General features: G+C 49.9%; 8 protein-coding genes across 9 annotated transcripts; 4 read left to right on the forward strand and 4 right to left on the reverse strand.

Annotated features, from left to right (window-relative positions):
• The first annotated feature begins 60,668 nt into the window (after window positions 1-60,668).
• B3GAT1 (beta-1,3-glucuronyltransferase 1) lies at window positions 60,669-90,263 on the forward strand. 2 transcript variants are annotated; one of them, XM_065738515.1, is made up of 7 exons: window positions 60,669-60,967; window positions 77,014-77,149; window positions 77,288-77,434; window positions 79,642-80,150; window positions 82,487-82,783; window positions 87,599-87,716; window positions 88,595-90,263. In XM_065738515.1, the coding sequence occupies exons 3-6, from the start codon at window positions 77,323-77,325 to the stop codon at window positions 87,683-87,685; spliced, it is 1,005 nt and encodes a 334-aa protein (XP_065594587.1). In that variant the 5' UTR covers window positions 60,669-60,967; window positions 77,014-77,149; window positions 77,288-77,322; the 3' UTR covers window positions 87,686-87,716; window positions 88,595-90,263. The 2 variants fall into 2 exon arrangements, with proteins under 2 accessions (XP_065594587.1, XP_065594588.1); XM_065738516.1 differs by lacking the exons at window positions 60,669-60,967; window positions 77,014-77,149 and having other exon boundaries at window positions 77,275-77,434.
• Window positions 90,264-90,757: 494 nt separating this feature from the next.
• On the reverse strand, window positions 90,758-110,323 carry LOC136049946 (beta-galactosidase-1-like protein 2). Its single transcript, XM_065738518.1, has 19 exons — window positions 110,237-110,323; window positions 107,917-108,114; window positions 107,427-107,495; window positions 107,046-107,141; window positions 106,000-106,108; window positions 105,654-105,746; window positions 103,445-103,526; window positions 101,285-101,349; window positions 98,886-98,970; window positions 97,831-97,968; window positions 97,418-97,498; window positions 96,828-96,934; window positions 96,288-96,434; window positions 95,813-95,884; window positions 95,224-95,302; window positions 94,072-94,159; window positions 92,836-92,950; window positions 92,232-92,348; window positions 90,758-91,775 (listed from the first exon to the last, which is right to left on the reverse strand). Exons 1-19 carry the CDS (start codon window positions 110,317-110,319, stop codon window positions 91,689-91,691), a joined length of 1,911 nt encoding a protein of 636 aa, XP_065594590.1. The 5' UTR covers window positions 110,320-110,323; the 3' UTR covers window positions 90,758-91,688.
• Window positions 110,324-111,036: 713 nt separating this feature from the next.
• ACAD8 (acyl-CoA dehydrogenase family member 8) lies at window positions 111,037-117,093 on the reverse strand. The gene is given in 12 exon segments (XM_065738514.1): window positions 111,037-111,147; window positions 111,905-112,007; window positions 112,847-112,999; window positions 113,246-113,343; window positions 113,446-113,581; window positions 113,966-114,103; window positions 114,379-114,455; window positions 114,724-114,833; window positions 115,480-115,649; window positions 116,016-116,116; window positions 116,799-116,970; window positions 116,973-117,093. Coding segments are annotated over 12 exon segments (1,431 nt in total). The 5' UTR covers window position 117,093; the 3' UTR covers window positions 111,037-111,094.
• A 24-nt stretch (window positions 117,094-117,117) lies between these two features.
• Window positions 117,118-122,084, forward strand: THYN1 (thymocyte nuclear protein 1). Its single transcript, XM_065738517.1, has 8 exons — window positions 117,118-117,122; window positions 117,696-117,772; window positions 118,250-118,479; window positions 118,978-119,046; window positions 119,702-119,794; window positions 120,431-120,526; window positions 121,110-121,260; window positions 121,361-122,084. The coding sequence occupies exons 2-8, from the start codon at window positions 117,730-117,732 to the stop codon at window positions 121,405-121,407; spliced, it is 729 nt and encodes a 242-aa protein (XP_065594589.1). The 5' UTR covers window positions 117,118-117,122; window positions 117,696-117,729; the 3' UTR covers window positions 121,408-122,084.
• A 2,524-nt stretch (window positions 122,085-124,608) lies between these two features.
• Window positions 124,609-131,048, reverse strand: VPS26B (VPS26 retromer complex component B). Its single transcript, XM_065738524.1, has 6 exons — window positions 130,613-131,048; window positions 127,589-127,745; window positions 126,604-126,768; window positions 126,301-126,476; window positions 125,699-125,841; window positions 124,609-125,192 (listed from the first exon to the last, which is right to left on the reverse strand). Exons 1-6 carry the CDS (start codon window positions 130,833-130,835, stop codon window positions 125,046-125,048), a joined length of 1,011 nt encoding a protein of 336 aa, XP_065594596.1. The 5' UTR covers window positions 130,836-131,048; the 3' UTR covers window positions 124,609-125,045.
• A 232-nt stretch (window positions 131,049-131,280) lies between these two features.
• On the forward strand, window positions 131,281-156,352 carry NCAPD3 (non-SMC condensin II complex subunit D3). Its single transcript, XM_065738525.1, has 35 exons — window positions 131,281-131,363; window positions 131,650-131,804; window positions 132,774-132,936; window positions 133,207-133,391; window positions 134,246-134,419; window positions 134,827-134,888; window positions 135,143-135,230; window positions 136,396-136,529; window positions 137,184-137,256; window positions 137,836-137,961; window positions 138,137-138,386; window positions 138,846-138,908; window positions 139,047-139,130; window positions 141,181-141,254; window positions 141,972-142,106; window positions 142,823-143,043; window positions 144,416-144,607; window positions 144,941-145,038; window positions 145,162-145,277; window positions 145,682-145,789; window positions 146,308-146,413; window positions 146,508-146,615; window positions 147,589-147,827; window positions 148,525-148,604; window positions 149,497-149,634; window positions 149,960-150,093; window positions 150,218-150,417; window positions 151,030-151,140; window positions 151,557-151,709; window positions 152,422-152,582; window positions 152,805-152,944; window positions 153,053-153,130; window positions 155,800-155,874; window positions 155,977-156,037; window positions 156,127-156,352. The coding sequence occupies exons 1-35, from the start codon at window positions 131,300-131,302 to the stop codon at window positions 156,248-156,250; spliced, it is 4,473 nt and encodes a 1,490-aa protein (XP_065594597.1). The 5' UTR covers window positions 131,281-131,299; the 3' UTR covers window positions 156,251-156,352.
• Window positions 156,353-159,689: 3,337 nt separating this feature from the next.
• On the reverse strand, window positions 159,690-183,730 carry JAM3 (junctional adhesion molecule 3). The gene is made up of 9 exons (XM_065738508.1): window positions 183,677-183,730; window positions 164,948-165,013; window positions 163,948-164,061; window positions 163,130-163,282; window positions 162,719-162,921; window positions 162,191-162,290; window positions 161,468-161,597; window positions 160,683-160,737; window positions 159,690-160,061 (listed from the first exon to the last, which is right to left on the reverse strand). Exons 1-9 carry the CDS (start codon window positions 183,720-183,722, stop codon window positions 160,026-160,028), a joined length of 903 nt encoding a protein of 300 aa, XP_065594580.1. The 5' UTR covers window positions 183,723-183,730; the 3' UTR covers window positions 159,690-160,025.
• Window positions 183,731-204,984: 21,254 nt separating this feature from the next.
• IGSF9B (immunoglobulin superfamily member 9B) lies at window positions 204,985-241,187 on the forward strand. The gene is made up of 20 exons (XM_065738331.1): window positions 204,985-205,048; window positions 211,159-211,356; window positions 211,947-212,093; window positions 214,227-214,378; window positions 215,441-215,558; window positions 216,274-216,415; window positions 216,533-216,678; window positions 218,654-218,796; window positions 220,323-220,463; window positions 221,112-221,228; window positions 222,961-223,111; window positions 223,449-223,572; window positions 225,932-226,107; window positions 226,837-227,063; window positions 227,146-227,230; window positions 228,743-228,904; window positions 229,633-229,678; window positions 230,982-232,607; window positions 240,308-240,429; window positions 240,950-241,187. Exons 1-20 carry the CDS (start codon window positions 204,985-204,987, stop codon window positions 241,171-241,173), a joined length of 4,311 nt encoding a protein of 1,436 aa, XP_065594403.1. The 3' UTR covers window positions 241,174-241,187.
• The last annotated feature ends 40,240 nt before the right edge of the window (window positions 241,188-281,427 follow it).

A 281,427-nucleotide genomic window follows, 5' to 3' on the forward strand; every position in this document is an offset into this window, starting at 1 on the left:
ACTTCAGGACAGATGGGCATTGGGTTTGGGTTTAAAGTGAGCCGAGCTGCGGTTGGTTCAGAGCCCATGTCTTTCCCTGCACGGTACCCATGAGCTGCAATTAATTGATGCACTCAAGAAGCATGTGTCAGTCTGCGTGGGAAGAACTTTTGCAGGTGACTGGTACTGCTAACCTGCAGCATTAAAAAATCATGAGTCAGGCTCTATCTGATGCCTCTTATCCTAAAATTAAAGGTCTGTAAGGTATTCTGCCTGAAAGCTGAACTTTCTGGCTGATCAAATGTCTCTGGAAGCTGAGGCTTTTTAGATAAAGCACAAGATATGTCCAGAGACAGTACATGTGGAAACTGCAGTCAAAAAGCTGTCCCAGAGGGGCTATTCAGAGCTCCAGTTGATCTCTGGTTTGAAGTGTGCACTGGTGTCTATGTGCAGGAGTAAGATTCAGACAGACAACCTGTTCCTCCCGAACAGCCCTTGTATCTTTAAGACATCCCATAAACCACATGGCCTGGAATGCAGTCCCTGGGTGAAAAATCTTTTGCAGTGAACTCGTGCCCTGTTCCTTATGCATTTCACATTTTTTTCTGCAATATTTCAGCCTGTAAGAAGCCACTCAACGCGTTAATGATCAGGAAATAATAATGTTCTCAACCCAGGGCCAAGCATCCTCCATCTCCCTGCCATCCGTAATAACAGCGTGCTTAATGGGTGTGTGCAGGACGGGCTCTCAGGAGCCCCCAGGGAAGAGCATTGCTACGTGAAGGCAGAGTCACTCAGCTGTTCCCAGAGGATTCAAAACTCTTCCCAGTTTTTCAGTGCCAGTTTGGTGGCTTTCCCAGCGATGTCAGTCTCTGTTGGGTGCAGCAGGTTCTGTTTAGCTTCCTTTCTGAACTGGGTTGCTCTGTTGGCACCAGTGTCCCTTGTGCATGTCCTGTGAGGCTCCTTCAACGGAGATGGATGGTGAGCAGTGAGAAGCAAATGGCTGCAAAGTCTCCCAGCAATTGCCATGCGTGATGGAGGAGGCTGTCAATCAGCAGTCAGAGGCATCTGTGTTATTTTAAATCAAATATACCGGAGTGACTGAGTATGCTTGTAAATTGCCACTGGGTATCAATTGCATTTTGCCAGATCACTCACTAACAGCCTCGCTCTCTGCTGCTGCTGTTGTGTTGTCTGCAATGCGTGCCTTTTGTGGATATAAAGGCAATGTATGATGCTGCCTAACCCAAGAGAAATCCCATTTTGAGGGACGCTTTTCTGAGTGATTGGTCACAACCATTAGACCTAACACATGGCTCGTGCTGCCATCTAATTCATCCCTTAGCTCTTCAAAAGAGCAGCACTAAAGAAAGCACAATTACTGGGTTTGATCTAGGAATCAGAGACTAAAAGCTGATGGCCTTTGTTAAGTGGTATGAGCATAATGGCCTCCACGAGGTATTAATCACTGTGAGACTTTGAACACAGGAACTTGGGCTATTTTTCAGAATCCTGTCAGTTATGAGCAATGTGTCCTTGGGCAAGCCTTGTCTTTTCTCTGGGACTGCCCCCACTCCCTGCTGCACAAAGGGTGTAACGATGCTGAAGTGCCTACAAAGGCCGGTCCATTGATGAATGAGTCCTTACTGCATTTGTTTCAGATCTGTGGATGCCAACTGCTATTTTAGTGCTAAGTAGTATTGATTATCATCATGCATATGTAATACAGTAAGTTGTTATTCATTTCGTTATTGCTTCCATTCTCTGACATGATCTTTATTAGATATCTCAGGGGGGAGGTTAATAAAACCGTCTGCTTACATTAAGGAAGTGTTACCCTTAGTACAGTCTCACTTGCTGTCCTAACAAAAAAGCCATCCACTTGGCACAGGGCTCCAAGGTCCAGCATGTCTCCCAAGCATGGGGCTACAATTCTGCAATGATAGGTGCTTCCTTTCTTTTCCTTCTGCTGCATTTTGTAGCTGCTCATCTGACCTGGCATTGCTACCCATCATAAAGAGAGGTTGCTTCTTTCCCGGGTAATCTCACAGTGCTTATTTTTATAGGTATACTGAAGACAGCGATCCTCCTTCTGAATGGGAGATAAGCAAAAGACAAAGACAGAGCTGCTGGCTTTTAACTTGCGTGACAAGCTTCAGTGATGAGGGCGGCAGAGGAAGACAGAGCTGTGCCATGACATGAAGGACAGTGAGCAATTTAGCAGCTATGCTATGAATGGTGACCTTCTCAGTGTTAAGCATCCTGCCTGACATTGCAGGGATGAGGCTTAAGACCTGAACTCACCGAGGTGACAAAGTGATGCTGAACTCAGCAGCAGTGAACTATCTAAATACCTCTGTAGATACGAACACAAATGCCTTTCTGAGTCTGAGCTAACATGACTGCCAAAGTGAAGCATTAGCACAGCAGAACACGCTCCATCTGAGGTTCTATCTCCACATTTCACTGCAACTGCCATTTTGTACTATGAGTAGCACTTGTTGCCAGCCTTGCAAGGTTAACGAATTGCATTTCCTCTGATCTGCCCGGCTGCAGAGAACTGCACATAGTTTCTTTCATCTTTCCTTTGGTCTCCGATATTTTCTAGTTCCCATCCTCTAAGAGCAAAGCTGGTGGAGCTGTCAGGCCTCCTCATCACACCCCTGGTCAGATTTTGTATGAAACCTGGAGGGAAGAAGCAACTGCAGCAGTTTTACCAGCATTTTACCTCGTTTATGCCAACTGTGGTGTGCAAATGACTTGCTTTATGACTCTGCCATCCTTTCCCGTAGAGAGAGGGAGAAGCATTCTCATTTAATATTAATCTCCCCTCTGCGGATCCAGGCGGCTTCTGACACTGTATCAATTATTAAAACTGGTTGAAGAAATTTCCAGGATTAAAGAGATTAGTTTCTTGTTGATTTTGGTAATTCCTCCTGCTTTTGCATCTCTGAAGCTATGAGTGCAATACAGCTTCTGCATTCCTGTTTGCTCGAAGTTTGCCCTAGTCAGGGACAAAATGGAAATGCTGTTTCCATCTATAGCTGCCAAGTTCTCTCCTGAGCTGGAAGCAGCAGCAGCTGCAGCAGATGGGATGCTGCTGAAGCAATGGAAGGCCTTTTAGGGGACATCATTAGGTGAGCAATCACTTGTGCCATGGCACATGCAATGTTAATTGTACGTTTTGGGGTGCTGTTAGGGTCTTTCTGCAGAGTGTTGGGAAGGTAGCTGTAAAAGGGAGATCAACATTTGCTGTTTTCCTTTGTGATGGCTTGTGCCTCTCATCTGCATGAAGTAACTGGGCCCCTACAGCAGAGAGCGGAGCCACCTGCACTCCCAGATCAAAGAACCTCATGTGCTGCTGTCCCACATTTAAAGAGTATCTGAAGATCATCAGCTGTCCTCTGTGTAGTGTGTCTTCATTAGGTGCAGGGAACAGCTCACCTGCTCCAGCCTGCAAGTCGAAATCTGGACTGCATGTGGCATTAAAGAAAATCTGGAAAAAGGTATTTTAAAGGAAAATCAAAGAGCTTTAAGCATCAAAAAGCAAACAGGCCTATGAAATATACATGAAAACACACAAAAACCCTCAATCCCAGCATTACCTGTCTCCCATTGAATCATTAATTCATGGGTTTTTGCTACCAGGGAAAGCGAACTCCTCAAATGGGTTCTTTCACTGGGACTTCCCTTTGTTAAGAACTGTCAGAGCAGTCCCACTCATCACTCCAGCTGTACTGAATGTTTGTGGCTTCCTATAACATCCCATAAGCATTCCTTTGCCTTAATTATCTGGTCAGGCAATCTTGCTTAACGAAGGGAAGACCCAGTGATGTTCATATCTAAAGCCAAGTTTCTATAATTACAAATTAATCAGTGAGAAACCCTCAGTAATCTTTTCTTGTTAAGTATTCGCTGTTAGAGAGAATCAGATGGCCCATTATTTTTCTTTCCGAGTGTTTCATGCTGCATGATAGACTTTATCCATCAGCCCCAGAAACCAATCTCCTCCCAGCCTCCAGCACAGCCATCATCAATCAAATGTATGAGCAATGGTGCCAGATCCCCAGTGCTGCCTTTTCTTCACTAGCAAACCTCACAGCTCGGGGAGAGAGGTGGAGATGTGCATTTCCAACATCGATCATCCTCTCCTGCAGAGGAAGGATGATGGGAGGAGAAAAGAGAGAGGGGAATCACGTGTTAAAATGTTTTATTTACGTTGTCAGCATCTCTGGGTAGAGACTAAGAAGCTGCAGGACTGGGAGCACAGGGAGAGCCTGGCATGATGGTGTGTGGGAGGCAGGTCATTGAGAGAGGAAAACAAAATGTCTTGGTTTTGCTACCATTATTTGTATTATAGAGGTACTACAACCTCCCAGTTCACGCGTTATGTCCTCCTACTGCAAGAAGAAAAAAAACAAAAAAAACCTTTATGAAAGTCAGGATCCTTATCCTTGTTTTCTAAATGGAGAAACTGAGGAAGGTTTAAGCTGTGTAAAGCAAGCAGAGTGCAGACAGGGGGAGGAAGGAGCTCGAGCTTCTTGAGAGGTAGAACAGCAGTGTCCCCATGCAGCATTGCCTTCTCTCTGTAGCAGAGGATGAGTCTGAGATCAGATCTCTCTGCGTAGATTATGGCACAATCAATACAGGAAGAAAACTGCCTTCCCAGCAGTGCCAGCATCCTTCCTATTTCCTGACTGCTCGGTCAGTGTAGGTCACCTGTTGTCGTATGGTTTCCATTTCAGAGTTTCATTCTGTGCTTCATGCACCCATCATATCACATTCCAAACTCATTCAATTTGCATGGCTGAGGAAAGGAGGAGGAAAAAGCGAATACCAGATTACCGATTTATTTCTTCCGTTTGTTTCATACTTCATTGGGCTCACGTGAGTTGTTCCTAATTTACACAGATGAAGAGTAAGACATCTCCTGGGTCTAGTTTTCCAGCCATTGTTACAGACTTTGTCAGCAAATCATGCCTGTAAGATCCACGAGGGACACAGACAACTGAGTGTGTCTTTCTGCCTTCTAACACTGCTGATTCCCCTTCCAGGCACTGGGGGAGTTCATTCACTTGAGGTCTCTTTGAGCCATTCTCAGAATATGATCTCTGGGTGTTCCTCCTTGGCTGCACGGAGCTGTGCTGGGTGTTGTGCTTGGATCTGAGTTTTGCTTCAGGAATTTTCTGGAAAATGAACGGAGCCTGCAGCTAACCAGCTGCCTGTGTATACAAAGCATAAATGATAGACAGCTCAGAGCTGGAGTATGGGCAGAGGATGATGATAAAGAGCAGTATGCTTCTGTCTGACCCTGTGAATCACAGATGCTAAATTAGGCCAAAGTGAATGGTTTGCATGCATATCTGTATTGGCGTTACATATGCTATCTTGAGCTGGAAATACAGCAAGAAGATCTCTTAGTCTTTCCAAAACTTGTGTTGTGTGAGCAGTCCTCTGCAACGTGGATGCAAGGTACCCCATCAGGCTGGCTTTTTGTGCTGAGCAAATGTTTGACACCTCTTCCCCAACTGTTTCCTACGTTGGTTGGCCTGATTGCTGATCTCAGTTCTGCAAATCACTCCACAGGTCATCTTTTCCACCAGTGGCCTTCTGAAGTACAAGCAGTGTGTATTTGGTCCCAGATCAGCTGGGGAATGAGTAGCTGAGGTGCTCAGGCTTCCCTGTTCCTGATGTGCCATGCTCTGAGTCATGTCCTGTTCCTGCTGCCTTTCACGGGGAGTGGTGGAAAGCGACATTAAGAACAAAGGGAGCAGGATGGGGAGGGATGGTTGGAGGCACAATGGTAATTAAGCTGGCAAAGAAGGTTACGTGGAACCAAATCACCTTGTCATTCCATGCCTTTCTGTCCTTAAAAAAATACTCTGAATTCTGGTTTGCCCATTGGTTCTTCATTCTGGCAAGCCAGAGAGCAGCTTCTTTTTCACTGCCTTTGTGTCCCTGCTTCTCCTCCTAACTTAGTTTAGTCTTCTGTGAAATTGTTTTCTCTGCAGAGACAGAGTTGCCTCGTTTCTTGTAATTTCACTAGAATAATCCTTGGCTCTGTGCTAGAAAAGCACTGAGCAGAGTCAGTGAGGGGAGCACTGGGGAAACATAGGCATCTGCACACACACACCTCAGTGCTGGGGGAATTCAGGCAGCTTGGAAGACACTGGAGATCTACAGTACATCTTTCCTTTAACGCTTGCTCTGTGGTAAAGTAGAAAAGGTGTTGTGTGCCAAGTGTGCAAAAATAGTGGGGCAGTGAAGGCAGCTAGGAGGGGAACAGCTGCCTTGTACAGAGCCTTACTACAGGCAGATCAGGGTGGTCTTTGGGTTGCCCAGAGAGGTGGTGATGCTCCATCCCCGCAGACACCCAGGGTCAGGTTGTCTGGGGATCTGAGTACCTGATGGAGCTGTGAGTGTCCCTGTACAGTGCAGGGAGTGGGACAGATGGACTTGAAGTGTCCCTTCCAACTCAAACTGTTCTATGATTCTGTAAAGCAGACTTAGTCCTAGTTGTTTAGCGAAATAAAGAGTCTTCATCGACATCCTGCAACCAAGGTAAGAACTGCCCTCATTTTTTCACACTGGTGTACAGAGGTAAAGCATGGTTCCTTTTCTGACATAGCATCTGAAGCCCTAACCAGGAGGTGCCAAACCCAGTGGAGACATAGCTATTAAACGTGTGTGATTTAAAGCCAGAAGGAGCAGCCTCCTTCATACAACCGAGTGATTCTTTTCCCTTGCTGGATAAATGATGACTATAATACCGAGCATAACAATTCCCAGTTACGCTAAAGAGCATCTCTTTTCTGAGAGTTAGCCAGTAGAGATTTTCAGATATTATTGACATAGCCTACAGTCCCAGCCGTATCACACCAGTCCTGGCAGACGGTTCATTGCTCCCTGTGGAGAGAATAGGACTTCTTTCAGAGTTTATTGTCCCTGTATCAGTATTGTGCCTCAGGTTATCAGCCAGCATCCAAATGGCAGTGCTCAGGAAGCTGTTTATCCTGTGGTCAAATTGTTCTGTAATTTCTTGTTATTATTATATTCTATTTGCTTCTGAATCCTGGCCGTTGTCAGCAAGGAGATTTGAGGTAGGTAGGCATGATCCAGTTAGTGTGGCAATGCCCACATTCGTAACCTGGTGATTACATGTGATGCACTGAACTTAAACAAAGGCTCATAGGTAGTTGAAAACTTTCTGTGGTAGGAACAAACAGACCAAAATCAGAAATAAAAATGATATGGCTCAAGACGGGGGGATGAAGAGCAGGAACTCACGAGGAGGGAGGCAGCAGTTGACATGCAATGATGTGATCTGTCATTTAACATTTGTAATGTGGTGGGTGTCCTAAAGTATGAGAGGTTGTCATTTGGTCTGTGCATCTGCTCATTTGTTATGCTGACAGAAAACAGAGTCCCTACTCAGTCACTGTAACTAATTAAACAGTCAAACCAATCAACAAACATGGCCGATGAGGAATTCTAATGTGAAGGATTAAACATATTAGTCAGAGTGACCTTGCAGTGGTTCTCAGTTAGGGTTATTATCAGCAGCCTAATCCAATGGGTGGTGACCAACCCATGGCAGGGGCAGAACTGGTTGGGCTTTAAGTCCCTTCCAACCCAAACGTTCTGTGATATCATTAAGGAAACCCACAGTTCACTTACTGAAAGGTTTTTTTTCTTTCTTTTTTTTTTTCTTTCTTTCATTGCCCATCTATCTATTTGGTCTTTGTCTTGTTTGTTGGAAGTGTATCGTACTGTGATTAAAGTTACATGGTGAAGTCTACTGTACAACCCTCTATTTTTGTTTTTTATTTAATTATTCATTTCCAAGCAGCACAAGTACGGTCTCTCTCCTATTCAGCTTCGTTTCTTTAAACGTGGTGAACTGGGCAATGCATTTCCTGTCTCCCTCATTCATAAAGCCATCTGGGTACATTGGCTGTGATGGATCATTTCAGTACTTTGCCTTCTATCCTGGAAATGGAGCTTTCCTTCTCCTTTTAGATAAAAGCTGCTAATATTTGAGTCCCTGATCTAGTCAACCAGACCTCCAGACGTCAGGCTTCCTGACAGTGTATCTGGGCTGTGAACATGTGATGCTGCTCCTTGCTTGGCTGGGCCAGACAATAAATATTGTGGAGGCAGAGCAAGAAATGAGAAGGGGATTTACAGTGCATAGCATCATATGGCTTGTAGGCAAGGTTCATCCCTGGGTTAGTGCTGTTCAATTCAGAGGAATTATCCCAAGCAGTGAATCTGCTCCAGTGGCAGACATGCAAGACTGGAATTTCAGCTGGTTTTGGTTGTTGGTTTTTTTAACTCACTCTTGTCAAAAATCTGTACTAGAATGCTTAGCACAGAGCTCTGGGGATTTACAGGCCCCCTGGATGCAGAGAGTAGGGGGAATTTGGAGTCTGGGATTTGACTTCCCTTCACTTGGCTTCGAGTTTCTAAAGCTATCCAACTTTCAAATGGATTCATGTAAGAGCTGGGATGAGTACATCATCAATGCTGATTTACAAAGCCAAAGGCCAAGGGAATCTGAGGGAAGGTCCTCAGCAATGCTCTGTGAGCATGCAGGTTCATTTCTCTGCTGAAAACTTCAAGTAAGTTTTTTTTTTGTTTTTTTTTTTTTAAAGCAAAATTCTCTGAATCTTCATTAAACTTTTAAAAATCCATTTGTTATTGGAGAGAGCACAGCAAGGTGCTTGTCCACTCCCAGCAGCAAGATAGTGCTTATACAGGGCATGATTACTGGGAATAGACAACAGTACTGGTAATGCTGTGAGTCACTACATCACTCACGAGATTTCCTTTGGTGAAAAGAGTAATGAAACCCTGAGGGGTCATATGTTCAACATTTCTAACCATCCTGAGGTTCAGAGCAAACTGAGGTATATATGATCTGTTCTCCCCTTTTTTATGCAGCTTTTTGTTTCCTGGTGGTCATTCTTACCATCCTCCTGCACACATAAAAAGCAGTGCAACTGTTTCAGCCCTGTGGGTGTGTTTTGTACAGGATAAAGGATGCTCATGCATACAGCAGCTGCACACTGGGCTCCCACTGGATCCCTGGAGTAGGTGGAATTTAACCATTGGATTAAATTTTGAAGGACATTGGTTATGTGGTCATATGAAATCGATCAGATGATCAGCCTTGCTTATTTAGAAGAAAATTAAACCTTATGGTGTTTATAATTCCTGATAGCTTGAACATGCAAGCTTGTAGCAATAAATAAATAAAAACACCTCTTCTCTCTCCCCCCATAATATGAAACCATTTACACTTAAAATTGGAGTTTCCTGAAACCAAAATTCAAAGGCGGCCCTGGCCAGAGGTGTGTGGAACAGCAAAAAGGAAATGGCAGCTCTCATATCTGCCTAAATACCTCCGTGCCCTGTTGCCATAGCATCTGAGCTCTTCTGAATCACTAACCAATTTGGACTGCGGAGCCCTCCTGTCCAGGATAGAAGCATTTCCACTACTTTAAATTCCTTCTTCCTTTGGAGAGTTAAATAGAGTGGAGGGGAGGGAGAAAGGTACGGAGCGACCAAATAAATCAGTATCATTTACAAAAAAAAAAAAAAAGAGAGAAAAGGTTGAAAATTGAAAGAAAGGGAGGGGAAAGAAGCAAGGGCTAACAGTCAAATGAAAAATGAAGTGCCGTGATAAAAATAATAGTGTCCAGGCAGCCCAGTGCCCAACCTTGAAAACCCCGTGAGTAAAACATTGCTCAGCAAAGATGAATCCTCTCCCCTAACCTTGTTCACAGCTACATCTTTGCAGGTTAGGAAATCATTACTTGCTCACTTTGCAGCTCTCAGAAGAGTTCCTGTGTATCTCTGCATATGGATAGGTAGATTGGATCAGTTTAGACTGAACTGAATGGGCAGAGAGATTCTCTGTATCTAGGAATGTTGTGCAGTATCATTTGTTTTCGGTAAGGATGTAACTAGGAAAAAATCCTTCCTGAGACAAACAAAGGGACCTCAATATGTTGCCATTAGGAGATCTGTTAGGCAATGGCCAGGCTGAAATAGCTGCACTGCAGCAGAAATGCCTGGAAAAAATGGAAGTGCTTCAGCAAAACCACACAGGCTGTAGGAGCAAGTAGCTTGTGGGTCCATGCTCCTTTTGCAACTAAAAGGGTCTGTGCACCTTCCTTCTTTGCTGCTCATCCCCCAGCTTCCAGCTACATGCTGCCTCTATGCTGCATAGGGACAATTGTCTTCCCCTTGTTCACTTTTACTTGGAAGTTGAGGTCTTTTGACTGAGGCTGAGCACTGGGACTGTCCGTGAGGAGAGGGCTTTGATGGGAGTTTTTAGGCCCTGGATAACATGAGGCGGTGTGGGCAGACCTTGTAGGTCACAGTTCACTACATTTCACCCAACTGGCCCTGAGCCCAAAGATACAGACTGTTGCTTCCATTTACAACAAGACCATGTCTGGCTTTTTGATGGCTGCATAAGTTAATGCTCCATTATCTCTTACAGATATATTTTCAATATGTTATCTGACCCTCGGTTTATTCATCCACCGATTTGGTCATCTCTTTAGCAGAAGCTCGTCTTTTGCTTTCATCGAGGAATTTCAAAGTGTTCCACACATATCCGTGATTTCAGCTTGTTAAATGTCACTGAAATGGAAGCTGAGGCATGGAGAAATGAAATAAATGTATCTAAATTCACACTGTGAGTCAGAAACAGAGCCAGAAATAGGCTGGCAATGAACATACTAGAGATGATGAAAGGTCAGGACAGAACCCAGCATCACTAGCAGGATGAAGCTGCCTCTTTTCAGGGTAAGACATTCTCTAGGATACACGATGTGCACAAAAACTGATAAAATGAGTGCTCTTGCATTTCTCATGCAGCTCTTGTCTATATTTCCCTCTCATTTTCCCATCTATCTTTCTGCCTTTCTTCTCATCAGAAGAAGGTATCAGTCCTCTGTACAACATCGTTCGCTGGCAGCTTTCAAACACTTACTTTTAAGCTTCCAGGATCCCTCATTCACATGAGGGGTGGAGATGCCTTGCGTGCTTGTTTTGCTTTGTTTTCCCCTCAGAGGTTTGTATCATGGCTAAGCACATTACATAAGAGTCACTGCTTGATGCAATTTGTGTTAGTTCATTAAGCACAAGATATGATTAACGTGAACACTTCTTTAATCAACCAAAGATGCTGTTACAGACACTTAAAAGTCTTGTGATCTCCTAGCTGTTCCTTTCTCCATATTGCTTTTCTGTCTAGATCTACAAGAGAGCAGCCAGCCTGCTGTCTCTACGTGGCAGTGTGGAGCAGTTTGGAACCATAGGAGCATCTTCAATTCTGGATCTGAGAAACTGAAAGAGAATCATCTTCCTCTGAAATAATTCTGTAGATTTTGCTCTTGTGCATACCTGTCCAGGCTGACCCAGAAAGAAAGACAGTGACATTTATTGTCAACCTCTTTCTTGGCTCTCAGTCTTGCAGCCACTTTGATAGTTATGGTTTCCATCAGTAGCTCCATGAAGATATGACCAGACACAGTCTTTTCTTGCATTTCATCTTGTGGTTGGTCATCTCTATTTCAATACCCTTTGCTACCAGACCTGATATTTCAATAAAGAAAGACACTCTCCTCACCATTTGACTCTTAGAACTGCATCATCTCTGTCTGCAATGGTGCAAATGTGTTTCAGTCCCCATGCTGAGATGGAAGTTACTTGGCATCTCTGTGCCCAGCCTGGTATCATCAGACCACAGAGCAAACTAAACAAAGAGACACAGACACTGCTTGCAATTCACTTGGGCTCCTCACTGCAGTCTGGTGATTCTCCATTACATCTCTGCTCATTATGAATACAGATAACAGACTATCATGAGCAGAGTAGCCTTATCCTTAAGAGATAAAACTTATCGGTGTGCTTAGATCAGCAGGCTTCTCCTTGCCTAATCTCACCTTGGAAAGCACAGTAATTGCAGAAACATAGAAAGGAAGAGAAGAGTAGGGGGGTGAGAACCCCAGTGAATGCTTCTCTCTAATTCTACCCTCTGAGCTTGTGAGCTTTCACTGCTTCCTAGCCACATCCTTTCTAAGTATTGAGCATTTACAATGAGCATTGTAAGGAAACGGTCCTTTACAAGAATTCTTTTGTTCAAATAAAAGCAGAAATAAACCTTATGCCTAGCTGCAAGAATAATCACACTGGGTAAAAGAACCTCTTGTACTCAAAGCTTCACTGGTACAATAGGCACCATGTACACACCACTTTCCTTTTAGTCTAGATTTCCTGTATTTTCCCCGTTTTGACTCTCTTTAGTGTTTTCTTAGAACAAAAGCAACATCCCTATCCTCTGGCAGCCTCATTGCCAGATGACTGTCTTTTGACTCTGCTGCAAACAGTGGAAGCATTAAAAACAGTGATTCAAGTTGGGGTTCAAGCTCTAAACCAACTAGAGTCAAACATGTGCACAGTTCTGCTAACAGAACATGTCGCTGATAAGGGAACTCCTGCCCCAAACTGCATTTGGTGACAACAAACACATCCAGGTGCATGTTTCTTAGATGGGTTTACATTCTCACCGAGGTCTAAACCAGAACTTTTGATTTTACTTAGAGCTTGTTTTTTTTGTTTGTTTTTTTTTTGTTTGTTTTTTTCTTTTTTTTGAGAGAGAGAAATCCAATGTGACCCATAATCCAGACCCAGATTTCCTTCTTGGCTGACTTTGCTGCAGACATCTCAAATCCACCACCTCATGGTGATCCCAAACACTGCTGCAATCTCCTTCCCCTTGGTATACTCAAGTTTTTTGGGACAGTTTTCCCATTTAGCTCACGTCATTTCACCCTCCAAATCTGAGCTGAGGCTGTAGAGTTATAAAGGAAAAAAGGAAAAGGAAAAGGAAAAGGAAAAGGAAAAGGAAAAGGAAAAGGAAAAGGAAAAGGAAAAGGAAAAGGAAAAGGAAAAGGAAAAGGAAAAGGAAAAAGGAAAAAGGAAAAGGAAAAGGAAAAGGAAAAGGAAAAGGAAAAGGAAAAGGAAAAGGAAAAGGAAAAGGAAAAGGAAAAGGAAAAGGAAAAGGAAAAGGAAAAGGAAAAGGAAAAATGAAAAAGGAAAAGGAAAAGGAAAAGGAAAAGGAAAAGGAAAAGGAAAAGGAAAAGGAAAAGGAAAAGGAAAAGGAAAAGGAAAAAAGGAAAAAGGAAAAAGGAAAAGGAAAAGGAAAAGGAAAAGGAAAAGGAAAAGGAAAAGAAAAGGAAAAATAAAAATAAAAATAAAAATAAAAATAAAAATAAAAATAAAAATAAAAATAAAAATAAAAATAAAAATAAAAATAAAAAGAAAAAGAAAAAGAAAAAGAAAAAGAAAAAGAAAAAGAAAAAGAAAAGAAAAAGAAAAAGAAAAGAAAAAGAAAAAGAAAAGAAAAAGAAAAAGAAAAGAAAAAGAAAAAGAAAAAGAAAGAGAAAGAGAAAAGAAAAAGAAAAAGAAAGAGAAAAAGAAAAAGAAAAAGAAAAAGAAAAAGAAAAAGAAAGAGAAAAAGAAAAAGAAAAAGAAAAAGAAAAAGAAAGAGAAAAAGAAAAGAAAAAGAAAAAGAAAAAGAAAAAGAAAAAGAAAAAGGAAAAGGAAAAGAAAAAGAAAAAGAAAAAGAAAAAGAAAAAGAAAAAGAAAAAGAAAAAGAAAAAGAAAAAGAAAAAGAAAAAGAAAAAGAAAAAGAAAAAGAAAAAGAAAAAGAAAAGAAAAAGAAAAGAAGGACATCCTGTTTCTAAAAACTATGTTTTGATATTGATTTTGGACTTTCCATGAATTGAGAGAAGCCTCCTGTGCAGAAATCCTCTACAGATACCATGCTCACCTCTCCTCTCGACATATTCTATCGATCTGCATGTTTATGCCACGTGAATGATGGATTATCACATATCAAGCCTTGCAGTATTCATTTAATGCCTCTGAATAAAACATTTCTCACAGATTAACTGAGCAGTTTTAAGCGAACAACCATTTTCATCTGTTTTAAATTTTCATGGGTACTTTCCTGGAGAACAAGTACATTGTTAATAATTGAAGGGATTGAGACCTTGCAAATCTCTTTGTATTTTAATAAAGTCCTGTTGCACCCTGGTCATTTATTTTTAAAGTCTCAGTATTTATAAAAATTCATTAAATCTTATTTCCCTCTCTTTGAAATGAATAATCCTGAGATTACGCGAGGAGTGATTGTTTATGTGCCAGAGAACTGGGATTGTGTTGTGTGCAGAGAGCTACAAGTGTGGTTTGTGACAGATTCAGTGGATGAGAGGAGAGAGTGCCATATTTCAGGAGGGAGGAGGAAGCAAGAGATGAGAAAAAAGTAGGGAAGTGGTTTTGTCACAGAACCAGATGGGTGTATGAACACAAGACAAAGTGCTGGTCGGTAAATCAGGAGAAACACATGTACACAGGCAAATGCATTCATCGCTAGAATACGTTTTTCTCATTCTGTCCTTTCATCACTCCATCTACAATGCAATTTCTGTGACCTGTGCCACTTTCTCCAGTTCACCTTTTGACTTCTGTCTCTCGCTATCAATCCTTGTCTGTCTCTCAGACTCCAATTTGAATCTTCGCTGCCTCTGCTGAGAGCTTCTCAGAGCTTGACTCTACGCGGTCCCATTTCTCTTCCTCAAATAAAATTACTTCTTTAGACACAGCCCCAGGATTATGTTTCAAAGGAGAAGAGAAAACCTAATACGTACGTGACTTATTGTTTTCAAGACAGTGTCAACCCTAAGAATGCTGGCCTCAAAACTATTGCATTCCAGTAAATTTCATTAAATGCTGTAGTAGGATAGAGCGTGTTTGGTGCTGGAGTCTGATAACAAGATTCCTGAAGGCTCCCAGAGATAACGTGTGTTAGCGTTACATGCTCAGAATGAGAAGTGACTGATGAGGCTTTGGCAAAGCAGTGAAAAAAAGCAAAATGATTCCACTGGATGCCCCCGTACGAAGATGTTTGTGCACAGAGAGAGGGGTCAGTTCTCAGACTCTGCGTTCACAAAGATTTCGGTGGCCAGCAGATTTCTGCTGCAGCCACTCTTGAGCTATTCTGCTGCTGGCTGTAACTGCCCTTCAGTTTGAAGGGATCGTGGTGAGAGAGCAGTGATCAAACTCATGTCATGAGCTGAGACCTCTGCCCCCTCTGAAAATCTCTTTGAAACTTTGCCTGTTTGATATGTGACCATCCTCTGTGTAAACCGTGCCAGGTTATCAAAACCATTAAAAGGTGCTGAAATGCTGAGATAAGCTGATGTGTTGGTGGGAACAGAAATTGGACTGGGCAGCACAGCTTGGGTTTGGATTGACAGGTTTCTATGTGAGTGATTTCAAGCAGCAAGTTGTGAAAACCTGCTGTGGGAAAGAGCTTAAAATTGCTCTGCATTAAATCTTCCTCTAGAGGAGAATATCTTTTTTTTTTTTTTTTTTTGCATTTATAATAAAGTTTCTGCTTAGCTGTTTACTGATGAGCTCATGGTGGAGGATGGAAAAAGGCAGAATCTTTGCATGAGACAGATTCCTAAATAGTGCTGCTGTTATCGAGCTAAGCAGGCTGGGTTTGATCTCAGAAAATGTTTCTGTATTGCTAGAAAGAGTTTTCAACAAGAACGTCGATGAATTAAGCACTGCTAATGAACTCTTGGGCAGGGAGTATGGTCACAGAGGGTGATAGCAGCCACCACCACTGAATTAGATATAGAACTGATCTGAGTACTAGTGATCTGCTTTGCCTTCCCATTAGCAGGCTAATATTCTTCCTATCTGTATTCCCCCTGGATGTGCACAGCTTAGAGCTCCTTTCACTTCCTATTTCAGAGTGTGGAGCATCATCCTTAAATAGCTGTCATACTCCACCCGAGGTGGGATTTGCTGCATTTCAGCAGCTGATACCAAGGTATAGGATATGATGTGGAAATTGAACTAAACTGTGGGCTGTGCTCTAGCAACTTACACTGCTTCAGTGGCAGTTTCTGTGGGAAGCTGGGTAGTCCATGTGCAGACAGATTCTCAGAACCACAGACAGCTGACAATAATACATAGAATTAATAAGAACAGAGAAGACCTCTAAGATCATCCAGTCCAGCCATTGATCTATCACCACTATATCCACCAATCCATGTCCCTCAGAGCCTTTTTTTGAACACCTCCAGGGAAATAGCTAGTTCTATTTCCCCAGCAGCACTGAATTGCCACCAAATCTGCACTTATTACCCCTATGTCTTCTGTTACATCTTCAGCTCTTGCACAGAGTGGTGGTGCAGGAGAAGGTTCTCCCCTAGGGCAGCACACAACTGGTTCATCCTCTCCTTGAAAGTGAAACAGAAGCAGTTTACATCATTTAAGCATTTGTTTAGAGCAGTTGCCTTTCTACCAGGTCAACAGTCGGCCCCCATATACTTCCTTGTCTCTAAAAGATACGAACTGCCACTTTCCTGCAATCCAAGCCCAGTTGACTGTGACTGATGGCTTTGCTAAGACCTTGGGAACTTCAGGCCAGTAGTGCATCTCAAAGGAAATAAGGATTTAGCCTTTTTAGAAAACAAATGACTTGTCTGGAAGTTCGCTCTCTCTCTGGGGTATAATGCAATCAGTGCTCACACAAGTGCTGCATGCACTCCCCGTGACCACAGACTGGAAGGGTAAAGCAAGCCTGGGCTCAGCTGCAAGCTCTTTGTGCTGCTGTGACATGGGCTTATTTGGGCTTGAAGTGCAGTAATGTCAGTGCTCTTGTCACCTGGAGCTCTGTCCTCCTGATTATCCTATTTTTGCAGCTGCCTTGTCCCAGACTGACCTCCTTTAGCTGCTACTTAACAAATGCACAGTCGTGTGCACACAGTGAGACATGGCCATGCAGTCACACAATCCCAGAGTCACATGTGCTCGTCCAGTCTCTCTCCTCCCCTACTCTCCTCCAGTGCATTTGCATGCGCTTTTTCAGCCTAGCAGCAAGAATCATGCAGGTTAAATCTCCCCAACACACACAGCCTGCCATGGGCTTGTGCTTTTCTGCTTATCCATGCAGCCAGACAAACAATCCCAAGTTCACAAGCAGCATTACTCAAAGATGTTCGTACTTCTCTTTCTTTCTTGTGGCTATGTGGAGCCTCCCTGCATCACACATCCACTGCCACATTGTGCACATAAATATGATTTTCTTTCGACTTTTCCTAAGGTAAAGGGCCAAATTAATAAACTGAGATTCACTTTAGGATTGGTAAAGCAGCTGTGGGAATGTTTTGAAGCCATGTTACATTCAAGGTCTGTTATTTTTTAATATCCCATCTCCCCAGGTGTATTTTCAGATATGATCTATGGGTGAATACTGAGCCAGCTGTAACCCTGACAACACTGACCCAGATGGTAATTAGCAAAATGGACTAATTGAATAATGTTGAGTTAGAACCAGTGCTTTGCAGAACTCTGTTAGACCCTGCAGAAACTCCGTGTAATTTAAAGATGTTGAGTGAATTTCACATTCTCCTCTCTGATTCCACACCTGGAGACATCTCCCTCAGTGGTCAGAGCAGCACAAATGCCTTTTAGAGACTTTCCATTAGTTTTTAGGGCTTCTCCATGATCTGAAAAGGAAGGAACGTCCAACACAGTTGTGCATGCCTTGTGCTCTGCTGGGACACTAACCCAGGTTGTGAAATGAAACCTCATTCCATACATAAGTGCTGCAGCTGAGAAGCTGTGGGTATCCCATCACTGCACACTGGGACAGGGACAGCAGTATGATGGAGACCTCATGGCACAAAGCACGTGTTGCTGGAGCTTTGGATCAGCCAAGCTGCAGCAAAGGAAAGCAACGATTACAAGCAGAAAATAACCTGTCCATGAATGGGAGGGGGCGTTGACTTTCTGTCATCAACCTTTGAGACTCTCTTTGGCAAGGAGAAAAATAATGAGCAGTGGCCAGTGATGTCACTGTGCAAAGAGCATTCCAGCCCACTGATTTATGGGGCAACTGAATAATTCAGCCTGCCTCTGCGGTGCTGTATTAATTCTTTCTCTGTCACCAGGGCTGAAGTTTGCCTGGGGAACGTGAGCTTAAAACAGTTCTTTGACAAGCTCATCTTCCTCACTGCATCTGGGACACCTGAGCCAGAACTAGGCAGGGAATACAGGAAAAGGGGGCATCTGTGAGCAGCAGAAGAAAGGTGCTGCTGGTGGGAGTGTTGGGAAACTGCTGGTGGGAGTGGAAAGGGTCACCAGCCTCATCCGCACTCGACTGACATTCTGTCCATAAGAGCTTAGCTCTGCTTATGAGCAGGTCTGTGTGAGCTCAGCTATGTTTGCCTGACTTGTTGTCATATTCAAGAGATAAAACTGTGTTTGGAGAGCACATTGAGAGCGTGATGTCGATGAGAATTGAGTCTTGGGGTGGGATTTGCCACCTTCCAGTTAGCATAGATAATGCTGCCTACAAATACCTTTTTCTAAAACTCCTTTTTCCTGTCTGTGTTCTGCCTCCAGCAAACCCAGTCCGTGCTCAGTTTGTTTGGTGCTTGAGAATATGACACATTTCATTATCTTATGCTCCATCTTACCCATTGATTGACTGATGGATTGCTATTGAGATCCTTTCACTTATGTTTTTCTTCTGGCAAAGGAATGCTTTAAATCAGGGCCAGCTGTAGTTGCTATGTGTCAAAAGTCACACTCACCTTCTGTCTAAAGGCAGAAACTGATTTTTTTTTAATTTCAAAGCATGTGGTTCTGCTGCTCTATACATTCTGTCCCATAGTCAAATCTCTTGAAGGCTCATTTAAGACTTTCCTGAAGAGTAGCTCCAGTTGATGTGGGTCATGTGAGAGAACTAAGTCCAAGCAACTTTTCAGCCAACAAAATTCTTGCAGGGTCTGCAGATGATCCAGGAATAGTTCTTGGATGAACAGGGAGCCCAGAGCGATGCAAGATAATTGCCAAGGACAAGACTGGGTCAATCCAAGCCTGGAGCATCCATCAATTTAGCCATGGTAATTCCAGCAGACATGCACAACTTTGTCCCTGCTTCAGAGCATAGACCCAGGGAACCTCTGAGCTGCAGAAGTCAGGAGAGCTTTCTCCTGTATGCAATCACTTCAGTGATGGTGGTGGTTTGCGTGCATAAATTTAACAGCTCCAGGAGTGCTACAGATGCACTGCTCCTAATAATGAGCCCGTGTGTTGGAAGTCACAGCCCCCAGTGTAAAAAACTATTTGAGACTACATTCAGAGGTCCATCAGTGGATAGGGGTTTGGAGGGAAAAGTCAGGAGAAAGATGGGGACTGAGATATAACACCAGAATACATGATGGGAGGGAGAGGCTCCTGTCAAGGTGGGCTGGCTGGCACCTGACATTTCACAAAGCCATAAAAGCCAGAAAGTAAACAAGCCTCATTAATTCCAGCAAAGGGCAATGTACTTAGCTGCCAGATTCTGCTCTTTTCTTTAGCTTTCCCCCTTATTGTCTGAGGACTTCATTGTCATAAACAGCTTCACAAAGTTCATAACAGTGTTTTAAAATATTTAAAGAATAGTTGAATAGGAACTCATATTCCATGGAGTGAGTCTTTTTCTTCCTTCCTTCTTACCATTGCCATAGATCCCTGCTTTTCTACTCCTCCCACATCACTTTCTCTGTTCCAGTGACATCTTCCTTGCTCGCTGCTTCTGCCCCTTTCTTCTGCAGCTTCCCACTCTGCCAGACAATACACACACCTTCCCAAAGCCTCCAGCGTTCAGCACAGTTATTCTCCTAGCTGTTGTGAAGGAAGAGATTTGGGGTGGAAAATTTAATGAGGTGATCCATAAGCCAGCTGTTTCCTATTTGTGTTTGTTTCTTGCTGGAACGAAATAATTTGTCCATCCTCTTGGCAAACTGCAGGACAAGATGCCAGCCCAGCTCTGTGGCACACGCAGGCTTCCACGTGCTTGTGCTCACATCCGAGTTGAGGGTGCAGAGCTGTAGCCCTGGGGCACAGCTGAGGGCATGCTAAGCCCTACCCTGAGCTATGCCTTGCATAAAGCTGCCAGGAAGAGATACAGAAGCAGGGCGCCTGGCAAACAGAGGAAAGCAGCTTGAGAAAGCAGCTGATGCTGAAGAGCACACGCAGCAGTGACAGACGTTATTTGCAGAGGTGCCAAATTGGTTCTGCAGGATGTTTCAGTTCAAGCACAGGGTAGAAAACCACGCTCCCTCCTAATAACATACCGTGCTGAGGAGCGTCGGAAGGGATGACAACTCAGCCAGGAGTGCTCTCTCTTTTCGCAGGGCCAGCCTGTTGGCCCACACATAGTAACAGGAGATGCTGTGATGTTAGATGTGAAGCATTGTATTCAGGCAGCAAGTTTATTTTCAAAGATGAAAGGCTTGCAGTCTGTTCCTGACTGTGGAAAGGTCCCTTTTTGAATGACCTGAACCAAAAGAGCTTCAGGCTCATCTGTGGAGACAAGAGACAGCTCTCCCACTTTGGAGGGTTTCTTTCTTGCTGCTAAATTCTCAGAAATTCAAACCAGGCAGAAGTCAGAGTGACAATAAGGATTGTTTTGTTATTTAACAAGACTATCCGGAGTTATAAGCAAAGCAAAGAGTAACTTAGGAGTATATGTTTACATTTCTTGCTCTGGGACACCTGCATCACTGTGTGCATTAAGGGTGAGATGTGGTGCAGTGCTGCGGATGTACTACTCCTTCCAAAGAGCTCAGGAGCACTCTGCACGCGGCCTGAGCACTCTGCTTCTGCTCTTCAGCCTGTGATGCTGAGGCCATGCAGTGTGGAGAAAGCCCTTCTCTGGTCCACAGAGGAGCCTGAGAGCAGCCTCCTGTCTCCTGTGTGTCACCTGCAACTGCTTCAGAAATTCCTTGTTACGTGAATGCAGGATTCATCGTGTGTTAGCCGTGGCCTGTGGTTAATAGCTGCTGAATTCAGTGCCACTGGGATCTTTCCTCCTGGAGAATCACCATGGAGACCCCACTGTGACTGTACCAAGCACACCTCTTGGCCCTAGTGTTTATCCTTTTGCAATGTACCACAAAGTCAGCTTTAGCTTGGGGAAGCAATCAAATAAATATGAAAACTGCTCCCAGAGGAGGTAAATATTCGCTAGACAAGCAGAAAGAGAAGCAATAATATACCATGTAAGCTGTTGCCTTGTATTAGCTCAGCTCCCTTTTCTCCCCTTGTAAAGTATTGTTGCGCTGTTATATTAATCTTTACTCTGAAGCAAATTAAAGCAGGGACAGTTGTCAGAGCATTATTAAGAACATCTGTTTAATTAGGGCTGATTTTGCATCAATTTGAGAGAGGAATGTACCACTCCTGTTCACCCTGTGCTGTCTCTCTCCCCTTTCTACCCTTCCCCAGATGCACTGTGTGCTGGAGGAGGAACATGCAGGGAATGCAGGAGTACCTGAGAGGTATCAGCTCTCCCTATCAGTGCTGGGGAAGGAGGCAGGGATATAGTTGTCATGGGTTTTTTTAGTGATCTCCGTTGAGAGCCTCGGTCCCTACTTTTTTCCCCTCAGAAGGTAATTTGGAATTCTGTAAAGTGATTGTGAATAACTATTAATTATCATTAGTAATTTGCCATTCCAGGCCAGACTTTCATCTGGGAATCTCAGAGCAATTTTACAAATGCTAATTAATTGAGACTACTTCATGAAATAGTCTGTTAAACTCATTTTACAGGGCTAAATCAAGGCTGAGAGACACAAAGAGAGTTGCTTGTGTCAGAGGTGATGCTGACAGCTGAACCCAGATTTCGCAGCTACAAACTGCAGGCGGCAGCTGCTGCACGAGTGAGGTTCTCAAGCTCTCCCACCCTCAGTGCAATGATCTGGCTGGGTAATGGCACCCTTCCCCCCTCCCCCAGTACTTGCACAAGACGATGCCAGGAGGTGAAGAAAAGATTGCCAAAGGTTTGGCTTCATCTGTTTCTTTTATCTGGATGAGATGGTTCTCAGAGGACAGGTCTGCTAGAAAGGATAAAATACAAAGTGCAGTCTGCCTGTGATTGCTAGAATTTGAAGACAGGTTCAGGATTTCTCTAAACACACTCCCTTCCTCCTTAAATGCTTGCTCCTGCTCTTTGTCAAGGCTGTGATGCAGGATGGCTTTTGCTATGACCCGTTCAGACAGTTCTTACAATCCTATACCCGTCCATCCATCTTTCTCCACATATCTCTGCTTTGCTTTATGTCTTCAGATTGCTCCATCTGATTGTCAAGGCACCATTCCTTCTATATTTATCTAGCCACTTCCCCGGGCAGCCAGCAGTGAATTAGTTGTTATATCCACAGCCTCAGCTCGGAGAGGCACTGACTCATAGATTCAAGTCCAGGAGGCCAAGAGCTTGTTTGTTACCTGGAAAGACTAAACTCTGTTTGGAGCTGCCCAAGTTGGTGAATTAACTTTGGGAATGGAAGGTTGGAGCTTAGCTCTGTGCCACTGCACAGGAAACAGAGTTAGTTGATCTAGCTGGTCCTATTCTGCACGCAGTAATCAGCATGCTGTGGGTCTCAGCATTCCAGGGGAGCACTTAGAAAGAAGCAGTGCTGACTTCTTCCCTGCAACCCTTTCTCTTCTTCATGACCTTCAAGTGTTTTTTGAATGTTAGAAGTTGTTATTGAGTTATAACCCTTCTTTATCTCCATTTAGCACAGACCACTCTCCCCTCAGGGTGCATTTCCTGCAAGGTCCTCCTGTTCAGTTCCATACGTTGTCCCCATGATGATGTGTTAATCAGGGTTAGAGTGGTGCCAGGTCACTCGGTTCAAAGCAGTGCATACCTATGTGTGAATCCAAATTCCAGTGAGGAGCCTGAGATATTTTCATAGAATCATAGTATCATTAAGGTTGGAAAGACTGATAAGACCACCTCATCCAACCACCATCCCGTGCCTGCGATCGCTCAAGACCATGACCCTCAGTGTGACATCCACCTTTGTCTTGAAAACCTCCAGGGACAGCGACTCCACCACTTCCCTGGGCAACCCATACCAGTACCTCACCAAAGCAAGAGATAGAAGATGAAATCCTAGAAATAAACTCATACACAGTTTCTTGATTTACAAGTGCAGGCTGATGTCTGGAGTTCTGAGATGGTCTGAAAACTCAGGACTCTGAGGTTTTCCCATCATTATAAGAATTAGCCATATAATTAGGTATTATCTAAGAATTATCCATAAATACTCACCACAACATGATATTTGCTAAGTAATAATTAGACTATGAAAAGAACTCAAATAATACCTTTGTCAAGAAAATTAACGGCCTCGCCTCGCATTTATACGGCATCCTGCTGAGGGGGTAATAGGGTTTAAAATTGCAGTAAATTACAGCTCGACCAAATCTCAGCCCCCTTAAGTATAAAGAAGCTACAGGGCAACAGAGAGTCAGGCCTCCCATGAAATTCGAGAGCAGAAAGCAGCATAGGATCTGTTTTGTTACAGGAAGTCTGAATTTCATGTGGTGAAAGATGCATCATAGCGTCCTTGATCATCCAGCTCTGGGATAAAGCTTGAGGTCTGCTCACAGGGACAACACCTGGGGGCTACACCAGCTTCAGCATTTTCATTTTAATTCAAGTCCCCATCTTCCAACCCCTGGCTTCACTCAGGAACACAGCTTTCACCGTGAAACTAGAACTCCCAAAGATGGAAGGGACTTCAAGGGGCAGCACTGCGTTTTGCTTTGGTTTGCAGTGCTTCAGAATCCTCCTGATGAGCGCAGCAGAAAGTTATGTCTTTATTTATCACCATTAGAGATGTTGAATTTAATCTAAGGAAGACAAACAAGCAAATTCCTCTGAATTTCGTATTTCCCCTGGATGCATTTCAGAATCACAGGGAAGGAGCACAGCAGGCCCTCAATTATGCAGCAAACTTTTGCTGCAGATGACAAAGTGCTGAGTGTCTCAAAGCAGACGGCAACATTAAAGGAGAATTTAAATGTTATCTCCGTTGTATTTCAGCTGCCCTCCCTCGCTGAAGGCTGTGTAAAACAGGGACAGGAACCTTCTGCACAGACCCCTGTTTCAGTATTTCAAATATAAATCTGCAGACGTGCACTATATAAACACTTCAGAAAAGATTGGGAGGAAGAGAACAGCTCTGCGTGCACAGCAGGACTAGGAAATCAACCTGCAAAAGAAGCAGAGGGCCACACAAAGGGCTCCGAAGGTAAAATGCTGAGCAGATGCTCACTGCAGGGCATGTACTGGGCAAGTGTAGAGCCACCTCTGGGGTTGGGGGCACAGAGGTATGGCAGGATGCTGGGGCACAGGGACCACAGAGCATCTGCAGAGAGCTGAGCCAAGTACAGTGGGGGAAGCACAGTTCTCAGTTTGCCTGAGTTTTGCATGTCAGAACTTGGAACATGACCTGTAAAAGCAGTAGTTGAGGTTGGGTGACTTTTCCCCCTGGTTCTGTTGACCTTAATATCAGTGGTCTCTCTGTAGTGGTGAAAACCAAAGCTGTTATCCTGTCTGAAATGCAGGATCTTTTATGGTTGGTCGTCCATCGCTTTTTCAAGAATAGAAAATCCGACTTTTGGAAAAGAGGAGTGCACCTCTTCTGTGAGGCATCCTTATCCCTCTCCCTGTGTGCTCGGGCTGTGGGATTACCCTGCACAGCACATTCACATTCCCTCTCCCGTGCTGCCAAACCTGTGGTACCTGGTGCAGTTTGAGTTGCTGTCTCTTCATTAACTGTGGAAGTCTGGAAATGAGAACAGACTTTGCAATGGAGTGCTGTGGCCCTGGTACCATCACCCCCTGCAGCAGCTGGCACACAGCCTTTGCCATAAGGGAAATCTCAGGCTATCACATGCTTTGGTGGATATAGTGCCCCTTGAAATGGGCATTACTTGGTATGGAGACCTGACTGCACACACTGGGACTGCTCCTTGCCAAAGGTGATTCCTGCAGCAGTTGCAGCCAACAGTGCCAGAGCTTATGCCAGACTGGGGCCTGGCTGACTCTGCCTTGGAGGGGCTGGCAGCTCGGCTTGACTCCTGCCTCTCCCACATTCATCCTCTCACAAAGGTTTCAGTAGATCCGAATCCCACCCTGGCTGTTCAATAAGAGAAAAGTGTGAAATTTTTGTGTCATTAGGAAGGAAAAGCTGAGGAACAAAACCAATTTGTCCAAAGGAAAAACAGCGTTTGAGGGCATCGGCGGTACTTAAATCTGAGCAGAAAGTGCAGTATAAACATTAGCTGCCATGCAGGAAGCTGTATCAATTGAAATCTCAAGCAGATTTAGAAATTGGTTTTATTACAGCTTAGCAGTTCCCCTTTCAGCCTTTTTATTGCAGGTTTTAAATTCTAATGTGAGCAGAGGACCAAGTAGGTGACTTCAACCTGCCACTGCCCAGCGACCTTTGGCGTTATGCAGCAAATACCTCGTGGTATATCAGGAGTCCTCTTCCCAGAAGGTTTTGAAGTCTGTATCAGGGGACAAGATGCATTTCTGTGCTCTGATCCGTGAAGGATCTGTGCTATATTTGTTCACAGAAGTAAACACCTGCACGGTGAGGACTGAAAATTTACGGGCAGTGCCATGCTGTTAGCATTAGAACTGGCTTAAAGCTCTCGTATATTTGGCCGAGGAGGCTTAGAAAAAAAACCCAGCCCATATCCATTGCACGCAGATTTGAGCAGATTTGAGCTCAAACCTGCAGCCCGTACCCGTGCAGGTGTTGGACGGGAAGCTGCAAGTTGAAATATCTGTATGGTGGGACCCTGGAGCTGCTAGCTGTTGTTCAGCTGGTGGCTGCAAAGGGCATCATGCTGGCAAGGCAATGGGCGTGCTCCTTTTGCAGAGCTCTGTAGATGCAAATGCTGCAGCCCTGCCCCAGCTATTTGTAACCCGTAGCTCCACTGCGGATTGCTGTCTGCCTGTCGGTGGGGGGAATGTTTCACATGAGTGCAGCTCCGTAAGCTGCTTCCATCAGGCTCAGCCAGGTTAGTGCAAACATATCATTTCTGCCATTTGAGCTAAGCTGACCGATTAGGACTGAAGTGGATCAAGGAACGCTCTGAAGCAGCAGTCTGAAGCAGAGCTGCAGGGCTGCTAACCTCAGACAGAAGGGCAGTGGAGGTGCAGTGAGGAAAGGAGACAACGTCTTAAACTTCTCCAGCAGGCTTGCAGGAGGGCCATCGCTTGGAAAAGGCACTCTGGCACATCAGCCAGTGAGCTGAGGCTCCTCTGCAGGGTTGTCCCTGCGTGGTGTCAGCATGAATCCCGCAGCAGGTCGTGTGGAACTTGTTCTGTGAATTGCTGCCATCTCAGTCAGAGTTCCCCGGTGCGTTCAGGTAGATGGGTGAATCTTTTCCACTTGCCACTGCCTATTTGGTCATGTCACCTCATGCTGCCTAACAGCAGGCTTCGGGCTATGTCAGCACTGCTTCCACTTCAGCAGTGGCTGCTCCTTCTCTCTTGTCCTTTCGCTTTCTGCTTTGATTCAGGATTTTTCCAGCGCTGGAAACGTAGAACTGAGGCGTGGAATTGCATCGTGCTCCCTCCAACACAGGGCTGTTAATACTATTAATTCATCAGCTCTTCCCCTAATATCTCAGCAGAATAATTCGGTTCTCTGGCTCAAGAGTTTACATTCCTCCCTGTCAAAAGAAACCTATCCTACAGACAGTAGTTAGAAAGGGCACAGCGTGGTTTTACATTCTGCTACATCACTTCACTGATGGTTTTTGAGGCTCTTGTGCTCGATCCCATTTTCCCATCTTCTCCCTCTTTCCTGCTTCTTATCCAGTTTCCACAGCCCTAAAAAGCCCATGTATGCTGAGTAACTGGAGTCTTCCCTCCACTGCCACCCTATGCCATCTAAATGATGTACGCATCCCCTCCATTATGTCTTTATTTCCAAACAACAGGTGAAGGTGAGAGCACAAGATGTTACTAGTTTGTGTGATTTGCAGGTGCTGTAAACCTGCCATGTGCTATTTGGAGTGGTTTGGGCAGAGTTCTGGAGTGGTTCCCTCTGAGCAGGACACAGAGCCCATGGGAAAATTGGCAGTATTCTCCATGTGGGGTCAGACTGCCATTCTGCCATATAGGCCACTGAGAGCAGCCCTTGAAGTGCAATATTCACACTGTGGTTTATCAGCTTAGGTCAAAACCAGAGGAAAAGGGTTCAGAGTCCCATTATTTTCCATTCTTGAGCTCTTCTTCCCCACTTGATCTCTTTTTTTCTTTTTTAAACAATTAAAAAAAATCAGGACATGGTACTGAGCTTTGGAGTCAGAGTCCCTTGCAGATTATTAACACAAATAATGAAGAGCACAACTTTATGAGGACGAGGAGTTTGTTAAACTCATTAATTTTATTAATAATAGGGAATTAATGTGCAGAAAGACAACACCAGCTTGGCAGTAATTGCTTTCTGGGTTCAAAATGCTAAGTGGAAAAGTTGAAAATCATTTCCTACTGCTGCTTCCTTTCTCTTCTCCCTTGCTCGCATCTTCTCTTATCCTTCCTCTCATTTTTGCTTCATGATAATTGATTTTTTTGTTGTTGTTCACTTGTGCCTCTTCTTCATTACGTGTCATTATATTTCATCATTACAAGACTTTGGTCGTGTTTCTTTGCTTCCCCATTATTTTTTCATAATTCTTTCTCCCAGTATTTCTGTACAGACCAGAGCCAGGCAGAGAATCCAAGCAGCTCAGGTCTATATTAACGCCTCAGCTCTTGTTGGAGTGGAGGAGCAGCCATATCTCCAGTCACTTTTGGCCTTTGCACAAGGAAATGCAATTTGTTTTCTCCTTCCCACTGAAGACATCACCCCCTCTCAGCAGTGAGCTGTCCTGTGATACAAGGCTGATGACTAGTGAGAGTACCATCTCATGCTCTCTTCAAACTTGAAATAGCTCTTCCTCCTATAGACTTCAGAATGTTGGAGGAGGTACTGAGCAAAACAATTCAGCCTGAAATCTTGCTTAACATTGTTTGGTATTGGGAAAGGAGCACCGTTTGTGATTTACACTGCAAGGAGATAATTTACCATGTCCTTCTGTCGTTGTGATGCTGTGACCATGGACTAAGCCCCATGGTTGACAACACAGCTGTAAGCAGAGCTTAGTCCTGGACTGAGCACATCATTTTGTTGTCCCTGTGGTTTGACTCATGTAAGTTTAATGCAGAAGAAGTAGTTTGATTGTCAGCATTCCACATACACACGTACCCAGATGTATGAGGTCAACTTTGCTTGAAGACAAGATGAGAAATGGTGCAAAAAGGTCAGAGACAGGTGTCACACTCCAGTTTGGAGCGAGGAAGGAAGGAGTAATGTGTTCAGACCTCTGTGTCTGATATTCATTCCGTTTGACGTTGAAGAGTGAGAAAATAGCTGTATCTCCATCCAGGAACATCTTCTGGTCCTGGCACGTTTGCATGCAAAGATACTCTCACTTGCCTCTTGAAGGTTATGCTGCTGCTCTTTGCCATTCCCTGACACGTTCCTGTGACTACAGAGGGCTGAGAAGAAAAAAATCCAAGAGTCCTCAGTGCCCACCCAGTAGAATGGGGTCTCCTTCTTAAAGATTTGTCAGCTATAATTTATACCTCCTTGGAAAAACTCTATCTTCTGCCCCTCTTCCTTTCATGCCCTGCTCCAGCCAGCACTACCTGGCAGACCTGGAAGGCTTCACCTCCAGTTGGCTGTGGGAAACACACCTCTGCCCAGGTTCCTAAGCAGATGGTGGCTACCTGATTGTCCAGAGTCATCCATACCCCTGCCAGAAGCAGCCTGGATGGCCAGAAAATATGCTTACCAACCTGCCTTCCTGACTCCTGCTATGCTCCTGCTCTGTGAACTGCAAAGAGATTTCATCTTTCAGCCTCCCTGTGCTCTTCAGAGCCTGACCAGGGCTTGGCAGTGCTCAGCAGTGCCCCATAGAACAGCACAGACACAGGCACCTGTTCCTCTGTTGCTCTCCAAGGATGCACCTGGTGACCGAGCACAGACCAGCCGTGCTGTGATGGATGGATCAGTCCCCTATAGCCAGGGATCCAGCCTCAGTCACATGGGACAGAGCTGCATCCCCAGGCCCTTCTGCACCAGCTTGCTGCCTTAGCTGTGGGGCACGTCCTCTGCTCCCCTTGTTGGGAATGATGCCATGACTGTGCTCCATGACCACAAGGCACTTGACAGCCAGAGAAACAGTGTGAGCTTGGCCGCAGCCCAGTGTGTGCCAGCACCTAATTGGCACAACTCGTCCTTGAATGCTAATCAGGTTCCTCGTTAGCATCACCCAGCAGAAGAGCTGGGGATGGAGTGTGCACAGCAGCAACCAGAGGCAGAAGTAGTGTTACATGAGTCAATCCAAAGGGTCTGGCTAAGCTCTGTCCTGCCTCAGTGGCTGTGAATCTTTCCTCTAATGCTTTCCTTTATCTTTTATAGCAGCTGTGGCTGAGCTCAGTATTCATATTAGTTCTTTTGAAATCCTCCTGGTCTCTATTTTATCTAGCACTGAATTCCACAACTTAATTATGCAATAGTTGACCTGTATTTATCACAGAAGTGACGCCCTGCTCCACTGCTTCATACGTTCATGCATTCTCAGGTTCTCACATCTTCATGGCAGGAGCAGCTGTGTGGTGATGAGATGGGGGAGTTGGGTGGCACCTGCAGTGTGCAGCACGGTGAGCACGTGCCGTGGTGATAGGTGGGCACGCATGGGGCTGCAGACTCCTGTTTTCCTCAGTACACGTGTCTCTGTGCACTTGGTCAAGCTGGGATTTGTGCAGTGTTTTCTATACATGAAAAAAGCGATGCTGAAAGAGTGTGGCTCCTCTTTCACCTGCAGAGGGAGCACTGTGAGGGCCAGGGAGAAACCAGCTCTGTCTCTACCATTCTGCAGATTTATCAGTTTTTCAGTCCCTGGAGATGGCGTCCTCTCCTTGCCTCCCTCCGTGGGGTTTGACCTATGAGCACAGCATGGGTGAAGATGAGCAGTGAGCAGAAGTTTGGATCTCATGCTGCACCTCTCTTCCCTCCCCATCCATCAGCACTGGAAGATTTTTCACCATTAAATGTCACTTTGTGACCCCCTCAATGCTGAGGGACTGATGGTGCAGATCGCATCCCTGGTGCCTGCCTGTCTGCAGCCTTCTATCTAAGACAAGAAGAGGAAGAGCTTTTGCTTGGCTTTCTGGGATGCATATGGCCTCGTGTATCAGGAATTAAAATCTTAGCCCTCATGTCCTGATGTTACACCTACTGTATTCAAATGCTGATATTCATTTGTGTAGGGAAGGAAGGAAGGAAGGAAGGAAGTGAAATCCTAACCTATGTAAGCAGGCTTCGAAAGTGCAATTCTAGCAATGCAGTGCTGTATTCTGGCAAGAGATAAAATCGCTGTGCTTTGCATATATTAGAGATGTGGTGATAAAACAGGCATTTAGATGACCTGAAATTCATGGTGGATTATCGTAGGAAATGCAGCCACTAAAGTAGGATCTGAAAACGGAGTTTGCTTTTCCAGCCAGCACGTAGCATGGTCTCAGGTTGATGTGAAGCCACGGGGTGGGATTTCTTGTCAGTCCACACACGTGCTTCTTACAGCAAGATTCTCCCCTTTGGAAATATTCCTTTGATTGTGATTCCTCTCAGCAATTTTCTGTGACCTTTGAGTTTAGAAGGCCCTTAAATACCAAAAAGAAGGAAAGCAAAATATTTGTAGTGATAAATCTTCACCACTGCTGCCAAGTCAGTATAGTCCTATCTTTGTGGCATTGTCAGGCTCTGAAGGATCAAAAATGGACCTCATTTCCAACAACCTCGACCACACCAAATTGCCAGCAGCATCCTAAATCAGAGTACATGTAAATGGACCGCGTTACTTACGGAGAGCCTTGCTGCAGAGCAGCTCAGAGCATGGAGACGTCGTGTATTTGCCTCAATAGCTCCTGCTATGCAGCTCTGCAAAGTGCAAGCTGGGACTTTGCAGCTGAAGTGTGGCCACGTGTACCCAGCAAGCCCTCGGGCTCAGCAGCAAGCACTGTGCTGAGGGACACCCCAGCTGAGCACTGTGGTTTTCTGCTAGCAGGTGCCCTGCTTGCTGGAGGCAGCTCATGCATGGGAGCTGGCTTTGCTGTGGCTGGCAGGCAGCAGAGTGCAGGGCTCTCCGTTAGGAGGTGGCTCACCTCAGTGCATGTGCTGTGGTCTGCTTGGATTCCTTCCGCTCAGTTTAAATCACTCCTGCAGTTTCAGACAGATGTGGTATGTTTTACAGTCTCCAACGAATCGCTCGATTGTCTGGCAGTGTGCTGCTGTAAGGTCTACTGCTTGTCATGCCAGTACTGGCTGCATTTCAGTGACAGATGACATTTTCCTAGTGTATGCATAGCTTATAACCAGCTTTTATTAAAGCTTTCTCCTTGAGCAAAAGGACATGTATTAAGAGGAGACACTGGCAATCGAATCCGGGGTCTCTGATGCCGTCCTGTTGATTGACTAAGGATGAACCACGTCCCGCTTCACAGAGCACAGCAGGAGTCCAACAACAGAAAATCTCTTTTCCTTGCATCTCCAGCTCTGCCTCAGCCAACACTCAGCCCAAATATTCTCCCTTTGCTGTCTTTCAGAGTTTTGCTACTTGGTGCTATTTCTGCCTCTGCAAAGCTTCTCTCTTGGCATTCCTTATCCCTGCTGCTCTTCCACTGACAAACAAATCACAGCAAATAGCCAACTGCATGTCTACACCTGGGAGTACCTTGCAGGTGTATCTTTTTGTGGTGGTTATCTGCCATGTTTCTTGATGAAGCACGCTCTTCCTCAGATGTACTCACCTAGGAAGGGAAGTGTGAATACACATGGCAAATGAGCATGGAACATATGGATTTTGTAGGAGTGGAGATATGAATACGCATTATTTTTGCAAGCATGTGTGTACACATCTTCAGAGGCCTCTTGGCCTGTGCCAGATATCATACATAAGATTACAGTGATTTTTTCCAAATTTGATGCTTTTTCTCCAACATAAATATGGTTTATTCTTCTTGTGAATCACTGATTTAAAAGACTCTTCTTTGTTTCCTTTTTCCTTTTACCTTTTTCATTTCTCCTTCCTCCTTTCTTCTTCCTTTCTCCTTCCTTTCCCCTGGCTTAATTGTTTTAAGCTGTGCCTCACAGTGAACTAAGGATAAGTAAGCAGGTAGGGAGCAAATGGAGCGAGGCAGCTGGGAGATTATTAATATTGAAAATATCAGCAAGTATCGGCTCTCTGATCACAACACTTGTTTACAAAAGGACCTTTCCACTATGTGCACTCCACCAAGCTAGTTGGCATTCAGAGCACGCCATAGCATCTGGTTCTGTCTCTTGCTCTGTGGCTGTCCAGAGAGAGATTGTAAAATGAGTCGACAGGTAGATAAATAAAGAGAGAAAACTGGGCTATCGTCAGAGACAAATACAGGTTTATGTAGATGGAACTTGACAGGAGGTGGGGAGAGATAAGTCACGATTGCAGGCTCTATGTAGAAGTGTTGCAACTGCAATGGAGCCTCTGGTCCAAAGTGCCTGGGAAGGCAACAGGAAGGACTGGGAGAGGAGAGGTGGGCTGAGCAGTGCCCATTAAGCCAGATCTGCTGCCCTATTTCAGCCCTCGTGGCACACCTCATATGAGCTGTGCCACATCGGTGCTGCCCTGAGAGGTAGGCTCTACCAGTAGTGATCTGATCGAATGTGGCCTCTGGGCACTTGGAAAACAAAAGAGAAACAGCACAGCCAAGGTCAGTGTTGCACTGCCCCAAACATTTTCTGAACCATTTCCTTGGGAGAGGGTTTGAATCACTGCAAATTGAGAGTGGAAAACAGACCCATCCTGTCATCCCAAGCTGCTCTGCAGATGTTAATACCATTTTCATTTTGGTTTGGGCTTTTTTTCCCCATGTATAAATATAAGTGTGTGAATCTGATGCCTCTCTTTTTAACCCAGGAGCTATATCCTGCAAGACAGTGGAGCACTTGGTGAGCCTCATCCCAGGTATGCTGTGAAATAACCCCTGTAGCTGGAGATGATGTGTTGGAATCTCTGTTCTGGGGAACAAATTGCTTGCCTCGGGGGCCATTAATGCCCACAACAGTCGGATGACATAAAATTCTACATTTTTAGCTCCTTCAGCACACGTCATTCTCTATAGATGTAGCCCCCCTTGTCCTCCCCTCGAGCTCACAGATGATGTTGTACAGGATTAGGCTCTGTGTCTTTCTCACACATATCCATATACAGAAATGTCCACAAAAGCTCTTCTCATAGTTTTAGCCCCATGTATCTCCAACTCCTAGTTCAAAAGGTTCCTATAGCTTTCACTGATGTGCACATATATAAATAGTCTCTCACATCCTCACACATGAAAGCGAGTTTCTATATCTTTAGTTCTGGTGTCATACAAAAGCAGGTTTTTCTTCTTTTCAAAGGTAAGGAGTGTGGGATGGTGTTGCCTATCTTCAGATTACCAGAAGTAAAATGAAAAAATCTGCAAATCCTTTTCCCATGGCAAAGCATCGTTTTGCCAGAAGAGCCCAGAATGCTTCAATTTAGCTGAAATTACTGTACTCGGTGGAGGTATAGCACGGTAAATATAATGCTTGTGATATACAAGAGATCATCCTAGATAATCAGCTGGCTCCCTCTTATCTGCAAAGAAGAGCTGTGTTTTCTTTCGTACTGATTCCTTCTGCAAGAGAAAATGCCAAAGCAGTAGAAGAGTGTATGGGAATAGCATTTGTTTCCCTGCTTCTCAGAATGTGAAAATGGCAGTGGAAGCCAAATCTGTTGGTGGAAGCAAAGGAAAGCTCATTTTTAAACAGCAGATAATAGATTGGTTTGCAGCAACTTTGTTCTCTTCAGGGTTTTCAGTTTTCATTAGAAATAAGCCGAGCAGTAAGCAAGCAAACAGGAAGCATAGGAAATTGGGTGAAGCATTTTCCCATCAAGATTTTGTCCCAAAAGAAAAAAAAGAAAAACAAGGAGCATTCTTTTCTTTGCCAGCTCATCTATAGACTTTCGATTCAGCACTATGTTTTTGTAACTCTGGTAATGAACTGCTCTGTAATGAATCAAAAATGTCTTTAAGGTTATACAGCACAACAGCGTGTTGGGCATTCTTCATCCTGCATTGCCCCCCTGGTGCCAGCAGTGCTCTTCTCCACGGGGAAAAAGAAGCACTGACCTTTGGGGAGAACATATCTGGCACTGGGGATGGGTGTGAATCAGCCATCAGTGTCCTCAAGGGCCATGTCAAGCCAGCAGCATTTGCCTGGCAGAGGACAGGAGCTGAAGAAGGGGTCGTATTCTGACATCACGTTACGTGTTCTCTGGGTGATCTCCAGTCACAATGTTTGTACAGCTTAAGGTTGGAAATATAACAGTCACTGTTATCCTGAGATAAGACACAATGAAACGGCTCCTGTAACTGTTGAGGGTTATTTCTATATACCAAATTATTTCGTGTTAGTAGGCTTTCAAATGGACTCTAATTAAATTAAACAGCTTTTTTTTTTTTTTATCATTCATCACCACGGGCAGATCAAGATTGTGTGGCAATTATGAGGGAAGATCTACATTTATCGTGTGAAAAGAATCAGTACAGAACCACAGCTGTATCTCTGCCTGGCATGGCATAATAATATCACATAACCTCATGCAGTTGTACCTGAGTACCTTTGAACCTCTGTCCTCAGAACATCCCAATGAAAAACCGCCAACTGATTTTCCCAGGAGATGCAGTAGGGATTGGCAAAAGAAGTTCATAACTGTTCCAGTATCAGCCTCTCATCAATTCACTGTTGACAAAAGGTGATGCTGGAAAATTGGTTTCCCCCAGCACGAAAACAATGCGATCAGAGGCATTCTGTAATGATGAAGGATGCTTTTACTGTAGCAGGCCTTGGCAAGGGAGCTGTAAAATACAAATTCCGTTTGTAAAATCTATTGTAACATCTAAGATCAGTTTTGACTCTGCCAGCGGCTTCCTTGGTGTATGCTCTTGGGCAAAGCAGGTCTTCCTCTGCCTCATTTCCACGTGTGAAATGCACAGCTCTGTGTGATTAAGCATTTGTTAGTGGTCCAGATGAACTGGGGTATTCAGGAGTATCAGTTCACCACTGTGTGAGTTCCAGCAGCGCTTTGCAAATGCAACTCAGACATACAGATGCTGCCTTGGAAAGCTTGCCTGTCCCTCCAGAGCATGTCACTGAGCATTTTCATTACCATAATCAATACAATTTATGCCCCAAATAATCAATGAGTAACCATCGGGAGTGCTGAGATCTGTGTATCTAATCCTCTGCTCTAATTCTGATTGCACTTTTCTCAGCTGCTTTCACTCCAGCGTGGATTGTTCTAATGGTGTCTAGAAGCTGAGCATAACAGAATTTAAGAAAGCAGTGAAGTTAAAGGTACACTCTCATTTAATGTTTCCAGAATATCTCAGCTTATACAGGTAGTCGGTGTCAGCCTCTGTGACACATTCCTTTATCACAAATATATCTTGTGAGAATTTTTTTAATGCATAAAAAATGAAATGAATGTAAATGCAGAACCCCGCTTCCTTGTGGCTTTCTGGTGATAGCAATTCAGAGTAAGGAGAGATGAGATTTTGCCACTGCATCTGTCGCAGCAAACAAACGATCGTATTAACACGTGACCTTTTTTGCTTTGTTCATTTTCCTTTAACAAGCTGCGATTTTTACCCAGTTGCCAATATGACACAGTTTCTCAGCGGTTTGCTCAGCAGACCATGGGCCAGGCAGCTCTCAAACCATCCTTTAACAGCAGGACAGGACTGAGCACCAAAGCTCTCCGTAGCTGCGGAAGCAGTAGTCATGATCTGTGCACACAGCAAAGATTTGATGCATCTCAGCAGGGATTCGTGGTCGTGGTCAACTCATGGTTTGCTTCCAGAGAGCTCTGGGAGCACCTTTCAAATGCTCCTTCAATAAGCAGTAAATTAAAAAACTTAAGTTTTTTATCCTTAACTTTAAGTTAAGGATAGAAGGACAGAAGGAAATGATGTGAGGTGTGGAAAGTGGTAGCCTAGCTCTGCTTAGACTTGGTATTCTGCATGTCACACTTGATCAGACTGTGAGCTGTAAAGGCAGTGTGCTTGTGCTCAGGGGCCTCCAGGTAGCAGCACTGTTGCATGTCTGAAGCAAGCAAACACCTGAGCACCAGCAGTCACAGGTTATCAGAACATCTCTCCTGCCTCATATCATTCATCACAGGGCCAGTGCTGCCCTCCCTTTTCATGTTGCTTTTCTTGCTGTGCATCACAAAAATTCTCCTGGCTTGACGCTTCAAACTCTAGCCAAGTCCATAATATTATTAATTTAATATCAGTATTATGGATGTTATTCAATGTGCTCAATTTTTATCACAGTTGTGCTTGGAATTCACACTCCTATTCCTGGTTTTTCTTCTGCACACCCAGGAAGTACCAGCACTTTTCCAGAAAGCAGATGCCTCAGGTCAGCCAGATGAAGCAGGTGACTGCTGCAGCATTCTGTGTCTCTCTTGCAGTCCAGTTGGTGCAACAAACTTCCCATGTCAAGTTCTGGCATCACTGAAACCAGCAGGAACTTTGCCACGAGCATCAGCTGGACAAGGATTTAATCTCTGATAAACTGAGTGAGCCAGGGCAGCTAATGGCACTTGAGTTTCATCTTCCTTCAGAGGGACTGAGTTTCCTTATGTATTTAGTTCTTTTGTTTTGGTTTTGCTAATGAACAGGTGGCCTCTAATTCCTGACTCCTCTTTGTAATGAAGCCATTTGCAAATATGCTGCAGAATCGTTTACCAAACACAGTTTACCAGACTCTTGGAATAAAAACAACTTAAGATGTCCAACAGCCCCGGCTGGTGATGCACCTCGTATGATCTGTTGTTCAGTAATGGATTGTAATTCCAAACACGGCATTACTTATTCCACTGTGTGGAGTCTAATTAACTGTCAGAAATGCATTGTTGAAGGGATGATAGATTATACCAAGGAAAACATTAATGAAGCTCATTCCAGGCTGTGTACGTGAAGACCACAGGCTGCATGGAGAGTCCATTCCTTTTGGTTTCCAAAGCCTCCAGCAGGGAGAACCTCAACTGCCTGTCAATCCCACCCAATTAGGAGCCCGTTAGATGCACCCTTTTCTTTTGCTGCCATGATTGAGGTGATTTGTGTCTTTGCAGGTAGATAGGGTTACCACAGAGACAATGGAAAGTGAGCAATGACTCGCTGTAGTTGTGGTGTGTTTTATTATTCCCGATATGACAGTGCTGCCTGCTAGCTGAGTGGGTGTAGAGTGGCTGTGGTGAGGGAAGAACAGCTTTCCCAGTGAGGACAGCTCCAGTTTCCCAGGCAGCCTGCAGTGGCCAGCCGTCCCAGCAGGGAACTGCTGCAAACATGGCACTCTGCACAGCCCATCTCCTGCTGGCAGAGGCTGTGCCATCTGCTGAAAAGAGAAGAGAGTTTCTCTCCAGCCTTCAGGTTCATTCATAGGCAACAGCAGTGCATGCAACAGTGAAATTAAAGTGGGGATGGATGCCCACATGAGCCCGGTGGACAGGGGTGAACATAAGATGCTGGCAGAATTCTTCACACCTCATCCTGAGCAGATGGCACCAGATTAGTCCTCTTTTCTTTTTTCTTTTTTTCTAACTTCTTAAATAATGAATCTGTAACCTGGCTAAAAATAGCAACATCTGGATGATGTGATGCTAATCTTCCTTGGGGTTAAGCGCAGGTTATCTCAGCAGGGGCTGAGGTAAGGCCATGGTCACTGGCACACCAACTGTATGGTTGGAAACAGATTCTTTTAAGTCACTTCATTTCCATATCTATTAAATCCTGAATTGCTCCCTTCTATCTAAAGACCTTGGACCAGAGACTTAAATTAGTGAATATTCCATCAGTTTCCTTTTCTACTCTTCCCCTGTCACCAAACCTGAAAGAGGCTGGAAGCATAGGAATGAGCCTGACTTGAAATTCAGCTGACTGTCCCGTTTGCTTGGTCCTGCAGCTGGCCCTGGACTGGTAAGGAAACCGGTCAGAGTTGGGGCTGTTGCCTTAAGCCACAGCTCTAGGACTTATCCAACCACTGAGTTCAGCATAGTGGGATTCCCTAGGGATGGAGTCAAAGACTTGACCCTTCCAGTTCCTACCCCTGGTCTTTGTGGGATCAAACCCACCCTGTGAAAACTAGTGGGATTCAGTAAAGCACAGAGAGGTTTTCACTATCAGAAATTATATCCTGTTCGATTACAGGATGATCCTGAAAGAGGTGGAAGACCTGCGTATACCAGCTTGTGAATACTGAAAGATGAAAGGCAGCAGATAAATTAATTAAAAAGCTGTGGTGCAGATGTGTCTTGAAACAGTTCTTACTGTCCCTGGAATTCATAAAGAGAAAGAAGAGTACAAAGCAAATGGAGTAGCACAAGGGCAAAGCTCTAAGCATTTTTTTTTTGCCTTCTGATTATGTTGGTTAATTTAAGCCACAGTCACTCTAACATGCGCATACAAAAAATAAATAAATAAATGACATTCCAGCAAACAAAAGTCTTATCTGAACAAGTCATTTTCCACCCTTTTTTATGACCACATTTATCAGAAATAAAGTTCACCTCACTTATATCTCTTCATGAAGACTCAGTGTCTGCAGAAAAGAAAGCAATTAATTGAGGTCTTTTACAGAGAGATGCATTACTTTCTCTCATGCATCAGTGAGTTAATTATTTAATGACATATAAATCCTAATGGTTCAAAAGGTCTGGGGCTGTGCTGGAACTACATTGCAAAGCTGCCTTTCATCTCTTTCTTCCCACAGAGGAGCAACTTGCACTTTCTTGTGAAGAAGGAGCGATCTCTTTGAAATTGTGTTGTGGCAGCCATCAAAAGGTGCGATACGAAATGTTTATTCACAGGCAGATCCCAGATATTAAACGAAATGAAACATATGTGATTCCCTGTTTGTTTGTTATTCCCTTGTTAAACCCTAAAGACATTTTCCTATCACTCTCTCTCACTGGATTAGCTGCTGAGTCGTATATGCCTGTTTGATGCAGCGTGTTGGCTTCATTAGATAATATTTCTCATTAAGGAAATATCACAGAATAATTAATTTGTAAAAAGACTGAACATATTGTTAATAACAACGCTTTGGATTTGTTTGGTGCCTTTTATGTGGGAATCTTGGAGCACTCAGCAGCACCGAATTAATTCATGATGAACTTGTGTTATGTCACATCACTGCAATCCTGGCACCACGGAGGCCACAGCTTTTCTCCTGCCCTTCAGACAGGGTATGGTTTCTGCTGACATCCCTCCCTGCTCAAGGGATGCCAGGCTGCTGCGGAAGTGGACTGGGAAGTGTTGAACACTCATCTCTTGAATGAAGAGTAAATGCTCAGTGTTCAGGCCTGACTTGTCACCTCTGCATCCTTGCGTTTCATATCTTGCTGAAAAATAGTGGAAAAGCACACGCAGCCCCTACAAGCTTCCCCAGGACAATTTTCTTTCAGCTGACACTGTCTCCTTCTTACTTGCAGCCATTTTCTGAATGGGTTTGAGTGCTTCTGTATCACAAAAAAGAAATGACTCTTTCTCATAGCTTTCCTCTGAAGCCTGGACTGACCTTAAATTATCTTGTGCCCACCACAATCTGCTAAAAACGTAGCACAGATATATCCACTGTGGCTGGGGGAAACTGAAACGCATTTTGCAAGCCTCCCTTGTCTGCAACAGACAATAGGTTGAGCACAGCTGCCTGGAAACAACTCCGCCAGCAGCAAACAGCTGCAGCTCTCACAGTGCCTGCATTTCAGAGAGACACATCTGCGAGCTGGCGGGGCATCCACACAGCTTGGGGTGAGAACACCCTCACTGCTGAAACTGTGCATAAAAGCCAATTCCAGGAGCCACGACGGGCGTTTAGCAAAGAGTTCAATATGTTCTGCAGATCTGTTTAGGCCACGTTACTCTGCTCTGTGGGGTTTTGGTAGTTTGTCTGGTTTGGAGTGTGGAAGCACTAAAATAACAGGTTGTGTGCGTTTCCATTCCGTGTGACCTGTCCAAAATGAGATGGGGAAACCCCAAATTTCAAATGCCAACCAGAGCAGATGTTCTTTCTAGTGTCATTAAGAATGAGTGCTAATATTGGAGGGAAATATCAGGGACAAATAGAGTTTGGAAGTGGCTGCCCCAGGTTCCCTTTTGCATCAGCCCCTGTGCTGCTGCAACACACTGCTCTGGGAAGGGCAGTTCCTGTGTCGGGAGCTCAGTGCCACTCTCCTGGAGTGCTGGCAGTTCTTGCTTCACCAACATTTTTGCATTTCCTTTTATTAAAGGTCTGTGGCAACCTAAGGAGGAGCTCTGGGAAGCCTGCTAGGTAGGAACATCACTGCATCCACACAGCTGGCATTTCTTCCCCTTCATAGCCATGCTGCAGGAGCCACATTCTTCCACAGTTTATCATTTCTGCAGCAGATCCTCCCTCCTCCCTTCCCTACCCATCTGAAATGAGGGCTCTGAGCAGCAGTCAAAGCCACAAAGTGCTGCAGAAGGGTCTGACTCTTGTAATGTGTCTCGATCAGGTCAAAACTGGGAAGAGGCAGTGAAAATTCATGAAGAAATGCAACATTTTTCTAGGTCACTCGTACTGGCTTGAAAACAACAAAACACACAGGTATGCTTGCACAAATAGATGGAAAAAGTGCCCTCTGTGACCTCTGAAAGACCAAGATGGCACCTGTGAGTCAAGGTATCCTTAACTGACTGTGTCTAGAGGGCAGGGGGCTATGATGGAAAGAGGTTACAATTGCCCTCTGGTTGCACTTTCTCCTTCATATTTGGTTTTACGTACTCTGAGAGACAGGACCTGTGCCAGGTAGGGCTTTTTAATGAAAGATCCTGTTCCAAGGATCCCCGCTAATAGAAAGATCAAAGAAAAAGCTTGGCTGCTACTAAAGCAGCTGAAGACATACATGTCAAACTGAATGTTAGCAGAAATTGGGCAGGAGAGCGAGGACTATGCAGAAAATAATTCTTATGCTTGATCTAACAAGAGCCGTGCGGTTTTAGCAAATTATTCCTACCACAGTGTTAAGGAAATGCCCTTTTCTATCGAGTTGCTGATTCCTCATTTCAGCCACAGCTAACAGGTTCTCTTCAGCTTCCTTTCCTCAGGGAAGTGGCTGTAATTGAAAAGAAAGAGGAGAATGAATTAAATAGATCCACCCTGAAAGCGAATCGTAGCTTTTCAAGTTTCTCCAAGTCAGACAAGCTGCTCCTGCTTCTGCAGGATGGCCAGGACAGAGGAGCCACTTCCAACGCATTTCAGCCATGCTTTCTAAATTAAGATTCCATTTAGATTCCGTCAGGCACTTACTGGATGTTAATTGGGTGCTGGCTGATTATGGGAAGCGTATTTATGGGGATTTGAGACCTGCTGATGTCTAGTTGTTTTTCCAAGAAAGGTTGGGTGAACAACTTTACTTTGCAAAATACACCAGAGGTCAACAGAGACATGGTGTAATGCTCCATCAGAGGAGATCCATCAGTGATCTCTTCCCTACATACAGGTTCCCTGAACGTCACGTTGCACTGCAGATGGCCTGGCACTGGGTCCAGATGAGCAACGCAACCGTCTGAATCACAGAGACAACTTGATATATCATCATTTGGCTTTTATTTAATACACAATAACATTCCCCTCTATGTCTAAATTAATTGCACAGTAGTACATATGAGTCACTTAATTGTAATTGTTATTACCTTAATTTCTACAATTACAGTGGATAAACAACTGTACTTCATTTTCCAAATGATGTGGCTTACATTTATAGCATGCATTCTTCCTACCTTGTACATTTCCCAGAGCCAGTCTTAAGAAAATTTACACTGACGCAATATCCTCCATAGCAGAGGATCCTGAGGCATCAAAATGCATTGTGCTCTGCACTTAACCCAGCTGTGATCACCTCCTGGGTGGGACATGGTGGCTAATTAGCACCAGCCTGCCCTACTGTGCAATCACTCCAGCTATCAGCTGAGGAGCTGGTGTCAGTAGCTGACACTGCCTTGTCTTCTCTTGGTGATTGTACCCACTGAGATATCTATAAAGCCATAGTGCTGCTGGATTTACAGCTTTTCCATACATTGCTGGGCTTTTAATAAATATTTTGTAGATCTGCTGGTTCTGGGTTCTGTTCTAGTAAATGGTTGAGCCAGGAGCAGTGTTTCCTTGCTGCTGAATGAGACATGGCTCTTCCAGCAGCAGAGCTCTGCAGATGCCTCGCAGCTGCTGTGCACATGTAGATCTATATAAGGAGAGTTCGCTAATAACTTTAATTCTTGTTCTCTCCCCTCAAGTTACAATCCCTTTAATTACAGCCCTCTAACATTTTTCATCAGTTCTCACTTCCCAGCAAATAGTTTGGCTAATAGTAGCTGTATTGATGGACCGATCTACCAGAGCACAGAAAGAACCAAAGCTCACAGATTTAGAATGAATGGAGTGTTTACCTGTACATCATTTTAATGGATGGTGAAATTCATTCTCATGATAGGCCCATAAATGTCACTTTCTGTCTGCCACAGCAAAATACTTGTGTAACAAATGGTGTGCTGCATTAATACCCAACAAGAGGACATTCAAAGCAGCTTGACTTGCATTACACACGCTAATAACAGCTCAACCTAGGATTTTTATTCATTCCCGCAGCAGAAACACATGAGTGTAGGTACAGCAACAAGGAAGATGGATGATAGGAAGGCAAATAAACCAGCCTAGCTTCCCAGAAATGATACTCTTTGTTAAGCTTGGGCTTATTCCAGATGCTCTGGTAGAAACAATTATTTTTTTACTCATTGTTCCAAGGAAACTCTGAGAGTGGCCAGTGTCATACATTTGTCAGAGTAAAGTTACATCTCTGTCATCACAGTGCTCAGGGAGGCAGTGAAATCAGCCCTCAGATCAATGGTGTGCACAAAAGGGGAAATATAACCTTTCTTTTTTTTACATCCTGATTTGCCATTGCCTTTCAGGACTTCAGCAATGTCATAGAATCATAGAATTGCTCAGGTTGGAGAAGACCTTCAAGATCATCAAGTCCAACCTCAACCTAACCATCCTACCCTAACTGTAACAACCCACTGCTAAATCATATCCCTGAGCACCACATCCTGTCCAGGTGCATGCCTGCAAAACACTGTGAACACTGGGCAGTGTGCAAATAGTGAACATCAGAATGCATTCAGCTTTTATTTTGTTTTCCAGCGTCTGTGTACTTTCTACTCAGGAAAGCTCTACCTCAGGTTCTATTTACTGAATTTCCATGAAGTCTGAAGTTGTACAGATACAAAAGCAGCAATACTGCCCATCAGCCTTCCGTAGGCCCAGGGACAAAAGTGCTTAAAGCTATGAACCTGTAGCAGAAAGAAGCTGCAAGGCACAGAGCTTGGGTAATGCAGACTATTTTCCCCCTGTTTGCCAATTCCCATGACCAGTGCAGCTCAGATGGCCTCGAAGCATCATCCAAAAGGGCAGTGCAGCTCAGCATTTGGACCGAGTCATCTCTTAGGTCTGCATCAGAAGGCCAGGAGCATCTGTTAATCTCTTGAGCACTGACACTGGATCAGGACATATGGCAATTGACAGGCCCTCAGCAGAGATGTGATCTGAAGGGTTCATCTGCTGCTGCTATTTTCTCTTGCTGAGCTACTGTGAGAATATATTTAAGGCAAATAGCCTTGCTCCACTTTGATGGCCTCTCTGGCTTTTTATGTGAGGAAAGTGGTAATTCCATAGTGATCTTTCAAGAAGGTTGGTTCTCTGTATTTAAGAGCTTTGAATTGTGAAGAGAACAGGAAAATATAATCTTCTTATATTATCATTAAAGGCATCAGCTAATCCTGCTGCAAAGGTATGATTTGCTGATTGGAAGGGAAAAAAATTCTGCTGCATGGAAATACATATCACCAGCTAATGAAAACTCCTTCCCTGTTCCTCGAATGCTTATCTGCATCTGATAAATTCCAAATCCCTTCCTAGTTAATACAGAATCCCCATGTAGCAAATGCTGTATCCCTTCCTTTACATATCTTCCTTTCTGTTCATTGCTGTGGAAATTCAGGCTGCAGAAAAAGAGAGAATTACTGACGCTGGGACACAAACATGCTGCAGTTTGGGCAAGAGGTGGCACACAGTCAGGTGGGCAGTCATCCCAGCTTGATGTCAAGGGTACACATCCAGTTCTCCATGTTGCTGCGGACTTATCTCCTGCCTTAAGCAAATCACTTCACCCCTTTGTGCCTCACATTGTGCCCATGTGCAAAATCAATATTAGAGCACCCAGTTTTGACCCAGTCCTTTCAAAAACAGAAAAGGAAAGATCTGGGAAGGAGCATCTGTAAGTCTAGTTGTGTGACAGTGATCTCTATCGATCCTCTTGACCTGGGCAGGATGGAGGGAGATGCTAACTGTTAATCCCTCATTTTTGCAGAGAGATTCCCCAGCAAAGGAGCCTTGAGGCTGCACAGCAGTTGTGCGAAATCCCAAGTGAGGAAGAGGGATGTGAGCAACCCAAGTCCATTTCTGCACAAAGCCATATACGCTGTCAGTTTGCTGATGGTGCATTTTTCCCCATGGTGTGTTTTGCTATGATTATAGGTGCAAATTGGCTAGATTTACCTTGCTGCAGTGTGTTTATGACAGTTCCATCTGCAGGCACGCAGGAAATTGGCTTTGCTAATAACACACATTGCTTCCCTTTCCTTTTTCCATCCTTCTACAGAGATCAACTCCAGACTCTGAGTGCACAATTCTGCAGTGGCTTCAAAAACGCAATCCACAATTGCAATGAGCTCAGACATTCCCCAAGCCCGTGTTTCACCCAAGCTGAATAGGACTCCAGCATGGCGGGGGTTTAATTTAAAAGCAGTCTGATTTATTTTTATTTTGATGAATGTTTTCATGCTCCTTTGGGCTCTGCCAACGAGGAAAGCTGGTTCTGGTGGCCTTGCTAGCTCTGTGAGTTGGACCACTGTGTTCTGAGCAGCTCAGGGCCTGACGTGCGGCCTGCACTGGAGTAGGCCGCATCTTTACAGCTCACACCACAGGCCTCCAGGTCTGGGGTTTTATTGCTCATTTGGGCTTAGCCACAAAGGCACTAAGTGTGTCAAAATTGCTAGAAACTTACCCCCTTCAGGTTTCCCACCTCTTTTTCATCCCTCACACCAACTGTGCCACACATGCGAAGCACTGTCCCCACGCCAACAAAACGGGGCACTGTGGGAAGAAGGAATGTGGGGCAGCAGTGGGATAGAGCAGGAAAATGTGTGAGAAAAGTCAGAGGGAGGGCCTCAATGGTGTAAACAGAAGTGGAGTTTCAAGCTTGGTGCACCTTGAGTTGAATCCAAGGACCCCCAAAAAACTGTGTGGACTGAGGACAACCACAGAGGATTTGTCTGCAGAGGAAGGTTTCACAAGCAAAAAGGGCAGGCAAAATAGAGAAATGCAAAAGGGCTGCTGCTTCGAATGCTGGAGGACTTGATGCATCTCACATGCGAATGAGAAATATTTTATTAAGAAGGCTCACAGGGAAGAGCAGATCTGTGACAATAGCTCGAACTGCCCTGGGCACGTGGGTTGACCATCACTGAGTGCAAAGACACAACCAGCTCCCGACACTGCCGTCAGCAGACGAGGTTTGCAGCCAGCTGGCAGCAGAGGGTAAGTCTCTTATTTTAACATTTATTTGGTGCCAGTATTTTGCAGTGCCTCTGAGTGATTGCAGCACTATTTGAGAATGAATCAAATTATATTTGGATTTCCTATTTCTTCTTTTTTTTACTTCTTCTTCTTCTTTTTTTTTTTTTTTTTTCTTAATGACTTGCTTTTAGTTAATGAAACGTCCCGCTTCTTCTGGGCAAAGAAAAGAATAGGCTGTGATTTCCAGCCAAGTGTGTTTGTGCTTGCCAGGGTCTGCCCCATTAAATGTTGAGCACGTATCTGGGCACAGGGAGCTGCTGCACGATCAGCACCTGAAACCCTTCTCTTGTCCAACCCTTTCCATTCCACACCCCAGTCTGAAGCTCAGGACTGTTTGTTGGTCTGGTATGGAGAGGTGTGAATGTGTTGGTGTGATTACTTCGGGTGGGCATTCCAGGAAGGCTCAAAGAGGAAATCCAGTTTTCTGTAGCTTGCACTCCGTGCACCCACTTTCTGTATTTTGCACACAATGACAGGTACAGTGCTGACCAGAAAGTGGGCAGCAATTGTAATTTTGAAAGAAAACATCCTTTGTTACCTCAAAATACCAACTGTGTCTTGGAAACATTTTTAAGATCCCTTTAAGCTGCACTGTGTTTCCTGAAAGCATGACCTGCTATTTTATTTAAAATGTAGCGGTGGCGTTTTATGAAGGAGAAACATTTTTAATGCAAAAGCAGTGCTATTTTAAAATGAGTTTCTTTTATGAAATGGATAGGGTAGTTTTATTTACAGAAAAAAATAAAAAGATCTTGGGAGAGAAAACAATGGTTGCATTTCTGTCCTGAAGTATAAGGCAAAGCCACATTTTCCCCCAACCCCCTTTTTTGGGGGGGGGAAAGCAAGGGCTAGGCTCTGAACTTCAGGGTGTGCTGTGGAAATGGTGCAGGTCCTGCATGCACACACATAAAATCTCAGGTTTGAGTCTCAGGTTTGAGTAGGAAGGGAACCCTAAAGTCCACCTGGTCCCACTCCCTGCATTGAACAGGGGCACTCAGCTCCATCAGGTGCTCAGAGCCCCAGCCAGCCTGACCCTGGGTGTCTGAAGGGACAGAGCACCACCACCTCTCTGGGCAACCTGTTGCAACAGACATGCTGCAGTTTTGAGGTGTGGAAATTCATTATTGCACAGAGAGAGGGAGCTACCCAGCAGCTTGTTGGTGCAGTTGTGGTGGTTGGCTGCATCTCCCAGCTTTGGCTCAGCCTTCCTGCTACCAAAGGTGTGCTGCTGCTTGAGGAGAGAAAGGTATCGCCTCTACTTGGCCCTAAGCAGGCGTGCCAGACTGGTACATCTCCACCAGAGGGCTGGAAACACAAACACTGCATAATTTGGTTAAGTGGGAAGAGGAGGAAAACTCATCATAATAGTTCAAAACAAGAAACCCAAAACCAACAACCACCCCGAAAACAACAAATAACAGCTGCTTTTTGCAGGAGCAGCAACGGCCAATTTTCCTTCTCATAAAAGAGAGAAATGATGTGTGTCTCTGAGCCTGCTGCAGCTGCAGAGCACAGCCCAAACCAAGTTTCCGGAACAATATGATAGATTGTATCTGCATAATCAGAAGGCGGCAGGATCCTAAGGGGGCAGAATTACTAACGAGTAGGAAAGCTGGGGCTCTGAGTGCTCACCCCATGCAGCACCTCAGCAATTACCTTCATACTTACACAAGTGTGGACTGAGGACAACCTCGTGGTTATAACGCTCGTGGTTATATTTTTGACTGAATATAATGCATTTGTGCACTCTTTTGAGCGATGGGGACACAGATATTTGAGCAAACATGAAGGGAACATGGGCTGCTTCTCTCCTCACTTCTGTTCCCCGAAAGCACTCCACTGTTCCTCGCTACATCTCTATCAATTTGGGCTAAGTGTGCTGAGCTGTGTGAGTCACAGTGCTAGGTTCTCATCTGCATCACCTGTGTAGCTTGCTTTCTCCTAAAAATCTGCTGTTCCTGGAATTGCATTATTTCTCAGAATCTCAATGGATTTCTTTCTCTCCCTCATCCTTCATGGCGAGCATTGTATTTTCATGGTTGTGGGCTCAGTGGTAAAATACTGGGAACGCACACTCCAAAGAGGAAAAAAATAAAAAAGATAAATTCTGGGAAAAGAAAAGAAAAAAGAAATTAAGTGCTTTTTGTGACATGGAGTTGTGAGCATAGAACTAACTGCAGCTGATGTACAGAACCGTGACGTAGGTCTGTGCTTACTCAGAATGATCCTGAAAGGTGTCTGTGGGTGGCACAGGACCAAAAGCAGATTGAAACTTCTGTTTTCAGAGGTGAAGCTCGCTGTCCTAAACTGCTCCCCTGACTCATTTCAGAGCGGGGCTGTGATTTGGTATGTAGGCAGATCTGGTGAGAGAGGTAATGCTTCACCAGATGTGAGTGACCTCAGTGTTACTTCAGCGGCCTTAGTTTTTCCTCCACAAATCTTCAGTTTCTAAAACTGCACACGTAAGTGACTTTCTCAGCTTTCTGCTCAAATTAAGAACATAAATAGTTGTGTAGCTCATCTGGTTACAGATGGAGTGTGCTTCAGGTTAAGTTTCTGTAATTGCTGAAGTTGAAAGGCAAAGAAAAAGAGCTCCTAGTGTTTGTTTTGTCTTTAATCATGCCTTCACAAAGTCAGTTTTGTGGCTCCCTGGGGTTTAGCTGGTAAGTATTGCACATCTAAGAGAGGTGGTGCTGCCTTCCTCCTGCCGTCTCTGTTATTTGTCTGTCCCTTTGCACCAGGTCCAGCTGAAGCTATGAGCACTCTCTGGGCTATGGTGCTAATTATATTTATTCCTCAGAGATGGCTTTCACTGGATTGGCAAACAAGGCAGGGCCTATAATATCCTACTGTCTGGCTCTCTGGCAGGACCAAAACCATGTCTATAGGCTTTGTAAATACAGGTGTCCAAAGAAGATACTCTGTTAGTCCTATTGCACTGCAAGGTCACCCTTACTAGAAACTAGAATCCATGTGGGAGACATTGCAAATATCCCAAGAACAGGAAGAGCTCCTCTGTGAGCATGCAACTGGAGCCTAAACCAGGATCCACTTCTGCAGGAAACTCAGAGTGCTCTGGTCCCCCTGCTCACAGAGTGACCTGAGTTTTAATAGGCCTATAGATTTAGCTTATTTCTTCATATAGTGCTCCTTTCACCATGTAAGCAATATAGCTAACATCTATCACATTCTTTGCTTTCCTGTGTCCTCAGAAAGGAGCATCTGGGGACTGGAAGCAGTACAAATGTTGCCATGTTTCAGATAGAGAAGGCAATGTCAGAGAAACACACGCTTGTAGGGTGTATTGGGAAGGGCTGAACGCTCTGATCCCTTCTCTTCCTGGAGACAGACACTTTCTGGGGTGCATGATTCAGGTTAACTTCATGATTCAGTTGCTTTTGCATCTAAAGGAGGTGGTACAGCATGCCCTGCAGGATAAATGCAGATGACCTCATGTCTGGAAGAGCGTGGTGCACCTTCTGAGTATAAAACAATTACACTCCAATACTCCTTTTTAAACATGCATTAAAAGCAGAGAGATATCTCCTTGAAAACTGCTATCGCCTTCATTACATACCATCATACTTTGAGGGCAGGCAGAAGGTCTGTGGTGCGAGTTGGGAAGGGCTGTGCACCCTTCCCCCAGCCCTGCAGCACAAGGACAGTCATTGCTCTTCTCTGTCAAAAGCTCTAATTCCTAATTTAGGAGGTAATTCTAGTGCAAATGAGTGCGCCTTGCAGATGGAATTAGAGTCTGTGTGATGATTTGGAAAATACAATCAATTTACTCCAATTGTTTGTACATGTCAGATCTCTCCAATAATGAAGAATTTACTCCTCGTGCATGAATACAAACAATGAGCTATTAGCCATGCGAGATGAGAGAGCCTGTCAGAAGCAAAAACCCCAAGATGTGATGTGCTACATCTGAGCACCAGAGAGGATGTGCCCAGGTCTGTGCCACGGGTTTCCGTGCAGCAGAGGCTGTGAGGTGGAAGCACTGCAGTTTCAGGGCGTGATGAGGGGATTTCCTCCTGCCTAGGGGATGGAAAGGAGGCGGGAGGGAGGGAAAGGGAAAGCTCTCGATCATTCTGCCATAAATAGGGAAGAGAATCTGGTGGATTTTGAGCTGCACTGTGTGTGAAATGGGGTTTGTATTGATCCCTATTGCTAAGCCAGCCTGTATCAGGTTGCTCTCCCACCACTGCCAGTGAGCTCTGCTCCCTAGTCGCAGCAGCTGCAACCCTTAACAGTGCTTCTTTGCAGCTCCTGTGTTCCCCAAGGGCTTTCAGGGCCTCTGGAGCTCCTAAGGATGCTACAGTGCAACATCTTTTCAAGTTCTGACTGAGACTTTGCTGATGTGACCACTATTAATAGTGTAACTAGTTTCTCAGTTGCAGTAACACATTTCTTAATATTTTCCCCATCTGGAAGACAGACTGGATCTTCAACTGCATCGGAGTGCTGTGGATTATTTGCCTATATAATGATTTACATCAGGACTAAGTGGATCTCATGCTTCTACCTCTTTTAAAGCTCTTACAGGCTGTTCCTTTGTTCCACATCCATCCAGGACTCATTAGAGGGTTAATGGAGAGTGACTGTTGGTCTAATCATTAATTTCTGATCATTTCATGGTCTGATCTAAACCGCTTTTTAGGAAGCAAACAGTATGCATATTTCATGAAATTAATTTCAATGTCTGTTTAATTGTGAGCGCTCTCTGTGAGGCTACAAGATGCTTACTGCTCCTTTCGATTAATCTGAGATCACGTACAAGGAAGATGAGAAACTGATAATGAACTGCTGCACCCTGTGCCTCCCTCAGACCCTTTTTGCTTGATTCTTCCCCATAGTTTCTGCACCTCCAGAGTTAGCAAGCAAAATAGGTCATGGAGAAACTAGCGTTGTGTTGAGATGTGTATTTCTGGCAAATAGAAAGCAACCACGGGGAGAGGTTGATACCACATCAACAGTCCCTACAGGAAAGGGTGACAGCTTCAGCAGGGCTGATGCTGGCTGCAGGGAGCAGAGGTTGGGATGCAGAACTCACCTCTGTGCTGCATCCAGGTGGGAGTTTCTTGTGGCTGTACGTTACTTAGGCCTACAGATGTTTAAGCATATGTATCCTATCGCTGGGGCCAGCTCTAATGCTGCGGGAAATGTATGAGACAGTAAAACCTACATTATCTGGGATTTAGGATGTTTGCTTTGCAGAAGGGGGGATTAGAGAATAGAAAGCCTGAAATGACCATCTGTCTGCAGAAAAAATATCCTGTGAATTACAATTTCCTTGGTCATTTTCCCTCGTTTGACAACTTCTATCAGAGGTGATGTTCTTGTGCCCCAAACAGTAACATAGTTCACACTGAAGTTTTCTTCTCCTTATGTCCTTCTCCATGGAGCTGCAAGATATCTGTAGGAAGAATTTCCTAATCTGTTGCTCTCGGAGTTTTCTACTTTTTGCAGCTCTCTGTAATCTTAGTGCTTCCAGCACCTTCTCTCTAAAGAGTGACAGCTGTGAGCATGCACCTCATTTCTGTATTGCTTCTACATCTACCGTGGAAATGCAATTGCCTCTGGGTGGAATGACTCATGCTGTTGAACCTATCACTGCACAATAGTTTAGGTCAGGAAGTAAGTAGTAATACTGTGTGCTTATATAGTAGTGTTGTCGATTTTTGCAATGTGATTGTGGATCTAATGGTATTTGATGTTTCTCTGTACAGCCTCTCTTCCTGAAAACACAGGAAGCTTGAGCTTCTGTTTTTCAGTAAGTTTCCAGGCCTTGTGTCTGCAGAGAAGGAATGTGAAAATATGTGAAACGCAGCCTACAGATTCACAATCCAGGACATCTCAGGGAACAGGAGCTTTTTTTGCTTACTGTATGTTCTCCTTCCTTCCTCCCTTCTTTCTCCCCCCTTATGCACAAACCAGCACCCCCACTTATCATCTCCTTGTTTACAGCAAGGTGAGTCGTATTTACAGTGCTGGGGAATTTGTCAGGAGATGCATTCTGCTCGTCATCTGTTTCTTCCCCATTTCAGAAAGCAATTAGCAGGCGGAGCATGTGAATAACAAAATGTGCTGGAAGGGGCTGCTCACCCAACTGTGCCGAACAAAACGGCTGCTGTCAGTTCCTACAAGCTGACAGCTCTGACATCAGGGTACAGCCCAGGTCCTGTAAGCAGAAATGCCCTGAACTGGCAAGTAGGCAGGAAAGAGAAGAAAGAGGTCCACAAGAACAGCGAGTGGACATTAGGGAGTTTGGGAGTTTACCTTGGGGCAAATAATGGCAAGTAGGAACACAGAGAGTCAAGCTTGGTCCTTCCTCTTTCCATGTAAGCTAAAGATTTGGAAAGTACTGTATATATATTTTATATATAACTTATTTTGTACTGACTTGTTCTGCTTCTGATGCAGTCTGAGCTGGGATAATGCATGAGGCTGTGGCATTTCAGCTACGTGAGAGTTGAAAGATGCAGGACAACAGGGTCTTGTTTCACAGGCACTTAAAGAAACCACCTACAATCATCACTTCTTCCTGTCCTGTCTGTCCATTTCTCAGCTGCTGGTGAAGAATGTTCACATGGATCAGAAATGATCAGGACAATTTTTAATTCACCTGAGCTGACACAACACTAATATGCCCCATAGAACTCCTTTGGTCCTTGCAAGCTGGCTTCTTCCAGTTTGTGCACTGGGTTTGGAAAATTCACTGCTTTATTAATCTGCATTTAGGGCAAGGCCTAGAAGCCCTTCATTTTAGGGAGAGCTGTCAACTTGAAAGAGAGGACTGTGAGTCCTGGGAGAACTGAAGATGTCTGAATCTGTTCTGTAGCAGTTCATTGCTATAGGAAGGACAGAGAAGTGGACCTTTGTATCAAGATCTGATTTGACCACCCAGCAGCAGCTGCACAAAGGGGCTTCGAGACTCAGGAACAAAGTGGTTATTTAGGAGGGAGTTGTTTGTTGTTTTTATAATCATGTGTTCCTTTGCAAGGGTGTGCTCAGCTCCTTGCCACGGGGTGCTGCTGGGTGGGAATGTCACGCACAGCCCACACATCACTGACACAGCCACAGAAGCACCCATGGGCTGGGCACAGCCCACTGCTGAGCCTGGAGCTCTGCACATGACTGCATTCCTGCACTAGGTCCAAGTGCTGAGCCTTCTCCTGGCTTACTTTTGTCTGCTTTTAGATGGGAGACAAGGGAGGAAAGGGGGAAAGAGAGTGAATAACGAGTAGATGTTAAATTTCTGTTTATGAAAGGCTTTTTGATGGCAGTCATTTAAAAAGCACTCAATAAAATACACTCCTTCAGAAAAGCCAGTTCAATTCTGTACCGTACACGGATTTGCAGTATCCAAGACAGATGAGATCTCTCCCATGCTTTCACAAGAAACAATTTATTTACAGGGTGAAGCTGTCAGGCCTGCACGAACACTGCCAAATCTGGCAGCTCTGCAGAATAAGCTTTTGTTTGGTTTATCTTCCTTGCTTCTTCCTTCAGCCAAAGCTTTGTTCCAAGAAGGTCAAGGGACGGCCCTGTCCTCGCCTGCCAGCTCATCCAGACCGATGCTACGAGTGGTTGGCAGTGTGTGGAACGGCTCTGAGTAGAAATCACTGCTGCAAAGGAGTCCTTTGAAAGGGAAATCTTGTTTGGAAGGGAGCAGAGGTTGTGGTGTAGAGAGATGAGGAGCACGTTTGATGCAGCAGGTGGTGGAGCATTCTGTATCCCTGGGGTGAAGATGCACATCCTCTGTGGCCTCAGAATCTTGCTCTGCCACAGCGATTCCTCTCTTCCTGCACTGATTCTAGCGGGCTGGGAGCATTCCTAGCTCTGGGGGCTTTATCAGCTGCACTGCAGGCTTCTTTCTTCGTCCCTGCCAAAGGGTTTGCAGCCCGTGGCCTCTGCTGTGCAAAGGCAAAACGTTTTGCTGCCAAGAAGATGGTGTAACTGAGATTTAAGGTCTGTCTGTATGCAAAACCCTGCCGTGTCTGAAATGGAAGTAGAAACGCAGTCATCCTCAATCTGTGTTGGTTTTTTTGTGTGTGTGTGTGATTCACAAGGGGACTTCTGGGCCTTGAAAGGAAAATTCATGTCCAATGCCAATAGATAAGGTTGCAGTGCTTAGTGTTGCATTAGCAGCATTTTAATTGCAGGATTGATGTCAAAGCATTGAGTGAATGCACATTCATACCCCATCAGCTCTATCAGTGACAATGTTGTTGCTGTTTAAATGTGCAAGGAAGCAGGATCCGAGGTCAGTGTCTCGCACAGAATCATTTGGAGGCAACAGCTGAGCTGGAAATAGGGCCCCAGTGCCTCAGCTCTGTATTCCCAGCACTGGAGGTGAAACAAAGCCACCTCCAACCTTCTGCCACTGGTACCCAGGGTGCACATCTCCTTTTTGAGGCAGTGGGAGCAGAGGTACAGGCAGAGAGCTGCCTGAGGCTGGAGAAAGTCCTCGTGCTGCTCATCCCAGTGCTGTGGGCTCCCTGCTCGTAACCCCAAGCTGCTTTTGTGTCCTTCTCCATTCCACCAGAAAGCAGCATGCTCTGCTCCTTTACTGGCAGCAGTGGCTTGTTTAAAAGCAGTTTCAACTTTGTCACCAAAGCTGTGAGTATGGCTGGGCCCAGCGAGGAAGTGTAATTAAAGTTTGCTCAGACAAAGGCGTTTGGTGACGAGACACAGTGCTGCTGAATCCACAAGGGGCACGATTAACTGATAAGAGTAAACTAATTGTTATTCATATTAAATTAGGGCACAGGTGATTTGGAAAATCTATAGACACTCCCATATGCTTTGCAATTTTGCATTGCAGATTATGGTTTTATAAGGCTCTTCTGGGATTCAGATTATAGAGGCAAAGCGTGGAGCTGTATCTAAACTGAACCTACTGTTTCCTGATTAACTACATGATAAAAACATAAATGTGCACATCAGAGAATTTATCACTGTGTTTGCACATTAATTTTTTCTTCCTCTAGAAATGAACACAACTGTTTTTTTATAGCAATTGCACTTTGTGACAACTGAATGAACCCAGAGCCAGTGACATGATTTCAATGTTGTCACAGAGGTGGAGGTGGCTAGCAGAGAGTGGGTACGTGGCAGGGATGTGAGTGGGAGATGTTTGCTGCTCACGCTTTTGTGCTGCGCTCCCATGCTCTGCATTTAGGGGTAAGAAACAGCAGGACTATGCTGCTGTGGGGCTGCATATGGATGTAGGCTCTCCATAGGGTACTTGTGCTCTTGGAGCACTGCTCTAATGGGCTCTGTTGGTTTAAAAGAGCTCTGAAATGAATACTTATAAGTAGGTGTAGCAGAAATGCTGTCACAGCCTGAAACAGTGATGAAGCACCTGGTGGGAAGGGAGGGCCAGCCCAGGGGATCTCAGGTGCATGCCGTGCACCTGAGTGACTAGAAGGGAGGAGCCAGGCTCCACTCCTTCCCAGACTTCATTTAAGGGATGGCAATGGAGACAAGGGTATTTTGCTGGAGATCCCTGCCTACCTAGAGCCTTTTGAAGGTTTGTGTGTCTGCGTTTTGTGCCTTTGTTTTTGCATCTACGGCTGCTGCACTGGGGCTTGTTCTCCTTTCCTGTGGCCTGAGATTGTGCTTCCCCACTGTTATTGCTGTGCTTTCCACCACATTGTAGCATTATAAGAGGATGTGGAAAAATAGTCAAAATTGTTTGTGTGATTGTTTAGGATGTGTGAGATATTGTTATATTATGATTATTTATGCATTTCAACGTCTTGCTTTATCAGTTCATTATGTTGCAATCCCAGAGTGTCCCGAGCTGCTCCTGAAGGAAATTTTCTCCTAATGAGATCCCAATTTGCCTGGCAAATTAGTGGTAGAAAATGTGAGGACAACAGTGTAGGAAAAGGGGACAGAGCTTGTTTCAACAGTGCAGCACCAGTATTTTGCAGGCCATCTGCTTGCACTTGCTTGTAAGTCTCCTGCCCCCTAAAAACACAAAGGGCCTTTGATGTGTCACCTGAATTCCTCGCTTGGGTTTATCTCCCTTATCACAACAAGACACCTAGTGGGAATCCCAGCCCTGTGTTCATTTGCTTGCTTGCTTTCTCTCCTTTCTGTGGTCCTCAGCTGTGCTACCCATAGCACAGCCAAGTCTCTGATCTGTGCACTCCACTGCAGAGTGCTGGGTGGAGGTTTAGGAGGAAGAACTTAATTACAGAGCAGTGTGGAGAGAGCTGGATCATTGCTTCTGTTTGTTTGCTAAAAGGGTGCTTCCTGATGAATTGAAATCCCTCTGAGGACAGTTTGGGTGGATGTGATTGAGTGCTGTCTGGGGTGCATTGGTCTCTAAACAATCTCTGCCTTGGATTCTGGCCAAAGCAACGATCAGAGAAAGGCTGCAGCTGGACAAGGAACCCAGAGGTTATTGAATCACTCCTGCCAACTCCGAGCAATGCGTTAAACCATTTCCTCTCTGGTGCTCCCCAGAGTCGGGTTTACCTACGATGGTCTTCGGGCTGTGTAGTTTCTTCTTCCAAGCTGTCAAGAAGCAGTGCTGCTGGTTGGGAGCTCGGTGCAGTGGTACCTCTCCTTCCCCAGGCTCCAAGCCGATGCCTGGCTTTCATCTGGGGTCGTGCTTCAGGCTGAGGTTTCTTTACAGGAGGCAGTCCCAGTGGTGAAGTGCCAGGCTCAGCCTGAGCTTGTTTGAGGATTTGAAGGGGAGAGCACCACCTGCTGATACGTCACTGAGGCTTTTCTCTCCATTTCCTCCACAGTAGCTCCAACCTGCTCCCAACTGCGGGTCTCATGTACCTGTGAAGCATCCCAAAGGTACTCTGCTTCAACGGTTGGGATGTGCACGTCTTCTGTGCATGCACAGAGACTCAGAGGGGTGAAAGAGTTCCTGACAGGTGACGTTGCCAGGGAGGAAAACATCTCCTTGATGTAGCATAAAGGCAAAGATGGGACATAGGATGTCCTGTGATCCTATTATGCTCAAGGAGGCATTTTCCTCCAACAGCCCTTTCGCTCATATCAGGTTGTCCACCTTCCAAAGCCCTCTACAGGTACCTGATCCTTTGTGTGTGTGTGTGTACAGACTGCGAGCTAGTGCCCAGGTTGCACCTCCAGCTGCTCATCCTGTGCTGCAGAAGTCATGCTCAATGATGAGGAAACACCTCCAACAGCTTGTGTAGGTGAAGACTGGGAAATAGACTTCTTGGATGAAAAGTGCAAAGAATTTCAATGGGATGGCAGCTTTTGTTGCTGTTTGCTGTATATTTACTAGAAGAAAAAGAAGCCCTGGCTCTAGAGCAGATCTGTCACAGAATTATCTGTTGGTTTCCCCACACTGATGCTCAACAGAGTAAGAGGTTGAAATCACTCCTTGTAGAGCAGCTAAGACATGGGCTGTCACATCACGTGTTGGAAATAGTCTGTACGAATAGCAGAATGTGTGGCTCCACTCCATAAGATGATTATTCTCTGCTTGAAAACCCATTGGCCTCTGCCTGGCCCCTGGAGAGTAACTGGGGTAGCAGGAGCTTGCTGGTAGAACAAGGATCTGTTCCAGAGTCTGAATGGAATAGGCAGGTTCCTAAAGGGGACACCGTTAATAGGTTAAGGGATGTACTGCATGGAGAGCTAACATGAGTGGTAAACTAGAGTTGTGGGTGTGAGCAGCTACTGCTCAGCCTTGAAGTGGGACTCTCAAATGAGGTCCTCCCTTCCTAGCATCTTTGAACAGGGCTGGCCCATCTCTTTCCTCATTCCTAGGTGACTATTTCTCAGCCCCCAGGTTGCTCTGCTGTAAAACTCCATCCCACATGCCAGGTGCTGATCGTGTGCTGAGCCATACTCTGCTATTTGCTGAGCATTTGCCCTCGTGCTCTTCCCTTTGCCCTGTGCTGCATTGGCTAATGAGGTTATTGTGCAGCCGAAGAGAGGCATCCGCTTGTGTTTGTGCCTGCCTGCAGCTCTGAGCAGAGATGCTCCTGACAGTGCCAGATGGCGAGCAGGGAAAGGGACTGCAGCTCTGCCCCCTCTCAGAAAAACAGCCTGGTGGGAGCAGGCCTTCCTCAGCACTGAGTTTTTGGGGTCTATAGGGGAGATGGGGCACTGTGGGGCAGGCAGAGCATGCCAGGCTGCAGCACCAAGTCTGGGCTTTGTTGTGCCTCCAATCCTATGGTAATAAGCCTTACATAAACCTAGCCAGGAGCATAGCATTAATATTTAAAAAATGACATTTAAGGTATTGAATGTATGCTGCGTTCTCCAGAAGAATATGTGTGTGTGCATGCATGCGTGTGCACACTTGGGGCTTTGTTTTGCTTTTATATTGGATTGCTGTGTGTATGTATTTTACTCAGGGTATTTGTACTATAATAAGAAGGGGGAAGGAGCAGGAAAATATTGCTCTGTTTATATTTGCTTCTGTTAGCAGTGGAGCTGCATGGTTTAAATTCACCCCCTCTGAAGCACTCTGATTTCCTGCCTTCCAACCCCACCTCGAGTCCCCAAGGGAGGATTGTTGAGCCTCTTCTCCAGCCCTCCCCTGGAATCTGGCTCTGGTAACATGGCACGCTCTATACCCAGCATGCAAACAAGCTGGTATGCTGAAGTTCAAAGGGATAACTTTGGAAAATGTCAGAGGAGCTGCTCTGCACTGTCGTTCTTTTGCTCTGATCATGAAAAGGAGCTCTGAGTTCTGTAATTCACAGGCTGGGGGCAAGGGAGGGACACAGCAATGTCTCTGTATGTGTCTGTCCCTCCTGGGCTTCTTAGATACTCTTCTTGGTTCCTTTCACCTTTGGAGACACTGATGCAGAGCTGAACCTGAAATGCTACTGCTCACTCAAGATTTTTATAAATCTCAGGTGTAGTGCATCTCCTCTCTTTCCTCCCTGAGTTTTTATGTGGTTAGGTTTTGTGATAGGAGTGCTTTTATGTCACTTCTCCCTTGTTTTCCCCTGTCTCTCCCAGCCCTGAAACAGTCAGTGGCAATGCCCTTTCCTGTCTCTTGATATAGGCCTCCAGGGACAGCTCCTGCCCATCCATCTCCTGTGTGCCACACCAGCAGCAAGCTAGGGACAGGCTGGAAAAGCACTGGGTCTGAATCTGCCCTTTGATATAAGTGGACATTATGCATTTTTAATAGACATAATGCTCAGTGAAACCCTTAGTACTAGCTGAATTGGCACAAAATTCCCAGGCAAATAGTCTTTGGAGCTGATGTTTCCCCAGGTACCTTGCAGAAAATGAGCCCAAGGACACAAAAACGCCACGTTCTCTGATTTCAGGAGCTGGCTCATTTTGCAGAGGATGTGGCTGAGCAGAAGGCACGTGGTGGTGTGGTCCCTCTCTCCAGTGAGGGATTCTGGACGTCCATTCCAGAGCTGTTTCTCATTCATTCACAGAGCAGGTGTAATGTGAGAGGAGATGCTGTTGCACGGTACCTTCCTTTAAAGCACTGCCCTCCATCTGTAGCACTGACCTGCAGCTGGCCAGCTGACATCCTGTGCCCTGGCAGCCCTTTTGTTACCCCAAAATGAAAAGCTTGGTGAAAGTGATGGAAACAACTGGTGAAAATCTTTGAGGTTGTTCCACAATATGGAACTCTATCCTCTGAGTACTGATGCTTTTTGCAGAAACTTGAAGGCATTTTTGTTCTCTGCCCTTCCCTTTTGATAAAGTGCAAGCAAATCTCTCTATACCTACATGTTACCATGGCACTGTAACCTTGCCAGATGGGGAAGAGGGAACAGCAAGGCAGCAGCTGCAGCTGTTGGTCTGTGCTCATCTGCTATGGGACTGGTAACCTAGGAGGTGATGGTGGAGTGTGGTGGGGGCTGGAAGCAGGTATGCAGGCAGCAGTGGCAGGGCAGTAAGAGGTAATTCACCCCCAACCTCAGGGCTGCTTGTTGGCTTGTGATAAGCTTCCAACCTGTGAGCATGGCATTGAGGCATATGTACTGTGATGTTCAACCATCTCAGAGAAATCTGTTGCTGAGCATGAGTCAGCCCTGCCTGGGTTAACTGTTAAAGGGCAGTATCAAGAGATAAGATCTTATTCTGAGCCCTTCAAGCCCTTCCTTCTCCAAGTGGCCCCAGTGGAGGGTGGCAGTGCCCCTAAGATCCTGCTGCACTGTCACAGGTCACAGAAGTGTTCTGTCTTCCTACTGGGCTTGGTGCAGTTGTCCTCACGTTAGGGGGTGTGGAAAGACATGGTGCTAAATAAAAGAGGAGTTGCATGACATCTAAAGAGCATGGCCCACTGGTTCAGAACCCAGGTGGACTCAGCCTGGGTGCCATCAGTCTGTGCTACAAGGAATGGAGGGTGCTGCATGAAACAGAGCAGATCTCAGCTTGCCTTCCAGAGAGAGCCTTGCTTTCCACCTAGCATAAGGTCACTTCTCTGTCTCAGAATGGTGCTGAGCCTCCTCACCAGCAAGACCTGTCCCTTGCACCCATCCCTTCCAGCCTCGTGCTTCTCTTTCACTGCTGAGCTGGGGGAGCATCTCCCCTCGCCTGTGGCTACGAACTCGCTGGGTGATGCCGTGGAGTGAGGAGAGCAGCAACCAATTCCTTAAGGGGCCATCTCAGAGCCTTCCTTGGCTTTTCCTCCCGTCGCAGGGAGAATTGCCCCTGCCTAAGTGGAATAAATTGGTACAGACCATTAGCAGCGCAAGTCCTCCTCCGGCAGGGGGGAGGGAGGGGGCTGTCGGCACTGCTCTGGATACAAAGCAGTCAGCCACGCTCTGGCTCCTTCCTCCCGCATCCCGTTGGCCTCCTCCTCCCTGTTTGCACACTCCCTCCCGTGCTCGCTCCCTCTCATTCTTTCCTTCCCTTACCGCCACGCTGCAGAGAGGCAGAGCTGGGGAGCTGATGGTCCACGGAGGAGGAAGGAGCTCTCCCCTGCTATTTCTTTGAGAGTGAAACGGAGAGGCAGAGATGCGATGAAGGAGTGTTTTGGCTGCTGCCTGGATTAAGAAAGAGCACATTCAAAAATTTATATATATCTATCCGGATCCAACAAACAAGGAAAAAGGGAGGAGAGGAGGAGGTTGCTGCTGGGGGGAGCCCACTCCAGTGGGTGAACAGCTGCTTTGAATCGTGCCTCTGTTCCCGGGGATTAAAGCATGAATGGGAGCAGCCTCCCAGCCACGATGGAGGGAGAAGGCGGTTCAGGCTGTGGGAATAAGGTAACTCTTGCCTCTCGCAGACATTGCATGGCTGAGCTGAGCAGGACAGAGATCCTTTATGCACAGGGCTGGGTGTGTGTATGCATGCATGCAGCAGGCAGGGAGTGGGAGGAAGCGAGGAAGACTCCAAGCAATTTTTCTATCTCTTTTGGTGTATTTAAAGGATGGAGAAAGGGTCTCGGGGGCTGCAGTGCTGGAGATCGCTGTGCCTCCCTTTCCCAGGATGGGTGCCTTAGGATGTCAGGCTGCCTTGCCTGGGGAAGGCTGCTTGGGGAAAAAATGCCCGTGTCTCGCCTCCAGGAGCACTGTCCTCCCAGCCCTGCCCTCCCAGCCCTGCACCTGCTCTGGGGCTCCCCTCGTGGGCTTGTGTGTGGCTCTCTGGGATCTGCGTGGGGACTTCAATGGCCCCGTGCCCCCCAGAGCCCACCCATGCACCTCGCAGAGTGATGGGAGTGAGGTGAGAGGCGATCGGAGAGTTGCTTTTCTCTTCCCTGGGTCACTCTCTTCCTTCTCTTTGCAACAGAGAGAGAAGGGATTTAGGAGGAGGGGGGACTGAAATCCCTTTCATTCGTGCCAGTGGTGATGAGAGCCAACTTTGAGGCTGCTTAAAGGGAAGAGCTTTCCAAGTGCTATCTTTTGAAGGAAGAGGAGATGGCTGTGCAATGCTTTGCCAGCTGAGGAGTGATCTCTGTGTCATGTTATGTTGTGGGAGTGGACTGGGATGAAAAATAGTGATTAAGGGCAGGAAGTCCATAGCGATCAATGAAGCTGTCCACAAATGACACTTTCCCTTTCCCTGCTGAACTTCTCTCTGACACAATTCCTGGATCTGTGACCCTGGAAGTCCTCATTTCTCTCAGCCAGACCAGAAAGCAGAATTTTGAATCCTGCTGGGAGGTGGCTTAGCCCAGACGTTGTTTGGGAAAGCACAGAGGAGGTCCTGATGTCTCCAGCTGCAGAGCCCATACCCACTTCATTTCAGCCCTCACACACCTTTGGGGGCTTCTAGAGGGGCATTCTGCTTGGCATGGGGTTAGGAGGAATTTGCTTTGATTACTTTGCTAGCAGTGTGTCATAGATCATGTGCACGCAGTGCAGAAACTCGCAACCCCCTGTGAGCCATCAACTGACTTAAGAGCTTGTATACACCTGTAAGGAGCTCATGGCCTGATGTTTGCTAAGGACTCAGAGGCCGTGCAGTCTGTTCATAGGTCTTGTGTGCTTGTCTGACATGTGTCCCTGAACACCTGCAGTGAGGTGACACCAACTTGTGAAAACAGCTGTGTGTGTGCATGCTCACTTCTACAGAAGATGGGTTGTGGAAATGAGTGGAGCTTCCAGCCATCCTTCTGTTTTGTAATTCCTGCTCATGTGAGGATGTTCTCCTGGGCCACTGAGGTGCATCTTGCTGCCTTGTTTCTGTCATTAGTTCTTCCCCATATGCACATCTCTGACGGGAATGAACTGACCAAGATTTGGCTTGAGATGATGGTTGGGATTGCTTCATGCCATTCCTGTTCTTTAAGATGGCAAAATGAGAGGGCATCCAAAGGAAAGGTCTCCCTCTACATGTATGTGTTGGCATAGTGGAAAAACTTTCACGGGTGTTAACTGGCATCTCGATGTTTTCTGACCCATCAAGGTGGCTCAAAGTGGAGGCTGAATGCTGCCCTGCTAAGGGGGAACAGTGCCCCAAGCCTGGGGGAGGACTGTCACCTTGGATGTGTCACAGGCCCAGCGTGATGCTGCTGGGGTCTGTGATTCTGTTCTCCTGTGGCTTTGTGCCCATCAGGGCAGTGTTGCATCCCCAGCCAGCTCCAGCAGTGTTGGGATTTTCTCTCTCCTCCCCTGACCTGCAGTGTTGCTCTGTGTCTTTCTGGGTTTTGCTCTGCAGTTGTACGCTCTTTGAGGAGAGAAGAGCTGTAAGTGCCTCTGGTGTGCAGGGCTGTGTCAGATCAGCATGCCCCCAACACTGCTGGTTCCTGACAAATGATTCTTCTAACAGGGAGATCTGGCCTGAGCTGACCGAGAAACCTTCCAGCTGCAAAGTGTGAGTGCACGCCCCACTTGTGCAAAGCTGGCTGCTCAGCATCACAATAATGCTTTCTGAAGGGGAAGCAGCATGTCTGCCCTTTGAATTTTTTCCAGCAGCAGAAGTCTTGGGAAGTGAAAAAAACCTGTCTTTAAAGGGACATTAGGGCGAATGTTGCAGTTCTTTTTCTAGTGTTTTGTGCAGACTTGCCCTTTGCAGTCCCTTTGCTCTCTTGCCCTTGTTTCACTGCTGTCAGCTCGAGAAAGTTGTGCAAAAGCATTTCATTCTTCTTCCCACAAAATCTAGTGGGCACATGTGAATCCACAGGAAGAAAGGATGTGGTGCCAGGCTGTTTTGCATCACTCTGCATTGTGTCTTGCAGGAATGAGCAGCATGAGAGGCTGCCTGGGTTTCGGATCTGCTTTACATCCCCAACTCCTGAGGATGCAGCAGACTTGGGTCAGCATCCTTCTTGGCCCTCTGCCATATCTTTCTCATGGGTCCTCGTTCTCTGTACTGTGTTATCCTTTGTTTTACTTAAGAGGGGGTCCTGAACTAGGAAGCTCCCAGTGATTCGTTTCTCTGGTGGAAAGAAGTAGCCCTTGCCAGATGCAAGGCCTGAAGAGTGAGGATGGATTCTCCCTCTTCCTCCTGCCAACCCCAACTGCTTGTGTTGGCAAGCTGATTTCAGGACTGGATTCACCTTCCCGAAGCTAATAAGGGCCTTGCTGAGTGAAGATCACAAGGTGTGGCTCATAATTAATCTTAATATCCTGATTAGACACGTGGACCACCCCCAAGTACTCTAAGTAACACAGCATATTACTCACTATTGAACATATCCTCCTACATTTTCTAATGGGAACTCCACACCTCCAGGGAACTGAAGGGCTGAGAGATGGGAGAACTGAAGGCAAACAGTTCCCTGTGCTGGGGGGCAGAGCCCAGCTGTGCACTGCTGTGGCTCTGTCCCACAGCAGTAGGCCTGCTAAACCGTGTCCTTCTGTCTGTGATATCTTATTTGTGCAAGTGGAATTTGCACGTTCTCACGGGCTTATGAAAATGACTGAAGTGCAGCGTTATGTATGCAGCTTTGCACACCTGTGTTTTCCATCCTGCCTTTGTATAGAGGTGTGTGTGCTCCCCCCGAGATGCACACACCCTGCGTGGCTCTGCCTCAGCACCACAGAACCTTTAAGCAATTTGCCAGCTGCAGTGGTACTCAGCAACCCCTCCGGATGATCCATGGGGAGCACAGTGTGATATTCTTGGCAGTGACAGCAGAATAAATAGGAAATGCTCAAGATCCCCTTCCTGCTGGATCAGATGAGAGAGGAGCTAAGCTTCCGTGCAAGGCTTCCTGAGCTGCTTGCAGTGTTCTGTAACAGCAGGTGATGTGTCAGCACTCAAAGGGTGCGTGGATGCCTTGGTCACTGCTGACCTAGCTCCAGCCTGTATGCTGCCTGCAGTACTATTTATTGTCAGCTCCTGAGATGTGGTTTGCTGCTCCTTGGTACTGTGTGCATCTAAAGCACGGTGTGTAAGTATGCAGAGGAAATGGTCGTTGGTGGCAGGGGAGCTGGATGCTGATGAGGAAAGGTGACTGCGATCGTGCTGAGTCTCCTGGCAGAGAGATGGGAGTCCAGGGAAGAAATTCTGCCAATTATAATGGAGCAATCTTTAGAAGTGCACTGACACCTCTGAGGAAGTGATTTACAGCTTTGCATCGTGACTGAGAATTCTCTCCATCCAGCTCTGGGCTGTTGCAGAAAAGCGTGTGTGCACTGTGGAGCTCACTGAAGACAGATGCCCACTGGTCCCTGAGCTCCTTCTGCATCGTCTCCTGGAGACTGGTTGTCCTCTCTGAAGCAACAACAGCTGGTGCACAGCTCTTACAGTGAGGGAGCTCAGACTCTCTCCTTCCATTCCTTGTGTAGTCTGGGCCAGTGAGTTGGGTTGTCAGAAGAAATTGCTCTTCTGCACTGTTTGCTGTCTGGGAACCCTGTCAGAGCCCAGTAGATTGGGAACTGAGAGCTGTGGAGCAGGGAGCAGTGACTGCAGAAAGGTGGGAATCCCTTTGCTTACTGATGTCTGCTTGCATAGATTCAGCTGTAAAGAGACATGGGCAGTGGGAATTCGTCTGGAGCTGCGTGTCTACAGCTACAGCTGAGTGTCTCTCCTGTGCCATGAGCAGTGTGTGAATGGGGACAGAACCCCAGTTTCACCAGTGCTGCAGCTTGCTGTGGCCAAGGAGAGTGAGACATGCTTCGCTTTGTGACAGCAGACAGACGTGTCTTAGCTGCTTTCCTAAATGCCCCAGTACGGTCTTCTCTGTATTTGGCACCTGGAGGACAAGGAAGATTAATTCAGAAGAAAGACCTCTGCTCTGCCTGTTCCCTCCTTCTTCCCCCAACCAGCTTCCATTCAGCTGGAATGAAACCAAAAGCAAAAGGATGGATGCTGAGGCTCTGCTTTGGATTTCATGAATGGATGAATGTAGAGAGGCAAGTGGGGATTTTGAAGGGATTTGGAAGCCTGCTCCAGGATTTGTCTGGCAAGCAGAGCACTTATAATACTTCCAGCATTACGATAACATAATGTCAGCATGCTTCAGGTCCCCACTCCTGTTCTTGATGAATTGAAAGCCCAACTCCTATCACCACCAGGAGGAGAAGGACCCCACTTCTGACAGGTTGTAGTTTTAAATAGCCTTACTCTCGTCTCCCATTGGTGTTTCAAAACAGGAGCTGAGATGCTCCTGTGTGCTGCTGTGGATGAGTGGGTCTGGCTGCAGGTGTGTATGGGAGAGGAGCAGAGCTGCACAAGTGGTGCTGCCCTGGAGCAGAGGAGCACAAAGTGGGAGAGGAGTAGGTGCTGGGGCCAACTCCCATTTCCCCTGGACTGCTCCATAAATACCAGCAAGGTGCTGAGGTGTTCTGGCTGTACTCCTTGTTTTGTTTTTCCATCTGCTTAGCAGCTTCTAAAGCTAAAGTAGAAATATATACTAATACATTTTCTTAACACGGGTGGCCCTGCAAGGGTCAGAGTAGGGTGATCTGTGATTATGCCATCTGAATTCCATAGACTGTGGCATGGAGGGTAAATCTGGAGCTGTGCTGAGATACTGTTGGCCCTACAGCGCTTCTGGGTCGTGCTCTGCCATCCTTCCATCCCTGCAGGGATGCAGCTGCAAGCCCAAGAGAAAGGTTGGAGTTTGTGGAGTGTATAGGAGGTGAGCAATGCTGTGCCGTGTCATTAACGAGGAACATTAACCAGATGATGAGGGAGCGGCCTGACAGGGCCGTTAACTCCTGTCCCTCCCTGTAACAAAGCTGTAAAACCCTCCGGAGGCATCAAGGTAGTTGAGGAGGACTGAGATGCTCCCTGCTGAGCCCAGGCTGAGAAAAGAACAGCGTTGCAGGAGGGGTTTTGCTAGGGGATGGATGTGGTACCTGGAATCCATTTTGGCACATGAATAAGCTGATACCTTCTGAATCACAGATGTACCTGTTGGTTGCTGAGAGGAAGATAGAGGAGGGTGGGCCAGGTCTCTGAAGGAGGCAGGAGGGTACATGGGATCAGCTGCAGTCCTGCAGGGTCCTGCTGGATCCCTGGGAGCTGTGGGTTTTTTGGGAGGCGGTTGCTGTGCTCAGGTTAGCAGGATGCTTTGAGATTCTCCTTCATGCAGTGGTACTGAGAGCAGCCTCTTCCTTGAGAGACAGCTTTCACCTTTCTAGTGGCATGTTTTCCTTCTAATTTTGGACACAGAAGTGAAATCTGGCACAGGCCTGCTATCCTTGAAAGGCTGCCAGCCAGTTTATGGCACTCTCTGCCTGCGTGCTCCCCACAGCCTCAGAGAGACACAAGAATTGCTCACTCTTCCCATCCTCAGCTCTTGCTGTAGCTGCAGGGCCTGCAAAAGCCTGACTTTGGCCATGTGACGCAGGCTTGTAGGGACATCCAAAGGTTTATTTGGATAGGCTCTGATCCACTTGTATGAATGGCAGCTGGTTATGGAGATTAGAGCTACAGAAATCACTACTAATGAATAATTTTCCCACTGTCTTCCTTATAATAGTGATGTGTCCACAAGGCATGACTCTAACACAATCTTCAGTGAGTATGCAGCTCCTGAAATGCCCTTCTGCTAGGATTTGTAAGTACTTGTTTCTCTCCATCAGTTGCTTCTTCATTCCAGGCATGATATTTACCAAGAAGGAGTTGCAAGAGCGAAAATTCTGAAAAGATTGGGTGGGATACGAGTTGCATGGCAGGTGTTGAGAGCTGTGATGCTGTAAGGTATGAGTTGCTTTTGCTCTGAAATTCTCCTGGTGCAGGCAGGAGTGCTGAGGATAGGGCCTGGCAGACAGAGCTGGGATGAAAGTGCTCCGGGCTGAATCCCAGCAGCAGGGTGGTCCTGTTTAGATCCCAGAAGTATCGATTCTCTCTCTTCTTTCTTCTGGGACTCAAGGCAAAACCGCAATAAAAAGCACCTTCCTATAAATAAAGCACAAAGGACTGCGGGAGGGGAGCTGCCAATGAATACCTTTTGTGGAGGAGGAACTGGGCACGGCACAGTGAGAATACCGGGGTTATTGTCACTGTCATCTTGTGAAGAGGTGCTTGGTAGGAGCATATAGCACACCATGCACCTTCTGCTGAGCACTTGTGGGGCTTTGTGCTGGCAGGACCTGTGCAGATGGGGTGAGCAGGGGACCCGAACTGTCTCCCAACTACTGCCCTGTTCCCCGTTTGGGACATTTGACAGCTGCAAGACTGGTGGTGGCAAAGGATTTTTTACAGTCTTCTGAAGCTCTCACCCCATGCATGCACCTCCTTTCTTCCTTCAATTTATCTTTTAATAATGCTGCCAACATTGTTTCTCATCTCTGTCTCGTGCACTCTGTGCTCTGCCTGGCAGTCCCTTTTGTCAAGATGCCTGGGTGAGACCGTACTTCTCTGGCTGCTGAAATTAATAACTTATCCAGCAGCCTGCATCATCCCTGCTACAGAGCAGCCATGGATGATGCAGCAGTCTGGGGTGCGAGCCCTTGTTCTGTGGGGGAAAGGGGTCGTGGTGGAGGTGGTGTTCCCATTCAGGCTGGGATTGGCCCAAGCACTGGCCATGTGCAGTGCTGATCCCTTCTGCATGGAGACAACACTGATTTCTCTATCTCAACCACCATTACTGCTCTGGCTCATTTTCAACCGAGCCAAAGACTTGAGTAAGTTTGCCTCATTCTTGAAGATTAGTCATCTATAGCAATGACATTTGCAAGACTGACAGTTCCAATCAAATGTCAAGGGCTGCACTTGTGGTTAAAGATATTTGTTTAATTTAAAAGAGAAAAAAAAAAGTAAAATCAGTGTGACTAATTAAGTGTTGCACATTGAGATACAGCGTAGGAAAGCACAGATGTGGTCTGAGTTGCTTGAGGAAGCTTCCAGGGTGGCATGGACTGGGGTGGGCAGGCTTGGAGAAGGCATCATATAGGTCTGTGTTGTGCTTGCCAGTACTCTTCTGCCTCTGCTCTGCCCTTGGACAGAGCATGGCCTGCCCCTCTGTCCCTGCCATGAGCAGGGTGACGATTGTAATAATAACAAGGTAATTTGCCTAGTTGATTTGCATGCAACATAATTACCACATGATTACAATATTCTTAGAGCAGCCATTACAAAACCCTCTGGTTTCTCAGCTCCTCAAGGGCTTATCTCACTCCTCACCTTGCACGTGCAGCTCTGCAAGGGAGTCTGTCTGTCCATCTCTATCTGCAGCTCTCTGTATGTCAGGTTACATCCGTGTGCTTTTAGCCACTTGCATATTTGAGCTCCTTGATGTCAGTCACTCTGCAGTTCGTGGGGAGTATTGTCCTGGCTATTCTGGGGGCAGATCAGTGCCTGGCTGAGCAGGTCAGCTTTGAACAAGGGACGGAGATGCTCTTAGACAGGATAGGGACTGGCAAGTGGTGCTGAGGAGCTGAGCAGCAGCAGAGGTACTAGTGTGGATTGGTCTTCACATGGGGTCTGCTTCTTCACTCTGCTTTGACTTGGGCTGAGAAACCGTCGGCTTAATTCTGTCCCAGCTTTTATTTGACTTCTGCATTTCCCATTCAAATGGAGAAGATCCGAGCTGCATTTGGCCTTTGAGTGATTCCTAAAACTAGGACAGATGACCTTCCCTGGGCGCACACACCAACCCGTCAGATCGGTGAGAGCTGCACTTTGCCAGCACCTCCGGCATCAGAGTTTGTGCTGTTTCCCTATTTAGCCTGTGTGCTACTTGAGCCTTGCCATTCCTGTCCAAAAGTAGGCAGCTATTTTCATCTCACCCCTAGAGCAAGCTGCGGTGCAGGTGAGCCAAAATCACTCAGCCACAGGAAAGCCAGAGTCAGAACTGGGCTTGGATTGGAAGCTGGACAAACTGTGGATTTAGCCTTCGCCTTCTGCACTCAGAGTCAAACTGAGAGCCAAATCCTACCTCCTTGGGCAGTGTTGGAATGGTTATGGGTTGATGGGATTGACACACAGATTTGTTTTTCTGGTAGACACAAATCCTTTCCTTCTAAATGCCTCTCAGCTGGCAGACCTGCCACGTTATCCTGACAGCTCCAAGCATGCAGGTTCCCAGTCAGGCAAAGCTTCAGTGCTTGCTCTGGAGAGAGGAGATGGGGGGGAGGGAGGAGAAGGCATCGTGGAAGAAGCCCTGTTTGCTTGCTTTGGGCTGGCACTGTGGGGTGAGGAGACCCTCTCAGATCTCAACAGTGACCAGAAATCGAAGGGAGGTACTTTTAAAATGACCTTCCTGCTTCCAAGGAAAAAACACTGTGTAGGTTTGTGGCTGCCCAAATGGGCTGCAGAACGGCAAGCAGAGATTGATTGCGTTGCAAGCTGCTGAATTATAGTTGGGCATTTGCTTTATCATCCCAGGTCCCCCACCCCACCCCCTTTCCCTGCTGTAGCCTGAAAGAATCGATGTTAATCCCTCAGTCCCATTAGTGACTTTTGCAGAGGTCACAGGCTGGCAGTCTCTCTGTGCACTGTTTAACCCCCCCAGCACTGAGCAGAGCTTAGGATTTGAGGCTCATCTCTTTAAAGAAGCCATCTAATGGGGATGGAAGCTGGGCATTTTCTCTGATTTCTACAATTTTGGGCTGACTCCTAAGCAGAGAGCTGCATCTTTGCAGAATCTTGAAGCCACAAGGAGTGAGAAACTGCAGGAAACATCAGTGAAAGGCCCTGTACCTTCAAGCACTGCTGCTGGGATAGAAATGTATTTCTGCAGCGTTGGGGCAGGCTTTGGTGCTGCAGGGTTTGTCACTCAGCTATGGAGGATTCTGGAGCAGGGTGCAGCAGCCTGGAAGCACTGGGCCTTTGTTGCAGCGAGCAGGCGGTGTGCTAGAAGGCAGGAATTTACATGCTGATGTATAGCACAGAAACTCTTCGGTTTGAATTACCTGCATGGCTGCTCTTAGTGCCTCTAAAACGCAAAGCAACCGATGCCAGGCTCCTGCAGCCCCATGTGAGCAGCACACGTTGGAAGTGACTCTGTGGGATGGGAGCGCGGATGCACACGTGGACAAAGTGTCTGTAAGATATTCAGTGTTTGCTACTGAGAAAAGAAGAAAAATAATGGAAATGAAAGCCTTTCTTAATGCATTTCGGAGTGTGTGGTGGTGCCTTGATGCACTTGGAGAGGGCCAGCATGCTCCCCAGCTTCGCAAGGCTGCCTTTTTTCAATCAGGTTATTAATAACTCCTTTACAATACATCAGATTATTTTTTTTTGGGGGGGAGATGGGTAGAAGAGCTCACTAATTAAAAAAAAAGTGTTGGCAGCCTTGAAGCCAGGTCCCAGGTGTGGACTCTGTGACACTGATGCTGATGGAGGGCTCCATTGTGTCCCCCCAGCTGAGAAGCCAGGTGTCAAAGTGGCATGGGGGGTGAGCAGGGCCATGTCCAGGGCTGGAATTGAGATCTTACTGCAGGGCCAGCTGGGAGCTACTGTTAAGGCTTGTGGCTCTTGTAACTCTTCACGTTTGATGGCCATATTTGATGCAGGCAGCTTCCAGCATATCCCAGCCACTCTGCACAACCAGAATCCCACATCCTGAATTTCAGAAGTATGGAAAGCTCTCAGCCACTGGCAACAAAGAAGTGAAGGGGATGCTAGTGAGGTGAACCTCACTCGTTATTCTGACAGCTGCTCTGGTCACTTCATCACCCTGTTGTGTTGAGTATATCTAACTTGTTAGATTTCTTCGGGCAGAGAGACAAAGGCAAGCCCCCAGGGAGGATGGTGTTAGCCTGGCTTCTTCAGCTCGATGATTTCATGGTGCAGGTCCTGTGAAATCTGCCAGTTGGGAACAGGGAACCTGGCTGTCACAGCCCAACACCTCTGGTACGTCGCTATCAAACCCTTCGGACAAAGCGTATGCAAAGCCTCTTATGGAGCTGTGGAATTTAGACCAATCGTTTGGAAATTGGGTCACCCTTTGTTAATGTCTCTTCTGAAGAATCTGCGGAAGCCAGCGGTGTGCGAAATGTTCAGTGTCATGCAGACCATGGAGATGGGAATGGAGTCCAGAGATACGTCCGCTTCTGACAACACTGACGTGGCCTTGGCTGAGTGAAGGGCTATTTTGAGGCACTGCTGTGTCACCAGCTTGAGAAGACTTCATGGAGAAGGACAGGAGAGCTGATGCTGGAGCTCTTCTTCTCAGCACGCGTTCAGCGTTCACCCACGAGCAACCTCAGAAAAAGCAGAACGACTTTTCATGGGTGTCGTCAGCATTTCCCCAAGATAACAACTCCCAGTTGTCTTTCTATTTTGGAAGTGGGCTGTAAGTCAAACAGCTTTTCATCTTGATACAGAGAGGGATGCTTTTTAAAAACGGTGCGTGAGGCGATCAAGGAGGAGCGGCTGCTGGAAAAGCTTTCTAATCCAAGACTTGAGTCAACCCACGGCTTTCCAGGCTGGAGCAATCCCAATCCACCAGCACGTACCCTGGGAGCAGCCAGGGCAGACCTCCTGCTGGCTGGAGCCCGGCTGCTGAGGCTCCCAAGGACCCACTCTTCCTTCTGCCAAGCACATGAGATGTTTTTTGACAGTGCCTTGCTGAGAGCAAGCAGGTTGCAGAGCCTGCATTCAAGCAACCCTCTTGAAAAGCATTGCAATAAAGCGGTACCTGCCGCTGCAGTGCTGATTGCTTTCCTATACAGAAAAGGAAACACACTGAGGACAATGCATTAAACCTCTTACAGACCCAGCAGAAGGTCTGTTCTGCTGTTGGAAGCAGTGAGATGTGAGGATGTTTGCTGTCAACGTGAGAGCAGTGCCATCACCTGTCCTGCTCCCAGCCCTGCCCATCTCTGCCAAGGCAGAGCAGCCCTGAAGGAGGGGGGGGAGGGGGCAGGGGGTTATTCTGGAGAGGAGAAAGTTTCTGATGCTTGTTAAAATTTGGCTTAAGCTCTGAGACTCAAGGGTGCATGTGTTTTTGAAACTGGTGGGTGGTTCATTCTAATTCTGGATATGCAGTTTATTCACATACACAACTAATCCCTTTTCGAATCCTGTTAAGTTCTTGTTCTCCTCAGTATCCTGTGGCAATAAGTTACAGAAACTAATTGTGCTTGTGTTGAGCTCCCTTGATCCACTTTGCTCATGCTTGCTTTCAGTTTTAAGTGCTCTGAGAAGATCAGTTTGGGGCTTTTTATTGGTTGTATTTTTTGGGGGGGAGACAATCTGTGTTCTCAGACATGTTCATTGGACACTGGACAGTGTCACATTTGGGTTCCTGTGGCTGGATCTGGTTTTCCTCTTGCTGGCAGAGAGGGGAGCAGTGATCAGAAACATTTCTGGTGCGTTTTTGATCCCTTCCTTGGTTTGGAGCCGTGGCACTGCGTTGTTCAGCCCTCTTATCAGTTGCCTGAGGAACTGGGAAAAGCTGAGGGTGTAGTCAGCACCCCATATATTGAAGAATAAACAACTGTGTGCTCGTTTTTCAGTTGTGGTGATGTTCTGCTTAATAACTAAACAGCAATTAGCTTCGTAGTTTTGCTACTACACTTATAATAGCCCCCATTAAAGTTATGGGGTTTTTAGGCAGTTACAGCTTGCAGAGTAATTAACGAGCAAGAGGCTTTATTACTACCTTTATTTTCAGCCAGTGCTTTACAAGGGTTCTCCACCAAACAGCAGCACCTGGGCAGGACTCTGTGGGTCTGCCCCTGCTCCTGGGCTGGGTATGGGGACCCTGGGACAGTGCTGCTCCCCATGGACCTGGCAGTGGAGCTTGGTGCTCCTTTTTGCTCATAGGGAACATTTGTTTGGGTGGTTTGGAGTATTTGGTGTTGTTCCTTCTAGGCAATATTTTTACTTTGGTGACTGTATACACAAGCTCAGTGAAAACCCATTCTTCAGTCAAACATGTCCCGAATCACTTCTGTTCAATGGGGGAAACTGAGGAGCGATGATGTGGGGCTGAGAAGCCCCAAAGGAAGAGGGAAGGGAGAAGTGACGCCAAACCCAACTGCAGAGCACACCAGTGTTCCCTATGGCAAGTGTCAGAGCTGACGCCAATTAGCTGGGTTTAAAAAAAGGAACCTTCCACGTTTAATAAGCCAACACATTACTAACACATGGCTTTGGGATTTATTAAAGCTTTTTTATTAGATGAGTGCCCTTTTGATATCGCCATGCCTTGCCACCATTGCCCTCTGCCGGAGGATGAGGAGTCTCACCCAACACGTGGCACAGCCCTGTGCCTTTGTCAGATCCGTCTCTGGCAATTACAGGTTTCCAACCTGTGCAAAACACCTTTGTTTTAGGAACATTTGAACTCCAGGATTACTTACAGTTGAGCAGTGGTTTGCTTATTTTGCTTTGATTTTCAAATCTGAAAAATACTTTTGCTTCCTGTAGAGGTGAACAGAGCACGTTCGTTTTGAATAATACACGTTTAAATGTGTTTCCCCCTCCTCCTTTTCCTGGAGGAGATGGCAGAATCCTACCACAGACAACTGGAGACAAGCCAGGTTTTGTTCTGAGCCTTTCAATGGGAAAAGAAGAGTGGTATTAGGAGGGGGCTGGAGGGGAGCGTGGAAGAGGAGCATTGTTTTCCCCACTAACAGCAGCAAACATCCTTGGGCAGCGCTGGGAGCAAGAGGCTGCTGGGCTGCAGGGTGAGCCCTCTGCTTTCAGCTGCCAAGCCGTGACTTTTCTCAGCAGCAGCATGAAATCGGAGGCGACCATCTATATCCTCACTGGTGTTGTTTGGAGGAGAAAATGGATTTCACCTCTTGCAGCCTTAAGGTGTGATGGTGGGAGGGAGCGTGACGGTGTCACGCTGAGGCCCTGGCAGTGTTAGGGCCCCCTGGGAGAGTCCTGTGTCCTTCAGTCAGGTTTCCTGGGGTCATCAATAAAACATCACTATGTGAATTAACGTTGAGCACCTGGAGCACTGCTGATGCTGGGGTGCCAAAGTGTGGGTGGCAGCTGCAGGAGGGCACGTTCCCGTGGCAAAGCACCATCCCCAGGAGCCTGAGCAGGGCTGGGAGCAAAGCTGTGCTGGCAGCTGGAGCACCAAGTGACAGATGAGTGACCAGAGAGCTGCTAAATGCTCTGTAGCAAATTAAAAGGAGCTGTTGCTGCAGAGACTGATGTACAAATGGTTGAAGCCTGCTGGTTTTCCTCTGTTGGAGGCACAGAAATCAGAGCAGTGCCCCAGTCCAAAGGTGTCCATTTTTCATGGCACAAAGCCCAGAGTCAGGCTGTCCTATGGGAAGATGTAGATAATTTGGGACTGGATTAGCAGGGGACAGGGGAAGGTGAAAGCACTGGCTCTGGGGGAATCTGCCCTTGACAAACAGGGCATTTGGTGCATGCCAGCCCATGCAGGTACCTCTTTTACAGGCTCACAGTCCCACACCTGCCTGCTATGTTATCAGCAGAGGTGCTGCAAGGTGTTGGGGTTTTTCAGAGCTGCCCTACTGGTGTGCTCAGAGGGCATTTCTGGCTTTAGCAGGGAAATTAGAGGATACCATTGCTCCATGCCTTCTGTTCAGGCACTGTCAGAGCAGTGGGATGAGGCCAGATGCTCTTTCCTGAGGCCACCATGTGCCTTGGCAGTGCAAGGCCAGCGGGGTCTCTCTTGCTTTAATATCTGGTCAGGGATGGAGCAGAAGGCTGATGTTTGCTGGAACAATTCCTCCTCTTCCTCCCTGCTTTGTTTTGTCTGGATGAAGCTGATTTCTCCAGTTCTGTAAAAATTAAGGAATAATCCACGCTGCCATGAGATGCTTCCTGGAAAACCTGCAGGCTGTCCAGCTGCACAGCACTTATCCTGGGGCTCAGAAATGCTCCTTACCACTGGTTCCCAAACCAGCCTGTAGGAAGGCCTGTTCTCAGTAGAGGGGATGTGTTTGGTGGTGGGTTTGGGGTTTTGTTGTTGCTTCCTCTGAACACTCTTGCAGAATAGTGGCTGTTCTGTGACACACTCACTTGGCACTGTGGTCCTGGTGCAGGTTTTAGTGTGGGTATAGGTCTGTCCCCAGAGAGACCTCTGGAACTGGCTGGGGATTTTCAGTTGAATGTGTGGGCTTTGTATAGGTTATCATAAAGGAGTCCCTGAAACGTTTGTTGAAGATTTGCATTTGAAGGACAAAGGCTGATCTGTGTTTTCCTTACCTCCTGTTTTCCCTGGCAAATGAACACCTCTGTGATTAAAGTGCTTATCTGGAAGAGGCAGAATCCATCCAGGGACTTGAATATCACTTGCTTGCACTTTAAAGGGACAACCCATCCCTTTCTGGAGACATTTCACTTCAAGTCTTCCCTTGTGCTCAGTGCCAGAGACTTGACTGTGCAGCCCAGCGGCCAAAGCTCAGACAAGGGCAATTCAGATCAATCTGAACAGGGCTAGTCAGGGATTTGAGCCTGGATCTCTCCACCACTGCCCAATGCAACTGAGAAAAAGCAAGCTCCAAGGCTGTCAGGAAAAACATCCGCAAAGCAGCATCTGTATGCAACACGTCCATAACCTGGGCTTGAGGAGCTCCCCTGTGATTTAAGGAGGGAATCTGGTGGTTTCTAAGGCACTGCAGGGAAAGAGAAGAGCCGGGCAGCTTGTGGCTGTGAGGGTGGGAGACCTGAGCTTTTGTCCAGAGTGGAGACCTCCAGCCTTTGTCTGCAGTGCTCTTTGGGCTCTCCTGTGTCTGCAATGCAGCCCTGGAAGCAGCAGGCTAATCCATTCCCCCACCAGGGATCAGAGGAACTAAAGTGCTACTCATGTTTGCAAACTGTCCACTGTATGTATCCCTGCTAAGTGATGTACTTCTCTTGCCAAGATACTGGGATAAAATACAGCCTGCTTAAATCTTGTATGTGCTTGTATTGAATCAAACTAAGCTATTGTGGCAGTTTAATATACTCTACTTGCAACACCTCTGAGATGGAAGAAATGAACCTGAACAGGTCTTTGGAAGCCAGAGTTAAAACTGGCTGCACCAAAAGTGTCAGTGGGGTGGTCAGAACTGAGGGATTACAGAGACAAGCAATGTGCAGGATCACTGGTTTTGCTGGAGCCATATCCCCAAGGGCACAGGCACAGCCTTCCCTGTGGTTGCCCCACGGAGGGTGAGGGCTGGTGGTCACAGCACTTGCTGCTGCATCAGGCAAATGATGTACCTGGTGTGGCCTCTGCTTTCTCCCAGGGCCTGGGCTTAGCGAGCTGTGAGACAGCTGGCTTGGGAGTGAAGGGCCCTTCTGGGCATGGATCAGAGCTGGCACTGCACAACTGCTGCTCAGCTGACATGGTGGCCTTGCTTGGTGGGTAGATGCAAAGGAAAGCAGGGACCTGAGCACCCAGAAGGCATCCACCTCTCCTGGAGGGGTAGGACACAATTTCTGTCGCTCACTGCCCTGGTTTCATTTGCTTTCCTCAGGGAGGACTGGTGAGCTTTATGGAACAGCTCGCTGGTACTTTTCTCTGCCTGCTTACCTTTGCTTTGTGTTGCAGGTTTCCTGCCAGATGGGTCCCTGAGGTTCCTGCTGGAAGCCCCAACAGCATCCCCTAGAAGTGCTCTCCTGCTCCTGGTCCCAGCAGCTGAGACCCCTCCAAACCTGCTTCTGCAATGGGTGGGTTGTAAGCACTGGTAAGACCTACGAGTCGTGTCGCCTTCGCTGCTCTCTCCCTCTCTCGCGTTCTCTTTCTCTGTCCTTGTTCCTTCCTGCCCATTTATTTCTGTTCTCCATTTGCTCTGCTGTTCTGTCTCTGGGGTTTTCACTGTCAGGTAATGAGGAGCTGTGGGTCCAGTCAGTCTTGGAGATGCCGAAGAGACGAGACATCCTGGCTATCGTGCTGATAGTTCTGCCCTGGACACTACTAATCACCGTCTGGCACCAGAGCACCATTGCTCCACTGCTTGCAGTGCACAAGGGTGAGAGAAATCAAACCAGCCCATGCCAAGTTTGTGCATCACTCCCTCGTCCTCATCTCTCTCATTTCATTTCTCCACGGCAGCCATTCCCATCTCAGCTCCCGGCCCATGCTCATGCAGAAGCCTCCCCACTTCTGCTTCAGGAACAGCCCGGTACTTCCCAGGGGTGTTTGGAGACATCATCCTCTAAGCCATGGGACGTGCTCCCTATGCTTGGAGAGCTCTTGCCCACCTACATCCAGATTCAAAGGAACAGAGCACAGAAGGAAGATGCTTTTCTTTATTCCTTGATTATCTTTTTTTTTCATTTTGTTTTTGTTTTCTTTTTTTAAGGCAGAAGTCTCCATTCTTGGCTGTACCCTTCTGGGGAAGGAGAACAGCACATTTTCTGTCTCTAAGCCCTTGTTCTGGGAGATTCTCTGTCTTCATTTTAATGTTTATTCCCATCCTTGGCACCTTCTTATCCTTTCACTGAAGCTCAGAGTCTGTTCTGAATGGTTTTACCTTTTCCTGGAGTACTTGGACTGGCAACCACCCCCAAGGCTCAGCACAGCTCTTAAGGGAAAGGGGACGGATCCTCTCCGGAAGGTGGATGGCACTCCACAGGACGTGTGATCTCTGTTGGGTTCCAAAATGGGGTTTAGAAGAATATCCTGTCTGCACAGTGATTTGACTCAGTGCCCTTAAACACTGGGGCAAGTTGGCTGGTGAATGGCCACTGTCATTAAAGTCACAGCACAGTGACAGCCCTGCTGTGACCTGGCCCTGAACTTCGTGGTGCCTTCAGTAAGGTGCTTCCCCTGAGAGCGCTTCTATGAGCGCTCAGTGGAAAATGAGTGGTGATAGAGACCAACCTGAAGCTCTTGGGAGAAATTGTTACGTGCTTGTAATGCATTTCTGAGCTCCTTCGGTAGCAGGTGCTGGAAATGAGATGTGCATCTATATGCTAGTGTGGAGATGCAGTGGCAGTGGATAAATTTGCCAGGATTTACAGCTGAGGGTTTGATCTGGGGGTGTTTGCAAACTGTCTCGTATGTCTCCTTCAGGCTCCATCCTGGCTAACTACCTCGTGTCTGTGTCCAATGCAGTTTGCAGTTTTATTTTTGATTAGATTCTGGTGCTCTGCGCTTTCAGAGAGCTGTTATGCAATGCAGATGTGCTTTCCCTTATATAGAGCCTGATCCCCACATGTGCAGGAAACTTTATTCCCTCCCAACCCCAAACACACACCCTCCCTCCCTCAAAACCTCCAAGTACAAATCCCTCATTCAGTTCAGGTCTATATCAAAGGCTGTGCTGCCATACGAGTAATGTGCTACAAAAAACACGCAGGTAGTAGTACCCTGCTGGGGACGATCTGATGACTGCCTGTTCCTGTTCTCTCATCTGAAGTTCCTGGCAGCAGCTGGCTTTGCAAAATCTGGGGCTCTACAAATCAGGCGTCCACCAGAGAGCAGCTGGCATACCTCTGAGTGGCTGTGCCCCTTTATGTCTCTCAGTTCCTAACTGTGGATGCTGCTGTTCTCGCTGCTCTACTGTAGTGTGTAAGTTGCAGGGTGGAGAAGTGACAAATGCTTGTATATATATGTTTAGGGGCTTTATTTCTGCCCTCTGTCTCTAGATTGGGAGACTTGCCATTGCTTCCCCATGCCACATCCCAGGCCTGTCAGTAAGCAGCAGAGTGTGCAGTGTCCTGGCCAGCAGTGCTGCTGGGAACTTCAGGTGATAAAGGGACTCTGTGTGTTCCACAGCTCCAGCCCAGTTTGATTCCCCACCTCCCAGTCCCAGTGCAATGAGTCCTGCACCACTGAGCGTGGTGCCCAGAGCACTGGAGCCCTTTGGGAACGGCAGATTGTCAGTCCCTGCTCCTAATTTCATTATCTAGATCTAATTGCTCTACAACTCTTTCTCCTCTGGGCACTTTGTGAGGCTTATTCTGAGTGCTCGGCTGCACAGTTGTCCTGGCCTCTCAGGCCCTGTTGGGTGCTGGTTTTCTAACAGCAGGAGCTTCGTTTCTCATGGGTGTTTGTCCCTGTTTCCTATTAATTTGTGTACTTATTTATTCAAGCCTCCGTTTGCACTTGTTTCCTTCCCTCTTGGGCTGTGAGGGTGACCTCCTGCTATCAGCATGCAGCCTGCTGGCTCAGCCAGGGGGGATGGGGGGGGTGTCAGAGGACAGAGTCCATGCGGTTTTTCTTCTTGCTCAGATGATGGTGGTGACTCCCGGCGTGATCTCGCTGCAGGCTTGGACTCCAAGGAATACTGCTTGTCGGACCGGGACATTGTGGAGGTGGTGAGGACAGAATATGTTTATACTCGCCCACCCCCGTGGTCAGACACCCTTCCCACCATCCACGTCATTACACCCACCTACAGCCGGCCCGTGCAGAAGGCAGAGCTGACACGCCTGGCCAACACCCTCCTGCACGTGCCAAACCTGCACTGGATCCTGGTGGAGGACTCCCAGCGACGCACACCCCTCATCACCCGGCTGCTGCGGGACACGGGGCTCAACTACACCCACCTCAACGTGGAGACCCCTCGCAACTACAAGCTGCGGGGAGACATGCGGGACCCCCGCATCCCCCGGGGAACCATGCAGAGGAACCTTGCCCTGAGGTGGCTGAGAGAGACCTTTAACAAAAACAACAGTCAGCCTGGGATTGTTTACTTTGCTGATGATGATAACACCTACAGCCTGGAGCTCTTTGAGGAGGTAAGGCCCTGCTGGAGGACCACAGGCAGCTGAGAGCAGCACGTGGGCTGCAAAAAGTGCTGTGTGCCGAGCTGAGGCGGTGCTGTGAACGTCCTCTCCCATGCTCTGGATCAGTCCTTCGTGCAGTGGTCCCACTGCAGCTGTCCTGGAGTTTCCTGGGCAGCCTGATCTGCTGGTTGGTGACCCTGCTTGTGCCTGGGGGTTGGAACTAGATGGAACTGTAAGGTCTCCTCCATCCTAAGGCAATCTGTGTTCCTCTGATTCTGTGATTCCTCTGGGGCTTGGTGACGTGACTGCAATATGTGCATTTCCCACTGTCAAAAGCAGTGCAAATTAATGGGAACCCCAGCACAGCCTGTGGGACGTCATCAGGAGGCACATATCCATGCTCCAGTCACTTGGAGCTGTTGGCAGCATTGAAAGGGGTCTTGTTGGCCTTACTCACACACTCCCTGCTTCTGCAATTGGGGATTTTAGCTGTGCTGCTTCCCTGAGTGAGCCCTTGGTACCTCAAACCCAAGCCAAATCACTTCCATGACGAGGAGGAACAATCATCTCAAGGCAGGAGCTTTGCTGGTAGGATCCCAGCAAGAAGAACACTTAGATGGTAAAAATAAAACTATCGAGGGAGCTGAAGAAGAGCTGCCTTTGCCGTGGGGAGCTCTGTTAGGGTTGGAACATCATCTGCTGTCCTTTATGCCTGGCACAGGTGCTTAGGAAGGGATCCCTTGGCCATCCTTCCCCCACATCCCACCCGGGCAGAGGTTCCAGGCTGATCTGATGTTATCTGCCTTCTTCCCTGCCACTCCTATGTACTGCACTTAGCTGTCTGTTCATCCCTGTTTCCTCCTGTCTGAGGAGTCCCTGGGGTCTCTACTCCTTGCTTGCTGTTTGCATTTGTTTGCTCTCATCCCAGCATGTTCCGTGGTTAAACTCTGTAGCTGTCAAGAGCCCAACACCCACTCTGCACAGACTCCAGCTGGGGGAACAGCACTGTTGCAGAGCTGTGCCAGAGTGGTGCCAGCACAGAACTCACAGGATGTCTGATTCAGAGATGCTCTGTGCTCGTCTCTGGATCGCCACACTCGTGAGGAGCACGTGTTTGTCAGCACCTGCTTCAAATCCCAGAAACTTGGAGCCCTTCATACTGCCTAGAGAGGGCTTTGGAGGGAGATGTGTACCTCACCTCTTAGGAAGGACCTCCAGCATGGGACAAGAAAGTAGGATTGGCTCCTTCCCCAGTGGCTGTCAGTTCCCATACCAGGGATCTCCTAGTTATTCACTCCATACGTGCCCCTTTCTCTTCCCTGATGGCTCTCACTTCAGCTTGGATAGCCACAGGAATATACACGCTTTTAAAGCTGAAAGCAAACTCAGGCTGAATGTCTTTCTTCCACTTCCCTCCTTTGAGGCAGGCGCTGGCAGCATCTTCAGAGAGACTCAGAGCATTAATAAAGCAGAGAGGGTTCCTTCATTCACCCGTGTGCTTTGCTGAGAGAGCCTTCTCCTCTCTGATACAGAGCTGCAGTTAAGGTCACATGGAGCCAACTGAACGTGCTGTGAAATGCAGAAGACACACACTATTGTTCCCCGTGGACAGGCACTGCCGTTAGCATGTGTATAATGCAGAAGGGCAAGTGCCAGAGCTCTTCTGGTCTCGTTTGCAGTAATTAGCAGTGATGAGATTAGCTCTGGGAGATCCCTGATCTAAGAGCCTGGGCTGGGAGCAGAGCGCGAGGCTGAGGCTGCCAGAGCACAGGACCGGGAGCAGGGAGGGGGGCAGACGGGTGTTTGGATCATCTGTACTGGCAAGCACATGCACTGAAGTGTCCCCTGACAGCTCCCATCTATTTCTGGTGCCTCCACAGGGAACAGAGGCATCTAATGTCCCTCTGGGTAGCACAGCCAGCTGTAATGCCCTGTCCTGAGTGCTGGGAGCTGCTGTGGTGAGCACACCCTAATCACACTTTTAGCTTTACGGCGTCTCATAGCTTGAGACCACAGCTTTCAGAGGAGACACCTTTCTTCCAAGATACATTACTCCTGGATTCCTTGGATGTCTTGCTTCTCCCCGGCTGTCCTGCCTTCCCCACTCATCCATGCAGAGGACCGATGTCCTACAGCTCTAAGGCCTTTCGACCCAAAAAACCCCAAACTCTTAAACCTCAGTGATGACCATTACTGGCAGCTTTGTGCTGGGCTCACGCTTAGTCCCGTGGCCATGAGCTCCTTCCCAAAACGCTGTGCTCCTGCAGCCCCAGGACGCTCATTCTCATACAGGTGAGCCCATCCTTCATCACACACCCACCGTGCCCTTCTCTCTCCTTTGCCTCCAGATGCGCAGCACCAGAAAGGTGTCGGTGTGGCCAGTAGCCTTCGTCGGTGGTTTGCGCTACGAGTCCCCCAAAGTGAACTCTGCAGGGAAGGTCTACGGCTGGAAAACTGTGTTTGACCCTCATCGCCCCTTTGCTATAGACATGGCAGGGTTTGCTGTGAACCTCAGACTGATCCTCCAACGATCTCAGGCGTACTTCAAACTGCGAGGAGTGAAGGGAGGCTACCAGGAGAGCAGCCTGCTGCGGGAGCTCGTCACCCTGAACGACCTAGAGCCAAAAGCTGCCAACTGCACTAAGGTATGGTGTATTCCCCATACGTGGAATGTGAGGACCTAGTAATAGGGCACGCTGATGGTTCTTGCCCCCAAAGACTCTCCAGTCCAATATGAGAGACAGCAGATGGACATCTATCTGCGATGATGGGAGCGTGCGAGATGCAATGAGACAATGCTGGTTAGCATGACAGGCATCAATCAGAGCACATCAGCAACAGAGGGGCTGTCAAGTGCTCTGAAATCTTTGTGAGCGGGTGGCAGGCACTGGAGGGACTTAATCTGGGATCAGAGACTCTCATGTGTGCTCACACCTCTATCTTTAGCAGGCAGCCACCCAGCCTCCATTGTGTGATTATCCCAGGAGGACTTATCATTTTTTTTTATTTTTTACAAATGATCTGTTATTGCAAGCAGAGCCAGTGTTGGGCCATCTATTCCAGGTCCTCCTCCACTTCAGAGCTGAAAGCTTTTCCTGTGAAAAGCTCTGGCCTTGCCCTGCAATTAGGTCTTTCTGCCTTCCCCCCCCCCCCCACCTTACTGCCCTGCTAGCGAATACTGCTGGAAATTATTGTACTTTCAGCAGACCAAGGGAGATGCCCAGGTTGCTTTTAGGCTATACATAAGAGTTGGGGCACTGGCAAGGAAGGAGAGGAAGGAAAAGGCTGGAGGTAAGAAATGGTGCTGTCAGACAGGCTGTTGTGCCAGTGCTGCACGCAGAGCTGCAGGTCAGAGCTGGAGAGGAAGCAGGAATTGCTGCCCAGGATTTGAGGCAGACTGTATTTCTTTTTCTGGCACGGCTGTAGGGATCTTACAAGGGTCCTTGTTGATCTGAATGCCGTCTGCTCCTGGCAAACTCCGAGTGCAGCTTTGCAGGTCAGGCTTTGCCTTTCTGCTGTTAGCTGTTGCCTCCATTTTCCAATTGCTGTTTTGTTCTCTTCTGATGAGGAGGAGGGTCTGAACAAGCAGCAGAGGAGGACAAGGGGAGACTGTGCTCTGGGGTCCCCAGCATCACAACACAGACTCTCAGTGGGCTGGTGTGCTCCCAGCAGGTGTCATTGCTGGCTGCTGTGAAGCTTTGCAGTCAGATTTACGTTCCAGATTACGATGTGCTCAGGTAGCCTCATTAAGGAAGGATCAGAGAACTGTGTAAGATTAGCACAGGCATCTGTTCTCCAGGTGAGCTGCCCTTGCTGCATACAGTGCTGAAATGGTCATCTGCCTTTGGCCCACAGATGCTCACTCCTGCAAAAACCTTAGACTTTGGCCAGTGAGATACATTCTATTCTTAATTTGATAACCACCTGAAATGAAGAAGAAAATGAAGGAAGTTTATGTGAATTGCCTGGGCTGGTTAGCAATGGGGTCGTAAGGGAACATGGCTTTACAAATATGCTCTGTATTTGTGTCCTGCTGCTTCTACGTTTTCCCCACAGCACACAAAGCTCTCTTCAATCTGTTGACACATTACATCTGACAGGATCAAGGTCTAAGAGATCTCATGTTCCCATAAGGTTGATGTAACTGGGACATATTCTGCTCCCCATTTCCTGTGAGTGCCTGAGGAAATGAGCTGCAGAGCTCAACCAGAGCCCTTAAAGAACAGGGACCCTGTCAGCGGCCTCAGCTATTCAAACAGCATGAGAGCACAGACCACGAAATTCAAGGGCACTGCAAATGATGTGCTTCTTGTTCAACTACTCCTGCAGCTCCTTGTTTCCCCAGATGGAGACAGACGTATAGTTCTCTGGGTGCTGCAAGCTTTTGTGCTCTTGGGGGGTTTTCTTGCTAGAAGCAGTCATTCCTCTGCTCTCCTTCCCTCCTGGCTGAGTGTGATCTGGGATTAAAGCCGTGGGCTTGCAGCCTGGCATTTAGGTGGATGCTGCTGAAGGGAACTGGCTGGCAGCCGTGTGCTGGGCAGGATTGCGGGGTGGCAGTATGCATGTGGGCAGCGTGAAATGCCACCGTGGGAATGGCACTGCTGTCACACATGCAGGTTGAGAAGAGGCAGCAGAAAACATCCCTGCAGTGCCCGAACCACAAATCAACGCTGTGGGTCTGGGAACTAGCTCTGGGAAGGGGGATAAATCCTTCTGCATTGGAGGAGAGCAAGCCTGGCCCTGCAGCAGCCAGGGAATTACGCAGCAAAAGGGTCCAGAGCCGGCTGCTTCTGACATCACAGCTGTAAAACAGCTAAAGCTGACTGTTAATGGGCAGGGGGGAGGGAAAAATTCAGCCTAAGGCAAGAGAGACTGTAAAAGAGTGCTTTGCTTCCTCCTGATCTTACCCCGTGGTGCTGCAGAGTAGACGGGGAGTTGGCTTCATGAGCTCTTTGTGTTTCTTCCCTTTCAGGGGCTGAGCAACGGGGTATGGGTGGAGCAGATCTGCCCACTTTGTGCTCAGATTGCTCCTGAAATTGGGCTGCTGGGTTTGTGCAGTTTGCAGTGAGCAGTACCCTGGCTGCTGTGCAACAGCTCTGTGTTAGCTAAGTGCCTGAGCTGGTGATTTTTTAGGGGATGTGCAGAAGCTGGAGGGCTCTCTTTGCCTCGTTGAGCCCTGATTAGTCTCCAGAACTGCTGTGCCAATGCCATTGCCTGTAGCACAGCTGAAAGCTGTAATTTCCATCTGAGCAGTTTGGGTTTTGCAGCACTCTGTCTGTTCCAGGCCCTTCGGCTGTGGTAGCTCAGGTTGGACCAGCAGAACCCTTTTCTGTGACCTTGAACTCTGCCTGTAACACCTATCACTTTCAGGGCAGTAGAACTGCATAGCTGGCAATCAATCACTGTTCATAATAACAGTTATTGCAGCCTTCCTTGAAGGGCTTTGGTGCTGGAAATCCTGTGACCCCTCTCCTGCTACAGGCTGACTTGTCTGCTTAATTTCCTGTTGGAAGACAATGGAAAAGCCTGTGATGAAGCCCTATAATCTCAAAGATCTGTTCCAGGCCTTCTGATTCTGGATGACAAGGCTGTCAGTGACCGACCAGTAGTGGGACTTTTAAAGGGGATGCAGGTGACCTGCAGGAACCACTGCTCAGGGGTAGTGAAGCACTTGGAAGCCTCCCCCTTCCCCCTTTTGCTCCCATGCGAGCTGCACATCTGCACAAACCAAAGCTGCTCTGAGACATCAAACCAACACTGCTTGTGGAAAGCAGTGAGCTGAGAGCAAAAGCAGGTATTGCTGTGCAAAATGGTGATCTCCCTCCCATATTAAAGAGCAAGGCATGAGAAATGGTAGAAGCTGCTGCATCAAGCAGCACACTGAAAATCAGTCAGTTGTGGTCAGTTAATTCCACATAACTGCCTTTTTGGCACTCAGATTTAACAATGTCAAAGCAGGATGTGATTGAAAAGAAAAGCTATTAATCTGTATTTGTGCCTTGGTGCCTGGAGCTGTGTGAGCCCATTGCTGGCGGTGTTTGTGTGGGAGCAGCTCTCCCCTGCTCCTGCTGGAAAGCAGAACTGCCCAGCAGCTCGGTTTCTAGCACCTGCACTGCATTAAGACTTGGCTATTCTATGTGTTGGAGGAGGAGCTCGTAGCTGGTGCCGACACTGCCCAGAGAGCTGCTGGGCAAGACCTGTTTGCTTTTGCTTTTCATTAGGAAGTAAGGCAGTAATTGCAGCAGTGTAATTGCAGCAGCTTTTTAGGAAGGTGGGGGGGCTCCTGTTTAACTGCAAGGGCTTGAGAAGTGCTTTGTTTGCCCTTCAGAAGCAGAGCGTGGCCTCATTTTTCAGAAAAGCAGGGAGTGGGTACAAGATGGTTTGCAGATATTTGGATTAAATGCACCGAGCATTGTCATAGCAACAAGAGGGGGACCCCTGTGAGGAGGAACCATCACAGAGCAGGTGAGAGGGAGCAGGAAGCTGCAGCTCTGAAGGGACAAAACTGCTGCCAGCAATGCAGCTTATAGTGCTGAACGTGATTGGGTCTGGTGAGGAGAGAGCATTTCCAGAGCTTGGAGTGTGACACAGCTGCGAGGAACCATTGACCTATAATACCTCCCCCACCACCGATGTCAGACAACTCTTCCATTTGTATTATTTCTTTTCTTGGTTCTCTTTTGCAGGTGTTGATTTATATTGAGCTTTCGCTGTTTAGATTTGAGTAGAAGTGACAGTGCTGGTGTGCTTCAGTGCTGGTTTCAGCAGGTTGGAGGGGGACCCTAAGAGTGGTGCGATGCATTGGACACAGTCTGGAATAGGAGGGGCAGCATGGGGAGCACACAGCACGTGGGAGGGATGGGGTGTTCTGTACCAAGCTCGTGGCTGTGGTACCCATGAGAGCAGAGATGGGAACAGAGCAGCAGCAGTAAGGACTTCTCCCATCAGCAGCACTTCAGCATCTTTAATTTAAAAAGAAGCAGCACCAGCAAGGTTAGGAGCAGCCACAACACGAGCTGATGTGGCAAGAAATGGCTTTTCCATTCTGCACCTAGCAGACAGCTCCACGCTGCCCAAGGGTGGGCTAACACCATAAGCAAGAACCAGAGTAAGGATCCTGACTGTGGGAAACACGTACCTGATCCTCCGGTGATGAGGGAATGGCCTTACCTCACTGACAAGGTTGATGAGCCTTCGGAGGAGGATGGTTGATAACCACATGGAAGGAGCAGGTTAATGTCCCAAGACAGCACACTGTAAGATAGGTAATTTCTGTGCACTGTGCATTCTGGGTAGCAGCAGGCCTACCTAAATGAAGCTTTATGCAAACCTCCTTGCAGCTGTGAATGCACCATTAGGCTCCAGGGTAGTTGGTTAAATTGCTCTATTGATTTAATGTGCAAGAATGTTTGTTAGTGCAGTGAAGGGGCGCAGCTAACGACATCTGCTGCTTTCTTCAGATTTTAGTCTGGCACACGAGGACAGAAAAGCCTGTGCTGGTGAATGAGGGGAAGAAAGGATTCACAGATCCCAACGTGGAAATCTGAGCGTGCACGGCTGAGCAGAGACCAACACCAGGTGAGAGCTCACGTTCTGGAACCATAAGGAGAAACAGCAAAGGAGGAAAACACCAGACAATGACAGGACATGCAAACTACACAGTGACAGTAAGGGAGGGTGTAGTTAAAGCCCAGATGGGGCATTGTGCATCTGTTTACCTAAGGTCAGCATATGCTGTCTTTGGATATCACTGCTGGAGGAGCAATGGAGAGGAGGAAGGAGCAGACACACACACTGGTGGCTGACTTCTCAATCATTTGTTCATGCCCTGGCTTCTCACCTTTAATTACCTGAGCATTCAGGTGCATTACATCTTCTGTATCTCCAGAGTGCACCCTGCAGTTGGTTTGCTAGAGTGACGGATGGAATATTTGCTCATACCTGCATCCAGCCTGCTGCTCTTCATTATTATGGGGGGAAAAAATAGATGCACAACTCCCTTTAACCAGAGCACAGAGCCAGGCCTGGAGGGGAGAGAAGATTGCTGCTTGTTCTCTTTTCCTCTCAAACACTGAGAAGTCAGAGCAGCAAGGGGTATGGGAGAGGGGCGGATCTGCTCAGCAGCAGTGTATTTTTAACATAATGAGTTCTTACAGCACGTTCCCTCGGGCTGCAGTGATGGAGCTGTGTCTGCTGCAGGGCCTCGCTGTGGCCCATTGGCAGGACAGCAAAGGAAAGCCTGCACTGCACACTGTCTGTGCTATATATAGTAGCTTTGCAGAGAGGCCATAGCTCTTCAGTGCTGTCACAACTGCTTTCCACCAACACCCAGTTGCCTAGCAGCAGTAGTCACAGCTCTGCAATCCGAGATGAGTTTTGGGTTAGCTCCAAGGGGTGGCAGCTCACTGCAGCGAGGCAGAGGGGTAATAAACATGCTGGTTGTGTCTCTGTTGCAGAAGATTTCTTCATGCACAGCCTCCAAGGTTCCTCCCCACAGCATACAGCCAGACATGCAGTAAGCCAGGACCCCTGCTGACTTCCAAGAGTTTTAGTGTACTGAAAGCAAGCAACACTGCATACATTAACTACCCGGATCCCCCCGACCTTCCTTCTGGACTCTGAGCAGAACCTGACGCTCTGGGGGTGGAGAAAAAGCACAGAAACACAGGACTGAACTTCCCTAGGAGAGCAGCTGCCCCGTGAGATGCTCGGTTTGGGAGAAGTGCACGATGCACTGAAGATGCAGCCTGGCTGGAAGAGCAGCTGTGACTGAGCAGGCTGCTGTACAGGACCTGAGGGTGAGAACGCACACACACAAGTTGTGCTGGCCCTGGTGACTTGTCCTTCCCGAGATGCCCACCCTGTGGCTATGTGTCCAACAGCCCCAGCTGACAGAGGGGACAGCTGCCTTCCAAGATGGCACCTTAGCCCTTAATTCTAAACCTACTTTAATCAGTGTTACTACACTGCACAAGACAGGAAAGCTTTGGGGGAGGGTGAAAAGCAAGGCAGGTTAGAACAAATCCATACATGCATCTGTTTCTTGTACGCCCTTCGGCTTCCCCTTATTCAGGTCTGTGGTTTGGAGGGTGCTCTGTGCTCCTGGATGGAGTTACACACACAGCATATGGCTCTGGATGCTGAAAGAGCTGGGGGTGGGCTTTAAAGAGATTGTTGAGGCCGTAATACCTCATCTGGGCTCAGATCTTAGTTCTGTTCAGCTCTCATTTGGTTCACGTGAGCATTAGGTGTGGGATTCTCAGAAGGGTGCTGCTACTTAAAGCCGAATTTCTACTCTTAAAAAATAAAGTTAACTGCTTAAAACTAGGAATTGAACAAGAAAAGCCAATTTTAGTGCATTTACCATCCGAGTGGAGTATATCCTTCAGCCCTAGTTCCCCTTTCAGGGCTGGACTGGTGTGCAAAGCCACACTGGAGCCCATCAGGAGTTAACCAGTGGGAACAGATCAGCAGCCTTGTAAAGGGATCCTGTGCTTAGCGTGCTCTGTTCCTTCTGCCTCTGGCTCCAGGTAGGCTAAGAACTAAGCAGAATATTAGCTGCCTCTTCCCTGCTCTCTAACATCAAAGAACCTGAGACAGCATTGACAAAAGGGTATTCTGTGATGAAACGGTATCTTGCTCCTCAGCAAGAGGCACGTGGCTGAGCAATGCAGAGGGACCTGTGTGCTGCTGCCTTGGCTGACTCTATTTGAAAATGACAAACTTGCTGAGGAAGAAATTAAGGTGCAGCTTAGCCCCTCTCCCTACTTCCAGGCAGCAAACACACAATAAAACCTTAAATCCACACCACTTGACACCCTCCCCTCACAGCTGTCAAACATCTGATCAACCTCCCATGCCCCAATTCGTTCAGAATGGTCTGAAGCACAATTTTCAAAGGAAAAAGTAATCCCAGAGTTGGTCTTTTTAGCTCTAATTCAAAGAATTAATGAAGTACTACAGATGGGATTGTTAGCTTCACAGTGCTGAAGTCTCCCCTTGGACTAATGGCTGTGCATTCCCTAATATTTAAAGAAACATTTGGGGTTTTTTTCAAGTTATTTTCTCCCACTGTCTTTCAGAATCAGTGGGGGAAAGCTGCATTGCTCAGCTCTCAATCACAAAGCCTTGCTCCACAGCCTTGATAATAAGGTTCCTTTAGATGCGTTGGCTGAAGTGCTACTGGGATAGAAAGCATCCAGTTCCACTGGTCCCTCTATGGGAGCAGGCACTGTTACCTTGGGCTAAAATGGGAGCTCTCTGCACTCCCTGTACGAGCATCCCAACCTCAGTTCAGTCTGCACACCCTGGAGTGGAAAGAGACACTGTTAAAAGGCATACGAATTCTTCTGCTAAGGTGATCCCAGCGGATGGCCTCTCCTAGCTGCATGTTTTCATTTGCTAACGTCAGCTCCAGCCCCTGCTGAGCTGCAGCCTTCCCTCCTTGGAAGGAAATAACTTCCAGAAAAACACAAAGGCCCAACTCCTGACCACAGCCCTGCTTTGATGCTCCTCAAAGTTGGTGAGATGTGTCTGGGCCCTTCCAACCTGCACAGCAGCACTGTGGGTCCGGGGAGCAGAGACTCGCACGCTCAGTGAGACCAGCTCTGGTCTGGGTGGAGTGTATTACAGCTGCACTGTCTGTTCTCAGTTTTAAATAAACTGTATTTAAATTTGTTAAATAAAATTAAGTCTGGTTTTTAAGAGCTAGAATACCCTGCAACTCCATTCTGAAAGGCAGTGCACACAGTCGGTGCTTCTCAGAGCCCAGATGTGCTCTCCCATTTGCAACTCCTTGGTTTCTTTCACAACCAAAACCTGACTGCTGCTCCTTTACAAGGGGGAATTTCATCTCCAGGTGCTTCAAAATGAGCAGGGAGCTCTCTCTTCTCAGTGCTCAGAAGCTCTCACTCGTGCCTGACCTGAAGCAGAACGGTATTTCTGATGGAGGAGAAAAACACATGTGACTTTTTAAAACTTTTTTTCTTTTTTCCTCCTTTCTGGGAGAGTGACAGCCTCCATATTAAAACGTAGTGGAAGAAAGCTCACAGTTAACTCATCTGACAACCAACGTGGCTTCCAACGAGTGAACCAGCTGCAGCCCGAGCTGATAAATTCCACCCAGAAGTACAACATCTCAGGTTTCCACACCTGGTTACTCACATGTTCCCCGACTATTTTCTCCCTAATTACTACACAAAGAGGCCAGTAAGAACACATTCTTAAAGTCAGCAGAGAGCAGGACTCAGGGCTCAGTTCACTCTCTCTGTCCTGCCTCCAGCACCGTGTTACTCCATCATGTTCACCACGCACAGCCATCCAAGCCATGGCTCCCCAGCAGTGCACGCAGATGAGCTTCTGCATCCCCCAATGAAACAACAGATTCCGGTTCCTTTGGGGCCCATTCTCTCTTCTGAGCTTACTGCCAAAGAGCAAATCCTTGACCTGGGTCGAGTGGAAATTAGGAGGCCCAAGTGCGTGGGCCATCATGTCCCCAGACATGCAACCAGGAGTGTTCAAGATGAACCAAACGTGGGAATGAAGCTCTCATCAGTCCACGTACTGGGTCCTTCCCAAGTAAGGGATGTCCACAGACTGTATGATCCGTCCTGCAGTGCGTTCCTCAAAAATGACAATCTGCAGAAGAGAGGGAATACAGAAAGCTCTTCACACAAAGGCTGAGTTACTTAACTTCTGAGGGTAAAGGGCATACAATCACTGCGGAGGAAGGAAGCATCATTTAGAAGAGATCAATCAATGCGATTCAGAACAGTAACTCTGATTCTTCAGCACCAGATGATGCAGAAAATGAACTATCATCAAATCAGCTTCATCTTGATTCTGAACTTGATGCTGCGCTTTGAAGTTTAGCTGAGATTCTTGTCATGTCTTAATGGCAGTCGAAGCCACATTCTCAGCTTTAGAGCAGCACCTCCCACAGTTTTCACAGATCTTAGGAGGTAAGTCTCCTTCCTTCGCTATTGCCTGGGTTTTCAGCTGTAGTGAGCTAATTAACTCACAGTATGTGTACATTCTGGGACATGACCCAGAGCAGGATCTTTAACAAAACAAAAAGACACCAAAGCTTCTCACCTCATTGCTCCCTTTCCACAACCAGGGGCCAGGAAGGTACAGTGTTTCCTGAGGTCCAATTTTCCAGTAGCGGCCCAGGTTGTGACCATTGACAAACACAACTCCTTTTTCCCAGCCCTGGAATCAAGACAGCACACAGAATTATTGTATCTAACATCCCGTAGGTGCACTTGCACTCTTTCCAGCCACTTTCTACAAGTTTTCTGCTTGCTTTCCCTGTGCCATGTCTATAAAGAAGTGATTCTTCCCATAACACGATGAGGCAGGGAGAAAACTTGCACCTCCTTTATGTGTTGAGCCCACCACAAGTAGAAAACAAACAGCCCTCGCCTATGAGTGAACAAGACTGACTATTCATTACCAGCTCTGCATGGTCAGCACTGCATGTTTTCTCATTAGGGCCCACTGCAGGCTGAACAGGATTACCTGCCAGCTTTAGAAGATGGCTTTTTTACACCATCAAAATAATTTGCTTTCTCAAGCTCAGAGGAAGGGTATAAGGCTGTGGCCTTGACTCGCTCAGAGCTGTGACACAAGGCTCTCCTTAGCCAGCTTTTTGCAAACCCCGATGAAGAAAAAGCAGTGGGGAAGAGGAAGGACTTGCCTGTAGCTTCAAGAAAGTATCCTGTGGCTGATGCTCTATCCACAGCCTTCCACGAAAAAAAGCTGGACCAACAAAGTAATCAGGGACTGCACTCCATCCAGCAGTGTGTCGCAAGCTGTAAGAGAATGGGCAAGCACAGCTAACAGCAGGGAAGCACCAGGCAGCTCCAACAGCATCATTTCAGAGCCCTGCTTACAGCTGTGGATGGGCTCTGTTACACACAGCGAGGCTGCAGTTTCCTTCCACCCCTGATGGAAGGAGTTGTTTCCTACTGGCAGTGCCTGAAGGTGATATCCTTCATGCTGCACCTAGCTGAGAGAAATGGGTGCAACATGTCTTGGTCTTCATTCTCCTACGCTTGCCATGCCACTGAAATGCACGTCCTTGGTGCAAGAAAAGGAGATATGCAGTTATGACTATCTCATTGCCACAGGTAAAGCATCTGGGAGCAGAGGACGAATAGAACAACCAACACAGAGCACCAAAGTCCCACAGAAGCCTTAGACTTCTGCCAGAACACGCTCCTTCCAACCCCTATGAACTGCAGCTCTTGGATTCAGGGAATTTATCGATCCAGAGCAGCGTGATGGCTACTGAATTACTCAAAGGAAAGCCCACTATGACTCCTTTCACAATGCCACATCTTCCTACGCTCTGACTGCAAGCTGACTGTGCTCCACTGCCACTGGTGTGACCAAAGGCAGGCATGGCAGCTCGCTGGCTGCGATGTCCCTCACTGGAAATATCCTTCCAGAGCAACCCTGCAGTCACAGGTTCTGCAGTTACCCCCTCAGTGAGACCCCTCCTCACAGCACGTGTGTCCTTAAAAAATCCACAACGTTGATTTTTTTCCCCTTCTTTCCCTCTTCTAAAAGCCTTCTCAGCTTCGTGCCACCCCTCTCTCCTTCCTACGCACGTTGTGGGAGCTGTGCTATCTTGGGGGACGCACACGTGTTATTTTCTGACATTAACAAAACTCAAAACAGTCTTTTTGGAACACAGGCCAGAGCCCACGGGGTATCTGTTGCCTCAAACCGTGCAGGGAGAACAGCACAGTGCTCTCAACTGTTTTGGGGAAAGGTATCAGCAAGGAACTTGGTGACGCACGAATTTACTCACCTACTTCTACACGGCATTGCCCTTCTGTCACACGAGCAACTGCTGCCTCCCAGATTCCATACTGCTGCTAAACAGTTGGCTTCAAACGAGCAAAACCGATTTTTAAATCCCACAAACCTTTTCAAGAAGTCAGGTTTCATCTCCAGACTGTAAATCTTGAAGTTCCTCAGGGGGGTTTTATTCAAGAAGATGTCACCAATTAAGCCTGCAAGAGCAATGGGGGTAATGAAGAGTTGAAAAGCAGCTAAAACTGATAGATTTTCCTCTCTGGATGCGAGGAACAGCAGGAGATGGAAAGCAGCCACGCTCTGCAATGGAATTGGAGTCCATATGGTCCCATTGCTCATCCAGACTTAGTGGAGAACATTACTATACTTTGGCCTCTCCACTCCCTCCTTCGCTTTAACTCACTAGGCCATTAAAACACCCTCCAAGCAGAAAGCACTGCTGGCACGCACAGCAGATGGGGTTTTGTTGCTATTGTTGGTTTTTCGTTAGCTGCCCACGCTGAGATTTGTTAAAGCAGATCAGTTACCTCTCTAATAGGAACAGCAAAATTTAGCACGGGGAAGTGCTCACGCCCAGTGCTGATGCAGTGTTTTTCATCCAAAGATCTTAAGATAATTTAAGAAATAATTACCCTTCAGCACTTCCTCGTTAGATACTCTGCATGTAGAAACAGAGCCTGGGCCCTAATCTAGCCCCCTAATTGCAGGGCTGCAGTTGAGCCTGCCCAAGAAGCGGGGGCTTTACACATGTACTCTGCAGCATAACAAAATTAGTACAGTCACATGCCTCACTCCATTCTTCTTTCTTGTATACTTTTTGCATACATTTCCCCACTAAAATAGAATCCTGGAGTTTCAACCTCTTCCAGCTCCACAATTGTATGTAATAAACTTGAACGCTTGAGCAAATTCTGCTCGACGGGATGCAACTCGTTCCTCCTGAATATGCTGAACATTGGGAGAGTTTTAGAACACTGTGATCCTCCAACATCAAATCCCAGGGAAGGACAGAGGTTAAAAAGGGTCTTTTCCTTCCTGCCCTGTGAAGTAACACGCTCAGAGAGCAAGAGAATGGGTACCCTGCCATCGCCTGGCAAAACTGAGCAGAGTAAGATCAGTGATGGTCCTGGGTTTAGCTGTTCCTCTATAGAAAGGGAAGCCTTAATGCAACTTGTACACAAGAAAGACAGTTACACAGTACTTAAAATCAGAGGAGCATCACAGACACGGAGAGACTCCAAGAACAACGAACTCAGCTCACCTTTCCGCTGCTCGTTCAGTGCCAGGCCATAATTGACACGACCACGGTTCTCTACCAAGAGTCTTAACTGCCTGAATCCCTGTGACAATAGAAGAAAAAAAGAAGAAACGGGAGAGCAACAGCCCTAACACCTGGAAAACAACAGCCAGCAGTGGTGCTGAAGAGGAGAGGCAGTGCCAGGACCTTTGGCAGTCTCAATTCACCTGCTGACTGAGGGTCTCAGCCTGCTCATAAAGGTTTTCTTTCTTTTCCTTTCTCTGTCGAATTTTTAAGTACCAGTTTGATTTCACACACACACAGAGCGAGAAATGGAGTTTGACACAGTGCAGGCTTTTGGCACGTAGCTTTGCCTTGAGCCACAAGAGCAGCACTGAGTACTCATGCCTGCTCACCTTATCCAAGAGGCTGTGCACAGCAATTACTTGGCAGTGAAATCATGCTGTATTCCACCAGTGGAATGGTGCCTAGTTAGAGCATACCAACCATCCTCTGCATCAGGGCACCACACCAGCTAGTTAAGTGGATTAGGTGGGAGGTGCTTTCTTGAGAGCTACACCTTTGGTTCTGTGCACAACCTCCATCAAGTTACCTGTCCTTCAGGAAGGGAGAGCTCCACCGTGTTGTAATCCAGCTCGCCAACATACATGGTGTTCACAAACACCTGCAGAACAGAGCATGAGAGACAAGAGCAACATCTCATCAATTACACTCGTGTGTTACATAGGTTATTGGAGCCATATTTGGGGAGAAAACTGTCTCTACTGGGGATTAGAACCTAGGGCCCACAGCTCTGTCACTGATTCAGTCTTGGTGGAAAATGGATTCACAAACAGCATTTCTGAGAGCATTCAAAACTTCAAGATATTCTGAGTTTTAGCAGACTTCGAGCTGATTCACAAACGAAAAAGGTTGGCACTCAACTGAGAACTGAGAGAGCAAGTCACACTTCTAATCTAAAAACATCGCATCATACTGCGTGGTCAGCCCGTGTCTGCTGCCTAGTTGCTGAGATCAGAGCATTTACATCAGTGGGAAGTTGGCCCCAGGTGCCCCGGGCTCCTCACCTGAGCTCGGTCACGGACATGGTCTCTAGAATGCAGGTGTCCACCACCAAATATAACAGCCTCGTAGAGTACATATCCATAGGACTGCCCACTGCTGTCATTTAGCTGGAGGTTCTCCATGTTAACTGGAAACTCTGATTTAATGGGCTGCAAAGGAGAAAGAAGTTGAATGGCAGAAGTGCTCTCTTAGCACCGACAGGTCACACAGAGACAATCCATTTGAGACAGGCGTTCCACTCTGCCACAGATTACATCTACTCTGGGAGTCCCCAGAGATCTGTTCTGACCTGAGTTACCTTGTGACCCTATTAAAGCTACAGCAGTGAAGGCAAAGTACCAGAAAAGGGAACCAAGGACTTGCAAAGCTGGAATTCCAAGGGAACAGAAGTAGCAGTAAAAAGGGTAAGAAGTTTGGTCTGCTTTGTGTACCCCTGACAAAACACTCCCCATCCTTATCCTCATGGGATAGCACAACAGTGCCAGGTCTTTTCCAGCTATCAGGTGATGACGTTTCATGCTGAGTTGCACTGGCAGTACTACCTGCACAAGAGATGGTAACACATCCCAGAGAGAGATGAACTGATGCAACAGGATCGCACCGTACGACGCCTTGCTTTCAATCATGGGAGGGAGAGGAAGAGGCTGGCCTGCGATGCAAAAAGAAAGATGAGCCAACTATTTCAGATGCAAAAAAAAGCAGACACGTTTTAAGGCCACTCCAGACCTCTTCTGATCAATTTTTCCACTGAATTACAGAGCCCTGTATCTGCTGCCAAAAAAACTTGAGTGTGAGGGTTGAGTGAGAACTGCACTTAACTCTGACACTGCCACCTGTCTGGGCCTAGAACAGAAAACACTAAGACATAACATGTGAGATATAATAGTCAATGGTGTTTCCTTCGGATTTGCATTTCTTTCCAAAATGCCACCAGACATCTCAGAGATGATGCCGAGTGCTACCTGCCTGCTGATGGCAGACTGAATTCCCCAAATCCCTGCTTCTCCTTCCCATCTTTTGGGAAATGCTCCCAGCCAGTCAATCAGAGCCACAGGGCTCCATCAGTTTAGATAAATCTCTGATGTAGTGCAGTGGACTGCAGCAGTATTTCAGCTCTAGGATTTATAATTACCAATGATTGTGCTGAAGAGTTGTCGGAGCTTGAAAAATTTGGATGTATAGTCTCCAGCCTCTGTCAGCACAGCATCGTAATCTGAAAAAGAAGCACACGTCTGGGACAGCCTTCACATGCACCACCATGCAAGAAGTAAGAGCCCAAGACAATTCTCTCAGCACTGAGTTAAGCAAATTTGAACTCTTTGATGCGTGTCACTGTGGCTACTGACACATCCTCAATGGGTCTGCAAACAGGAAATATTAATGTAAGCCCCCTCTGAGAGGAGCATTTGCTTCCGAGCTACGTTCCAACTCACCCACCCATGATCAAGGGCTGCACTGACCAGTTCAGAAAGGTTCTGCCAACTCTAAGAGGCCCAGGGGGTGCTCTCACAGCAGGTGCATGAGCAAGGCAGTGACAGAACTCACCGTAGCTGGTGACGTCCGACTTGTATTCCTCATTCTTCAAAGCACCGTTCATGAAGCCAAAGTTGGTGCCTCCATGAAACATGTACAGATTGATGGATGCTCCTAATTTGAGGATGCTTGCTACAGTATTCACCATTTCTGTAAAGGAAGGGCAGCACCAAGAAGTCCACACACCAAGAAGCAATGCTAACCCTCTTCCAGTAATTCAAAGCAGACACAGACACTCAGGTCCTTCTCAGCCAGCCATGCCTGTGTAATTACAGCCACGTGTATCCTGGCCCCTGTTTTGCCTTCAGTAAGGCCAGCACGTCCACTGGCACACGGGGATAGATTAATCCATGTAAATCTACCTCTTCTACAGGTGAAATAGTAAAATTCACAGACACAGGCAGGAGTTTTGCTCTCAAGCAGAAGGACTATTCACTCATATTAATCAATTACAAAGACAGCAATTGCAGGAAGATGAAACAGGCATTAAAGTAGACCAGCACAGGTCTTACATGCCCCTGGGGTTGTGGGGTTATTTATTTTAGTGCTAGGTTTCCTTCCTAACGAGCTTCTAAACTGCAGTAAAAATAGATTCAGAAGATGTCACAGCTGCAGGAGCCTTAGGTTTGCCCTGTTCCCAGAACATCCATTCACCAGACAAATGATGTTACTATGATGAGGGGTGCAGAAAACTTCTGTGAAGATGACATTCTGGCAAAATAAAGAAGTCTTCACAGGGTTTGCATTAGCTCAGGAGGTGGAAGAGAGAACTTAAAGCACTGGTTACATTTCCAGTATCAACAGAGCAGCTTGAGGCCTTGGAGCACATCACTGCTAATATCTTCAGATGTCTGAATTTCTGCACAAGCTCAGCATCCCTCTTGGAGAAATAAAAAGAAAGCTGGTTTTGAAAAATAGGAATTAAAGAGAGGCTGCTTGCCAACACTGCTGAAGAAAGACCAGGGCACAGCAACGTGACCCATTCACTGAGGCATCACGAGCTCTGCCACTTTTCCTGTAACTGCAGAGCAAGAATCCCTCCCTCTCCAACACCACGTGCTGCTCACCGTCTGCATCGAAGACATAGTGAGGGCCTCCCCAGTTATCAAACCATCCAGTCCAGTACTCCATTACCATCTTTGGCTGATCTCGCTGCACCGAGACACAAACAAGAGTTAAAATGGACAAAGGGAGTCTTACATGTATCTCTACTCAAGTGGGCAAAAAAAAAGAATAAAGTAAAAATAAATCAGTGAGGAATAATATGGACCAGAAAAGTACGGTGTGAGGCAACAACCACTGCACACCACCAGGTGATACCCACCAGTTTTGGGTATTGTTTGGTAGTGCTGCAGCAAAAGGACTAACCAACTGTCACTGTTCAGCTTCTGCTGGAAATAGGCATTTATAAATGTCTACTTTTCAGCTACACCACTGCCAGCTGAGAGTTTGCAGGTGCACTGCAGCCACCGCTTGCCAAGGTGGGAACAGCAGACCTTAGCAGCTTAATGCCTTTTTAATGCTGCATATGGTGTTGGCAGGAAAGAATTAGCCTTTGCAGGAATTAGGTCTTCATTATAAAGGCTCTGCACACAGAGCAGTTGTTTCCCATTCTTCACTGCTTGCCAGCTCCCTCAGCTCCTGCAGAATTCCACCCGGCCCCATCACCCTGCACAGAACAACTGGCACTCCCTGCTCATGGTGTTTATTTCCAGTCAAGGCAGTTTGGCCATTTATTTGATGGGGCTTTATCTTCTGCCATATGAAATAGCCGAGGTAAGTGGCATTAAAGAAACTCATTTTTCATTAGGAGAAAACAGTGGCAGGTGCCTGTAATGATTTAATTGCTCCAGGTTCAGGCCAGCCCTCGGTGATGTGTTTAATCGCTCCATCCCCAGCCAACGAGCCCAAGAAGTTCTGCTGACTTCTGGAATAAGAGATCACAACAAGGGAAAGTAACACAGCTCCACATTCCTCATGAATGCAAATGCCAGGCTTCCTGTCTTCTAAATAGTAAGAGTGGCAATGGAGGAGCTCTTCTGCTGGGCTGTGCTCTGTGTGTGAGTTCAGCCTGTGGGAAAGGTGCCCTCCACTCATCTGCTGTGCGTGGTGGAGCTCTCTAAGACCTGAAGAAAGCAGAAGCACACCAAGCAGAACCTCTTTTGTCCGAGGAAGACAAAAAAGAAGTTGGTGGCAGGATTCAGCTTTCAGCATGCCAGCAGCAGGGCTGCATTTCATGGCCTGAGCAGACGTCAGGGGGAGAGATCAGAATAGAATTGATCACGACCAGGGGCACACGTCAGCTGCTCAGAACTTCCCAGGCTGACAAGTGGAGCACGCAGAGCAACAGGGAGAGAGGAGGACAGAGGATGCAAGGAGAGAAAGAACTGTCACTAAAAATCAAAATTTGCTCTTGCCTCTCTACTCCAGCATCACACGGGATGCTTTCTGCATCAAATGTTCATTAGGCAATTCCCCACCTCTTTGTTCACACTGATTCACATCTCTGACAGCTCAGGCAACACACTCTGTGCAAATGCACTTCTGCAGTGAGCATTAAATGCCAAGTAGGCTGAGCTGCTCGGAGGGCTGTGCTGCTGGGGGCTTACTCAGCATCTGAACAACACAGCCTTCAAACAGACTCCTGAGGGAATGCAGAGCCTGGGAAAAAGAGCAGCGACCTTCTGGAGGGAGGACAACTGCAAAGTAGGATGCTGCTGGGTATCAACACTGGGGAAGCAATGGAAGTGGGCATTAGAGAAAGCAACAGAGCTGAATGCTGTGCTCCCTGTTTGACAGTTACTTTTCCTGGGGATCAGCTGCACACGTAACACATCCACAGAAGCCCTTGTTAGGCAAGTTAGGAATGGCCTCTGCTCAGCCATCAGGCAGCTCCTCCAGCTTTGTGTTTGCATGGTCCTTTGTCCTCCCCCTGGTACACACTGCACTGTCACTACAGAAAACACGTTTGCCAAGCAGCCTCGTGGAGAGCACCTTCTCCTGCCAAAGCGTGTTCATTTTAATTATTTAATCAATCACTGAATATTCAGAAAAGAATTACTAGGCACTCAAATCTGTTAGGCACTAAAGATGATCTACGCAGGCAGACCTGCAAATTCAACCAAGGAAAAAGGAATGATTCAGTTTATTGCAGCTCGTGGCTTTGTGACAAAGCACATCCATCACCAGATGTCAGTGCCCTGCTGTTGTACAGCAGTGGGTGCAATTGTGCCATACTCTAGTAGCTGGACTAATAGCCCTTCAATTTGTTACGTAGGAACCTTTTGTGGATCTGACTGTCATTAAAGCCTGGGTAATAAAGGGCTTGCTGCCTGCACCCAGAGGGTAGCAAAACTCCAACTGTCCTCTCAGAGAATATCATTTTCCAACGTAAGGAGCATGAATTTTCTGTTGAGATAAAGCTGTCCTGGAAAATCCAGACACACAGAGTCTGTCTGCATCTTACCTGCACCATGTCCAGGTATTTCAGTACACCAGGTTCCAGCTTCTGAAAGTTAACAGTGGCCAGTGCTGCCAAGGAAAGAAAAAGCTGTTATTAACTTAGGAGCACCTCTCTGTGCATCAGTCCTGCACAAGCCCAGAGGGAACTGGAACATCACCTGAACCACCAGAACAACCTCCGCAGAGTTTTCCCATCACAGTCCTCACTGATCATGCAGGACAGAGGAGACCACAGCACGCAGTGAATACCTGCAGGCTGTGTTCTCAGCTGCAGCATTCAGAGCTGCTAAAAAGAGAGCAACAGAGTGCCTCAGCAGCTTCAGTCAGAGGCTGCAAAGCACCTGCAGATCCTCAGATAAAAGGCACCACATAAAGGCAAACTTATTAGAGCAGCACATCCATACACCACACCAATCTCCCAGGCTATAGCTGCACGAATGCCTACCCATGCAATCTCACTTCTTGTGATGCCTGTGGGGATGGGGAGAGGGACTGCAGTGTGAGTGAAGCAGATGGAAACTGTGACTGCTCTGTGCTCCTGCCCCATGCAATGCAGGGGAGCCAGCAGTTGGCTGCTGCGTGCTGCACTGACAGCAAAAGCTGGCTGCAGAAGCTGATGCATTACAGCCCCTAACAGATGCTGGAATCGTTTTCATACTTTTCTAGACCTCAGTCACTCTGTTTTCCCCGAGAAACTTTGAAACTGCAGGAGCAGTAGTGTGATTCTGTTGTAAAAAGTGACTTCTTACAAAAGAAGCAGCGTGGGATCCAGCCCCAGTTGTGTCAGGCAGAGCACTTCAAATGGAATACTTAGAGAAGCAAAAGCTTGCTTCTTGCTATATATACCTTGAACTTAACAGGCTGATCTGAATAGCGAGCTGAGGAATTTAGCACGGGCAAACACAGCAGGAGAACAAAACAAAATGTAGATTTAGTCTCGATGCAATTCAAGTTTGTGAACCTGAAGGCAAAACTGTCTAATCTGTGATTAACAGCACACCATTCAGCACTGGACAGGGATGGAGAACCAGGCCCAAAGCCTTACTCAGCCTTTCCACAGTAGGCAACGCTCCCATGCACACAGCTTCCCATCACAGTGCTTTAGATTGAGGCTGGAGGGAACCTGGAGATTTTATTTTGGTGCCCAAAGGGGAACCAGAGCTACATGGCACAGGTTTGTCACTCACTGTGCCCACATAGGATTCAAAGAGCTCTCAGCACACAACCTGCTGGAAAGGAGAACTGATGACAGCAGAGCTCAGAGCTGGAAACACTCCTATAGACGATGCTGAGGGCTGGATGGGGTGCTCCACACCTCCCTGATGGCAGTGAGAGGGTGACCCTATGTGGTCATGGCTGGAAACTGCTGCTCTCCGAAAGAACCAAATGGAGAGGAGCACTGAGAGAGCACTGCTCTGAGCTCAGGGACTGCTGAGCTGCTGGAGCTGTCCCTCTTGTACTTCCACTTAAAAACAAGAAGGGAAAAAAAAACAAAACAAAACAAGACAGGAGGTAGAAGATGATCTTTTTTAATCATTTCCATGCCTGAGATTAGAAAATTAACTTTAGTAGTGTGAAGTGATGATGGGAATGCCCAGAGGCTGCACCCTGCTAGGGGAAACACTGCTGCTCAGGCAGGCAGCTGGCACAGCCCCGGGGGGGTCACAGGCCAAGCAGGCACATCTATCACAGCTCAACTAGATCTGGAAACCTGAAAACCAAAGCCACACTGCATCCCAGCACTCCAAGTCAGGGCACAACACAGCTCCAACAACTGCACCTCCACGTTTTCCACACTGGAAAACAGGAAAGGCACCATGCAGCATTTCATCCACTGAACAGAATCACACTTCTTCAAAGGGAAAGAGGACATGGACACCATGCACATCTGATACTCTTTTTTCCCCCCTGTATGTAGGCTGCACTCCACAGAGCACACTCATAGAGAACACAGTGCTACCCCACAAAGTGCTGCTGAGCTTTGAGAAATTCACGTTTTAAAATCCGGGCTGTGATGCACTTTTTTTCCTTCAATTTTGCACGCAGCAAAGCAGATATCTTAGCAATAATTAGTAGTAGGAGTAATAGCTGAGATGCTCGTTGAGCATATACTCACACAAAGCAATAAGAAGTACTGAGGAAACAGCCTCCCACAAGCACTCACCTCCTTCCACTAAGCCAAACGACAACCCGTTCTTGTTGTCCGAGGTCATCAGCAGCTCCACAATCCCTCTGCTTAACAGAGCCTGCATCAAAAAGAGGAAAAGCCACTGGAAAAGCTCTGTATTTGTCAGGATACTGCAGTGCTAGAGCACATTATCACCTCTTTGTGTAATAATAGAAGCTAATAGGAGAATAAGGCCTGTTTGCCAGTGAGTATATCCATCATAGGACAGACAGCTCTGGTTCCTGGCTGGTCACACCTGAAAGGATCCATGGGTTCCTCTGTACCACAGAGCACTACAAGCAGCAGCACTCCCTTTGTTAAAATGCACACACACACACCATTCTTCCCAAGAGGACTGCCCTCTCACACTTGTCCCTTTACACTGCAGCTGATGTTTGAAAGAGGGATTAGGAACTCCTAGCTGCAACTTAACCCCTCTTCTCAGTACAGCTGCACTCAGAGAGACTCCAGCAGCTTCAAGAGCTCTGAACACAAACCTTCACCCTCCTAAAAACCGAGCTGCAAAATGGTGACCCAGGTGCCCACAGCACGTGTGCCAACTCACTGCTACCTGCTGTCAGCTCGAGCAACCTTCTGCACAATGCACACACACTGTGCAGACAGAGGAGACCCAAACATCACACACCATCTACGTTAGAGATGGCAAACTCAATTCAGAGTGGGAACGTGTTCAGTTTATCGATCTGTTGTCACTGCATCACTACCCAAACAGATGCTGGGATCTGATAATGGAACTGGGATTTCTAGCAAGCTTTATTAACTCCTTAAGCACTGCATTTAGAGCTAAGTTTCTTCCTTTTTTTTTTTTTAATGCTTTCCATCGAAATAAGAAGAAACAGCAGAGCTGGAAGGTGTTGAAATGCACTGCAGGACTTCAGATGGCCCAGCAGAGTGAGAGGAACACTGGGCTGTCAGGTTTTGCACAACCTGCAGTGCAGGTGTCATCTGCCTGCTGCTTTTGGAGCTGAGGGCCTGAAGCATCGCAGGCCCCGCTCCAACACCAGGAAGCCCTGCACATCCAGCTTTCCCACAGCTTCCTCTTGAAGCACTACACTTCCCTGGCTGTAAGCTGCACACATTTCCAGAATACAACAATGCAGCACTGCAAAAATACACCCACGGGCCTGGCAAGGAAACGTTATCTGCTCCGACAAGTCTATGGAACATCACAAGCTCCTTCATCACTGAGATATGGAAAAGTAAGAACAGAGCTGGCATGCTGCTCAGACACAACACTGTCTGTGTCCCATTCATCCAGGGCCCTGAATGCCACTTACCCACGTGCTTGTCATTGGGCATGGGACACGAGGAGGGAAGCTATGCAGATAAAAGAGGCAACTTTGACTTTATCAGTCCAGGTCAGCAGCTAACCTTAACATATCTGTATGCATACTTGCTATTTATCATTCCAAGCAGTATGAAATCACTCCACAAGGTGGAGTTAGTGCAGAAGCAGGCACCAGGCTGGGCAGATCAGCACTCCTGTGCTAGAACTAACCTCAGGGGAAGCCTGTGTACCCACAGGGTCCCAAAAACATCTGATAACGCTGGGAACACACAGTTCATAGTACACACAACCTCTCCTCTGTACCGTAACACTTCAGGCGTTCAGTGAAAAGAAACAGAGAAACAAGCTTTGTAAGACAGACTGCAGATCTTGTTAGCTTTCTGCCTTGCTTTTGTACTGGGGAAGAGTGAGCAGGTGTGACTCATGCTAGATTCACCTCCTCGGTACCGGCCAACTTCACCACATAGCCTGCAGGCAGGGAGCAGTCTTCAACTGACAAGGGTAAGGGAGACATTAGGTAAATTAGGTAAAATAACCTTCCTGATGCTGGGCCTAAGACTGCATGAGATCAGGAACAGAGAAACTGTTTTAAAGCTGTCCAAGAGAAGCAAAGCAGGACCAGCAGGAGACAGCTTCCTCAAAGCCAGCTATGAACGATGGCTGCTCCTCCATTTCCCCACTGCCCTCTTCTCCTGAGGACACAGGAACTCAGGAACTCAGACTGTCAGTAGTGAGAAGCATGACCAAAAGAAATAGCAGGGGAAATCCAGCTGGATTTAGCACTGATGCTTTTAGGGCTTCCAGAAGCCAGGGTCAAATTTACTCAGAAGAAAGTACTGAAAGGAAGGTGGTTGGAGTGGGATTCACCACAGAAACAAGTAAACGTGCCAACATTACCATTTTCACATAGGCCATGTAGTTGGGGTCTTTGGCATAGGAACCGTATTCATTCTCCACTTGCACTGCAATGATGGGTCCTCCTCTCTTGTACTGTTGGAAACACAAGGGAGGTATTCACTTTCTAAACAGAAGGACCAAAATCACAGCAGTGCTGGCTTACAGAAAAGATGCACCCATCTGCACAACCCTCCCAGTCTATACAGCACAGCCAAACATCTCAAACTGCACAGCTGATGTGGGCAACTACAACCAACAGTGGTCCCCCAAACAAAGCTGAGAGATTTGTTGGCTGTTTCACAGCCCAACACTCATCTGTGTACAGAGGGCAATGGATTGCACTTGCCTGAAGAGGGACGACGATAGGCATGAGATGATCAAAATAGGCGTCCACTGCTTCTGTGAAGCCTTTGTATGTTGTTCTCAGCTGCATCTCAGGGTCCTGCAGCAGCCAGCTATGGAAAAGCAGCAAACGGGATCTGTTAGAGCCTCACATGGAGTTAACTGTGGTTAACTCTGTTCTCCCTTAAGCCCCAAAACACACTCAGACTGCAAGGTGAAGGAAGCTTTCCTGCTTGCACACAAACCAAAACCTGAACAATATGCCTCGGTGGGGGCTTTTAACTTCAGAAACACAACTGTTGAAACAAAGCTGCTGCAGCACACACTGGTGTGTAGATAACACAGAAGGCAAAACAATCCTGCTCTCTCTGCAACAGCATTAAGTGATTACTTCAGTAGAGATTATTCAAGAGCAAATGAACGAGTACAAAAGGGTTGGCTTCTGGCTCTGAAGGTTGCTCCAGAATTCCCCACATCCCCAAGGGCTCCCTACAGCTAAGTGCTCTCTCATAAAACCCCAATCATCGTTCAAGTCAGTGGTTCCAGTAATTGTTCCCATGGTCTTTGCTGCTGACTTGCAAGATTTAGTTGGCTGTTGGGGGTTAACACAGAAACAGGCAATGTAAGAGGAGAACAATGTACTGCTGTAACGATATAAGCAGAGTAGGACTTCTGCAAAAGGCATTAGCAAACTGTGCTGTCAGAGGTTGGAAAGACATCCAGCTCAGTGAGCTCACAAAACTCACCATTGAAGTTCTGCACCTGAACTGCACGGGATGCAGAAGGCATTTTGTAAAGACAAATAAATGAAAGAGTGAAGGAAATAATCCCCACATTTTGTCACGTGTCCCTACTGAAGGAAAACAAGTGGTATGTAACCAGGCACTGGCTCCACTGGGCTCCAGTAACCAAGCAAGTCTCAGCTCTGACGTACTCAGCTCAGCTCCCAAAGGCTCCTACCAACAACTCAGCTCCATGATCAGATGATCTCTGTGGGTTTTTTTTTTCTGCTGCCCAAAGGCTTTCATCACCTGAGCACTACACACTTACCTGGGCAGCCCACCAAGGTCCCACTCTGAGCAGATGTAAGGTCCAGGACGCAGAATCACCCACAGCCCATTCTTAGCAGCCAGGGAAAGGAAGGCCCTAAAGATGCAGACAATGTAATCACTGCCTGACTGCAAAATCTCTACTCCGAGTACACCAATGACCATAAAAATGTAGGTACCAGAACCAGAAAGGAACTGCTAGATGAAATCATTATACCGGACTGATGCTGAACGTATAAGCTCCCAGGGCTCTGGGAAGCAGGGGAAGAAGGGAGGGCCCCCATCACCAGAGCAAGGCACAGGCTTGTTTCCAGCTGGAAACACTGCTGGAACCAACACACACACCCTCCCCCCAGTACTTAATGACATCTGTACCACATACTCTAGATCCAGGTTCTCACTGAAGTCGAATTTCCCCCGAGTTTGTTCGTGAAGGTTCCACGGTACGTACCTGAAAGGCAAAGGCAGCACAGTGACAGCGAAGCACGGAATGAAAAGCTGTGCACTCCACTTCTAAGAAACAGAGCCCGAGACTGCAGAACGTACACATTACAAAGTCCCTACTTAACATGATCTGTGCCTCTTTCCTTTTTCTCACGAGCCCTTCCCTTGCTGCATGCTTTTCCTGTATTCTGCAGTACCTGAATTTCTGGACACCGTCAAAGGCGGTGAGATCAGCAGAGAGGAACTGCTGTCTGTGTTTGAAGGGCCATCTAAACGTAAGGACACTGCAGCTATGTACACCACAGATAGTGAAGGAGGGGGCAGGACAAGGAACTCATCCGTCACCACCACCACAAGCACCAACAGACATGGCCACGTGCTGCCACGTCCCCAGCACACGTCCCAGGGATGAGAGCGAGGACACTTACGTTGTGAGGGTGTTCAAGCCACACGCCTTCATCTTAAGCATGCGGTCTTCCCAGTATGCCCTGGGGACTCTGAAATAGTGCACTGAACCTCCGAAGATGCGGAAGGGCATTCCCTCCAGCAGGAACTGTGAGTGCTCGGTCTGCAGGCCCAGCGTCCTGCCCCACAGCCGCAGCGGGACCAGCTCGCTCCAGTTAAACCTGGAGGAAGAACGGGGAGAGGTGAGCACCCTCCAGCAAAAGCAGCGGGTCCTCCCACAACAGATTCGTCGTGTCACCCCCCTCAACTTCAAGAGAACCACTGGATTGAGTTCATCCCTCGGGAAAGGTCCATCTGCTTACACCTCCATGACTTACTTGCCAAAAGAACCAGACCGAATGAGACATCAGGTTCTGAAGCACTTACCGGCTGGAACACTCGTGCTATCACAGCTCTATTAGCCCAGCTCCTACGTGCAGGAAGCTACTTCCTATTGCCTTGCACTGCTCCCCTGTTCATTCTGGCTGAATCAAGAAAACGTTCTCATCAGCTAGTCCAGATCCAAAGCAGCTTCAGTGCCTCCATCAGACCACCCCAGTTCCACGAATGAATACACAACAGAGCTGGACAATAGCAGCTTGTCCCACCGAGACATCATCACAGCCAGATGCAAGAAATGAATTCCAGTCTCAAGAAAACAGCGACCCACACATTTCAGAGAAACATCACATTCAGAGAGGGAAACACCCAGGCCTCTGAGTGCCTTCTATACTACATGTAGAGCAGGTACTAGCAGAGGGTGAGGGCTTTCAGAGCTCACAGCTTACAGGGATTACTGCCCAGGAGCCTGCAGCCATTACCTGTCCTCCAGCACGAGACAGGGACACTACGAGGAACTAAATCTAGGGCTTCCCACATATGGCAGGGCTGGCTGGCAAGCACAGAGTACCTGTGTACAACAGCATTCTCACAGGGCTCTGAAACAACAGGCGGCAGGCATGGGTAATACCTGGAAAAGCAAGTCTAGGTTAGATTCACTGCCTTCAGTCAATGAGCACTCGTGCATTTGTGAATGATACTTCAGGCTGGGAAGCAGCAGCACTGCCCCGAGGAACTGCTTGGTGGGGAACCCGAGGCAGAAAGCACCAAGGGTCAGGTGATGTAGAGCTCCAATTTTGGAGAAAAAAAAAATACATTTCAAATCCATTCCTGAGCCAGATAAAGCCCTGAATTACACCTGCACACAGCACTGATGCAAACGGTGCTGCAGGCAGCAGAAGGAACGCAGCACTCAGGAGGAGTACGTAGCCAGATAAAAATAAACTAATCACTTAAGCTCATCTTAATCCGGGCTGTTACTTGGTTGGCAAGTTCCCACCTCCCAGCTCCAGGGGCTTCTGTCACCAAAGAGCCCACGTCCCCCAGGTTTTCTACAGATGATCCCAAACGCAAACCCAGGATCCAGGGCCACAGTTCAACTGCAAAAAAACTTTGCTGTGGGTTAGCGAGTTCCCCAGGGCAGAACCTTTGAAGTTGGACAAGTTAACCCTCAACGGTGGCTCTCTGTGAGATGTAAGCTGAAGGGGAACTGCTGGGGGGGAGGTGGGAGGCAGCAGTAAGTGATCTGACAGCACCGTGCCCTGCAGCTGGCACCTCCCTGAGGTCCCCCCTGCACCACTGATGCGAAGGAGCTTTGCTGCTGCCATACACCACATGAACGGGGGAAAACGGATGGAAAAGAAAGTCAGAACCTGGGAATAAAGCACGGGGGCTACGAGCTGTCTTTGGCAACACTAAAGGACGCACTTCAGAGGACAAAGGACTTCACAGCTAATCCCTAAGCCCTACTCAGAGCTGCCCAAGAGGAATTCGCTGTACATTTCGGGCTCCTTTTGCCTCCAGGAAAGTGAAAGCTTCCAGCCGCCTCCTCCCCGTCGACTAGCAGCGCATTTCGTTGCTCTCCATTCTCAGGTGAGCTGAGCAGAGCCACAGCGAAACGCTCAGTGCCAACCAGAGCTTCTGGACGGACTCCCTCATCCTCAAGAGGCGACGTCGCGCCGCTCTGCGGTGACAGCCACGCACGTGGCCACGCAGCGCTCATCGCTACGCACAGCCCCCATCCACCGCCACTCCGATGCGGTACGTGAGGTCACCCCGCATTTGTGCATTACCGCTGCATTCATTTGAAGCCCGTTCCGCCGGGAGGGCCGGCGCGCCCACGACCCGGCGGTACGAAGCTCCCGTGGGCTCAGGTGCTCTGAGCACGGCCGGGATCGATGCGCGGTTATGGGCGCAGTACCGGGCCCCGCCCCCCCTCCCCACCGACCCCTCGGCGGCTCTCACCTGCGTGCCAGCAGCCACAGCACGAGGACGAGCAGCGCGGCGCACCCGAACCGCCGCTGCCGCCGTCCTCCGCACGGCCACATGGCGACCGACCCCGGCCCGGCCCGGCCCGGCCCCGCCGCACCGCCACCGCCGCCGCCGCGCCCCCCCCCGAGCGCGGCTTTGGGCCGCTCCGCCCGTCATTGGCTGAGCGCCTCAGAGCCCCGCCCTATTCTCTGAGCGACGCTGCTGATTGGCTCGCCCTCAGGGCGGGGAGAGGGCGCGAGGCGCGGCGGGCCGCAGTCAGTCAGACGGCGGGGCCGGGCCTGCGGCCGCCGCCGGGGAGCGGGAGGGTCCGCTTCTCGCCGCCGGGCTTAGGGCAACGGCGAGGGCTGAGGGAGCGGAGGCAACTTTTGTCAGCATACAATCATAGCTTTACTGATTCCAGCTGTGACGAAGAATCCAGTGCCTCCATACACGCTGCTGCTCCGGCCCACAGTCTGCAGCACTCGTATCCAGGAGGAAAGGCTTTAAGGCAGCGCGATCAGTTCCTTTCAGTGAAGGTTTAATTGGTAGAACGGTTCAGGCGGTCAGGATGCACCTCCTGAAGCTCCCGTGTCCGCACTCTGCAGGCTGAACCATCTCCTTCTGTGGGCCAGCAGCCCACGGCCACGATCTGCAGACAGAGGCTCCTGCTGGGAGCTGCGATCACATTTCAGGCTGCACAGCACTGCCAGGCACAGAGCACAGCTGCGGCAGCGTGTGGAGGGCATCCAGCCGTGCTCCCGCTCCCTGGAAGGCAAGCAGGCCACTTCCACCGAGAGATCCTGCTCTCTGCTCCCAGGGAAACAGATCGTGCCTGGAGGCGAGCTCCTGGCATCACCCCTGTAGCAGGTTCCTGGCCACAATCATCCGCATCACCTCGTTGGTACCTGCAGTGGGGTCAAGGGTGCAAAAGACAGTTAAGAGATGGTCCTATTCTGCACCAGGGGCAGACCAAGTTCTTCCCTGATCTGCAGTCTACAGTACAGAAAATCTCACCCTGGGGGAAGCATTTGAGGTGGCATTTCTGAGGTATCAGGCTGAAATACAACTACAAAGTGCTAACACGTTGCTCAGGAACACTAGTATATCTTTTTATTTAGCCACTGCCATGGCACCAAGCACTGAGCTGCACAGGATCTATATCTACAGCTGACTTCACTGCTTTGCTATGTGACACATACACAAAGCACAGGAAAGCTTACAATCCCTACAAGGTGCCTTGGTTTTACGTGAACGGCCCTCAAAGAAGGGAAAATTAAAAGGCAAGGAAGTCAAACTGAGCTTAGAAAAGGCAGCTGTGCCCTGACACTGGCAGAGAAACAGTGCCAAAAATGGGAACTGCTGGGCAGAGTCAGTGTGTGTCTGTGGGAACAACAGGATAAAACTGGATGCAGGCACCACTAACATGACACATCTCCCCCTGCTGAAAGACCCTTCAAGTACATGGAAACTTCTCCAGAGAGTCGGGAGATTTTACACACAGAGCTCTTGGTCAGGGGATGCACGCACGTGGTAACCAGGGACAGTTCAAGCTCAAGGCAAAACTAGCTTCTGAAACCCTAGAATCAGTCACGTGGCAAGGCCTGGAAGGCCTATTCTTTCTTGGTACACACACAAATCCCTGCTAGTAACAGTGTCCTTTACCTTCCAGGATCTGGTGGACTCTGATGTCTCGCACAAACTGCTGCACCGCATAATCCTTCAGGTAGCCATAGCCCCCGTGCATCTGCAGAGCCTGGTTACAGATCTAAGAAGACAGCATTGCTGCTGAAGTGACTTGCATGGTGTTGTGGACAAGACTGTGACAGAAGCTTGATAAGAACCCGTGAACCTGGGCTTGTTTCTTTTTTTCTAGTCACCTAATCTCATCTCTTAGCAGTGTGGAGTGACAGCAAGGAGCTTTCAGTTCCCACCAGAGCTGCTCTCAGTGCTATCATGTCATCTAAGTGCTGCTTCACATTAACGGTGCATTTACGTGAACAATACAGCATATAAGCAACCAAGACAGGCTTCACTTAACAAAGGGTTTTGCTGCTTTTCCATGACGCTATTGATGGAAAAGATCCCCACCTAGCGGCCAGTCAGCCGAGGAACTTGTTCAAGGCTTTGATTTCTATTGAAATGGGACTCTGTATCATCATCTATCAATTTGAGACTGGTATGACACCAATCTAAGAAGTGTCATAGCACAGATTTCATTTTTATTTATTCTTTTCTCTTCTTGCTTTCTCTTTTCAGGGACATTTTGTGATAGTGATTGATTTCTGAGTAATCTAGGAGACCACTTACTAGTTAGCAGCATCTAACGTGCATTTCCCTTTGAAAATGCTCTGCTGCCTATCCTGTGTCCTTGCTTGGTCTTCTAGAGTTGTGTAGAAAGACCTGGAAGCCAGGAGACCTGAACTGCAAATCCTGCAGCCTCCACAGGCTGCAGAATTCCATCCCATAATACATCCTGGTCCTGAAACAAGGCTTCTGGCTCCATGAACACGCTCGGGTCTGAGTGCCCACAGCGTCAAACCTCTTCCTGAGATGCTGAGTGCTGAGAGGGCTCACCGAGATTCCACCGAGCTTTCAGTAACCTACCTCGAAGCATTCATCAGTAGCAAACAGCTTGGCCATGGAGCACAGCACGGCTGCATCTTCCTGTCCCTCCTGCAGAGCCCGAGCAGCATTGCGGACCATGAGCCGTGCTGCCACCAGGCGCGTCGCCATCTCCGCCAGCCTGAACTGCAGGTACTGCCAGCGGGCACCAGAGGGAAACACGAGGTCAGCCCTGTGCCCTGAACCACGTCCCCACCATCTGCAGGCAGCTCTCATGCCTGACGTGCTTTCTTGCTATGAAAAAACACGTTCCTGACTTTGATCTCTGATCTCCCTTCAGATTTACCTTTGACACACTGCAAACTACTCCCTCTAGCTGTTTGTTCAGCCAGAATCAGACAAAGAACAGCTTACAGAGTGCAAGTCTGCTAGAGAGTTTACCTGGTTGCTTGCTAGGGGTTCCCCAAACTGTTTGCGAACAGTGAGATGTTCCTGAGCCAGGAGAACACAGGCATGAGCAGCTCCTAACGAGCAGGAAGCTGGTGAGAGAAAATGAGAATACAGAGTGAACATGAAGCTAATGCAGGCAGTCAGTAACGTGAGCTCGTCCTTCTCTCTGGTCTCTCTGCTGTCTTTCTTACCAATGTTTATCCTGCCTCCATTCAGTCCCTTCATGGCAATGTTGAAGCCCTGCCCTTCAGCTCCCAGCCTGTTGCCAACAGGAACGACACAGTCCTCAAAAATCACGGCCCGAGTCGGCTGGGAGTTCCACCCCACCTGGAAGAAAGAAGAAAAAAAAAGAGTACTTTCCAAACTGCTTGTGGAGCAGCACACATCCATCTCAGAGCAGAGAAATGCCCAGCTTGCTCTCGTTGCCAAGCTGCTGCAAAAGCACCTCAGAGCCTGTGGTTTGGTGTCAGTGTGCTGAGCTAGAAACTGGAGTGCACGTATCTGAGCAGGGCATTTCTGAGATTAAAACCCTTAATTTTGCAAAGTGAACATTACTGTGCAAACTCCACCAAAATTGGACGTGGCTTGGAAAAAACAGCCTAGGCTGATTCTGGTCCCATTCAACAAAAGAATCCTGGTGCTTTGCAGATGAGCTCATCTCTGTCCTGCACATCCCTCCAGTACACAGGAAATAAAAAGCAAGGCTCTCACCTTCTTCTCTTTCTTGCCAAAGCTGAGACCTGGTGTCCCCTTCTCCAGCACCACGCAGGAGATGCCCTTGGGACCTGGGCCTCCTGTGCGACACATGACCACGTACACATCCGTGTCACCTCCTCCACTGATGAAAGCCTGCAGAAAGGCACAAGAGGAAAGGGTTGGCAACTGTAGGCTAACTCAGGGCCTGCAGCAACAGCTGGGGTACAAAGAGGGAGGGGTGAAGTGGAGGCACTCCACTGTCAGGGGAGGCATTTAGGGACCCAACTGCGCTAAGTTCTGGTGGATGCCCTGCAGAGGATGTCACACCGTGGGGAACAGAGGCAGTAGGAAATGAAAAGGATGGTGAGACACAGGACCCTTCGTGCATGCAGTGCCATCCAGCAGCTTTATGAGGAGCAAAGAGGTACCTTGGAGCCATTCAGGACATAGGTGTCCCCTTTCCTCTTAGCTGAGGTCAGCAGGGAAGCCGCATCACTTCCACTTCCTATATGGGAGGTAAGGGAGCAGCCAATGAAGCAGGAGATCTCTGAAGGCAGAGCCTTTAAGCTGTCCTGGGAATCAGACCCAAAACCACTCGGGTGTGTACCACGAGTATTCACCAACCATGGACTGCCCCTTCTGAACTCCTGGTGATTGCACAAGAGAATGTGAAAAGAAACATTCCACCTCTGGCTCCATTCCACATGATTCACATCCAGGAAAACCACACTACGAGTGAGGGAAAGGAGAAGATTTTGTTTGAAAACGCTCACCTGGCTCAGTGAGGCAGTAAGAAGCAAATCTTTCCATGCTGCAGAGCGACGGGCAGAACCTGTGCCTCTGTTCCTCACTGCCAAAGGTGTCAATCATCCATGCACACATGCTGGAGCAGGAGAGAAGGAGCAGCATTCATACAAGCACATTCCTGACTCAACAGAACAAAGCTCTGCAAAAGCACTGAGGTTTGAAAGCTTATTGTTCCACCTCTGCTGCAGTTCATCTCAAAGAGCCCCCTCCCCTTCACCTGCCCCACGCACACTGAAAGGGAACAAAATTACACAGCACACAAGCTGGAAGGACATCACCTTCCATTCACACCAGACTTGCTGCCTTGTGGAACAGCACGTTCCCATTTAACAGGCTCAGTGTTCCCCTGAGCATCAAGCTCTACTGTGCACCGTGAGCCCTTCCCTGAACATGTCTGTACAAGCAGGATAGGGCCCTGGTATCAGCTGTCACAGAACAGCCAAAGCAGAAAAGGCTTTTTCCAGACAGGTTGCTACTATCTATAGGCAGCTTAAATGGATGAGCAGGAAACAAAACCCTGAACTTAATCCCATCTTGCATGGCACAAAGCTAAAATTACTCCTTGGCAGCATCTTGGGTTTTGTAGCCTGTTTGTTTACTGCAGCCAAGGGATCCTTGCAGTGATGTGCCTATCCACACTCCCAAGCTTCAGTGAGCACCAGGAGTGCTGTCTCTGGATGCAGAGCCCACAGAACAACTGTTCTTCAGCCAGGCCGACTCACTTGTGGATGCTCATATAAGCAGTGGTGCTGGTGCACCCTGTTGATAAGGCTTCAAAGATGATGGAGGTATCGAGACGTGACAATCCAGAGCCACCCACATCGGGTTTCACATAGATGCCACCAAACCCCAGCTGGGCTGCCTTCCGCATTGCTTCCACTGGGAATATTTCCTATTGGGACAGAGACATCAGAAGTGAGTGTCCGTGAGTTCTGGTGCACCACGCCTACCAAGTTCAGTCCCAAACTCCTGCACTGCTTAATTGCACTGGTTAGAAGATAAGCAGATAGCTGGACAGACACACACCATCTAGGGGTGTAAATTGAAGCTTCTGGATGGTTGGGTTTCCTGCTTAGGAAGGCTTTAAGGGAACTGCTGATGGGCTCCCACAAGCAGCAGCTTCAGATAAATGCCTACTGCTGTCATCACAGCCCTGAGAAGTTATTATGGGGACCCCTGCAGTGGGACCCAGGGGTAACAATGTCTGGAGGGGGGGGGACGGACAGTGAGCAGTACAACCCTCCTGAGGCAGCTGTACCTTCTCATCCCACTCAGCCATGTGTGGAGCCATCTCTTTGGCAGCAAAATCAAGGGCCACTTTTTGGAATTCCTTCTGCTCCGCCGTCAGACCTGCAGATGCTAGAAAGCCAGGAAGAGATCACATCAGTCAGCACTCCTGCTCTCCACTACAAAAGCCCATTTCTCTGCTCCCTGGAGCTGCTGGGACCTGTGCTGGGCGAGGGCTTTCTTATAGCAAAAACCCAGGGCTGCACACATCTCTGCTCAGCACTGTGCTGTGGGGCTGGGACCACAGCATCCTGCCAGGCCTGTGCTGCAGCAGTACAAGGGAACACCTGTGCCAGAAAGTGAGCAAATAAAGAACCTCTTTGGAAACAGCATCTGTATGGAGACAGCATGAAGTTACCTGGTGTAGGGAACCTGCTTCGGCAGGGGGGTTGGACTCGATGATCTCTTGAGGTCCCTTCCAACCCCTATGATTTTATGACTCTATGATAAAGCCGTAGCTACGTTCTGGCTCGGAAAACTGGGGGCCTTCAGGAGACCACGGGCTCAGCCAACAGGGACAAGAAGACGACCTCACCTGCAGACAGCATCCTTACGAGCAGGTGCAAAGCCGGAGCACGCCTTCCCCACAAACCTCACGCAGATCTCGTGATGCTCCCCGCTTCACTCTCAGCTCTAAAGCACAGAGGTGGCGGGGACATCACTGCCACCATCACCGCCGCCCCCCAGCAGCCCCGCGGGGCACGCAGCATCTCTCCACCCCCCCCAGCCCCCCCGATCCCTGGCGCTGCCTTACGGTCGATGCAGGACGCGATCCCGCGGCTCCGTAGGATCTGCGCGGCCGCGGTGCGGAGCGGAGCGGCCCTCCACGCCATGGCGGTGCGGGAGGCGGTGCGGGAGGCGGAGCCGCGGCGGCCGTCGGGAGCTGTAGTCCCCGGTGCGGGGCCGCCCGCATTGGCCGCGGGCGGGAGGAGAAGCTCCGGGGCGATGCCTTTTTTGCATAACGGTTCCAGACTTCCGACTCCGATGGGGCGGGGGACGACGCCGCGTTTCCTCCGCCCGCGGTGGAGCTCTGGGGAAGGGCGAGCATCCTTCGCACGGGGCGAGGCGGACGGAGCTGGTGAGGGGGGGGAGCGGAGGACGGGGCTGGGGGGGGGAAACGCTGGGAACGCTGGGGGAAAAGTTGGTGTCTAGCAGGAGGGGACCCGCTCAGAGCCGGGTAACTTCGGCTTGTGGTTGTCTGGGGTTGGAGCTGTTTGCGTGCAGGGAGCCCTGCGCCGGGCACGCTGAGCCGGGATCCTCCGGGGGCAGGCTGGACGGAGCCCCGGAGACACGCTGCTTTCGCTTTCCCGAAAGCACGGCTCCTCTTACGCGGCAGAAAACGGCCATGCTGAGGCCGAGAGCCTTGCGGGACATCCCTCCGACAGCTGCTCCGCCGTGGAGAAACGCAGCCCTCCTGCCCACGTCCATCAGAGCGCAGCTCCAGGGCAGCCTGCCTGCAGCCCCAGGGGTGTGGTCCTCAACCAGTGCCAGGACTCGCACTGATAGAGGAAATGGCTGAACTCGAGGAAGGAAACGTACTCCCCACTTACTGCACAGCTTTTCCATTCTCTCAGCTATCCCAACTTGTTTTGTTTTGGTTTTTTTTCAGCTTGCCTGAATAAGCAGTCACCAGTCCTCTTTTGCTCAGCAGGTGCTTCTCAGCGAAGACAACTCAGAGACCAGAGATGCCTTGGCCGAGCAGAAAGAGAGACAAAGGAGCAGTAGCAGGTCTGTGCCATGTCCTGACTATTCTAGCATCTCTTACACGAGGTTCTAGGCTACAGCCATCCTAACCGTCATGTCTTTCAAGCCATGTGTCTTTGAGACAGCATTTCCTCTGCAAAAGTGGGCTGAGCATCCATGTGTGACTGAGACAAGTCTGGTAGAAAGGGACAGTGGTGTATTCTCAGCACAAGACAGTTAAGAAACGTGACTCATTTATTAAGAGCTTTCAGATCCTGCATGCTAGAGCCAGTCAGTCAAAGCGTGCCCAGTTCAGTGGCACAGAGATGATGTGCTACCATATTCAAAGCACACGAAAACAAATTCAAAGCCTTGTACTCAAAGCAGCGTCATCTGATGCTCAAGGCATAAAATGAGAAAATTAAACAGTTGTGCTACTCATCTGTTGAATAGGCTCCAGCAGATGACCACCTTCATTCTCTTTAATAACTGCTTTTTCTTTCCTTCCTGGTTTCTTTTAAGATAAAAAGGAGCCTGATGCTAAAATCGCCAAGACTGAGGAGGAGACTGAAGATATAGAGGAAGAGGAGAAGTCCACGAAACCTCCAGCTGGGAGCTCCAAGTCAGGATGGAAGAACTGGAAAAAGGCAAAAGAATCTGATTCTGGCGGAGAGGAAAGCAAGATAACATATTGCCACTGGCTTCTGAAATCAGAGCCAGAGAGCAGGCTCGAGAAGGGAGTGGATGTGAAAGTAAGCACTGACAGCCATTGCAGTGTTCTTATTCAGCAGTCAACAAAGTACAGAAGCAGTTTCACTCCTAACCAGAGCGTGAGCACCAGAGTGCTGAATTACAGCATCAAACAATTCAGACTATTTGCAATATCAACGCTATGGAGTCTTTAGTACTTCTTTAAAAGTGCTTGTCTTCCTGAAAATAGGACAAGATAATTCTGTTCTCCTTAAGGATGACAACACTGGGGTTTGCTACTTAAAGAGGAAATCAGGGCCTCGGGATGCTTAGCTGTAGGTAGTAGGGACATCAGCTATTTCAGACTCTGCTTTTACACTACGTACAGCATTCCTACTTCATGAAGGTTTTTCTTCAAGCCCTATGGGGACAAAAGCATGCTTTTGTGAAGTCTGAACTGTAACTGAAGGAGCTACAAATGTTTAGGCAAAACACAGACCATAAGGTAATAAAGATCAAACCACCTCCTGGCCTTAACCTGTGTTCATTCCATTTGGCAGTTCAGCATTGAAGACTTGAAGGCTCAGCCCAATCAGACAACCTTCTGGGAGGGAGTAAGAAACTACCAGGTGAGAAGCAGATGTCAAAGACTGAGTCACTGAAATACCACTAGAAAAACGTTCTCCCTCTTCACAGATGACTTGTCTCCTTTGCCTGAAGTATTTTCTTCTGATGTAGTCTGCCTGCTTTGACAGCTGTATTCTGCCAGGAGTCAAAACTGCTTAATTATCTCTATATTAAAAGTAGATGCAAGCTGGGTAACATTCTCTTAAATCGTCCAGTTTTTCTTTAGCTGTCTCTAACAGCTTCTATTTCCCTTGACACCTTTGAGCAAGACTGTGCTCAGCCAAATACTGTGCCTTGTCAGTGCACAGCTGTCTGCTCTGTTCCAGCACTCCTGTGCAAAGGAAATCTACGTGCCTTTCCTCTGCCTAACACAGTCTGCTCAGCTGCCTGTTTGCTGACAGCTAACTTCAGTCTCTTGCTATCCCCAGATGAAGGTGGCTGAGCTGCTACATCCCCTCAAGCTTTCTTATCAAGATCTTGCTCTTCACCTTTCTTTTTATTTCATTTCATTGCAACGTAAAACATCTGTATGACCAACGTAGGAGAGCTTGTATGAACAGTGCTGAAGCACATACCTCTCTCCTGCTGTTAGGTCTCATTTCTAGCTGTTAAGAGTTCCACATCAGTTGCTCAAAGTGCCTCATTTTCATCTGACAGGCAAGGAACTTCCTGAGAGCCATGAAACTGGGGCAGCAGGCATTCTTCTATCACAGTAACTGCAAGGAGCCTGGCATTGTTGGCATTGTCAAGGTGAGTTCCTCATTCTGTGTTTCGGGGGGGAAGTAATCAGTGGGTTATCAAACAGCTTGTTAGCCTTATTTCTGTTTCACAACCAGAGGAGTGCAAAAGAAGTCTCTAATCAGAGCAGCAAATGGGCCTAGGGTATCTGTGCTCACTGAGCATCTCTGGCATGTTTCCCCAGAGAAATGAAACCGTACCACTGTTACCTTGCTGTCATTTCAGAGCATCTCCAGCCAAGCGAAACACTGCTCTGCACTCATTGGTTCTGATTAATATCTGATTCACTAAACTCTACTGTGCTGACTCTGCAAGGCAGTAGTGTAAAGCCTAGGGCACAGAAAAGCTTTTTCATTAAGAACTGTACCCAGTTTTCCTGTTACGTGTGCTCCTTGACATTGCTCTCCAAAGAGATTTTGATGCTTCATTGACAGCCATACTGTTCTGCAGTGCTTCCAGACAAGGAATCTAAAGGAAAGAAATACATCTGTTAGAATGGATTTCAGAGGAAGCAAGGCTCACTTTTGCACCATTATTATTCCTCTTCTGTCTAGGCACAGTTTTCTGAAAGGCATTTCATACCCTTTGCTGATAACATCTTTTAGCTCACAGCAGCTTGTCTCACATTTATCTCCCATTGTGTTTCAGATTGTAAAGGAAGCATACCCTGATCACACACAGTTTGATCAGAAGGATCCTCATTATGATTCCACCAGCAGAAAAGAGAACCCCAAGTGGTCCATGGTAACGTAGTAAACTAAATACAATTGTTTTAAGCACAATGTTTGATCCCAGTGCACTTAGGAGCTCCTTACACTGCATATCCCTACCCTACCTTCCTTTTTCTCCATCAGGAGAAAACCCAATCCTGATTGTTTTCTCTACTCTTTTGTTACTTCCACAACAAAATGCATCTCCCTAAATTTTCAGATCTTCCCTTGCATGGAGGTCAGTTCTGCATCCATTGCACAATTCTGGGTCAGGAAGGAGAACAAACATCTTCAAACACTACTCTTTTTAGTCTGTAGCAATGAAAGCTATAGTTTTGATTCATACAGGCTGGCTATATAACCTGTAGTTTCATTTTGTATTCTCTGTGACCACATAAATGTTTTTAGTGCACGGTGCTAAGATTGCTGGAAACAGCATCTTAGCATCTGAGCATCTGAGATTTCCAGCCTTCAGCAAGAAAAAGCTTCTGTACCACTACAGGATTCTGTGCATTAGTCATTTGATTTAAAATCCTTATTTCCCCAAAGAACTTATGTGTTATGTGGATGCCAAATCCTTCTTCAACCGTGCTCCTTTGCTGCTCATCACCTGCCAGGTGGATGTCCAGTTTGTGCGGATGACAAAACGTTTCATCCCCCTTTCTGAGATCAAGACTCACCACCTGGCACACAAAGCAGATGGAGGGCCCCTGAAGAACATGATGCTCTTCTCAAGGCAACGTCTTTCCATCCAACCACTGACACAAGGTAAAAGCCTTCTCCTCCTTTGGTCTTTGAGAGGCAGCCTTCACCCAGACCACTTGGAAGCTCCACTTACAACTCTTTCTTCCTTACCTTTCCAATACAGAGGAATTTGATTTCGTCTTGAGCCTGGAAGAGGAAAAGCCACATTAAGAAACTGACAGCAGCACAGCTTCTGCCCAGCCCCTTGATGCCTCCTCCTCAACCAGCATAATTCTCAAGTTTACTTACTCAACCACAGCAAGGAGAACAAGCCTGCAAATGATTTGAAGCTTTACGTCCCCTACTCCAACACTGTTAGGTTGGTTGATTTTTTTTTTTTGCTTATTTTTAAATAAAGCCTTTTAGAATCAATTGCAACTACTCAACTTTTAGCAGTGGTAATGTTCTGCCGTCTTGCTCTTGAAAGAAGCATCCTCGAAGATGTTTACTGGAGGATGCAGTCTGCAGAGGGACCTTTTCCTGCAGAAAGATGTCACTATGCTTCTGTCTAGAGCAAGAACATTTCAGTGTGTGTACACACCTAACCTAACTGCTGCCAAGCAGATCTCAGTTACCTTCCTGCAGGCCACAGGAGAGAGAAATTAGCCTGCTAACTTTTAGGCTACGTGTGTCTTCCATCACCACGGCTACCAACAGTGACATAGGTCCTAAAGAAAGACCATATCAAAGAAAAATGTCTGAATACCATAAAAAAAAACCCCAAACCAACACCACTGCCCCAACCCAGGCGGTACAAATCATATCAGACAAACTCATGCACAGCATTTGACAGCCAAGGCTGGCTCTTTTTAATTGGAGAGACAAAAAAAAACAAAGAAAAAAAACAAGTTTTAAAATACAGCCATTGAAAAGACGACGAATTAAGAAACATGTAAACACAGCAGAGGCTTAATTACAAGTTGCACTGCTTGGTTTAGTACTCGCCCACTCCCCCCTTCCGGATGCTGCCTAGGAGAGAGGGAACGACCCAAGAAATGGGCAGAACCACCCAGCTCAGGGGAACACACAGTGTCTGCTCCTCACCGTGCTAACCAAGTGCTTTCCCACAGTACCTCGTCCTGCAGTGACCGTATGCTTCCACTTATCTGCTCAGCACATCTGCTCCACCCCAGACAAACAGGGCCTAGTGGGCAACAGGTTAAACAGTCCTTAGATTAAGTAAAAGTGGGGATCATTTCTAAATTCTGATTCTGCAGCTAGGGACAAAGGGGAGAGAGGCACAAAGTGGGGAAAAAACAACAAACAGAACAACAAAAAGCCATATAGACTCATGCATTTTTCTTCATCCCTGCCCATGGAAGGCAAGTTGGAACAAGATGATCTTTAAGGTCTCTTCCAACCCAAGCCATTCTGTGATTCATTCTAAGGAAGCCCTCTACAAGTGATGAAGAGCTGATTAATTGAAATCTCCTTACAGTGCATTATCTTGTCAGACTGTACTGATGCCGTTCAGACAGTAAACAAACCACTCCTGGAATGCAAAGACATCCTCATCCATGGGGTTTCTTTAATACTGCATGGCCTACAATCAAAAGGAAAAGTTCTAAGTAGGAGGGGAGCTGAGGGCAAGCAGAGGGTGGTTGGGGTGCTGCTGTGCTCAGCTTAGCTGTGGAAAGATAGTCTGCTATCCCCTGAGGCTCCCTGCAGGAGCTCCACTTGTCTCTCAAAGATCGTGTATTGCCACAGCACAGGTGGTTCCCCCTTCAAAGAGGGGGAGTAGAAGTGAGTGTCAAAGCAACATCCAGATTGCTTTGCCATGTGAGGCCTGCAGACGTGGCTGCCCCTTGCTCTGGCACAAGGAGGCAGTTGTCTCAGCTTTTGTTTCAGCCTGAGGAACACACAGCTCCAGCCCACAGCACACACTTCCCACGTAAAGAGGAGCAAGTCACATCTTTGCTATTACAGAGAGAAACATGGTGTGACACGAGCATTCAGCACAGATGAGTTCATTAGTGTCCTCTACAACAGAGCAAGACTGCCCAGCTCTACTAAAAAACCACAACCTTACACGTGGTGAGTAAAAGATAACTTACTTTGGCAAGCAGAAAACACACTGATCACTGAAATACAGTAGCTGTCTTATTACATAAAAAGCTCCCCTTCCCACCCTGACCCCATTCCCTCCACCAGCATCATTCAACTAAACAAAGCAGAAGATGCCTCCATTTCCCAGCTGCAGATGGCTGTTCTACATTCAGCTGTAGGACAGAGGCAGAGATTTGTTCCATGATCAAAAAGAAGCTGGACAAATCCATAGTGAGCCACAAGCTTGCAGGGAAACTCAGACAAATCCCACCTGATGCAGCTCCTGTCCCAGCACCTTGTGCAGGCTTGTGTCTCCATCTGCTAGGAGGTGTAACCACCTGCTTCTCTGAAGGGCACCTATACAGGATGGATATTCTCCAAACTCAATCAAATCTACAAAGCCATTTCTAATTTGTAACGGAGGAGTGATTCCATTCTGGGAATGTTCTCATGATTCTACTTAGCTGAAGACTAAAAGCAGCTTATTTTAGAATTAAAAGAGAAATAAAGAACAAAACAACTGCATTCAGGTTCTCAGTTCAAGGCACACCCTCAGACCTCACTGGTGACTTCAGCTCAGGCCTCAAGAATGTCTCCCTGGAATTTGAGGACTCTACCATCCTTCCAGCTGCTGCTTGGCTTCTTCTAGCCTCACGCATCAGCCACGAGCTCCTTGAACAACTGCATCCTCTTTCTGGCATTACCAATCCTCATCCTGCAGGCATGAGAGAGCAAACAACACAACACACGTTTCTGTACTGCTCTCTGCCCTGCTGCAAAGCCTGCTCTGTCACAAGGCATGAAGCAGGGCAACATGTGCAGTATAAACTCCCTCCCGTAGTATTTTTCACATCCCAATACCATGCTCCAGATCTCCCAAGGTTGGTCTGCCCCTCTGCAGCAGCAGCTGGGACCTGGCTGAGCACAGCAACCAGAGGCTGAACCTCAGGGGCAATGCTCAGAAGGCACTGCTCTCAGCCAGCAGCCTTCCTGCTCTGCCTTCTTGCCCACCCAGCAGCACTGCTTGCTCCCCCCGACCCTCACTGCACTGCCCAACCTGTGCCACCTCTCCATTCCATGTCCTCCTGGATTCCCATGCCTCCCTCCAACCAACCACCCCAGCTCCCCCTGACACAGCACAGCAGCCAGGAGCTCCCACAAGGACACAAGAGCCATCCTGCTGCCCATGCTCTGTGGCACCAACTGACTCATCCACATTATATAACTGCTTGTGACAAAGAATCCGCCACCAACACCAAGAGGAAGAGGAGGCAGTGAGGGGATAACGTGAAGCTGTAAGCTGCACCTCAGTCTCCAACTCCTTCCGACTCGATGCCGTGTCATTTTCCCTTGTGAAGATTTCAGAAAGGCAAGAAAAATATCCATCCCACGCAGTCCCAAAGCAACCTCCACACCGCTGAGCCTCAGCAGCACATCTGGCCTTCACTTGCTCTCTCCCTGCCCTGATCCACACCAAATGGATCTTGGGTCAAAGAGGAGATCAGGCAGCTCCACAGCCTCAAAGCAGCCGACCCCAGAGGAATGTAGTGATTGGGAAGCACTGGGGTACCTTCAGCTCTGCACCACCAGTGCTCCGCCTCGCCTTGCCCTCCCAGCCCCTTCCCAACCCTGCTAGTCCTTTGAAGAAAGGAATTGAGTCAAAAACGGATTTTTTTTTTCAATGAAGTCTCTGAAGTGTTTCTTTTCTTCCTCCTCGCTGCTGTCCCCACTGGCTCCACAGCAGCCCTCCTCTGCGTGGCCTCTCACTGCCGGCCGTTGTTCTCTGCAGGCTGGCTGGGGGTCTTGGCCTCCGTGTGTGAGGATGTCCCCTCAAACCGCTGGGAGGCGATGGCTGCTTGGTGGGACATGCTCTTCCTCACTATGTCTCCTTTCCGCCAAAGCACCACCTCCTGCAGCAACACATCCAGCAGCAGGGCTTGTCAGTGCTTGTGAGACCTGCCCCCAGCCCCACCCAAACGCTGAACCAAGCTGCCCAGCACAGCTCGCACCCAGTGGGAACTTGCCCACGCTGGCACCTTCCACTCACAATGCTGCCTTCCTGAAAATCTGGGCAGAGCACTCCCCCCCCCCAACAGGATCTGGGCACAGAGGTGAACCTAGTGGATGTTTAGGGCAGCTCTGTCCCACTGCCACTGGCAACTACATCATAATCAATCAAGTGAAGTGCTTGGACAAGAGAGTGGAGAAGTACTACGGGCTGGGCAGCTTCTACATGCATCCCCAGCATCACACACACCTGACCCATGTGGACCATCTCTTCTAGGCCTTCTCTGCATGCTCTAAGCAGTCTAGTCCTTACAGATACCTCTTAAAGAATGTGACCCTCCCCCTGGGAATCCAGCAGGTCAGCAGTGACAGTCCATGGGTCCAAGAGGACCAAAGAGCTGTTTCTCACCTGCTGTTTGAAGTAGCGTCTCTCTTCCTCATCAATCAGCACCAAGTTGAGGTAATAACGCACTGAGAACTTCTTATTGATGTCCCTCATTGTTGGAGTCAGCTCGTAGCCAGCCAGAAAGAGTCTGATGGGAATGGACTCCCCTGCAAAGAGCACAAAACTGTCAGCGCAGGCAGGATGTCATCCTGGAAACACAAACCAGGGGAGTGCCAGCAAAACCACATTTCAGGAGGGCACATCAAACACAGTGGGACCAAGATGAATAAAAGACCTCAAGTTCCTCCAAAAAGGAAGATCCTGCTACTGGCAGCTGCTATTTCAACCCAACTTTAACAGTGCAGGACTCGTTTGTGACCTGCATCAAGACAGCACTGCAGGAAAAAGACCAAGTGGCATTTTCTCTGGCAGGCAATGCTAGGTAATGGAACTGGAAAACAAGTGGCACAGGAGGCTGGCACTGAACTACAACACTTTTATCACCTGCACAAACAGCCATGAGCTCACTGGTAACACAGGATTCAGCTGAAAATTCTGCAGGATTCATATTCCCACCCTTAAAGACTTCAGGAGAGGAATTTCAAAGGCATCATCTGCTTTCTCACCTCTCACAGGTGCACCATCCATGATCTCATATTTAGCTATTGTGTCATTCTCGTGATACACGTTGGGTCCTGTCCCTGTTGTTTCTCTCTTGATGATATCTATCTCCATGTGTTTGATCTTGATCCGCACTAGCAAGAAGTAGATCTTACCAACAATCACATCTTTTAAATGATACCTAACATACGAAGGAAGAAAGCACCACAGTCAATGCTGCAGAGCAGATCAGGATACCCAAGAGCTCACAAGTCACAGGTACCATCTTCAGATTCCCCACCACCACTGGCTGCTCTTGAGACACTTACTTGGACTTGTTATACTCAAACTCAATGTGCAGGCAATCCTCAATCCCCACCTCCATCTTAATGGAGGAGTTGAGCTCTGGGTAGGTACTAAGAGTGTGCACAACTATGTCCATCTCCTTCACCACATCGTTCAGTCTGCGGCTGACAGTCGCTCGGAGGAAATACCTGCAAGGAAAGCCCCCGTCCTGTTAGTGTTGCACAGGCAGCAATGGAGATGAAGCAGGGAGGGGCTGAATGGACTGCACTGTGCTATCCAAACAGGCTTACTGGTACCCTGGCTTCTGGAGCAGCCAACAGCTCACGGTGCCAAAGCCAAAAGGGAATTCTCAAATGGAACAACAAGCTTGTCTAAGCTCTCGTGCATTTGTGAGCCTGAATTAACACATTATCATTTTGGGGATCAGAACAAGAGCTCGCAGAGCACAGATGGAGAACCAGTGTCCTTTTGCAAGAGGTAAGATCACACCGGTCTGCAATGGCTGCAGACTCCACTCTGCAGATCTCACAATTTCCCAACGCACCCTCTGAAGCCAGTGACTGGATATGAACTCAACTGGAGTGCCTAAATGTGAAATACACCTTACAACACACGAACAAGATACCAGCAAGGCATCTGTTTGCATACAGAGCACAATTAAAGTCAACAAGAGTGATTACACGATGGTGAAAATGTCCCTGCTGGGGACTAAAGCAAACAATTTCTTTTGTTTTTTAAATTACCCAGTAAATTGGAAAATATTTGGTAGATTCAGAAGGGGCTGATTTCTCTTGTCACTTAAATGGGGCCAAACAGGTTCTTTTGAGCCTGACACATGCTTATAAAAGCCCACAGAGACAGCCTTTTGCAATTTCATTTGGAGTCACATTATACACTTAGGAGGATGTTCTGAAGGGGATGCTGCACCCCAGTATCACTACGGTAAGCATCAGTAGTTGCACACTGCACAGAACCAAGAACAGGGGTGAACAAAGGGAGGACACTCACCTCAACTTCACGTTCTGCCCCGTGTAGGACTCGTAAGGTTTTTCCACGTGTGTGAATTCAAAGTCAAATATCTGTGATTGAGTGAATTCCCCAGGGCGGGCCAAGTCCTTCACCAGAGACACAAACTCATGGTGGTTTCCTCGGTCATAGTAGAGCTCTGGGAAGAAGCAAGTCCAGGTTAAGGAGTGATATTCAGACCTGTGTGACACAGTAAGATTTCACAGCTACAAGCCACGCTCCTGTCCAGATCAGCACCACTGCCCAGAGAACGTGCTGGGGGAGCCTGTGGCTCTAACACACTGCACTTGTTCCCCTCTCTCCATGTAGGCCAGAACTTGAGCGTGTGCCACCACTGTGGCTGAGACAGCCAGGTCCTCGTGCATGGCAGGCCACAGAGCCAGTAAAGCAAGCTGCTGCTTCTGCACAATTAGTGGTTTGCTCACTCTACCAGTCAGCAGAGCTGCACACGTTAACGGATGCCTGAACTGAATGCAGTTTCAAGGTATCATTCAAACCAGAACAGCAACGAGCTCAGGACAGAAGGCCAACAAGCACTCAGCAGCCCATGCCATCCGCTCCCATCATTCCCTACACAGCCTTATACTCAAGGCCAAAGGCACTGGCAATGTAAGGAGAGGAAAAATACGGCTGCTTCTATGAAACAGCAGTGACAGAGCAAAAACGGAGTGCCAGGAGGCTTCCAGCTGGTGCTGCTTTGGTAACAAGGAGCTGAAGCGGTCCTGATTCACACCAGAGAATAACAACAGTGCAGATCCTCACTGATTCTGCACTAATGCAGTGCTCAGTGCATGGCAACCAAACATGTGTGTCCATCAGCCCCAAATAACAGGGAAACATCCACGAGGGAAGCACATTCACCTCTGGGAGTGCTGCTTGAACCAGCTCAACTCCTGTGGGCACACTGCTGCAGTTCACCCCATAAACTCCTTACGTTACATCAGGCTGCAGGCTCCTCCTTTAACGCCAGCAACTCCTTCTACACTTAATAAACTCTTCTCTCCCAAGTGTATGGGAACTGTCGAATCACGGCCTGAACCACTGACTGGTCACCTGAGGTGAGCACCGAGCCAGCCACAGGGCCACAGCTAAAGGTGATATACCTGTGTGATTGGAAGGGGTAGAGCCTGGCTGCACCTCTCCCAAACCCCATTGAAGGGCTGACCACCACCAGGGAAAGATCTCTTCTTGGAGATCCCTCCCACGTGGAGTCCACAGCAAGCCTTTATCATCCTAAAGATGAGCCATCTGCTTTTGCTAATCATTTGTGTACCATCTATATAGACCTACTTAAATATACCATCTTCTATACTATTTTTTTTGAGAACCATCCTTGGGGATTATTTACCTTACCCCAAGTCAGAGCAACAGCAACTTAAACTCTGCAATTTGCATTTGCAGCTGTGTATTACAAATCACCACAATGAAATCTGCCCTTCCTTCAAGACCATCAAGTCCAACCACAGACAGGTATGAGCTGTGATTTCAGTTTTTGGAGCTGAAAGGTTTAAAAGGACACAATAATTGCAGGTGAACCAAAATCTTAAGTGGGTTCTGTGCTCACAGTCTGCACTCCAGCACTCAGCCTGGAACCACAGTGCTCCCTGTGACACATCACTTCCCCACATCTCAACCTCCTGAGCTGGTAACTTGGCTTACATGCATGCTGACCTTGTGGGAGCGAGGAGTCTGAGCAGAAGGAGAGCTGCTCTGAGATGGAAAGCATGCAGGGGATACCAGATCCACACCTTAACCAGCACAGAGGACAGAACCAAAGGACATCGCAGCTCTGAGCACACACTGCCTGGGTAATGTGTATGAATTCAAGGGTGTTGTTCAAAATATACAGCTCAAGCATCCCCCAAACTGGGGAAGAAGAGGTGGCCAAGGCAGCACAGAGGAGACACGGTGGAGCAGGAAGTCCATGCCTCATTTCCACTGAGGATCACAACGAAGCAGGAAGTCTCCAGCTCCCTCTGAGCAACAGGCTCACCTACACCCCAGCATTCACAAGCTCTCTCATTCTATCCTTCCCTTTGGAAAGAAAGGGCAAGCATTATGCAGACAAAACAAGGAAAAAAAATAAGCAAAGTATATCTAACCTGAGTGGGAACATCCCCACTTCCACTTCCTGCACTGTGGGCAGGGACACAGCTTGTCTTTTAGGGTTAAACCTGAGCACAGAGGGCCGCAGATGTACTGCATCACACAGGCACAGCTCAGTTTGTGCATCAGCACACAGCAGTCACGTCGTGAGCCACGTTTCAAAGTTACTCTGGCTGCAGGTCTCAGCCACGGCCGTGCAACGCTGCAATCGCCATCGGATGGAGGAGTGGGTGTGGCAACCTCTTCCAACCGAGCAGGAAATGCTTACATCCAAGTCTGGTGCATGCACAGAGAGCTGCAAGCTGCCAGCAACAAAAAGTCACTGGCCTATCTGTGCCAGGATGCTCAGCTGTGCAAAGCAGAGCTGGGGATGGACACTGTATTCACAGCCTGTAGGGCTCAGGAAGGCTGAGCTGCAGCACTTCCATGCACGTGGAGCAAGGGGGAGAAGGCACAGTCAGTGATGTGAATGCACATGCAAAAAACCACCTCGTTTGCCATCCTCTGCTGCTTCCCACTCCGTGTGGGCCCATGGAGACCAACGGGCACGCAGCAACACGAGCAGACATCGAGCCACACAATAACCAAATGCAGCCAGCCTGGAGAATGCACACCAGGAGCAAAGCCACGACCCCATGGGATGGAGCGGGTTTCGTGTACGACCTTCAGCGTGTACATATCACGGGGTTTGCATCAGTGACTGAAGCACAAGGGAGGAAATGGGACAAGGGAACGATGACCTGGAAAAGGCCTGGGGCTGTGCGTGAGCACGGTGCCGTGAGCTGCGCGTGCAGTGCTGTGAGCTGTGTGAGCACGGTGTTACACAGGCGGATGCGGGGATGCCCTAACCCTAGGGACCCTAACCCCATCACCGCCGCCCCTCGCAGCCCCCGCTCTCACCGATCTGCCCGATGAACTCCACTTTGATGCCCTGGTGCTCCAGCCGCCGGTTGGGGTGCTTTAGGGTGAGGATGACCCGGCCGGACACGGTCTCCCCGTCGTAGAAGAGGAAGTATTTCTCCTTCTTGCCCTCCTCCGTCTTGTGCTCCACCCGCCGCCGGCTCTCGGCGTCGCTCAGCACCAGCTCCACCTCCGCGCTCTGCCCGAACCCGAAGAAGCTCATGGTACCGGCGGGGGCGGCACCGCGGACAGAGCCCCGCGGGGACGGGAACGCGGAGGGGCCGACGGCGGCCGGGAGCCCGCGGGCAACGGGCGCTCACCGCCGGGGCGGAGGGGCCGCAATGCGGCACGGCGGCCCGGCGGGGCGGGGAGCTGAGGGCCGGCTCCTCTGCGGCGAGCCCAGGGCGGGCGGGCGCGGCCCCACAGCTCCCCACGCGTGACCGCCGTCCCCGCCTCGCAGCGCACGGCACCGGCCCGGTTCGTGCACCGCGCATGCGCCGCCCGCTCGGGGCCGGGATCGCGGCGCGCTCCCCGCCCGCTCCCTCCGTGCGCAGGCGCCGCGCGGCCCCGTGACGCCGACCTTCCGGCGTGCGCACCGCGCGTGCGCGCGGACGGCGGAGGCCGGGGATTGGCTGCCGCGGGAGGCGGCGCGTGATTGGTCGGTTCGAAGCGCTGCGCGGCGACGCGATGGCGGCGGAGGGAGAAGTGGCGCGCGTTGTGGACGAGTGGCGGCTGAGGGACGTTCGTGACGGTGAGCGGGTGATGGCTGAGGGCTGCAGCGCCCACACGGGTGAAGGGAGGGTACCGCGAGGGGAAACGGGAGCGGCTGTGTGCGGGGTCCCCGGGCGGTGCGTGCGGCTTTCGGGCCTCGTTCAGTCAGTGAGCGGTGAAGGGGCGGTGGTGGGGACGGGGTGCTGATGCGCTCTGGGACCGCTCAGCCCGCTGGCTGCTGTGCTCTCCGTCTGTTTTGGAGTGTGTTTAGAGGTGTTGGTCTGAAAGCCGCCCGTCTGATTGGCTTAAACTTGTCCTTCTCCCAGTGTGGGTGAGCACGGTCTGGGATCTGGATTTCACAGAGACGGAGCCGCTGGATCCACGCATCGAAGAGGCGATCACGGAGCATGGAGTGGGCGCCTTCAGCTCTCTGTACCAGGCACTCGTGCCGTTTGCCACTGGGGATGACAAGAGCAGAGGGGTGAGATGGGTGGATGGCACCGAGCTGCTCTGCTCAGCAGGGGTCCCGTGCATTTCTGTTGCTTATTTTATCCAGAATTGAATTTTACAGGAATATTCTAGGGCTGCTCCACAAGTCTTACCTGGCACTCACACCAGAATGTTTTAGGTGGGGCCAGTTCCCACGTTAAAAATATGTACAAACACAATTTATTGAAGTACTGATGGGAAGTTTCAGCCCCTACAGCAGTGCCAACAGCATCTGCCTCTGACGTTGTGGGCTGATGTAATAAAATAGGAGGCATTACTTTCGGAGCGGCCTCCTCTGTGGTCAGTTGTAATGACAACTGTTAAAATGATCACTGCTAAGGAAACGTTTTGCCATGGTATAGCTCACAGGAACTTTTACAATGGAGCTTGAGAAAGCATTCTGTGCATCCTTTATTTGAGTTTCTTGTATTCTGCCGTTCTGATGTGTGTGGAGTGGAAGTGCTAAATCATGGCTTGAAACAGTGATGGAGCACCTGCAGGGCAGCCCAGGGGAGCTCAGGTACAGTACACCTGAGTGATGGAAGGGGTGGATCCTGGCCAGAGATTCCCAGACCTCATTTAAGGCTTGACAGTAGAGGCAAGGGGATCTTGCTCGAGATCCCTATGTAACTGAGGCCTTATAAAAGTAAACAAATCTTCCTTTGTTTCTGCATCCATTACTGCTGCATGTGGGCTTGTTCCCATTTGCTGTGGCCAAACATTTTGCCACCCTGCTGTTATTGCTATACTTTCCATCATATTATAGCATTACATACATGGAAGGAAATTTTTGAATGGTTTTAAGTAGTCTGTTCTGTGAATAAAGGTTTTTCTTGCAGTCAGCATTGCATTTCATGATTACCTTTTAAATTAAGGGTTGTTTTTTTTTCCTGTGTGGATATCCTTGTAGGGAGCTATGCCATTATTGGATCTTTTATACTGTTCTTGTATTTTGCTTCAGAATATCTGGCGCTTGCTTGTTGAAAACAACCTTTCTCGTAATGCCCTTGTGGCTGTGTGGCACCACTTTGTCCAAGCAGGCCTGGGTAAAAGAGCCAATGCACAACAGAGGGTTTATGCTCTCCATGCTGCTGGGTTGTACTTCTTACTGCTCGAAATCCCAGGTGAGTGAAGGAGCTGAATCCTTTATTGCTGAAGAAAGCATCATCCCTTCTTGGAGGGGTGGTGACACTGCTGTAGAATGTCATTGCTGGTTGTAGGACCTGGTGCTGTCTGGCTTTGTTGAGAAAATCCTTTGTAAAACTTCCTTGGGCTACCAGGACAGTGCCTTTGTTTTGGTCAACTCCTTTGCTGGAAAAGCATGTGGAGAAATGGCCAGATCATTTGATGCCCTTTGTGTCCAGAAGGTGGCTCATGTTTCCTTTTCTGGACAGGCAGTATAGCTCATCAGATGTTCCATGACGTGATGTTTGATAAATGTCTTCAAACCCTGACAAAATGCTGGCCTCAGGGGCAAAACCTGATGAGGAAGAGGAAGAAGATGCACGCTGAAAGCTCTCAGACCAATGCAAGAAGAAATAGAAGAAAAGGAGTGGCAAGCGGGAATAGCAACTCCAGTGTAAGATGTTTGTGTAATCTTCAGATACAGATCTCTATTAGCAAGCAAATCACTGGCAAGCTATTTCAGTTCTAGGTCAGTGTAATACTTTTCCTCTCTTTTTCAGCCATTTTTTTTTCTTCCTCTTAACCTTTTATTCAGCAGTTGATCTTGATGATCAAGAGCATCTTGATTCCCTACCTGTTATTAGGAATTTCTTGAGGTCTGATGATTCAGCATCAGCTGCAGTTCTTTGGCTGCTGACTAATAGAAGAAAAAAGCTAATTTGTCTGTGGCATATTGTTAGACAGCTCGGTGGCAAAGGGAGAAACTAATTTATATCATCTTCAAGAGACTCAACAAGGTTACAGATGGCAGCTGAGTTTCCTTACTGGTGAGGCACTAAGAGCTAAATGCTGTGGTTAGCTGTACTCAGCTGACAATTACAGTGTTTGTATGGTGTTATTTTCTTAAGTGGAACTGGGGATTACACATCAGACATACTGAGAGAACAGTGCTGCAGGCTCATGACAAACAAGTGAAGTATGGAGTAGACAGAATGAAAATTACTTTGGGATGAATTTCCAGGTGTCAGATGAGAACTGAGATAGCTGTGTCTGGTGGACTTTCTCCTTTAGAATCTTTGGAATAACAATAAGCTCTGCTGGTGCTTTCTTGCATCCAACTTCCATCCTTTTTGTCTGTTTTGCCATTACTAAGTGTGTTCCACTAATCTGTAGGAAAAGATGTAGAGCTTTGGATATGAAGTGATTCAGGACCTAGCCTGGGAGTTCTGTGAGGCACCAAATCATGCGGAAGAGATCAGTCACTGCTGTAGGGTAGGATGATTCTGTTTCTCTTATCTACCAATACAGGTGGAAGAGGCATTTGAAGAGGAGGATGAAGAGGATGTGGAGAACATCTACTTTTCAACAGAAGATCTTCTTCAAGTTCGCAAAGCAATCTTCCTTCTTTTGAAAAACTTCTTAAGGTTTCTACCAAAGTTCTCCCTAAAAGAGAAACCTCAGTGCTTGCAGAACTGCCTGCAGGTAATAAGTTTCATTGAGTGGAGTGTTATGTCCCCCAGCACAGATGTTCAGTCAGTGCAGAACACCGTATGGCCACAGAGCATGGGCAGTGCTGCCTTTCACAAGCTGCCCCCCTGCATGGACTTGAGCAGGGTGCCTGCTCCATGGCTGGCCCTCATGCTTAGCATTTGCTGCTTACTGCCATCTAAGCAGTTAATGTACCTTATAAGGTGTTAACTCTGTAGGTGGGGGAGAGATGTGAAGTATCAAGCCCACAGACTTTGGGGATCTGCTTATATTCTGCTTTAATCGAGGGGCTGTGGTTTCAAAGCTAGAGAGGCTCACGTTCCCTGTGTTCTTGCATCCAAGCAGACCTGCACAGCCTGTCCTCATGTGGATTAGCTAAGTTTGGCTTTCTTTCCTTGCAGACTTTTGTGGAGTTGACAAAGTTTGAGCCTGAGGAATGCGAGTTTGTGTTCTCAGCAACAATGTGAGCAATTAATTCTGACTATTTAAACACTGCTTTAAAAAGTAAAGCCCTCAATGCTTGTGTTATTATCTTGCTTATACCAAAATGAAAGCATTGATTTCTTTTACTCGAGATAATTAGAACGTGTTCCACTTAGCTACCAGTAAACAACATTTAGTGAATATTGAATGTTTTCCAGTCAATGACCACGTTCAGTTGTAGTAAACATTTCTCTCATGACAGATGAAGATATCTCTTTGCCTTCCTTTGTTTAGGAACATTACCCGTGCCAAGTATGTCCCTGAGCTGGCCTACCATGGGCTGTGGTTATTGTGTTCCCCTCTACATGGTACAGAAAATGAGGTAAAATTTGGGCAAAATCTTCAGAGTTCTCACTGCTCTATTGAAAAGTAGATGTTTCTTTTGTTCTCTGCACATTGTTTGGCTTGCAGATTTTTGTTACGTTTGTGTGTCTGTGTGTACGTTTGCTGGGTCAGTGATAATTTCTGTTCTACCCCAGTGCTTATTTCTTCAACCTGTTGGGTGATGCATTTTGTGTGCACTATGTTCTATGCTTTAGTGACTCCTGCCAAGTGAATCGAAAACAAAGGACAGCTGCAGTGGTATTAGATCTCAGAATCTTAATAAAGAGAACTCCAGGGTAATGCCTTTGCCTGAGGTTTTCTTTTTTCCTGCTAGGTGGAGCTCCAGCACTGTTGGCTGCTGTGCTGTGGTGCTGGATTGTGCAGTGGAGCATGATGGGAAGTAGGGAAGTGTTATACTCAAATGATTGTAAGCAGGGCTGATGTTAATTCAGAGAATATTATGTCGTCATGCATCAGCCAGTTCTACCAGAAATCTGTCTGCAGCTTTGCATTTTTATTTTGTTAAATTATCAAGTGCTTTGTGTCATCTCCTGCTTATCTGTGTGCTGCTCTTAAGAGATGGAGCTTTTGAACTGTGGGTGTGACTGTGCTGCTGTGCTTTGGAATCAGCATAATGCCATCTGAACTAGTTTTGAGCTCGCAAGCTGGGGTGTTGTTGGCCATCTAGTCAGGAGAGCCTGGAGCTGAGCACATGCCTACCTGTTATGCTTGCCTTAGTAGCTGCCTGGCTTCAGCAGCCAGGAAACCTGTGTGTTTCAACTGCCTCAGTTTCCCACTGCAGCTTTTCAGAATGGCTTGCATTTGTAGTATAAAGAAGATGTAATAGCTCCCTCTTTCAGGCCCACTGTGTCTTCCCTTGTCTCTCCTCTTAGGCTGCTCAGTGAGTGTCAGGGTGATGAGGCGTGCTGTGGTCCTAAAAGTGCTGTAGGGTGGAAACTCCAAATGTTCACTTGCATGTTATGGTAAAACACTGGGGAAGATGTTTCTTCTATTAATGGGTCCCCCTGCATTGTTCCACCAGAGGTCATACTTCGTCAGGTGCTGTTGTTTGATTCAGAGTTATTTCTTAAATATGGTTAAGAATGCTTTTCTATCTGCTCTAGTTGCTGAAGATGAACCTGAAGATAACCTTTTCCTTCCAGATTCTTCGCTGTGTCTTCCAGCGAATCCTCAGTGTCATTCTTATGGTGCAAGGTGGTGCAGGTTCCAGACATGCAGCCCTTGCAATCACATCAGCTGTGATCAGTGCCAGGAACCAGGCTGTAAAATTCATCAGGTGAAGTACAAAGCTCTGGCACTACCCTTCCTGGGTAGGTTTGCTCTTTCTTCTGGCTGCCTTTGCTTTACTCTTTGGTTGATAAAGGGATGGGACAAACTGAGAATGACTTTGATGTTGTTGGTGCAATTAAGGTTTAATTAAAATTTCTTTAATGGAAATTTACTGAACTTGCTGTTGGAGGGGAAATAAGGAGCTGCTAGACAGTGAGTGGAGGGTGTCGTACCTTCTGTATTTTGCTTTGTATTAACATGCAGTTCACTTCTCTTTAGCTCTTTGCTGTCTCTTGCTTAAGGATATGTTTTGCCTTTGTTTGTTATTCCCCTGTGTGAAGATCCGTGTTGTTTGAAAACACAGTCTGTGTAGAGATCCCCAGACAGCATTCAGTAAGTAGATTGAGAATAAAGCAGCTTTTCATATTGTCCTCTACTTGTAGAAAAATATTGGAAGAAATGTTTTCTGCCTGAAATGTCAGGGTGGCTTAGGAAGTAAGGTGTGCTCTCTGACCGTGTCTCTTACACCAGCTCTCATAATTCCAGAATATGCACTCTTCCTGGCTTTCAAAATGCGTTTCAAAAGGGATGTCCTACACTTGATTTTTGGTTTGTTATAGAAACAGCCTTACTTAAGTGTGCTTGTTTTCCTTTTGTGCAGCTCAATAGTAGAGGAGCTGAAGGAAGCTGCCTTTCCTGTTCTTCGGGTATTACTGCAGCATATCTGTACCAAGGTATGCTAAGTTTTGGTGCATCTTGGGCTGAAGAACTTCAGTGTGGATATGCTGCAGCGTGTGCAGTAATTAGGAAATCCATGTCTTCAATGTTCTCTAAGGAAAGGGAAAGATTTTCCTTGTTGTCAGTTGTATTGACAGCTTGGTTGTGTTTCCTGTTTATCAGAATTTTCAGACATCTTAAAAATCCTGACACATCCTAGGGAGCACTGGCACTGCCCCACCTCAGTCACAATTAGTTGTACCCCACTTCTCACCTTTCCAGAATTTGCAGTCCCTTTCAAAGCTGTTAGTAGGGGAAAACGAGGGTGATGAGAGCTCTTTGCTTGGGTAGCTGCCATCCAGAAACACTGCCTCTGGATTTAATCAAAGCTCTGCCTTTGCTTTGGGGAATCTGCACTGCACCTGTGGTGAGTGCTGAAGCAGTGACAGAGGAAGATGGGATTGTTATCCCAGTGCTTGCTGAATGTGCCATATTGCCCCTTTAAATAAATATTTCTCTTTAGTCCTGTAACACCTTTCTGTCCCAGAAGCCAGAATGTTGGGATATTACAGTGTACAACTGCTCTTGCTTTTCAGGTCCCGGATAAGGCTGATTATCGCACATATGCTGCACAGGCCTTGGTGAATTTGCTGAATAAACTCCCTTGTATGGAGTTTGCTGACTTCATTGCTTGGCTTTATAAATACTCACTCCACACAAAAGTAAGTACATCTCCTCAGTGTCCCAGCTTCAGCTACAGTAGTGCTTTGGAGATGGCAAGTTTAGAACCAGCCCTGAGTAGTGTTGTTATTGCTGATAGCTAGAGGCAGGTGAGCTGAGTAGGCAATACCTGTGTCTTTTACATTAACAAAGCACCTTGTGCACTTATTTCTTCAGATTTCCTACAGAGTGTTTGCACTTGATGTAGCTTTAGCTTTGTTGGATGTGCCGGAAAGGAACTTGGACTCCTCCTTGTCTCCGGATCACCAAAAGTTTCTGAAGCACAAATTCTTAATCCAGGTCATGATGTTTGGCCGCTGTTCAGACAAAGCACCTGTAGTTCGTAGCAAAGCTTTAAGCTGTTTTGCACACTGTCTGGAAATGAAAGCTTCTGCTGCTTTGGATAGTATACAGGACTTGTTACGAAGTAAGTGCTATCAGTAAATTACATGGTTGAAATCTCTCTTGAATTGTTTGAGGAATAATTCCTGGGAGATAGTGGAACTAGTCGTCAGGGTCTTTAATACCTGCACTGAGCACCTTTGGTATTTGTCATAAAGGGAAGTAATAAGCAAGTCTTACTTGTAGCCTTACGTTTGGAAGACATTTATTTTGTGTATGTGCTCTAAGTACTGTACAATTAGAAAAAAGTCTTTTTTGTTTGTTTGAGTGTTGATTAAATCTTGAGTTGCCTTTTGCCTCTACAAGCTCATTTCTTCATGGTTGGCATTCTGAACTCCCTTGGGTTTGTTGAGGGCCAGATGGCACAGTTCAGAAGCATGCAAACAGCGTCCTGTGGTTCAATCACTTGCCTGAAATAAACAAAATCAGAGTGCCAGAATATGCTGAATGAAAAAGATTCATTTAATTTCTTTCTTTTTGGCAGCCTACGACCATGCAGCCTTGAATGGGAACACAGACAGTGCATGTTTGATGCTCAGTGAAGAAGGTACGGAGTCGTTCTCTTAGGATAAGTCTCAGGCTTTTCTTGGCATGCTGTTTTCTAAGAACATGTGTATCCATAAAATGTGGGGCACTAGAGAACGTGAAGCTCTGTCAGTCTTAAAGCTTTTCACTTTTCTTTCAGCTGTATCCAACCACTCACAGAAGACCTTACCGACTTTCAAAACTATTGAGCTGACAAACAGCAGTGATGCTGCTGTGCTTGATGGTATGTCACAATTCTACCAGCTTTTTCAGGCAGCTTTTCAAGACTTTAATTGAAATTAGGTTTTCTGAAGTTTATTCACTGTCTGTTTCTCAAAGAGTGGAGTGGTCTTTCTGTAGAGCTGTTAAAAAACACTTACGGGTGATGAAGGGGGTGGAAGTGCTAGCTGTAAAGAAATGCTGTTTCCACTTAAATCTGGAAAATACATTTAATTGTGAAATAGTAGTGTTCCACTACACTAATGTGATAGCACTTTACCAAAAGGATGATAATTGATGTGGGATGTAGTACTTGTAGCTCTGTAGATTTAAGGGTAATTAAACCTCTCGCTTCAGTGCATGAGAAACTGATATATTTTTGCTGCATAAAACACAGCACCTTTGATTGGCACTGCTACAGAGGAAGGAATTTAGTTCTCTGCAGCACTGGGTATTGGCTGATGTTAAAAGCAGAGTGTGAGGTTAAATGGGCTGATGCACAGTGTCAGTCTGCTAGTTCTAATTTCTTAATGGTGTGAAATCAGCACAAAAGTAGTTGGCTTTCGTGGCTGTGATATTTCATTGAGTCTCTTCTTCTCCCACGTGTGAAGGCCTCACATTTAGGCCTCTGCCAGCATCTTCACTCTCTCAGTTCTTGCTATTCACCTCTCTTGAACTGCTGACAATTCAATTTACTGCTTAGCTCCCATCCTGTGTTTGTGTCTTTGTTACATTTCTCATGCTGCTCTTCGTGTGGGATCTCCTCCATATCTTCATGAACCAGGCTCCTATCTTCTCTATTGAAAGCTTTCTTTCAAAACATTTTGCTGATAAATTTCATTAATCTGCTCTCTAAGATAGAAGTATCCTCCAGGCCACTAAAGGTATTGTGTATTCCCTGTTCAGTTGCAGAATCTGTGTGGCAGAGGATGCCTGCTTTTTGTATCTGATACCCAGCTGAGCATACACTTGGCACTTGGCAAAACAAATTAAGCAAAGGATTGGATCAAAAAGGGCTGTCTGCAGCTCAAGAGGATAGCTGAAAAACAGGCTTCTCAGAGCCAGTCAAGGTGCATTAGCAAAGCTGTCTGGCACATGCTTGTTTGGCTTCTGCCTGTGCTAATTTTGCACTTCTGTGAAGACCAAACAGCTCGTATTTTAGAAGGAAAATAAATCTTTGCTGAGGATATTCAGAACTTGCTAAATGCACAAGGGCAAAGATAAGAAGGTTAGGGATAATCTGTAGGGTGAAGTATTCAGAATATGCAGTGCCTGTCAGCCTACAAACACTATTCCCTTGCTAGTCCTCAGCCATTTAGAACTCAGGGTTTATTTGTTGTTTTGTTTTTCCCATGTCACTGTGGCACAGAAACCCATGACAGTTGGCTGTGGTTGATCATTCTAGCAGATTTGGTTACCTTCACAAGAGCATGACTGTTTTCTTGGCAAAATCTTGCAGAGAAAAGGTTGTGTGCTTTTTCTGTCGAGCTATTCTCAGGAGAAAGATGCAGTTACACTTACCTGCCCGTTAAGAAGTGCTCGTCATGCAGATCAAAATTCCTTGGCTTCCTTTGGTTTAAGAAAAAAAAAAAGCCTACTTTTAGACCCCAGGTTTGATTAACTCCCAGTGACGAATCCTTTCTCTTAATGGCAACATGGTGAATCTCCAGATGAATCTCCAAGTAACAGATCTGAATTTGTCAATTCAAAATGTTTTTAGGAAATCTCACTTGCCAACTTTGAAAGTAGCCCAGCACCTTTTCATACAGAAGTATATAGGTTGGTATGGTAGACTATTTCTTTTTGCTCTGTGTATCAAACAATTTGGTATATTGCTTTATTCTGTGTTATGTCCTATGATTTGTTTTCAAGATGAAAGAACCTGGATATTTTTTTCCCCTGAGATTGGCAGCTGCAAAGGAAAACCCATGTTCTTTCTGTCAGTTGTTGTGCTTTCAGTCCCTCCTCTCTTGCTCCTGAAAGTCTTGGGCAACAAAATGAGCTCTGCAAAGTGATACGAGGGGAGGTCTGTCTATGTGGGTGTTATAACTTCTTTGTATCCTGTGTCTGGATAGGAAAGGAAATCATGGCTGTGCTGAGAGTGAGAGCTGGGGATGAGAAAACCACTGTGAGGAAATCTGCTCTCCAGGTACAGTGTTCTTTGTGTGATTTCTTGTTCATGATCACACAGAAGGCCATTGGAACAAATAATTAAGCTGTAGCACTGCAGCAAACTGTAAGTAAGTTTGCCCAGCTGTAGCTTCTTGCTATTCCCACTGACTGCATTCAGTCCTTAAAAAGGTCATTTTTGCTAGTTCTTGATAAGTAAATAATGCAAGGAAGGAAAAATGTTCTAGTACTCTTTTGCTGGCATTCACTTATTCTTTCATTTAGAAAGAGCCTCTTTCCAAATGTCAATAGGTATTTAACTTAAGCAACTTCCTTATAAAGTGAGGCATAAGATGTGCTTTGTTTATTTCCACCTTGTTAGCAGAGTTTGGTCTATAGCATCTTTTTGAGGAATGCACTGCTGTTTTTCTTGCTTATTTTTTTTTAATTAAGTCATGAGCTTTAAAAAGGATCTTCAATGCAGATTTCACTGTTTTATAAAACATGGATCAGTTGTTGACTGCCTTTCTCTGTATTGGTCCTCTTTCCCCTACCCTCTAGTTCCCATTCTGATTTGGCCTCCTCTGCTTAAGGGGTTCTGTTTTGCTTTGAGGTTTTCCTGATGCTATCTCACTGAAAGTGAAGCATGCATTCCATTCCCTACTGACTTAAATTAGAGTTTAATTTCTCTTTGATTCATTACCTGATGCTCCTGGCCCATGTTCCCAATGGAGTTACACTGGTGTTTGACTTCTAGGTTTTTACTAACATCCTGAAGCACAAAGCAGTCCCTTGCACTGCAGAAGATTTGTCCACTCTTCAGGACCGCTGCCGGGACCCCGCTGTGTCTGTGCGGAAGCAGGCCTTGCAGTCTGTAACAGAGCTCCTCGAGGTGAGGAAATGAATACCACTTCTTACCCAGACCTGACACGGGTGGAGTGTAGATTAAGAGGATGAGGGCATGGGCAAATCACTTGTTTGTTGATCAGACTTCATTTAATGGCTGTTTAATTTTATGCTCTTTCTCATCTTTTGGCTTGGAAGTCATGACTTGCACATACTTGCCATTTATGTAGGATGCTTTCAACTGCTGGAAACATTTATTTCCCTGCCTGTTAATTTGTGTGTCATGGAAGAGTTGTTCATGTTGCTGTCCTTCTGAATCACTTTGCTGAGATGCACGTTGGTGATGGCATTGCAGTGTTATTCCTTTTCTATTTATTCTCAAAGGTTTGGTAACTTAGTCATGGAGCATAAGGTTTGTATTAATCAAAACTCCCTGGTTTTAGTGTTAAATTATCTGCAGTGCAGTCTTATTGCAATACTCATAGTTATTTATAGGCTTTCAAAGCAAAGTATTGCAGTACTTTAGTCCAGGTAGCTTGGTCAGAGATACAATCTGTACTTTCTGCTACCAGGGAAGTATATTCTCTTGTCCCATGTGCTGCCACACTGTGCTGCTAGTTGAGCAGTGGGCTGTCTAACTCGAATTTCTTTTACAATTGAATAGATGAATCTCACAGTTTCTGGGCTTTTGTTGATCTTAACTGTGCTTATAGGACCACATCATAAGTAAAAGATGTTTCTAACACTGCGTGTTTCTCTCAGTCCCAGCACGATGATGTCCTGGTGCAGAAGGCATGGTTGACTGGAGTTGTGCCTGTTGTAATGGACTCTGAAAGTTCTGTCCAAGAAAAGGCCTTGGAATGCCTTGATCAGATCTTGTTACAACACATAAAGCATCACAATAAATTCAGGAGGGAAGATGAAAAGCAGGCACTGGCGTGGGATCTCCTTACTCTGCTGACTTCGGAAAGCCAGGATCTGAGGTAAGCATGGCAGTCCTTCACTGTGGGCTCCTTTGTCCAGTGCACTGGATCTCTTTGCTGCTTTTGTTATCTTAGCGTTTGTGGATAAAATCCAGATTATTTTATTAAACTTTTAATCCTATTAGATCGTTCAGCTTTTACTTTACAGTAGGAAATGGCTTAGTGACCGGAGGACTAGGATACAAGCATGGGCTTATGTTCTCAGCTCTCCCATCCTGCGTGTGACCACAGAACAATAAGTGTCATAGTTTATATATTGTATAAATGCACGTGCCACCTAGTGCACAAGGACAAAAATGTAGATTTATTGGGTGGTTTTCTTTTTTTTGAGCTATTTGAACTTTGCTCAAAGCAGGCAATGAAAGTGCACATTGCTCTAGAGATGGCAGCTGTCATGCTGTGAGCTGCCTGTGTTGCTCTGCCAGCTCCTAGGACAGAGGAGCTGTCAAACATACACATCAGCAGCTGGTGAGAAGAGCACAGTTTTGCTTTGTGTTGAGTGTTTTGATTTGCTGCTCTTGTTACCTGTGTGGTCTCCCTGAACTCTGGTGTTCACACACAGGAATGTCACTTGCTATTCTTGATGTGCTGGCAGCAGCTTGAGCATTAAATGGAGGTGTTCTGATGACAGAAGCAAGAAGCTATAGAAGGAGAGAAGATTTCTTATTAATTCTGATGTACAATATGTTACTTGTCTTATGACAAATAGAACGATTCTGCCTTTTGCAGAAAGTTGTGGGATGAAGCAGAAGAAATGGGCTGATATAGTATGACAAGGACACAACACTGATTAAAGTCAGCTGTATGTTTATTAGTCAACAGGGCATAATAGCTCCGAAATAGAAAATGAGGTACTGGTTGTGCTGCCTTGCCAATCTGTGAAGCTGTCAGTGTCCTAATTTGGGCTATTTTGTGACACAGTTTGAAGACTCATGGCACCTTCATTTCATGACTTTCGAGTACCTTGTAGCTTGACAAATCTTAGAACTCTGTCAGTGTGAAATAGGTAGCTGGGGTTAAACAGAAGAATGCAACTGGTGCTGTCCCATTAAGGTTATTAAGTAAAAACTGCTAGGAAGTCTTTGGTATCTTCTTGATTTGTTCTGCTACTGGTTCATCTGTCTGACAGGCACATTCACTCCAGGTCTGTAGTGCATCAGGACCAGTATCAGAACTGCTGACTGGAAGAGTGACCAACAATAAAACGCACAGCAGAAATCCCGACACATTCAGAGTAGAAGGAATGTGAAATGATGGCACCTTTGTACTTTGCAGTGTATCCTGGACAGATGTTGGCTTTTGCTAGTGTTGTCTGAGACCCCAAGTGTTCTGTTCACTCCTTGTTTATCTTGCTTCCTTTTCTTTCTTGTAGCTGTTACATGAACAAAGCTTTTCATATTTGGTCCCAGCAGAATAAATTCTCCTCTACTTTCATCAATAACGTGATGTCTCATGTGGAAACAGAGCATGCTGTACCAGCTTGGATGTTGCTTGCTAAGGTGGCAAGTTCTTCACCCAAGCTGGATTACTCCAGGGTCATTGAATCCTGGTACACTGTCAGCAGGTACGTGTGTGCTTTGAACTCCTCCATTCTGCAGGGAAGAGATAAGGGTGTAAAGATGAGGAGCAAGTGAGCACTTTCTGTCCTTCCATAGACATAGTGCTGCTTAAGTCACCACTTTTTATTCAGGCAACCTGGTTCTGCAGCTAGGAGACAAGCAATAACCTATGGATTTGTGCAGCCATCAAGTCTTACATTGAGCTTTCTGAGTTTCCATTTGTTTTGATAAGTCTGCCTTGATAGAACATAGCCAAGATGCATGGATTTTTCTGCTGTGGTCGGTGGTTTTCCAAAGCATAAATTTTTAGTTAGTTTGTCTGCTCTGCTGTTTTCCAGGCAACAGAACATGAGCAGTAGTACTACAGGACATATACTGTCTGTCATCAGTCATGTTGCAAAGCACCTCCCTAGAAGCACCTGTGAGAGACTGATTGGTGAGTGAGAAACTGCAGAGTGGAAGGCACGGTTCAGTTTAGTCTCCCAGCTAAGAGTTATTCTCCATGAACAGTTGTTTGGCCTACCAAATACCTATGCCATGTGCGTGATCTCCTTTTCAGATAACATCAAGTGCTGGCTGAAGCAGTTTCAGTGTCCCCTGGAGGTGATCAGCCCAGCTGTAGACACTCTGCAGAAGCTTTGCTGTGCATATGCAGGTGTCCCGAAGAAGACACAGGTGTGACTTAAAATGAATCTTTTAAAATAGCTTGTTTAACGTGTGTAAGGCCTGACTCTTGAAGGCAGCTTCTGTCTCAAGTCTATTGGTTGATTTTTCTCTCTAGAGACAGAGGATCTGGCTCCAGCCACTCAACTCTGTTCTACATAGCTGCACTATCAGCTATTTCTAATGCTCGGTCCACTTAGAAGCTATAAGCTTACACTATAAGCTCAGGTTATTCTATACCAGAGCAGATACATGTGTTTTTTAGGCCTCTTTAATGGGCCCCAAGCACAGAGTTAGTAACACATCATAAGCATATAAAGATTTTCAAACTGGGGATTTGCGTGTGGAGATGCTGAACAGAAGGTAGCTGTGATGTTAACAAAATGCCTAATTAATTTGGTTTTATTATGAAACAGGAAATGCTCAACCAGATGTTTGGAGATTTAATATCCACTTGTGAAAGTTATATTTCGAATATAGTTCTCAAAGAGGATGGAGTAGAGCAATTGCAAGAAGATCTCTTGGTAAGTTCGGTTCCCCTTTGTGGGCTGGTCGAAGATTGTGTGTGCTCTCAAAATGAGGAGTCTGTTAGGTTCATGGCAGTGACTGTTACACAGGAAAATCCTGATGTAGGTGCTTGTGTATGGCAGTGGAATCTTGGCTCTCTTGGCCTGGAGGCATTCAGCAGTTTGATACCTTAGAAATAGCTCTAGGAATGTGATGCCCTGTGTATTTACAATAAAAGTTTTTTTTCCTTTGCTTTTCCACTCTTGCTCTTTATGAAGCACATTGGAATGTATGTCTATAAGATGCATAGGAGACTTTAAGGTTTATTTTAACGTTATTAGTATACTGGGAGAGAGCTTTGGTGTATGAAACACCATTTACGTTTCAAAGCTTCACTTCTTGTTCATTAGCTGCTGTCTTCTTGAAAGGACCAGGGGAATTCAAGTTGTTCCTGGGAAAGTGACTCCTGCTGACTTAATTTGCAGCTCAGCCATTGCCTTTAGTCTGCAGTGTTGCTTTTTCTTTTTTTCTGTAGGTGAGACACCTCTTCCTCTTGGGTGAGGCTGCGCAGCTGTGTCCAGCCAAAGTGGAGAAACGCATCTTTCTTTTGATCCAATCCATTCTGGCTTCTTCTGAACAATGTGAGGATTTTTCCTTCTGCCTTTTATTTTCTTTTTATGAGCAATGCTGTTACCTAAAAAAGCACATCTTCCTCCCTGACCCGTGCTTTCACAGTGCCTAGTCCTCTTGATGGTGAGGAAACACAGACTTCTCAGCCTCTGTCTCAGTTCAGAGGATCAGCCATGCCTCCAGTGATCAGAGCTCATGCATTCATTACTCTAGGTAAGCATCGTCCTGCTGCAGAAATGTCCTCATATCCAATTCCCATCCTTCCTGTCTTCTTTCTGCTCCAAGTTCTATTCAAAAGCCACTTCAGCTCTAACAGATAGATGCAGCACTCAGTGTTTTGTTTTGCCTTCGTTTATAACATTTAGCAATGCAAATATCCATGGTAACAAGTTGCACAAGCCATGAAAATCTATGAGACTGTTTTTCAAGTCAGTTAATGCATTTTTCCTTTATAGTATTTTTCAGATATATGCTGTCCTTGTACTCAGAATTGGCTGCTGTCTAGGCTTAGAGATTTTCTAATCTGTACTAGGGTGCTCAGCAGAGGATGAAGAAAAGCTCATGCTATTAGTACAGTTTAGAGCAGAATTTCTGTATCTGGTTACTTGTTCTTGTTAGTACGAATGACCAGGCTTCTTTGTCATAGAAACCTGGTCAAATCTGCAACTTCAGTATAAAGAATGTTAAGTGAAACTTCACTTTTGTTGCTCCCCTGTAGGTATGAGCAAATCTCATGCAGATGAACAGAGTCATTCTTTCCATGACTGCTTTGGGAAGCTTAATACTTCTTGTACCAAGCTTAGAAACAGTCAGGAATAAGTAATGTTAGAATGCAGGCTATTTAATTTTAGGTTGGTTTAGTAATGCTCTTAGAGGTGGGTGTCTCCCTGCAATGCCTATGACAGCTGGGGCTGTTCTTTTTAGCTGCTTTGAATAATACCCTGTACACAGGAATAGTTCACTGTGAAGGAGGGAGTTTGGCATAGGGACCCACACTACAGGTCTAAAAAGAGTTTGGAAGAAGTCCTCGAAGTATAATTTCTTTGAGAGGTAGTGCAGATTGCTCATCAAGTTTCAGCATATGTTTCTTGTTTATTCACCTGTTTACTTCCCAATTCCTCTCTCAGCTCATCTTGGACTCAGGACTGTGGCTCACAGCACTAACACTCCCATCCCTATTTCACAGGTAAATTGTGTTTGCAGCATGAGGACCTGGCAAAGAAATGCATTGCAGCTCTGGCTCGAGAACTGGAGGTGTCACATGACATAGCTGTTCGCAATAACGTTGTCATTGTCATGTGTGACCTGTGTATCCGCTACACCACCATGGTGGACAGATACATCCCCAACATTTCCTTGTGCCTGAAGGACCCACATCCCTTCATTCGCAAGCAGACACTGATTCTGATTACCAACCTTCTGCAGGTAAGCAGAGGTCCTCTTTTGTGCTGAGCACTGGCAACATGACCAAGAGTTGTATTAGAGCTATGCTCGAGAATCAAGTTTTGTATCCTCATTTATGAAGGCTCCAAACGTGAATTTTGTTACTTTTTCCTCAAGGTGGGCAAAAATTGATGGCACTTAGCACGGCTGGATAACAAGATTGTTTTTATTCAGTGATTATCTTATCTTGGTTCTTGTGAATTCCCTTCCATTTGACTCCTATGTGAATGAATGCGCTGAGCTTCACAGCACCTTTTCCCTCCATCTCTGTTGATTGCTTTAAAGTTGTGAAAGTGGAGAGGCTGACAATATTTGCCCCTCTGATGTTCATGTGAAGCCAAACAAAGCAGATTCTGAGTGCGTTTGGCTCTGAAAACAGTGTTGAAGAGCATCTGTGCCTTTGGCATTGGAAAGCAGATTTTTCCTGATTCTGCTTTTTTATTGGTCTGTCTGGTGAACCTGGGTGCTTGATATGCTGTGTGCTTATTCTGCTTCAGGCATCTCCTAGAACGCTATCTTTTTGAGGTTTATGTTCTGTACGTACTGCTGAAGTTGTACAGCTTGTTTATTTCCCAGTGTACGTTCTGGCAGGCTCCATCAGATACTGCCCTGGCTGCTCTGTGAAGGCTCACACCAATTTTTCCTGGTTCAGGCTAATTTATCTGTCCTTTCCTTCTAGGAAGAGTTTGTGAAATGGAAGGACTGTCTCTTCTTCCGTTTCGTTAGTGTCTTGGTGGATCCAAATCCAGATATCGCCAGGTAAAACAATACTCATCTGTAAAATACTGAAGGTGCTGAAGAGCAGAGAGAATCTCTTTTCTTCATGCCTTGTCTTTTTAAGCTTTCTGCCACACTTTGTATTACTTCGACAGCAGAGTTGTGCACGCCGACCATAAGTACACATTCATGAAGTTTGTATACGTTTCCAAGTCTCAAGCTGCTTTGTTTTGTGGGAAATGAGAAAAGAGGCACTTTCCTCCAGGGATGGAACATTGTGTTGATGTTGGGTGCAAATGAGCCTTGGACAACTTTCTCTTTTTTCTGTCTGGATCATCCAGACTTAAGATTGGTTTTTCCAGGGTTTCCAACCTATTGTTCCTTACAAGTGCAAATTCATGCCCACTTTTCTTATTTTCAGTATGCAAAAATGTCTTTCCAGTAGATGGTGGCATTGCAGCATCTTGTTGCTTGAGTTTTAGCTGTGGAACACACTGCTGTTTCATTGGTAGCCTTTTTTCTTTGCATCTGCATTCAGAGGCTGTATCTACATAAAAATACTTTCTTCAAGCCTGAGATTGACTTTCAGCTCCTGCCAGACTTCTGGTGATTAACTTTTTGCAAAAAGTGCTGTGTTTCAGGGACTTTATTCATAAGGTAATGAAAATGCTGTGCCTGCATTCGAGTTCAGATTTATTTCTGTCTCTGTTTTAATGGCAATAGGCGAGTAGTATTGTGGATGCTGAAAAGTGTTATTTTCTTGGATGAAAAAGAGTTTAAGGTCAATAAGCCAATATGGTTGTTCAAACCCAGGTATAACTGGGCAGGAATTAACTGGGGGTGTTGAGGGAGACTTGAGAGTGGAGAACTCTGCTGCACTGCTTGTGACCCTCTGCTTTTAGAAGCTGTCTGATAAGTTCCCTCTCCTTTCCAGGTTTGCAGAGTTCTGCTTGGTGCATCTCTTGCTGAAGAGGAACCCAGTCATGTTCTCCCAGCACTTCATTGAGTGCATCTTCCATTTCAATAGCTATGAGAAGCACGAGAAGTACAACAGGTTCCCCCAGAGCGAGCGGTCAGTTGAGCACGTTTCTGCCTCCTCACTGCTGAATGATGGCCGTGCAGCCTTTGATTTCAGAAAGCATTTGTGGCTCTTTATAATTATGTATGCAATGGGGTGAAAACAGCCCAAGGAGATGGTGTTAAATTAAGTGTTCTGCTTTTTCCATGAGACTTCTGGGAGAACTCCTGCATGTCGTTTGGGGGAGAGTGTGATATCCTAGTGCATTCATGGGTCTTGAAAGTGACGTACAGATATTCCTTGTTGATCTGAAGTCTTACTATTTTTGTGTGATCATATAATGTGGCTTAACCACGTAAAATGTCTTCCTCTACTACAGGGCAAAGAGTCTCTTCTCTCTGAGAGGAAAAGATAACAAAGCAAAAAGGATGCTTATCTACAGGTTCCTCTTGGACCATTTTACGGATGAACAGAGGTTCAGCATTACAACAAAGATCAGCCACAGTGTCCTAGGTAGGGGCCACCTTCAGGAAAACCAGATAACAAAGAACCACAAGGCTGTGGTGTTATCTTCCTGACCTCCCTGGCACTGCTTTTTCTACTAAAGTGACTTTTACTTCTTCCCCACCTGTTCCAGCGTGCTTTGTGGATGGGGTCCTTCCACTGGACCTGGAAGCCAGCGAGCTGCTCTCAGATACATTTGCTATCCTTAGCTGCAAAGAAATCAAGCTGTCAACTATGAGATCAAAACCCGATGAAGACATTCAGCCTGATGAGGATGAAATGGCAATAGCTAATGCTGTCATGCAGGCAGCACAGAAGAAGCTCATCTCACAGGTGAGTGGCACTTAGATCTGGTTGGGGAGACGGCTGTCCCCAGTGCTGAGAGGAATTTCAGTTTTCTGTGTTGGAGAGACCTGGCAAGTGTTATCCAAGGAATTTAACAGTGCCAAAGACATTCAGTACACGTATCTTGTTATTCAGTCACTGTCTGTAGATCCACTCTGATCTGAGGGCACATATGGAGGTGCTGTGTATTGCAAAAATGAGGTGTTATGGGTAGGTTTGTAACAGACACTTGTACTTGAGGGTTCACTTGGAGTGATCAGAAATACATTTCCTGTTTTTTTGGTTTTTTTTAAGTCAGCTTTAATTTGTTTAAATTTGTTCCACACATCTCCTATTGTTAAAGCATCTGAGTCTAAATGGTTTTTGTGCACCTTTAGACAATTTGCTTTCAGTGTGCAAGTTGATTCAGTGATACATCTGGAAAGACTTCAATTTAGGTGAGAAGCCTGACCTGCATACATGCAGTATGAAAGTGGGCTTAATTGTGGTAGTTCCTATGCTATGAAGCAGTGATTCCTTTCACTTAAGCCATTCATCTAACAACAGAGTGAGTTCTCCTTTATTGCATCTTGTAACTGTTTGTGCCTTGTTTAAACAAAGGTTCAGAAGAAGAATTTCATAGAGAACATCATCCCAATAATCACTGAGTTGAAATCTTTGATGGAGCAGAAGAAGATCCCAGCACTTAGGGACCTTATGAACTACTTACGGGTAAGGAGAAGTGTTCTCTTGTTGTTGGCATTTTTCCCCTCTGAACTTAATGTGTTAGATACATAACCAGTAATGGAACGAACAGCCTTCTTGGAAGGAAATTTGGAAGGCATATGATGTTGTGACACTGCCACTGTGTTAAATAAAGTGGGAAGTGGAGGGATTTTAGATTCAGATCTCACAGTGTGTTACGTGTGAGCCTCCTTGTGGAATGTGGGCAGAAAGCTTGAATGCTGGAAAGGTTTTTCATGTTCTGAAGTACAAATTGGAATTTAAACTCTTAGTCTGTTAAAAACACCTCTGCTCTACCAACTGGTGTTTCCTTCTGCACTTAAGCAGCTGTGATCTGAATGGAGACATGAATCAGTAGTCAGGAGAGATTTCTGAAACGGTTTAAATATTTCTTATTGCTTCAGGAAATGATGCAAGACTACCGAAACGAAATCAAAGAATTCTTTGCTGTGGACAAGCAGCTGGCAGCTGAGCTGGAGTATGATATGAAGAAGTATGAAGAGCAGCTGGACAAGGAGAAGTCAGACCAAGAGCATATCTCGCCATCACGGGCGGAGGTTGGTGGGGCTGTTAACCCTGTGTGCCTTCTGTCTGCTCTGCAAAAGTTTGTATACAAAAGTTCGTGTGCAAATACCACCCAAATTCCACCTGTCTATGGATGTTGTCATGTTCTCATACCTCTCAGCATTTGCTCAGGCTTTGGTTTCAAAGTCATTTAATATCCTTAGAAAAACAGCAGACATCACTTGTCAGCCAAAGATGAGTAGCAAAGAATTAATGTAAAAATAATTCAATTTAAAGGGAAGGACAAGTCTAATTTTCCACTGTCTGTGATTACATTCTCTTATGACCCATAAATGGGTCAAAAAGAAAAGGGTTTATTTTGGCTGATTCCATACTTAAACAGAATGGAAACTTATATCTGTGCTAGTTGTGCAGGTCTTTTTTTGAAGTCAATGTGCTTGGGTCAATTGTCCCAAATTATTTTAGATACCTACCTTAAAATGAGATGACTTTTACCCTGGCAGCTCTTTTCTTTTTCTGCTGACCTAAAGAAGCACCTATATATAGACCTTTTAAACTAGAACATACATATCCCATTAAAACTTACTATTTGCTGCTCGTTATAATTTTGGCCAGTAAGTTCCTTTCTCCCTGGTATCCATTTACATCCATCATACAAAGGATTCAATCCCGTGTATGTCTCCAATCTAGGGTTGTCTGTGCTTGCTTCTGTTTTTAGATTTGCTCTTTCTTTTCCTTCTGTAGCAATCTCCATCTTTGGAGATGCCCTTAACTTCTGGTGCTCGGAGAGATAACACCCAGTCCTCTGTGAGTGGGAGGATGCCCTCATCCCCACTTCCCTCTGTGCCTTCTGAGTTTACTACACCCAGAGCTGATGTTCCAAAGCAATGCTTATATGGTCACAGGTATGGGTTTCTGTTTATATTACAGGTTACAGTTCTGCAGGGCTGTTCTTTTGTCTGCTCTTGCTTAGTGGTATGAAAGTCACAAATGTGAAATCTTCCTTACATTTGGTGACTGAGATTGTAAGGGATTGGGTGGGAGCAGGACTGTCCCTTGTATCATGTGTTTCATCTGGGCTTGCAGCCGGAAGTCACCTCGATGTCACTCTGCCTTTTGCCCTGTAGGCCAGCATCTTTGAGCACACTTGCCATCCTGAACTCTGCCTGGAAAGCAGTAGAGGCCAGAAGCAAGCAACGCAGCAAGAGCACTGGGGGAAGTTTATCAGCAAGATCACTTCCATCAAGCACAGCTAACAGCAAGCAAGGTAGAATGATTGCATCAAACCATTGGCCTGGGTCTGGTTGACGTGGCATGGTTGTTGGACCCTTGAAGTCTCTGAACATTTCTGTGGTTATTTTCTCCTTCTGTCTAGCTTCTTTTCAAAGTGTGAATCAGCTGTCTACTGGAGCACATGTTCCTGTGGGGGGCCGAGCGATCAGCACACCAGAACGTGAGTAACCCAACAGAACCCTTTCCAAACTGGGCTCAGCTCTTCTACTCTAAGAGAGGCAGCAATGTGTGGCTTCCATAAAGAGTACAGAAAACTAGTCAGTATTAGCTGTAGGTCATGTATTTACCTAAACATATGTATTACCACATGAGTGTGTGAAAGAAGAATTACTCTGAAACCGAAGATCTCATGGGAAAGAACACTGCAATGTGGTTTTCATTTATATGTCACAGGGTATTACAGTATTGAATCAGTGCATGAAAACGTTTTCAGCAGCCCAACATAACAACAAACCCACTGCCCTTTCTCCTTTTGTCAACTGTGGATTGCTGAGAAGGCATGTTGTCATGATTTCTTATCAGGTTACACTGCCCAAGGTGTGCAGGATTCTGTTGTCCCTTAATTCTCAAAGTGTAGCTTAGCACTTCTAGACTGAATTACAGAGCCCTGTAGGGGAAAATACTCAAGGTTCAGTCCTTTTCAGCTGTACAACAGGAGACTCCTCTGTCCAAACAAAAGATCCCAGGTGAGTTATGACCTGCTTCTGTCACTAGAGCAAGCAGCGAGCTGTGTCAATTGAGATACCACGGAGATCTGCTCAAGGAGGATTAATAACCTGCACAGTCATTTCTGAATGTTCTGCCCTAAGAAAGAGCTGAACTGAGCTTTAGAGAAGGAATGATGTGTTTTTCTGCTCTGCTGTAGATATGAAAGTGGAAATACATAATGATGAATCTCTAATACACAAACTGTGAGTCTGCTGTGCTTATATCCACTGCAGCTGAATTGCCATCTCACAAAGGCTGTGCTGTTCTGGAATGTTTTTCTTTTTTCTGATCGTATTCTTTAGTGTTGCTTTCTGCTGAAACTCGGCTTCATTTGTAAGGCTGTCTCCTGCAGATTTCCTTCCTTTCTGTCAGTTCATTGACACACTGAACTCGTTTAGGTCTCTGTTTCTCATTACGTTAAACTCCCTCTGCCACTCAGGAGTGAACTCCAATTAAGTTAGGATCCAGGTGAGTGTCTGACAGGTCAGTTGTCATTAGGCAGTTGTAAATTTTTGCAGGGCAGGGGTGATGTTCTAGAAATGTAGGTATGAGTGTGTTTGGGGGCTTTTTTACCTCTGTGCAAAAACCTGACCTGCATGCACACAGGAGAGCCAGCAGCACGTAGCCAATAAGGCAGTCAGCTGTGTGGCAGTCTGCAAATACCTGACATCCGTGAGCAGGCAGGAGCAAAGCAGTGGCAGTGATGTGCATCCACTGGAAAATCTGGCCCTTCTCCTCCCTGTATGCTGCTCTGTTTGGCTCGATTTGTCTGTCTGGATGTTTCTCCTCGCTGGCTGAGCAGCAGGCAATGATCTTTGTGCAAAAAAAAAAAAAAAGAAAAAAAAAACCCAAAAAACTAGGGTATGTTTTTAGAGAGCAGAAGTCTTTAATTGCCATATCTCTGTCTGGAAGCTTGCATGGCTGTTTCTCTTAAGCATAAGCACCATATGGCATGCAAGGAGGAAGAATGTTAATCTGCAGTGGTACTAAGGCTGAACTCCTACTTAGTTTCAAGTCAGCATGCATCCTTTGGTGGGGAGGCAAACTGTATGAAGTGGTATCACTGCTTCAGTTACTGTGTTGAAACATCTGTATGGTGCTGCTGGCTCTTGCAGGCTGACAGACAATCAAAAGAAAACATTTTCTTTTTCCCCAGGTGCATTGTTCTAAAACTATTGGAGATGCAGCTCTTTGTAAATCATTTTGTACTTGAGAACAACAGCTGTCTCTTCATCTCACTCAGCTGTTCTGTCAGTCTGTCCCCCCTGTCTGTCACCTCCTTATCTCTCCTGCTCATTACTTTGAGAATGGCTGAGTGGGTCTGGACAAGTGTAGATTTATTCACTGTGATACATAAACACATGTTTTGAAGATAATACCTTTCTTTGATTGCAAGGGAAGCCTCACTTGATGGCAGTTCTTCAGCAGAGTTTCCATTTCCTACCCAATAAAGCATTTTCTACTGTAATTCCTTGTGAAGGTTTCTGGGAAACAGGAGCATAAAACAGAGAGCTGAAAGAAGAAAAAGCTGAATACTGTGACATCTTTCCTGAGATAAATGACAGGAAAGCGACAGCTGACAAGTGTGGCCTGTTCAGGCGAGCTAAATTCTACCTAGCTTCCCTGTCAAGTGATTCCTCGTCTGGCTGCAGACAGTTCCTCTTGGAAGGGCTGTTCAAATCCTTTGTCAATCTTCAGGGGCCCCACATTCTGCCTTGACTGGGCCACGTAATGAGTCTGGCTCTGGTTTTGAGGACTGTTCATGAGGTGCTGTGATTGTGGATGATGGCTGAGCTTTGATGGAAGGTGTGGCTCTAGCACCCAACACAAGGAGGTGCACGATCAAGGTCCCACATCTAAATTGATTTCCTCCACAAACAGGGAAGGCTGTGATTCAGGAGTATGAACCTGATGTGCATAGATGGCCCATTAGATTCAGTGTGTCGTTTTGAGGCTGATGGAGAGACACTGAGATATGCTGAATTGGAAAAGAGAGATGCCTGTGTGCTTGCAGTTAACTGGATATATCTTTTTCTATATAGCACTTGAGTGTTATACTGCAGCATGTCTTCCCTCTGGCTGTGTCACAGGCAGCTGGCTAATAAGTGTTTTTTCTTCCAGAGACCATTAATGACTTGACTTTTGGTGCTGGGGTCAGTTACATCAGCTTGACACGCACACCTGGTTCAGCTCAAGGCAAGTTACCTGTGATTCTAGCTCGGAGGGGGGGGGGGTAAAAACCCAAATGATCAAATCTGTGGCATTTTAAAAATGTAAACATATGTGCATTATTTGCAGATAAGAAAGAGGCTGAGGAGCAGCCCGGAGATGTTATCTGTTTGACATCACCAGAGAAAATGTAAGTTCAGTCCAGATCTGAAGCAGCGACCACAGTGAGAAACAATGCTGGAGTGATTTGAAATAAATGGTCACTTTGCTTCTTCCTAGGCCATCCATGCCACGGGAGTGGAAAGTAGAATCTCCAGCAAGGAGAAAAAGCAGCCAGAATGTCCCTCTGAAACAGAACCAGTGGAGAACCCCTCTGAAACCAGAGAACCGATCCCTTCGGTGAACTTTTGTACAGAACCTTCATCATTTATTGGGAAATCAATCCTACTCTGCAATGATAAATCACTGTGGACAAGTGTCTGTCCTTCCTTACCTGTTTTTATTTAGACTTGTCTAGGGTATGAGCAAGCAAAATCTGCATTAACATATAAGCAGCTGCTGTTGGCAGAGCTCACTGTAGTGCAATAGAAAGCTCTAGTATTGAGGGAGGCTTGCAATTCACTCACAAGATGTATAATTTGTCCATTTGGAAAAGTAAGAGCATAACACTGCTACAGCTTAGCAATAAATGCATTTATCACAGCGTGCAGGGAAGTGAGTGGCTCAGCTCATTCACTCAGTCCCTCATTGTCCCTCTTGGTGATACACTCGAATTGCTTTAACTCGAACAAAGCTGGAACAGCTTGTCACTGCCACACCCCTAGATCTGGTAATTGCACGCTACATCACCTCTTATTTGTTGTGCAAACTCCTGTGTGTGTGAACAACCTTTATATGGAATATTTCCATTCTTGAACTATGCTATTTCCAATTATTAAGATTTTATGAAAATAAATGGTTATAGAATTAATTCCACCCACAGCTTCTCCCTTCTTCTTGATCTGACAGGAATTATTAAAGCAGGATATAAGTACCTCGCTAAAATCAAGGTTGGTAAGTCATACGTGTACATAGCTTTGTGCTCTGTCCAGAGACCTTGTTTATCATAAATGTGCCTTGTGGATGCTGGGTTCTGAGCACTCCTGCCTCCCTCTGATGCTGTGTAAACCTAACTGAAGTCTTTCAGCTGCTAACTTTTATGACAGAGCTCTTGCCCAGGATTTCACTGCAACTGGAAGATGGAACCTGTTGTGTTTGTGCTGATGTATCTTACTGAAGCACAGATCACAGGACCACAGTTGGCTTCTCTGCACAAATGGAGACAAGGAAGGCTGAGCATGTCTGTGCCACAGCCCTTCCACAGGCATTTGCCTTCTGCAACAGTCTCTGCTTGCCCTCACCTTCCCTATTTTGTTTCAAAGAATTGAGAAGCCTTCAAGGGAAGTTAAACCTTATTCTCAAAATCAATTTAAAAATGTGAGAACAGGAGACATGTGGAATGGCTTTGGCTTAAGCAATGGTTAATTATGGTTAATAAAAAATGGTTCATTTATTTTGTTCTTCTCCTCCATGAAAGTATTATTTAACTGCTTTATGTGTTAATGTACTCAGGATTCCAATCTTATTTCCTAATTTGTGCTTCCTAGCTTTTGCTCTGTCCCAGAGCAGCACGAAGATCAGCCCTGATCTCCTATGGAAAGAACCAAGGACCGATGATGTCCCAGAACAAACTGATGAGCAGTAACGTGCCTCAGACTCCCTGCAGCCCAACTCAAGTGAGTGCTGTGAGAGAAAACATTTCTCTTCCTCTGAATTCAAAGCCAGAAGCCTGCAATTAGATGATTTCTTTTAAAAGCAAACAAAAGAAAAAACCCACAAGACCGCTTTAGAGCTCGGTATTTATGTAAAACATTCTTGGCAAAGTTAAACGTCATACATTAGTACAAACCTAAAAATTATTCACAAAGATACAACAAGTTCCATCCATCAGATCTCACGAGCTGTGCTGGGGGACTGCTTCCCCTCCTCTCCTTAGAGATGCCACTGTCACATTTTGCAGAACTGAAAAATAAGTTGTGATCCTTAGCTTGCATGAAGGCTCATAGCGAGACTAGATTGTACTCCCATGGGGCCTGGCCCAACTTTTTTCCTTCTCTCCCTTATTCCAAATATCCTACAAGCAGCATGGGATAGTGGATGTACAGGAAGTGCACAGGAGTGTTATGCCCACTGCTGTTGTGATGAGGAGAGGCAGCGTGCAGCCCCTTAGAGAAAGAATGTGTCGTTACTGCTGCCCTAGCCTTGTTTTTGCTTTCATTAGCCAAAGGAGTGGTAATGCTCTGACTAGGTAAAAGAAATGCAGCAATGGCATGTCCAGTGAGGCCTCTAGCAAGCAAAGTGGATGAATGCAGAACGCTAAAAAATAACACTGCCAGTCCAAATCATCAAGTATCCAAAATACTGTCTACATGAAAAGTTAAGACAATTCATATTGGAAATACAAGAATACTAAATTATGCTACATTAAAAAAAAAAAAAAAAACATCTTAAACCACAGCACAGTTGTAGTGTTGCACCCACATCTTGCAGCTTTACATTACCCACTGCTTCTCAAGGACACGAGTCTCCATGTATTCTCTTGAACGCAGAGAGAACTAAGATTTATCCTTTCAATTCTGTGTTTTACCATCTAGACAAAAGTTGCAACCAACACTACGGAAGTGCTTCTGTGTTGACCTTTTGCTTTCCCAACTCCAGAGAACAGTTGCTTGGCTATGCAGTCTAAACCTGTAACGTTGTCGTGGCTGTCACGCCGTGTCAGTGCTTCAGGGGTTCTGCAGAGGGGGAGCAAACAGTGAAGTCACTCTGTCACCTCTTTGGGGCTGAATCCTAAAAAAAGCCATCCCTGGATATTTCTTGCGACAACAAAAACAAAGTGTTGGTCACTGGCAAGAAAAGTAAGTTCAACGTATAAAAAAGTTGATAGGTCCTGCCATGAATTTACAAAAGCTATCCCTGAGTGACTCTGTCCTGTGTCTTGTAAGACCTCCTACCTACCTTGTAAGAGGAAAGAGATGCTGTTCCACCTGCAGCTTTGCATTATGCTCTGCAGTAACACTGATCTGCTCTGACAGTGCCATACTATAGCAACGTTTGAGCTCTTCTCTGTAGCTTAGAAAGTAAAAAAATAGCCACGTTACTTCAACACTGCTGGCATCACATATTTACACTTTAAATAGAAACGTTACCTTTTCTGAAGTAATCAAAATATATCTTTGCAAAAAATTTAGAGTGTGGGATTTTACAAAAGAAAGAGAGAAGGTAAAAAAAGCTCACAAACGTCTCAGTACCTTTCCTGGGACTGTGGGCCCACAGGATTATTTGGCTTTGATTTTCCTGAAGGGGATGTCTTAGCACTAGGTTCTCTGCCTCCGCCGTAAGCCTCTTTAACGCACTGGAAGATGCAAGAGGGAAGCCTGCTTTGTGCAGATTAGTTAGGGGTTACCTGCGTGCAATGAGTTCTCTGTAAAGTAGTGAACAGCAGCAGCCTGATGCTGCTCGTGTTGTTAAATGGAGTCACAGGGGTTCAGTAAGCTGACAGAAGGGCTGAGAACGTTAGCTGTGTTTGCTGTATGTGTGCCTGTCAACTAGTCAGGTTCCAGTCCTGCACCTGAGCAGTCGTAGCCAAAAGCACAAGACAATCACAAGTCACCAGCCTGGCCTGGGCAACGAACTGCCGAGAGGAGGACTTCCCCTTTGCATGGGTAACACTTATTCTTTGCAGTCCTACTGCTGTATCAGCACCTTTTTTCCCACTAGTACCTTGTACTAGTGATGTCTGCATGTTGTGGCTGTGTCCCTGCAGCACAAACTGAAGGCAATTCCACAGACTTCCACAGCACGGTCTCTTGGGAAGTATTTATCTTCCTTACTCCAAGGACAGGTTTAGGGGATCCTGGTGGTGTCTCCAGAGGCGGGGGAGACGCGAGTTGGGCAGTGAGGAGTTGCTTTAAACTTTGGCAAAGAAAATGAAAGATACACAGATAGCTAGCTATCAAGTCCTTGTGTGTTCCAAACTCTTCCAAGCGCACTTAATTCATCTTTTGCTCTCGCTTCGAGTTCCTGGAGGAGGTATTTTCACACTTGCTTTTGCTGGTTTGAAATATTCTTTTGGCATCTTATATGACAAATGAAGACTTGTGCCTGAAGTCACCCTGCAACGAAACAGTTCTGGGTGTGGGATGGATGTGGTGCCATTCCAGCCCCCCCCCCTTAGTTCCTGCTGCCCACAGCTGCAACGTGCCCACAAAAGGCAGATGCCAGCAGCATCACTGAGCACTGCAGCCTGTAGGTAAGGAGGGGGAGCACCAGTCATACCAGTTGGGTGCTCCCACTCTCCTCCATACCAAGGTGTGGCAGGGTGCTTCCTCATTCCCTCCCCAGTATCTCTGCTAATAGGGAGAGGCTTTTTCTCATCTTAAGCTGAGTGATCTAATCAAATCCCAGAATGCAAATTCTCTTGTAAAAGCATCATGGCCTACCCACTTAATCCAATGATACTCATCCTAAGGGGGTCAAGCAGTAAGAGAACTGAGACACGGCAGAGCTGTGTTTTATAGCTTTTGGCATCAATCACTTCAGGCAACTTAAACTGTTCATCATTTCTAAGGAAATGACTCAGCCTTTACCCTTCTGTTTTCTCCCTGTTCTAAATCCTTGTTTCTCAGTAGTGTTTGCTCTTAGGAAGTCTACAGGCCCTAAAAAAACCTGCTAGTCCTCGGCCCACCCTCTTCCTCTCCAAAGCAGAGAGATGTGAAATGCAAATCGTTTGTTACCTCATCATCTGTCCGGATATAGTTAACGCCGTCAGGTTTTGCTGGAGTCTTGTAGCTGAAATAAAGGGAAAGATCTTACTTCTGGGACAAGGAGACTGCAGGATTTGAGGGGAAGTGGTGAGAAAGAAGAAAACGAGGAAGAGCGCTCCAGTGAGAAGAAAGCAGTGAGAAACCTCTCAACACTGAACACAGAATAAATCTATCTGGTGAGAATCTTGCTTTTTCCATCTATTCTCTTCTACAGATTCTGCAAGAACACCAAGGCTTGTTTCTGATCTGTGAGAAATTCCCATCTTCAATGCTAATGCTGTTGTTTTTAATGTTCTAACGTGCATTCCAGAAGGCTTGTTTTTCATCCCAAATTTAGGTTTTAAGTCACAACTGGTAAGATTTCCCAAAGAGAGCCTACTCTTTGGCATATATTTGCTATGCACATCCTGATGCCTTGAATTAATTGTGCAGTGAGCTCTGCTTGCTAAGTTGTGGACCTCTGTATGCCAACGGCACAGTACCTACTGGACAGACACCTACAGCTATTTAATTGTGTTGGTCTCCTCTGACCATGAAAAATGTGAGGATATTAAAACACAGCTCTCATTCCCCTGTCTGGTCCTGGTAGTGAGCACAGAAGGAACAATACCAACATTCTCCCTGAGGCAAAGAAACCTTCTGGTGTAGTGCTTACAGTGGGGAACTGAATACTTCGAGAACTATCGTCTTTGGTAGGGAACTAGTAAGAAATACATGCAGCAGGATGGCTATAGGAATGTTGGATCCCAGCTTACCTTTCCCCACTCTCTTTACTGTTTGCAAAGTAGCCCCTCCTGTAGGCACAGCAGATACCAAGAGTGATGAACACCAGCACTGCCAGCACCACCAGGACTCCACCAATTATCCCACCAATGTTGAGGTCATCTGACAAAGAGAGAAACCATAACCCAGCAATTTTCTTAAGGCAGTGGCAATATTCTAACTCTAAGTGCACATAAAATAACATTTCTTATGTGTCCAGTGCGAACTGCAAAAATTTCTAAGACTTATGACTTATTCATTTCCACTCAGGAAGGACTCAGACTCCTTCCACAGCACAGAGCACTTCTCTTCTGGCATAATAAGGAAAATGAGCAAACCTTCCTGCTCTCTTGTCTTGTGTGTACCAGGTCCAATTGCATCATCCACTGACTGCTACGAGTAAAGATTGTCTCTGTTCTTCCTTGGATAGTTTGGATCTCTTTGTACCATTCTCTAGATGTTAAAACACTTCTGGAACCTCTCTGGGTTGTGGAGAGTGGGTTATACAGCAGTACTGCAAGTTTTTCTCCTTCAATGCTATTCAGCTTTGAAAGTACCATGCACAAACCTGGTCCAGATGCTTTCCTGGACAATTCAGCTGTGTTTGGGGCTAGAAAGACACTCTACAATGTCCCCTTTCCTCCCCCGTGGTGATGGTGGTTTATTTACAGTGAAATATTAATTAACATTGCCAACGATTATGTAGAGTCACTCACAGACTTCCATCTCCTGCTCTTCACACTTGGCAAAGCCAGCATCGTTCGTTGCAATGCAGGAGTAACGGCCCGTGTCACCTTTGTGCACGGCATGAAAAACCTGGGGAGGAGGGAAGGGTTATTTAACATGCTGAACATGTAAAGAAAGCAGAGCCAGAGCTGCTGCAGGGATTCACAGGGAAAAGATTTCAGAGAGGGAATTCTCTGTTTCTGAGAGCTAGCAGTAGAGCAGCGTGGAGGAGCAGCTCTTACTGCACCGTTCTCCATTTGCCAGACTTCGTGGTGGGCCATGAGACACTCTCCTCTCCTCTTTCTAAAGAGGCAAGTGGTATCAGCAGTGACCAAACAGCAAGAGTAGTATCTCATCATATTCATCTTCCCTTTCCAAAGTCATCCAGATCCCAGAACAGCAAACCCTCCAACTACCCCTTCCTAGAAAGCCATGCAATGACTTTTTTCTTCTCCGAACCACTCTAAAAATAACCTGCCCTGAATCACAAGTCTTGATTACATCCACAAGGACATTACCAGAGTGCCTGTGGCAGGATTCAAGCTGTAGGAGGAATTCTGGAATTTGGCATTTGATTTCGTGTCTGGTGATAGAGGTTCGCTGTTGCGGTACCAGCTGTACGTAGACTTGGGGTAACCCTCATTCTCGTGGCAGTGGAGGGAGGCTGTCTTACCCACGGGTACAGCTTTAGGCACTGTGCATCTCGGAGTCACGGGTTTCACTGTGGGAAAGACAGGAGCCACGTGAATGACAGTGCTGAGTACAACGAGGTGACTCTGGCACGCTCTGGGAGGAGGCATCAACACCTCCAGCTATTTCCAGATGGTTTTAAGCAGCAAGACTGTGTTGAATGCCACTGTTACAGCTCTGGAGAGAGAGCCGAGGCCTCTTCTGTTAGCTAGCAAAGGTATCTGCACCCGAAGCAATACCTTGGACTGTAAGCTGGATATTTATCTCATCTATGGTTTTGGTATCAGAAGGTGCTGCCACTTCACAGCGGTACGTGGCCGTGTCCATCCGGGTGGTGTTTTTAATCACCAGTGATGTCCGGCTCAGGATTTCTGCTCGAGTTGCAAAGTCTCCTGATACAGAGGAAAGAGAGAGAAAAATGTCACAAGAGTCACATCACACTATATGCATCTGAATGACCCCGGAGGCCAGAGAACCACCAAAAGGAATTTGATGCTCTATAAAGAGCCCTTCTCTCTGCAGTGACCACAAAGGAAACGAGCACTGCTAAGTGTGTAAGAGAGTGAACTGGGAAGCACCACCCCAAATCTCAAAAATTGGCAAAATTGGGACTTCCACATCAGCCTCAGATCTTTTGGAAGGTTCCTCTGGATGTGGCTGTTGGTCCCATTTAAAGTGACTGCTATCTTGGAGTAGTTCCAGGTGGATTTCACACGGAAAAATTGCTGAGGTCAACGTCTGGTCCCGAGAGCCCAGGCACACAATGACCATGCAGGGAGCAAGTTCTGGAGATGGGAAACTGCAGCACTGACTCTCATGCTCATCTCCTGCACGGGATCTCTCTCCAGCTCTGGGACTCCCTGCTGAGAGCTGCCAGCAATGACCTGCCAGAGGGCAAAGAACAACCTGCTCTCCTTCCACTTTGTGCTTTGACTGCTGAGCTCTAGTTCCAGAAGAAAGCAGCCAGAGGTCCTCCCTCTTACAGACTTTTCTGTTCTCCCTTCTATTTGTTGCTGAGGCTGTTTGGAAGTCTTAAGAGGACACTGAGTCTTCGTACCCTGCATTTTATTGTCAAAAAATACATAAGAGGTTTCGCCATCTCGAATTTTCTTCCACTCGATTCTGGGATCTGGTGTTACTGTGGATTTAATAATGCAGGACAGCTCAACACCTAGAAAGAGAAATAAAGGGAATACGGATTAATAAGCAGCAGCTGTATTTTTGTTCTGCTTTAAGCCATCTCACACACTGTTTGATTAGGAGATGCTGCCCACAAAGCAAAAGCCTTCTCTTTCATGTGCCTCACAAACAGAAACACTGCTGGGTTCCAGGAGCTGTTGGGGAAGATGGACTTTGGCCAGCAAAAATAATAGCTGTACAGATAGCAACTATGGAGAGAAATGAACACGCTGTTCTCTCCAGGCTCTAACGTATGGCAAACAAGACCTTCTGACAGGGTGAGCCCACAGCGTTGTCTTGCTGCTAATCAGAGCACACAATGTGAGTCAGGACAGCAGAGTCTCCCTGGGTGGTGTCTGGTCATGTTCTGGCAACACATCGTCTGCCTGAGTGTCCTGGGGATCACAGTGCCCACGGAGAAACTCGAGGCATCCAGTCCCCACGGAAGGAGGCTTTGCCATCTCCATCTCCTCCACAGAAGGCAGCAGTGCAGCAGAGCTGAGTGGTGGCTCACTCACACTGCTTGTCTGTCTTAGGATCAATCTGTAAGACAAGTTTCCCCAACCCCCTTTCAGCGTACTAATTGCAAGGCAATGGCCTTTCCTCCATTTGGGATCCAGTTCAAGAAAGCACTTAGGCATGCACTTTACAACGCCAATGGCTTTCAGGGGACTTCAGCAAACTATTTCAATCAAGTGCTCTGCAAAACAGAGAGAGATACAGACTATTCTTATGTGCTTTGCTGACTCTCAAGCTCTGGGCAGCCCTGCCTCGACCAAGAAAACAGACACCACAAGCAGCAAGCAAAGCTGTTCTCCATGGTTTGGGCTGGAGCAAAGCTCCAGGTAGAGGGCAGTGCACAACCCCAGGGCACTCACTCTGGAATTCCTGCACCACGGGATTGGTGTTGCTGGATGTCAGCTCCACGGCCAAGAGTCTGCAGCCTGAAAAAACAAACAGAAGGGAATAAGAAATAGCACAGCTCATAAATCACCCGGCGAGAAGCACACCGCCTGCTGGGAAAAGCTCTCTGCCAGCTCCAAGGGCTAACTTCCCTACATAGAAGCTGCTCTGTGCTGCTGATGCCAGTCCAGCACGACGGAGTTTATTTAGGAGCTGCGGTGTAAATACAGGAAAATCTAATTGTTAGAAGCAGCAATTAAAGAGGGTGATTAGCATAATGGCACAAAACCAGTGCCAGCACAAGCTGCTTCCCTGTGCTTCACGCTTGTTCAGAGGGCAAAGGAATTCTCATTCTGATAACGTGAGAATGAATGCATTATTCTGCAAACGAAGCCAATGATTGGGAAGAGAAGGGAAGCAGGCCAGTCTGAAGGTCCCTGCTCAGTTCCTAGAAGACAAAACGTGCCAGATCTCTAATGCGTGCTGGCTGCACCTTCAAGTACTTTAAGACTTTACGATTAATTAATTTTAATTAAGATTTTAAGTGTGGTACTGTAAAATGCAAGGTAGAAAAATCACGAAAGGACGGCAATTCAGGAGAGAATGAAGGAGTTCAGCACTTTGGGTTCAGTCCCAAGCCAACCAATACTGGCACAAAAGCTCTGTCATGCTGCACTCCATCCTTATAACACAACTGTGGTGGAAATGCTAAGTCACAGCCTGAAGCAGTGATGGAGCACCTGGTGGGAAGGCGGGAAGCCCAGGGGAGCTCAGGTGCATGCAATGCACCAGAGTGACCAGAAGGGATAGAGCCAGGATCCACTCCCTCCCAGACCTCATTTAAGGGTTGGCAGTGGAAGCAAGATGATCTTGCTGGAGATCCCTGCCTACTTGAGGCTTTGCAAGTGTAAGCAGTTTCTTTCCTTTATTTCTGTGCCCGCAGCTGCTGCATTTGACCAAGCCCTCACTTGCTGCAGCCCGGGGCCTTGTTATCCTGCTGTCATTGCTGTGCTTTCCATTGCATTACAGCAGCCTATTTTCTTTTCCTGTCCCTTCTGCCTTGAACCCCAAAGCATTTCTGAATTGTGAATGTTTCCCATTTGTGCAGGCCTCTTCCCCCTCTTACATATTATTTTCTTTTGAAAACTTTGCTTTCCATGTCTTTTTGCATATCACTAGAGCAAGTACCACCAACACCCACTGCCTTCACTGGGCATCTGATCAGCACAGTAAAGATGATGGAAATGAGCACCTCAATGACACGAAAGCACACCGTATCTAAAGGTTAAGACTCTCTCAGAGTAAGAAGAAAAAAAGAAAGTCATAATAACTCTGAATAGAAAGCAGAAAAAGCAGCTGAAAGAAGAAAAAAAGATCTTCAACATCACGACCAGACAGCTGGGAATTCCTGCATGCCGGCCTCCAGGGCAGAAAGCTTTTGGACAAAGGGAATAAGTGACAATGCAAGGACAAAATGCCTTTGGTGGAGCAGATCAGACACCAGAACGGTGAGGCAGTGCTCTGAGAAATGCCCCAACTGATGCCTCTTTCTGCATAATTGAAATGCTCTCTGGCTGTTCTTACCATCCCTTGTTTGCTTGATGCTGATGCTTTGCTCAGTGTTGGTTCTCAGCTTTATGCACCAAATACCACTGGGGAGATCTACACTTGGGCAAGGTTTAGGAGCTGCCTGTGTGCACAGAATGATTGTTATTCACCAAAAAGGCAGTGGGAATGCAAACAATGAGCCAGGCCAGCAGAGCTGCTCTTAGGACCTTGGCACCTTTCCCCTTTGTGTGTTTAGGGCCATATGGGAGAAATGCGTGTGGAAGAAATGGGAGGGAAAGGAACATGAGAGAGGTTCCTCGTTCCTTACAGGACACTTGACCTTCCCATTTTTTTTTCTTGTTCTTGTTTACAAGAGATCACTTTTCAGATAAAAAATGTGCCCCACCAAGTAGATAGCATGGTAGCACTCTGACTGTCTTCTGATCTTTGAAGGTCCCTTCTAATTGAGCTATTCAATTCTGTCTATTCTGTTGCCCTACAGCTACAACACAGCTGCACGTGGAGACAACATTACCATGATCTCACATTATTCTGAAGAAGTTAAGGCTCTAGGAGCACTTTTCCACGTCAAGGGGACTCCATCAGACTCTGCCCCATCCCACTTCTCAGATGTCACTCCCAGCAGGATCTTTCTCCTCCTACCCAGTAAACACAAGAGCTTTAGGTCTATCCCTCAGGTGCAGAGCAAGATGGCAACAAATTCTAGGCAGAAGCTGAGACCTTGGAGACTGCATGAGAGACTCACATTATTGCATGTATTGACCGTGGGCAGAGATCAATGCGGCTGCTTAAATCACAGCTAAGCCAGATTTATTCTTCTGTGCGTGGCACAGGCATGCTCCATGGCTGCAGCTGCATGAGGCAAAACTCCCCAGTGACCACACGGATTGTAAAGCAGGAGCAAAACATCTTTACAGCCCTTCTCAGCATCACTTGGAGGTATCCCTTTCTCACCGTTCTCTGTGGGGTTGGAGCAATCTAACAGAGGCAGTGTTTCCCAGCTGCCAACACTCTGCTGGGAGCAGGGAGGCATCTGCACTATGTCACACTGCTCTGCTGCTGGCAAGCGTTGTCTCTTTGGTGTCTGTGCTCCTGCATTGCTTTGCTTTCTGTTACATCATCCTCATCAGTAGCAACTGTCACCCTTAAGCTTGTTCCAAAGATGTTCCTTTAGGCATCGTTGGGCCCGGTGCAAATAAGCAAGGAAAGCTCTACGTTATGTAAATCCCACTTCAAAGGCCTCAGCAACAGGGCTGTGCAGGAGAGCTGTGCATGGGCATGCACTCCTTCCCAGAGCAGCGTGTGTGCCACAACAGAGGCACCCAACCAGATCTGTAGTGTGGGTTCAGCCAGACATATGGTCGAATCCCAAATGCCAGCAGCTCTCCAAATAGAAGGCAGCAAAGTCTGTGGCGTATTCTTGTGGCACTTCTTGCAGCTGAAGAGAGCCAGCCCGTGCATGCTGCTGTGACTCATGCTATCTGAATCACTTCAAAACGCTGCACTGAACCTACAGAAGAAATAAACTAGCAGCTCTGTAGCTGTGTTAAATCTCCTGTCTCCGCATGGGGCTCAATGCAAAGCCTGACCTTCTGTCTCCTTCCACCCCAATCTGCTTAAAATTTCTAGGCAGAAACTTGAAGAGGTGGTAGAATATTCCTTACATCAAAAGGATGACCAGGAAAACATGAAGCTGCTGCCAAGAGTCCGTGCTGCAGCACAGCAGAGCCCTGTGCCAACGGTGCAGTTACCTGACACTGCAATTTGAGTTAACGTGCTGTTAGGTGCAAGCAGAACAGAAACGTGCACCCACCCAAGTAACAAGAACATGCCTTCCTTGAGGTGTCCATCAGCCACAAGCCATCACTCAGTGTGCAATTGAAAACACGTGGCAGCCATGTGGGAATGCTGCAACAAGCCACACGCCTCGCTAAGCATCTCTGCTTTCTGGATGGTTGTGCAGCACGAGTGCTGTGAGGGTGAGAGATACACTGGGAGGTGTAAAAAACCCATCAGCCCAATGCTCTGCGTGTCAGCACCTTTGTGAGTGCCCTGCCAGCACCTGGAGATGGAGTGAAGGGAACACTGCACACTGCAGAGGTGATGGAGCAGTGGGAGTGAGATGCGATAAGCTGTGCTGGTAGGGCAGCCCAGCTGACCCCAGCATTGTCCCTGTGCTGATTAGGAAGGGAAATAGCTGTTCTATTTGTGAGAAAGCCCCAGAGGGACAGCAAAGGAAGCCGGTGGCTCTGTGCTGGGCTGGATAAGAGAAGGAAGAGGGAGGCAGGTTTCTGTGCACAGCTCGCTTTGAGGAAAAGGGAGAAAACCAAAGAAACATCCGACCTTCTGCTCCACAAAACAGCCAGACCTTTTTCTCTTTGCAATTCAGGCTCTTTTCCTTCTTTCTGTCCCCAGTGCATCTCACTCCCTATTCCACAAGGCAAACCATGCTAGTGCAGCCAGGGTGGGGTGGGATGTTGTAGGAATGAGACACCAAAAAATGCCCAACCCGCTCTGGCTCTGCCAAGCTCTTGTCCGACTGTCCCTTGACTGGGGCTATAATAGCAGCTTAAGTGACTTAAATGTACTTGTGAACCACTGCTTTCAGCCCCTGCTTCCAGTCCGGGAGGAGCTGGTGGTCCCCCTGCTCTTGTGCTGATGGGGATGTCTTTGGGAGAAGAAAGTCTGCATCGAGGATGGCTGGGGAAGCAGCTAGACAGAGCTGCACTCCCTTCTCCTACCACAGCTGTCTGCAAACACAGCTGTAGAACAAAACCTTAACCCATTTAAATCACTTAATTTAAACCATCACCTTCAAGACCTGACTGTATTTGCTGCAGATAAGGCCCATTGCCATCCAAACCACGCACACGATGGTTTTTTTTCTTTTCTTCCCCTCTTGTACAAGAGGATTTACTGTTCTACCTCCTAATCAGACAGCAAAGCCATTGGTACGCAGCCAGCCTACGCACCCACACTCAGTTGTGAAACAAGTTGCTAGCAAGCAGATACAGAGCCCTCTTAAGACAAAAGCTTCTCCACTAAGCAGCCTCCTTCTGCAGATAACCACTCCTCTTCTCTCCCATGCAGGGAGGGAAGTGCACGCATTTGTCTGGTGAAGACCACACGGTGTTTTCTGATCGTTTCCCAAGGTCTGGTTTCGTCGTGCTGGGTTGCAGTTGCAGACATGCTGCCTCCAATGTCCATCTGACAAGGGCTTCTGGAGGGAAGAATTTCACAACCTTTGGTTGCAGCCCTGCTCGAGGCAGCACAGCACATTTAGAGGTGAGATATCAAGGCACTGCATATCTGCACTTTCACAACAGGACAGCTTATTCTCACCGTCAGCTTTGCTCACCATCAGATTTGCACACCACCTGCCCTGCAAACCCAGGGGCCCATGCCAGGAGGAGGCATCATGAGCCACGTGCTACAGCTGTCTGAACAGGTAGCCTTCGAGCTTACTCAGTGTCTCAGCATAAGCATGAACCCTTGGCTGGGCATGTTGAGGTTGGATACTGTCTACCAGTAGGTGCTTGCACTCTCTAAGAGGGCATGGATGCTTTAGGAGAGGCAGCTGAACGAGGTGGCAGCCTGGGGAGAAAGCTCCCAGCTGGCAGTGCCTGGATGTCTGCTGAGATCCCCATGGGCAGTTTCCCCTCGACCATTTTCATCTGTTGAAGGGCTTTACATTCACCAGTTAAGCTTCAACCCTCCCAGTGTGCCCTCCAGCTCGGTCCCCTTTCACTGGGGGAAGGAATGAGTAAGGAATACACTATACCAGCGTGCAGAGGAAGTATGACTATGAGATCTGGAAGAATGCCTTACAGCAGCAAAATTAAAGACTGGGAACAAAAGCGGTGAACACTAAAGGGAAGTAAGGATATCTGCACAGGGCAAACCTGAAACCAACCCTTCCTGCCTATTCCCACTTGCCTTCCATTGTTTCCTTGGGCAGCCCCAAGAATTGCCATACAGGCACATCCTACGTTATTTCTCACTTCAGAAAGTCCTCTTCCTCCATCAGCAGATGCTGATACCGAATTAGTGCCAAGTGGGAGGGAACCAGCTGATAACTGATAAGAGCCAGAGGCAGTGGTCTTCCTCCTGTCCTCTCCCTTCCTTGCAGCAGACAGATGTTAGTCTCGGGGTAGAGTCAGGTCAGTGATGCACAGCAAAGAGCTGTGGCCAAGACCAGGGAGACAGAAAAAACTGTAACGGGAAAAGGGATAAGTTCCATTCTGGCATACACATACATATATATAGTTTTAAATTAATGGTCTGGTGTGGGAATTTGACTCAAGCATTGCAGAGAATCCCGTCAGCCAACGTGATGTTTTCCAGGCCGGATGCCAGCCGGTGCACAGACTCGCTCTCACCAGGTATCTGACCTTGGGAACTGGGGTGCTCCATACCTGCCTGACCCCAGCTTTTGATGAGGACACATATATCAAAAGCTGCCTGGACTGCAAAGACGGGAACTAAGCGGATATGCTATCGGCACCAGGCTTTGCAATGCTCTTTAGTGTCTGGCTGTGTCCCAACCATCAATACAGAGACTCGCAGGGTTTTAGCCCATAATCCTCTATTCCTCTGTCTGTGACTCTAATCTCCTGATCCCCCGTTCTCCTCCAGCCTATAGCTTGACCAACAAAACACAGATCTGGTGTTCTGCTTATCAGAGACCGGCAATGTCATCTTCCTGAGGAAAGTGGGAGTTGGGAAGAGAGCAGCGGTCCTCGGAGCCGGAGCTGGGAAGGGAACAGGAGAGGGCGTGAGCAAGCACACAGAAACCATTTACAACAAGACTGAAAGCAGTTCCCTTCGTAAGAACTTTCTTTCAGAGTTCACAGTATCATTTTTCTCTCTTTTTCTTTTTTCCTGGGGGTAATTCCAGCCTCGTGTCTAACGCACAGCAGTGAGGAAGGCCGGACGCCTTCTGCAAGGCAGCTCTGAAGCTCTGCAGCGAATCTGTCAGAACAAAGGATGCAGATTTACAAAGGAAAAAGGCACTGGGCAGAAAGCTGTGTGAGCCACACACGGGCATGAAGACGTGTGAGCTGGGAACACTGCTCCGGGGGCAGCCCTGATCCAGACTAGCAGATCTGAAGAGACTTAGCTCGTTAAAATCAGCCAGCACGGGCTGCAGAGGGGGGGGTGCAGTGCAAGGCATGTCCTGGATGGAGAGGCAGCCCCCGTGGAGTCACTGGCAGACAAAGCTGAGGGACTAGGTGCAGTGAGAGCACCATCAGGGAGATGCTGGCCTGAATGAGCAGGAGGAAAGCAGTGTGATGTCAGAGGAACAAGGGAGGAGGGTCATTCTGGATGTCCCAGCATGGATTCCTGACCCAGCTTGTTTAATAGAGCAGAAACAAACCCCGGCAAGGAGAGGTTAAAAGACTCCTTGTCCTGGGGGAGCTGTACGAGCTGCACATCCGAGAACCAACTTCTCCCAGACCCTGACTTGTTTTTCTCCTCAAACATATCTCACTGCTATTTTTAGCAGAGCATTTTCTCAGCCGAATGCTCCCAGCTGAGTGCTGGTCAGGGGCCCTGGTCCCAGCAGAGGAAGGTTTGGTGTTCCCCACACACATGGTGGGGTGAATGCTCTCACAGACCCCAAACCCAGGCAAGGGACTGCAATCCAGAGCAGATGAAGACTGTGGACTGAGCTGGTAACCATCCCCATGCTATTGTTGAAGAGCATGAATGGAGAGAATGGTAGGAAGGAGATAGCAAGAAACGCTTAGGCTGACTCTCATAGTAAATATTTGCTTCTCAGTGCTAAAATCTATTTGGATTCCTTCCAGCACCTCCAAGGGAAACAGTGGAAGCCTTTTGTTCATAAAAGTGGCGACTAAAATCGGACTGGATAAGGCTTAAGGAAATACCTCTCAGAGGACAACCCTGCCTTGGCTGCTGGAAACAGATGAGGTAACTCCCTTCCTCTCCTCTGGTTCTCCCAGGGCCCCTCGTTCCCCCCCAGCCCAAGTGCTAACCTGTCCATCAGGCCACTGCCCAGCTGCTCAGAGCAAGCTCGGGACGTCCGCCCGCGTGCAATTAGCAACACATCAATTAATGCCCAGGACACTTGGCGGGGAAGCAGCGCCTGTAATTTCTTTCACTTACAGCTTGATTGAATACCTGCCTGCCAGAGATGGGCACATAAATAAATGAAAAGGCCAGAGCAGGGCACACGGGTGGACAAATACATCAGGAATGAGGTTTGTCTGTGCTTAGGAGCAGTTCCAGCTGGGGGAGCCCGGGTGATGGAGCGCTCTCAGTGCTGTGAATGAAAGGAGGAGCGGATGCACTGCAGAGCAGCAGCAGTCGGGCACAGCAGAGCTGCAGTCAAGGAGGTCCCTCTAACAATGGCCCCTTCTTGGTCAGTGTATCTGTTGTCTGCGTGTCCTGGAGTCGTGTCAGTGAAGCAAACAGATTGGGAACATATTTGCACTCCCCACAGCAGTGTGGAAGCCAGCCCTGATGGAGCAGAGCAAGCTGGGCTCTTTTCTCCTCCCTCTCTCAGTGCCAAGTTTCCAGCTCTGCTTGAAACCTGTGGCCAGGCCCTCGTTTGGCAGGGGAGAAGGGAGGGGACAGGCAGGGTCAGGAAATACTCAGCTTTCGGCTCATGCTTGCAGCAGCTGGCTACAAGAGAAGGCAGCAGACTGACACAGCCACACAGCTCTGAAAGCCCCACAAGAGATTAAATCTGGCACCGTGCAACTTCATCCTTCTCTCTGAGCTACGCTTGAACAAATGGGCCTGAGAGGAGTGATCACCTGGGCAGCCCACAGATGCTGCACGAAGGCTTGTCCTTCCAACTAAAACCTTCACAAAGTTCCTCCAAACCCAGCAGGAATCCCAGGAGCCCAGAGCCTCACTCCTGACCTTCATGTACATGTTCAAAGCCACGGGCACTTAACCTTTGAGGCTCCCTTGAAAATCCCAGTGACAGCATTTTATGGACGAGTACGTTTTCCCCTAACATCTGCCCCCGGTATCAGATGCTGCCAGAACCTCTCTCCTGGCTCCGCTCCCAGCTGGAGGACAGACAATGGGCATCTGAATGCAGTCTCTGCTTCCCCTCCTGCACAGCCTGGGGGAGATGGCACACTGGAGCCAAGGCAGCACTGAGAGCACAGCTTGCCAGCCAGCAACACATCTCTGCACATCACGGCCTGACACTTCTCTCCCAGTGCAGCTGAACCACTGGCTGCAGTTGTTAGTGGACATCCAGGCCAGCTCTGCTGGGCACTAACTCCTGGCAGCATCCAGCTAACCACCCTGAGCCTTGTCAGCACACTGCTGCTGTGTTCAGCCCGAGCACGCTGCGGATGGGGCTCAGGTCAACCCCCCTCCTGGGTTTCCACCTTTGCTGTCCAGAGCAGTGGTTAACGGACCTCTCCCACACTTCTCTGCCATGCCAGCTCTCCTGGAAACACACTGCTCACTTCTCTCACCTAACTGCCGTTCACTGACCCAGGCAGTGTGCAGGACACGAGGAGCAGTTCTACCTGCAGGAGGACTGACAGGAGGTCGGTCAGAGCTGCCCTGGATCCTCCTAAAGACCCACGGCTCTGTCTTGCTAGAGATAGCACTGCTGCTCACCTCCCGGAGCTGCTGAGCCTGTTTGGCACTGTTGCTGCTTCAGAGACAACAACAAGGTGAGAGCAACCTGTCTAGACACCAGTTACCTTCCATCAAATCCTGCTGCCACATCAAAACACCACCACAAACAAGCCTACAAACTAGCTATGTAATAGCCCCTGGCTCTCCCACGCCTGCAGCAGCCAGAGGCAGTCAGATCCATCCCATCGTGCTTCAGAGCTCACCCAAGCACTTCTGAGAGCAAGAAGAGATGGGATAAAACATCTCATTATGATGGCTGATTGGACGGTGCCTTCATCCTTCTGCTCAGCATCCACAGTGGGGCAAAGTCAGAGCAGCTCAGGTCGATGCTTGAGAGACCTTGAATGCAAGGGGACAGCAGCACGAAGGGAGCAGGAGAAGTTTTTAGGTCCCTTGAGCACAGGTTACCTGCAGTCAGTGCTCTGGGGAAGCACCAGCCCTATGCAGTCACTAAACCAGCAACATCTAGCTGATTATTTTAATGTGGGCCCTTTGAAATACCTTCTGCGTGAGAGACAGCTGGGAGAATCCTGTCTGGCTTTATTCTATCTCAGGCAGAAACAGCTTTTACTTAGCAAACTGCTGCTAACAGCTCTGTCTCATTAGTCAGTGTTTAGGGAACCAGGCTGCAATTGTTCTGAAGCCTGGTGCTGCAGAAAGCCTTGCTAATGAGGTCTAAAGGAGAGATTCCTCCTGACAGGCCCACAGTGACCCAGAAATCCGACTTAATTCCCTGTCAGTGAAAAGTGCTGAGTAACAGCAAGGTGCAGGGGCACTGGGGGCTGGTCGGAGAGCAGGGCTGTGGCCTCTGTTCACACTCTGGGCTGTGATGCAAGAGCTGTAGGGTGCAGCTCAGCTGTGTGCTGGCTCCCAGGAGTCTGTCAGGCACATCAATGGGGATCTGCTGTGGGAAGGCATGCCACCACGTGTAGAGCTCACACAGCGCTGGGAGTGGGAATCTCTGCTTAACACAATAGGAAAGACAGGGATGCTCCTCTGGAACCCCCTCAGTGGCAGCAGCTGGAAGTGGGCTCTGCAGTGCAGCAGGGTTTGGCTCCTCTGGATCACAGTCCCTTACAAACTGTGCCAAGAACTCTGCCAGGACCCTGACTCAGCGAGCTCAGCTCTTACCCAAGTTCCCAGGCCTTGAGTGTGTGTCCCGCAGCTCCTAAACACCATCCACACGGCTACCAATGCCATCAACCTCATCCTGCCCTGGGAGCAGCATCCCCTGCCAGGCTGTGGGCTCATGCTCTCTCCTCTGGTGGATGCAGGATGAGCAGCAGCTCTGCTACAGCAGTGAGCGTGCCCTGAAGGTGCTGTTAAGCTTTTCACACATTCTGCCATAACCACTGCTCCTTATTTCCTCGGAGAAAAATGCAGCAGGCTAGCACAGGCTTGGTCCACAGACATCCTGCTTTCAAGTGGTTTGCTTTCAGCAAGCAGACCATGTACCGTGGTGAGGAACCTCTGGGCTGCGTGGCCCAAAGCCAGCTAGGGGAGAAGATGAGGTACAGGACCCAGCAGGAATGTGGGCTGCATGCAGCTGACCTTTCAGACCATCCCCGATGAGGATTCTTGCAGGCATGTGCTTGCCACCTGTTTCAGACAGCAGACAAGGGACTCAAGCAGGAATTCTGGACTTGAATGCACAGTCTGTTAAAGAGTGGTCTAAAGACTCTCACCCACGTGAAGCTCTCGCTGATGTGTGCTCCGTAACAGGCCTGGTGCAGAGGAATGCATCTTTGCCCATCCTGTGCAAGACTGCTACTCCAATACTGCCCATGCATCTGTGTTTAAAGCACAGCTCAAATCCACAAAGAACTGCTGCTTCAAAAAATCACCAGCATCCAGAGACAGTCTTAAAGTGACCAATGATGGGGAGCCGCTTCCGAACACCCGCTCTGAGATGCTGGGAAGTAGCATGATCCCAAAAGACATCAGACATGAGCCCTTCCTTTTCAGGAATTTCAAGCAGGGTATCTAAGATTACCAGCCACTTTGGACCAGCTAGGACCTAGCTGCCAGGTCGTGTTGCTTCTGACTCCGTTTTCCTGCTGACACCTCAAGCCAAGCTCCTCGAATGTCAGCTCCAGAATGAAGGGCTCCGAAGTGGAGCTCACTCTGCATCTTCCCTGCAAGGGCTCTGCTGGCACAGAGGAACGATCTGGCTCAGAGACATGAGGAAAAGACATATGCTGTGAATGGAAGGACCAGCTTTATTTTACCAGCCTGTGTTCCCACCAGAAATGTGCTTTAAAGACTGCCTTGCAAAGTAGGAATTAAATCCAAAGGTGCCTATGCATCTTCCTTGCTGTCATCCCATTATCAGTCATCTCCAGCCTGCTCCAAGCCAGAAGATGAAAGGATGGTAACACCACTTATCTTCCCACTTAAGAACATGCTTAGCAGCTTGCTGCTATAGAGGATACTCAAGCCTGGGGAAGCAGCTGTAAATTCTGCAAATGGGTTCCCTGGCATTTCTTTGAAGGAGATACTACTTCTCAAAGAAGGATATGAAAAGGAAACCAGGGAGGGAGGAGAAAAGGGAAGTCTTTGTAGCAAAGAAAGATGTCGTGTCAAGAACGTGAGGCTGAGTGACAGATGTGAGACGTATGGCATGTGTTGTGTCTCAGAAGTGACCGAGGATGAGCCAGGAATTAAAAAGCTCTTGGGAAACATTTAAGCAGACAAACTTGTTTGTCACCAGACCACAAGAAGCTCCAAAAACACGTTCTCCTCGAGACTGTGCAGTGCTACAGCCAGGGGGAGGGATCCCGTTACACCATGCGGGCAGAGTGGCTGGATGCAGCCCAGCTCCAGCTCTAACAGCTGAGGCCAGCTCGCTGCACAAGTCCCCCGTGCCTCTCACATACAGCTGATAAGAGATAAGCCTGCTGCCTCATCTCTGGATTTGACCCTCACCTCCTCTCTTCATAGAGCTAATTGTTATCGCAGCAAACCTGGGTCCAGCTTGCTTAGCAGCTGAGTCAAACCCTCCAAGCTGCCAAACAGAATCTGTTCCAAATATCTGCAAAAAGAGGAGGGCTCGAGGAGCCTGCCCTGGCAAGGAGAACAATTGCTGTTGTGGACCAACAGTGGGCTGCTGGTGGGCAGCAAGCACGCCTCGCTGCCGTGTCAGGGAGAAGCTCCCAGGGCTTCTCATGCTCACAGAGTGAACTGGAATCTGGAGTTGCCTCTGTCCCCTGGCAGCGCCCCAGTGCTTACCAGGACTTACCAGCCCTGCTGACGTGGGCTCCGTGTCAACCAGCTCAGCTGTTGACACGGAGCACTGAAGATGCAGTTGATAACTGGAAGAGGGAGTGCCTCAGAAGATGCTGCCAGCCAAAGTGCAGGCTTCAAAGGGCTTATCTTGCCCTGTGTGGGAGAGGGTGCCTGTGGGCAAGGACAGCTGTTTGTCCAGGCCCATCAGAGGACTTCTGAGGGAAGAAGAGAGAAGTTAGTAGCTGGTTCAACCTCCCTTTCAGTGTGAGCGAGGCAGAGCTGGAGGCAGAGCTCTGCGCTGCCCTGTTATTTATGGGATGCTGAGAACTGACCAAAATGAAAGGAAAGCAGCAGGTACATAAGGATGCTCACCAACTCACATAGCTGGATCTGCCTGAGGGAGGGCACGTAAGATTCAGGTGGTGATTACAAGGCACTCCAGCTTTCATCTCCAGATCAGCAGCCCAAAGGCAACTCCACCAGTACTGACCAAGCCACAGCCAACTCACAGCAACTGGGTGGTGCACAAGGAGAGAGATAAGCAATTGCCTCCTTGCTCCCTAAGAGATCAGACCAGCGCCGTCTGTGCACTATATGCCAACTCAGCAGAGAAGCTAAGACCAAAGGAGAACACAAAGCAACACCTCCTCTGCTGCAGGAGCTCCTAGATCAACAAGGAGATCCATGGTGGTTGCAGCTAGCCTATCTCATGGCACCCGTGTCCATTCCTGGCAGCAGATCATTCCTGCTCATGAAGGGCTGTGTATTATTCCTCTTAACTTGGCTCCTGGACACCTGAACTAAACCAAGCCCCTCTCCCAAAGGTGGAGGACTCCCAGAGCTGGTCCAGAGGGACAAGTCATTGTGCAGAGCTGGGACTTCCTCTCTGAGATGTGATGTGGATGCAGATGACCTCGCCACAGAACAGATGTCTTCCGGGCCCTAAAAATAACTTCACTTCCAACAACACGATGGGTATAAAGAAATATTTATCTTCAAGCTTTTGCAGAAGAAAAAGATTAAAGCAATGGTTTAAGTGCTTATTAAAAATAGCTGTCGATAAGATCCTTTTGGGGGCATAAAAGCTATTTTGCAGGAGCAGCAAGAACCAGAGGACGTGGCAACACCTTACACATTAACTGGGGAAGCTCCTGGAAACCATTCAACAGTGTTAGCAGCCAAAGCACCTCAGGAGGAAGTCCATTAGCAGGCAGCAATCTCCTTAATGGATCCTCTGAGTATGTGGTGGAGCTGCCTTGTCTATGGACGCTCCATTCTGTCTGCTGCTGTGATTCAGGAGCTGTCAGCACGGCCACAATCACCTGATACTCAAAGGAATGCTCCTAATCTTTCATGCAGCCCAGCAGTGCAGTGGATTTGTCCTTTGGGTTGTCTTTGCTGAGTGGGGACGTACGTTGGCACAACACCTGGGCTGATCCATGAGCAGAAGCCATGAGAAGTCAGACCTGGCTTTTTGGGAGCATTTCTTCCCTGCAAAACAGAGCAGCTGAGCTCCAGCCCACCTGCAGTCTGCCAGCCCCACAGCTTACTAAAGTGGGGCAACAAATCCCCAGAGATTTCCATGGATTTCTGCAGCTCAGCAGCAAATCTTACCTAGGCCACCAAAACACATTTTTAATGGAGCAGTCAAAAATCTGGACATGCTGAGCGTTCCCAAAGCATCACCTCCCAGCCAGGTACAAAGACGTGGCAAGATCCTGGCAGGCTGCAGTTTGCAGGCTCCTTCTCCAAGGAGACAGCTGCTTCCAAGTGAGTGGAGGGGGCTCCTAAAATCCTGCTGATCTCATGTGTGTGTGGTAATAACCGAGGACACGGATGGGAGCAGGTTAGAATGCATTCTGGCCTTTACTCTGAAATCCTGGGATTTATGATTAGAAAAAAAAGCAACAAAACCCAAACAACACGGGAGCATCGTCTGAACAGAATTTAATTTCATCCACTTCATCTATTGCTGCTCTGAAACCTTCATTTCCCCTTGTAGCAGCCTGCACTAAGCCCTGCGCTCCGTCCTGCATCGGGGCACTGCATAACCCAGTACACAATACTATTTTTACTGCCAGCTGGTTTATTTCCTCCTTTACTTTTGTCAGGTCTCACTTATTAAAAAAAAAAAAAAGAAGTTGCTCCTGCATCTGCTGCCTTGTTTTTTTTTTTTTCTGCCAATTGTCAGGTTTGCAACACACAACACCAACCACAATCTCCTTGGATGCCCAATGCAGCAGAGAAGTGTTGAGTGCAGGGAACACCCTCCTGAGCCCTCACGCCCAGCTTTGTCCAGGAATTTGGAGGGCCTGCCATGGGATGCTGTTCTAATGAGAACTGGGCACCAGCTCAATTATGCAGCTGTCTCACTGGTTTGAACTTCCAAGCTGGACAGCTGAAGCCCATCAGAGGAGTCACACAAAGGCTTCTCACAGTGAGAGGCAATCAAAGGCGGCTACTGCTGAGCTCGAGTGCTAACAGACCCACAGCTGGCTGCTGTGGGGCAGGAAACGCCTTGCACATATACCTCATCACCCATGGGGCCAATATTCAGGCCGAGGCCGTGGGGTGCCAAGCTGTGCCACCCCCAGAGCTGTGCCCCACTGCAGAGTGTTGGGTTCTGCAGACTGCCCTCTCACCTCGGGTTAAGACTGGGTTGGGGTTGGCACTCTGAAGGCTGATAAGGAAACACAGAGCTGAGAGAGCATGGTCCACACCCCAGCTGCTGCATGGGGCGATGCTCAGAGCTGTCACTCTGACAGCTTCTAACAGCACAATGCTACTGATGCTGACACAGAGAGGAGACAAACACACCCCTCATCGATTGCAAGAAGCTGATAGTGGGGCCAGATTGAGCGTGCAATTATCCTAATTAATTTCATATCACGAATTCATCTCTTTTTTAACGTACACAGCAGTTTCAAAGCAGGCCACCAGCTTTCTGCACAGAGCAGCTGAGGCATGCTGGTCTGGTTTTTTTGGGACTTGGAAAACTTTGCTAACTGCTTCCCACCGCTCCCACACTGCCCAGTGAGGAGTGATGGAGCTCCTTGGCTCACCAGGGCTTCATGCAGTCGACCACGAAGCATCCTTAGCTCTAAGCGTGCACCAGGAGGCCAGCAGCACTGCAAAGAGTCACAGCCTGCAAAGAGAAACTTCAATCATCTCCTATGGGAGCTGTGGGGAGAGCAAGAGCGAGTGGGGGGCTGGCAAAAGATGGGGGCAAAGCAGCAGGAGACACAGAGCAGGGCCACCCACGGCCATCACCCGTGTCTGTGAAGCTGGACACAGCAGCTCATCCTGCTGCATTTCATTGTTTAGGTGAGGTCTGGCAGCCCGAGCTGTGTTCCTGGTGCAAGGCCTCAGAGTGGGGATGGAGCAGTGAAAAACAACCCGGCAGGCGGGGAGACCTGGAATTCAACTCTTAAAGGAAAATAAACAGATCAGTAAGGAGCCAGAGTTCACCATCGGGGCGGCACCTCTATCCTCAGCTCTTTCTCCCCACAAAAACCCCACATGTCACTCCGTGCATCTCCTCGTGCTTCAATAACCAACTAATTCCTGAAAGCATTCAGAGCTAGAAGGAATGCGTCGGTGTCACGTTCTTTGTCAACAGCTGTAAAGCTGATGAGATCCAACAGCTCCACTGCCCTGGTGCCTGAATAGGAGCACCAAGCCCTCGCGAGGAATTCTTTGGAAGACGTTCTTAAGCATCCGAGTTTGGCTCTCAGAGCTGTCCGTCCCTCTTTCTCACTGCCCCGTGAAAAGAAAGCAACGCTGCAAATAGTTCCCAACAGCAAGTAGCAACATCAGAGCAGCAGGAGAGCTCACAGCCATCGCACCGAGCGATTCCTGGCGCTGACAGCTGACTCGGAGCAGTTGTTGGTGGCTGGGACAGATGGACTTCATATATTAAGAAAAAAAACAATGGAAACGAGGGCTTGTATTTGGTTTAGAAACGCCCTTTGCAAAATGCAACACGCTGCCCGAGCCTCAGAGTTAAAGCAGAGGGAGATCTGAGGGTGCTGAGCTTTTGCTGCAGCCTTGATCTGTCTCCCCATCGAGGGCTGGACACGGTCAGTGTGTTTTATTGTCACCAGAAAATAGCTGAGGATTTTGAGGAGGGCTCTGCAGTTCCGCCCTCGGTCTGACACGTGAAATCCAAATGCTGATTTCCACGGGAAAGCTTGCACCAGGGGCACAGAGGCAGGATGTTTCCTCCACTGATGCCGACCAGTTTCCACCAGTATAATTATGGCCGTGGCATTTCCCTCGTGTGCAGAATCTTTGGATGCTTTCAGTGCCTGGAGCAGGGCATGCACTGCACACTCCATGCTTCACTGCCTCTGTGGCAATGTGCTGAGGCCATGACCAAGAGTTGGGTCCGTTCTGGACAGAGAAGCACAGAACAGGCCATCCCTGCTCTGTAAGCTAAGCACTTGAAGGTGAGATGCCCCCAGGTTTGTTAACACGAGTGCAGTGCAACAAGCATTTCTACCCCCAGCCTCGTTCCTTCTGCTCTTCCAGGCTTACATCTCCAACTCTGAAAAGAGCTGGAAGTTGCAGAACCCACTGTGTTTAAATGGGGAACAAACCCTCTTGCCTGACAGATAAATGCTCCTGGGTGGAGGTGTGAAACCAGTGGGGTCTGCCTGTGCTGAGCAACTACTGCCTGTCAAAGGAAGCACACAAGTAGCTGCAGCTCGTCTCCAGGTTGCTATCTTTTAGGCCAGATTCAGCAGGATGCTAGAGCACACAGAGGGAGGAGAGGAAGTACCCTGCAGCCCAACTGCAGGATGAGCTGGGTGAAATCTGCCTTTTTTCCTCACTCAAACGGAACACCCAAATCCAAAGCTGGGACCTGGATGACTGCGATGCTCCAGGCACTCACCATTCAGCCACAAAGCAAAGAGAACAGAGCCCCAAGCACACGTCTCATCCCAGGGGGGGCTCCAGTGGAGTGCCCACATCTTCTCACCCCTTTCTCTGAATTTTGGGGGAGGATAGAGCCCAAATCTTAACTTTATTCAAAGCCCCGAAGTCTGAAAATCATTAGGAATCCAAGGAATCTTTTGTCCTTAGATAAACTGGCTGAAATATTTCAATGCACTTCAGTCTCCAGCTGACCCGAAGCAGTTATTTGTGTGCACAGCCCCGTGTATTTCAGTGGCTGAACTTTCCAAGTCAGTTGCTGATTGGCACTCTGACCCCACTCCATCCCTTCTCCTTCTGCCTCCTGCCTGGAAAGGGAGGGGGCAATGAGAGCCCACCGGCTGCTGTCCCACCCCCCCCTCCCCCTCCTCCCCCCGCTATTAATAGCCAGACAACAAATGAGCCCAAATTCATTCCTGAGCGGAATTAGCAAATGTTTTTGCAATTAAAACTGCAAACATTCATGCGGGCCCCCGGAACAATAGGCGCCTGTGCCTGGGCTTGAATAGGGACTAGTGTCCGCCCTGCCCGCCTGCCGAGGCTGCACATTCCTGGCACCCTCAGCCCTGGACCCACTCCTCGCTGAGCTCCACGCTGCCTTCCCCTTCTCACCCCCTCCCCACAGCTCCGGGTCCCATCCCGCAGCTCAGAGCCCCTTGGGTTCGGGTTTGGGGTGGAGGCAGCGCTTCCTTCCCACACTGCTCACCTCGGGATGGGACAGCAGCAAAGCATCCTCACTTCGCTGGGACCTCGAGCAGAACAGCACATCCCTCTTGTTCCCCAGGACCAGGGCAGAACATCCCCTTTCCTCTCTGGGATCAGGGCAGAGCATCCCCCTCGTTTCCCGGGACCAGGGCAGAACATACCCTTTCCTTTCCAGGATCAGAGCAGCACACCCCGTTCCTGCTCGGGATGGCGATCAGGGCAGCACATCCCTTTTCCTCTCTGGGATCAGGGCAAAGGATCTCCCTTGCTCCTCAGTATCAGGGCAGAGCATCCCCTTTCCTCTCCGGGATCAGGGCAGAACATCCCCCTTGCTCCCCAGGATCAGGGCAGAGCATCCCCTTTCCTCTCCGGGATCAGGGCAGAACATCCCCCTTGCTCCCCAGGATCAGGGCAGAGCATCCCCTTTCCTCTCTGGGTTCAGGGCAGAGCATCCCCCTCGTTCCCCGGGACCAGGGCAGCGCATCCCTTCCCTCCCCGGCACCGGAGCAGCGCATCCCCGTTCCCGGCCCACCGCCGCGGCACCGCATCCCCTTCCCGACCTCCCCTCATCCCCTCCCCCTCCATCCCCGAGGACCTTTCGGGGATCTCCGGGCCGATCCCCGCTACCCGGCACTCACCGAGCAGGGGCAGGAGCAGGAGGATCGCCGGCCGCCGGAGCGCCATGATGGGGTGTGCGGCTCCGAGCCCTGCGCTGAGCCTGCGCACTGCCCGGGCTGCTGGGGGGGGGAGGGGGGGTGGGGAGGGGAAGGGGGGGCGGCCCGGGGGCGGGGGGTGCCGCGCTCCCGTTGCTGCGGAAACCGGGCGGGGAGATGCGGGGCCGGAGCCTGGCACGTCGGGGCTGCGGAGGAGGCGGCCCCGGGGGTGGGGATGGGTTCAGTTATCCGAGTCGTTGGGGGGTTGGGGGTGTAGTGAGCGGTCGCCCCCTTAAAAAGGGCCGTCCGTGAGGGTGTCGCCTGCGAAAGGCGTGTCACGCCGTGCCGTGCGCGGCACCGCGAACTTTTGGCCGAGTTAAGGCGAGGGAGAAACGCGAGCGGGGATCGGGATCGCGGGGAGAGCTGAGCTCCGGGAGTTGGTTACGTCCCGTGCTGAGCTGAGCTGCGAGTGAGGCCGCCCCGAGCCTCTGCGTGGTCCCCAAAAGCATCTCAGAACATTTCTCCTTGGTTAACGAGACATCAGCGCTGGGCACTCCCCCCAAACGGAGTCCCTGCAGACAGCCGGGGTCAGGGGCCGGGGCTCTGAGCACCTGGTGGAGCTCTGGCTGTCCCTATTTGCTGAGGAGGAGTGAGACCAGATGGCCTTTAAGGTCCCTTTCACCCCAAACCACTCTAAATCAGCCTGGGTGAGTGCTGGCTCGTGCGTCACCGGCTGTCAGTGCACTGTGATGGGGATGTAATTAAGATGCTGTTGAAAATCAAGCAGCTGGAATGAAAGCTGAGCTCTTCTCTGTTCCACGAGCCCGGCAGAGCGGGCAGAAATTAAGGGATGTAAAAACGTCTTTAACTTGATAATGTGGTGGATCTAACTCTCAATGCTAATGAGGAGACTTAAAGGGCTGATCTGAGCCTGGTGAAATTAATTCAAAGGCACTCATCAGTCCTAATGGCCAGATGGGACACCTCGGGGAGGATGGGATGGGGGATGGACTCGCTCAATAAGCCTGGATGGCTTTCAGCCCGACAGCACCCAGCTTTGGGCCCAGCCCCCATCGAGCAAGGAGTCATTTCAACCTGCTCCCTTCAGATTGAGGGGACGGAGATGTAAAATCCAACAGCACAGGCTGCAGCCAGCAGTTAAACATCACCGAGCCACCAAGTTCCTTAACCACACTGAGCGGCAGCACGGGCAGGGAGAGCAGCAAAGAGCTGTGACCTCAGAGGACGACACTGGGGCATCAAACCTGGAGCATCACCTCCTTTTTATCTGACGTTTGTGTGCTGCCCCCGTGGCTGTGTCACTTTTCATCTGCTGTCACTACCACCCAGCAAACAAAAGGAGTCACAGCCAATATTACACGGGCACCATCGTGCCCATCAGACCAGGATGGCAAAGTGCTGCGGAGTGAAACATTGATTTTCACACACAAGTGGAGCTCCCCTTTCATTATTTAGCAACGAAACAAGCATCTAAAATAAAGCAAGCTCTAAGAGCAGCCCTGTGCATGCAGGGATGCATTCAGGCGTAAGGAGGGGCAGTGCAAACCTGCCTCTTCCCATGATCTCATCGGTCGCTGGAGCTCTTCCCATCCACCCTCAGGAGGGGAGGGAAGGAGTGTGTATTGTCATTGCAAGGAGAGAAGGAAGGTGATGGGGAACAAAGTGAAAGACATGAAGACTGTAAGGAGAGGGGTGTGCACACGGTGCTTGGGGTCTGAAGGCAGCTTAAAGGGCACAGCCATATTCTCCAAGCTTATAGTGCCCAGAAAGGACAATTGGGGGTCCAAGCCCCACTGGGAAGAAGCTGCTCCAACAGCCTGCACCTGTCACAGTGACTTCCAACAGCAATGCACGTGGGCAGGGATGCTGTTCTCTGAGGCCCCGAGGACGCTGGCACTGAGCTGTCACCTGTGTGAGGCCGTCTGTAGCCTTGAGCTGTCCATCTGCACCTTCCCCTGCATCAGGTTGGTGCCAGCCCTCCCTCTCGATGACACTGTGCTGTGCCAGCCCTGTGGGACAGGGAGCACAGTGCTCTGTGCATGCACTCCCATTTCAGTGCCTCTCCGAGCTTAATTCAGCATCTCTCTTTTTTTTTTTTCTTGCCAGCTGCAGTCTAGACAAGCTGTTGCTTCCCAGTGTCACAGCCCATGACCCCACTCCTACACCCACCCCATCGCTCTTCCCTGGTTCATGTCTCAGGCATATGCTTGTCTATTTTGAATGCTGTGTGTGTGAGGCTGAGTGGATCCTAATCTCGTCTCCCTCCCGGGGCGTCAGTCACGCTGGCATGTGCCTTTTCCCTGTCTGCCTCCCTCTGTTTATGGACAATGGATATTTTTAACGCCACCCTCTGATTAGAGGTACCTTCCTCCGGGTGCTTTGCATGGAAGGGAGCTCACGGGGCAGGCACAAGGTGCTGGGGGCCGGCCGTGCACGGATCCTTCCTGCTCAACACCAGCTCCCTGCAGGACAAGGAAGGGCCATGAGCCAAGCTCACTTACCAGGCCCAGAGAAGAGAGTAACACTGATTAAACACGACCTTGAGTCAGGATTCCCACACAGGGACCCTTTCTCCTTGGCTTCCAGCACCACCTCCCTCAGCATCCCTACCTTCCCAGCTCTCAGCATCCTCCCAAGGCAGGAAGGATGCTCGGCCCCCACCCCCATCCCCAGCACAGGGTGAGGCAGCTCGCTGCACACAGCCCTTCCCGGTCCCCGCTGCGTGTGCAGCATCTGGCCGAGCCATCAGGCAGCGAGCACCCCTCGGGCACACTGCGTCCTGCTGCTCCGTTCACAGCCAGCTCCTCTCCCCTGCCCCATCCCCCATCCCCCGGCACAGCACAAGGCCAGCTGGGCATCATCATCACTTTCCATTGCACGCTCCCCCTGCCAACGCCGGCCGGGGAGATGGCACGGCCACGCAGAGCAGCAGGTTGGGCTCTGGCTGGTGACCCAGCAAAGGGCTCCGTGCTGCTGAGCGTGGAGCTGGGGACAGCAAAGCATCGTGGCCTCCTTCCTTTCTTAGTAAGTGCTTTGGGTTTCGCCGTGCTGGCTCTCTGCTTGCAGGGCTCCCTGGGTGAAGGTGGTTTCAGTGCTCCTTGTGTCCCCCGTGGAAGCTGTGAGCAGTCAGGAGCCTGGCCCTCCTGGATCTCTCACACATCCACTGCTGATGTTTCCTTGTCCCCACCTCTGTGATGAGTTTACCAGGTGACACGTTTGCAGGTCTTATCTCACGTCGAGCTGCACCAGTGCCTAGAGAGCCTCGCTGACTGATAGCAGTGGGGTTTCTTGGTGTGCCAGTGCACGGTATTTCTCACTGGGGCTGTGCCCCATCCCCTCCTGGTGCCCCACAGCAGCCAGGTTGCAGTGCCGAGCACCGTGCTGAGCTGGGTTTGGAGGAGGAGCAGGGCTCTAATCTGCCAGCCGAGTTGCGCCCGTAAAGGCGATTAGACATATGCCAGTTAATTCATAGCAAACAGGATGGAGGGAGAATTTGCCACTTATAAAGGGCAGACGAACAAGCCCATCATTCCTGCCACTCTCGGGTAATACATGCTGACATAAGCCCTGTTTAGCTGCAAGTTTAGCATTGCTAATCCTGCTGGTCCACGCCTCTGGCTTCCCATCCTCCTCCTGGCATCTTCCTTCTCCTTTCCCTGCTTTGCCCTTCTCTCCTGGTGCCCTCACCTCTTTGACCTTTGGGGGTGATGCTCTGGGGTGCTCAGGGAGTTGGCTCCGCGGGGTTGGGCTCAGGTGGAGCATTGGGGACTCACACAGATGTCAGTGTGGGCACTGTGGGATGGCTGCTACGCTGTCCTGCAGACCCCACTGGGTTCCATCCCCACGGTGATGTGGGTGTCCTGGCTGTCCTCGCGTGGCTGACCCACCCACACAGAGCCCACGGATTTTCCCCGTGGTGCTGTTAGAGGCTAAGGCAGCTTGCCCTGTGCTGACCCCTCCCCCGCACCCGCAGCATCTGACCCTCATCCCTGACCTGGCCAGCTGCTGGGAGAGGATATGGGAATCCCAGTGAGCCACAGAGCGGGGCCACTTCTTCTAGGCAGGTGGTGGTTGGAGCAGAGCGTTTGCAGCAGGGCCGTGCTCTGATGTGTCGCTGGTGTACAATGCGTGGATATTTTGGCACTCTGCTGCGGTGCCACGGGACGGGCGGAGTGCCGGCAGCGATGGGGGCCGAGCATCGTACCCCGCCCGCATCACTCGTGCCTCTGTGCGGAGCTCCGGGATGCATTTCTCCAGCCCAGGGGTTCCCCCTCGTGGCAGGATGCTCCCTGCTCACCGCATCTCCCCGCTCGCCTCCCTCTTCGGGTGGTGGCAGCTTTGGACGCCCGGCACTTCCCCGACCCCGCAGCCCCGACCTTCGGCTCTGCCACCCTCTGCGTGTCCCCGTGGGCCGTGGAGAGGTGGGTGACCCCAGCACCCCCAGCCACGAGCAGAGGTTCACCACGGGTTCACTGTGCTGCTGGGGTGGGGTGTTCCTGCTCGAGAGGTGGGAAACTGAGGCACAGGAGCGGGCAGGGGGTGGCAGCAGGACGTGGCTGATTTCCTAGCGCAGCGCAGCCCGCAGCCGGCTCGTCGGGAGGGATTTATTGATGCCAGAGGGCTGCAGCAGAGCTGAGTGCACTCAGCTTGGAGTGCAGGGCTGTGCACCTCCCAGGGAAGGACCCACTCGAGGGACGGGTGATGCTGTTAAACATGGATGGGCATTTTCCAGCCCCAGCATTTGCAGGGCCCAGGAAATGTGTGCAGGGTTTGAGAGAAGACGTCTATTTTCTTTCTAAGTTTTCAGAAGATCAAATAGGAAAAAACAAACCGGGAAACAGACTCATTTCCTCTCTGTCTGAAAGGTGACCCTGGTTCAGCCTCCAGGGCCACGGTGGTGCTGACTGAAGCACTTCACATCCTTCTCCGGGGCACAGCACGCAGCTCGGGGTGTCTGCATGCCGTGGGCATCGCGTAGCTTGCATAGCTGGGACCCCCCCCCCCTCTGCAAAGCGCTCGTCATTGCAGGCTCGTTGAAGGATGGTTGCAACGCACTGAAGCGCAGCCGGCGGCACCCACGCGTGGCCGGGACCGCCAGGGGGAGACCTCGGCCGCGGCACGGGGAGGTTCTCCGGTGGGGGAGCACGGAGGGCAGTGCCCGTGGCCTCGCGTGGGGTGGGTGGGCTCCGAGTGCCTGTCCGGGCTGAGAGAGTCCACGGAGCTCCGGGACCGCACTCTTGGGCTCTGTTTGGGCACTCACATCGGCATCCCCACCGCGGTGGGGTCCCCCTCTCTCCATAGCCACGGGTGTATAAAGCAGCGTTTCAAAGCCTCGCCTGGGGAATAAATAGGAGCAGGCCCAGTGCCTTTTGCTGTGATTGATTCCATTTGTTCTGTATAAACAGCTCCTTCCCCCTGCCAAGGCTCGGCTCCCGGGGAGCTTTGGGGATGCGGTGGTAAGGGGTGCACGATTAGGATTGCAGCATGCAGCCCCAGTGAGGATCACCCCACCGGGAGGGCTGGATGCAGGGGGTGGGCTGGGGGTGAGGACTCCCACTTTGTAAGTCTGGTGTCTCCCTGCCTCAGTTTCCCCACGCAGGAGGATCTGTCCAGTCTCCTTTAGGTCTGCCAGCAGCAGGATTCCAGGGCTGAAAGCACCACTGGGAAGAGCCCTGGGGCTGGATGGATCCGAGCCCTGACCCCAGCGATGTCCACATCCAGCCCTGAGGATTCCAGCACTCCCACCCCCAGCAGCAGGAGGGATGGATGCAGCAGAGGGGCAAAACTGATCCGTGTTAGGGCTGCTCCTCCCACCCGGGCAGAGTCAGGGGCACTCCTGGTCACGTCCCAGGGGTGGGTGTGGGCCTGGAGGACGCAGCTGCCTCCCCACCACGTCCTCTCCTTTCCTCCTTCTGCTCTGCTTCATCATTTCCTGAGTCATCGTCGCTCCCTCCTCCGCCGCAGCAGCCGAGCGGAGCGGGGCCGGCGCGGGGCTGCAGATGGGTGAGGGGTGAGGTCGGGTCTGTGGGATCCCTTCCTACTTCCCAGTAGAACCCAATGGGTTTGGAGGGTGTCCTTTCTCCCTCGGTGCCCGGAGCTCTGTCCTCGAGTGGGGCAGGGATGGGGCAGGCTCGCTTCTGGCTGCTGGGGCAGGAGAGAATGCTCTGAGCCACACAGAACGCGGGTGCCAATCCCCGTGCCCCTGGGCATCCTCTTCCCAGCGCTAATCCCTTTCACCACTGACAGTTTGTGCCTTATTAATTCTAATTTGGGTTTTCTCTCCTCTCACCGCCTTTCCTGGGCTGCTCCCAGGTGCCACCTCGCCAAAGCTTTTCCGTAGCTCCATCACCCATTTATCCCCACTTCCCCTGCCCATCTCTGTGCTGATATCTGGGTCACGGGAGAGCAGAGAGAGCAGCAGCCTGGCGTGCGCACACCTCCCATCTGCCTCCTCCCCGCTCCTCTTCCTCCTGCCTTCTCCGTGAGCATCCCCCGGGTACCGCGGTCACCCGGGTACCGCCATCAGGAGGATGCCGAGAGTCCTGCAGCAGCATCGGGTTGTGCTGGCAACCGCAGGGGCAGCGCTGGCATCCCAACAGCCGTCCCGTTGTGCCGGCGGCTGCGGCCCTTCGCCGGCAGAGGGGAACAAGGGCGGCTGTGTGTGCCCAGCACGGGGTTGGCCCGTGGCCCCGACACGCATTCCTGCCACGGGTAGGGCTTTCCGGGCTGCTGGGGATGGGGGGGAGGGATGTGATTTTTTTTTTTCTCCCTTTTATTAGAAGCCTACGAGTGTCTTTTCGAGTCATGACATTCACCGAGATCGGAGAGCCTGGGGCTCGCTAGCAGCCGGCGCGTGGTCACCTGCATCTCCCGCAGCACCGGGAGAGGGATTTGGTCCAGCTTCGGCTTTTCCCTTCCCTATCGCCCCCTGGCCGTGAGCTCCCACCACCTCCATCGCAGGACCTGGCTGCGGGAGCCGGGAGATGGGGACCGCCGGAGCATCCCCGCGCTTGGCTGTGTGCGGAGCAGCATATGCGCTCGGATCTGCTCCGTGCCTGCTGTTTATCCGCTTCCTTCGAGTTAACTTATGTTTCCTCTGCTGCCCATCTGTCTCATTCCCTTCCGCTCTTCCCTCGTCTCGTTGCACACAGCGAAGGGTCCCCGGTCCCCCAGCGGCTCCGGGTGAACCGGGGATGGCTCCGTCCCTTCTGAGCTCCTCAGGGAGCGGCTCCGAGCCCAGCTCCTGCAAAACCTCTCTCTTTGTGCCCTTCCCACTGCCCCTGGATTGTTACACGTGGGGAGCACGGATACTTCCCGCCCCTATTCCTCCAGCCTGATGGATGCACAGAGCGTTTCTGCTCCTCCGAGGCCGTTCTCTGTCCTTCCTCCTCTCCTTCTCCTCCCTCTCCCCTGAGCACTGTTTGCATTTCAGATTCATTTGATGTTTCAGCAGCGAGGCAGGGAAGCCCCGCGTGCTCCCAACCAGCGCTTCCACCCGGAGATGGGCTATTAGGGATCCCCGGCTTCTTCAGGGAACACAAAGGCACCAAATGCCATATCCCACACGCACCTGCTTCCCTCACTGCTTCAAAGAGCCCTTGTGGCTGCTGCCTCCCACTCCTCCAGCTTTTATTTATAGTCTGCCTTGCTCTCGCTGCTTTTTTCCCCCCCCTTTCCCCAGCACAGCTGAGCTGCTGAACTGGCAGTGTGGTGGGGATGTTTCTCCATCAGCTTGGCTTCACGCAGCCATCGCGAAGGAAGCGGATCTGAACACCTCATTGCTGCACTCCCTCCTTCGTGGGAGGGGATAGGGGAGGGGTTGGGCACAGAGTGACCACTCGGGACCCGAATTTGTGCCTTCCCCAGGTGCCATCGATGCGAGGGACGTTGCTGTGGCTCCGGGGATCCGCAAGGGACAGCCTAGGTCCCAGAGGTGGGACATCCCTCCAGAGTGTCCCATTGCATGGTGGTTGGGAGCCGGGCTGAGGTCGTGCACACTCATGATTCTGATGGTGGCACTGATGCTCACAGCCTCTTCCCATAGCTCTGCAGCAGCGTGAGCACAGGGGGGGCAGGTGAGGTTTTCTCTACACTTCTTTTTGTTGTTTTTCCTTCCAGGGAGCTGTGCTGATGGGGCTGGTGCTCATCTCCGGTGCTCGCTGCCTCTGCCCGCTCCTCTCCTCCCGGGGGAAGGTGGTGAGAGGACACAGCAAGAGGAGAGGGAGGGACCACAGACTGAAATAACAGCCCCACGAAATAATAACACAAAACGCCGTCACAAAGTGTTAGATTTGCCATCTGCTGTGTGGGTGACAGAGCAGGAGCCACACGCCAGCCCCACAGTGCCAGTGCAGCCTGGGTACCACCGAGCGACTCAACAGCAGGAGGGAAGGAGGGGTGAGCTGGGATTCCTCTGCCCTGCGTGCCCCAAGAAATGACCCGACCCCGTGATGGGGACCCAATGGGGGAGAAAACAGCCCCGGGTGGTCACACACAGGCAGGTGCTGCAGGTGCCATCGCAGCTGGGGTCACACTCTTCGCACCTCCAACATTTTCTAGGGAAGGAGGAGAATCCAGGTGGAAGCAGAGGTATTTCTTAGGAGCCACGTTTCCATGGCACCCAGCAGAGAGATGCTTTGCCACAGCCCTGCTGCTCTGTGGGATCCCTCAGCACAGTGAGAGGAGCACGGTGTTCCCCAGCCACCAGCACCCGGAGCCCCATGTGCCATCATCACACCACCCTGGGCACAGAGATCTACAGTATTCAGGATCTGGCAGGTGAGACATCTGCTGCCCAGGTGTCCCCTGATGTCCCCACCATCGCAGGGACGCTGCATGGCTGGACACTGTATGTATGTCACACCGAGGTGTCTCCAGGTCCCATCCTTTTGGGTCTGGGAGCATCGTGTCCCCACATAACATGGTCCTCACCGTGCTGGTGATGGAGATAAAAGCACCATTACTCACTGCTGGGGGGGAGTGGCTCAGTACATTACTCAGCCCCTCCATCAGACGGTCTATTCTTCACCCATCAACCTGGGGCAGCAGGGAGGAGGAGGAGGGCAGTGGGGAGATGATGGCTCCCACCAAGAGGCGACAGCCTCCAAGCTGAGGGATCTGAGCTCAGGGGTATGGCCCTAAGACACCCCCCCCCCCCCAAAAGGGGGAGCACAACAGGGGCTGTGGTTTTACTGGGAGGAAGATACTCATCCACGCAGGTGACAGCGTAATGCTGGGGCGGGATTTATGGAGGGAGAAGCTCATATCCTGGCCACCAAAATCACAGGGAGTGAGGCACTGGGTGAGAGCATTGCCCAGGCTCAGGAGCTCCTGGCAGGGCTGGCTCGGGGAGCTGAGCATCATCAGCACATGAATCGAGGCGCTAATGGCACGGAGCGGGGGATGAGCCTGCGGCGGATTTGCAGCCACAGGCACTACTTCTTAATGGAGCCAAATCCTCGAGCCGGATTCTAGCCAGGAAGGGGATTTGAAGTGGGGAAGTGCAGTGGTTTGGAGGCATGGGCTGGGAGGAGGGTGAGGACAAATGGGGATGGATTTCCCAGGGGGCATCGTCAGGATGAAGAGGATGCAGGTGCGGAGGGATGCTGCAGTGAGGAGGAAGAACCTGGAGCCTGCCAGCCCCTGGGGCACAGCTGTGGGTCATGAGGCTGTAAATAGAGGAGTGGGGGGCCCTTTCTACCCCTTCTGCTTTTCTGTGATGGCATCCCTATCTGCACAGTACCCCTCTGAGCACTGGGTACTGCCAGGGCTGGTTGTCCAAGCAACTGTCACTCTCACCCAGCATCCATCACAGAGAGCATTTTGGTGTTATCACACCCTCAGCACAGTGGTGCTGCGGTGATGGGTGCTGCCTGGGGACAAGGGTCACCCCATCACCTTGCCATCCACCTCACAGCACTACAATCACCTGGTGGCTGTTGTGTCCCGGTGTGAAGTTACCCAAGGAGACTCCGTAGGAGGTTCTGCAGGAAACCAATTAGGATTTTAGAAGCAAAGGAGCGCTGCTAATTGACTCTATCCTCGCAAGTTAATAAAGTATCGGTGCTATTCTTTAACTCTGGAGATGTGGATGCAGGTTGAGTTTGAGGAGGTCTGGAGGGGCTGCAGAACTGCCCCAGGGACGTGGAATGTTTGCATGGGGGTGTTCCCAGGGTCTCAGGCACAGCTGTGCCTTGCAGTCTCCATTCATTGCAGCAAGCTCTGGAAGGCTTTAATTAATTTAATAAAGAGCCCACCTGCTGAAGGGTATGCAACCCTTGGGGCTGCTTCACCGTTCCTCTGCATCCCCCTGTGAGCATAAGCAGCAGCGTGCAGGCATGTCTCAGAGCTGATAAGAGCTGACAAGAGCAGCCCTGCCCCTCCTGAACGAAAGCGGCCAAGGTGTCCCGGCTGCTGCAGGAGGGCTGGGAGAGATGCTAATAGAGCTGCGGTAGGAGATGGGCTCTCCCCAGCACAGGGATGACGGCACGAAGGAGGGGCTGTCAGAGCGAGGAACATGGGCGGGCGGCAGCTGGTGTTGGAGAACAGGTTGGCTGGGGTGGGTGGGAAGCATCTGAAGGTGTTTGTTTTCCAGGGGAAGGGAGGATCTGAGGAGAGGAGCAGAGCGCTGCAGGCAGGCGCTGGGTGCCGAGCTGGGGGGTGCTCTGTGTCCCAGTCCTCCCTGGAGGAGGGGTGGCACTGGGAGGTGACCCCCCTGTCCTTACAGTGTGAAGTGCCCCTGTCCTGGTCCCTCAGGTCCCATTTGGGCATCCAGAGTGGATGCAGGAACGCACTTCCCACTGCCCCCCACCCCCAGCTCGCGCTGGGGCATTCCTGCTCATTTTCTGAGTCAGAGCCACTTCTGAAACAGCACTTTTGTCATTCAGTGACTTAATTTTAAGAGCAGGAACATATTAGTCAAACAGATCTGAGTTTTTTCAGCGCTGTCTAAGAATAAGCACTGCCTCTGTGGGTCAGAGCTCCAGCTGGGGAAGAGCAGCAGGTATCCGGGGTACTCCTTTGTTAATCTGGAAGGGCTCTCTTCTGTATTTTTTGCCCATACCTTCCTGGTTTTGGCTCGCAGCACGAAGCCCAGCACGAAGACACCTGCTCAGCTTCCAGCTCTGCTCTCAGCCCGGGCTCCAGCAAGGGATGCCTGGGAAAAAAAAGTGTGAATCAGCCATTCTCTGAGCTTGGAGCATGACGAGCTCCTGCTGCTCCCCGTGGCCCTGCTGCTGTGGGCAGGGTGCCTATGGGGCTGATTTCCTTGAGTGTTGTTAGCCAGGCAGTGCCACAGCTCCTGTGCCCTCACCAGGGGACGACTGCATGCTGAACACCTTTGCATTTCTGCAGGTGTTGCAAAGAGCAGGGCTGTGCTTTTCTTTCTGTTGTAAAAATAATAGCAATAATCCAATTTTTTTTTTTTTGCTGATGAGAGAGGTCAGGCTCAGGGGGTGAGAGCTGAATGCAAATGCCAACAGAGGACACAGGTTTCTGTCCTCCAGACCACACCACGCACAGCACCTTGGTGAGGACGTGGAGCAAAATCAGGCAAGGGCACGGGACAGAGCGATGTGAAAGGCATGCAGTCTGCACGGAGCTCTGTGCGAGGCCACCGTGTCCTTGCCAGCTGGAGGTGACACAGCTGCATGCAGCTCCTTCGGCCCGTGCTCACAGCACAGCAGAGCCCTGCTCCTTCCCTGCAGTGCTGGGGATGCAGATCCATGCCCAGTGCTGGTGGAGCTGCAGCACAGCAGGGAAACGGAGCTTATTTGCTGCGACAGCTTTGCAACAGATTCTCTGGCGGAGCTGATTGCAAACTGCAATCTTAAACTGTAGGACGGCTCCTTTTTCCAGCCTGGGAGTGTGAGAAACAAATTTGTTTGGGTTATAAAAACATATTAAAACGCAACACATTTTGTTGTGCAATATACAGCGTTCTTCATGCCAATTTTTTTTTTCTTTTTTTCTTTTTTAATGAGTGCCTTCCAGACAAAGACGTTCCTTAATATCTTTTTGTGGAGGTAATTGCTGGGAAGGTGGCTCGGGGAGGTGTCAGGCAGTCTCTGTGATGGCTGTGTCCCCACGTAGGAGCTGCAGGGCTGGGAAGTGCCTGGGTTTCCTGGACAGGAGTGGCTTTTTGCTCAGTTGTTTTCCCCAGAAGGATGAAGGTCTGTGTCAGGATGCATGTGTCTTGATGGCTGTAGCTCTCAGATATCATACTGAGTGCTTCCCCAGATCCTGGGCTGTTTGTCCTGCTTGGAGCAGTGTTTTCAGGTACCACCAGCCTCCTTCACCCTGATCTAGGGGATAGCAACCTTGCCTTGGGTCTTCAGTAGTGGATGTTTCTGGTTGGAGCCATGTTGGATGCCATGATTCTCGTGAGCCTCGGGGTCTCTGTGGCTCTGCTTTGGATTCATTGTAAATGAGTTAATCACAGCTGACCCCTGAACCATCTTCTTGGCAACTCTGCTTTCCCAGGTTGGCGTCAGCTGTTCTTCAAATCGAGGGAAATGCCTGTGGGTTGTTGTTTCAAATGGCACGACTTTGATTTGTAATTAAAACGTGCTCCGTTTAATTAGGAAGGTATCACACAACCTTTGGAAACACAGCTATTTTTATGTATTTACTCCCATTGCCTGTATTTTCCTCAGTGTCTTCAGTTCCAATTAAAACCACCTCCAGCTCTTAAATCAAACCAACAGCTAAAAATACAGTGGGGCCACCTCATGCTCTCCTCAGCTCTCTCTTCCATCCCTGGCTCTCGTGGGCAGAGCCTCCTGCTGCTCCCAGCTCTGCCCATGCTCTGGTTGCAGTGATCCTTGTGCTCCCCTTGGATGGGGCACGCTGCTTCTGTTCTTTGCTCAGGATTTATTCTCCATGAGGACCTTCAGGAGCTGGCGCAGCTCTGCCACTTGATGCCCTGGCTCTGCTCCGTTGGGTTTTCTCCCCACCCAGAGCAAAACCTTGCTGGCCACAGGCTCAGTGCTCCATGGGGATGGGATGGAGGTTTTGCTCCAGCACGCCCATGGGGATGCTGTGATGGGGCAATCTCCTGTCCCTCGAAAACAATTGCAGAACCTTGCTGGCTTGCTCCTTGAAAAGCTCATCTTGACGTGCCTCCAGCTGCAGTACAATGCTTGCCATTGCTTTAGCAACACTGGGGGGAAACAATCTGCTTTCACTCAGCGTTTCAGGATGATATGTGTATTTTCAATATAGGAACAATAGCCGTCCTGCCAAGCTAAACACGAGCTGTTCCCAAACTTGTTGGCATTTTGCTTTTTGCCAAGGGTTTAGAGAGGAGGTGGGTAAGCAGCCATTAACTCTCAGCAGCAGCAAAAAGGTGGCACGTTCCTGTGCTGCTGGAGCAGGGAGAAAAATGAATCAGAGCTGGAGCAGGTTTGGAGCAGGAGGAAATCCCCGGCTGGTTGCAGTGGTACACGTGGATATCAGTACTGTGCCTGGAGCCAATGGGACTCGGTGCTTTGGGAAACCGAGGCAGGAGGTGTGGTGTGTGCAGGAGCATCCCACTGCTGCCTCTGTGGCAGGGGTGGATGCTGGGCTCCGAGCAGCAGCGAGGTAATTTCCCAGAGGTGCCTGAAGTTGCCTTAATGCGAGCTGTCAGAATGATGTAGAATGGAGCGTGCAGGGCTGCGCCGGCTCCCTCTCTCCCGATACATCTACCGTGACAATTTTGTCAAAGCTCGTTTTTGGAAAGCTGTTTTGACGGGGTGCTAATGGCTCCTTCTTAATCAGGCAATCCTGAGCGAGGATGTCCCCGAACGCGGCGAGCGGAAGCGGCGTCTTTCTGTTATAATTAAAAAATGTTCCTGTTGGGTTGAAAGGAGAAAACTACGGAGGGGTTGGAGGCTCTCAGGGCTCTGTTGGCTGCTCTGCATCGTGGTGATGCTCACAGCCCGTGGAGGCCCTGGGAGGTGTCACCCCATCTGTAGGGTGTGTTGTAGGGGATGGAGAGGATGCTGCCCCGGAGCAGGGAGCTGCCTGGGCTCGCCTTAATAAAAAGCCAGGTTAAAAATAAAAATCAATAACCGTCAGGTTATTGAGATGGGATTAATATCAATTTTAACCCTCCCCCCCCTACCTCAAACATAAATAACTACCCGGCATAGCCCAGCTAATGAGATCGGGAGCCTCAGCAATCAAGGCGGAGGATTAGAGATGATCAGAATAAATCCCAAATGATGAGGGATGCTTCCGAAGTGTATCCTTGCAAGACCCCACCAGCACGGACCCGATGCTGGGGTCTGGGTATGGGCTTTGCTGTGGGTGCTCAGTTCCACCTTGGGCATCAGGTGGCTGCCCTAAATTCTGCAGAATCTTATTTCTGTTGGGTCAAATCCCATCCATCCACAACGTCTCATGGGTTCCCATTGTTTCAGGCCTTGGGGCACTGGGGCTGGCACACAGACCTTGGCCAAAGCTTGCTTGCCCACACCTCAGGTCCCCAACCACCTCCCACAGCCACCCCTTCTCTCCAGCTGTGCTCTCCCTTCCCAGCTCCTGCCTTAATCCCCATGTGTGTTTTTAATGTCTCTGCGTGCCTCTAAGCTCTTCCGAACCCAGAGGCCAAATGTTCCTTGTAGGATTCAGATGTCTCCCCTGTGGATTAGATGGGATGGCAGCAAATTCCTTGTAATTTCCTTGTGCGGGTGTATTATCTGCTGGGGGACAGCAGGGGATGCAGGGGCAGTTCCTGTGCATTTCCCATCCATGTAACCTGTGCTGAAGGTTGGTGAGCGATCCCGTGCTCGGGCTCTGACTCAATTACTCAGCTGGAGCCGGATGGAGGGGAGTCTGGGGGGGAAATTTCTTCGAGGTTGGGGGTGCATGGGATAATATAGCGGGGCTTTGGCTCTTCCTGCTGCAGCCCAGCAGCCCCCACCCAATGTTGCTGAGTGCCGGGGGCATCCCCGCTGCCTTCCTGGGGCGGGGGCACGGATTTGTCTTTCTGATGCCTCAGTCGATGGCATCGATCGGGCTGGAGCGAGGGATCAATTGTAATTGGGTTGGAGGGCCCCATGCCGGGTGCCAAAGGAGTAATTAGAGCAGTGGGGGCAGTGGGGGACTGGCTGCTATGGGGTCAGAACCTGGGCCATGCGCTGGGGTCCCCGTGGCGTCCCAGGGTTGGCTCCTGTATCCCCAGCACCTGAGATGCCCTGGGGTTATGGGAGCAAGGGGACTGCATGGAGCTAGAGAGTGGGTGATGGGGGTCCTGGTGGGAACCAGGTTTTGTTGTCTGGGGTGGGGGGAAGGGAAAATTTCCCTGCAGCAGCTCCAAGCAGCCCGAAGCTGGGATGCAAACGATGTGCAGGAGCTGTTCCAGCTCTCCCTGCCCTTCCAGCCTGCAGCTTGCTGGCAAATCCCACCCACACAGAGCCGGGCTGCTGCTGCTTCCAGCACACAGGCTGAGGGAAAGGGCTCTGCTGCTCTCCCCCAGCATGGATTTCTGACCGTCTGGGTGGGAGGTTCGACTCCAAACTGTTCCTTGCAGAAGGAAAGTGGGTCTGATGCACAATGGGCACCCCTAGATTTTCCTTTATGAGGATGCTAGCAAGCAGCATCCAAGCTGGGCCTCAGGGAATGCATGCAAATGGGTTTGGGAGGAAGGCGGGGGTGGTTTTTGGTGCTGGTGGGAGGAGGGAAGGGAAAGGAGGGTGTAAACTTGGGAAAAGGTCAGGCATGCTATAAATAAGTGGCATCCGGGCAAAAAAAAATGTCAGCGTGCAGCAGCAGAGACACACCAGCCTTGAGATGGAGAGGGAGGCTGTAATCTGAGGGATTGAGTCTTTGGGAATTGGGGTTATGGGATCACAGGTGGCAGAGCACAAAGGGAGGATCTCTTGCTGCTCACCAGCCAGGGTGGGGGCTGGTCCAGGGCATGCATCTGCTGCAAGTTGTCCATAGTGCAGGCTCTCGGGGCTGTCCTGCTGCTGTCCAATGGGGAAAATCCGAAGTTGGAGGCACAGATTTCCATTGTCTCCTCTCCCAGGACCGTACTCAGCCCATTCAGGGTTAAGTTGGGCAGGTTGGCCATCCAGCCAGAGCTGTGCCTCATGGATCCGGAGGATGATGCAGCAGTAGGTGGGTGCACAGCACACCTGGGGCCTTGCATCACTCTTGGGGCTGCTCTGAGGCTGGGGGCTGCCAGCACACGGGGTGCAGTGCTGCAGTGCTGCTCTGCCCACATGTACACCCCACGGGTCCCACTATGGGGCGGCCCCTTGGTTGTGCTGGGAAGGTGCTGTGCTCCCGGGCTGATTGCACATTTGTCCCAAAGTGATGTGACTCGCTGCCTAATCATCCTCTGAATGCAGAGCTGATTGCTGCCTGGTGGCGGGGGAGAAGATTCGGGGCCAAGCCCAGCTGTGGGAATCGATGCTGGTGGGGAGCTGAGATCTGGCAAATTCAACTCTCGAGTTTGTGCACATCCCTGGAGCCGAGGGCTTCTGCTCACCTGGCAGTGTGTCCATGCATCCCAGGGAATGAGAAGATCCCAGCTCTGCGCCCCAGGAGAATCAACCAGAGGGAGAGGGGCATATGCAAAGTGGTGCGGTGGATAAAGATCTGCATTCCTGCTTTCCTCTCTGCCACTGCAGCATCACCTGGTCATCACCCTGAGCTTCTGCATCCCTTCTGGCTTAGGAAAGGTTTCAGGTTGCCACTGTGATGCCCTGAGCAAGGTTGAGCCATGTGTCCTGGGACAGCATTGGGAGGGGGCACACTTTGCTCGAGCCCATCCCCATGGCATCTGGGCTGCAGCAGCCTGGGGAACATGTCTTCTTTTTCCTCTACTTCTTCTCACGTGCGTGCACAGGAGCAGGCAGCTGGCACTGCGCTTGGCCTTGGGTGATGCTGCTGCTGCAGGCAGCTCAGCTCCCCAGCAAGCTGTTTGCAGGGGACTCTGCTTTGCCCACCCAGTGAGGGGCACGGAGCCCCTCTTTGGTGGCAAGTTGCAGGAAATCAGGGGTTGTCTCTAGCTGCTCATTGCTGAGGACAGCCCCCCAGCCCCGCTCAGCCCCCAGCAGTGGCTCTCCTTAAAGCTACCCACTTACAGGAGCAGCAGCACAGTGAGGATGTGCACAGCCCCTGCGAACAAAGGCAGCTCTGAGCCTCCCCTGCTTCTTGGCATGCTACAACAGAGCCCTTCTCTCTGGCAGCAAAAGCCCTTTCCAATCCCCAGCACACTGCAACCCCTTTCCTTATCTCCCTGCTTCCCCTGCCAGGGTGGCTGCAGCCCAGCCCGGCACGTTCTTGTCCCCATCGCTGTGATGTGGGGACCCAGGGGACCTGGCCACAGAGTCCTGGAAGCCCAGCACGCCCGGCTGCAGCCTGCAGCAAGCAGCAGCACAGGGGGGAGCACTGCTGCCACCAGTAATTACCGGCGATGCTGCTGCTGCCACATGATTTGGGGACGTCAGCAGTGTGTGTCACTGCTGATGACACTCTGCATGTGCAGGGGCTGGGGAGGATGCCAGGGCAAGAGGTTGGAGTGCCAGGACACGGCACTGAGCCAGTCCCACTGCCCGACCTTTGGTGAGTCACCTGTCCCCCACGGTGGCACATGGCCCAGCCCTTCCCTCCCACCCCAGAGCCCCGTGCCTCAGTTTCCCCGCAGTGCAGAGGGAGGCTGCCATGGGTCTGCCCTTCCCCCAAGGAGTGATGCTTTTTGGGGCTGCATTAGGGGGAGGCCAGGACTCAGTGTCGTTACTCACAGCGATGACAGTGCCGATGACAAGTCCCCAGCCTCCAGGAGCACGTGCTGTGCCCAAATTCCCTGTGTGGGGCTGCGTTCCCAGTGCCAAGAGGCCCAGTGAGTAATGGGGTGGGCGGCGGTGCTGGGGCTGTGTAGGAGCAGGATTTGTGCTGCTGCCAGGAGGGGATGGCAATGGGTGTCTTACCCTCACCTGAGGTAAGCCCAAGGGGGGCTGATGTGGGTCCCCTGTCCCACCTGGGCTGCATCTGCCCCAGCCAAGGTCCGGTGATGATGGCTTTGGGATTTTCCCCATCTGGTGATGGGTTGCAGCCACTGAGCCCTTCCCAATTGTTGGCACCCTTTTTCCCAGGGGCTGCGGAGAGCCGTGTTTGGGCTGGATGAGATAGAGATGGGGCTGGATGAGATAAGGATGGGGTATCGCATTACCGGAGCCAGATCCTTCTTTGAGGTTAATCAGACAAGGCAGGCAATTGCTGCCGCTTGATACAGGGAGTGTTGTGTGAGTGAGTCTATTAGTGGGCTGATTACTCATCAGCTACGTTGGAGACCTGCTAACGGGAGGAAAAAGTTGTTAACGTGACTCAGCTGACCCCACTCGGCAGAAGTTAGTGTGTCTTTTCTGAAATACCACAGGTGGATTGCTCCACGACTTGGCCACGCAGCCGGGGAGGGATGGCAGGATGCTGCTCCTTGCTTGCCAGCTGGAGTCACACTCCTGCGATGAGCCACTGGGGCCAGGAGCTGCCTGCCTGCTCCGTCGCAGGGCTGTGTGTTTCTCCCTGTGCTGGCAGAGAGGCTGAGGGCTGGCTCAGCATTTCAGCTCCTGCGTGCCTCTGCCCCAAAGCTGTCCCTCTCGTTGGGACGTGCTCTGTTCTCCCCGGGGTGGGGAGGAGGTGACAGCTGGGTGATGTGGGATGCTGTGAGACACCGAGTCCCACTTTCCAAAATGTGGGCCGTTGCCTCCTGAAGTGCAGGAGGCAGCTCTCCTGGGAGATCAGATGTTGTGAGACTCGTGACTCCATCATGCAAATGCTGGGGGCTGTGAATAATCCCCTACGTGTGCTCTGCGGGGGCTGGAGCAGCCCGGGTCCGTGCAGGTTGTGCTCCATGAGGGATGCTGTGCTGCAGGTCAGCCTCTCTGTGACCCACTGTGTTAACTGAGACAAGCGAGCTGGCTCCCTTCTGCAGCCCATGGTCCCACTGTGCCACAGCACCAGAGCCTACCCAAGGTCAGCCTTATTTCATTTTCTTTTTACTGCCCCATACGTGAGGCTGAACCAGAGCCTTGCTGCTCCCAGGGCTGCCCAGCTCTGTTTCCAGCCCCAGCTTGTAGCTCATCCCCATATTTTTTGTGCCCATTCTCCTTCTCCATTGATCCCAAGCCCAAGGGGTCTTGCTCAAGGGGTCGTGCCAAGGGGAAAGCTGCATCCCAATGTCTCTTGGCATATGCATTGTCATTCTTTCCTCTTGCAACCGTCAGTACCTCTCAGAAAAGAAAACAAATAAAACATGATGATGCCATTGTCCCTCTTGTAAGGCCAACTGGTAAATGTATCACTGGGCAGTCGTCGAGTGACTCAGCACTGCATGATCTGCTTTGCTCTTCACTTCTGCTCATGGGGCAGAGGGCTGTGGTACCGAGTTCTGCTCTGCAATGACTTTCCCCCCCCCTCAATTTTCGTGACCTTCTGAGCTGGGGGATGCTGAGCATCCCCAGGCAGGTGGCATGGAAGAGCTTTCCTTTGAGATGGGAAGGTGCTGACCCTGTTGGGGTGGCCCCAGTTGTGCACTAGAGGATGGGCCCATCCCCAGGTGTGACCGAGGGTCCGGGCACTCCTCGCCCGTACAGCCAACTGATGGGAAAGTACACGGAGTGCCCTGCTCATGTAAATAAACCTGGCTATAAATAGAGAGGGAGAGAAGTGTGAAAACAGTGGTGAATGGATTTTATAAAACTAGCAAATTAGTCTGGAAAAACAAGGGTGTGAACCAGCAGCTGAGCTCCAACCCAAGCTGTATTCCTGGCTCTGTGATGGATGGCGGGGCCGTGGGGCTGGGTTGTCCCCATTGATCACAGGCTCCGGGTGCCTCCTGCCTTGGGCTGTTGTGTATGTATAATCAATGCCCTTCGTTATGTTTTTGTATTTTTTTTTCTTTGCATTTATGGAGACGCCCCAGCTGAAGCCATTGAGAAGACCTGGATCGTAACGTTGACCAAAATAGATGATGGCGTTGCAGATGGGTGGGTTGAGCAGAAGGGGTGGGGGACCAGCAGCTGCTCCAGCCTCTCCAGGCCCAATCCTGACGGCGTGGGCATCACGGCCCTGCCAGCCTGTCCCTCCCAGGCTGCCTGTCACCTCACAGGAAGTGCAGTGGCCCGTTTCTCTCCTCGGGAGCTGGCCAGGCTGCTTGCCCATCTGGCATCCATGCAGGAAGGAGAGGTGAGTGGGGAGGAGAGCAAGGGGTGGGTGCAGGGAAACGGTGCCACCAAGCTGTGGTGTCAAGTCTGTGACACAGGTGACAGTGGCACGGCACAGGGGGCAGGTGGTGATGCTGAACCCGTGCGGGGGGGGCTACAGATGGCAGCAGGGTTATGAGTGAACCTGTCAGGGTGTCAGGGACAGATGGCACCGCTGCTGGTGGTCAGGGTGGCACTGAGTTGGGTCAGGAAGGTGGCACATCTGGGGACAGGGGTGACACTGCATGGGGGCAGGTGGCACAGCTGGAGGCAGAGGGGTGGCATTGCTCGAGGGCAGGTGGCACATCAGGGGACAAGAAGGTGGCACTGCTCAGAGGTGGGTGGTACATCTGGGGACGAGAAGTGACATTGCTAGAGGGCACGTGGTGCACCTGGGGACAGAGAGGTGGCACCGCATGTAGACCTGCGGCACACGGCGACAGGGAGGTGACACCTGGTACATCTGGGGACAGAGCGGTGACGCTGAGGGGAGGCACACAGGAGGCGACATTGCTCAGGGACAGCCATGGGACGCCTGCGGACGGAGAGGCGGCACTGCACGGGAGCAGGCGGCACACGGGGAGGTAGCAATGCCCGTGGGGGGGATCAGACAGCTCCCGGGCCCCGCGGAGGTGACCCCGCGCCGTGCCGTGCCGTGCCGTGCCGTGCCGTGCCGTGCGGGCGCACCCGGCAGTGCGCATGATACTGCGGCGCGGGGCCCCGCGCGCGCGCCAACCCACCTTGAAACGGGCCCGGGCCGTTCCGCCAACCAATCACCGCCCACTCCGTCGGGGCGCGGCCAATGAGAGAAAGGCGGGGGCGGTACCGAGCCGCTAAAGAGCGCAGGCTAGGCTGCGCGCCGCGCCGAGCGGCGGAGGCAGGTGCAGCGCGACGGCGGCGGCGGCGGGATGGGCACAGCGGCGGCGGCGGGAGGCGGCCGGACCTGAGCCGCTCCTCCGGGCCGGCCAGCCCTGAGGCGGCACGGGGTAACCCTGCCCCGGCCCGGCCAGCCCCGCCCCGCCCCGGCCGGGCCGCCCGGCGGGCGGAAGATGCTGCGCACCGGGGGCCGGTAGTACTATGATTTGGTATGTGGCCGCTTTGGTAGCAAGTGTGCTCGGCGCCCGCGGGCTGAGCGTGCAAGGTGAGTGTGTGTGCGGCGGGGTTTGCACCGGGAGACCCCCTCCCTTTCCCCCCCCACCCCCCTTTCACCCCCCCGGGTTGGGGGCTGCTCGCACCGAGCATTGCTGCCGCGGTCCCGCACCTCGGGGTGCGCGTCCCCGCGGCGGGTGCGTTTTGCATCCCCTCCGGTGTTCGCGCCCGGGTGCGGTGAGCGCTTGTCTGCTTTATCGTTATTATTATCATTATTAATTATCATCCCCCCCCCTTTATGATGATGTTTTTTAACGTCGAAATCGGTGGCATTGAGGGCTCTGCGCGAGGGCGCGTCCCGCGCTGCGTTTTTTGCCGTGACCTCCAGAGATCGGCGGTTGTACCTCGGGACGCTGCGAGCCCCCCATCTTTCCCTTTGCCCCCCCCTTTCTTTTCCCCTCCCCCTCCCCTCGCCCCGACCGCGTCCCCGCGCTGCGGTGCCGCAAACGGTGCGTGTGTGTGCGGCTGCGGCTCCGCTCCGGGCTTTGAAATTCTCTTTGGGAGAAGTTAATGGGGACGAGCCCTCGGTTTGGGGGGGGGGGGGGGGAACGCATCCCGGAGGGATTTGTTTTTTGGTGATTTTTTTTTTTTTAATTATTTTTTTCGCACCCCGTTTTTTTTCTCGCTACTCAGGGAACGCGGAGAGCCCTTCCCTGCAGGGCTGTAGCCTCGGGGGGGTTGGGGGGAGGTGGAGATGGGGGGAGCAAGGAGGAATGCAGAGGGGTTTGATGCTTTCCCTGCGCTGTGCTCCCATCTGCGGGCTTTGGGGGGTGGTTTGCTCGCCGTGACCCCGGTGGTTCCTTCTCCTTCTCCTGGTGGCTGCTGCGTGCGGGTAAACTGAGGCACGGGGTTGTCCAAGGTCAGGCAGGAGACAGCAGCAGGGACTCACCCTGCTTTTCCTGCTCTGCCTTCAGCCGCCAGCCCTGCAGGGAGCAGGTGAGCCGCGAGCTGTCTGCTGATGCAGCACCAGCTCCCGGCTGGTGGGGGGAGGGGGGTGGTCCCGTGTGCCCCAGAGCCCGATTATGAGGACGTGGGGGCTGCCCGAGCTCACGGTGGCACGGTTGTGGGGACGTGTCTTGGTGCTCGCATCCCTGCAGCTAGGGATGGGTGTAGGGGTGGGTCAGGAGGGTGCTGCCCTTAAAGGGAGGAGGATGCCCTAATGGGGTGGGGGCTGGCACGGGAGGGTGGGCTGCAGGGGTTGGTTGCTGCGCGTACTGTGAGGTGCCGACGTGATGAATGAGCGTGCTGTGAGTAATGTGTGGGTGGGCGCAGTGGGTGGGGGGTGCGTGGCCCCCACGGGGATGCAGCAGTGTGGGGATGGGGACGCGACGATGTGGGGGCTTTGTTATGGGGACACTGCAGCGTCTCCCCCCCCCCTCATTAAGCAGTGCTGGGAGTGCAGCAGCCAGTGGGCAAGGAGCTGGGAGTCCCGTGGGTGGGTGGCTGTCACCCTGCATCACTTGGTGGTGGCTGGGGACAGCGTTTGCTGGCGATGTGGCTGTGGGGTTGGAGCTGTCGGCGCGCGGATGGTGGCAGTGCTGTGTGGTTTCGCTGGTGTCCTGCTGGCCCTGGGCTCCTCTGCAGGGTCTGCCCACCCCGGGCTGGCAGTGCTGTGCTCCTGACCTGGTGATGCTCGTGGGCTGAGATCTCATCCTGCACCAGTTTTCAGCCCTCCCTGCCTTGCCAGCCTTCCTCCCGCTGCTGCTGCCGCCTCTTCCTCCTCCTCTTCCTCTAACAGGGCTGACCCACAGCCCTAGCAGCCCTACTGGCCACGGGCAGCCCCTGGCCTGGTGAGGCTCTCCCAGGGCTTTCCAGGCAGTAATCCGCTCAGCGAGGCTGCGTTATCCCCTCTTATGGTGAGGGGGAGGAGAGCGGGGACGTGACAGTGCCGGGGTGCGGCGGCTGTGGGTGCTGGGGGGCCCATCCTCCCGGCATTCCCTCGGGGCTGTGACGACGTTGGGGTTTTCCTCCCTCTCCTCTTGGAGATGGCACAGGCACGGCGTGCAGAGGGATTTTGGGCTCAGTTTTGGGTAAAGCACCGGCGTGTTGGCGCTGGGGATGCTCACCTCGTGGCGGTGCTGGAGCTCGGGCGCTGCATCTCTGGCACAGGGGATGGTTTGGCACCGGCGTTGGGCAGCGGGTTGGTCCCGTTTTCTATCCTTTCCTGGAGGATTGTGCTCCGCAGGATGAGAAGCTCAGGGATGGATGTGCGTGCCGTGCTCCCCGGCTTGGTGTTGGATTTGTGAGGTGGTGATTTTTCTGGCTCCATTGCTTTTCCACTGGATGATGCAGCTTCTCCTATGGTGGGAGGACCCTGCGAGCCTCCATCCCTCTGCAGAGCTGCTGCAGGACAGGTCAGCGTGAGCCTCCCATGTTCCGTATGGTGCTGTTGGTGTGCTCCCATCCCATGGGGATGATGGAAGCATCCCATCTTCCTTTCCCCAGGGCTCGGGGTGCCTGGCTGGCCTTGCATGCATCTCTCCATTCCTCCTGCTTCCTGGCATTGGTGGGAGGACTGCCTGCGCCAGGAACAGCGTGATTCAGGAGCTGCTGGCGGGTGGCTCAGCTGTCAGCACACAGAGTGCTTGTGCTGTAGCTGATATTAAGCTGGAGGACTGGGGCGGCATTGGGATGGAGAGGACGGTGCTTCGTGCGGGAGGCAGATGCAGTGCAGGTCTCCCTGGGGCTGTTTCTGTTCCAGCATCTGCTGCAGCTCAGCTTTATGAGATGGCTCCAGGTATTGGCGTGCTCTGGTGTGGGGAGGTGGGCAGGTGGACCCCCTGCACCCCGATGCCCTTAGTGTGCTGGGGACATCAGCAGTTGACGGCACAGTCCCACCCATGCCATCACCATTACGGTGCATGGGCAGCGGTCATGCACACTGCACGTGTGCCCCATGGGGATGGCATTGATGCCACATGGGATGTCCTTTGTCCCTGTGGATGGGGTTTGAGCTTGCCACCTTGCTGCAAACCTGCTCATCCTGGGCTGCCACCACCTCCTTTCCATGCGTGACCTTGAGACGCGTCACTTGACCTCCACGCGGCACAGCCCGTCCATCTGGAAAATTGGGTTTAAAACACAGGAATCATGCTGAAAGAAAACCAGATGCTGCTGTTCAGCTGGGGGAAGGGCTTCTGCCTGGGGACAGAGACAGCAGGATGGTGCCCCATTCTCTTGCCTAGAATACAGCAGGACGTCCCCATCCTTCAGGCAAAGAACGCTTCCTATAGAAACGATATCCGATCTTTGTAGCCAAACCTTGTTGCCACATCCTTGCTTCCCTCCTCATGGGGCAGGATGAATTGGAGCCTGGATCCTGGCCGGGGTAGCCCTCTCTGTGGGAGCCCCACGATGGCATCGCCCTACGTGATGGCAGCCTTCCCACTCCCTCTGGGATGCTTTCCACTCCACCTCCACATCTTGTATTCTCGCCTCCTGGCACGCCGTGTGCCTTTATTTTTCCTGGATCTGCTCTGATGATGAAGCCTGTTGATCGCGTGTTTTCCTTTACAGAGCATCCCCAGTTCGGTGTGAGCCGCTGCACCGTGGGGGCATTTGGGGTTTGCATCCCTGCTCTGGCTCTCTCCTTTGACCCAGGTCTCAGAGCCTCAGGTTATGTCTCGAACCCCAGCCCAAACTTGGCTGGGAAAATCAAGTGCGTTTAAAAATACCCTTTCTATTTGTGCTCTGTTTCCTCTGGCGTCTGCAGGTTGTTTTCAAGCATTTCTTCACAAATGTGAGGGTGGGAAACACTTCTTTTAATGGAAAGCTGCAGTCTCCATTATTGATACGCTTTCAGGAGCTGGGGCTGGAAGGGAAACCTGCACGTAGTGGGGTTGGGAGCAGCGCTCGGGCTGGGTTTGCAGGTTGGGCTGGGGCAGCCCTGGTGCTTTCTGAGGAGCAGGGAGCTCTCAGTGCTCACCCCATTCCCCTCTGCAGCTGGGAACACAGGTTTGTGGGGGGGGTTCCTGGGTGTCCATCCTCAAGCTTCAGCCCTGGGGTGGGGAAGCTGCTTGGTGGGGGCTTGCTGGCCACGTGGCCCATTGGCCGCCTGCTGCACGTGGTCACATGCCAGAAGAGGAGACCCCGGCTCAGTGCTGCCAGCACTGACCTATTTTCCTCTGTGTGCATTCTGGCACAGAGGCTGCGGGTGGTGGGTCAGTGCTGGGTCTGTCTGTGAATTAGGAGACACTAGGGTCACTTGTGGGGACAGATGAGTGCCCAGGAGCAAGTGGCTTCTGTTGTGGCACCGAGAGGTCCCCCACGGCCCATCCTCTTGGTGTGGGGGTGTGTGGCAGTGCTCTGCCTTGTTGCACTGTCCATGCTCTGCTGGGCTTCTGGGAGCTAAAAACCAGCATCCCATCCCTGGGGCAGGAGGAGCGCTGGGGAAGGGGCCCTGTGCTCGCAGGGGGATGGAGCAGGTGGCAGAGAGGTTTGGCTGAGGAGATGGTGGGGGACTGTGTCCTGCATTCATGCTGGAAAGCACGAGGGGTGACCCTTGGAAGGTCGTGGGTGATGTGGTGCCCAGCAGGGTGCAGGGGACCCGCTGGGGTGAGACAACCGCCCGCGCTGGGGAGGCTGGGCCAGCGTTGTCCTTGGATGCTCTTGAGCTGCACGTGACAGCTGCTGTCCCCGCTCTGTGCAGGGGGGCTGCGGGCAGCCGGGGGGAAATCCCACTGCTCCCAGTGCTGTCTGCCTTTCTGCTGGGAGCTTGGCCGCGTCCCAGCGCTGCCCTGAAACCCATCCCTCCACCACAGCCACGTGCATGGGAGCAAACCCGGGACTCGGCGCGGGGAGCTGGGGATGCTGGTGAGGTTGCAGGGGCTGAGTCGGCTCCTTGCAGCTCCTCACCATGGGGGCAGAGCTGCCACCATCGCTGCTGACAGAGTGCAAATGCCCGAGCTCATCAGCAATGCAGTGCTAACGAGGCCTGGGAGGTGTGACTGTGCCACCGGGGCGGTGCGAAGCGATCGCGGTGACCCCGCTCTTCCCTGCCCCGATGGGGCTGTGCAGAAACCTCAGTAGCAGTGCAATGCAGCAAAGCTTTCCTGCGTGCACGCTCCTTGCATCGTGGTGGCTTCGCCCTCCCCTCTGCGTGCAGCCCTTCCCCATTCCCCAGCCGTAATCCAGCGCTGAAGGAAGCAGGGATGCCTGGCTGGGTGGGGGCTGCCTTGCTCCGCAGCACGGAGCAGGTTTGGGCTGGCAGAGCCCCAGGACGCGGGGTGGAGGGATGGATGCATGCACGGTGCGGGCCTCTCGCCGGTGCGTGCTTGTGCCAGAGCCAAAAATAGCTGGTGATGCTCGGCTCCCGCGGCGGGGAAGCGGTGATGTCACTCGCCGCCAATCACCGGCGGCCCCGAAGAGCAGCGCGGAGGAGTGGGAACGTGCTTCCCCGAGCATCCCTCCCCGAGCGTCCCTGGGAGCGGGCAGCAGCCATGGATGGGCGGCTGCCTGTAGGATCGGGGTGGGGTTGGGGGTGGGGGGGGTCCCTGCCGTGATGGGCTGGAGGTGTGCTCGTAGTAGGGCTGAACCCCACATCTGCAGTTTTGGGAATCCCCGACCTGCAGTGCTGCAGGAAGGGTGGTGTGTGGAACTGCTGCATAGCCCCCACGCTGCATCAGCCCCCCCCTTCCCTTCCATACTGATTTTTTGGGGGTTGTGGAGAGCTCTGGAAGCTCGCCCGGAGCTGTTCCCTTTGCACGTGATGGTGCTTTCTCACCACAGAGGTGTTGAGCTGCATTTCTGCAGGGCTTGCAGTGACTTGGGAGCAGGCACCTCCCTGCCCTGGGTGCCCATCTCCCTTCGTGAAAGCTGTGCTGAGGATGCTGAGCTTTGTGCTGATGAAAAGCACAGGATGATAACAGGCTGCAGCTAGGGTGGAGCAGCACCTTCACAGGGAGCAAAGAGTCTTTAATTGGTGTGGACAGGGTAAGGAGCAGGGTGCCAGACCTGACACGCAGGTTGCTGCTGGGTTTTGAGCCTGGGGCTTGGATACCCAAGGTATACTTGGCCACCTAGATGCCCATATCCCTGTGTAGCAGGGTGAGCTCCTTCTGTTCCCATCCCAAAGCCTCCAATTCTGCCTTTGTCCTCTTGCAGGTGCCCTCGGCTCGAGGGAGGAACCCGAGTTTGTGACCGCTCGCGCTGGCGAGAGCGTGATCCTGGGATGCGACGTCATCCACCCGCTGACGGGACAGCCGCCTCCCTATGTGGTGGAGTGGTTCAAGTTCGGCGTCCCCATCCCCATCTTCATCAAGTTTGGGTTTTATCCTCCCCATGTCGACCCGGGGTATGCAGGTGAGGATGGGAGGTCGCTGTTTTCTCCGGGGTGCTCACGGCTCTGCTCAATCTGCTCCTCCGTCGGCAGCCGCGCGCGCTCTGTCTCTCATCGCTTTCTTTCCACCCAGTTGGTTTTAATTAAGCAGCAGCACTAGGAAGCCAGCTGGGCTGCGTGGGACGGGAGCAACCGAGGCAGAGAAACTCAGGGTGACGCGTGGTGGCGGCGGCTGCTGCTGTGCCCCAGAGCAGCTGTGATCCCAGGGAAGCTCAGGGGAGTGAGGCAGCGGTTCAGTCCCCTCTGGGGACGTCTCCATCCGCTGGTGGCGAGGCATACGTGGCATCTCTAGCAGAGCCACGTGGCTGCACACCGGTGTGTCACCTTCCCTGTGAGGCCGGAGGCACAGCTGAAGGCTGAGATGCTCCCTGGGCTGATGGCACAGCGGGGTGGACCCACTGTGATGCGCTGTCCCCCTGGGGACCTTTGTGGGAGGCTGAGGCATCTCTTGCGAGGATGCATCTGTGGGGTTCAGCATGCTGGAGGCCGTTAGAGTGAGGTTGGGGGAGGGGCTGTGGGGTCGTAAGGCTGACAGGCTGTGCTCTACCCACAGGCAGGGCCAGCCTGCACGACAAGGCGTCCCTGCGCATTGAGCAGGTGCGCTCCGAGGACCAGGGCTGGTACGAGTGCAAAGTGCTGATGCTGGACCAGCAGTACGACACCTTCCACAACGGCAGCTGGGTGCACCTGACAGTCAACGGTGAGTCCTGGCCAGCAGCACGGCCTGGTGCTGCTCCTCCATCTCAGGATGGCACTGTGGGGTAGGATGTGTCTGGAGGTTGCATGCTCGGAGGGTGTGTGCTTGCTGGGAGCGTGGTGTGCATGAGTTAACAGAGACAGTGATGGCATAGAGGTGTGTGCACTTTGGGTGTTGTGTGCACCAGGTCACTGTTGCACCAGAACGTGGGGTCAAAACCGGTCCTTGTCTGTCACCCCCTCCACGTGCATCCCTTCCTCGCTGGGCTTGGTGTTTCAGGCTGTGATTCTGTGCGTGGCTTTGTTGTTCTGATAGGTGATAGTGATGGACAGCTGCCCTCCAGGTTTGGCAGAGCCCAAGCATGCAGGCTGCTGGGGCTGGCACTTGGCAGAGGGTGATGGGGCGGGTGTCCAACCCTGGGGAGCTGCAGATGGCCTGGACAGCAGTGCCAGGAGCAGGGCCCAGGTCCCTGTCACCACTGCGTGCTGGGGCTGTTCTGCAGGACAATACTTTGGCCAAGGAAGGGTGGAGGGCTGCAGTGTGGCTGTGCCAGATGCAGGGTTGCTGCAGGGCTGGGGCGGGTTCCCTTTGATGCTGGACCTAGATCCTATCTGCACCTTTAAACCAACAGAGAAGCCATCCAGGCCGACTTCAAGCAGGAACATCACTCCAACCTTTATTAGTAATCATGCTATTTAATTCCACGGAGCTCTTTTAAAGGCCAGACATCAAGAAGACAGGGCAGGGCCCGCATATCCTCTTCACAAACAAATCAGAAAGCCAAATCTTTGTGTTCTTGAAATTCAGATAGACTCCGATGGCTTTTTTTTTTTTTTTTTCCATTTTATTAGTGCTGCGCGTTAAACTAATTAGCAATTTGTCGCTTTTCCACGTCAGGAGCTGTCTTTATTTTTAGCTCTTGGAGGCAGGACGCTGTGCTGCAGAGGGGCTGCGGCTCCTGCCTGACCTTGAGCCACTTATGGCACCTCCAGGAGGGCCGTGGTGTGGTGCAGAGCTGCCTAATTGAGCCCAATTAACGAGCAGGAGCAGGGCACGGAGCGTGGTGGCTGTGTCCCTGCCCGCTGCCTCCTTCCATCGATGCAATGTGGGATGAGCTGCTGTCCCTCTAATGAGCTTGGAGAGGCTGGGAAGGAAGGAAGGAGGGAGGGAGAAGGAGGAGGAGCGTGGGGTGAGATGGGAGGAAGGCATGTGCAGTGGCTGGTGGAGATCTGGCTGTGTGTGGATGTAGGAGCATGCTGTGTGCTCCACCTGCACCACACGGAGTGCACGGATCCTGCAGAGCAGCTGGGAAATGCCATTGGGCTCTCAGCCCTGCAGAGCTGGTTGGCCTCTGGGCTCCCACCTGCTGATGTGATCCCATTTCCCAGCACAAAAGGGCTCTGGGGTGAATGGGAGCTGCCACCACACTGTGGGGCTGAGCAGGGTGAGGTGACCCTGTGTGATGTCCCCATCCCTGTGCCACTCTTTGGGTGGGCCATAATAACAAAATAATAACTGTAATTCTCCAGGATTGAGGAGCTGTTTTCAGGGAGAGGGCCATGGCTTTCCCCAACAACGTTAGAATGCTTAATTTTCTTTGGGGAAAATAAAAATCATCCTGGGAGAAACAAAGTATAATTCTTTTTTTTTCCCTTTTTCTTCCCCCTCCCCCTCCCACCCTGAGCAGGTTAAATTGCCAACCTGACTTCTTTGAAAGTGGGCTTTAACAACTGCTGGTAATTAGGGGCGGGCTGTAATCCTGCCAATCTCTTTAATCAGAAAGGAATCTTTCGATCTGCACTGCGGTGTTTTCTTATGTTTTGACAATAGCGAGTTAATGTGTGATGGGAAGCGGGGGGAAGAGCTGTGCTGTGCCCTGGAGTCGCCAGGGAGGATGGTGCCATGGGGTTTATTCAGAGAGATTCTGTCCCTCTGTATAGTGTGTGGGTAGGGGACAGTGCTGGGATATTGCTGCCCTTGCAGCTCCAGCTCTGCCAGCCTTTGTGTGCTGCCTGCTCCTTCCTAGGGAGAAAGGGTTCACGGGGTGTCCCCACCTCTGTCCCTGTGCCACTGCGTGACAGTGGTCGTGTGTGGAATGGGGTTAGGGGGGTTGACAGAGCTCTGCTCCCTCCCCAGCTCCCCCCACCTTCACGGAGACACCGCCGCAGTACGTGGAGGCGAAGGAGGGCAGCAGCATCACCCTGACCTGCATGGCATTTGGCAACCCCAAGCCCATCGTCACCTGGCTGCGAGAGGGCGAGCTGCTGGCCGCTGGCCCCAAGTACCAGGTGGGTGCCATTCGGGTCCCCACCCCGCATCCCCTGCAGCAGGGATGGGATGGATGATAGTGCATGTGGTGGCTGGAGCCAGTCTTGCTGTCTCAGCACATTTCCCTGCTTCCCAGCAGTGGGAGTTTGGGGGGGGAGGTTCTGCTGGCTGGGCTGCTGGGGGCTGTGCTGTTCCCTTCCCCCAGGAGAGGGGGAGGGCTGGGACCTGGGGATGTGGTGGCTGCAGTGGGGTGAAATCAAATGCTTTGTGCAATGGGGGGGCTCCCCCCAGCCCTGTTTCCCATCCCATAGGCTCCCACTCCTCTCCCGGGCAGAGATTCCATCCGAGCCATAATTGGTAAATCAGGCATTGGAATCAGCGCAGGCACTAATGAGAGTAATTAGGAATCATTTGTTACTAATTGAAATAGAAGGATGAGGCAGAATGAGCGGCGGGGAGGGAGGCTGCCTGGGAGCTCAGTGCTCACTTGGGGGGGGGGGGGATGCTGCAGCCTGTGGGGGTCACAGTCCCCATACATCCTCAGCAGGGACAGGGCTGCCAGGCAGTGCTGGGGGCAGGAGGTCAGGGGCTGTGGTGGCCCTGTGACCACTGACAAGGTCACGAGGGGGGGGGGGGGAGTGGGGAGCTCCTTGTGGTCCACTGCCCTTCAGGGGTGCAGAGCAGTGCCTGTGGGGTTGGGGTGCCCACTGAGCTCAGTGCTGCACGCAGTTTGTTGCTGGGGAGTGCTTGGCAGGAGCGGAGCAGTTTGGAGTGTGCTGTGCGTCAGTCACTCCTGCAAGAGATGAATACATTGAGAGAGATGAATAACATTGCGAGGCTTATTTTTTTTTATTTTATTATTTTTTTCCCCCTTGGCGTCGAGCAGAGATGTGTGTGTTGGTTTATTAATATCGGCGTCTTGCAGAGCGGGGAAACCCATTCCTTAGCCAGCTCTGCCTGCTGGCAGATCCCATCCGCTGCCCTCTCCTTGGGCTCTAGGGATGCAGGGAGGGAGAGAGCATCCCCCTGGTGGGCTCTGCGGGGTCCCCACGTGCTCTGTGATCCCCTCTGGTTGCCTGCAGGTGAGTGATGGCAGCCTGACGGTGCTCTCTGTCAGTCGGGAGGACAGAGGTGCCTACACCTGCCGGGCATACAGCATCCAGGGGGAGGCTGTGCACACCACGCGCCTGCTGGTCCAAGGTGAGCGTCCTCGGGGTCCCCAGGAGGCTTTGGGAGCTGGGACATCCCAGTGTGTCCTCATTTATTGTGTGGGCTCAGCCTGTCCATGGGAACATCTCAGCCCGGTCCCCGTGGCATGGGGAGGAGCAGGGTTGGTGGGTGGTGCAGCACACTGTCACCCCCCTGCCTGCAGCCTTCCATTAAAGACCTCCTCAATAAATAAAGGAGGAAATGAAGCCCAAACCCCAGACATATAAACGGCATCAGGGCTGCCAGCTCATCTGTGGCATGGAGAGCCAGGTTAGATCCCAAGCAACACCAATGTTCACCCTATGCATTGCAGTGGGAGATGTTTGGGTTGGGGGACCTTAACAGCAGGGCTGATGTGAATTGCCAGCGTGGCTCTGCATCCCGTTTATAGGACAGAAATCCATTTAATTGGGGTGGCCATGCTGTCGTCTCAGTGAAGCAGCTGTGTTGATTAGCAGCCGGGCCCTGATCGCAGCTCGGTTTTGTTTGGAAAGCAGGGAAAGATTGAGAATGTCACAAAGCACCTCGTCAGATAGCAGCGATACACGGCCGGTCTCCCGCTCCTCTTGATTAGATAAATCTTTAATTAGGTCAACAGCTACCGGCAGGGAGAGGAGCTGGGGGGTCCTGGTGTGGGCAGAAGGATGTGTTTGCAGGGAGACAGGCCCCAGCCTGGTCCCATAGGGGTGATGCTCTCCTCCCCCAGGACCTCCCTTCATCGTTTCCCCTCCGGAGAACATCACGGTGAACATCTCTCAGGATGCACTGTTCACCTGCCAGGCCGAGGCGTACCCCGGGAACCTCACCTACCTGTGGTACTGGGAGGAGGAGAACGTCTACTTCAAGAAGTGAGTTTGCAGTGCAGCCCACACCGGTGCTCTCCTTGCTCCCTCCCTCCTGGCATCGCTGCTTCTCTCCGTGCTCCTCCTGCAGCTTTCCCCCCCCCCCCTTCTCCTCTCTCGCAGTGACCTGAAGCTGAGGGTGCGGATCCTGATCGATGGCACGCTGATCATTTTCCGGGTGAAGCCAGAGGATGCTGGAAAGTACACCTGTATCCCCAGCAACAGCCTGGGCCGCTCGCCGTCCGCCTCCGCCTACCTGACGGTGCAGTGTGAGTGCAGCAAATCCCAGTGGGTGCTGCGAGGTGCCTGCTCCCTGCTGTGCACGGGGGGAGGGCTGATGCTCCAAATCATGCATCTTCAGGGCCAGTCTCACGCCGCTGCGCAAGGCACAGAGCATCTCCTTGTGCTGGTGGGGTGTCCTGGGTACCACCCTGAAGCAGGAGCGGTGCTCGCCTTCCTTAAAATCAGTTTATCTCCCCCTAAGATAAGGATGGGGCATCTTGCTGCTGCTCCCGTGGGTGCTCCTGATTGCTGTTCTCATTGCTTGGGCGTGGAAACACCAAGCTGGGGCTTTAAGCACCAAACACCCGCTTGTATTTTCTAGGTATTTATCATAGGTTGCGTGGATTGCTGTGAATTTGTAGCTGTGCACGGAGTGGTTTCAGGCAGTAACTGATCTAAACAAACGCAGAACAGCTCTGAAAGGAGCAGTGCTGCCCACGCCTGTTCTTTCAGGCTCCCCCTGCTTTAATGGGTAGTGTGCCACGAGCGTCCTATGGCATTCGACAGTAATGGTCCAAATTGCTATGCTTTGCAATTGCAGTATTGCTCTGCTGTGAAGGACTGTAGTGATTTTATTTTATAATGCAAGATAGGCTTGAGCAAGCAGAGTTCCCAACGGCCTTGTGTCTGCAGCCCCACTGCTGGTGAATGCTGTGCCATGGAGAGCTCGAGGTGTGCTGCTGGAGGGCCATCCCAGAGGGGCAGGATGCACACAGGGCTGGCACAGGGCTCGTGCTGCCCCAGACTGGAGCACAGCCAGCGCCTGGCAGAGCCTCTCCATCCCATTACTGTCTCCAACCCCTTGATTGCATTTCCTAAGAGGTCAAGTTAAAGGCAGGGGGATAAAGCTGGTCCCATATGCACTGCTCTGTAAGCTGGGTTACGGTGTCAGTGCGGGGTTGCCTGGTGTTGGGGAGCACTCACGTGCTGGGAGGAGCTTGCTCCCGTGCTTGGTTGCTTTTGCCCTAAGAAAGAAATGATGAGGAGGACTTGGAGACAACTCAGTTCTTGTGCTCTGCGCGTTTTGCCAGCTTTGCATTTCTGCACCCCAAAAATGATTTCATCCCTTAATGCAGTGTAAGCCCCATTAGATTTTCCCATAGCCTCGTGCTGCTGGTGTCTAGACAAGATTGTAGAAATACTCGCTCTTCCTATTCAAGTAACTTTTTTTTTAAATGCTTCTTATTAAAGAAAGTCTAGGTTCTCTCCAACCCACTCCTGCTTAATTAAAAAGCTCTTAGAAGTGCTGTTAATGACACGTTCTAGACTCGAGGATTGCGAGACGCCTTCCCGTGTGGGTGGTGAAACGTGGGGAGGTTGGAGGCATATTGTAAGCGTTTGCATCCCATTTGGAAGGGTGGAGGTGGTTGATTTTTCCACGCAACCCAGCAGCAATTAGGCACAGGCTGTGAGTGCAAACAAACAGGAGATGAGCAGCTCCGGACAGCAGGTCCACTCCGTGCTTTGTGGTGCTGCACTTGGGGTGGTTAAAGGCTCTGGAGTTGCACTGCTGGTGTTGTTTCCTATATAAAACAGCAAGAGTGGTGTTGATCCCATGTCAGACCCCTGCAGACTTGCCTGCAGCATTTTCCTCTTGGCGTGCAGCTGTAGGGTGGGTGGGTGCTCTGCTTGATGCATGTGTCACCTTGCGTGTGTCCTGCAGGCTGATGGAGCAGGTCAGTCTGGGTGTGCCGAGCAGATGCATTTAGCATTTCGTTTTAGATGCAGCTTTTAATGAGCTCCAGGTAGGAGCACTCTGGGTGCTAGCAAAGCCTCACAGAAATGCCGGGTATTAGAGTGGGTTTGAGTGCATAGCAAGCCTGGAGATAACAGCCTGCAGGAGCTGGGGGGGGCATTTGGGTTTTGTAGCCAGCACAAAAGCGATGTGATCCACAGGAGCTGGGTGGTGGCTGGGGTGATGGACTCCTTCCCATTGCTAACGTGCTGCTGCTCCTGGCCCAGATCCTGCCCGTGTGGTGAACATGCCCCCTGTCATCTATGTTCCCATCGGGATCCACGGTTACATCCGCTGCCCCGTGGAGGCAGAGCCCCCGGTCACGCTGGTCAAGTGGAACAAGGACGGCCGACCCCTGCGCATCGAGAAGGTGAGCAGCCCAGGAAGGGCAGCAGGGAATGGGGTGGCTGCTGTCCCCACACGGAGTGTCCTTGTCATCAGGATTGAGAGCCCCGTGGACAGGATGGATGCTGCTGCTTTTCCTTATCAGCAGCTTTGCTCTGAGTTAATTCGGGTGCCTGCAGACGTGCTGTCTGTCTCCCAGCTCTCCCAAATGACCTTCTGATGGCCCTGTGTTCTTCCAAGGGCAGCTAATGGTTAAAAGACCCTTTTAACAAGTCTCCATCGTCCTTTAATCATTGTTTGATGCTCTGAGTCATTAAATATTTAAGGAAAACACTCCGTATTTTAGTTTTTGTTTAAATATTAACGATTTACCATTTTTGATTTGGTTGTAACCCACTGTTGGTGTGGGCTCCTTGGTGCCACCAATCCTTGGTGTTCCTATTGCTCTGCTGCATTTCCCTCCAGTGAGGACACAGAGGAGTCTGAGTGGAGACTCCTGGTCCCTCCCCAGTTAAAAGAAGATGGGAGCTGGGTCCTGGAATTAATTCGGCCTGTGACACAGGAGGCTTTCTGTTTGATAAACGCCCAACAGGAGAGCTCTTAAAGGAAAAAGCAACCTCGGTGCCTCTAGGCACATTTTACAGTAGATGCAAAGATCATTGAGCTTGTTTCATCTCTGGGGTACAGCAGATTGCCTGCGAGTCTTTTGGGTTACTTGAAGAACCCTGATTGTTTACAAGAGGGAGAACAGCAACGAGATAAAGATGTGTGTCATCTGCATGCTCAGAGCTGGGAAATCCTTCCCAGGGAAGGACAGGGAGCGAGATGCTGGCAGGGATTCAGACTTCGTGGGTAGGATTTGTCTCACCTAATTTTAGGTGTCTCCGGGACTGATGGCTGTGTTGAGAACTACTCACAGTCCTTGGAGAGAGAAGCACCTCCAGGAGATGGCTGTTCTGTGGTTGAGCTGAAGCATCCACTGCTGGAAGGGGTGAATCACACCCTGGAGTGTGTGCGTGTGCAGAGGAGGGAAGTGAAGCTGTGAAGGGTCTGGGTTGGATATTAGGAAGAATTTCTGGTCAAAAGGAGTAGTGCTGCACTGCACAGCTGCCCGAGGAGTGGTGGCCTCACTGCACCTGGAGATGTTCCAGAGCCGTGGGGATGTGGCACTGAGGGACGTGGTCAGTGGGCACAATGGGATGGGTTGGGGATCTCGGAGGTCTTTTGCAACCCGAATGAGAACCTATGACCCTATGGTTTCTCCTCATTAGCTAGAAAAGAGGGCTAGAGCAAGGCTGAGATGGGGGCTTCCTCGCAGTGAGGACTGTGTGCAGACAGGCTGATCTCGCCCGCTTTTCCTCTCTCTGCAGTTGAGGAGGTGGCTTTGAGATGGGTTGGATGCTGGGAGTGGAACTTGGACACTTGAAAGTGATTTGGGAATCTCCAGGAGATGCACCATCCAACCTGGGCTTAGGTGTTGGGGTTGGCTGAAGGGAAAATAAGCAGTGGTGTGTGTAGGATGCATCAGCTCCCTCTTTCTCACTGCTGCAGTACTCTGGCTGGAACCTGCTGGAAGATGGGTCGATCCGAATTGAGGAGGCAACCGAAGATGCTCTCGGCACTTACACCTGTGTGCCTTATAACGCCCTGGGTACGATGGGCCAGTCTCCCCCTGCCCGACTGGTACTGAAGGTAACGTGCAGCCCTGGCTCTGCAGCCTTCAGATCTCAACTAAGCATTAGCAAAACTCGTCCATCACGTTCACTCACAGCCCTGAGAGTGGCCGCTTTTGCCAACAAATGTTCGGTCTCGCTGACCCAGCCTTAGATTTGCAGAGAGCTTTTTAATGAAGAGCTGATTTGGAGAAGCTCCACGTGCTTCTGATGTATGCTGGGCTCTGCTGCAGTCCCCAGTGCTGCTGGGAAAGGAGCTGCTGCTCTTTGCTCCCCAAACAAAAAGACACATGGCTGCAAACGGCGGCGGTGAGTTGTGTTATTGCTGAGGCTCGTGCAGTGCAGCTCTGCAAACCTCATGTGTACACACATCCCCCAAGATGGTTGTGGAGCTGATGATACCTGATGTGACGTGGGTGGCTTTTTTTCCTGTTTATCTCCTTCAAATTTAAGGGAGGCATCGTAGCACTGTCTTTTTCAGAGAAAACTTCCGTGTGCGTGTAATTTAGTGTACCATAATGCCTCCTCAGCACACGCTTTCTGCTGCCTTCACCCTGCCCAAACTGCTGATGGTCCTCGTTTTGGGAGGGTTTGGTGGCACAGAGCTGCTGACGTGTGGCAGTTCTTTGTGTGGGCTCACACTCCTTGCCTTTTCCCTTGGCTGCAGGACCCCCCCTATTTCACGGTGCTACCAGGCTGGGAGTACAGACAGGAGGCAGGGAGGGAGCTGTTGATTCCTTGTGCTGCTGCGGGAGACCCCTTTCCTATCATCGCCTGGAGAAAGGTACCCGGCCTGCCAGACAAATCTGCAGTGCCTTTGGCTTTTGGTGAATATTGCAGACAGAGAAGCCACACTCTGTCCCGGTAAGAACAAACTGCAGGTACAGCTGCTTCGCTTTGGGCTGAGCCACTGCCGTCCTGTCCCGCAGGTGGGTGGGGGAAGCCCAGCTTGTGGCCAACAAGTACTTAATACTGGGAAACCTTCTCAGCAGCATCTGCAAAGCTGAGCTCTGCTCCCACCCCGGCTCCCTCTTCCTCGCTGATGCTGTTCCCAGGACCCTCCTCATCCTCCCAGCCCTACACGAGGCTGCCACCGGTGACACTGGTCCTGCAGCACGGACCTCCTGCAGCAGGAGGGGACGTGCCACCACAGTGGGTCTGGGGGCTCTGCCCTGGGCTTGGCTGGGTTTTGACAAGGGACTTTGTGACACACCAGTGGCTGCTTTGCTGCCCTGGGAGTTGGAAGACCATGGGAAGAAGCTGTTTTCATCATGCTGGACTGGACATAGCAATCTGAGGATGTTCCCTTTTGTAGGGCCAAGTCTGGTGTGATGTCACCAGGGCTTTCCTGCTTCCTTTCCCCTTTGCTTCCCAACTTTGCTGCTCCTGTAGAAAAGCCACTGTCCAGCTGTCAGGATCATCTCCTGGAGCCTCCTGTCCCCTGCCAGCCCTTCTCAGAGAGGGCAGGATCCCTTAATCGCCCCACGAACGCTGTTCTTGCAGCAGAGCGAGGTGCTGGATCTGTTCACCAAGTTTTACCAGCACAAGGGGTACTGTAACCTGTACATTTTTGCGTGGCCTACCTAAAACTTGTTGACTCTAGCCATTTTATCCATCTTATTTTATCTTCCTTCCCCACCCCATCCTTATTTAGGTTTATTTCAGAATTCTTTCATGCTTTCTGACCCTCTCCCTGGCAACGTGACTTTGGGCTTTTCCTCCCCTGACATCAGCTAGGGATGAACTCAGTGAAAGAAGTAAGCTCCCTTGCTCCCATTCAGCCCTTCAGAGCTGACCTCCTCCTCCTGGAGGACTGCAGAAGTCCTGGGCTGGGCTCTGGTAACCCGCCGTGCTCCTGCTGCAGGTCCCTGGAGCCCATCAGTGGGATCCATGCATGAAGAATAGCAGAAGAGGGCTCAGAGCAACACGGGATTTGCTCAGCTTTGGATAATGGGCATAAACACAAGTTGTTAGAAGAGCCATCCTTCCGCTTGGCTTGAGAGCTGCCAGGCACCTCCATGCACGCCATCCTCCTGTGTCCCTGGGCTGCCTCCTCCTGCTAAGATCTCTGCCACTGGCTGGGACTGAGCAGAGCAGGAGGGGCTGCTGGGAATCTCCTGGGGCAGTCACCCACCTCAAAGAGTGTTTGTGGGGACACTCAGTTGCCTCATCCTCCACAGTGGTGACAGTTTCAACTTCGGATGCTGGAGGAGTGAGATTGAGTTTTTGTGAAGGGTTCAGCATCCGTGAGAGTGCTGTGGGGTTTTTTAGACTTGTGTATGAGTTGGGAATATCAGCCTCTGTTCTGCATGTGTCCTGCATTTATCGTGCCAGGTCCACTTGAAAACAGGGAGACTTTGCAGTGTGCAGAGAGATGGGAGCCCTCACTAGTGCCCAGTGGTGCCCCATAGGCCTTGCAGATAGCTCAGTCATCGCATTGCTGCCTTGCCTGGCTTGACGTGCTTCTGAATAGTGGTTTTATCTCTTTGCCATGCTCCCCCTGCTCCTTGCCCAAGGTAGGGAAGCCCAGCAGGAGCAAGCACAACACGCTGCCCGGCGGCACCCTGCAGATCCGCTCCCTCGGCAAGGACGACCACGGCGAGTGGGAGTGCATCGCCACCAACGTCGTCGCAAGCATTACTGCCAGCACTCACCTTACAGTCGTAGGTACGGGCAGGGGATGGGGCCTTGGGGGATGGCTGGTGGCATGGGGTCCCGTTCCTGGAGTGCACCCAGCAGCGTGCTGGGCACGGGATGGGGTGCTTCCTGTGAAGAGTGATGTCTCACTTTAAAGCCAGCTGTGTTTTCTGCTCTTTTTATTTTGGCCACGTGCTGCTGGTATTTCTAGCAGACGTTCCAGATAGGAAAGCCTTTGCTCTGTGCAGGTGGAGTCCCTTTGTGTCATGGCTGGAAGCAAATCCACACCAGGAGCTGTGGGCTGCATTAGTACTGGGAATCTCAGCTGTGCCCTTGCTCCTGCTGCAGCCCATCTCTCTCCCCGCAGGCACAAGCCCTCATGCCCCAACCAGCGTGCATGTTGTGGTTGCCATGACCTCTGCCAACGTCTCCTGGGAGCCCGGCTACGACGGTGGATACGAGCAGACTTTCTCAGTTTGGTACGGCCCTCTGTGAGTCATCCTGGCATGCTTTGCTCTCTGCTTCTTTTCCTTCCTAGCCGAGCCCAGCTTTGAGCAGCAGGGCTGTGCCGTGGTGGGGAGGGGGGACGGGTGGTGGGGGGCAGTGCCTGGGTCGTGCTGTGATGCAGGGTAGAGCCCCAGTGCAAATCCCTGTCCCGGGGTGGGAGGGATGGGGAGGACAGAGGTGGCTCTGGGCTGCTTTCTGCAGCTTTTTTCTGCTCTTGCTGGGTGCAGAGGAGCTGCCTGTGGGGGTACTGCAATCCCATCCAGTGCACTGGAGAGACCAGCAACAGTGGTGCCGTGGAGGGCTGTAGGTCTGCAGCGTTTTCTTCCTCTCTTGTGCTTGCCAGTACATCTGTCTGCCCCAGCACATTTTAGTCTGCTTACAAGGGGAGACACTTTGCATTCATGTAACTTTGCCTCCGGCATCTAATTTCAAGATAAACTGTTTATGAAGCTTAGCAGCCACGGGAAGGATGGAAAATGCAATCTTTAGAGAGTACATCCTGAAGAAATGTGACTAAGCAGAAACGATCTCTCCCTCCTCCGTGTGACTCCCGGGGGGCTGTTAAATCCCAGCTGAGCTTGCGACCAGCAATAGTGAGATGCTGTCCGGGAGACTTTACTCCTGGAGCTGTTGGTACCCAAAGCAAAGAGATGCATCCAGCTTCCCCATGTGTGGCTGGCTCTGCAGGGCCCCCACCCTGCAGCAAGGGAGGGCAAAGTGTATTTGCAGCAAGGTCAGGCTCTTCTCTGGGCTCTGCACTTACTTCTCTTCTAAGAGCCTTGCTTTGAAGTGTGAAGAGGACCTTTTCACAGGCTGGTGCTGATGTCCTCCCCCACTTCTCCAGCCTTTCTTCTCACTCCCTTTCTTTCCTTCCTTTCCTTAATTTGCCCGGATGGGGTCTGCTGATAGAGTGGAGATTGGAGAGATGCTGCTCGTAATGAGTTCTGCTCTGCTCTAAACTGAGGACGGTCTCTACGCTCACAGAGTGGGGTTGGATAATTGTGTCAGGAGACAAAGGACAGGAGATAGGAAGAAAAAATTGAATGAGTGGAAGAGAAAAACGAGGGAGCGAGCAGGAGTGGATGTAGCAGTGCAGACCTTGCGTAGCTGCCTCTGAAAAACGTCCTTGGGAAGGACTGATCTGACCTCCTCGTTCTTGAGACGTGTCTCACCTCGCAGGGAGGTGGCAGCTGCTGGCTGCCTTCCCAGTCCTGCTTTCTCCAGACCCCACACAAAATGAGAGCAGCCAGTAGCAGGGAAAGATGTTAAGAAATTTAATGTAGGGAGGAGAGGGGAGTTAGAGAAGGAGAGAGAGACCGTTGCAGCTGCACTCCATGTAACTCCCATAGCTATGGGGAGATGGAGTTCCCACTGGAGCCACTGTGATTTTTGGGGTTCTCCTGCCCACAGTTGCTGGATTTGGTCTGCACATGCACAGAGCTCTGCTGAGCTGCTTGTTTCCATTGCATGCTGCTGCTCCTCCTGCATTACCTTTTGCTCCCTTTACAGCAGCATTACTGGTCTTTGCTCCAGGTGGGTTTACCTGGCAATGCACCGATGGTCACACGTCTGCAGAACAGAGCTTCTGCAGCAATCATTTCTAAATCCTCTGTGAACACAACAGAAACCTGCAGCTGAGGGCCAGGACTCCCTAGAGCATCTCTAGTGCATGCGTGTGGAGTTCAGCAATATTTGCAATATCATTGCAGCACAGGGATGCTGCTTTGAGACTTCAGGCTCTTTCATCTCAGTACTCCTCTGGGTAGCAGGGAATTGGAAGTGGATGCTGTGATGACTGTGTGCTTGATTCACCCTGGATTTTAGGGTTAAACCTGCAGAATGGTCGAAGATGGGGATTTAGCTAACCACCTCCTGTGTGGGATTGTATGGACAGGGGTACAGCTAATGGGAAGCTTGGCTTGGGAGTTGTCAGGGCACGAATGAGAACAGGGTTTGTTTTTTTTTTACTTTTGCAGCACTCCAAGTAAAATAAATAGTCAGCAAACTTGCTTTATTTGCTTTGGGGATGTGATGGGGATCACCCTTAGAGCAGGGCTGCTGGCTTTGCTCTTGGTTGTGGCCGCCCTGCTGTCAGGGTGTGGGGCTGCAAGGTGGTGGTGGCAGTGACTGTGGCACAATGGGACAGAGCTCCAAGTCCTCGTGCACGCTGACCCCGAGCCAGCTCTTGGGTGGCAAATGTCAGCGCTGTATCCATGCACATTGCTGCTGCCAAACCAAACCATCTCTCGGGAAAGCTTCATTATCACTCGAGACCTTAACACGGCGTCTTTATACTCCCGGTCAAGGCACGTTCCCTGAAGATGCTCCCTTCTCTCTTGGCAGGATGAAGAGAGCCCAGTTTGGCCCCCATGACTGGCTGTCTCTCCCTGTGCCAGCTGGTTCCAGTTGGCTACTGGTGGATACACTGGAACCGGAGACTGCATACCAGTTCAGTGTCTTGGCTCAGAATAAGCTGGGCACCAGCTCCTTCAGTGAAGTGGTCACTGTGAACACTCTAGGTAGGTCCTCCCAAACACACTGGGAGGAGGGCTTCAGGAGGTGCACAGAGGAGGGGAAACAGCCCTTTGTGCAGTCTGTGCCCTCTGCCTGGAGGTGGTGATGAGCAGCAGTAGTTTCCAGCTGCAAAGGAGGTGTCTGTGGAATGTCCTGGATGAAACCTGTAGACTTTACCAGCTTCTCCTAAGGCAGCTCAGGGGAACAGTTCTGTGGTCCCAGTCACCTTTCAGATCTTCCTGAAGTTCAGCTTGGGGCAGGAGTTATTAATAGAGCACAAAATCACTTGCGTGCAGCTCAGAGCTGGAGCTCTCACAAAGGGCTTTGCGCTGGGTACCAGCCTTGGGGCCATCTCAGAAATAGGTCGAGGGGGGAGGAGGCTTTCTGATGCTGTGCCCCTTTTCCTAGTCCTTGTATCTTTAGTTCACCCCTTTTTGGAAAGCTGCTTTTCTGTCTCTGAGATGAGAGAGAGCACATGCCCGAGACGCGTCCTGACCTGCTGCCAGGTGGGAGCTGCTGCTGCAGTGATGCTCTGTCTGCTGCTGATGCCAGCATGTGAGAGGGATCGCAGCACGCTGCTCCTGTGCAGACCCACGTGTCATGGCTGTGTGCTGAGGCACGAGGATCCACTGCCCCAGAATGCAAGGGGAGAGATGGGCGATGACCCCAGGGAGGAGAGCATCCGCTGCGCTTCCCTTAACCCCGTCTCAAAGATCCTTCTCCTTTGTCTGCAGCATTCCCTGTAACAACTCCAGAGCCTCTGGTGTTGGTTACCCCACCGAGGTGCCTAACAGCCAACCGGACACAGCAAGGCGTCCTCTTGTCATGGCTCCCTCCCGCTAACCACAGCTTTCCGATTGACCGCTACATCATGGAGTTCCGCGTTGGGGAGAGGTGGGAGATCCTGGACGATGCCATCCTTGGGACCGAGAGCGAGTTCTTTGCCAAGGACTTGTCCCAGGTGAGCAGGGAGGGACTGCCCTGGAAGCTTTCGGGGTGACTCGATTCCCTCGTGGGGCTGATGATGTGGTTTGATGTTTCAGGACACCTGGTACGAGTTTCGGGTCCTGGCGGTCATGCAAGATCTCATCAGCGAACCCAGCAACGTTGCTGGTGTGTCCAGTACAGGTAAGGGCTGCTGCTTCCTCCTCCCTCCCTTTGCCTGGCAGCTGTGGGAGCATCTGCACTCTGCAGTGCTGCTCTGGTGGGGTCGTGCATCGCTGTAGCAGTGCTGGCTGGAGCAACTGCTTTTGTGTGTTTGCTTGCAAGCCTGGCTGTGAGCTGGGTTAGGATTAATGTCCCAGCACTGCTGCTGCATCTCTGCTCACAGGAAGCATTGGGCTGTAAAGCAGCATAGCAGTGTATTGACTGATGCTGTGTTGGTGCTTTCCACAACCGAAGGGGAATTTGGGAGCTGGGCCACTCTGCTGTGCTGTCTTCAGAGCAGCAGTGCTGGGAGCAGGCGAGGACAAAGTGCCCTTCTCAGTCCTTGCTGCTCCGTGGGGTGCTGTGAGAACAAAGCTCTGAGCCCAGCACTGCGCAGCCTGGAAATGGAAATGAAAGGTGCAGAGAGGGAAATGCAGCACTGCAGTGCGGTGTCCGGGGCAGGGGGGGGAGGAAGCAGCAGAGCTTTGCAGTAGCAGACTGCAGCATGCTGCAGCGTTTCCCCTGCACCCTAGCATGGCTGAGGAGCATTCCAGCCAGGGCTGGGCAGGTGGTGGCGATGGGAAGGGGGAGGTCTGTAGGAGAAGAGGATGTAATGAACCCTGATGGTGTGGTTTTCCTTGAAAAAAGCAGAGGAGCCGCCCAGCTTGGCTGCACACAGGAATGAAGCAGTCTCTCTCTGCCCCCAAGTGGTGCTGGCGCGATGCAGGGAGCCTGCTGCCGGCAGCCTGCTTCTCTGTCCTCCCAGTGCTGCTGCTCTCCTCTTGCCCAGTGCTTCTGATAGGGTTTGACAGCACACGGGGCACAAAGGCAGCTGCAGCCACGGGGTGTGCGTGCATCCCTGACCCTCCTGGGTGATGTCTGCAGCTCAGAGCAGACGAATGCTCGCTGACCCTGCACGCGGATGTATGGCAGGAGCACTGGTGTGTGCAGGATTTGATAACTGCTCTTGCATCTGCAGTTAGCTGCAGCTGAGCTCTGGTGGTGGTTCAAATTTGCTCTTGGTTAGTGAAGTGGTGTAACAAGGGGTCAGAGGTGCGGGTGCTGGTTCCAGCCCAGTTTTCATTGAAGAGCTAAAATATGCTGCATTCACACACTGGGGAAAATACTTGGTGCTGCTACAGCGTGAGCTGCAGTGGGTTATTATGGCAGTAGATAACTGTAGGTTTGGCGCAGCTGTGTTCATTTGTGCATAAATGTGGACTTGTGTGGTGGGAGCACGTCTTCCCTAGGTATCCATCAACAGAGATGGAAGGGTCCCTTTTACACGACACCTCTGCATCACTCAGCCTGCAGCAGCACTGCCTGTTCTTCCCACGTGGGCTGGATTTAAGGCAGGGTCTTTCCTTCAAGGTTATCGTTCCGAGTGAGCTGTCTCGCATCAAGGCAGCGTTGCCCTTCAGACTGTTGATCCCCCAGGCAGGATGCGCGCGTGTGTTTCTGTGTAACACCTGATGGTTGCTCTTTCTCCCCCAGACGTATTCCCTCAGCCTGACCTGACGGACGAAGGTTTAGCCCGCCCGGTGCTGGCTGGCATCGTTGCCACCATCTGCTTCCTGGCTGCTGCCATCCTCTTCAGCACACTCGCCGCCTGCTTCGTCAACAAGCAACGCAAACGCAAACTGAAGCGCAAGAAAGGTGAGCTTGGCCCCGGCATGCTTCTCTCCTCGTCCCTTTCTGTCCTCTTGTTGTTTCTGTCGTCTTTCCTGACTGTGTTGTGGTGGTAATGTTCTTCCCTGTCTTGTCTCTTCTTCCACCCCTGCGCGTCTTCAGGTGAAGCCCTGACTTCATCCCCTGGCCGTGCCTGAAAGCGCCCGTGTTCGGGAGTGGGAGAGGAAGGGTGGGTGAAGAGGCGGCACAGAGGCCTGGGATTTCTGAGGGCACAATCTCACGTGGTGACAGCTCTCAGAGCTTGGGGGCTAGGGCTGGGATGTCCCCTTGGCTGAGGGTCCCCTCAGCATTGGGCTCTGCAGCTGCTCGGCTCTGCCTGGCAGTGCCCAATGGCCACACTAGGCTAGAGAAGATCCCAACAAGGAGACTCCACCATTTTTCTTCCCTAAAGCTGGGACTGCAACCACCTTGCAGGAGCACCTGGTAGGGAAACCATCACCTGTCCAGGCAGCTGGGGAGCTGGAGGGGGCAGGGGAATCGTCTCCTTCGCCTCTGGCGTGCAAAACTGCGTCAGCAGCACTGATAGGAAGCTGTGACGGGAGCTGTTTGTTGTCAGCAACCATTAAAGTACTGGAGCGATGAAAACTTGGCCTCTTGTTGAGTGTCTTCTTTGTGGTTGTGATGTTGTTTGTGTGTCTCTGTCTTGTTGCGCCTCCTTAGCGTTCTCTCTTCTTTCCCCTTTTATTCTTTTCCAGACCCTCCTCTCTCGATAACCCACTGCAGGAAGAGTTTGGAGTCCCCGTAAGTATCTGTCTTAGATATGGCACCAGGCTGTGGGTCTTCAGGGTGCCTCTTCCTACAGCTGTTGCAAAGGTCGAATGGAAATATCCAGCCTTGTTCTGTGGCCTCTAAGTTGGTTTCGTTGTTCTGTAAGCTTGTGGGAACAAAATGGTTCACAGGAGACAAACAGGCTTTGGAGCAGAAAGCAGCAGGGACAAGCACAGCAACCTTTAAGGGACGACCTTGTGGATCTGGACACATTGACCAGGTGGAAATGAATTATACACCCAGCTTGAATGCGGCTGCTGCTGTGTTCAGAGTCCTTCGTGCAAGCTCAGTGTAGTTTTGAGTCGTTCTGTTGGCTCTGTTTTTCTTGGGAAATTCAGAATTTTAAGCGCCTGTCTTTTCATTTCCCATGAAGAATCCCATGCTGAAGCCTCTTTGCACATGTGCCCAAAGGCTGTGGGCCTGGATGCTGCGCACACTCCTTTCTGAGACCATCAAAAGTGCTTAAAGCCACTAAATATCAAGAGCATCTTTCTGATGCAAGTGCAAGATTCTGAGGTGTGGACACCTCATGCTTAGGCTCCTGGACTGTTGCACAGTGTCCCAGTGCTGGTGGATCTTTATCTTCCTTTTCTCAGTTCATCTGCTGCACTGAAATGGCTGTGCTCACATCAACCCTGCCGGATCTGCTACCTTTTGCCCTTCAATCCTGTTTGTCTGAGGCTTTCTGAATAGGGATGCTGTTCTGTTACTTATCTCCTCCTGCCATCTCTTTATCTTGCGTGGCTCTCAGCCTTAAATTTGAGAATTTGAAATGGGGAAAAAATTGATTTAAAGCCATCTATCAGCATCTCTGAACGAGATGCTGAGATCTGTTTGAGAATGTTTGCCTGAGGTTCTTCTGGAGCCCTAAAATGGGAGAGCACCTCTTGGGGACTTTCCCAGATGTGGGTAGCTTTGGTGAATGTAGGAAACTTTGGAAGGAGTTGGAAGGAAGCTCTGGATCTGTCTTTCCTTCTGATGGGACCGTGGAGCTTGTTGAGAGACATTGGAGCAAGCTGCCTGCCCTAAGGGGGATGCGAAGGTGTCCTGAGGAGTGGGAATGGTGTGTGGTGCTTCTGGCTCCTCTTTCACACTTGCTTCTCACAGCCTATGTCGGAGCTGGCCAAGCTGCCATGGTAGTCCCCACAGATTTCTTCCAGCAGTTTCTCTTTTGAGATTTTTGCTTTCTGGATCCAGCAGTTCTTCTGGGTGAGAAGAGCTTGTTTCCCCTCCGGTGACCGCCCCCTCTCTCGGTTTTTTCTCCCCTGTGGTCCAGGTTGTCTTCTGGCAAGGTGAGTCCGGAGAGCATCCGCACGCTCCGTCCCCCCTCCGAGTCCTCCGACGACCAAGGCCCTCAGGCCAAGCGGATGCTGAGCCCCACCAAGGAGAAAGAGCTCTCCCTCTACAAGAAGACCAAGCGAGCCATCAGCAGCAAGAAGTACAGCGTCTCCAAGGCGGAGGCCGAAGCTGAGGCCACTACTCCCATCGAGCTCATCAGCCGTGGACCGGACGGCCGCTTCGTCATGGACCCAGCGGAGATGGAGCCCTCACTGAAGACGCGACGGATCGAGGGCTTCCCCTTCGTGGAGGAGACGGACATGTACCCCGAGTTCCGGCAGTCGGACGAGGAGAACGACGACCCCGTCGTCCCAGCCTCTGTCACGGCCCTCAAGGCCCAGCTCACCCCTCTCTCCTCCAGCCAGGAGTCCTACCTTCAGCCACCAGCATACAGCCCCCGGTTCCACCGGGCACTGGAGGGTCCCAGCGCCCTGCAGGCCACAGGCCAGGCCCGCCCGCCGGCCCCCCGGGCTTTCCACCACCAGTTTTACGGTTACCTCAGCAGCAGCAGCCCCGGGGAGGTGGACCCGCCGCCCTTCTACATGCCAGAAGTCAGCCCACTGAGCTCGGTCATGTCCTCCCCGCCGCTGCACCCCGAGGGGCCCTTTGGACACCCCACCATCCCTGAGGAGAACGGGGAGAACGCCTCCAACAGCACGCTGCCCCTGGCCCAGACCCCCACGGGGGGCCGGTCCCCTGAGCCCTGGGGGCTCCCCTTCGGCAGCCTGGAAGCGTCCCCCGCTGCGACGTTCCCCCCTCAGCTCCAGCAGTGCGAGGCGGCGGCCGAGGGCTCCCAGCCCACCGGTTGTCTTCCTCGGGGGCCGCCTCCTTCCTCTCTTCAGGTCGTCCCCGCATCCTACCCGGGCATCCTGCCCCTGGAGGCACCAAAGAGTTGGACTGGCAAGTCACCCAGCAGGGGCCAGACCTCTGTGCCCACCACCACCACCAAGTGGCAGGACAAACCTATGCAACCCATGGGATGTCAAGGGCAGCTAAGACATACCAGTCAAGGTATGGGCATACCTGTGTTGCCTTACCACGAACCGTCCGAGCCCATCGGCCACAGCGGCACAAGCACATTCAGCCTGGACACCAGGTGGTACGAGCCCCAGCCCCGACCTCGGCCCAGCCCTCGGCAGGTCAGGAGGGCTGAGCCAAGTTTACATCAGGTGGTGCTACAACCTTCGAGGCTTTCTCCTCTGACCCAAAGCCCCCTCAGCTCCCGCAACAGCTCCCCAGAGCTGACTGCCCGCGCCAGGCCCCGTCCGGGCCTCATCCAGCAGACCGAGGTGTCGGAGATCACCCTGCAGCCCCCGGCAGCGGTCAGCTTCTCCCGCAAATCCACGCCGTCCACCGGATCCCCCGCACCGAGCAGCCGTGGGGAGAGCCCCAGCTACCGACCTGCCACGGCCTTCACCTCGCTGACCACTGGCTTTTCTGGCTCCCAAGGCTCCTCCCTGCCCGCGGACACCATGGATGTTTTTGGAGACATCCCCTCTCCGAGGAGGGCTAGCGAGGAGATTCTCAGACCGGAGCCCACATCGACAACGGTAGCCACCTCGGGGTAAGTGCGTGAGACCCGTGCTTCCACCCCCACCCTCCTCCTCCCCAGGCCCTCTCCCACCTTTCCCCATCCTGCCTCGCCCTCCCCTTTCCCTTCCAACTCCCTCCCCGCCATCATCATCCGAACTGTAGGGTCTCTCTGGGTACGCTGCAGCATCCCTTTTGGAGATGGCGTCCCGCGGGCTTTGCTATGCCGCGGCTCTGAAGAGGCTCACGCTGCGGGTGCAGGGTGCATGGCCGCTGCCCGAGCCGGCTCGGGGTTAGGCAGGCAGCCTTCCCAGTGCTGCTTTCCTCCTCCCTGACTGCTGATGTGGGAACCAGAGCTCTGTGGTTGGGCTGGCAAATGCCTGGGCCGCAGGCCTGGCTCTTGGCTGGCGTAGGTAAGTGTCCTGGTGTCACCGGCGGTTGTTTCCTCTTCTAGCTTCTGGCTCTTGGCTTTCTTCGAACGTTAGGGCTGCTGCGCCTATGTCTTCCTTCTGTTCCATCCCGCGGAATCTAGAGAGCTTAAATGCATGACAGAAACAGCTATAAAAACCACCGCCCCCATCTGCAAAAGGGATGCTGCAGCCCCAGGACGCGGGCAGGGAGAGATCAAGGACTTAGCCCCACCAGCAGCATGTCAGGAGAGGAAAAAATAACCCAGTGGAATTCAGGAGGCTGCCGGCACGCTCAGATCCTGCCCTAAAGAGGGATGTGGCTGCACTAGACTGTAGCGGCTGGTTTTCCAGGTACCAGGGTTGCTCCAGGCAAAAAGCGTCTTTCTCTCTCTCTGTATTTCTCCTCTCTTCCTCCGTCTCTTTCACAGCACCCTAGATCCCGTAGCCGTGCTTTCGTTCCATCCTTTCGTCTCGCTTCATTTCGGCTTGTCGTGGTGGGGGTTGGGTGGGGGGGTGCCGAGCCCCTCGGCTCGTGATGGAGCCCCACGGCGCGGTCGGAGGCGTGCGGAGCAGAGCTGTGGTTTTTGGGGTGGGGGGTGGGGGGGGGGGCAGCCTTTCACCCCGCAGAGCCCTCCGCATTTCACTCCCACTCTCTGGTACCTGGAAGCGTTATGGCCTTAGGAAATCCCTCCAGCACGGCTGGGGAATGGGGGGAGGGGGGGGTGTATGTGTAGGGTGTGGGGGGAGGGCTCATGGGAGAGGTTGGGGGTGGGGGGGGAGAGGACCTGGAGGACCTGAGATGATTTCTGCGCGGCTCTTGGGAGCGCAGATCCGTAGCGATGCAGACACGTATACATAGGTCCACGTCTCCACGCAGTCTCAGAGCCAGGGTGCCCCGAGGAGCTCCAGGTACAGGACAGTCGCAGGACAAGTCTGTGTTAGAGCACTGTTGTCCGTGCTTTTAAGCAGTGTATCCATTCGCTTTGTTGATGATTAGTTTTTTTTTTTTTGTTCTTTTCCTTTCTCTTCTTGTTTCTTTTCCCCCCTTTCTTCTCCAGCCTTGTTTCGTTTGTGTTTCCGTTTGGTTTCTTTCCCTCCTTTTCCTTTTGGAGTTGTTGACGTGCTGATGTGTTGCGGAGCTCGGCTCCTTGCGGGTGTTGATAACTGCTTTGTTTTTGATTAATCTCAGCTATCTGGGCAGTGTTGTCGAGACAAGCTTCTCCTCAGCTCAATAGGTAAGGGTGATCCATGTCCGAAAGGATGGTGTGGGCGCTGCGGAGGGTGGCCGGGAGCGGGGCATGAGAGGGGACATGGAAGGGGCTTCTCCAATACCATCTCTTCCTTTAAAGGGGAATAAGGAATTATAAAACACTAGGAAACACCTCTGGACGTACAGTCTCTGTGGCTTTTGGGTTTCCCCTATCCCTTTGGAGGAGCTCAGAGCCCTGCACTTTTTGAGCTGGTTGAAATAGCCTCTGCGACGAGCCGGCTGCAAGCAGTGCTCGTGGGCTGCGGCTCCGAAAGAGCTCTCTGCTTCCACTCCTTTTTGTGGAGATTTTTGTTTCCGTCCTTGTTTTCTTCTTCCCAAGGTTTCTCAGATGTAGAAAGGCTTTGTTTCGAGGTGGGGCTCTGTGCTTGGCAGCACCTCCACCACAGTTCCAGGCAGGTGGAGTGCTTCATCGTTCCCGTGGCGGATGTAGTTGCAGTCAAAGCCCTCCCCTCTCTGAAATGCTCCTTGGAGAAATCTGTAAGACTTCTTCTGACCCAGCTGTAATTAAACAGCCCTAAGTAAATCTGGAAAGGTTCTCTCAAGGAAATACCTCTTAGGGGCTCCCGTGTTGGAGCTGTTTCCTGGATGGCCACAGGCTGGAACGGCAGCAGGAGCAATCGGGAGATGGTTTCCTGATCTCTTGGAAGCAGAAGATTTCCTTCTTTTTCCTCATTTACTAAAATTGATAAAACCAGGTGGGATGGTGCTTGTTCTCAGCCCTCAGGAGCGAGAACGCTGACCCAGCTGGCTGTCAAGCCAGGTGAAGGTGGGAATGAAGATGGGACTTTTTGGCCATCCCCATGGTTTGTTAGATTCAAGGGTGTCAAGGGCTTGGCTCCTACTCCCTGAACAGCCTGAGTGGAGTGGGAGAGATGCCTAGGGAAACCGGGTGGATATTTCCAGGAGAGAGAAACCCCTGTTCATTGCAGGGGAGTAGGGCTATAGATGACCTCTAAAGGTCCCTTCCAACCCAAACAGTTCTGTGATTTCCTCCAGCTCGTGTGGAGGTTTGTCATGGGGTGGGAAGAGGGGAGGAAGGAAGGAGTGTTGAATCTTGGTGATGGGAGTGGGGATGGATGCTCTGCGGAGGAGCCATCCTCTTGGTGTGGCAAAACCCCTCTGGTTTGAGCCTTGCAGTTTTCAGAGCTCTTGAGCAGTGCTGTTTGACCTCCATGGTGTTTCCGAAGTGAGTATGGATTCAGCACAGCCAGACCAGTCCAGACTCTTACCTAGCTTGGTGAGGCTCTTGCACAGGTTGCAGCTGGATGCTGTCTCAGCACCAAGCCCCATGGGTGGGTGGGTGCCAGGAGCAGGGTGATGCTGTCCTGCAGGACACTTGCTGGGGAGCAGCAGTGCGTCCTGCTCTGAGGTGCTGCCAGGGGTTGGAATTGCAGGAGCGAGTCCAGAGTCATTATCCCAAAAAAGGGGAAGCCAGTAAGGAGAATAAATCTTGCTCTAATAAGCGAGGAATCCTGTAAAGAGCCCAGCCAAGTAATTTTGTGATGATTTGGGGTTGTAAAATTGTCAGTGGATGCGGAGCAGAGGGATTTTCTACTAGAGCAGCCGGATTTCTGTACTGCAGTAATAAAAGCCGAGAGGACGAGAGGGAGAGGCAGTTTGTGGGTTGGTGGCACTGCAGCCCATCCCAGCACTGGGAGCAGGAGCTGCCACACGTTGGCTTTTGCTGGGCAAAGGTGAGCAGGGAGAAATGCAGCTGTTACTGAGCTAGCTCTAGCAGCTTTCCATCTTCTGCTTCAACCCAGTGCGCGGTGATGCGTCTCCTACCAGGGAAGAGGACACTGTTGTCTCCCTGCAGAGGGAAACCCAAAATCCACAGATGAGGCACCAAGCTCCTGCACCCCTTGGCATCACAGGCTGCCCCCCCCCGGCCCCCGTTGCCAGGGCAGTGCTGCTGGTGCTGGGAGCTCGCAGGCTGGGTGCATCGTAGCATTGAGTGACAAAGGGATGTCAGCACCAGGAGTGCAGGAGCACCCCTCGCTCCCCTCTTGAAAGTAAACAGGTTCCCCTTTAAAGACTGTCCATGTGCTGATCCTCTGCATGTGTTTCATGCCTCCTCCCGCTTGGAGAAGTTGTGAGTCCTCCTGTCTGAGTGCGTTCTTCTTTCTTCTTATTATTATTTTATTTTTACTTTTTTTTGTTTGGTTTTTTACTTATATATTTTCTCACTCCTGTTTTTCATTTATCTTCCTTTCTCCCCTCTTCTCCCGTGATTTGTATCCCCCCCCTTTCTCTCCACTCCAGTCCCTTTTCCCTCGTCCTCTCTCCTCTCCGTCAGCATGGTGCAGTCCATGGTGTAGATGAGTTGTGTTGTCTGCAGACCTGCAGAAGGGCTCCCCTGCTCTGGTTGCTCCCTGCTGTCACCAGCCCCCTCCTCCCTCATTTTGGCAGTGGTGGCCTGGCAACAGCTCTGGGGGAAGGGGCCACCACTGCTGTGTCTCTCCAGCACCTCTCGCACTAAAGGATCTCAAGTGATGTGTGGTGGCATCTCAGGACAGAGGTGGCACTGGGTACTGCCTCAGAGCACAGAGCACAAGACGTCTTGAGGGAATTGTAAGGACTTGAACTTGAGGTGGAGCCTCGTGTGGGCAAGTGGAGCTCTTCATCCAAGGATGAGGGGTTGGAGGAGCCTGGCTGGGATGTGGTGGGCACTGGAGGTGGCTGAGGAGATGCTCTGTTGTGTCCAAGCTATTCCTGGATATCTCTGTCTTGACTCAAGGAGAAAAGAAGATGGGGAAGGGTGTGAGAGACCTCCACGAGGTGACACAGACACCCGGTGTCCTTGAATGTCACAGCTTGTGCTTTCGTGTGGCTTTCCCGGGGGGCAGAAAAATATTAGTGATGCTTTCGGAGCCTTGTCCTTTACATCTTCACTTCGTATGAGGAAAGATGTTTGAAGAGAATGCAGCTGTGATATTGGTTGGTTTGGATAAGTCATAGCTACCTTTTACTGTCCTGGGGCTGAGTACTTTGTCAGTCTTTCCAGGACCTCTCTGTGCCCTTTGCTTGCTCAGAAGGGGCTGTCCTTCGAAGACACGAGGAAGAATTCTGTGCCAAATGTTCTATGGCATCGCACAGGAGGCTCACGTCTGGAAATCGTGTGTGTTTCTTGAAGCATCTTTGCTTGGCTCCGTGCTGAAGTCTGCAGAAGTTCATCCCCCCTCTCTGAACCTCACGTCTGTTGGTGCTCAGGATCCCTCGTGCATGGACAGCTGCCTGAAGTACAGACTCTGGGGGCAGGAAGAGGCTTTTGGCTGGACTTAAAATGCAAATTAATTCGGTTGAGTCGGAGACCTTTGAAGAAATAAAGGGTGGGTTGAGCAGATAAAATTTGGCTGGTGAGTAGCATCGTTTCGTCCTCCACTGTATCTCTTCCTTGCCAGAGGTCAGACAGTATTTATAGTGACACATGGGTTCAGTGCGCTCGCTGTTTATGTTTGTGGGGATAAATACAAGCCCAATTAGGGAGAACTAGCAGAAACGAACTTCAGGCAATTTCCTCATAATCCCTTGGTAAATCTGTCTCGTTTTGTCAACATGCCACAGTCACTAGCATCTTCTTAGAAGAAAAAAGAATGGAAATAGCAAGAGGCTTTAACATACGGAGCTCTAATAGCATTAGCAAAGTTGTCTGGGCTGCGGGACAGAAAGGCATGCTCGTGGGCAACACAGTGATATCCAGGGCTTGGCACACATGAGCCCCATGGCAATGGACTGGCACTGGAGTAGCTGATGTTGAGATTGGCCAAGTACCTTTCTTGCTCAAGCTGCTGTATGTTGGGGCTGTGGGGAGAAGGCATTTAAGCACAGCGACTTTACAAGCTTGTAAATGTCTTCCCTGCGAGGGAAGACTCGTTTGGATCCCGCCAGCAGGGCTACCAGCTTGTGTAATGAGATGCTTCATCTTCAGCTGATGCACTGCTCTGCTGGGAGCTGGAAGAGAGGATCTCCAGGAGCATCCTTGCCTTGATGTCTCTGTTGCAATGGGAAACATGAAGGGGGTTTTTCTATCCCAGCCTTTGGGTTTCTGTTGCGTCTGCTGCTCCCCGGCTGCTTCATCGCATTACGCTGCGTTTTCCTTGGTGCTCTCCAATGCTAATAGCAAAAGTGAGAAGCTTTGTAATCACATGCATCTTCAAAAACAGCCCCTTCTGCTCCCCAAGGGGGAAACGGTTCTGGGGAGCTCTCAGTGCCTCTCCAGCTGAAGTGTGCACAGCTCCTGCAGCCACTTGGGATCTGGGATTGCCCACGAGCTGCACTCCCACACCGGTGTTTCATGGCACACGTGGAGTCTGGCAGAGGGAAAGCCTTGTGTGTGTGTGTGTGTGTGTGTGCCCTGCTGTAGAGATGAGATGCTCCAGATGGACCTCAGGTAGCAGCACGCCTATCCTCCTCTTCCATGTCGCCTTCCTTGTGTGCAGCAGTGTGTTAATGGGGAAAGCAGGGGGTCCTCTCCTTTCCTGTGTGTTTTTTTTTCAGCCTGTCATGGTTATTTGCTGTTAGTTGCCCTCTTGGACTGGATAAGGTGCAGTAAAAGGGGAACAGAAGGAAGGCATCGTGTGCTTGGGTAGAAGTAAACCTGCTGAGAAGATGGGTTCACCATCTGGAAGTTCTCATTCCTCTGCTTCTATGTGTGGGACGTGCCCACGTACTCGCTGCTGGAAACTGCACCGAAGAAGAGCTTTGCTCACACTTTCTGCTGGTGATGGCTCTGGAAGCACGGCCAGACCTGCCTGACCACAGGGGACAGGGTGGACTGGCACTTTGAGCCCTGCCACCATCACGGAAACCTGAAGATCCAGGAGCTGCTGTCAGTGCTGCCTGCTGCGTTGCTGATTTGGTGATGAGCTTTGGTCACTGACCTGCAGCGACCGAGTTAAGGGACCAGAAGATTGCCATCCCATTCTTTGAAGGATGGGACAGGGTAAAGGACGGGCTCGTGTTGTTTCTGGGCACCTCATGTGCAGGCTGCTCTCTAAGGCTGATCCCAGGTCACCACTCATAGCCTTAATTCAGACTTGTGCTTCTGTGGCTTGAGGTTTGTACAACTTGGGGAGACATGAAAGTAAAAGAAAGGGGAGTGCAGCAAATGGGGGGATGCTGTGTTGTGTTACAGATGAGAGCTGGACCAGCTGTTCTCCGAAGGAAAAGGTTTTCTTCTACTGCCCTGCAGTATAGCAGTCATATTTTTCAATCCTTGGATTGAAAAATCCTTGGCAAAACAGGTACAGCAAAGGGAAATGGAGCACAAAGCCTTTGTGAAGGGGAGACTGCTTAACCTTGAGCAGATTCCTGTACGAGAATTACTTGGGGACTAAGTCTGGGAAACGGTCTCTTACAAATCCTGACTCTCCCACTGGAAAAATCCCATTACAAATCCCCTCCTCATAACGAAATCTTACTGGCATTTTCATTTCCAAGCTGCGGGGCCAGAACATCCAGCTCCCAGGCGTCCCATTGTGAAGGAGCAGGAGCTTCTGTGCTGTTATCCGTCTGTTGTCGCTTCCAGCTGGGAGCAAGGTGCCGACCCCAGCTGTGCCCTTCGTGTCCCTGTCTGTTGTGCAGCCCCTGTTTCTTTTGCCGTGGGAGCCAGGCAGGATCCCTGCCTCCATCCTGCTCGTTGCGCCGGTGTCACCCGCCCCATGTTGCGCAGGTCTCGGTGCTGTCGTGCCGCTTCTGCGTGGTCTCTTCCTCCCTTTCCATCCCAAGGGGTTTCCCTCCACTTCCCAAAAATGCCTTATCGGACATAGGATCTGCCCCGTCCTTTGTGTCTAGCAGTGCCGGTGTGGCAGGCAGGTGAGCCGGGTGCCGGCTGCGCTCTCTGTGTGCTGGGACTTCGCAGTGCAGCTGAGCGGGAGGGGACGGGGACACGGACACGTGTGGGTCTCCTGCGGCAGCGTGCCCGGCCTGGGCTTTCTCACCTTTTCCTTCTCCATGGCAGAGCTGGTTGGGGTCAACCGTGCCCCACCTGGGACGCCCCACAACCCAAGCGTGACCCGGAGCCGCTGATGGCACGTGTCTGCTTTTCCTTTCTAGAAAACGTCCATCTCCGTCCTGGGACGCTGCTGCACCTGAGAGGCTCGAAGCTCTGAAATACCAGCGGATAAAGAAGCCCAAAAAGTCATCCAAGGGCTCCTCGAAATCCAGAAAACAATCCAGTGAGTGTGAGGACCCCGCAGTCCCCAGCAGCGTCCCCTCTGTGCCCCCATGGATTGCTTGGGTTGGTCACCGAGCGCCTGCCTAGCTCCTGCCTCCCAGATGGATGGCTGCTTGCCCACGAGCTGTCCACAGTTCTTCCCCTGCTTCCTAACCCCATTTCCCTTCCCTCCTTTAACATCTGCCTGTTACCCATCTTTAGTGACTTTATTTTCTTTGGTTTTTTTTTTTTAAGGATTCTTCTGTGTTTCTTTTTCCCTGATGTCCAACCTGCTTCTTGCACGCTGGAGCCCCCATCCTCACTCTTCCTCCTCTCTCCCCTCCGCTCGAGAGGTGACTTTCCACATCCTCTCCTACAGAGGCCTACTTTCCTTCCAGCAAATCTTTCCCCCTTCCTTATCCCTCACGTGTCGGGGTTTGGAGTGGCACGAGGAGGAAGGACAGTCTTGATATAAGCTCCGTTTTACGGCAGTGCCACAGTTGAGTTCCGTATCTCACCCCTCTGCCTTCTCTCCTCCGCAGACGGCTCTGCCTCCCAGGTTCAGCACCTTCCCAGCTCTCAGGTACTGTGGCCTGACGAGGCTGTCTGCCTCCGCAAGAAGAAGAGACATCCTCGTCAGGACCCCTTCGCCCGCCTCTCAGCGCTGAAGGACGACCTCTGCCACCGGCAGCTCCCCGAGGACCAGACAGCCATCCTCAACAGCGTGGACCACGACGACCCCAGCGGGCACGCCACTTTGCTTTAGCCTCGTGCTGACCCGAGAGAGAAGGTTAAAAGGGAGAGGGTAGAGGGAGATGAAACCTCATCTGCGTGCACGCTGGGGTTGGGCAGCCCGTGGCAAGGATGAGCTTGGAGGGACCCGGGGTGGGTTGGGGTCTAGAGAGGGGGGGGGGGAGGATGCGTGGGGCTCCTCAGATCTGCATCTCCCCCTTTGAGCTTTGGTGAGATGGGAAGGTGGAGTCACACCTCGGTTTCAGAGAGTCTTCAGATGTAAAAGGCATAGGCGGAGATTTTGGCATCTGCTTCTGCAGGGTGTGTGTAGGTGGAAGTGGTGAGACTAAGCAGCCGACCCTGAATCGAAAGAAGCAATTACATGACACGAGGTGTGATCGATTGACAAGGAGCTAACAACCCAACTAGCTAACTGGTAATCCCGTGAATCTGATTATGATCCAGTATGTCCAAATGGTCCCAGGAAAGCTGCAAGTGTGAAATCTCCTTGCCTCTCCCTGCCCAGCCTCCCATTCTGTGAAGATAACAGCAACAACTGACATCTTTCCTTGCCTATCTGAAAGGGAAAACCAGAAAGACCCCAAGGCTTCACACCAGCCTGAGAAGTGATAAATCACAATTTCTCTGTGCAGATGCATTTGAACCTTGTTAACATGTACCAAACCCTTTGCAAGCATGCAGGTGTGGGACTGTAGGCATCCACGGGTGTTCTCCCCTGAAGTCTGGCTTGTGCCAGCTTTGATGAGGGTGGTTTTGATCAATTCTTCCTGACACTCTGTGTATCACTAGCAAATATTCCTCGGTGCTGTGCAGAAATGTGATTTCTTACTCTGGTTATGTCTGTAATCTCTGCTTGTAACTGCAGAACGGGGAGATGCTGCTGTAGGTGTGTGAGCAAGCAGGGTTTTGCCGTGTGTTCCCAAAAGCCTCCGTGGCCAACGTGACCCTAAGCCAGGGTGGCTGGAGGAGCCCAGCCCTGTGGGTTGCAGTGGATGGCTGCTCCAATCACAAAGCTCAGCCCAGCATCTGGCATCGTTTAGAAACGTGTTGCTGCTGGTTTCACTGTCCACCCCTTCTCCCTCCTGCTCCAGCCCGGCTGTGCTGGCAACCTGTGACACCTGCTTTGGGATTTATCCCTCCCTTTGCCCATCCAAGGAGACTTGCTGTTCCCCTCTTGGTAACGCTGTTCTAACTCTTCACCAGAATGTATTTCTTCTTCCTAGGGTAGGTTCCTTTGGCAACTGATGTTTCTCTGGGTTACGTAGGCCTTTTCTCAGCAGGAAAGCTGCAGCCCGCTCCAAGAACACCGGGCTTCTCTTTCCTGCTCTGCCTCCACTATCTAACTGTGTGGCCTTGGGCAAGTCACTGAACCTCTCTGTGCCTCAGTTCTCCCATCTGTAAAATGGGGATAAGTCATATTTAAGCACTTCTGTAAAGCACTTGTCTGCCCGTGGGCAGCGAGTGCTACATATGTGCTGAGTGCTATTACTACCGAGCGATCCCTACCTTTAAGATACTTAGAGATTTTATTTTACTTTAAGTGGTAAGATCAAACACCGCATCCAGGTTTGCACACTTCTTCCTCTCTAGCAAAGTGCTAAACCCGCCAGCCTGCCTGGGAATAAATGCCAACAGCACGTGGATATTCTTGCTTTAAGCTGATTCAGGCAGTTAGAAAAAGCATCAGAATCCAAGAGCCTGTACGCGTTGCCATTTGCATACAAAACTTGTTTATTCCCAGGTAGAATTGCCGAGTGATGCTCTGCAATCTTGCCTTTAATTGTGATTTGCCTTGGTTATTGCTCTTGCTGCTGGTTGAACCTCAAAGGGCTTCGACATTTGGAGAAACGTGTGGCCCCTGAGCTGCCCAGCCAGAGTGAAGGGTTGGGGCATGGCACTGAGAACAAGCCAAGCTCCTCTGGAGGTTTCAGGTAGAAATCTGTTCATCAGTCTGCCTAGAAATTTCTATTTTTAAATGAAATTGTGCTTTGTCTTCCACCGAGATGTTCAGAAACCTGCGACAATGAAAGCAGAGCACGACGTCTTTTTTTTTTCTTTCTTTTTCTCAAATCTCAAAGCCCTGCCTTGGGTTCGAACCACTTGACAGAATCCTCTAATCGATGATGAGATATTTTCAAGCTTTCACAACTTCCTTTAGGTGGTCTTCAACCCGTGAGCAAGTTTGTCTCGGGAAGGAGGGAGGGTCTCTTCGAGGTGCCTCTTTCATGCCATCAACCACCAGAGTGAGACTTCAACTTTGCTAACAGTGTAACAGAGTATTTCTTTTATTTGAGTGTGTTTTAGGGCTTGACCTAGAATCCACTTGGATCTGAATTGATTTAATGCCATTCGCCTGCTTTTGGCAGTGGGACAAACTGGTGGGTGACTTCAGCTCGCTGCTGTGAGAGGAGCTGATGTCGGCCCCGGACCTTAGCCCATGTCGTGGCCGAGGAGGAAGCAGGCTTGGCCCTGGGGCTCACTGCCCTGCTGTCCCCAAAGCTGCCCTGCTGTCCCCAAAGCTGCCCTCGCTGCGCAGACCCTACAGGTGATGGTGACTGGGGATGCTCCGTGGGGTGGGGGGTATGGAGGCTCTGTGCTGGCTGGACCGCAGCTTGCTCGCTCTTCTTTTTGCTCTCGTTGCCTGCACCTCTCTAGCAGAAGGTTTCCTTGTTCCTTTGGGCACTTTCTGAGCTATTTACTCTGCCTGTTTGTGCGGGCAAGGCAGTGTCTCTGGGCTCTCGAGGTTGGGGGACCGTGCCCCCATCCTGCTGCAAAGAGGATCTGGAGTGCAGGAAGGTTGACGGAGCGCGCCAGCTTGCTTGGTCAATCTTTTGAGAGTTTGTTTTCCTTTTTCAGGTGTTTTGAGCCGGAGGGCCCTCTGCTTTTCATGGTCTTCGACCTTTAAAGGCTGGAGCTGCAGCCCTCTCTCTTTCACAGCCGTGTACCTGCCACGCTGCTGCAGTGGGAAATCCCGCCGGGGCTCCTCATGGACGTGGCTCTTCCCTAAACCATCCCCACCTCCTTTCCCTGCTAGACCGAGTTACCTTCCAATAGACTCTTGCCACGTGCTGGGCCGTGCTTTGGCAGATGGGCTCTCCTCTTGCTTTGGCAACCTCCTCGCTTCTCCCAGCTCTCTGGTTTCCATGCCCTTCATGGGTTTCTTCTCTGCTCCCGCGGACCTGGGACATCGAAGCTGTGTCAGATGATGCCAACCATTTCCCCCATTCCATCCCTGTTTGAACTCTGTTTTTGTTTTGGTGGTTTGCAAACACGGCTGCTGCTGCTGCTGCTTTTCCTTTTTCTTTCATGCTGCAAAATATATCTTGATATTTTTTTTTATCCTTCTGGGCCAAACTCTCTTATTTTGTAAGCTTCTCCAAGGTAGATGGTTCTTGCTTTATTGGTAAATGTATGATCCGTTCCTCTTTGCATGGTGCAAAAAGTGATGTGTTTCGTTAGGCCTCACACAAAGAGCTGGGCTGTGGTGAAAGAAATACCTCTGATTCACGAGCTGTGGTGAGGACACAAGCTGAATGTGTCCGTGCAGCAAACCCCAGTTCTTGGGCTCCCGGTGCTGCAGGTGGGTGAGAGTGCTGCAACTCTGTGCTTGAGTTTCCCATGGGCTCTGCAGCCAGGCTGTGGGGCTGGAGGAGCACTGAGGATGATGCAGGTTAGTTTTGAGAGCATCAGGAAGTGAGAAATGCTCAGGGTTCATCTGCCCTGAGCCGAGGAGGGGATAATGCAGAGAGGTGTATGATTGCAGAGGTCTGATCTTGGTGGGTACCAGGCTGTTGTTCCTGTGTGCATTCTCAGCTCCTCTGTGCACGGAGGTAGCTGTGTTGGTGGTGGATTTTTGCTCTGCAGATTGCAGGGAGCAGCTCGCTGACTTGTGCGTGGCAGTGGTGCTCAGTAAGGTGAGTTGTGTGTGTTCAGTGATCTGCTTGGAGCATAGGGCTGGTGGTTGAGACGCGCTGCTGTTCCCAGCTCTGCCCATGCCTTCCTCCGAGCCTGCAGGCAAATAGCTTCAGCACTCTGCCTCAGTTTCCCCATCTCTAAGGGAATAACAGCAATGCTGTACCTACCTCCAGGGATGCTGAGGGCCCAGGGATTGTGCTCAGCACTCCAGCAAACCTCCCAGCAGGGCTGGGTCATGGCTGATGGCCTGTGGGACTGAATGCTGCTCATCTCTCGCAGTCTGTGTTAGGAATCTGCTTGGCGGTTTGGTTTCTCCTCCTTAAGGCAGCGATGTAGAATTTTTGGATCTGTTGGAGTTCTGGGTTGGTTTCCACGTGTGCTTTTGGCTGTAGTTCTTGGCTCAGGGTGGGGGGGATCTGTGTGATGGCAGCGATTCCCCCACGGCCCGCTTGGGCTCGCTGCAGAGCTGGCAGAGCTGCTGCTTTTTGTGGAAGGGAATATTTCCAGGGAGCCAGCGTAAAAAGCAATGTATATATGAGATATAAATACATAGAGAAGTGTAGGATGAGGGTAGATATGTATGCAGAAGTCCAGTATATTTGCATGTCAAGGGTATGTTTGTCTATAGTGGGAGGGGAGGGGATTGAGATGGGCAAAGCCAGGCAGAGCCTGGGGAGAATTTGGGAAAGGATGAGCACAGGGCACCTCTCTGCCCGACTTTCATGCATTCTCATCCCTGCTACACAGGACCTGGTTGTCCTTTTTTTGCTTTTTCTTCTCCTCCCCTTGTTTTTTTGTTGTTTGCTCTGTGTTGTATGTGACTCATCGCTGGATCATGGATGTGGGAAGGAAGGAGTAAAGAGTCTTTCACCTTCACACGGTGCATGGGAGCAGAAAGGAGCATCACATTGCCTCATCTTCCATGTCACTGCAGTCATTCAAAGAGAAAGCAGCACCATGCAGAGCCCCTTATCTGAAATCCCTCTAGGTGCTGCTGTCTGGTTACTCATGTTAAAGCATTTTGCTTTGCATCTGTTCTTTCCAGAAGAGCATGAGTCAGAAGAGATGAGAGATGTGGCTAAATTGGTTGAGAAGTGCTGTGCTGGCCATGCTCAGGCTGTCCCAGAGGTAATTCCTCCATGGGGCAGGATGCTCTGCCTCCCCCCTGAGTGCCACACTGGCACAGTGTCTTTTTTAAAACTCATTAGCAGGACTTTTGGGACAAGGGGATTCATCCACCCAAAGTGCTGTTGGAGGTGCATTAGCAATGGCTCTCTGGATGTGCTGTAGCATTGCTGCTTCGTGCATCAAACCAAGAGCCCCTTGCAGAGCACAGAGCAAGGCTGGTCCTGCTGTGGGTGCACACAGCAGTGACGTGGCCCCAAGTTGGAGGTGGGCAGTGGCTGAGTTTGGGCTGGATGCCCACTGCTCACCAGGGAGACCATCACAGCACTGCTTGGGCATGTGACCCTTATAAAAACCACACACTGACTCCTGTTCTCACCCTTCAGCTTAGTTTCTTTTGCTGGGTATCTTCCCTTTGCCTGTCTTTGCAGAGGAGGAGAGGGTGTGCTGAATCTGTGGGGGAAGCACATGAGCCGAGTGCTCGAGGTCTAAGGAGGCAGTGATGGCGTGTGTGATTTGGCAGCAGTTGTGCGTGCAAGAGAAGAAAGCTGAACGTTATTTCCATTAGTGTGTGTGTCCCTGCATCACTGCTGCATGGCAGGGATGGGTGCACAGCTTTTGGTTCCCTGGAGAGCCCAGAAAAGGGACCCTGCCCCCCCTCTCCAAGTGACTGGGATGAGTCAGGACCACCCGGTGCAGTATTTCCCCATTTAAGTGTGTGTTTCCATCTGGCGAGCCTGTGCTGTCTGAACTGTCTGTCCCTTGTCACTGCGTGGTGCTGGGTAACCTCAGGACACGTGCTGAGAAGCATCCTGAATCCCCAGGGCTCTGGGCGTTTTTTGATACGTGCATGGATGGAAGAAGGACCGTATATGGGGAAGGGGGGTGGGCAAGAGAGAAAGGGGGGGCAGATGGGTTGGTCTGGGTTTTAGGGCTTTCAGATAACACAAGCATGCGTTGTAGTGGTAGGTAAGGATTCTTATACTGGTTTCAGTGGGGCACGGAGGGGCTGGCATCTTTTTTTGCACTGGATGGAGCAGGAGGGCCCATGGTGTCCCTCTGTCGGGCTCTGGGGACAGCAGGCATGGAGAAAGGGCTGCTGGCACACACACGTGGTCAGCAGCCAGCCCCTCGTTGCTGTGGGGAGGAGGAGAGTTGGCCCAGGATTTTGCTTTACCATCAAAACACCGATTTCTCTCCCGGGGAGAGTTTTGTTCCAGTTCTCTCGAGGTTACAGGCAACCCAGGGGCTGCCCATCATCCTGGGACAGCTCCGTCCTGTGCTCCCAAAGCCCCTCTGATTTCTTACCCCCCCCCCCCACCCAGCACTTAAAAAAGAACATGACCAGACGTGAGCCCCAGTATCTCTATCTAAAGAAATGATATTGGTGTACTGCAACTGCATTGTATATAAAATGATACAAATATATATTTACTTTCTATTTTAGAAGGGGGGGGGGGAGAATAAATATTTAAGGTAATTCCTTAGTACTAGGTGTCAGAAACTTCTGTGCAGCATGAGAGAGGCTGTCAGAGGTGGGGGGAGTCTAAACAGCGGGAGCAGAGCGAGTATTTTTACATTATATTGCGCTTAGGCTTCTCTGCTTCTCCATCCACCTATAAATAGACGAGAAAAAAAAATATATATACAAATATATATATAAAATATATATATATATCTAAGCCACATAGCTGTTTTATTTTTGTAACCATGCCTAGTGCTGTCTGAGCAATACGGTGGTGAGGGGGACGGGGCTGGCTGGGGCTCGTGCTCCCTTTGGCTCCATCCTGCATCCTTCGCCGTCGCTGCTGCTCGCTGCCGCCTTGCTGCTTGAGTAGAAGAAGTGGGACAGATAGGAGCAGGGTGTGGGGGGGCTGCGTGGGGAGCCCCGGCTGCTGCCAGCTAGATTCATACCGTGGCAAGGTGATGGTGCCCCGTGGTGCTTCCTCCGAGGGGCACGGCTTGTTTTTGGTACTTTTGGTTTAGTGGAAACGAGTGGGAATTCAGCTCAATGGGTGCTACTTGTAGAGGGGAGGATGTGGCTGTGGCAGGGGACACAGCGTGGACACGTCCTGCCTCGCCGGGACCTGAGGACCCCTCCTTGGCAATCTGCATGCCTTGGGGAGAGCTGGGCGAGTGGGATTTGGTCCTTTGGTGCTCCTGCAGGTTGGGTGGCATCTCCCAGCTCCTCTGCAGGACCTGGCACTTAAATACCTCTCTAGGGAAAGAAGAGATCCGGGACCAGTGCTGTTAGGTGAGTGGGATGGATGGTGCAGCATCAGAGCCCTGCACAGCACGGGGAGGACTGTGCTCACTGCAGCTCTGAGGGGAACGTGGCAGGGCTGCTCTGGGATTTTCCTTCAAAGCAATATGGACCTGCCATGTCCCCATTGCTCGCCGTGCCCCCCATTTCCCTGGGGCTCTGTACCCCCGTTCACCCACCCGTGAGGTCCTGCATTCGGGTACTGAGCTGTGCCTGGGAGAGGTGCCAGCAGCTGTCCTTCTGCTCCCTTCCTTCAGGGCCTGGCTTTGGGATTGCCCATGGGCAGAACAATGGGGTCAGGGGATGCTGCTCCCCTCGGCCGAGCTCACTGCCGTGCCCTTGGCCCCGTGGGATGCTGTTGGGGCTCAACTCCCCCTGCAGAGGGGAACTCCCCCCTCTTGCTTTTGTCCCACTGCATCCCCGACCGACTGAGGCATGAATGTAATGTGTTTGGGAGGATGAGGGTGCCCGGAGGGGCCCCTCTGCAGCGGCACCGTCTCCTCTGTAGGTGTCACCTGTATTTTCCATGATATTTCTGTCTTCTCTGTTGGGCTGGGGGTGGGGGTGGGGGGCTGTTTCTATTATCGAGCCAAGATTTGTTCAGCACCAGTTCTTGATATCGAAGCAAAGCATGTTTGACGGAACTAACTTGCATTTATTAGCGGTAAATACGTAAGTGAGTATTTTATATGTTGAAAAGGAAAGCAAGCAAAGGGACGAGACGTCTCTGCAGCCGCTTCCTGCCGGCGGTGGGGTCGGCTTGGCTTTGGGGTATCTCTCTTTTGGGGGGGGGGGGGAAGGGTGGGCTTACAGGGTGGGCAGCTCTCTCCTTTCCCCATCTCTCCTTGAATCACTTACAGAAAAAAAAAAAAAAAACAGGAGGAAAAAAAATTAAAAAAAAAAAAGGAAAAAAAATAAAAAGAAGAAGAGATGTTTACAAAGCACACTTTCCACAGTACTGTTAACCCTCTGGATGCCAAACAGACACACAGAGCTGCTCCTCCCCTGGGCACCGAGGGGCGGCCGCGGGGACAGCATCATCCTGCTTCCCTCATGGACGTTTTTAATAGCTCTGGGTTTTCTTTCTTTGTACACACAACCCCTCCTCATCCATCTGCCGTACTGCACGTTGCTTCTCGGGGGATATTTGCTTCCTGGGGGCTGCCTGCCCCCTCCTGGGCTCTTCTCAGTGGGCAGAGACATGGGGAAGTGGCCCAGCTCTGCCTGGAGGGGTTTAGGCTCGGGTGCTCCCTGCCCTCCCAGCTGCACTTAAGGCCAAACTTCTCCTTTTTTCCCCACGTGCTGCGTGGAGCAGCCCTGCCTAGGCTCTCTGTGGGGCTGGCAGGAGTCAGGAGGGGGTGCTCCATGGCTGCCCCCCCCCCAAGAGGTGCTGTGGGACCTTCTGTCCAAGCGTGTGGACTCTGCTCCCTTTGAGTTTCCCTTGGGAGAAGCCCTGTTGGAGTCAGTGCAGAAATCCCTATGACTCTGCAGCTTTCTCAAGCCATCCTTGGGGCTTTTGGGGATCACATCTCCCTCAGAGCATCCCCTGCTCCCACAGGCAGCGTAGACTTTTTAAGTCTGATAGGTTTATAGAGTCTGAAACCCTCTTAGGTAGGTCTTAATTCCCACCTATGGGTGTCTAACTCTCCAGTATTCTCCCTTCAGGCAGGATTTTCTTTAGCACCTGCCAGGTCTCGGGTTGTGTGGGACAACTTTTCCTTTCTTTAAGAGTTCTTGCCTATTGATCTCCAGACCTGAACCACTCAACCTCTTCTCCATTTCTTGAATGTCAAGTATTACAGTGTGTAACACACGTTAGGGTGCTCTTTGGTGCTGTATCAATGGTAACCAGTGGGACTGACCTTTTTTTTAACCACAATAACAATAAAGAAGACTTTAGTACCGCTGGTTCCATAACGTTTATCGTCGTGACTTTTCGGTTGGTTGGTTGGGTTTGTGGTTTGGGTTGTTTGGTTTTTTTTTTCCTCTTTTTGTTCTGTTTAATTTTTCTATCTAAGAGTAGCGATCCGCTGCAGGGCTGATGAGCTGAGTGGTGTGCTTGGGAGCACGCTGTGCCCGTGGCTTGGCCGTGTAGCAGCCCAGCAGCAGCTGGCTCTGACTCACGTCACCTTTTCCATGGCACAGATGCACACAGCGTTAACTAGCATTCGGTGTGAGCCCGAGCAGCAACTAGAGGGTTAATTTTTGAACTTCAGGTACGTTCTTCAAAAGCATAATAATAACAAAATATTAAAAAAAAAATAAAGAAACGAAACACTATTTTTTCAGCTTTTTTTTTCTTTTTTTTTTTCTGTAAACGATTTAGAAATAAATCTGAGACATGATGGTGCTGTACCAAAGCCTTATACGAAACTTACTCCGCGCTCTGTATAATCTCCGTATCTGTGTTGTTGCTCTCAGCCTCTGTTCTCGTGAAGGCCTCTGAAATGCCAGCAGCAGGGACCACCGTGGCCTCGCAGGTGCCACCCCACACCGGGGTCCCCCATGTGGACCTCACGATCCCGTTTGTCTTCTCTCCCTATTATGGAGCAGAGCTCTCCTTCTGATCGGGTGCTAACCTGCCCTGGGCAGGGAAATGAGACCTCGGGAGCACCTCGTGCTCCTCCTCGCTGATCCCACCCCCTCCGTGCGCTGTGGGGTTTTACATCTTCCAGCTCAGCTCATCCTACGAAGCGTTTGGCCAACGCAGCGCTCTCGGAGCCGGACAGCCCCGAGCTGCATCTGCTCCGATAGCTGTAAGCAATAAACCCGCTCTGCCAAGAAAACTGCCCCCTCTGGCTCTTGGACTGTTGTTGGTTCTCAAGTAAACGCTGATAAACCAACAAAAATCGGAAGAAAATAGAGTTAGAAGCCCTGCCTTACTGGAAGTAGCTGGTCGCTCGGTCTCTGCCTGCTGGGATTTTAAGGCCTGCTGGGTGCTTAACGAGTTATCGCCGGTAACATTGCATGTTGGTAGATTGACTTTTTCTTTTCTTTTATTTCTTCTTTTCTTTTCTTCTCTTCTTTTTCCAATGTACCCACTTAAGAAGTTACGGCAGCGTTGCGATGTTGCGTCCGACTAGCCGTGCTGTAGGAGAGTGATGGGTTTTGGAATCGATTAACTTGCTCCTCATGTAACGTTACCCTGCTTCAGAAATGTTTTGTATTTTGATATAAATAAACATTTGCTAAAAAAAAAAAAACAAACAAATAAAGCCCCGTTGGTGGCATTGATTTTGGGTTGGGGTTCTGGGAAGGAATGGGGGATGGGCGGGACAGGGTGGGGGAGGGGGAGTGACTTTCCTTGTTGCTCCTGGAACCCCTGGGTACCAGAGCTCTTACTCAACAATGCTGGGAGTGCTGGTGGCACCCTGGGCAGGGTGCCTGGGATGATCGTGTCCTTATGGATGCTGTACACTGTGGTTCGCCATGGCTCCAGCATACATATAGTTGCCTATGATGCACCAGTGAGTAAGGCTTGGGAACGGGCAGGCTTTGGGGTGGCTTTTGGGATAGGAACTGGAGTTCGCCGGGTGCCTCTCTTCCAGGATGGCCCTGTGATGGCCATGGTCTGTGCGAGGTGAAGATGAGGCAGAAAAATGCCCACGATGATCCGTGGGACCGTGTTCTTGAAATCCAGGGGGTGTTGGGTATTTTTGAGGACAGAGCCAGTATCGTGAGTTGTGATATGGCCCCTGCTCTCCCCCCACAGCTGCCTGCAGTTCTGCTCCCTTTGCAGGACGAAGAGCAGATCTTACAGTTATGCAGGATGTTGCTGGAAACGTGGATGAGGCTGTGTGAAGGGCAGAGGGCAGAACCACAAGCAGAGCCTCGTGCAGATCAGCAAGCAGAGCTGAAGGCAGAGCACACACCATCTCCTCCATTCCCCCCGCATCTCAGCAGTCCAAGCTCCCACATTGGCATCCAAAGCTGCATCCCATCTGGAGCTCCTCCCTGTGAGATGGAGAGGGGCCTGAGCACTGCTGGAATCTCAACACATCCCCAGGTTGGGAACCTTCAGCCATCTGGTGCCCACAGGGTGAGCAGTTCACCTCAGCCCCATCACCAAGGTCACCCCATCCCCTGCCCAGACGTGTGGCCATGGATCACTCGTCCCTTCCCCCCTCCCCCCTGAATTTCTGCAGGATGATGCCACCTTGGAGGCACAGATGTCTGAGCAGGATGATGCCACCTTGGAGGCACAGATGTCTGAGCAGGAGGTCCTGAAGGACACAGCCCACGGCCTCAGGTGGAGGTAAAGCCCTGCAGCACCTAGGGGCACAGGGCTCTGTGCTGGGGCAGCAGTGCCTGTGGCAGCATCTGAGAGATCTCACCTGATTCTTGCAGCAAGGCCCGTCGTATATATCGTGTCTCGAGCAGTCTGTGGGATAAGAAGAGAGAGAACAGGCTGGAGGAAACAGAAAACAGGTGAGCTCCACTTGGCACAGCTTATGGGGAGTTCCTCTTGCCCAGAGACCCCCATGTTCGTAGCTTAGCAGGGGAGAGACCCATTCCCATTTACCCTGCTCCCAAAGTGCCTTTATCAGTCAAGAATTAAAAACACGAGGGCACCAAACCCAAACTCCCCACAAAGAGAAAGGGCCACTCAATCCCAACAGGTACAGCAGTCAGGATCCTGCTCCCCTGCCGCATAACCTCTGCTTGCTGCAGCATGCCCCAGCTGCTGCTCGAGGACATGCCAGACATCACGATGGATACCTTGATGGATACTGCAAGAGGCACCACCACGGCCATCATAACACACACTACTTTCCCAAAGAGTACTAGGAGGTAGGAGAGCCCCTGCCCCGTTACTTGCATCCCCCTGCTCTCCCCAGGCAGACCACCCTGCCTCGTAGCTGCTCCCCACCTCTGCCCCCCAGGTCACTGTTCTTCTCCTCTTTCCTGGCTGTGTCTGAAGCTGTTTCCACTTCTCCAGAACAGATCTGCCTCGGGAAATAAAAGGATTCATACACTAACGAGGCTGTGTGTGCTGTGTCCAGGTGCCGCATCCATGCCCCTAACCCATGATATCCCCTCTGTGTGTCCCCCAGCCCACAGGGGGGTCACTAAAATGTCCTGGAGGGGTGTTGTCCGGGGCAGAGGGCAGGGCGATGGGCAGCCTGTTGTCAAGGCAGTCCCCGTAGCATTTTTATCAGCATTACCATCCAATATTCCCTGGCTGGTTTCTCTTTGCTTTCCATTTATCAATATTACCAGCTGATCCTCTGGTCCCCCTCTGCGGGTTTATTAATATTGCCCTCTGATCTGCGGGTAGCAGCCACGCTTTATATTCCAGCCCCATCCCCAGCTCCTCCAAGCCCCGACACCATGTTTAATTAGATTTTCATCTTGGCTCAGGCAAACACAAATTGAGAGCCCGGTATCTCTCTCCCGCGTGCAGCCGGTGCCTGGCCGAGGCAGATGCAGTCCTCCTCTGCATTAATATTCTGGCATCATCCAGGGCTGGTGAGCAGCTCAGGGTGATGCTGTCCTGGGGGGAATCAGCAGCAAGAAGGTGTTGGTTTTCGTCCTCTCCCCGTTCCATGCAGTATTCCCCAAGTGTTGAGGGACGGTCACTCTCCACAGCAGAAATCAGAAACTGAATTACAGCAGGTAATCCAGTACTCCCAGCCCCGCTGCCCAGGGGGCTCTTGATTATTTTGCTTTTTAATTTTTCCTGCTTGGATTTGCCCTTCTGCCACAGCCTTACCTTCCCCCTGCATCCCCCAGGGATGTGGGCAGAGGGATGTGCCCATGAGAAGAGGGGCTGGACCTCCCCAGCCCCCCCCCAGCTCCCAGCCCTTCCTATAGCAGTGCTGCTGGGGTTCAGGCTCTGCTCCCCTGGGCTCTGTTCCTGGGCTCTCTGAGCACTGCCCAAGGACTGCATTTGCCTGAGTCGATAGAAACTTAATGTAGGTGAGCAGAGTGTGCCTGCAGCTCAGAGCTATGCCTCACAGGGGACCAAAACTCTCTTCCCCTCCCCAAACTCTCCTTTCCGTGCAGGCCAGGCTTGCTTTTCACCACGCTCAGCTCTTTAGCTAAGCAGCCTGCACTCAAACTCTAAATTGACTTTTCTTAGCTAAGCCTTGCGAGGCTTCCTGGAGTCACACCATCTATTCTTTGGGGCTTTTAGAAGCCTTTAGTGGCTTAAGGTGCAACTAAGTTTCCCCTAATCTCTCATCAAAGCATGTCAGTTTTTCTGCCCTTGCGCTGCATAGGGCTCTTAGCCCCACACTCTCCTTCTCTGTTGTGTTTATCTCAAAGATTGGAAGGAAATGCCTTCAAAATCCTCCTCTTCAAAACCCAGACTCGCAGACAGGGACTCAGCACCAGCCCCAACCTGATGGGAGCTGCTCCATTTGCATGTTATCAGAGAGCCCATGAATTATGCAGCTGCCATGGCAAGGCCGGAGAAATCAGCTGCAACACACACGCGTTAAAATGTGTATTTATCTTTGTGTCTTATTGATTTATTTTCCTCTCCCGTTTTTCAAGCTCAGGCAGCTGCAGCGGGGATGGGAAAACAAGGCAGGCATATGGGAGGTGTCTGGAGGCAGACAGGTTGCCCTGCTAACAGCATTCCCATTGGGGCTTTCCACCTCCAGGCTGAAGGCACAGAGCTCAGTGCTGCCCTGGGGAGAGGGACGGCTTCCAAGCAGCCCGGGGATGCTGCAGGGATGGAGGGATGTTGGCTGCTGGGGTGCAGGGCCTTCCCTAAGCTGGGGGATGCTGGGGACCTGAGCTCACTGTGTGGTTCTGTGCCTGAAGGGCTCCGCTTGAGAGTGGGAAGTGCACGAAGTGCGGTTTGGTTTTGGGGTGCTGGGGGTGCCCCGCTTTGCCTACACCCCGGGTTTGGGCTGACAGCGGAGGCAGAGCAGGGCTGTGCTGTTTGGGGTGAGCAGAGCTTCTCCATGGGCAGCACTGCATGCTGCTGAGCACGAGGCTGCAGGACACATCAGCTCTCTCATCCCAGCCAAAGCGCAGCCATCCATTACTGTGTTTTCTCTGTTGTCTCTTTGTCCACCCATCTATCCTTTCCATTCATTAACTCCACCATCTGCTCCTCCATTTATCCGCTCTCCCCACCACTACATCCCCCCCCTGTGCCTTCCCCCTCCTTTTCCACTGGGAAGGACCTCAGCCCAGACTCCCACCTATGACCCCACTTAGAGCTTGCTGTTCAGGTCCCCACCCCAAAGGGAAGCTCCCAAACCTTTGGGGGCTTTGTTTCCCCTTGTGACAGCCCCCAAACCCCCAGGAGCCCAAGGAAGGGATGGGACCCACTCCATGGCCATGCTGCGTGGGCACCACGTGGCAATGCTCCTCCTGCATCCCTCCCCTTCCTCCCAGCTCAGCCCCTGTCCCCTGGCAGCAGAGGTTAGCCCGGATCACACCACCAGCCGGATGCCCAGATTCCTGCTCCCTGGGGCTAATTATGGAACAACATTAGATAAAAGTCAACATATGTTGTAAAAGGCACTATGTATCACTGCCTGACAGTTCTTAACAATGTGCTCATGTAACAGCTGTCAGGCTGCAACGCCTGAAAATGAGTAACATGTTGATTTATGTATATCAGATCTGCCCTTACGTTCACCAGCAGCACCACGTGGAGCCTGCGCACTGCTGGCTGCGTGCTGGGGATGGGGATGCACTGTTTCCCCTTCGTGATGCCCCATCCCCATGCACTCAGACGGGTCTGGAGTTCATTTCCATGCCAACTGCAATAATGCATCTCAAATGCAACCTGTAAACGAGGGAGGTCTCTCTCACTCTTTCCCCCCACACCCTGTTTCAGAGCTCTTGGTGCTCTCTGACTCCATCCAAGCAAGCTCTGGGGTGCTTCGAAGCCTTGGGGTGAGTGGGGAGCAATTGGGACCAGCTCACAGCACTGCATCACTGCCAGCAGAAGCACTCAGAGGTGGGGACTGCTCATGGCTGGCGGCACAAATGGCCGGGGGTAAATTAGGGTGCACACCCCAACGCTTTTCTCCAGCTCTGCCTTCCCCTCCAATTTGGAGCCAGTGTCATTCCCATTGCAGCAAAGCGTAGGGAAATCCCAATCCAGCTCTTGGCAGAAGCTCGTTAGCAGCTCACACTAATTAGCTTTGATGGGCAACAGGGCGAGAGGTTTCCCCCTGCCATGCTCGGGGGTGCTGTCAGGTGTGGCTGTGGGCACAGGGGCACCGACCTGACCCCTTCCTGCTGCTGCAGTGCTTCATTTCGTGCTGAGCCAAAACGAGTGGGATTTTTGGCAAACGCTCCATGGCATAGGGCTGACTCTGTGGCCAGAACCAGGTCCTGGGGCTGTGGGCAGAGCAGTGTGAGATGTGCACCTCAAGCAGCCCCACCTGCGTGCTGGCAGCGGGTCCCAAATGGATCTGAGATGCTGGTGGTGAATTTTCAGCTCTCCTTAACATCAGGAGACATCACTGCTTTGCTTTGCTTTGCTGCCCTAGCAGGATTTGCATCACCCTCTAATTTATTCCAGCTCTCATGTCTTCCTGTACGTGCTCGCTGGTTTTCCAGCCTTTCTGTGTGGCAGTTTGGCTGTCTTTTATTTTTTTAGCAAACATGAATAAAGATACGAGCTACACTTGCTCTGGCTTTTCTTTTTTTCTCTTTCCTGGGTGCCAGGGTCTCATAACCCATAACAAGGCTGCTAAGTTTCACATGCTGCAGGGTGATGAGTAAATCTCAGGGAAATAGCTCATTTCATTGAGATTTGAGGATATAATGAAACCAGTTATGTCGTTTCATAAAAAGTAATACAGAAAGGTCAACGTTGTTCCTCAACCACCAGCCTGTGCTTTTAATCGATCTGCAAAACAATGATGGAAATCTCCATTTATGGAGCTGTGAGTGGGTTGGCCTGAGCCTTCACAAAACCTCACGTAAGACAAAATAAACGAAGGCTCTACTGCAATTTGCTCTTTATAGACTGATATTTACCAGCCTAGCAACTACTGTACTTTCTAAGTGAATATATTTCTTCTTTTTTTTTTCTAATACATATTCATTATTTACAAACTTGTTTCTACGCTCAGACTTTTGCTGCTTTGTCTGATTTCTCTTGGGGATCCTTTTAGGATACAGATTTCATCTAAAATATAATTTTATATATATGTATTTGGGCTGTACAATTATCTCCTTCTATTGTGTTTGGCTCTAAATATAACTTTTCAACTCCCTGCACAACAGAAGTCTGTTTGGTGGATTTTTTGTGTCTGTGTCTGTAGTGGAGCTTCCCTTAACCACAGCACTTGGCACATGGGTTGGGACCTCAGTTGACCACTGGTTGGCACATGGGTTTGGGACCTCCATGGAGGTGCTGCTGAGCTCACAGCCCTCTGGGCAGCCAGAGGGACCCAGTGGGGACACAAATGATGATTTGAGCTGGGGACCACTGGAGGAGCATGGCGCTTTGTTTTCCAGTGTTCATAAACCATGGGAAAAGCCAAGTGCATGCTAATGGGCATTAGACACTGAGCAATTCATCGGGGCCAGGCAGAAAGCCCTATAGCATTTGTAATGCAAATCGCCCCGTCATGCCTTAATCATTACCGCTGGGAGACAATTAGGGTTAAAATATAGATTTCCCAACAACAAGGGCAAACAATAAAGAAATAATAAGAAGAAAGGCTTGATATGATTCATTTATATCAGCCTGTTGCTTTGAGGATTAGGTTAGCTGTGAGGGGCTGGAGCTGTGAGCTTCTGCTGGAAAAACATATTCAGTCCAGTACTAATGGCCCTCTCTGGGGACGGTTTGTAGGAGAAGAGAGGGGTTTGGGGAGCATCCAGCACCCCATGGGTTAGGGTTTGGTGTTTCTGCTGAAATCTGCTCCCTCCTGAGCCCTGGAGTGAAGTGGGTTCGAACCAGGGAAATGAATCAGCTCTTCTGGAGCCCGATTGAAAGTGCAAACTGAAGGATGGAGGAGGTGAGGAGCAAATGACCTTTATTTTATTTTATTTTATTGCATTTTTATAAGCTTGTGAGTTTTATTGCCAAGGCAAACTTAATAACACGGGACAAGAGCCCTGCTCAGCACTGCCCTGCAGTTCTTAGGGAATTTTTTCCACCCGGGCCCCCACCGACTCCCTGAAAAGTCACCACAGTGCTCTGATCTTTAATTAGCGGGTTAATTAACCTCAGTGGCTACGTACTGCACCGCCACCGAGGTGACAGGAGATGGGATGGACAAAGCAGTCCATCCGCTGCCATGCAGGTGGCAGAACCTCGACCTCCACCCATCAGCCCTAACCTTTCTCGGGCGGTGCTGGGGGGGGGGGGGGGGGCTGCGGCCCCCAGTGCAGGGAAATATCCCCACATATCCCCACATATCCCCGCTCTGGGAGGAGCCTGCGGGCATCGCAAAGCAGCGTTAGTGGGGCACCCCGTCCTCTCGCTGCCCACCAGGCGCAGGGCTGCGCTTTGCCCAGCTGAGGGTGCTCTAAGCCCGCAATCCCCACCTGCCTTTCCCCCCCCCCTCCCCCCAGGCTCCCCTTCCCACCCAGGGCAGTGCCCTCACCCTGCCCCCCCCACTTGGCTCCCCCACAACCAACACCCTTTGCTAGCAGGCATTAGGGGAAAAAGCACCTCGAGGGGTTGGGGGGGGGGGGGTCCTGCTGCTGCCACCCCCTCAGCTGAGGGATTCTGGGGACATTTTGTGCTTTTAGGGTGCACCCACCCGAGCACTGTGGGGGGACGCAGCAGGAGAGAGGAGCTGGCGGATCAGCACAGCAAAGTTGACTAAACCAAATCTTTCCATCCCTGCAGGAGGGAGCGGGGCTGACTGGAATGCTAAACTCACCTCTATTTGCATCTTTTTAAATAGGAGCCGATAAAAGCAAATACTCCACCACCAATAATTATAATATTTTAATTGCATTTCTTCAGGGCTTTTTTTTTTTCCCTGCATTTGTGTGTATGAGAGAGAGACACACACACACACAAAGGCAGCGTTGCAAACTGGAAATAACACCATCCCTGATGGTGCTGCTTCTGCTGAGATCAGAGCTCCTTCGAGCATCCTCGGGAGCAGGGCCAGCCCCGGGTGGGGGTGCACTGTGCTCAGCTTCTTCCCCATGCTTTTTTTTTCCCCCCTTAATGCATCTCCCACTTGCCAGCAAATGGTGCTGGGAGTGCCCTGCAGGTGGGCAGCACTTGTGCAGGGTGATGGGCAGTGCTGGGTCCCAGCAGCCCCTTGTCTATATGGGGAAGCTTGGAGGCCTGGTGGAGGGCCGGGGTCGGTCGGGGGTTTTTTGTGTTGGGGTTTTTTTTGGCTGTTTTTTTGCCTTTTGTCCCTTAAACCATAATAGAAAGCTGTATTTTGGCAAGCAATTTGCTGCTCAACAGCTTGGTGCACAGGAGGGCTGGGAGAAGCAGTGTGGGGGGCTGGGATGGGGAACATGGGCTGGGGGAGGGGTCCTTCCTTTGCTGCTCCAAAATTTGGGGTCCCCCAACGGCGCAGGCAGAAACTCCCCAGTGGGACCAGCCCCACTCCCCCAACCCCTCACCCACATGCTCTGCTCCTGCAGCTCCTTCCCTTTCCCTGGGCTCATCCCAACTCCTCTCCGTGCCCTTCCCATCCTTATACTTTGATCCCAGCATCATCCCTTGAGCTCTGGAGGTGTCCAGGGGTCCGTTTCTTTTGGGAATCAGCTTAAAGCACATTTAGCTACGAACACATCCCTCTTGCCTACAGACCAATGGCCCCATCCTGCTGCCTCCCCTCCTGCTCTGCTGGCATGCACGCACGGAGCCACGCGTGCCATAAGATATTTGCAGGGTCAGGCACTAATAATTTAAACTGCTGAGCAAAATAAATAAGTGTAAAGCAAAACCAAACGCAGCGCGCCGCGGGAGCAGGCAATATTGTTTGCTTTTCAAATAGACACACAAAAAATACAAACAGTAGCGGGAGGATACGGAGATTAAAAGTTTTAGAAAAACAAAACAGCAGAAATCCCACCAGGAAGTGGTGCTTCCTCTCACTGCGTGCATGAGATTAGCAACACTTTGCTGCCCGCTGCAGAGTCCCTCTCCTCCTCCCTGTAGAAAACTTTGACAAAATGATCTTTTATTGGCGGAGGGGGGGGGGGGGGGGGGGAAGGAGAAAAAAAAATAAAACAAAAGACTGAAATTTCCTATGGAAAATATTGACTTTTTAAATCGGAAAACGCCCCAGCTTTGGCCTGGAAGGAAGCCAGGAAATGATCCTTTTTGGCTGTTCTGAATCAAAGATTGGAAATTCGAAAGGAAACGAGACGCTCTCCTTGCAAATCTCGATGCTGTCATAAAGCCAATATCCACGGAGTAGCAGAGCAGGAGAGAGATCTCCGGGCTCTGACAGCGGCCGAGGAGCAGAGCAGCGTGCTGTTAGAGCTGCATGCTGTGGCTTTGCTGCTCTGTCTCCCCTCTGCACATGTGGGGAGGGGGCTGCAGGGGCAGATGTGCAGGAAGGGAGCCAGCAAGTGTGTCTCATGTGCACCTGAACCTGAAGATCTTCCTTCCTTTTAGGATGTGCATCACCACGCAGCACCCAGCATCCTCCACAGCGATGCTCTGAGTGCCAACCTTCTGAAATGCTGAGACTGGTGGTTCAGCTGGGTTATTTATCAGCTGACATTAAGCCTTTTTCTGCAGCGACAGGTTTTAATTTGACCAAGTTTTGGGGTAGGGTGCAGGAGAGCCAGGGGCTGATCCCCTGCCATCCCCAGCATGCGGGAGGTGGCTCTCCAAGGTACACCACAAACTCAGGGCCATGAGGAATGGGGCAGCTTTGACATGCAGATCCCATTGCCCCCCACTGCCATGTGCTGCTCGTGGTGGCTGTGAAGATCCCACCCCGCCGCAGAAGGCTGGAGCAGGCATTTGAATAATGAATTCTGTTTAAGACTGAAAGCTCGGAGATCCATCTGTAACAAGACTCGAAATAATTACAGCTGATGATTGCCTGGTACCTCAGCCAGAAAAAACAGAACAGATTTTGGCCGCCAGCAATTACAAGCAGCACCCGCCTGAGCACAGAGAGAACTTTCTGAGCGAATTCATGAATACATTTGAGCTCATCGGGAGCGATGGGGATGGCACTTCGGGGTGGAGGTGTGACTGTGGGGATGGGCTGGACCTGCTTGGGTGGCTCCAGGACCTTTAGGGCATGTGTCTCAACCTGTGGGCCTGCGGGGCAGGGAAGAGTGGGGCATCAATCTTTGCACTTAGCCAAGCTCACACAGTCCCGTGCCTTCCTGCCCTTGGAAAATGGGGAGGAGAACTGCTGGTGAACTCAGGGAAAAGGTGTTTTACTTGCTCATCTCCATATTAAATTTCACCTTCTCCTTGCAGCTACGTTGTTCCCATCTTCTTCACCATTCCTGGAGGGGTTGCAGAGCCATGTGGGGATGTGGCACTGAGGGACGTGAGCACAGTGAGGGTGGGGAGATGTTGGCCTTGGGGGGGGGGGGGGGGTCTTTGCCAACCTGAATGATTCTACGATTCCTTCTGCCTAAGTGGTGTTGGTGGTTATGTCACTCATTTAACTCTGCACGTCCTAAGCGTGGTCAGTCGTGGGTCACCCATTTCAGACCCCACCTGCCAACCATTTGCCAAACTCCTGCTCCTTTATTTTGCTTTGCAGCTCCAGGAGCGTGGGCTGAGTGCAGGGGAAGGTTTCTGTGCCCCACGGTGACTCTCTTTGGTGCCTGGTGAGAGTCAGCAGCACCGTGCATCTCCTGCACTCAGATTTGCCTCCTGTATAATAGCAATAATTTGTCAAACAGTGAATAATATGCTTTCCTTCTTCCGTGCCTCTTCCACGTATCATTTCAACAAGCTGAAAATTGTCAAATTAGACTTATTTTCCTTGACTGTTCCATTTAGGAGCGGGGGGAGCTGAAGGCTTCGATAATTGTGCTGCCTTGTAAAATAAGCAGCAAGACAAAAATGTTTTTGCCCAAGCTCTGAGGAATGCCCTCGCTGCCAAAGCCAGGCTTTCCTCTCCCGAGGTTGGATGCTGATGGCTGCAGTGTGTGTTTTCTTTGCCTCCTTGAGCGTGACTGCCTGAGCCTGGCTGAGATTGACACGGGCAAACCTTGGCCGCCAGCTTCGAGAAGCGCTCGGGGACTGTGAGTACGTGGCACTATCACTCCTTCCCATGCACCAAAATCGTGTGTGCTCTGAATTGTCCTAGCGTAATGCGTCTGTATTCATCATCGCTCCCTTATCTTGTTTGGCTCCAATCTACAAGGATCTGCTCGGTTCTCCTCTGCACCTTAAATTCTCTTTTATCTCTCCGCGTGTCACCGCCGAGCCTGCAAACAGCTGGAGCACCGTTCTGCCTGCAGCTGGGTGAGAACTGAACCTCTGTCCCCTGCTTTTGGCACTGCTGCCGTCGCACGGCCCCGCTGCACCAGGTGAGGTGCCCAAAGTTGGCTGCAGCCACGTGCGTGGGGAGGTCCTGCTGTTCCTTCCCTTAAGTTTCGTGCTGATCTGACGCTGCTGGTGGGTTTTTTGCGGGTCAATATTAAGTTGGGAGGAGAACTTCGGCGTTCTAAGCTACTCCCCCTTCCTCTCTCTTCATCACTGGAGCTTGTTCTGTAAAGCAGGACGTGCACCATGACTCTGCCCACAACACCAGCCCGTCTCTCCCTCTCCACCACCGTGCTCCAGGACGTGGTGTGTCTGTACGGAAGCCCCATCCCAATCTGATTATCCCCCTGAGCTCAGCACGGATCCCCACTGACATCAGGAGCTGCACAGCCTGCACGGGATCACCAAACAGGGACCCACATACAGGGAACAGCTGGTTAATCAGTTCAAGTGGCTGGGAACCAGTTTACCGTGCATTAAGCATTCTTTGATTCCTTTTAATTGGGACATCGCAGAGACCCCGACGTCCGGTAATAAGGACAGTGGGAAGCTGATCAGACAGCTCGTTAACACTCAATTAATGTCGCTCAGTGCAGCGCAGCAGTAACTTTTAAAAAATGTATGCGTGCAGTCGAGGTGGAATTAAATTGTGATGGCAATTTCCAGAGTGCACGATCTGAGATTTCCGCGCGGCGCGGTGTTAACTTTGTGCGTGTGTGCAATTGAAGTGGAATTAAAAGTTGAAGTGCAATTTTTTAGGTGAATGCAGTCACTTTACACAGTGCAGAATTAGTTCATTTCTAATTTATAGGTGCAATTAAAGTGCACTAAGAATAAAATTCATAAATCTTTAGCTAACTGACCGTGATTTTTCTGAAAACTCTTTTTGTTCCTTCTGATGCAGGTGATGTGGGCACCTGGTGTGCCTGGAATAATAATGGTTTGCTCTTCTCCTTCGTGCTCTTCCTTGTCAGTCTTCGTGGACTTTATTAATCTCATGGAGATGTGATGGCTGAGTGCTGGCGTGCAGCTTTCCTCTCTCCTGGTTGCTTTCCTGTCCTTCCCCCCTTGGCACAGAGTGGATTGAGGGGGGATTCCCATCTCTTCATCTCCCTAACGAGCTCTGAGTCTGCTGATGAGCCTGCTGGCAGGGCTGGCCGTGCAGAGAACCTCCCTCTGAAGGGACATGGATTTGGCCAAGGGATGCCACTTATCCCTGTCATAGCTGCTGTATGCAGCTCCCTCCAACTGTGCATCTCTGCCAGTTGCCATTCATTTAAGGGCCTGATTGCCCTTCCCTTCCCATTCCCCTTCCCCTTCCTTTTTCCCTTCCTTTTCTCCTTTCCTTTTTCCCTTTTCTCTTTCCTTTTTCCCTTTTCTCCTTTCTTTTTCCCTTTTCTCTCTTTCCTTCTTCCCTTTTCTCTTTCCTTTTTTATCTTTTCTTCTTCTTTTTTTTATTATTATTATTACATCTGCACACTCAGCCATGCAAAAAATTACACAATTTCAGAGATTCCTCTGACTCTGCTCTCAGATCTGCTTAGTACTGCCATCACCATCCAATTAACCCCAGCACACGGACAAGATGTACCAGAATAACACAGCACTGCTTAAACACGTAGCACTAGCTTCTCCCATCCTCCTTCCATGCCTCAGTTTCCCCCCCACATCGGGACATGCAGTTTCAGGGGGTCTGGCTGTATGGGTGGGCACAGCCCATGGGTGGAAGCAGCTCTGACCACCACTCTCTTTGCTCTCTTCTCCCTGTGCTGCTAAACACTTTGCAGTCCGGGTGGGAGCTCAGAGTGGAGAAGCCCATATTTTTAGAACGGAGACGACTGAAGTAAATCTGTCGCTTTGAAAGGAGGGGCAGAGGGTAAAATAAAAGCTCTTTCTCTCCTTCCACCTCTCGCCCTTGAGTAGGAGCTGATAAAAATCCAAAGGCAGGCCTCTGCTCCGCCAGGAAATCAGACTCCACTCCGCCTTTGCCTCGGAGCCGTGCAGATAAAATATTAAGCAGCGGGGCTGGAGCGGTGCGGGTACAGCAGGCATAATCAGATGAGTAGTTAAAGGTCTGGCATCCTTTGGGGACACGTGTGATTGATCAGCCCTTGCAAAAATAAATAACCCGGCTCTTCAGATCTATGTAGCAATTTTAAATTTTTAATAAATCTGTATGTATGGTGAAGGATAAGTCGTCACCCTGCACTCCGTGCCTGTGATTGTGGGTGAATTCATCATACTCTTTCTTTCAAAGGACTCCAGATCCCACTGATAGACAGCGGTGGCAGCATTTAGAATTCTTGTCCCATCTTTATCTCACTGAGGTGCGATAGGAGCAGGGCTGGGGACCGGCCAGGCTCGGGATGCTCTGACAGCAAGCAGGGGGGACCCCAAACCACGGCACTGCTGCTGCAGGTTTGCAGGAGGACCCGAAAGGTGTTTGGTACGAAGCCCTCCCAGCTGTTGGCAGGCAGCAGTGGGATGATGGCACTGTGTTGCCCGCGTGGTAACACAGACCCAGCGCTCAGCAGGAACCTTTACAGCCTCCACGGTGACTCGGACTGCACCCACTTCCCCACTCCTGCCCGTGCACGGCTGCCCCCACGCGCCCTGCAGACGGACACAGCGAGCAGCCCCGAGCCCACGGGACGGGGCCACGACAGGCAGAGGGAGCCCCAGGCCGCAAAGCAGAGCTAAATCCGAGCGAGAGCATCACTCCGGGTACGCTGCTCCGGGCCGTCCCCGCACGGATCGCAGCGCTTATTGGATCACCGGCAAAGATGGGTTTGGGGCACTGTGTTTCTCGCAGATAACGTTCCTCCTGCAGCAGTTCTGCTTTCCCGTGTCCCTCCATCCGCCTCACGCTGCAGCGTGCTCCTGCAAAATGAGTCCAGCATCGCTGCTGCTTGCTCACGAGCTGCACAGCCCACGTTGCACCCGCTGCGGGCTGAGGAACAGCGCGGGTCCCACTCTAGACACGAGTGTTTGGAGCATAGAGACCCCACAGACCACCCCCACCCAAACCCATCCCGCTTTAGCTGCGCTGTTGCAAAGCACCGCTGTGCTCGGGCAGGTGGTCTTGCACGCGGAGCTAATTACCCCCAGCTGATTGCACGCGGAGCTAATTAGCCCCAGCTGATTGCACGCGCAGCCCCCCACCCTGAGCGCGTGGGATGGATCGGCCCCGCGAGGCTATTGCTCGGCCCGCAGGTGTTAATTAGCGCCCGGATCTTAAGTGGGTGGGGGCTGCGCGAGCAGGGGATTTCCAGCGCTGTGGGGAGAGGAGGAGTGTGCCCCACATCGTGCTCCTGTGAGAGACAAAAGGGGTTTGGCTGAGCCATGAGGTGCTGGGAAGCGCTGCTGCTGCTGAAGCAGTGGGGAACGCGGTCCCGCGTGGAGATGAGTGATTTCCACGTGCTCACAGTGTGGGTTTTTTTTCTCCGATTTTTGGATGTTTTTGCGTTTTTGGGAGCTGCTGCTCCTCCCCGAGGGCGGGCAAGATGGTGCCCCTCTCTGCATCCCTCCTCGTGGTGGCAGCTGCCTCCGTCTCCCAGCTCCTTCGGCGTTTTTGCCCCTTTTTTTTGTTCCTTTTTCTCAATTAAAAAAAGCAAAAGCAGAACTTCTGGAAATAAGGGAAGAGAGAACGCCAGCCAGGTGTGAGTTTTTCCCTCGTGGAAGGGGAAGTATGCGAGGTAACAAAGTAAGCAGCTGGGAATTAGAATGAAAAATAAGTGGGTGGGGGGGGATAAAAACCACAGTGGGAATGGAGCACAGCAAACGGCTCTAGGAATAGAGGCATAGAGTGGTGGTGAAATCACTGTGCCCCTGCTCGCTTTCTGCCTTGCTAACCCAAGCCTGCCATCCTCTGTTAGCTCCTGCAGTATTTTATCTGCCAGCTCTGACTCTGTTTCAGTGGCGATGGTGAGGACTTGATTAATTAGAAGAGATCTCTTTTAGCCAGGCAGCCCGGCTCTGGGGGGGGGGGAAGGCTGGGAACTATTTAAAGGGATGAAGATGTAGTGCAGCAGCTGCCACCTCTCTCTCTGGTTACGTGCTTGCTCACCTATCTGCACATCCATCTCCTTCTGCCCTCTGCCAGTCAGTCCCAGTGATCACTGGTGTGGAGACATACAGGTGGGATGGGCTCCTGTGGCAGGACAGGGGTCGGGTGGTTGGTGAAAGCTGAGAGGTAGGCAGTGGGACTGGGGCCATGTGAAACACACCTGCATGCTCCTCTTGTTGATAACACTGCCTGTGGGGGTATGGACTGGGGGCTGTGGGTCTCCAGGACAATCCCAGCAGTATGGGCAGGTGGCAGGAGCATCCTCCCTGTGTTTCTCTGCTCATTACAGCCCAGCTTTGCCTTCCAGTGACACAGGTAATGAATCCTCTGCAGGGTGCCTGCTGGCTTTAATAAGCTGGAATGAACCGAGGGGGAGAATTAACCTGGCAGGATTAGCTCGCTCTGCGGCGGGATGCTGGGAGCAGCTCCTCCTGTGCCGTGTGGGGAATTTTAACACTTCTGCTGCTTCAGAAAGCACAGAGTGCCTGCTGGGGCTGGGCGGGACCCTGCTCCGGTGGTTTAGGATGCTGCATGTGCCCCATGCCTGAAACATCTGCAATTATGATGCATTTGATTGGCTATTTTGGCTTTTTCTTGTCAGCAAATGGCTTGGTGATGCAGAACCCCGTGGGGTTTAATGCCCTAACAACCTGTGAGATGCTCTGCTGGGGTGCTGACCCCCACCCCAGGCTCCCTGGGGTCACCCCATTGAGTCATGCACAGTGGGTGCAGCCCTCCAGCACAGGGGAGTTGGTGCATTGCACTGCCTGGTGCTGCTGGGAAGGGAGTGGGTGCATGGGCGCCCTGCTTTTGGTTTGCTTCCCACCCCAGCACAGGAGACCTTGCTCCACGAGTGCATGGTGCGTGCATACTAATGCATCCTGCATGCGGTTCCTTGGCAGAGCCTTTAAAAACAGGCGTGGGTCTGGAGAAACCCTTGATGGCACTGCTTGTAATTATAACGTAATTGGTGTAATTGAGAGCCCAGGGCCCTTTGTTGGGGCTGATTTGCATGTTCATAACCCTATATGGGGTTAGCTCCCACCTTTCCCTGCCTGTGTTTGTGTGGCTTTTAGGGTCTGGGGTTTTGGGGCCCTTCCTACTGGTGGGAGCAGGTGTGGGGGGGGAATGAGTTTTGTGAATTCCTTGTGGCCCTGCTGGCCACTGCAGCTCTCCATTATTGATAACACCCGGGCTCTAATGAGCTCCCAGTCTGGATTAGCAAATCATTTGCAAGCTGGTCTGGATTTCCATGGAATATGGCTCCTCCTCTGAGGGACTTGAAGGCTTTGAGCTGCTGCTGCTCATCCAGGGTGTGACATCCATAGCTCTGATGCAGAGCATGGTCTGTGCCACAGGGCTCCAGCGTCAGCCCCCAGGGGTGTACCTGCTCCTCTCCCCTAGCCTGTGTTCCTGGCAGCAGGACACATCTAGGATCGTTTTCATTCCTGTGCAGCATCTCTGGGAGCTGCTTTGTGTGCAGTGCTGCTGTTGGGTATGGTCCTGCTCTGCTCCCCTGCAGGAGGAGAAAAGCAATCCCATGAAAATAAGAGATGGACAATGCTACTAAATCCGCTGGGGATTTGGGAGGATATTGTTTGTGCTTCTTGAATAATGACTTTTGATATGTAATAATATATTGTGCAGCTCTTGATGGCCAATATCACATTTATTTTAAATGATGTAATCAGCCCTCAGCGTCTCAGTTGATTTAGTCAATTAAGTTTTTAACCTCATGTCTTCAATCTCATCTGTGAGTAATTTAAATGTGGTGATTTTAATGAAAGTACATCTACCTGTTCATTTATCCAGACATATCATTGCCCTTTAGATCTCCTCATGTTATAGGGCCTGGAGATTCTTTTTCTCTGCTGTGTGGGAACGTTTACCAGCAGTGAGGAGACAATTGATTGTTGCTGGGGAGTTGGTGTTTATCTCAGAGCAATCCAAATATAACAGATGCAGTGATTTCCAAATCAAAGTGGCACTAAGGTTTTCAGAGGGGATGGTGGGCTTGCCACTAATCCCAGGGCTGTGTTTAACCCCGGGAGGAGATCATAGAATGGTTTGGGTTGGAAGGGACCCCAGGGATCGTGTTCTATCTCCCCCACCCCTTGCTGCAGTAGAGATGGCAGTAGTGCCAACACAGGCACAGCACCTATCAGCCATTCATGCAGCAGTGCAGGTATTTGCATTGTGGCAGCTGCAGAAGGGCTGTGCGAGGAGCATGCCCCCGTGGGGATTGCATTCACCCAAAGCCCAGCTGTGCTGTTTTCACCTGAGGTCGGGGGTTGTGAAGCAGCCACGTCCCTATGGGAGCAGTGCTGGGTGTCTGTGCCATCTCTTTCCCCAGTGGGGTGTGCAGGAGGAGGTGCCTGCAGGGACCCAGAGCCCTGCCCTGCTCGCTGCTTACAGCTCACGCTAAATTCAAACTGAGAAAATGCAGGCGATGTTTTCTAACCTTCCCTGGTGTTGCTAAGAGAAATGAAGATAAATGACCCGGGGCTCCTTGCTGGAAGGCTTTCCCTGCTCCCAGCCACGCTCCCCTCTCTGGATGGGATTTCTCAGCCAGGCAGCCCCCAGCACAGAGGATGCTCTGTGGGCTCAGGGTTGTGCCTGCTCCCCGGAGCGGTGGTGATCCCACAGGAATGCGTGCAGTGAAGCTCTTGGAAACGAAGCCTGGGAACGCTGTCATTGGCTTTTTGTTCCTGTCTCATAGCTGACATTCTTAAAATACATTTTTCTTTTGGTTTTTGAAATGAAAATGCTCAGAAGGGGCATTATACGTGGTTTTCTTCCAGAAGGCAACCTCCCCCCCACCACTTGCCACCCAAAAATACTTATTTCTAAAATTTAAAGTGGAAAATGCGAACGGTTTTTGATAAAAGCATTTCTATTCATGAGCAGTAGCTCGCAGAGATTTGCACGAGATAAATAGGTTTTGGCAGCATCGAAGTCTGTTGAACAAGGGGATGGGGAAGGGTTGGAACTTGATTTGGTGTCACTTCACGTGGAATTTCAGAGCAAATTCAACATAGGAACGCGTCCCCCGACACTTCTCTGTCAATCCCAAGACCAAATCTTGTGATGCTGGCAAGAGCTGAAATGCTCTTCTGTTAATTACCTTCTGATTGTCTTTTGTGATGCTTTGCTCCTTGGAGATTTATCTCCATTTTGCCCTGGGACACGCTTGCCACTTGCTGGGCGCATTGAAGAGCTGGCCTTGAACTCCTTCCAGATTATTAGCAGGTGAAGGTCACTGTGCAGTGTCTCATCAGAAAGTCGATTTCTCCTGGCTCTTCAATAAACGTGTCACCTCATTATTCCTAACGAACTCTGTGCAATAGTGTAAAGCAGTGAGAGATGTGGTGACATTGTGCTGTGCAGCAGTGAGTGTTTGTCTCGTGGTTAATGCTCCATCTCCTCCTGATGTGGGGTGGGGACCCTGGGCAGGTGAGCTGGTGCTCCCTCCTGTAGGACCCCACCTAAGTGCTCGGTGTGTGCAGGTGAATGGTCTGAATGAGTTCCCCAGTGCTTTCCTGCAGGTGCTCTGAGTGTTTTCAGGCTGGTGCTGGCTCTGTCTTGCCCTTGTTCTTGCAGGTGTGGGGTTTCCTCCTCCTGCAGCCATAGTGCTGTTGATGTTGGTGAGCAATAGAAGCCCTACATGGTTGTGCAACCTGTCCTGCTTGTGAGGAGGCAACTGGTGCCTCAAGCCTGCAAAATGGTGTTTGCATTTCCAGCAGGGAGTTGCTTGGAGCTTGCTCATCCCCCACATGTACCTGTACACGTAAGGGAGAGAAGAGATTGCCTGTGCCATTTTCTTTCAAGCAAGGATTCAGCTGTGGCTCTGAAAACAGAATTAGAGGTAGGGCTTAATCATACAAGGTCTGGAAATAGGGTAGATTAGATCTTTTTAAGGAGGGTGGCTAAGCACTTTATTTGCTGTGCAGGAATCTTCAGGGGGTCAGAGACCAGAGAGCTAGATTTAAAGCTTTTAAATTCCTTTTTTTTTTTTAATGTTCTTTCACAACGCACAGTTGGGAAGACTTTAAAGTCCCGATTAAAAAGAGGTGTGGATGGAACGGAGACACTTGTTGAAAATAGACATTAATAATGCTTTGAGATGTTGTAATCCTTTAAGCGTGGTTTTGCTCTGGGGGTGGAGTTTTTTTTGGGTGGGGAAGTCCATCTGGAAGCTCTGTGCATTGCTTTTTTGGAAGTGCTGGGTGCTGTGCTCCCATCATTTGAGAGGACTGAGGGTGTTGTAAGGTGGGGTTGGCCATAGTCTGCAATAGGGCTTAGTTACTATATCTCAGCACTCCCTGTGCTTTGCTGGGGGGTGGGGAAGGGGGATTGATCTCATTTGGTTGCCTCAAGAGCATGAAGAACTCCTAGCTCAGACAGTGGGGATCAAAGCAATTCCCCAGAGCAGGCTGCATTTAAGTTTTGTGCAGCCTCAGGTGACCTCAGGAGGCAGCATCCTTCGCTGCCCACCCCATTTCCAGAGCCCAGTTCCACCGAGCAAATGAGGCAGCACATCAGATCCCTCCTCTCGGTCTGCCAAGTGAATTAGCTCTCCATTAACTTAATGAGAGCTCTCCCAGCCACCCTGGATGCGGTCAGTGCACGGTGCTGCCAGCTAGGGGGGGAGGTGGGAGCCAAGCTTGGCTGAACCCAGGGATGAGGCACAGCCCTTGTGGCTTTTCACAGGGATTTTGAGGCTGCTGCTTGGATCTGTGTTGGGCACAAGGAGGAGGGATGCTGGGCATGGTCAGTGCTGCTGGAAGTGTTGTGTGTACACTGATTTTGGGGGTGCTGTGTACCCTCATACAAGAGGGTATTGAGCGGGGCACAGTGTCCATCAGAGGGATGTGGCAGCCCCCACCAGCACCGGCTCCCTGCCAAGCTTTTGTTTGCTGACAGAGGTAAATGTGTAATTTCATGGTTTGATTACAACAAATCTAGCTGACAAAGTTCATGAGCTGTTAGGAGGAGGTGAGAGGAGGGGCATAACATGAGGAGGATGGGTCCGTGAATCACTGCTCCGTGGTGTGAGCCCATGTCTGCATGGAGCTCAGGGTGTGGGGCTCAGGGAGGGGTGCAGAGGCACGTTTGCTTTCTGTGGTGCTACTGTGCATGTTGTGAGCTGCTTTCCAGGCTGGAAGTCTTCTCAGATGGCTTCTAGAGCCACTGGTTGTTACATGGAAATACTTCCAGGGACGGAGCCCAGATGCTGTGGTGGCTGACACCTGGAAATAGTGCCTTCTGGGTGCTTTGCTCGAGCCCCTTGCCTTGCTGTGTGAGCTGGTTTTTCTTCTCCTGCTATTGATGTTTCCATGGTGTCTCTCTGCAGACTGTGCTATGGGCATGGGGACTGACTTGAGAGCAGTTCCCCTGCAGCCCCCCTGGTCCCAGGTTGGGCACAACTCCCAGCAAAGGCTTTGCTCCTCCAGCAGCCTGCTGCTGATGCTCTGCAGCGGGAACCGAAAGGCAAAGTGTCAGGAATGATCTAAACAAATATTAGCCAATTAATATTACATGCAGGGGAGCTCAGGGGGAGGAGGAAGGGGAGATCTCGCTGGAGGATGCGCAGCCGCACGCTACCTGTCTTGCATGGCAATGGCTGAGAGCCCCAGGTGGCACAAGCAGGAGCCAGCAGCGTGCTTGGAAACAGCAGTGTGGGTGTGAGCACCCCACATGGCTCGGGTTAACTTTGCTGGACCAGACTGATGCATTTCCAGCTTGCTTGCTGCTTGCAAAATGCTCTTGGACTTCACCCCTCAGGATCAGTCGCTGAGCAGTCTGTTGCTATGCGTGCTTATGGATTCAGGCCATAAATACCAAATGCTTCCTCTTCCCTGAGGAAGGCAGTGCTGATTGGAAAATGGGTTCCCCATGGTGTGGGACCTCGGAAGGCCTGGTACCATGATGCCTCTTCTTAACAGATGTGATAAATGAAGCCTGGGGGGTGGGTGGGAGCTCTAGTGTGGAGCAGGGCTGGTGGGTCTCACCAGGGTCTCAGATGCTGAAATGCTTGAAGGGAGGAGCTCCAGGATGGCATACACGGCATCAATCTCCTGATGGTCTCTCCATGAAGGATTCCTGTAGCTGCTGTCTGTGTTTAGCATTGCCTTCGGGTGGTAATTAGCACCCTCTGATGGGGAAATAGGGACTTGAACCTTTTTTTGTTACTTCCCCCATGGGCCAGCACGGCAGGAGGAGGAAGCTCCAGCTGTCAGAGCTGCTCTGGAGGAAGCTGCAGGCATGGGGTGGAAATGACAGCTCGTTACAAGTCCAGCTGTTAAATAAATAAACGAAACAGCTCTCACCCTGAGTTCTGTGGGTGAAAAAGTGGTTGCAGAGGAGGCTTAATTAAGTGTGAGAAACACGGCTCACCCGCAGCCTGCTTCCTTTCCTACTGCTGCTAGCTGAGTGGCCAATCTTCCACTTAGCTAATGTGTGGCCGTGGTGCTTTGGAGGCAGTAGATCTCCGCATCCATCCGACTGCATCAGAGCACGGGGAATGCAAAAGAGGAAGCAGAGATGAGCTGTCTTGTTAATGAATCCCAGGCTTGAAATACCTCCTGTACGTGCTGGAGGGGAAGGAGGGCCCAAAGAAGGAAGGGAACTTGGTGTTGTGTTGGGGGTGAGGTCAGGACTGGGCTAAGAGATGGGACCACACACAGGCTGCACCGTGTTATACTCCATCCAGTATCCAAATTTCAGTCTTCTAAGAGGATTATCAGGTGCCTGTTTGAATTACTGTGACACGAACAGTCAGTCCGAAAATGTACATTCATTTGAAAGGTCAAGTACATCTGATTTCAGCGTTTGGTATGCTGGGGCTTATCCTTTCAACTCGGCCTTGCTTAATGAGATTCTTGTTTCAAAGCGTCGCACGCGCGCTCGGGGTTTGGCAAAGTCAAGTGTGGCTCGGATGGTTTTTGTGAGCGCGTTTCCCCTTTCATCTGCCTGTCCTTTGGAAGCTCTATGGCGGTCAGGAGGGATGCAGTGGGGCCGTGTCTGCCAGCAGGAATGAACCTTTTGCAGGAGGAGAGATGAAGATGCAACAGCGGGGCCGTGCTCCGCTGAGGATGTAGATTTGCGCGTGGAAGCGAATGTGACAAATGCATCCAAATGGAGCAGGGACTGTGTGCTCCAGGAGACAACGGGGTGCACGGCTCCCTCAGAAACAGCCACACAGAGGAAGCAGAGTTGGGCCTGCAGTAGCGTTCCCTGATTAAATTAATGTGTATTGATATTTCTCCTGTTGTTTTGACTTCACAGGCTGTTTGAATTCGGTCTTGTCACAACAAAATACAAAGGAGATTGCTCGGAGATTGATTTTATTTTTTTTCTTTCCCTTTAATCCTGTCTTTGAAGGGGAGTGTTTTAAAATTTTTATTTTATTTCCTCACTTCCAGGTTGACAGCCGGGAAGGCTGCAAATGTTAAAACTGTTGCACAAATAATTATGCTAAAATGTCGAGCATACATTATGGAGGAAGGCTCTTGTTGATTGTAAAGTACGAATCAATTTTCTGCGTCACAAAATTACCGACGTCGGAGTCGGCTTGGGTGATTTATTCCCTCAACTGATGGGTTTGTGACTACAGCCGACTTCCCCCTGAGAGTTTCTTTTTTTGATGGGTGAAGCTTTGCTTTCCCCTTTGTTGTCACTGCTGGAGCACTCTCCTCCCTCGAACTGTTCTTAAAACTGAGCCTTTCATGCACGTCGCATCCCAAAACGCTCTGCCAAGTTAAATAATGTAGTCGCAAAACTAAATATTGGATAATGACTGAGGGGAGGATTAAGGAAGACAGCTGAGCAACACAAGAGAGATCCTCGAGTGTTTGGAGCACAGGATGGGGATGTGCTGTGCTGGGTGAGCCCCCAGGACCACATCCCTGTGGATGAAGGTGTGAGATGTCAACCTGCTCCCATCCAGTCTTTATCAACCATAATCCTTGGCTTGACTGTGGTCTGGTGGGAAGACTTAAACCAAAATGGCAGCAGAAGGAGTGCTGGGCATGTAGTTCCTTGATGTTTTGCAGTCTGGATTTAACCTCTTGGGTGCTGTGACCACATGGTGGTTGGTCATCTGATACTCATACAGGAGGAACTGTACCTGCAGGATGAGGGCTCTCGATGCAGCACAAAAACCGATGTAAATGGCTTTTGCGTAGCTAGGAGAAAACCTACTATTCCACTAAATCTAAGAGCTGGAAGCTCAACAGGGAAGTCATGAATTTGGGAGATGTCTTTCCTGTGATAGATTAAAAATACTGGTTGGGAAAGCATTGCTCATCAAGAAGGGTAATGGGACCTTTTACTGGCTTTTTTTTCTCTGGTTGGCCCGGAACAGTTTGAAATGTTATTTAGGATGAATTCCAAGGTGATGATTTACATGGCAGGTGACACTGGAAAGCAAATTATTCTAGGAAGAAGCATGAGATGGGATGTATTTACTGCCTGTCTGGGCAAATTATCCACTCTCAGATGTCAGCCATGTGTTTGTGTAGAAAATGCCTATGTCTGAAATAGCATATAAAGTGGATGCCTGAAATAACAGTTAATAAAAGCGAAACCCCTTTGGCTGTTGCTGCGTCCTTTGCACTGACCTCTCTGTAGCTCAGCCTTTGGAGGAGCTGATGTCAGGGACAATCTGAAGGTGCTTTTGAGTGAGCGAGCACACAGCCTCGTTTAATTTCCACTGCAGGCCTGGCTTTGCTGCGGATGGACTGGTGATGGGTATTTGCACGGACACTGCTGCTCATAGCTCCGTGTGCCACAGATATTGGAGCTGCAAAGCACAGCTTCTCCTCTCTACTTACCGAGGTTACCACGTCCCATCCCATAGGCAGGCTGCTCATTTGGGCTTACACCCACCCAGGGCTGGCCACTGTTCCTCAGTCTTGTCAGGCTGGCTGTGATTCACTCTAAATATTTATCCCTCTTCACTCTGGAGCTCTGACTGATGAGGTTTAAAGGAGGGAAAAAGAAAGTAGTGAAGCTCAGGTGGTGAGCTCTCCAAGCTGGCATTGTTGAGAAGGCTGCAGCTCTTGGACTGCAGTGGCGGAGGAATGGAGATGCAGTTTTCCAGCCCTGACCTCCAGCACTCTCATCCCTTTGCACTGGGATCGCTGTAGAGCACATCTATTACAGATGGATCGTGTGTGCCTTTCAGATGACTTATTTCAATTTTTTTATCCTGAGATGGGTTCCAGGAGGATTGTTTTTTATGTGTGCGTGTGCCCATGGAGAGCTCAGGATCTCATCTGGCGTTTAATTATACACTTCTGTTATCTAGCAGGTATTGTAGGTGGATGTGTAAATTAGAGTACTTCTGTTTACATAGAAATGAATGTATGGTATAAAAACAATTTGCTTGTAAAAGACTCATCCTGTCTCTGGAATATGTTTGAATCGTAACACAATACAAAGTAATTGAATCCCTCCAAACCCATACGTTGTTTGCCTCTCATTTTTCCAGCAAATTTTACCTTCATCAAAAGATAAATCAATTTGTAGCAGCTATTGGCAGCTATTTAAGCTGGCGAATTGAACAGCTTAATTAGAGAAAGTATATTAAAGGCTCAGGGATAGGCTAACTCGTTCTGTGCCTCCTCTGGGGTGTGCTGGCAGGAGAAAGATGCTGGGGGCCCTGTCCTGGCTGTTGGTGGAGGAAACCAGGTGGAAAGCAGCTTTTGGAAGGGGTTCAGCTGTTGTTTGGGAGTGTGTGTGCCCTGTGCTTGTTAGGGGAGGCATCCCCAAAGCTGTGCTCTGCACTGTGACTTGCCAAGGCTGCCCTGGCTGCATGGGCTGGCTTGAGCACGTGCAGTTTTCATAGAGTCATTTGGTTTGGAGGAGACCTCCAAGATCCCCACTGTGCCCACTGACTGTGTCCCTCGGTTCTGGACCACCCCCTGGGATGGTGACCCCACTGAACCCTGGGTGGTAATGCCAGCAGCTTGCTGCTCTTCCTGAGAAGAAATTCTTCCTCATATCCCTTTTTCTGAGCTGAACTCCCCAAGACTTGCAGCACGTGGGATGGGCTACAGCTAAAATATACATATTTAGTTAATTTAAGCTTGAACTTGAGGTGCTTAGAAGCAGAGTTGATATTAGGATAGCCTTGCTTAAAAAGGAAAGCATTGTCAGTGCAGACTAAGGCGTCATCCATCTGTTCCTGAATCTGTTATCAGCCTGTGTTCCAGGTCTCTGCTGCAGTTTGGGGATCATAAGGGGAGGCAGCAGCTTCATGTGGGCAGCTCCTTCCCTCCTTTGCCTGGGGGCTTGCTTGCACCCAACCCACCCTGCTGCTGCAGAACCAGTGATGTCTGATGCCATGCGATGTCCTCTGCTCCTCCCCACGGGGACAGGGCTGCAGGTGGAAGTAGAAAGCAGAAAACTGGAAGAGATGTTATGATGGGCTAAGACCTCCCGTTGCCTCGAACTTCGTATCCATATCTGTATATATATATATAATTTCATCATTGCAGATGTCTTTTAGTGCAGTAATGTCTGTGCACTGTGTGTGTGTTGCAGGTGTGTGCTGGTGTGCACAAGCACTGTTATTCTTGCCTCAGCACAACGGTTCCCTAACGATCTCTTACCCATCTAAGACGGATTGCTTTTCATGGTTCAGTGGTCGCAGCTCAGACATCCATTTCAATCAATAAAACAGTCAAAAGAGAGAATAGATTTACTTGTTTCTGGTTTTTTACATTTAATTGAAAATTTTCGAGTGATTACAAACACAGATATTGTACAGATTGCAGAGTTTAGAAGACAATAAGTGCCAAAAGAAAAATCTCCGGAGCCCCGAGCACCCCTCTTCTCCCTGGTTTGTGCCTGACTGTGTAGGTTCTCCTTTCTCCTGGCTTGTAAAACCTGGGTGGATTTAATAGAGTTTCACCGAGACATTGCATGGAGCATATGCAGTGGGCTGTGATGAGCACTGTTAAATCCTCTTACCTGTGACAGGGAAACTCTGTTCTCATCTCACAGCTGGGGCAGTGCTGAGCCCCAAGGGGACCCCAGCGATGCCATTGTGCCATGAGCTGCTGGTGGTGGAAGAGGGCTATGGAAGCTCTCCTGTTCCAACCACAAGGGTTGAGTCCCCTATAATTTCTTATATTGTGGCTTGCAGCGATGCATGAGAAACTTCCCTTTCTCCTCTGGGGTCTCTGAGGAACAGTGAAAAGCCATCCCATCTCCTTGGTTGTGAACTTAATAAATCTGGAGGCAGTGCAGCAGCTGTGAGTGCGTAAAAACCATCGTCTGATAACCGGAATATGGGAGAACTTCAAAAAGTCATTGAGACCCCTTGTGCTGCCTGCAAAATGAGGTCTGATTCCTCTCAGAGTTGTTTTTAATAGCTGGAGTTACCGAAGATTGGTGTTTACTGGTTGATAGGCCTGCGAGCAAGCATCCTATGTGGTGCCCATGGTGATATCATTTACACTGGCATTTATGTGATAACCTCCTGAGCGCGCGGGTCTGCTCACAAATTAAAGCTGAACCTGGCATGCCTGGTGTGCTGTCTCCCAGGCAGAGAATTTCCTGGATACTTTTATTGTCATGTTTGATTTACTCAGCTGTGCTGACTGCTGGAAGCATATTTGTTCCGGCGTGGACCACAATGCAGCTCTGGAGGAGTTACTGTCATCCTCTATCTAGTCAAGGGCAGTGGTGACCAAGTGTCATCAGGTTGTGGTGAGCGTGGCTCTGTGCTCTGCCCAAATCCAGGATGAGATCTTGGCCTGGGGTGGGTTCAGGTTGGATATTGGGGAGAACTGGGCTCGAGGGTCTCAGAGGTCTCTTCTACCCATAAGGATTCAATGATCCTAGGGAGGAGAGGATCGCCCCTGGTAAAAGCTAGTGGTAGGAAGGTTGGGTCTCTGTGCTCAACAGATTGAAGTAAAACATGTATTTCTGCTACTGTAGAAATTTCTAGGTAGGTGGCAACTCCTGGCAGCATTCTCACCCTTCATCTCTATGGTTGTGATGGGTTTGGGGTACATTTCCCTCATTTGTACACCTCCCCAGAAGGAAATGAGCATCTTGAAGATGAATGGATCCTTTTGTGCATATTTTTATTTAACACAATCAAATCCTCCTTGAGGAAGGAGCGTCAAATGGAAAACTTGGGCCGGCCCAAATTAGGGGGACTTAATTTACTATGGTAAAAACCCTTTGAGAGCTGCAGATGAAAACTGCAATTTAAGTGCCTAATATTATAATTATATACTGATGTGTTTTATTAATGGGATTGAATGCTCATAGCTTTGTAGTAATGAGCTTTTTTGAAGATCTGCATAATAGAGTTTTCTGATGGTAAGGACCCTGGCATGCTGTTCCCTCTCTAAAGCTCCTTGAAACTCATGGATTAGCCAGGGACAGGGTTAATTGTTGACTTGAGTAGTAATTAGTTACACATCTCATGGAGTAGCCCTTCTTGCGGGGGGGGGGGGGGGGGGGGGCAGCACAACTCAAAATTCTTCTTCTAGGAGCTGCGTGGATGATGGGAGGACTTAATGTGGTGGGACAAGTGACCCTTGAGGAAATGGAGTGTTGTGGGAAGCCTGGAGATGAAAGATACTGTGTTGACAAATTAGCACTTATCGGGTTGATAGTATTGAAGAGATGTAAGTTTGAACAGTATGCACACGTTCAGCCCTTTGTAATGTAGGGGAAGAAATAATTTTCCTGTCTTGTAACACCGTTTTGCACACACTTCTGATAACAAATGGGAGCATAACATCAAAGCCATGAATGTTTTAGTGGGCCAAGTTATCCCCACCTGTATGGTTAACAGAATGAAAAATGCCAAATAGCATTGTAGCTGAGATATTTTACAGATGGTATAGTTAGGAAGATTATCATGATGGAAAGAGACTATCAAAATAAAGGAAAATGCTCACTCATGTCTTAGGCTTGCAGTAGGAAACTCCAAAGGAACAAACTCCTTTGGAAAGAGATCCTTCTCTAGTGGTGGTGAGCCCTTCAATGGGGTCTGGGAGAGCTGGAGTCAGACTCCACCCCTCCTGGTCACTCAGGTGCATTGCCTTCATCTGTGCTCCTGTGGCTGGCTCAGTGCTCACCTCAGGTGATCAATCAGTGGTTCAGGTCACGATTCAGCAGTTCCCATACACTGCCCTACAGAATGAGACAGGGTCAGTGAAAACAGTGCTTGTTAATAGCTTACACATTGCACGTTTCAACCGCAGGAAAAGAAATCCTGAGCGATGCTAACCTGGATTTGTACAAAGAAGAGAGACCTTGAAAGAGATTTTGGTTTTGAAGGCGATGTTGGAATGTGATATTATGACAACTTAATTATTTTTTTTCATGCTGCCAATTTATCACAGCTGACTTTTCTGTGAATAAATTTTGCCTGGGATAAATCAACCTGCAGCATTAATTGTATTAACAGACGTGTTAATTGTATAACTGTTAGGGCATAGAAATTCATGACTTTCTGCGACTGAATAAGGAGAGCAAGGAAGAGAAAGCAGCAAATTGCAGGAGCGTTGGGTATTTTCTGTTAGGTGTCTTCTGACAGGAGAAAGTGTTTTTTGAAAAGACACTGCAATGTTCTTTACAAATCCTCCTTTTCTTCTAAACACTTTTCTCTTTTATTCAAGAGCATAATTAGCTTTTGTTAACTTCTGTATGGGCAGTTTTCGTTTTGCGCTTTCTTTGGAAGATGTGGCTGTTTTTCTGAAGGAGCTCCAAGTTCTGTTTCTTGGTGTCTTGAGTCCCAAATTTCCACGGAGAGATTTGCATTTGGCTCAGCATTCCTCACGCATTTAGGAAAGGCTGAGGCTCGTTTCTGCCCTCCTCCCTTTGTAATGAGACCAAGATGTGTGGACGTATTTTATTTGGAAACTCCATGCAAGAACGCATCTGAAGGGAGATGACCCCAAGAGGTGAAGCTGTGTCTCACTCTTTTTTTCCACCTCATGGATGGAAGGCATCCTCTGGATGGAAGGCATGTGGTGGGAGGGCTCCTGTCCTAAGTGCTCACCTCTGTGCCCGTGTCCCGTCTGCTCTTCTAGTTTGTGGTTGCTGTCAGGAATGAGATGGAGGAACTGGGCAGGGAGGCAGTTCCAGCACCACCCTGTCCACCCCCACATTATCCTGACTTATTACATTGTAATAAATTGAACCATTCCACTTCATTATTTCATATTTGAGGAGATTTATAGATTGTCCTGGTGGCTGAAGAGGCAGTGATTAAAGGAGCAGTGTGCTAATGAATGAGCCTCTGCACAAAGCCTTTTTAATTAATGCACAGCCCAGGGGCTGTAAAAGGCTTGCTGATAACAAGCCTGGTCCATTCAGGACGTGAACTGACAACTTTGCTCAAAATGAAGGCTTATGTGGAGACATGAGTACGGCATTGAAACGGCAATTAAGGCTAATAGAATGATTCGCCTGCCCATCCATCGCTGCATTGCTGGCCCTCCTTTGGCATTCCTGGCCCTCTCTCTGCTCCACAGCAATGGCAGGTGGAGAT

Source organism: Cyrtonyx montezumae, unplaced genomic scaffold (genome assembly GCF_038088225.1).
Source record: "Cyrtonyx montezumae isolate F1298 unplaced genomic scaffold, pur_monq_1.0 scaffold_22, whole genome shotgun sequence".
In the NCBI taxonomy this organism is placed as follows: domain Eukaryota; kingdom Metazoa; phylum Chordata; class Aves; order Galliformes; family Odontophoridae; genus Cyrtonyx; species Cyrtonyx montezumae.

Coding starts and splice junctions, on each gene's coding strand:
- LOC136049946 (XM_065738518.1), bottom strand. CDS start 110,319: ATGTGGCCGTGCGGAGGACGGCGGCAGCGGCGGTTCGGGTGCGCCGCG. Junction 107,142..107,426: donor AGTGAGAACCTGGATCTAGA/GTATGTGGTACA, acceptor CTGCATCTTTAG/GGCCTTCCTTTCCCTGGCTG. Junction 101,350..103,444: donor GTTTGGCTTAGTGGAAGGAG/GTGAGTGCTTGT, acceptor TTTCCTTGGCAG/CACTGGCCACTGTTAACTTT.
- B3GAT1 (XM_065738515.1), top strand. CDS start 77,323: ATGCCGAAGAGACGAGACATCCTGGCTATCGTGCTGATAGTTCTGCCC. Junction 77,435..79,641: donor ACTGCTTGCAGTGCACAAGG/GTGAGAGAAATC, acceptor CTTCTTGCTCAG/ATGATGGTGGTGACTCCCGG. Junction 82,784..87,598: donor AAGCTGCCAACTGCACTAAG/GTATGGTGTATT, acceptor TGCTTTCTTCAG/ATTTTAGTCTGGCACACGAG.
- THYN1 (XM_065738517.1), top strand. CDS start 117,730: ATGCCTTGGCCGAGCAGAAAGAGAGACAAAGGAGCAGTAGCAG. Junction 119,047..119,701: donor AGGGAGTAAGAAACTACCAG/GTGAGAAGCAGA, acceptor TTCATCTGACAG/GCAAGGAACTTCCTGAGAGC. Junction 121,261..121,360: donor CATCCAACCACTGACACAAG/GTAAAAGCCTTC, acceptor TTTCCAATACAG/AGGAATTTGATTTCGTCTTG.
- NCAPD3 (XM_065738525.1), top strand. CDS start 131,300: ATGGCGGCGGAGGGAGAAGTGGCGCGCGTTGTGGACGAGTGGCGGCTG. Junction 136,530..137,183: donor CAGGCTGTAAAATTCATCAG/GTGAAGTACAAA, acceptor CCTTTTGTGCAG/CTCAATAGTAGAGGAGCTGA. Junction 148,605..149,496: donor CCAAATCCAGATATCGCCAG/GTAAAACAATAC, acceptor TCTCCTTTCCAG/GTTTGCAGAGTTCTGCTTGG.
- JAM3 (XM_065738508.1), bottom strand. CDS start 183,722: ATGGCGCTCCGGCGGCCGGCGATCCTCCTGCTCCTGCCCCTGCTCG. Junction 165,014..183,676: donor CCTGCTCCTGCCCCTGCTCG/GTGAGTGCCGGG, acceptor TTGTTTTTTCAG/GCTGCAGACTCTTGGCCGTG. Junction 160,738..161,467: donor AGTAAAGAGAGTGGGGAAAG/GTAAGCTGGGAT, acceptor CCTTTATTTCAG/CTACAAGACTCCAGCAAAAC.
- VPS26B (XM_065738524.1), bottom strand. CDS start 130,835: ATGAGCTTCTTCGGGTTCGGGCAGAGCGCGGAGGTGGAGCTGGTGCTG. Junction 127,746..130,612: donor GGAGTTCATCGGGCAGATCG/GTGAGAGCGGGG, acceptor GCTTCTTCCCAG/AGCTCTACTATGACCGAGGA. Junction 125,193..125,698: donor GACGCTACTTCAAACAGCAG/GTGAGAAACAGC, acceptor GTGTTGCTGCAG/GAGGTGGTGCTTTGGCGGAA.
- IGSF9B (XM_065738331.1), top strand. CDS start 204,985: ATGATTTGGTATGTGGCCGCTTTGGTAGCAAGTGTGCTCGGCGCCCGC. Junction 220,464..221,111: donor CTGCCCGACTGGTACTGAAG/GTAACGTGCAGC, acceptor CCTTGGCTGCAG/GACCCCCCCTATTTCACGGT. Junction 240,430..240,949: donor GAAATCCAGAAAACAATCCA/GTGAGTGTGAGG, acceptor TCTCCTCCGCAG/ACGGCTCTGCCTCCCAGGTT.